The following is a 286,371-nucleotide window of genomic DNA, read 5'->3' as shown; positions in this document are numbered from 1 at the left end:
TGCCCTGCCCCTTGCTACAAATGGCACATTATTTGTGTGCCCTTTGCCAGGATGATAGCAAACTCATTCTCTAGTTGCCTACCTCTGACAATCACAGCACATCTGCATCAGTATATGATTTAATTAGATCTCAATATGGTTGAGTAACTAGCATCTAAAAGTCAGCCTTGAGAAAACTGAGCTGTTCTGTCTTCTGGCCAAGTCATCATCTTCCCCAGAACTCTCTGTTAACGTTAATACCATGAGAGTGCTTGCATCTCAGACACCCAAATACCTTGGAATAAGCATGATGTCATTGACTTCTAATATTCCATTTTATTTGTATAGTGCTTTTTATAATTGGCATCGTCATTCCGATCCTGAAGCCCCAAGAGCACACCTAGGGCAAGAGTGGCAAGGAAAAACGCACTGGCTAGAAATAGGAAGAAACTTTGAGCAGAACCTGGCTCAAAGAGAGGCCATCTGCTGCTGGCTGGCACCGGTTAATTGGAAAAAGGGTGCTTGCATAATACATGTATAATAAACAGAAAAATGGCACTGCATAAATGTCATGGACAATATGTAACTGAAGCCGAGCAAGGACGACCCATGATGAGGGACTAGTTTGAAGGCCAACGGGTGTTACTGTCAAGCAGCAAATAGTAGGGAAACTGAAGCTGAAGCAACTGCACCTGGAGGAGGGTGCTTAACCGGTCTTATGGCTACCGCTTTGGGGAGTTGCCTGAAGCGGGGAAAAGAGAGAATGAATATATAAAATATCAGATTTGGTATCCAGGGGTCATGGATCATTCCACTTTAGCATTCTAAGGATCTGCTCATTTTTCACAAACTGTTACACCCTGCTTCCAGTCCAAGCACAATTTCTCTTCCACTTGGCCATTTGTATTGATAGGCTACATGTAAGTGTGTTGTAACTGGAAAGATGTAACAGCACTATCAGATGTTCTTATTTTGAGGCACATGTATCACAGTGAAGTGGAGTGCAATCCAGTTTTCTGTATCACTCATGGCAAGTTGGCACAATGAGTATATTAATAATCAATTATGCTGGATATTCAGTGGAAAGAGTATAATAGAGGTGTTCCTGGCTGTAGGGTAATACAGCAGTGTCCACTGGAGTCCAGCTCCTGTTCCAAAGCACCATCACCATGGCGACTTGTATCATTCGTATAGTGCGGCAGGTGGACAACTGCAGCATATAAATGCAAGGGGGGTAGAAATGAAAGCTGGAGAACTAGGTTTCCAGAGGAAGCCTCCTCACCCCCAGACACCAGGGTAACCTCAACAATCACGGATCACGCTCAGAACTCTGAAGCACCTTCCGAAGTGGATCAGAAAGGAGATCATTCCAGAGTGTTCAGTCCATGGTGGCTCTGAAATACATACAAGTGTTACGCAGAAATGTTTCTGGCTTCTGTTTGAGGTGCATGTAGCATCAGAACTGTGACTGTAGCATCAGAATGTTAGTGAGAGGAAGAGTGCCCAAAGATGGGCTGTGAGTAAGGGTTTATTCCCAATATATTATTCCCACTCTTTCACCTCCTTTCTCACAGGATTACTGAAGTTGGACAAAAATTCCTTGCGCCGGGGGGAATAGAGACAAAAGCTATATATCAAAGATAGTGCATATTTGATTTTGGGGTCCCTGGGAAAACCCACGCAAGAAACGTTGGCACAGTCCAAGGACAGTGGGAAGCTCACAGACTGCAGAGAGCTAAAGGGCAAAAAAGACTGCACTTAGTGAAGCAGGCGGTATGCATCCACAGGACTAATGAATAAATCCTTAAATGGAACTTATACCAGAACATCTGCATCAGCAGATAGTGATGATGTCATGGGAATTATAGACCTTGGCTCTGACAGTGGGGATGGATATGTACGGATCAGGGAGCATGTAGACAAGCAAAGGAACAGGTTTGAGGAGTTTGTCAGACACAATTCAGAGGAACAAAGCCTTTAAAACCAGCATGGCTCAAAACTTGATGCCTCATGACGGAACTAGAATGACAAAGCTTTTCCATTGAAACAAACTGGAAGCGTATGTGGGGAACAATGATGCTAAGTTTCATTAGAAAACGACCACAGCAGTATTTAGTCATTCCAAGCAGTCAAAGACTCCATTTTGGTATATTTCTCCAGCCCAAAGCCTGATAAAATATGACTGAGAAATGAATTCCCATGATTCCCAAATCGTAGATGGAAAGTAATAATTGGGATGCCGTCAGAAAAGCCAATATCCTTAGCCTAGCAGACACTGACACTGGTGCAAAGCGCTTGTTGGCAGCACATCAGCAGATGTTGCCAAATGAAGCGATTCAACTCTTTACCCAGTGTCTGTTTTTAAATACCAATTTGCCAGTACACAACCCCCCGCAGTGCACCATTGAGTATGTGACATTTCGGCACAATGTCCCTGCAAAATTAATTCATTCAAATACTAATAATAATAATTATGAAAGTGGCAAACATTGCTTATGTTGTCATACATGTTGAATTTCTGACATTGTTTTAGAGCAAGATCTAATATTCATTAAATGGATCTGTTTAAGAGCGATTAAAACATGTTCGTCTATAAAACAGAAAGCCAAAACTGATCAAAAGCCAGAGTGGGTATGATCTGTTCTCGTGGTTTTCTCCTTGTTTAACTATTCGTTTCACAAACCATTTTCAATAAATGAGGGATCAAGGAATGGTTAATAGTATGAGTTCTCAAATCCACAGAAGATCAAAAAATAGCAGCCAGCAAACTATACAGTTATTCTGAATATAGCTAGGTGCTATGATCCCAAAACAGATGCACAGATGTATGGAAATGCCTCATTTTCATCCGGCTTAAAATTGACATCAGATTGTGTGCTTGTATGGATGGCAATTATGGCTTTCTTATGCCATCATATATAGGGGAGGGATGTGTTATTTCACAGTTAATATTTCACAGTTTGTCATTTTGTGAATAATGCATACATGAGCATCATGGTGGGGGGTGGAAATGGTTTCAGAACTTGTAGGCCTTTCTCTGCCAGCTATTTTACCCAGATTGAACTTGAACAAGTTCAATCTGGGTAAATTCACAAAGCAATCCTGTGACATCATATCAGAGAATGTTCTGGGTGATATGAGCACACCAGTGAAATACGTATTAATTTTATGAGTCAACTCACGGCATTAGATGGCAGCGTAACTAGGGCAGGAAGCTGCTGAACAACTTCTGTCCTTTGGGAGCTGACATCATTTACTATTTTCTGGAAGACCCATTATTTCACAACTTTTAAGTTTCTTGCCCAGCTTCCCAATCCGTATGTCTTGAAACTTCTCTGTATTGCTTGCGAAGATAGTTTATCTGCGGTTGTGGACTGCATGTGATCACTGCGCTCCTGAAAACCACTCCTGGTGACTGTCGTTGTGTGGACCGTATGCCACCACGGCCCTTGCAGACTCTTTCTGAGTTCCCATTCACTGACTGTTAAGAATTCACCTACAATGGATTCCCCTCCAGGCAAGTATCTCATAAATAGAAGAAAGTGTCTGGAAAAGGACCTTTATGCTGTGGTAACAGATCTGGAAACTCCATAAAGTTTGATTTGTTCTGTTTCCTCAGGAATTGGCAGATCGTACACCCATTGATCATTTCAGTTAAATAGTTAGTTCTTATTACTATGCCAAAATGAATGTATTAAGGTTTAAGCTGTCTTCACTTCAGCAAAGAGAAATGATGTATAGTAGAAAATAAGAATGAATAAAGAACAAAAATGAAAGTTTCCCATTTTTGTAAGATAATGTAATCACTTGTTTCTCGTCTCTTTACTCTGAAAAGTGTGGAATATTAATGAATGTTCAGATTGTTTTATTCTTTATTCAATATTTATTTTTAACATCTGTGTCTTTGTATGATCATTCATATCTCTTTTCCTGAATGTGCTTCTGAAACACAACATTAGTGGTCTCCCTTGCAGTGAGTGTTGTGAGGCATGCCAGTTTGGTGAGATTTTTGAACCATTGAACCATTCTGTGCCGTAGTGGTATAGAAGTGAACCAACAGGGCATTTATCTGTGTGTCATTTACTGATCCACAATGTCATATTGCTATCCCTTGTGCTCTCTAGAGTGTGTTTTTAAGATGCTAAGCTCATTCATTGAATAGACTTCTATTTTGTTTTAAATGTTCTATTTTTGCTATATATCTTTGGTCAATAGTTGTTCCACAATGCTAGACCTCCCTGGCTTAGCAAAGGTGGTGGGTGCACTTACACTACCTACTCATAGATATAACCCAAGTGTATGCTACAAAAATAAAACACCTAATCAAGTCAATAAAATCTTACATACCATTTACACTCCATTTGCAACAATAACAAATGACTCCCGGAAAGTGTGTAACCATAATCTTAGTGCACTGCTTGTGGATTAGAATAGAGCAGAGACCAGCACTGGCACTAGACAGTGCAGCTATATTGAATACTGCTGTGAAATTGAAGAGAATCACTTTTCGCCCTGTAGGGGATAGTAGAGCTGTGGGCTAGTGTGGGATATGGCCTGAAGCTGTTCTGCACACTGTGGCTGGAGGATGACCCAAAGTCTAAGCAAAGTGATGGTTTGGGCTTCAAAACCACTTATTCATAACTGTCACAATCTATATGAAAGTATATATGAAGTTTTATGAACAAATACTTGGTAAAAATTTGTCTGCTCTCTCTAACATATCAAATTTGTAAATTTGTCAAATCTATACCGCAGTATAATGGTTAAGGAAGTGGGCATGTAATGCAACGCTTGTGGGTTAAGTTCCCAGCAATGACTCTGTGTTCCTGTCAAATACTCAGCTGTTATAACTGATTGTATAAAAATAACTAAATAAATTGTATAAATTGCTCTGGATTAGACAGTTTACTAAAACATTGACATGTAAAATAATTGCAGTTCCGTATAGTGTCTACTCACATAAACTAGAGTCATAGGACGAAGTGGTGGGATTGATATCTAATCTAGCATTGTCCAGGCCCATCCCTTTGGCTCTCTGAGTGCTTACAGCTTTGAAGCAGATCTAATCTCTTTCTGAGAACAAATGACGTCTCAGCAGTATGATGGTGATGCAGTGACATTCCTCAGTGCGTTGAGTCTTTTGAAACGGGGCATATTCATATTCAAACAGCTGCACACAGGCTCAGTCTTCCTATTGTGGAAGGTGTGTTCCACACCACTGCTCTCTGCACCTGGCACTGGGCTCTTTACCGCTTCTCAGAATAGCTATTTGGCCTTCGTCATCACTTCAGGCTTCGGGATATACAGTATGCCTTATCTCTGTCTCTTACCTAAATCTAAATTTGCTTTGGTTGCCTTTGTATGCATTTTCTGGGAATCTCCTTCAATGAGTTTATAAGAATATCCGTCTGTAAGTATAAGAATCTATAAGTGTGTCTGAACATCCTTCTATTTGTCTATTACAGTGACATTGTTTAATGTGTTTTTTTAAGTTTGCTGCAAGGGTACTTTTCTTGTTACTGTGTGCGGATGGTTCTTGGGGATGATAACCAAATTCAGTTCAATATATAACTTCAAAGGCAGGCTTGGCTTGTTTTAGTGACTAAAATTCTTGGTTGTTCAATTTCCTTGATTTACTAGTTTTGGAGATATTGAAGTTGCGCAGGGCCAAACGTGTCAGTCTGAATAGTTGGTTGAGTGATGTTCAATATTCTGTCTGCCTTTTAACTAACTATATTTCATATTTTATTTCTTTTCCTTCATATAAGTCAATCTTAAGGCAATGGAAGAAACTACCATACACTGTACATCATTTTGAATCTGTCCCAGTCAAATGAACAAAATAAATAAATAACATAAATGAATTGGGTGTGTTGAAATAAAATGAATCAAATGTGGTGCCAAACCTAAAAATGTGAAAAACCAATAATGTCTCTACCTTTTGCAAACAAAGAAAGTGGTAACTAGGTGAAACTCCCATAAATTGATTTTCAGAGAGATGAAAGGATAATTTCACATTTATATTAATAATTTCACATATACATTTCAAAATATACCATTTCTAAATAAAACTATTTAAAGTCAGGTTGGCTAGTTAGCCTTCTTAGGAGTGTGAACACTGACGCTGTTCAATCGAATATGCAAACTTCAAAGGTGTATGACAATCAACAATAATAGATATAGATATTATTTACAGTCATCAAAAATAAAATATTTTTCGTAATATGGATTTTAGTGTTTAATTTTGCTTGTCTAGTGTCGATAGATAATTGCCAGCCTCAGTGCACATGATTTGTGCAAATCCTCCAATCAGTCTGGTGCCTGCACTTGCTTCAGAAGAAGAGCAATCCTTGCCTTCATGGCTCCCCAGTTCAGCTCTCTCCTGTCATTGATGGAGGAGACTGCAGTGATGGGAGGGGTCAACAGAAACAACTCAGCAATCCAAACAGCAAGAAAAATAAAAATAAGGGTTAGATTTGTTTAAAAGCGTAGGAATCCCAGGTGAGAGTAGTAGTGAAGGAACCTACTGCTCTGTATGGAAGTGGTCCATAGAGATAAACTGAAACAGATAATCACATGCATGTCTACATGGTTGCAATTGGTGCAGGATAAAAGCAGAGAGAAAACTAGCTCAGAAGATGATTCTAAAGAACACCATCTGTGAATATGTCACGATTAAAATAACAGATATATCATCACAGTAAGATGTACAGTGTTAATTCAACTCTAACAAAGTACATATGGTTTGATTTAACACTGAACACTTTACTGTGTATAAAATGGCGGTGCAATTTAAACTATTTAGTTTAGAATTTTGTGCTCTGAAAGATCATGTTATGAATAATAAAGTGCAGGCCCCTTAATGCCTAAAGCGCAGAACTTTACGAAGCAAACTACGCTAATTTACTGCACGAATTGCCTTCATTATAAACAGGGTGGGCAATGATCACGGTTTGGCTTGAGGATGTGTTGCGTAGAGGAATGGGATGGTTGTCATTAGAGAGGGTAAGCATGCCTGGCAGGATAATGAGGTAAACATGGGGGATTGATAACTCTCGGTGCTGACGCACACAGCAAGCATGCGGCCCTAGAACACTCAGATGAGTGACAGATGTGGACAAGTGTGTGGACAGGGGCAGGAACCACCAGACAATTGCCTCTACGGTCCTGATAAATCAATGCACACCCCATAGACAGCCCATCCTTTACAGAGGGGTTCCAGGATTCAGTCCCAGTTATTTCAGTAGGCCTAGGGTAGATTCTGTCTGATTAATGGTGCACCCTACATGAAGTACCTGGATGCAATCCAGATTCTCATTGTTTTAGTTTTGCTCTTGTGTGGTGGTCATTAGAGTGTGATCTCTCTCTCTCTCTCTCTCTCTCTCTCTCTCCCACACACACACACACACACACAAATACTATCTCTTTCTCATTTCCTTTCTCACTCCCTGTCTCTATACCTCTTTCTATCACTTCCTCTCTCTTTCCCTCTCACTCTCTCACTCTCTCGCTCCCTCTCACTCAAACACACACACACACACACATAGTTTTTGATGTTATTCATGTATTAAACAGTGGTGAACTCTGGGATTCCTTGTATTTATTTTCAGTAACAAACCCACTTTTCTGCCAAGTTCATCAATAAATGTCTGAGCGCGGTTAGGTACATCCTCTGTGTTAGCATTTTAGCTGTTTGTTAACAGCAGGGAACCCCACAGTCTGCTGCCAACCAATTGCAAAGTGCATCACCGCAACACTGCCACCCAACAATAGGACACAGTACGCTGTCAGCCAATAACCAGGCACAACATTGTACACAGTAAACCAATGCCCTTCATATCATAATGGATATGCACTTGCTGCCCTCATCCTCCTCTAACACAGACAGAATTAGATTTTTCAAAACGTTTTGCTTGAGATATGTGATCTGAGTGAGGTACACGGTCTTCATGCCTGTAAAAGCAATCACTGCTTCTTCAGACTCTGCTGGAGCTGCCTAAACACAACATGAATTTCTGAATGAGAACGAATATTTTCAGAAAGACATATATAACCGATAAAAAAACCCTGCATGCTCATATTTTTCATATTTTACTTGATGAATGACTGAGAACGTTACTTTAGCCACACACTGGAGAAACATTTAAGGTGTTTTTTTGTGAGTTGAATCTTAAATACCTCAGAATCCTGCTCTTGGAACTCCTAGAGATTGTGAGGTGGATGATGGCCTCAGTGGACCCATTGTAAACCTTCACCCCTATCACAGAGCCATGCATTCCCAATACATACTGCAGGTGCAATTGATCTTGTAAAAAGCATACAATTGGTCAGCATATATATACAGTGTATACAGTCAATCAATGTTGATGACATACTTATGAAGACAATGTTGATGATAAATTTGCATTGAAAAGCAAAATGAATATGTTAAAGTCAATACTGAAATCTACACACGCAGCTGACTTTGAAATTGTAATTTAAGAATTGCCATTTGTTTTGTTTTATAGTTTAGTCTGAAGGGGCAATTGAGTGTTCTCGGTATCCAGGAGTGTGGTTTGCTTTGAAACCAAGGCATTCAGCTGAATGCCGATTCATTAAGGCAAATCAATGGCAATGAAAACCGCACACCTAGAATCTGGATGCCTTGATTTGAAAATGCCCTTTCAAAAAGAGAGCGGACAACCCTAAAGTGCATTGCAACAGTATCAATTACAAAGATGGGGAAGGATCACAGTACCTCACGTGCAGGTCACCACCTTCATGTGCACTTCATTTTGCTACCATAGGGCCAGACCTGGGTCAAATACGTATTTGTTTTGGATTCAAATACATTTCTGTGCTCTATTGATCTTGCCTGGTGTGATTGAGACTGCCAATTTGACCAGAAGATCACTTTTGCACTTTTTGAGAGTATTTCATTGGTTCTAATACACCAGAAAAGATCAGTAAAAGTATTTGAATCCAAAACAAATACGTATTTGACCCAGGTCTGAATAGGCCCATGGTTCTGCCCACATGGGCTTGCCCCCATGGTCCCAGCTGGTACTACAGTAAGACAGTGACATGTTGCCTTGGCAGAGAGATTAAACTCACAGACTCCCATTGAAATACTCTCTTGGGGCTTTCACTCTGTACTTTTCTGCCTAAAGTATCTTCTGGTAAAACACTATGTTTTAGGGCTCTGCAGTTCAATGCCAGGTGCTGGAATGTTGTTTCAGCCCCCCTGGACAGACGAAAAATGCAGACGCGTGGGTCTGAGTATGTATTCACAGAAAAACGATCTTCTGAAAGTGGTTGAGCCGCAGAATGCCGAATAATTAGGCCTACTGGTTATAAACTGTGAATTAATATGAGGGAGAGACTGAAAATAATGCTCCAATAACGCTGTCATTTTTTATTGTTGATAAAGCAGCCACAAAATGAGTATAGTATGAGCTATGATGACAAATTTGGCTGAAAGGCATGGAAAGATGGAAGTTTCGTTCATTCTGAACATATTTGTTTGATAGTGTTTACACATGCGTGCAATACCAAACTGAAGAACATGATTTGCCCATATTCTAATGGGAAAAAGCAATGTGTGTATTCAGAAAAAAACATTGCTGTTGTTATGATAAATTCAATTAAAAATCCTTAAAATCTGATAATGCCAAAGTTACCTGAGTGTACAGCGAGTTTTCAGACATTCCTGAATAGTATGAACTCACACGCCCCCTGGTGGACTTCCTATGAATTGCAACAGAGTCAAGCCAAGCATCCTTTTCAAAAGGAACTTTTATGGGATTTTTTTCTTTGGTAAATATTTACATACTCATAATGAATACTATGCGTGACACATGCCTTATAATAATGTAAATCCGTTTGTTGTCTGTAACAATATCTGGCCGAAATGTTTTACCTGATATTATCTTAATATCTATTATATAATTTATTTAGGACTAGACTAACTTCATGAGAATATTTTTTTCTTCATAGCTAATATTTCTCAAAGCTGAAAAAATTCAGCACATTGGAAGTCGATTATGTACTTTTAGTAGCAAATATCTTAAAAAATATGAATCTGTTAATGGAATTTCAGCTCTGGAATGTGTCGATTTTTTTGTTCCCCTCCCATAAGCATGTCTCAGACGATGCTCTCCATGCTGTGAGGTAAGGGGATAAGATCGTCCCTTTTCCCCTCGACCCTCTGATTGGAGGAAACGCGTCCTAAGGAATGTCATGAAACTACTTAAATGGCACGTTATCCTTAGCCCTTATACTCAGACTTCGGCGCCTCAAAAAGATCGTGCACAGGGGGTTCTCCCATATTACTTCAATAGTAAAGGAAACGAATCTTGGATTTTTATTGACAGATTTAAAGCAGAGAATTTTGAATCCTGAGGATATTGAGTCCCCATTTACGTTTGGATTTATTATTTCCGATAGCTGCGTATATTAAAATTATACGGTAATAAAAGGTAGGTGCGTGCATTAATTTTAAGGTATGGTTTTAATTTTAATATCTAAGTGGAATATTTGATACATGAAGAACAATGCGTTAAAGTGGGAATGCATGATTTCCCTATGGTGCTCTGTTAACTTTTTATTATTTTGTTCATTTTGTATTATTTCACAGAATTAAAAAAAAACTATCGGAATGAAGTTGACGGGGATATTTTTGCTGTTGATGCTGTGGCACGCCGATGGAGCCAGGGTGGCAGGTGAAAATGCGATGCTAAAAACAAATAGGACCTTATTTTTTTAGCATGAACGCAGTTAAATGCTGTATTGTCTTTCTGTACATTGGTGTGCTATACATAACTTTATTCATAGAATATGCCTGAAATATAGCATAGCAATATAACAGTAGCGTATAATCACTCATACTACATTTACTCAATGGCATGGCTAAATGTCTGGCCAAAATAAACCACTTGTGTCATCAAATCAGTGACTAAGTACATTTTTGTCCACAGAGAGCCGAGACGACAATAGTGTGTACGACCTATTTGAGCTAGTGCAAGTTAATAAGAAGAGCCATGGCGTGAGTCTGGTGAAAGGAGAAGACCCGTACAGTCCCGCTTACAAAATCCTGAACCCGGACCTTATTCCCCCAGTCCCCGAGACCCCCTTCAGGGACCTCATTGATTCCATCCATTCAGAGCGCGGATTTCTTCTCTTGGCCAACTTCAAGCAGTTCAAGCGGACCAGAGGCAGTATCTTGACTATTGAGAAGCAGGACGGGTCCGGACCCATATTCGAAATAGTATCAAACGGCAAGGCGAACACTCTGGACGTGGTATACTCCACAGAGAATAAGCAACAGGTGGTATCCATCGAGGAAGCGGACTTAGCAACCGGGCACTGGAAGAACATCACGCTGTTCGTGCAGGAGGAACGAGCTCAGCTGTACGTGGGATGTGAAGAAATAAACACAGCCGAGATGGACCTGCCCATCAACAGAATCTTGACCCAGGAGGTTCCGGGCACTGCACGTCTGCGGATTGGCAAGGGAGCGGTCAAAGACAGATTTATGGTATGTGGCTCTACTTTTTATTTATCGAAAAACTGAATGAGAGTAACGCAGAAGGCAGTGGATAAATAGCTATTTTCCAGTAATATGTCTGATTAAATACATTTTAACTACTCAAAATATCGTGTTGCATGTTTTTTTATGGCACCCGTACCTTGCGCGGAACATTGCACGTGCTACTGTTATTAATGTAGGCTACATTTGTACCGAGTCCTCCATATGTAAGTGTTAAAATCTTGCTTAAACTATAAACTAAATGGTATTTTATTTTTACAGGGGGTACTTCAAAATGTGCGCTTTGTTTTTGGAACTACTTTGGACGCGATTTTACGGAACAAAGGATGCCAAAGCTGTAAGTGTCGATTTGCCAATATCCCATTTTACAACTGTGTCAGTTTCTGCTAATGATTTAAGTACATAAGTCATTATTTCTGTCATTTTGCGATGCGCCGGAACCCTTCAAAGCTGGTGTTGCCAGCAGTAAATCTATACGCCTTGCGAGACTCCTGTCGCTATCCACTTCTTCCCGTGAATGCAGTTTACAGAAATAACAACAGCAGTAATTTGATGCACGTTGAAACGGCTGATGCACGCTGTGTCAGTACGGGTGTTGTGCTTTTGTGATTTGATGGAAACATTTTGTTACAATTTTTGCAGAATATTGCTCAGACCCTCCTGAATTATTAAAATAAGTCATATGCTACTGTACTCTATGACTCAGGGATTGGTTCAGAGGCTCGCCTGCAAAACAAACAGGATATATGGACAACACTGGGTAGCTGCTGAATATATTGAAATATCTGTGCTTCCCCTCCAGCCACTTTGACAGATACCATCATCTTGGATATTCCAGTCAATGGGTCCAGCCCAGCCATCAGGACTGATTACATTGGTCATAAAACCAAAGGTAAAGAGCAGCTCTCAGTTCATGCCCAGGAGATCAAGTAGACCTCAGGCCGTTAAAGAAGTTTGTATCCAACCCTTGTGCATTCTTCCTCTGCAGATCTGATGACGGTTTGCGGGTTTACCTGCGAAGATCTGGCCAGTATGTTTAAGGAACTCAAGGGGCTTGGCGTGATCGTGAAACAGCTGTCCAACGAGCTCCGAAAAGTGGTAAGGAGTGCTAACCAGCCACCCCACCCCCAACCCCCTCCCCCTGTCTGTGTCCTTCCTCTACCGCACCCAGGGCAGACAAAATGAGAAGGCTCAGCCGACAAACAAGTGAGCAACATGTCCCGATAACAGTTCCCCCTCCCGAAAGCAGGCATTCCGCACCATTGCCCTCTGATCCAATTATCTGGATGTTTATTTCCCCTCCCGTTTGCATGTAATTATGTTTATCCTCCAGTTATAGCTAATGCCTTTCCCAGATTCCTTATTATCGTCTCTATTTTTAACCCGAACGTCACACGGCGCGGTACAGATCCCCAAAGCCAAAAGAGCACATTGAAGGACTCGCCTGCAGACTCATAGTGTTTGCGTCCCCTTTGCTTTCTGTCTCCTCCCCAGACTGAAGACAACAACCTGATCAGGGACCAGATCGGAATCCGCACCGGCGTGTGCCTGCACAACGGCATCGTACACCAGAACAAGGACGAGTGGACGGTGGACGACTGCACCGAGTGCACATGCCAGGTAAGCTGCAATTTGAGCGCTCGCAGACAGACGCTCATCACACCCGGGGGCTCTGCCTTTGTAATCTGGCCGATAATTGGCACGGCAGTGATCTCGCGGTGGGCGCTGTAATTTACTCGGGATGAGCTCCTTTATTTTCGGAGATTGAGCGCTTCTGTGTGTAAAAAGATCGTCTTTACTGTCCAAAGCGCCTTGCCTCTAATTAAGTCTGAATGGCAGCATTGAAACACATTCAGCTTGAGTCTCCCCTCTTCCTAAAGCAGCTCAATATAAAATGCCTCTATATCCCATTGTTAGTCACATAATAATTACACAACAATATGTCAAAATAGATATTATTTAATTTTATTGTATTGTTTGCATTATATTTATTAGAAATGATATGTGTATAATTATATAATAGATCTATTGTATTATATTAAGTCATAGGTTAGACTGAAAAAAAGATTTTACAGCAGGTAACGGAATGTACAAGTTATGTTAGACATCTTTTGCTGTAATTCTCGGGTGGCCATCTTAGTGGTGCATGGAGGACTCCTGTGTAGTGGAGTACAGTTCTGTGAAATGCAGGGTTAAACCACTCCACCATTCTATGGAAGAGACCCCAGCACATCCTCCTTCCCCTGCATTACCAAAGCTCACCCATTTTTGCATGTTTTTTCCCTAAGATAATAAGTGACAGCTGATGATGAATGACTTGGCCTGCCCGTGTTATTGGCTCCCCGCTGTTGGCTGACCCCTCTGTTCCCGTCCGCAGAACTCCGCCACCGTGTGTCGCAAGATCTCCTGCCCTCTGATCCCCTGTGCCAACGCCACCGTGACCGACGGCGAGTGCTGCCCGCGATGCGGAGCCTGTGAGTGCAGCTCTGTCGGTTCCGGAGGGTGGGGGGGGGGGGGGGGGGGCATCAGGACCAGTGCCAGGTTTCATCAAGAAATGAAAACCAGAGAGAATCAGAGTCCAGTCGGGCTGCTTTCCAAATTCTAATGGATGCAGGAATAAGTGACCTGCCAAGGGTTTAAGACTGCCACCTGCTCATTTAGCACCGAGGGGAACGCGTTAAATGTCAAATTCCAAATTAAGCAGAAACCCACAAAAAGCGTGAAAAAAATTACTGGACTGATTCTGGAGAGGATGTATCCATAACATTGCAGTGAATGAATGGGACTATAGTGTTTAGACATAGCAGCTTTGTACATCACATAGAGGAATCTACAGTATCTATAATTGGGCAAATTGGGTAATGTAGGGTGGAAAATTGGTCTGCTGTTAAACAAACACCTTCTCTCCTGGAGTCTGAACATTTTCCACATTTCGAGCTGCAGGAGCTTTGATTCATCCAACCTTAAATAAACATGGAAAGCCACATGCGAGGCAGTGCATGCCACTTGAAGTTTGCCATCATCTGGCCACTGTTTGGGAATTAATTTTCACTTGGGGATTCAAAGAGTATCTTTATGTGACAGACTTTTGCTCCTGGACCTTCTGCTAGTGCTTTATTTTTTTCTTTCTTTTTTATTGGGCTGGTGTGATCTGGCTTGTGCAAGCTGATTTGGCGTGGTCTGTGCGAACCATTCAGGAGTCATCTTTCTTGGGCAATCTGGCCTGGAGGGACCAGTGTTATTTAATATGTCTTAGAGTGGTCTGTGGAATCTAGTCTGGAGTGGACTGTTTTGTGTAATCTTGTCTGGAAGGGGCTATTTAGTATAATCTGGGCATAAGTGAGGAGATTAGGTGTGGGCCGTGGATTAGTGGAATAGCTGTCCCATTGTCTCCACTCCCAGTGAGCGACTACGCGGAGGACGGCTGGTCCCCGTGGTCTGAGTGGACCCCCTGCTCCGTGACCTGCGGTCGAGGTGTCCAACAGCGCGGTCGATCCTGCGACCGCATCAACAACAACTGCGAGGGGACGTCTGTGCAGACGCGCGACTGCTACCTGCAGGAATGTGACAAGCGCTGTGAGTCGCGCGACCGTGAACCGTGACCGTGAACTTTACTTTCCGCCATACGGTTTCTCCCTCTGTGACACACGGTCTCCTTTTTGTCTCCCAGTCAAACAGGATGGCGGGTGGAGCCACTGGTCTCCATGGTCCTCCTGCTCGGTCACCTGCGGCGCTGGCGTCATCACCAGGATCCGCCTCTGCAACTCGCCCACGCCCCAGATGGGCGGAAAGAACTGCCAGGGCGAAGGCCGACAAACTGAGAAGTGCCAAAAATCGCCCTGTCCCAGTGAGTCTGTTGTGCCTTATCAAAAGGAACAGTCCTCATAAAACATGATAAGCACACATCATCCTGTTATAATTGCAAGATCTCACTATACAGTAAAACACAATAAGCTAACAGGGCTGGGTGTCTCGCTTCTGTCCCTGTAGTCAACGGCAACTGGGGACCCTGGTCTCCGTGGGACACCTGTACTGTCACCTGCGGGGGTGGGGTGCAGGCTCGCAAGCGGCTCTGTAATGACCCCCCTCCCAAATACGGTGGCAAAGACTGCGTGGGCAATGCCAAAGCCACCCAGCTGTGCAACAAGAAGGATTGTCCTGTTGGTGAGTCTTCCATTGAAATGAGTGGCTCTCCTTTGCTCTGTGCTAATTTCCAGTACAGTCGCATGCTCATGTCGATGGTCTCCGCCCCCAGATGGCTGTCTGTCTAACCCCTGCTTCCCTGGAGCCAAGTGCACCAGCTTTCCCAATGGGTCCTGGAAGTGCGGAGCCTGTCCTACGGGCTACAAGGGCAATGGCATCAAGTGCAAGGACATTGATGAGGTAGCTAACGCCCACTTCCTGCTCTTCTGCCCTGTGGTACGCTTCTTGGTGTCGAGCCTTGAATGAAAGGCTTCTACTTGTCCATAACACTTCTATTCCCTTCTATTTCCCTCTCTCAGTGTAAAGAGGTTCCAGATGCGTGCTTCATATTTAACGGGGTCCACCGATGCGAAAACACAGATCCTGGATACAACTGCCTGCCTTGCCCCCCACGTTACTCTGGACCCCAACCCTTCGGCAAGGGGGTTGAGGAGGCCACTGCCAATAAGCAGGCAAGTGACTATTATCTATTTACCCACCTGTACATTTATTTATCCAGGAGACATAATAGCGTGTCTAATAAATATGTAATTTATATAATAATCCTCGGTGTGTGCACCTCTCCAGGTCTGCACACCGCGGAACCCGTGCGTGGATGGAAGTCACGACTGCAACAAGAACGCCCGCTGCAACTACCTGGGCCACTTTGCAGACCCCATGTTCCGGTGCGAGTGCAAACCAGGCTACGCCGGGAACGGGCACATCTGCGGCGAGGACACCGACCTGGACGGCTGGCCCAACGCCGATTTGGTGTGCGTGGAGAACGCCACCTACCATTGCAAGAAGGTCAGCATTGGCAACCGCGCAGCCTAGCCTGTTTGCAAGCTGTTTTTCTCCCATGCTTTGTGCTGAGAGACTAAGCAAGCAACTCTCTTGGCTCCGCAGGACAACTGCCCCAACCTGCCCAACTCCGGCCAGGAAGACTACGACAAGGACGGGATCGGTGATGCCTGCGATGACGACGATGACAACGACGGAATCCCCGACGACAGGGTGAGCCAACATGGGAGCCGGGCCCTGGCATTGAAGAAAGATTTAAGCCTGTCGAATCCAGCACTAAACCTTTCACCTACTGTAAAACTAGGCAATGGGAACAAATGAACGCTAGTCTCTATTTAGGCATGGAGCCAAGCGGACAGCTCACAGCCCCTACAGTAACTCCGCTCTTTATTCAGCTGGCAGAGAGGGAAAAAAAAATATGCACCGCAAGCAAACAGTAACTTCCTCTTAGCCAAACCTCAAATTCCAGCACAGAGGTATAACCCTAGCAACACACTGTATAACTCACTGAATTTAACTTTACTTAGTTCGGTACCAGCCCTAAAAATAAAGCCCGCTTTGACCTCCCCATAAATAGCCCCACATTGCAGAGTAAATTACAAGCTTAGATGCCTGAAATTAAGATCTCATTCCAAGTAAAGGCAGCATTAAGGGAGTGGACACTGGCGTACTGTGCTCCGAGCTCTAAACTGTGTTTTCTTTGGAACAGGACAACTGCCAGTTCATCTTCAACCCCAGACAGTACGACTATGACCGCGACGACGTTGGCGATCGCTGCGACAATTGCCCGTATAACAGCAACCCTGACCAGACCGACACCGATCACAATGGCGAAGGCGATGCTTGTGCCGTGGACATCGATGGAGATGGTGAGATGCTCCTAGCTCTTAATTATTTGCTGAATAAATAAGCATTAATCAGTAATAAACAACGGAAATGGACCAGAGAAAGCACAGTAGTAGTTTATACTCTCAGCCAGAAGTGTGCTTGCTTTGATAAACTGAAGAGATTTAAAGTGTGACTAGATAAATGCACTAGAGCGGATAGCATAGAATGGGAAATATCAAGTTTAATTAAAAAATAATTGAAATACCCAATTACAAGTTGACCACTTCATGTAATACCCTTAAGCTTTTGTAATGTATTAAACCCAGTCACAAGGTTATTAGTGCAAGTGGCTATTCAGAGGAAATCCTTTGCATGCCCTCTTTGGTATGTTTCAAGTTCCAAATGGCGGCTGAACTGAAATTAATTCTTTGCTGGCTGGACTAAAAATGCTAATGTATAACTCAGAGGTCCAGTTACTCAGAGCAGGGCTGGGAAACTGATGTAAAGCCAGGTACCTTTAGTGCTATCACTGTTAGCACGAGGACTATATGCTAATTAAGCCTCCATCTTTGATTTATAGGCATTCTGAACGAGAAAGATAATTGCCCCTATGTCTACAATGTGGACCAAAGAGACACAGATCTGGATGGTGTTGGGGACCAGTGTGACAACTGCCCCCTTGAGCACAATCCTGACCAGGTACATACCCCATATTCACTGTGGTTTGTGGGCATGCTTGTGGGAACATGGGTGGTTCTCATATGGAAATGAGTCCCTCTGCTGTTCTAGAATGGATCTGTAAAATAGTTAACCGGTTCCTTTGTTCTACTGTCCATGATGAAAGCCCTCAGCTTACCTCACACCCTCTGCCAGTACAAAAATTCCTTGCCCAGCTGAGGGGTGTTGCAGCCAAATCGCACCATATCAGGGTGGCGTGTTCAGAAAAGTAAATACTGCATAAATACCTTACTGGCAAATTCTGGCATTCAATGAGCTCTGGGTCATGAAATGAGGGTTTAATGCATTCGTAGTTAATGAGGTATGAAACTGCTTGTTGGCTCATGCTGGCCCTACCAGAACACTGTGGAGTCCCTGTGGATCTCACCGCATATTATGGAATCAAGCCCCTACTTCCCTTGAAGTCACTGTGGGTGTGTTTGTGTGTGTGTGTGTGTGTGTGTGTGTGTATCTATCTGCGTGGGCTTGACTGTACATGCATATTTGTGTGTGCCAAACCTTCTCAAGCTATATGCACATTTGATGTTCTGGGTTCTGTTGGATTTACTCATGGATTTACTCTGTGTGGAAGTGCCTAACTGTAGAGGTGTGCCTTGGTGGCTTACAGAGCTGAATGTGACCAATGCTAGTCCTGATCCTAATCACACTTAAATCTTTCCCGTCCACAGCTGGACTCTGACTCTGATCGTGTGGGAGACAAGTGTGACAGTAACCAGGACATCGATGAGGACGGCCACCAGAACAACTTGGACAACTGCCCTTACATCCCTAATGCCAACCAAGCCGACCACGACAAGGACGGCAAGGGAGACGCCTGTGACCACGACGATGACAACGATGGAATCCCTGACGACAAAGACAACTGCAGGCTGGCCTTCAACCCAGACCAGCTGGACTCTGATGGTGAGTGCAAGAGAGAATGCATCTATGCAGTGACCTTCAAGAAGGTTTAGAATTGCACTCCTGCAATATATGCATGTAAAATTGTGTCTTTTTTGTATAACAGGTGATGGGCGTGGTGATGCTTGCAAGGACGACTTTGACCAGGACAACGTTCCCGACATCTACGATGTGTGCCCTGAGAACTTTGACATCAGCGAGACAGACTTCCGCAAGTTCCAGATGGTGCCGCTCGACCCCAAGGGCACATCCCAGATCGACCCCAACTGGGTGGTACGGCACCAGGGCAAAGAGCTGGTGCAGACCGTCAACTGTGACCCTGGCATCGCTGTTGGTAAGACTGACCACCTTACCAACAGTGATGCCAGTTACTCAAGAGCATATCTGATAAATCCAGCGGATCCTGGTGAAGGATGAGCTCTAACCCTTTCTCCATCCCTCTATCCCCATCCCTTTCTCTCGCTGCAGGTTTTGATGAGTTCAATTCGGTAGACTTCAGTGGAACGTTCTTCATAAACACGGACCGAGACGATGACTATGCAGGCTTTGTATTCGGGTACCAGTCCAGTGCTCGTTTTTATGTGGTGATGTGGAAGCAGATCACTCAGACGTACTGGTCCAACACACCCACCCGGGCCCAGGGATACTCTGGGCTGTCCATCAAGGTGGTCAACTCAACCACAGGCCCTGGGGAGCACCTGAGGAATGCGCTTTGGCACACCGGCAACACCCCAGGACAGGTACCGCACCATCTCCTAAAAGCAACAGGACACGATGCCTCTGGCGAGTCAGAGAACAGGGTGGAGACTGATGGGGTTCTCTCTCATTCCTCCTCAGGTTCGCACACTGTGGCACGACCCCAAGAATGTGGGCTGGAAGGACTTCACCGCCTACAGGTGGCACCTGATTCACAGGCCCAGGACCGGACACATCAGGTAGGCATGGCTACACAAATCGTCCGCCGGTTAACAATCCCAATTCACATGCTACTTGCTACATCCTCCCAATCAGGGACACCAACCATCACGTGACGCAATGAATGATCACGCAAATCATTTCTCGCATTCCTCCTTCTCAGAGTGGTAATGTACGAGGGCAAAAAGATCATGGCGGATTCCGGAAGCATCTATGACAAGACGTACGCGGGTGGAAGGCTAGGCCTCTTCGTCTTTTCCCAGGAGATGGTGTACTTCTCAGACCTCAAATATGAATGCAGAGGTGAGGCTCACTCGGGCTGGGTTATCTGTGTTTGCATGGAAATAATCATCTATGTCACATTGAGTTCATGAAATGCAGCACCACTGATGGTTTTCTACATCTCTGTTTTTACAGATGTATAACTGCACAAATGAGAAGCTCTTTGAAGAAAGCACATTTCTGTATTAATATGAGTATGTATTTTAAAAATCCCAGGGACTCTAGCTCTGTTCCTCTCTTCCCTCTGACGTGCACATCAGTGGAACAGGGTGCGATCAGCTTCCAGGTAAATTCATGTCGTTTCCAGACAGAAACCAGTTGGCTGACAGTTCAAGATAAGGTTCGCCATTAACCCCAGATAAAAGAGGATTTGCTTTTGCTTTGCTCAAGTGATAGATCGACCTCTGCATGGGATGGTCTCCCAGCAAAACCCTCTGCACTTCAAAAGCCTTAAGATAATCTGCCTTACTGGAGGTACTAAGGAAAGACTGACTATCTTCTTCATCAAATCTGCTGTGAACTCAAATTCAGAACCAATTTAAAATAATGACTCTTCAATAATTTACTTCAAGGATGAAGAATGCTTTTCTCTTTGATTTCAGAGCAATGTTTCACACCGTTGGAAAGTGATTGTTAATGGACATATCATGGTGTATTTACTATGGAGACGTGTGTCTATTGTGCGTGGCTGCATGTGTGTTTGTGTGTTGAGGTTGCTACCTTTCATTCGTAAAAAAGAGAACTTTTTATTAAACCAGTGTGTAGTTTAAAAATCCATTAGCATTTTACTGAGCTCCACTTGATGTACTCACTTCCAGAGAAGTTCATCCAAGATCACCCTTGGGAAAGTAAAATAGGAGCTAGAAATTGAACCCAGTGTATTTAGTTGAAAATGGGCATTGTGAAGCCTCAAACAAGGCCTTGTTTTAGACCAGTGTGGCTTTGGTAGTGTTGCTGTGCTCAGTGAACACTGAATTCTCAGGGTGATATGAGATATCCAGATAATCAGCCACAGGAGTTGACAAAGTAAGAACCTACAAACAATGCGTGGAAGGTATGGTTAAAAGTGTATCTATATGTGCGGTTGATTGTCCTTTATGACATGTAATAAGGTTAATGTGCAAAATTCGACGGTTCTCTCTTCCAGCCCTCAGAGAAAAAAAAAAACAGAACGTCTCACTGTACTTACCCATTGCAATTTCATTTAATGCCGAATTTCATATCAATATGTCCTACCTCTTCAAAAACTGTCCTGGTGTAAGATAGCTTGGAGTGTCTGGAACAGCATGGAATAATTCAGCCCTTGTGTAAAGAAGCTGGAAGAAGAGAAAACAATGTTTTTAAAAAATAATAATTTATTACTTCGTTTATTTGTCTACGTTGAGAAGGGGAATGAGGGGGCGTAACAGGTGTCTCATTTGTCTAGAGAAGACTAGATTGACAGTTTGAGAGATTGTAAATAAGTGTATTTATTGCCTTTGTCGTCTGTTGATAGAGACAACACTAGAAGAGTTTTTCTCTTTCCCTTTCCTGTATAAAAAAAGATTCCCCACTGAGAATAATGAAAACTGGCAATAATTGAGTACTTTGTTCTATCACCGTCTTCCAAAACTGGGCCAAGTGCTACAAAAACAGCATGTCTTCAGAACAGTATGCATGTGTGTATGTTCATATGTGTTAGGAGAATACCATTTTGTAATAAGAAAATTAAAAAAAGAAATACTTTTGATGTACAAATATTACCTCATTATTTTTGTATAATTTGAAACAAACAAAACAAAGAAAGTACTCATTTCGATATAGCAGCAGAATAGAAATTGGTAAATTTTTAGTTTTATCACTTTTTTTTAGCAGATCCTCTATTTTAAAGCTGTAAATATATTGACATATGTTTTGTAGTAGAGAAATCTCCTAACAGTATATAAACTGGATTGGGAGAATTTTTATAAAAATATTTTTGTCCTATGTGTGTCCAGTGCTTTTGTAATGGATAAATTATTGTTCAGTTTGTCTTTTGCTTTTTGTAAGAGGTTATTGTCCATGTAGATAAAAGATATTTAAATAATTTATCAGGAAACATGACCTGAAGTGGCCAGTGTTTCTGTCTGTATAAACTTTGCACACTGACGTGAGGATGTTTTGTTCTTTGTTTGTTTTTTTGTTAGTTTTTTATTTTATTTTGCTTTTTTAACAATTAGTGCTTGTCTGTAAACATCTGCCCTAGTTTTACCGTACAAAAAATGTGTTTTTTATGCATACCAGTTATTTTGTAACATACATCTGAACAATAAACAAAATTGTAAAGCCTCTTTGGGATGTTTTCTCTGTCTCAGCTGCTGTGCATTAGCGGGAATTTCCGTAAAATCGGATTACGTGCACTGAACAGCAAATCTTAAGTTTACATGAAGCGGCCCAAGTTTCTTGTGAAGGGTTACATCTTCAACAAATCTCCTTAGTTACCTTGACTGCAGGGTGTGCCATTTTTGAGATGGAAAGCTGGTTCGATCTGCAGGGCACATGAACTTGCGTGTTCAATAGGTCCCATGTACACAGCCAAGGTGGCATGAAGGCCAAGTTCAGCTCCAGCTGGGTGTTTTTAGCTGAGAGGAGCAGTACAGTTAACTCCCCCAGACCACCCCCCACCCCCCTTGTGAAGGCACACAAACACTCACTTGGGAAAGCAGCAGGAATGTCTCACCTGGGCCCTCTCTTCATTTCCGTAAGCGAGGTTATTCAACAGGCATTCCCCCTCGGCTTCTCCTGCACGCCATCTGCAAAGGCCAGATATATGTCTCAGACCTGTAGCTGTGCTGACGTGTGCAGGTTCATGCATGGCCTATGACCACGGCAACCTGACGAGGCTGAGAACCAGAAACCCGGGAGGGAGTTCAGGACAGCAGCAGGCAGATGATTGCCTGAGCTCTGACGAAGAGCCTCATCGTTAATGATTCAAGATATTACACAGTAAAATGTCCAGTGTTAATTAATCTCCAACAGAGTACATATGACTCCAATAAGGGCCATATGTACTGTGTTAGAGTTGATTTAACACTGAACACTACTGTGTCGGAATCTGAGCTGCCAGGAACCATCAAAAACTTACAACTCTGTGTTTCAGCTCTAATCATGAAGGATGTCCTCATAAGGACACCATACATGTCTTTCACTATTACCCATGGGTTGATCCACACTGATGGTCTAATACATACTGCTAGTTTTCTAATTACAGACTTTAAAAAATTTTAAAAAAATATTTTTCTGAAATATTTTATCTATGTTCATTATATTTTGTTGTGAATTCATCATGACTAACAATTTGAAAAAGCTGTAATGTGTGCAGTACCAGTCTGGTTTAAGAATGTTAGAACAGCAATGGCACAGGCCAATAAACATAAAATCTTTTTTTTTTTTAACGAGCAGGTAAAAGACTTCAGAGGTCATCTTCTCAAGTGACACATGCTGAGCCTCCACCCGCCCCCTGTTTTCCGCATCACCTATAAAGTACTCGACCCATGCCAAGCAGGGACTGTGAGCGGGAAAAAGCAGGAGAACCCGTGGCCTGTGACTGGCCAGACCCTCCCAGAATATCTGACGCACGGTCATCCTTTCATTAGTCTTCTTTGCCTGCTTGCAGAGGCCATCAACCTGAGCTGAAGCTCTTACAGTGCTAGCATTCAGTATTCATTCAGCAGCTGATTTAATCTAAAGTGACTCAGGACTTCTGGGATTCATTTACAGAGCTGGTTTTTACAATATCGGTGCAGGTGAGGAGGGAGCACAGTATGGCAGCTGTAATAATCCTGGAAATTAGATCCCCATCCTCCTCCTCCCCCACCACATTTCTTTTCTTTTTCTTTTGCACATGCAATCTCACATGTTATGTAATTGGAACCAAAGCATAGACATTTTAACACTGCTTATGCGTGCATTAGCAGGTGCTGTATTAAAAAATATGGTCATTCAGGAAAATAAACACGATTTTTTTCCTGTTAAAATACTTCCGATATTCGTTAATTACACAAAACCACCGAGCCCTAGAAACGATTGGTCTACAAGTGCACATTGCATGGGTTGTATGAATGGGAAAGAGAGACAGATTGCTTCCTTTTCATTAAGCCACTGGCAGGAGATGAGACCGTCTCAGGGCTTTAAAGGAAGCTGCCCTGGCTTTTCATTTCCTGAGGTGAGCATGCCCAGTGTGTCCACTGGCCTCCACATCTGTGATTCGCTCCGATCTTCCCTTGTGCTGTCTGCACTAGCTTATTCAGCACACAGGGCCACACAGTTGAAATGAAACAGTGAGACCCAGACTCTCAAACGGACATCTTTATGTGACTGATATTGAATAATGACTGGAGTAATGACTATAAGTATACCATTAAGACTCTGTGGTGGTATTCAGTGGTCATCAGTGTTGTGATTTATCTTGTGTTTGAGGGAAGCCACCAGACAGTAGTGTGTAACAGCTGGTCAAATGGCGTCTCATTACCCAGGGTGAGTGGAATCATGCTGCCATTCAGACCTGAACAGACGGGGACAAAGCTGGAGGTCCTCGTGGCCACTGGGCCCTAAGCACATGACCTGTTATGCCACGGGTTACTCAGATTGAAACTTCATATTTATGCAGCATGCAAAGCATCTGTGTAGGACTACAAAAGTAGGACTTCCTTACAAAGCCAAAGACAAAGCACAATGGGCCTCATTCAGTAAACATGCATACGAGCATACTATTGGATCGTAAACTGCATGTAAGAACGTTTCCAAGAACATTTTGGCATTCATCATTTTTTCTTATCTGTATTTGTTCATGGCATGCAAATGACATGAACAGGATTACGCATAAAATTTACAAACAGCCAGCATTCTTCATCTCATACACCTTCGATACGCACAAAAAGCAAAGGTGTGCACGTGTCATGAATATCATGTTGTTTTTTTTGTGGGAACATTTTAAAAAACTAAAGAATAATTTAAGAAAAAATTTTGTGAATGAGGCCCAATGTGGCTAGATTGAATCTGGTCTGCTTCACCAAATGTTCCATAGTGCAAGCGGAAAGTGAAATGGATTCAAAAGTAATATTTAGGGGCAGTGCTTTTAAGCAATTAACGTTAAGGGGAAACAGGAGCCTAAAATGGATGGCGTGGCTGCAGACTCAGGGTCACTTCCTCTTTGTCAAAGGAAACCGGGTGTGCGGAGAATGAAAGCCTTTGTGAAATTTTCCATTTGAACAAAGCAGAAGGCCGGCTGTATTGTAACTGCAGAGCTGTTCGTGGTCTACTCCCAGAGAACGATCACACGCACTCACAAGTCGTCTTGGACCATCAGACACGCCCTCAAAGACGTGAGAAATTTTAGGGAGACTTGTGAAGGCTATAGATACAAATGCAGCCCTACTTCATAGGGCTTATGGCGGAAGAAGGAGCGATCCAACCCAGGCACGCTGCTGTTTGGGAGGGGTCCAATCAGTTACACTGATGCTTGGGATCCAATTGTCCAATACGGTATGGATAGCAATACTGATTTTTTTTTTAAACAAATGCGCTGGTAACTGAGCAAAAAAAAAATCCCTGGTGCAAAGCAAAATAGATGATAGGTGATTTTTTTGTTAAATAGACAATAAAAAAAGTTCTTCAATCAAATAGCACTTCATCAATAGAATAAGAAAACTAACATGTTCATTTAATTTAATCAAACAAAATTAAACCCAGGCAGAATGAGTCACAGTATTCACTCTGTGACACAGAGAGACAGTGAAACAGTGTGGAACGGGTGTAGGGTTACTGAATTCAACCATTTAAAACAAGAAAAGAAAGGAAACAAAATCCTGCACAGTACTTTATTCCTCCAGGGAGACTTCACTGATCCTGCTTCACCGTATGACGGAGCTTTCTCACAGTGACAGTTTACTGTAAGGAAGATGAGTTATTCTGATCACGGACTCACATGAGACCAGACAGTACAGTAGCACAGTATGAACGGTCCTCTCTGATGATATATGTGTTTGAGGGAAACAGAAACCATGTAAATATTTTCGGCTGTGCTTGAGCAGTGCTGGCAGCGATGAAGACCTTCCCTTGCTCGCTCACAGCATCCCTGTGAGCGGTTCCCCCCCGGGACTCAACACCGCCGACCGCTGACAGGGTTTCCATTACCGACGCCATACCTCATGTAAACCGAGCGCTCAGGCTAATGCAGCTCTTTCAAGGCCCTGACCCCGGCACACCCCAGGCAAACTGAGAGATGAGTTACGCAGTCAGATGCAATATCTGCCTCATGTCCCAGCAACCCTTCGCCCTCCCCGTAAGCTGTCAAGATGAAACCGCACACACACACACACACGTAAAAGTCTGTTCTGCAGCGAACCTGTGCGTGACGCGGGGGCGGTTTGAAACGTTCCGTTTCGCCGCGGGCCGTGTTTGTTCAGCGCCGGTGCCAGGGCCGGGCCGGCTGAATGGGCTTCTGTGCGCGCCAGGCTCGGGCCGCCCCGCCCGCCGGCCGCCGGGGAGCTGAACGCGCGCGGTCGAATGCGGCCGGGGTTCCCTCGCGACCGCACGGCTCGCTCGCAGGACAGCGGGGCGGAGGGGAGGCTAACCCGCCGTGTTTTCGCAAACTGCAAACTTCCCAAAGCTCGCGATTACAAAGTGAATTATTTAGCTAATTACGTACATTCCTCAGTGATCTTAAGGGCTACCGTAGGGAGACGGGTGTCGGGAACAGAGGCCTGACTGTGCTGCCCGTTACGCGCGTTTCATGCGCACAGGGGGATCTTTCTGGAAGAACGTCGGTGAGCCGCACAGTTTATAAAGACAACATCCACTCAGGCAGAGCGAGCTGAGCTGGACTCTTTAAACTCCGCAGCCAGGTGTGTTATTTCAAATGCTTTCCAACTGTAAGACTGTAAGAGTGCAGCGCTGTAAGTCTACAACAGATCTTTGTTACAGCTGGGCAAGGCAAAAGCTGTTCAATCACTTTCCCCCATATCATACCCATGACCACAGCAAACCAACTCCAGACAAAAACTGAGCATAGTTGACAAAGATTATAAGGATTGCATTGTTGAGATGTTCGATTGTAGGCCTGAGGACTGAAAGAAAACTGTAGTTGTAATTACTTATTAAGGATTTGTGAATCTAAAGCAAATAAATAATTTATGTTCTCTGATGTATACAATACCATATATCATGTGAACTGGGTCACAGTGACTAGAGCAGGAATGCCATGGTACAGCAAAACAAATCTATCAAATTTACTCCGTTGTATTGTGGACAGTGGTCGACATTAATGTCTACATTAAATGGACCTGATGCATTTGTGTTGTTTGCTTCTTAACTTAAACACTAAATGGTTTTGTTGAGGAACCAGATCATGTACAGAGTACGAGTACATGATCTAGTTGAGCACTCAAAATAGATGAACGTGATCTGGTTGAGTACTTACAATAGATACAATAGATATGAGATGGAAGCGTACTTACAATAGATGAACATGATCTGGTTGAGTACTTACAATAGATACAATAGACATGAAATGGTTGAGTACTTACAATAGATGCTCCTTCCTTTTTCACACAAAGAGTAGAGGGTTCCCTGGGATTATGGAAAAATTCAATCTCACCATCAAATCATCCCCTGAAATTAGTTTAATAATTCTGAAACTCTCCAACTGATAAGTGATGAGTAATCTGACACAAAACATGCCTCCATCCCCTGACCCCCATGATAAGTACAGGATGTAAATCCTCTAATGGCTTTTTGTACTTCATGTCTGCATTCATTATATTGTGTCCCCCTTTTTCTGTAGCCTTTACCTTTAGGCCTAATTCCAATTGTAAATATAATAATCCATACTGTAAATTTAATATCTCACATAGATTCATTACGTATAACTGCAGATGTCTACTAGTTTGAACTGACCTGTCATTGATTGACTGCACATAAATGCCATCTTCCATTGCTTGTAAAATGTCATCAGTCATCTTTGGAACATTTGCCAGGAGATTTTATTGATCACATGACCTAAATCACTTCAACACTTAATCAGAAGTAATCTTAAGGGACCTCCGCTTCCTCTCATAATCCACGTTAAGCTAAGATTACTCTGGAAATAAACCCCACTTTGTGTCCACTGCTTTTCAACAAAATGTGTTCACAGAGCCAAACATTGTTTCAACAGCTTTCTCACGAGCATGCAGCCATACAAGTGTTCCACTGCTCAGAATTTTCCAGCTCAAAATGTAAGAAGTGTACAGTGGTGTAAATGCAGTTTATTACTGGTTAACTTTTCCACATACCTCCATGCATCTTGAAAGTTAAATAAGGTTGCTGTTTTAAATTTGAAACCCAGTACAATGGACAATGGCACCGTAAAAGTCTATTACCAGAGAGCCTCAAAAACACTTTGTGATGTTTGTACAGTATATTTCCCATTATTTTCTTAATTTTGTATTGCAAAAACTCCAAACAATGGCTGCAACATTTTTCACTTTGACACTGAGTTAGACAGCCATACCAGCGGCTACTTCTTTTCATATCTTCAACAGTCTGCCAGCAAGAGACTTTCTCATAGTTTCATCTTATGACACTGCAAAGCAAAATACTCCCAGTGCAACAAAGCATACAGAGTTCTGCAGGCCATAGTTTTGGGTTGGGTTGGTTTGGGTTGTTTCAGTAAGTAGAATGATGCTTTGTAAAAAAGAAAATGTACCTGCTGACAAAACTTTTAATGTGTATGAATGCTTCAGACAAAAGCATAAGATGGTGGCCCCGAATTTCAAAACGAAGAACTGCAGACACACAGCCAGTGTCAATTGCAAGAATGTAAAGCTTGTAAAAAAACTGAAATAACACCAAGAAAAATGAATGATGCTTAATATTTTAAAAACATTTAGTTTTATGATAATTTCAATCAGTAGAATTTTAATGTAAAAAATTTAGTTTATGAAGTAAACCTAATCTCTACATTACAATTTCTAAATCAAATCACGATTGCATTATCGTGATTTTCTCTACTGATAAAATGTTGTGTTTATGCGTTATCATAGGATTACTGCATTGAGCGTGTGATAGGTTCATAGTGGGTCTTGGTTTCAGAGGTGAGTTTTGGGGACCGCTTGTTCCTAGGAATGTGGCTCCCCAGCTATTTGTACTCCCTTTTCCGGAACCTTCTGTGATCACTGGTCCATGGCGCAAATTTGGGTGGAGCAGTAGGGGCAGAATGGTGAGGCAATTCGCTTCACCACCCTTTCGTCGCACACGTCTTCCAGATGTTTCTGCATCTACTGAAGCAGAAAGAAAGACCTCCATCTTTGTTGAAAAAAATTTCACATTTTGGAACAGATGATTGAAGTGCTTTTTTAATATCTAAAGACCTAAAAACAATTATACAACATGCAGCTCTGAAGAGTGAAGGTTGACATGATAAGATAAAAGAGGTTCAATATACAGTGTGTATTTCAGGGGCCCTATTATCAGGCTCAAAACTTGGAGTACCTCTAAAAAGTTGCCTAAGAGTATTTTACATTGAAGACTTATTTTAAAATACCCTGTCATATTAAATTAGAACGGTTTTGATCCATTTGGGTCCAGAACTGTCAGGTAAGTTTTAGCATCACTAAATAAGGAGCAAGCGGACATGTCTGAGTACAGTACGTGTTGCTCCAGAGTTCAGATACTCAGCACTGTGAGCTTTACAAGATTACAGTGGTGAATAATGCTGTTAGAGTCTGGGAAGAGTCCAATGTATTGCACTGCTGGCAGGATGCATGTACAGTATGCTGGGCTGTTATATTAGTGACTGAAATGTGTTGGCTTCAATTCATTTCTCCCACCTTGCAATCAAAGACCTCTGAAACATAGCAGCAACATCTGTGTGTGTATATATATATATATATATATATATATATATATATAGGACATGCCACAATACATTAGAGCTGGGGTTCACAAACGTTCTTTCCAAGGCCCCCTAAAATACCCAACAAATAAAATGGAAAACTGACCACAGACTACAGAACATTGGCTACATAACACACTGGTACATGTGGTATATGGGATGTCATATACCATGGATGTCAGACACATGTATTTAGTACAATATAATAATGAGTAACAATACTCTTATTACCACAGATGTGCAAACTAGTAAACCATGTTTATTAGTCTGAAATAAACCTTTTATCAAATACAAAACGGCCTTTAGGGGTCAGACCATTTTTTGTAGAACTCCACCATTAGTGGACTGCTGAGTCAAAAGGAAAAATTACAGTCTGGCATTTTAATGCTCATTACCAATAAGTGCACCATTATTTCTCTAATTCATCAGTACAGTTTATAGCTATACAAATGCTTCTCAAAATAAATATCTTCCTGACATACCTCATTACAATCAATTGCAAATGCACAGCATGTCCATGCTAGAAACCCTTCCGCATGTTAGAAATATGCTGGCAATTTGCATGCACCAATTGAAATTATACAGGCAGACTATGCCATATACACAATTGTGCGCTTATTTTTAACTTGTGTGTCATAAATGACTGCAGAACTCTGTAATTACTGAATCTAGCAGAAATAGAGTTCCGTTCACTTTGAGGTGGAGCATTTATGAAGCAAAGTATAAAAAGGTGCTGTAATTTCTCCCCGGTGAAGCCAAAATGTAAAAAACACCCTTTAATAAAAGCAGAGAATCCACATGTGGATGTGAATTGTTTGGTCATAAAGCAAAAATCTGGAATACAGAGCCAAATCAAGCAACAACAAAAAAATAATGTATGTAAAAAAAATGGTCCCAAATATTATGGAGCTCACTGTACATATATATATACATGCATGACCAACTCCCAGATGCCCTTCCATAAGGTAATCTCCATTGTCCTGCAGGGTGGCACAACTTTGCATAGTGTCATGGTGTCAGAAATGGCTTTAGTCAATAGTGTTCCCCACAAACGATTTGGTACCTCAACGAGATGCGTGTCTCAGTGTGGCAAAGTCAAAATCTCCAAAATTAGCAGTGAATATACACTGTTATTATGTAATCAAGGCTTCCTGCACCGAAACCAAAGCATTTCAGAAGCACGGACTCCGGAGGTAGGTCTCACCCATCACAGGTCCGTGGCACTTGGCTGACGGATGACTTCAGGGGAGAGTGTTTGCTCAGCACACACCGAGTGCTCCACTTACAGTAACATCTTACCTAATTCCCCACTCTGTCCTGTGCTCCGTCCTGCGCTCGTCTGATTTAGGTTTCTACTCACGCATGTGAGACCCCAGTGCACCGCCTGGCCTCTTTGATCTATTCAGCTTTATTTCTTTGTTTTCAGAGAAAATGGAGATTATTTTGACTGATGTTAATTTTGGGTGTGAATCATGCCAAATCTAAAGTGGGAGAGAACCGGCCTTTCGTTGGGATTTGCAGCAGAGGCATCGTGGCTGCTGAGACGCAGTCCAAGAATTTGGGCATTTTTATTGCACAGTGGTGAGGCAGTAAATTGTGGATTAGATCAGCATTCCAGCTCAAGCCTGGCTTCTAAATTTCAGCTTAAGAGAAAGACAAATTCACACCTCAGTGAAATTAGAACTCCAGCGAAGCCGCCAAAGATCACTTGCGGTCCCTTTCTGAAATTTTCATGCCAATACATTCATAAATGTACAACAGTATATGAGCCACTGTGGTATTATCATTTTAAGAACCTCACACACTATATTTGTTCAATTCCATGATATCCCCAGATTCAAGTTACTAGCAAGCTAGAAACCAGCACACAAAAACCCTCCGATCAAGTTATTGTCGAGCAGTTTTCATGTTTCATTGCATTATGAATCAAATTTCTAGCATTTTATTTTGGTTCAGAAATGTTGACTTTGTGAAGGTCCTGCAGGCACAAGAATTCCCCCAATAACAGATTGGCTATTGCTGTGAGTGCCTACTGTGATTTGCTTAAGCCTGTATAAGCAGTGAAAGTTGCACTCTGTCTCTGCGTGCAGTAACATTCTTTTTTTATTTAGCCAGGTGTTGTGCAAAGTAGCTTGTGTACCCATGAACTTCCAAAATAGACATGCAGTAAAACAGTGGGGGGGAGCCTATGCTTATGGGATGTACCTCAGTATGCTCTCATGTCTCAGCCATCATTTGTCTTCCCTTAGTCAATGTTTCAGTCAGTTCTTATTGAACACCTGAGTTTTGCGCTTTGTCCCATGTGCTATCCAAATGCTCCGGAGACAAAACATTCTGTTCACTGGAATTACCAGCACTGTATTGAATTATAATGCATTGCAGTATGGTGCCAGGCAGTGAAGTACCATCTAACATAGTGTAATGCAATACATTGTAGTGAACTGCAATGTTATGTAGTGCAGTGCAGTGTAGTGCAATGTAATGAAATGCATAATATATTTTAGTTTTATGTAATTTGTAACATAGCAATGCATAGTATACTCTGGTGATAAGGTTTAAGTAAAAGTTGAGTAAAGGTTACTGGTTTGATTCCCAGGTAGAATACTGACAACAGTTTAACCTGTGTCCATTGAAATATCTGTTTAAACAGGAAATATTATAACTATATGTTTTGATAAACTTGTTGTTAATTCAAAATTGAATGTAGCTTAAATTAATTTGTCTCAGTCCTCAATAGAGAGTTAATTCCAGACAGTTTGTCAACGGTTTCAATGCAGTTCCATGAGGTTAAGGCACAGTATAATTTCCAGGTATTATAAACATTGAGGTAATTATTTTTCCCAACTTGAACTTACACTTATAGGATATAAACAAGACATTGTATGAATGAAAATATTCTATTTTGTAAATGGGAGTCATTTTGCAAAATATAATCGGTTTAAAATATTGTAAGTTACAATTATAACTTCTTTGTGATGATCGATGCTGGTGTTTAGAAATAGGCTATTGAAATAATTGTCAGATTGAATGTAATGTAAAAAAGAAATGACTCACAAATGTCAATGAGTTTATCATTTCATGAGTTCATTTTAATTCTTCATAATGATTCAGTTTTACTGTTTGAATTTTTCATGGATATTGTTGTTGTTTTGGTGCATGCATTTATATGAATGGTATCCATTGTGACCTTATTGTTTGTGTGACATCATTCTGAAAACATAGGAGGGAACCAAAGCTGAATTGGCTTGGGGCTAAATTACAGTTTAGAGACCAGGCATCATAAACTTACTGGTTACACTCTGCTTTTTATACTGCAAACCAAAATTACAGTTTGTTTCCAGAGTGAAAGGACATTTTGAACATAGCCTGTCGGTTGGAGATGCCATGACAGCCAGGTTCTCAGGGCGAAAAACAAGTTGTAAGCGGCTCATAGTGTCTCATAGACAGTATGCCAATGAACTATGGCCCTGTTTATCTGTTTAATTAAGTGCAAGCACCTCTCAATTTGTTAATAGAATAGATTTAATCTCATACATGACAATGTCAGCAGTATTTGAATATGGCAATAAAGTCCAGAGCCATAAAGCCAGTTTCAAGAGTCTCTGATATAAAACACATGTACAGGATCCTAGACAACAGATCATTACAAAAACGAACAAAGGCATTTTGCAAATATATATCATCACAATACAAATTGCAAAATGAGATAAGGTACTAAAGGAATAAAAGGCAGATCTGATTATGATGTTGATAGGAATGCATTAAATAAAAAACACATTTCGGGTCTTGAATGTGGGGGGGGGGGTCGTTTAGAACTGGGGTCTTAAGGTTTTGGAACTCATTCATGCAACAATATGTCTGAATGTGGTTTGAATTAGCAAGTTAAAATGCCTTTTCTTGACTAGAAATATAAACTATGTTTTAATTTTTATATGTTGATTTTTCCTTTTTAATTTGCATCATAGTTTCCTGAGCAACACCTGAAGTATTTTTGGGGGGAAAGCACAATGTACGTATATTTGTGTTTGTGTGTGTGTGCGTGTGTGTATGTGTGTGTATGTGTTTGTATGTGTGCATGTGTGAAAGTGCATGCATTGTGTGCATATGTGTGAGTGTGTTTGTATGTGTGCATGCGTGTGCATGTGTGTTTGTGAGTGTGTGCATGTGCACATATGTAGGCTTTATTATACTTCTATTTTTTTTAAAGAGCCAATTGAGGAAAATGGTCAAATTCATGCTAAAGCCAACACCTTTCTATCTGAAGTGACATTTGAGATCCCAGCACATCCCTGACACTAAGAATGGGATCCTACAGGGTGTGGCTGAATGCTAAGCATGTACACCCACGGACATGGCACAGTATGTGGCTTAAAGAGGTTGGAGGGCATATTTAAATCTCAAACTCTATCTCGCAAGTTAACACTGAGCGTGTGCAGAGCCAGTCTGGCACTGGGGGGTACAGAGTGTTGGCAGGACTGCACTTATGAAACAGTTCATCATCAGACGCAATCCCCACTCCCAAAAACCTTGCAGCTGCGGTTTTGCTGTGGTCCGTCAGTATTTTGACATGACTCCAGCAGTCACAAATTAAAAGCATTTCCCTGTGAATTATGGCTGCATTACTACTTCCCTACTTTGGGGCAAGCACTTGCAGACCACCAGCCGTCCTCCAATATGCCCCTCCTATGACCGACACTGGCTGTCTCCCTTTGGGGAAAATATCGTGGATCGAATCAGATCTGTCAGTCCCAGCTGAGAGGGAGATGTGGAGTACTCCAGTGTAGAAACTGTTTCATTGGTGGACAACAAAGAGTCTGGGTGCACATACATGTGCTGGATTCATGGAGAATGCTGCAGTGACGGGTTCTCTATTTGTAACACACCTAATCAATGCACTGTCCACCTGGGAAATACAATCATTCTCTGTCCTTATAAGACTGACCAGACCCTGGACCTTGTACATCGTCCTTCTGGGTCCACACTGGTCCTTTCCCACTGAACTCTCCCAGGGTGGCAAACTGTACCTCCTGTGCTGAACACAACAAAACACAGAGTGTTTTTTAAACACCACACAAAAAAATTAGAGAGAGGCATCGCCAGGGAAAGAGTCCCTTGGTCTCATCTCAATTAGCCCACTTTTGGGCTGTGTTTCCGCTGCAGCGCTGGACTTCACAGTAATCACAGTAATTCAAAGCAAAAGCTGGCCACAGCCTTCCCAGTAATTTGGAGCAGAACACAACTAATGCGACAGACTCCAAATGCAGACTGGAAGACCGTTGAGTGCCTTCAGTTTGTTCCTGTTTAGTTGAGATGTGATTGAGATAATGATAATCTGGTAGCCAATGAGTGCAACGCGTTGCTGGTGTGTTTGTGTAGTCCACGAGGGTTAAAGTGCTACTATGAGCAAAACAGAGAATCAAAGTTTGTGCTTTACACTGGCAAACCCTGCAAAAGTGAAATTACAAATAAATTGTAATTAATGGTAAGTAAGCATTACCTGTTAAATAGTTAGGGCTGAAATACCTACTTAATACAGCAAAAATGGGTTGCAAACACAAGTCATTGTGGAAAGGAGGTCAGCGATTGAAGAGCAAGACTTCTCAGGGGTTATCAGGTGTTTCTGTGAGCTGAAGACCAAGAATGTCTTTTCCACCGATGACCTGGCCAAAAAAAAATGTGCTTTCTCACCACCCGCTGAATTAAAGCCAAAAACGTGGCAGAACAGAGAACAGGCCTGGAAGACCCTGCCACCCGGCGCTTGGCAACAGAAGCGAAGGGGAAACAGGAGGCCTTTGCACAGACGCGCTGTCCTGGAGGCTCCGTCGCAACGAACGGTTTCCAGGGAAACTGTGCGCTATAGCTTGAGGTGTAGCCTTAATCAACCACAGTGTCCCCAGACCAGGGTCATCGAGGACACAAGGATAAGAGAGACGGTTTACAGACAATTCGTAAAGCTTAACGGGACTGAAAAATGTAGGCCAAACGAAAAAAATGTGCATTTGAATGTGGCTAAATATCTCAAAGGTATAATATAATTCAACCGTCATATAGATTGTGTTCCCTTGCACAGACCAACTCAAAATTGAGATTTTTAGAGCTCACGCAGGAGAGTTTTTATGACTCATTTGATTTGAGACTTGTCATTGCTAACTGAAGAGTTAAGTCTGAACTCATTTTTGAATTGAAACTAACAGCTCACTTCAAATTGAGACTTCATTGGTGTTGGCTTCAGCTTCTTTGGAGCACATTGAATACATGTAGGTTGACTTGAAAACGCATTAGTTAGGGTCGAATTCCACGGAGAAAAACACCTGTCATTATTTTTTCCCCGCCAAATATATGGGAGGTTGAATTCGGCCAAAATTCCAGTAATCCCAAGTCCAGACTTGTAAATCCAACACCGTAACTTGAAAATTTACATAAAACTTCAATTTTGTTTAATACTCATCTGGGAGGGACACACATGCACGCTAACTGCACACTAGTAAAAAATATCGACGCATGGGGTGGGGGCGTACAGAATTTAGTGAGGCTTCACTATTTTACTGACACACTCTTTCACTGAGCTGCTTCTGTTTTCATTCGCTTTTGGAAATATAGGATCCAGTAATAGTAGAACAGTCACAGAATGTTCACTGGTGCGCATATGAACAATGTAAAATGCAATAGGTACCTGAATAAGTGGAAATTAAATGAAAGCCACTTTTTAAATATTAACAGAAAAAACTGGAGACAAAAGATCAAATATTCCACCTGAATTTATTATACGGCATATACCACCTCATTTTATTGTTTGTGTTTAGTTGTCAGAGTAAGCAATTCCATTATATTCACTGCAGATGGTGTTATCCAGAGTTATCTTCAATGGGTCCAGTACAGATAGACATTGTGATGGGGAAAAGAGCCAGTCAGAAGTCAATAGAAAAAGAAGGTGCGAGTTCACTAACCTCTTTCCAGTCATATTTGTAGTCCTGACCCACTGCAGTATAATTACGGCAATAGTCAGAATGGGAGAGCACAGACAAAAATTCTTAAACTTCCACTCTGCCACTTTTTTATATATGGTGCACCAAGAGACCTGCACGGTCATAGCAGCAGAGGACAGTATCACATACACAGATGTTACATGTGAGCATGTCTGCAGTTTACTCACAGATGTGGTGCAGAATGCCCTGACAATAGAAAAAAAACCATTGAATTCACATTTATTGGAAATTAGCTTGTTTTTTAGCTTAGCATTTTCAGCACAGCCATAAGAAGTGAAAGTCTTAAGCGTCATTGTATATCCTATAAACCCGTAGAGCTTGCTGAGCCTTTCTAACCATGATGGGCTTTTATGTGATGAGGTTGCATTGGTGTTGTTTTACTGAAGTACATCCTGTAACAGAAAAGCAAACTGCGGTCTTGGTAAACCACTTTCCTGACACCAGTAACTGCAGGTTTGCACTGAGTAAACTGTGATTGGGCCTAAATAGTCAGTTCCTGAACATTTCTTATTGAATCCTGTGCTTTTCCAACAGCAGCTTAATGTCCTCGTACCAGACAACACCCCACGCCCCCCCCAAAAATAAAATAAAATAAAATAAAAATAAATAAATAAGACATCCTTTTAGCCTTTCACTCACATCTAAAATAATAGCGGATTTCCTGTTTGAAATACTTTTTTTTCAGTTTTAACGTGATTACCCTAGATGGGGGAGAGTTAGTACAGAGTGCTCTCCCCAGAAATAGCCTGGCCACACCAATGGAAATCCTGCCGTAACATTATTTCATGTAATTAAGAAGATCGCTATTCTTATCCCAGCCCTGTGGAATTTAGATAAACAGCCTCACTTGTTGGTTTGAAAAGCCTATTTGTCTGACCACAATTACAGCCCAGGCCTGATGTGTTTAAAATAAACATGAAATGAACATGTGAGCAGGAAGGGAGCCATGACGGAAGGCCTCTAGTTCACTCTCCGCATCTACTGCAGCTCTTTAACTGCACACATGACCGCTGTGTGTAAATAACCCTCTGCATGAAACCCTCTGCTCTCCAACACACACACCCACACACAAACGCACGCACACCTACACACACATTCACATACACGCACACACACACACACGCACGCACACACCCATGTTTGTATTGCTATACTTGTGAGGACTTCCCATTAACTTACATTCATTCCGTAACCTCTAACCCAAACCCTAACCCCAACCACTACATGCCTAACCTTAACCCTAACTTTATCCTAATTGTAACCCTAACCCTAACCCTAAGTCCTAACCCTAAAACAGCCTCTTAAACTTGTGGGGACCAGCAAAAGGTCCCCACCTTGCGTAATTTTCCTCATCTTTCTATCCTTGTGGGGACATTGGTTCTCACAAAGATAGTAATACATGCCCACACAGACAACCTACATGCAGACACATATTAATCACACAACCAACACAGAATTTCAAAACCCTTCTTCCCGAGGCAGTGTAAAACATGCAGGATGGTGTAGACATTCAACTCCCTAGGAAAGGGAGTTGAATGTTGAATGAGGAAAGGTGAGAACATGTGACTAAAGCGCACTCCCAATGACTACTGACAGTCAATAGTCAAACACAAATCATTTGTTGACTCTGTTGAGGTTGACTATATGGAAAAGTTACGTCAAAGCCTCTCTTTAACCATCTGCCACAGAAATGTATGCAGCTCATCATCTGAAAATAAAGATAGAAAATGGGTGACCCAACCAACCACACTGGCAGCGCCCAGTTTTACAGATCACTACTTTTCCAGCAAGGCAAACAAATCTCATGATTACACATGCTTTACATTATGTTTAGCACAAGTCAATATTTAGATAGAGAGCAGGGAATGTATTGCAGCCCACAGCTGGCTATAGCTAGAAGGAGTAGCATTGTTAGCTGGTTTCATTGTTTTGCTGTTAGGGGAAAAAATGAAGTTACTTTTGTTTCAAACTGATCCGACTAGCTGAGTCTTCTGTAGTCACATTAGCTATTTCCATTTTTTCCTTTATTTTCTTGGCGAAGAGAATTATCCATGGTCATGCACAAAGCTCACACTTTAACTCATAATCAATTTATACAGCAGGACATTTACTGAAATAATCAGATAAAATTCCCAGTATGGGATTGTGAACCTCAGTTCATTCTTCACTACGGTACATAAATAGCCATTATTTTACCATTCAAACTATCCATGTTGACAGGGTGATAGAGGGAACAGGGGGATGTGGAAAAAAAAGGGGGCCCTAAAAGCACATGCAGTGATAGCTAATGTTTGTTTCAATACAATAACGGAAAGATCTCAGCCTGCTGCCCTCCCCACTGGGTAGACCCTCTCCTGTGAGCTCCTGGCCGTGTGAACCCATAATCACACTAATGTGCTTTAAGAGCCTAGAAAAGACACACTAATTGTACAGTGTCTCTGAATGAGTAATTCTCACTGGAAACAAAACTTACTGGCGAACTAGAAATCCTTTAAACACCAAAACCCCGCTTCGAAAATAGATTAGAATACCTTATAAGATAATTCCACTTACAACTCTAGATAATTCTGTAGAATGTGATACTTTGCTTTATAAATGGATGTATAAACAATATACACAATAACATACAGAATATAGTGTAGATACAAGTACTGTAAATGTAACAATTACACTGAAAAAGTATATAACTCAAATATAACTGCAAGAACATGCCTCCAGTCTGTTAATAAACGCTATATGAAGAACAATTACTGTACATATATACAGTTACTGTCAATATAGTAATTACACTGAAAAAGCTCAAATATAACTGTGAGACAATACCTCCAGTCTGTTAAATAATAAAAGCTGTATGAAAAAAGGATACATATTCATATAATTACACATATGGTGCACAACAAGGCAAGACACTTTTCTAAAATGAGGACACTGTATTAAAAAAATAACTCAAAACAAGATGTTTCAGATTAATTCTCCAGGTTCCACAATTATTTCTGCATTTTCTAGGGCTGCTTTGAAGTTTAAGTTATAAGTCTACCTTTCAATGTAACTGAGGTAAAATACTTTCCTGATGGAGAACACACCAGAACGCTCAGGGCTGGAACCCATGGCCTTCAATGAAAGCTCCTGTCTTTAAGGCACTGTTCCGCCCTGCCAATACATAAGGAAGGACAATCCTCAAATGTAACACATCTGAACCACTGAACCATTATAGGCATGCAGACCCAACAAAGCTATTATCCTCAAACAAATTGCAGTTATTGTAATTCCAACACATACCTTTTGACAATACATACATACATACTTTTTGACAATACCATTGTTTATAGATGGTTGCCACATAGGTCAGTATTGTCACATAACATCGTGTCAGATGTGATATTAATGTAATAAATCTGCATGTCTGGATTCTCATCCTACAGCTGCTTTCCATCTGGCTGAGCTCTTTGCATATTCCATGAAGGCCTTTTTATTACATACTTTCCTATAAGCTTATCCAACACATTTTTATGTTTCCCCATCTTTATGGGACAATTAGGGGATTTTTTGGAATGCAAGCGTTTTTCTCCCTCAAAAATGCTGGCTATAATTATAAAGCACAGTGTCTATATGTACTGTAAGGGTGAAGGCTGAAACATCTTGAAGTATTTAGAGTTCTTACATATTGTATAGAATTATTTATTTATTTGGATTCAGGTGTTCTCGTCCGGAGTGACTCATAGATCCATCGGTGTCAAGGGACAATTTAACAACCATGAATATATGTGTGTGTGTGTGTGTGTGCGTGTGCATCAATGTCAAACTGTCAATTGGCAGTTTAGTTTATTGAAGTATTCAAGTAAAAGTAAATGCAATAGGTGACTCATCTGTTTTTCAAGATCATTTCATTTTGAAACAATTTAAATTTCACAGTAATTCCACTCCACCGACTATTGTTTGTCAACACAAATCTAACAACCAAGAGAAATTCAAAATGAGCTATCTGTATTTTGTTCCTTTCCGACGGTAGCAGACGTGCAAATTAATGCCAGAACCTCTTTTTAAGGAATGAGGATGCTTCATAGGGAACTTCCTGTGATGGCACAGGCCTTAAGAAACATAAGTTGAGCACAAGCAATAAACTGCGCAGACTACAGGGGGTTGCCGGGAGCGAGGAATGTAAAACATTTTTAGTGTATTTTCAAACTAAACAGACCATAACTTGGTGAGGCTTATGTAGCTACCCAGTCACGCAGTCTGGATTGCTGGCCTGTTTTCTTTTTCCCATTGAAAGCACTGCGGTTCACCGGGGGACCAATCAAATCGCAACAGCCGTGATCCCCCAAACCTTTCCCCTCTCTCCAGAGGCACGGATGCCCTCCTCTTCTCTCATGCAGAGTTGAGGAAGTGGGATTTCCCTCTGGAGGAAAGCAACACATGGCTTTAGGCTTCCCCTGGTTCAGGAGAAAGGTGTGTCGACCGCGATGCAGTTCACCTCGCCGTGTGCGTCGGCTGTACGGAGTTAAGCTGAAATGTGAAATATAGCCCAGATGCAGGGCAGCGTTGCCCTCCGGGGGCTATGCCAGCTTCCTGTGTTTCAACCCCCCTCCAGGGGACCATGTGACCCTTCCACAGCCTGAGGACCTGGGAAAGATACAGTAGAGCACTGAGAGCAAAGATACAGTAGGGCCTGTGTTTAAGAATGCACAGTCTAGTCAAACATAGCCTCACTGCAAAAACACTGTTTTGACAGGAGTGTGCTGAGGTAGTGATGAGATTAAAATAAAGCTGTTCCATGAAAACAACTCATACTTAAGAAGGAATTTACTCATGGGGGTCTTAGCCTTTATGGCTAAGGCTTTGCAAAAGGGTACAAAAACAAGCAGACAAAACATTCTCGCAACCTCCGAGCACAGAAGACCCGGAATGCAATGTAAAGTATGTTTCAGTAACAGAAAAATGTACTTTTAGTTTTGGGGTGCTCTTGAGGTTTCTCCAACGTCAGCCGGTGGTCGTTTTTGTATGTCGCTGCCGGTAGCGATTAGTCTTGGAGGTCCGGCCATATGGGAGCGCTGGAGTCTGGAAACTTTCACACTCATTTGAGCTTTCCTCTCCTCCATACCCAGGTCTTCACCTGGACTCACCCTTTTGTGTCCAACTGTCCCTCCACATTCAGCATCACCCCAAGTCCCCCAGAAACACTTCAGCCTCAGTAATGTCACACCAGAGAGTCCTCCACTTTTCACAGCACAGCTGATGGACTTTTGAATTTTAAATCGATGTAGAATTTAACTATTGGATACGGCATCAGACACAACTAGGACAAAGACTCATGATAGAGGTTTCCAGTAAAACTGCAGCAATGAAGACTCTCTATTAATCGTCAGCTCAGCTTAACATTCTTATAAGGCAAAAATCCCCTGAACCAAACTGAAGATAGCTGTGATACAGGCCTGGAAGACCATCACCAGGGAGGATGCCTAGCTTCTGGTGATATCTATGAGTATCAGACTCCAGGCAATCATCGAATGCAAAGGATTTACAACTAAGTACTAAATATTATGACTTTATTTAAGATTGTGTTCATTTGTCCAGTTATTTTTGGTCTCCCAAAATTGGGTATAAAATGTATAAGAAAAGAGCTGAAATTCCTACATGGTTCACCCAGTATAGATGTAAATACCAAATTAAAGCTGGGAGCCTGCACTTTATATGTACATCAAATCCAGTGGGCTGGAGTACAGACCAAAATCAACAAAAACTGTGTAACTGCCCAAATACTTATGGACTGAGCCTCATCAAAAAAGGCCAGAGAACACAGCCGAGCAAGAAAGTCCACTGCACTAGCTAGCTCGCAAGCTAAAACTGTACAGTTTACTGTTGGAACAGCAGCCACCCCAAGTCTGTCTCTCTGACGTGAGTTCGGTCAACTCCCCCTTTGCTTAGAAGAACTACCCACCCATTGTAGTTCTTCAAAAATGAGAAAGGGTAGAGGTGTAGTAGCAAATAAGTATCAAATGTACACATTTTACTGCCAATGTCGCAGTTCAGAGATTGTTTCAGCCAGTCACTAAGAGAGACTTACACTTGTATCTCTTAAATGAGGTTAATGTTGTTTTGTGCTGGAATTCCCATTTAACCATATGTAAATTGAAAATTTGATGACAAATCTAAAATTGTGAAGTAAAGAGCCAAATCAAGAAAGAAATATGTGTCCCAGACATTATGGAGCTTACTGTATATATGTGTATATATATATATATATATATATATATATATATATATATATATATATGTGTGTGTGTGTGTGTGTGTGTGTGTGTGTGTGTGTGTGTGTATAGGGTTTAGCCACAGCCCACATCTATTAATTTTCAGCATGAACTCTGCTAGCAATCCCATAACCATGACATAAACATGATATATTTAAGTCTTCCTTTGGTAAGTATACATTTCCTCATCCATGTGTAGCACGTGTAGTAGGGGAAATTTCACGCATGCAGTAAATTGGTGTTTGATCTGGTTTCTTTGTGACCCACCCTTAAACACCAAAGCATCACAGGAGCCATTTTTATGCCATGTTCAGGCTTGTGATGCTTAGTGGGAAAAACAAATGCATTACTTTCCCTTTCTGCCTCCAGGGTGGCCTACCCTAGTAAGGAAAGCCACACCTTAAAATCAGCAACCAGTTTAGACCAAAGAAACCCTTGTGAAACTACACTGTACCATTTTGAAATAGATGCAGTTGTACATATTTTTATTAATAAATATTTGGTTACAATTCAGACAATCTTTTCCTTAAAATCTGAGGTTTTACCATGAGCGACTGCCACAGCTTTCTTTGACATGCGTTGATAATTTTGTTGCACTGTTGTAAGCCAGTTCACTTTACCAAGATTCTTACTCGCACATTAATGTTCAGTACCACAATGTATAAGGCAGAGAAAGGGTGCTGCTGCAGCAGTAATCATATGGATGCTGTCTTGAAATGAGCAGAAAACTGATGAGACCCAGAGATGCTACTCTTAACTTTTATTAACCAGGGTTCTGCCCCCACAGTATAGTACAGAGCTCTGGAAATCCACCATCTGCAATCTGGGCAAGGTGCAAAGCAATCAGGAGCGTACATGACTCACACAACAATCTTTGCAGAATGATTCCACACCCCTATGGATTTTTACATCATGCATTAATGAAAAACATTACTCTTGTAAAAGCAATTACAATGGTCTGCACATACTTCTCTCTCAGACCTAGGCCAAATACGTATTTGTTTTGGATTCAAATACTTTTCTATGCTTTACCGATCTTGTCTGGTGTATTGCAACCAATTAAATACTCTCAAAAAGTGCAAACTCCGCCTTCTGGTCATATTGGCAGGCTCAATTACACCAGGCAAGATCAATAGAGCACAAAAAAGTATTTGAATCCAAAACAAATACGTATTTTCCCCAGGTCTGTTCTTTCTAAATGTTTAAAAAAAAGTGATGTTTGAAAATTGTAGAGCATTTTCTATACTTGCCAATGCTAAATGTGGAAAAATTGAGCAGGGTTACGGAATGTGCAACTTTTTACGAACGACACCCCAGAGCTCCAATGAGGAAATGCTTTTTCTTACCAAAACGCTCAATAGAAGGAAACAGTGAACCAAAATGTGATGGTATGCATCAATATTACACAGAGACACAATTTTCCATCGTTCTTGATATTAGCTAAGATGCTATTAAAGTGGTATTTCATTCTATTAAACTATTTTATTTCCATATGAATACTTGTTTCTGTGATTTTGTTACTATTAAAAAATACAATTAGATTTTTTTTATGCTTTAATCAGAGCATCATTTGAGCAAAAATGTACATTAATACTGATCAATCACAGCAAACTGTGTTTTTTATTTTATCATTTGACAGCTGAACACATGAACCTTTAACTCCCTCTTTAGAAACATCATGCCCAGTCCTGGCACAATAAAATTCTTACTCAGTCTCTTTCTAACACTGAGAGATGATTGGCATCATCTGTTCTGGGCCTGCAAACAACATAACTAGTTCCACCAATTCAGACAGCATACGAGGCACCTGTAAACATTCTCAGTTTATTTGATTTCTTCAGAGAATTTGGGTCAAGTTCAAAGGCAGGCCCCATTCCATAGACTGCACAAGAGCAGATGGCACATTTGACCTACTTTTAATCTGTTAACAGTACTCCATGACGTTGGGTTCTTTATGTTGAGGTATATCTCACAGCCGCAATGGAAGCCTTTAAATTTTTGATGCTTGCCACCAGGCTGATCAAAGTCATCACAAGAGCATGACATCACTTCCCCTGAAGCCAGTACATTCATACTAATTATAATCACACTATATTACATTGTATTTACTTTCAATTATCTGACCCTTTTACCAATAGTGGCATACAGTGAAGAAAAAACAGAAATGCAGCCATTAAGGTTATGCAAGCAATAGTACCAGACCCAGCTAAAAAAAATAGGCTTAGACCAGCACGACATCAGAGCAAGTACGTTACAGATGTATCTGCGGCAGTTTGTACAGCTGATCCTGCTTCAGATGCACAGAAAAGGTCTGGAAGGTGAAGTCTATGTGATAGTCACTACAGGGTTCAAATCCCCATCAACCCTCTTTTCTGCCCCTTTCAATGTGAGTTACCTTTTATATTACAGAGCAGCCCCCCATGGTCACTAAAAAAATCTATATTCTCTGAGTGATGTGGCTATGCAGACGATGGGGCCCATCTCATTACGACAATAATGCAGTTTTGTCACATTACTGTGCATGCATGATAAAATAACTACAAATAGCCCAACCTGCAAACGGTAATCCGAAACGTTTCTTTCAATATTTTAATAGGAAAGGGAAAGTGAAGGAGGATGTCAGGGGCACAGGAATGAGGAAGGAGCATTGCATCCTAAGGGATAGCCTGCATGGTTTTCGCAAACCTTCTGGTATCTTTGAAGAAGCTGTCAAGTGTTTTGACTATAATAAGGCTTATGATATTACATACTTTGATTTCCAAAAGGCATTCGATAAAGTACCACATGCGAGACTTAGTAGAAATTACAGGAGGTATTTCAGAGTGGATCTGAAACTGGCTAAAGGGAAGAACACAAAGCGTGAGGGATATTATCTAAGCATATCTGAGGAACTGTGGGAAGTGAAGTCCCACAAGGATCGGTGCTGGGACCACTGCTCTTTCTCATTTATATAAATGATCCTGACCAAGGCATAGAAGATACATTAGTCAAATTTGCAGATGATACAAAACTGGGAGACTAATAGTTTGGAATCTACTAAAGTATTCAACAAAGATTTAAACAAAATCCAGAAGTGGGTGGAAACCTGGCAAATCAAATTCAATACAGCCAAATGCAAGTTCTGCATGTGGGAAATAAAAACATTAGGCAGGATTACTTTATGGGAGAAGAAAATTGGAATGTGCTCAATTTGAAAAAGTAGTGATGGAGTAATGGGTGATCAAAGCCTTTCAGGTCCTAGCCACTGTGCTGAAGCAGTAAAAAAAGTCCACCAGGATGCTGGGATATATAGTCAACAGTATTGAATATAAGTCCAGGGAAGTTATACTTATCTTATACAATACATTTGTTAGACCACACTTGGAGTATTGTGTAAAGTTCTGGGGGCCGTACTACAAGAAAGATATGAAGGCTCTGGAAAAGGTTCAAAGAATGGCAACCAAATTTATTCCTGGTATGAAACATAAAAGCTATGAGGAAAGAGTTAAGATGCTTAATCTCTTCAAACTGAGTAAAAAGAGACTTAGGGGTGAATTGATTGAGGCTTTTAAATTCATAAAGGGGATTAACAAAGAGAACTACAAGAGATTCTTCAGGTTGAGTTCTGTTAGCAGAACGAGGGGACATGAATGGAAATTAGCAGAGAGTAAAAAACAGACTGCCAATGCATGGGAAAGGCAGAAACTCTGGGGATTTTCAAGACCAGGCTTGTTAGATACTACTAGTCAGTTGGTAATCAGATCACTAGGTGGATTTAGACTGGAAAATTGCAAATATCGTATCGGGCTGGATGGTCTGTGGTTGTCATTATATTATGTTGTGTTGTGTTACTAAATAATGTTTGAATTGAATTAAAATGTATTGCATCCTCCCAGAACCACTTTTGTGGTCAGTCATTTTTTTAAGCATGTAACACTGTAACTATTCTGTTCACACAAGAAGCTATTTAACTCCTAGACACACATTTTAAACTACAAATTTAAAGGTTAAATCATAGCCTCTCTGAAGAACAGGAGAAGTCTGTACTGAGTTCATCCAATCACACACAGACACACACATACACACACACAAAACACAAACTTCCAATTTTTAAATTACATGTCAAACTGAAACTGCAATCATTCATAAAGCCTTCTCGAAGCTATAGGAAATCCTTTTGTGAGATGTCCTACTGTGAGACGGATATCAAGAGTTTGTACAAGTGCTGTAGAGTACAGTTATTGTATTACTGCCTGTTGGTATTAACCTCTGCATGCAGGCATCCTGAAGAAGATGGGACACCATGTCATTCCATCAATCAGACACACATACCACTCATAAGCCTATCGTGTGTTCCTCAAAACACTTCCACATGGAAGAGTGCATTCTTTCGTATTTCCAGGACAGTGTTCCAGGTGTTCTCTTCTCTGTCACATGTATGGCAGACTCAATTCCAAAAGGTTTACCCGTTTCATCAAAGCTTTCCTGTTCCTGGGTTATACAGGATAGGATAGGGGTCACGTTTGTGTGAATGCACAGTTTTCAGGGGTTCTGACTGCCATGGAGTCTGGTGCTTGTAAGTGAGGAAATGTTAGAAATGACAACAGCAGGGGAGTAGCAGTGTTTGGTGAGGTAAGGTAGCACACAATCATTTGTACTCCACTACATTGTAATAATGACCATTATAGTAATAATAGCAATACCATCATTATAAAAAAAAGTGTATTTCATGGCACTCAAAGTACTTTTTAACATCTAGCAGTAGTCTTAAACAACTCTTTAAAAGTAACATGAGTATACATGCAAGCATGAGGTATCAAATGAAAGGCCAGACTTCATAAACCATTGCTCTTCATGAATCAGTTCACTCATGTAAAGAACTGCTACATTTCTCAAACATTCTTTACAGATGTTCACTTGACCAATTTTCACAATTACAAAAGTAAGATTTAGTCACCCAATCCACCCCTGTAAATCCAAATCTGGCTCCACTGTTGGCCCTGCTACTGTGAGCCAGTAAAAAAGACTGGAAAGTTGCTCGGATCTATGACTAGCCAAGTTATTTAGATTTTTAAACACACACAGCCAAGCATGGACATGTTCCTAAAGTTATACATTCATTTTTGTAAAGCCTGTGTATATGTCACAGATGCGATAACATTTTACACCTCCTTTCCTTTGCTAACCTGACTGACTGCTGAGGTAAGTATCACACTGTCATGGATAATAAAATCTGCCTTATAATGCTGATCACTGGTGTCACAAAAGAGACATTTGAACTTACCGAGAATGAAAACACAGACACAACAGAACTTGGCAAAAATAGGGGGCAGATTGACATTACTGCCATAAAATGTAAAATCCCCACCCATAAAATGGATAGTCTTAATCCATGACTTGCCAATAAAAATAATAGAGTTCCAGGTGAGTCTGGCCACCTGAATAATCTCTGTCGAAATCTGTTCAGCAGATATTATGTAAATTTATTTGAGCAAGGTCAGTCCAAGAGACACACATTTCCCAGCATGTTTTACCAAGAAAGTCCTCCACAACAGCAGAATGAGTAGAGTGGGTCCATAGAGACATCCCCACTGTCTTCTGTAAACAGACTACAGAGGCATTGGCCATATTCCACTGGGGTGTTTAACAGATGCTCATACCAGTAGTGTTGTCCAGGAATATGACAACCTGGTTACACCACTCCAATGTAAATATCAATTGATTGGCCATTGGATTCCTTCCACAGAAAAAACCCATTGAAACCATTTTCTTATCTTTGTTCACAGTTGTTTGACAGGATTCACAGGTATTATAGGAAGCTGGAAAAGGAACTGTATCTGGCACAGGAACTCTGCCAGTTCTGGCACAAAAAGAGGAGAGCTGCAAAAGCCAGGCGACAGACCTTATATTCCAGACTCTCTTTTGGATGTTTACAGTTTATTTGTCCCCTTTTCCAAGAAGTTCATTTTCCTCAAAGAAAAACCTCTCTACTTGTGGACTGTTAATGACATCAGCTACATCACTGATAGTGTGCTGCCCAATTGTAAATGACATCACTGCACCTATGATAAAGGAAACTGTATGTATTTGAACTAGAAATCCATCACCTTTGATAAATGCACAATTACCATTTCTGTGACCGTGATCTCAAAGGACAGAATAGGTCTAATGATGCATAAAATGCCAGTAGTATGTCAAAACACTTCATTCGTGCTTTGAAACAGACATGTTTTAATTTGCACATCTCTTTGTCAAATCAGAATACAGTGCAATGCATGCAAAGAAGGGTCACATCTCACAAGTGTGTGTTGGTCACTAGGCTTGGAAAATGCTCGTCATTGGGCCCATAAACAAAGAAAGAATAGGCAGGCGATATGTTGGACGTGACATTTCTTGAGGGAAAAATCATACAGTTCTCTGGGATACTCTTCTGACCATGCCATAGACTTGTGGCTTTCACCCAGACCAATAAAACTGGGTATAAAACGTATAAACGACTCCCTCGAGCGGATCACGTTGCGCAGACAAAGGCGCAAGGTGTGCCAGGCTCTGACTCACTGCTGGAGGCTGCGTTTTGCCTCCCGTGTGGTAGAACTTACTGCATCCACTGAGCCAGAGCAATGAGGTCGAGAGACCGCACACCCAGCCGGGGAAACCCACTGGGAGCCATGGAGAACTGGCTTGTGTGGAATCCAAATGAGTTTCATTGCTTGTTTATTTCTGTTCCAAAAAAGACTGTTTGGAAAATGAAGGGAAAATGATGTAAATCTGATATGGCTGCCCAACACATCTGACTACAATACCCACAGTGCCACAGGTGAAGGGAGTCTATTTCTACCTCATTCTTCTTCACATCAAATTGTCATCCAAGATTGTTGTTTAGCTTTTCCCAAGCACTGATATTACAGTATGCGTGACACAGTTTCTCATGGGTCCTGGTTTATCTGATTCTAGGGTTGGAAGCTGATTAGTCACCGCTGCAGGGAGAGCTGCCATGGCTGAACAAGAGAGAGTACCTCCACAAATCAAATCTACAGTCCCAGCAGCCCTCCACAATTAGCCACTTTCACTTTCAGCTACAGTCAAGTTCCCAAAACTGAGCACCGCCCAAAGCCAGATGTCCCCTCCATGACAGATGTTCCTAAAGCCCTTCTTAAACAAGAGGGTGGTGTATGAAGTGCATTGACTGTGGTCACATTCAGTGAACCATCAGAGCAAAGCTGGGGTTTGCGTTATTCGCTGGCAAAAGAAGGCCATAGGCTTCAATTCCCACGGGACAGTTCCGGAACCACTCCGATCTTCTGAATTACAACCTGACCTGACCTTAAACCTGTGCTGCCATTCACACAATAACTCAACAGAACATCTGACAGCCAGCCCTGTGCTTTAATATCAGAACCAGGGATGCGCCTTCTTTTGAAAGGTTTTTTTTTTTTTTTTTTTTTTATCACCCCACACAGAGGGTGGTAACTCTGCCGCATCATGAAATAACATTTACAAGTTACAAATTTGAACAGGCCTACCACTGCCATAAAGACAACAAATGAATTACGGTTCTAAAAGCACACTCTCTAAATTTTTTTTATGTTTTAGCATATACTTTTGATACAGCCAGGTTTGTGTGTGATGACAGAGATATTTTAGACACAGAGGACTCTGTGCCTTTGCAGCCTTTACAATGACTGGTACAGATCCTTTCAGGGTTAATAATAAATAAATAAATGTTTCACCGAATGTTGACATTACCTTCCAAATTCTATAATCTAACTTTTCATGTGACTAACGTATCTGGGGGTTGTTTGTTTTTTAATCTCACAGATAAAGGACAAAACAAGATCACCATAGGGCAAAAAAGCTGAGCAATCTCACACACAAGTCCTTAGAAAGTGACTTGTCAAGTACCCTGGATTTTAGTGATATCATTATGGACTTCTCAGCTCAAAAACCAAGAATGAAGAGCTTCTAAATAAGTAGGCTACCCCTCGCTTGTTTCATTAAAGTCCTGACCTACTTGAAATGTTAATGTGACATGTTATTTAGATTGTTATGCCCATGAGACTGCATTGGGTTCGTAAGCAGGTGGCTCCTTCTCCGTGCTTATTGCTGTTGTCCATTTTCATTTGGATTAGATTCTTATGGAATGCAATATTATTGTGCTGCTGATTATGTAGTTCAGTTGCAATTGACTGCAAGTTATACTTGATGTGTTCTTCATGTGTGAGCTGTTTGTTGAGTAGCAGTATGCTCACATGGGCAGTGTACTGATTATTCCTTTAAGTTCAGTAATGTTAGGCTGTCACTCCTCTGTCTTGCATAGTTGTTCATAGCAGCAATAATTCAGATTTGTGAGCGGTTGTTGACATTTTGTTTGTAAATTAAGTAAGCAGCAGGCCTAAATGTAGCACTTATGCTGTCCTGTGCTATCTTTTTTAAGGGGGTGCTAAAGGCTGTCATAGCCTGGAGCCAATGCAGACTTCCTCTGACCCTGTCTATACCAGTCATTGTAAAGCTGTCAAGTTGTCAGAAACCTCTAAAATACAGTTATTGATGTTCAGTACATACAAAAATTATCTAGGTCAATCGAAAACATACAGTAAAACTGAAATAATACATGGATATAGAAAGTGAATTGTCCCCTTAATGGGATTTGCTCCACCATGAGGACAAACATAGACCACTGATTCCACATCATTTTAGTATGTTAGGATGACAAATATTTAAAGTGCAAAAGTGTTTGTTTTTACTTTTTTGTTGAGCCTTACTGCCATTGCCCTGCCCCTCCCACCCTGAGCACTATAACTTTAACAAAAAAAATTATTGAGCAGCATTCTAGATCAATAAGCAGCACATGCATTTCACCAATACTCCAGATCACATACAGTAAACAATCAGATGCCACAATGCAGTGCAAGAGGAGGCATAGAAACATGGCCCGCAAAAGGATGCAAAGAGAGGGGATGAACTCTGAAGGAGTGCATGTCCAGAACAATGTGTAACAAGGAAAATAACAGCGCACAGTTGGGTACTCGCTCCATTATACAGTGGATTGGGAGCTATCAGAAATGTTTTTTTTATTTTTTTTTAATTCTGATGGAATGTTAACAGTCACTGAGCGACATAAAACAGACGTAACACAAATTCCATCCAGTGTAGCAGTAGCCCAGTGCAGAAACAAGGCTGTTGTGCAATGAGATTGATAAGGAGCAGAATCCATTGAGTAATTTATCATTAAAATATCCCCACACAGATACCTGCATGAGCTTTGGTTGTGAGTAACACACCATGCAGTTCCTAACAGATTGACTTGTGTGTCTTCAGTCAATCTTAGAGAGGTTTTAACTGTTACACATCAGAATGCTACACCGGGCATTCGCATGAATGATGTGCCTAAGTCACAAATGAACTGGAGCTCGAAAGGCAACAGATGTCTCAACTCCAGCAGACATCTGTTGTTTTGTAGCGGTGCAAAGTGTATATAAAAGCATCACAGAAACTATATAAAAGCTACAAGAGCCAGCATTATTAGATTATGATCAAGGTCTTGACCCACGAAAAAGATAGAAGGTTATTGGCCGGGGCATCTGATGAATAAATAATGGCATTTCCAGCTGACCTGTCTCTCCGGTCGACATCAAAGGGGACTCATATTGCATGTTTTTCCTCCTTATGGGGTTGGAATGCAAAGCACTAGAATGCAGGCTTCACTTATTGAAATGAAAAACATTGTGCAAAAGGACCCACTTCTCTTGCACCAGCTCAGCTGCTTGCCTTTCGCCTATAGGGAACCGTAATACACCTGGAGAGCCCCTTTGGAACAGACAGAGCCCCGCTTTCACACACACAAAAACAAAACTTAGTCAGGGTCTGTAACTTCCCCAAAGTGAAAGTGTCACAAATGGAGAAAGATGGGCAGGAGACTCCAACCTGTAGAGAAAAGTGCAGTCAAGTGCCCTGACCTCTGGTCTCCACATGACTAGTGGTTAGTTATTAGACACATGGGTCTGCTGTTGATTTTGGAAGAGCGGGAGGCAAACAGCCATTGGACAAGAAAAAAAAAAGAGACATGATCTAGTAGGTGAGCAAAAGTGAAGAAAACAGGCTGGAAAGCCAAGAAGGACCCCATCCATCAGATGCATGCACAGACATGCTTCATTCCAAACTGGGCGCACATATTTTCACACAAAGCTCTTGATTTATCAATGGGGGAAGTTGAGCGGAAATGTCGGCTAATTTACACACTTCCTCTTAGCGGAAAAGTAGCAGTGCTGGGCAGGAGTACGATCTTCTTTCCTCCTGACGGTAGTTGCGTGAAAATTGTCCACAGTTGGACTATTTAGAAATATTTAGAATGTTTATGACTAGCTACATTTGGATATGCTTTCGTTAAACTATATCACCCTGGGAGTGAACACATTCTAATAATAGCCAACAAACCCCCAGCTGATGTTATGTTTAACTGAAAAGAATTAAGTGACTTCCATTGCTGTTCACACCTTTACAGCATACAGCATCAATATATAATTACATATTGATATACTACATCTCAAGCATATTTTAGTGAGGTGAATTCAATACAGTTTCAGCTGTGTTGTTTATCTGTTAAGACTCTGTCATTAAGACATTTTACAGGAGAACAGGAAACAGGAAAAATTAGCAAGACCGGAGCTGAATACCAAAAATCTAAGTGAGGTAAACAAAAACTCCCCAGTGGGGGGAAGGACACTCAAATGGGTGGGGGAAAAAACTTGAGAGGAACTTAGATGTAGAGGCAGATAATTAGGCCCCCTCCTCCACTGGCTGGCCCAGCATCCATTTTTTATTCATTTTTAGCAACATGAATGATTCCATATAGAAGGTAACAGTAATTAGGCAGTGTTATAATGGTCTTTACACTAAGTGTGCCCCTTAGCGCGTGCGAAAATCCATAGTGCCAATGCAGCTATTTTGTATTTTTCCTCATTTGGTATTTAGCTGTTCTAGGCCCTGTTTCACAAAGCAGGATTACTGAGCTAGCAGGATGACTGCGCTGAGTAAAACTCAGAACCCTCCCAAATCTGGAATATGAACTGAAAAATAGCTGTTCTGGGTTTTACTCCACACGGTTATCCAGCAAACCCAATAATCCTGCTTCCTGAAATACCCCCTGGGCATTTAGTTAGAACTGGAAGATAAACATGGAATCGCAAGTGGAATAAGTAACATCAGCAGGCTATAGGTCTATCATAGCTAGCTAATATACTTGTAAAGTGTTATCCATTGGCTTTTCAAAGTTGTTAGCAACTTTGTTAGTGAAATTGGCTACATGTAACATGGGTGGGGTGGGGGGGGGGGCGAGACATCTTGATGGAAGAACAGAATTCTATAGGAAAGCTACCCAACTTCAGGCATCTAGCTGCATAAGGTAAACTAACTAGCTCCTCGTAGCTTTTCATCCCCTTGGCAAACTTCCACTGATGCCATTGAAAAAAAGTCATTCCGAGGTTGACTCTGGTTCTTGAATGAGCCCTGTTGGCTTGTCTTTTTGCTTTGCTGTAGGCTCCTTTAGAATATGTCACTGCAGTAGCTGACTAGCAACAAACACTTTGTTGGAATTTGATCCCAAAACCACAGGCCCTGTAGTCACTAACTAAGCAGAACTAAGCTACTGGAAGAACCATATCTGGAAACGTGAAATATGTGAAACGTAGCCTAATGGAATGTCATCTTTAAAAAATATTTTAGAAAGGGAGAGGACATTTTTATTTTCAAATAAAATCTTTATTGTGCATTTAAAAGTAAATGAAAATAATCAAAAACAAAAGTATAAAAATGTGTTCCCCCCACTGTAATTTTGGGATGGGCCAGTGGTAAAAGTGGATAGACTCAGACCTGTTAGGCCCACCCACAGCACTGCACCTGGTATAATTGGAATTTATCAACAATTACAACATACAAAATGTGCACACAGGATTATAATGTAGCATATCACTTTATCCATGCACACTAAGAAATTCTGCACCAGTGAAGGAAGACCCATGTTTAGTGGGGCAGGAGCTCGCTTTAATGAAGGGGAAGCAAGGCTGAATGAGGGGAGGAGCCCAGGTTAAGGAAGGAGGAGCCAGGCTCCGTGAAGGAGGAGCTCTGTTTGTGATAGGCACAACCCATTCATTTGTGGCAGAAATGTGGCAGACCACCCAAGAGTGCTTTCGAGGTTTAGCAGTTCTGGAACAACATGAAAGAGCACAATCAAAGTGAGCTCCTTGATCATGCACAAAGAAACCGTTCTGGTAGCAGATTTAATTATATTTCATCAACCCCGAGCTTCTCATATTTGCTGTTTTCATTTCTAGATGGTTATGAAGATACTGCCCACATCCTTTTGGATAACATGTGCTTGCTGCTTCCTATGGAATCATAAGGTCGGACAGTGCTGTTGTCAGGGTGGTGCGACGAGCCTTGTGTGTACTTACTGTCAAAGAATAGAGACATGGGCAGTACTCATTGCCACCTTTGGAGGGGCTGGCTACTATATTTTTTTGTGTGTGCTGAAGACATCTTTTATGTTTATCTTTCTTATGTCCTGAAGTAAATTCCTCAGGCTTTGATCCCATGCGATATCCTAAATAAGATATCCATATAATATAAATATATCTGGCATTTTCTGGCTTTAAAATCAACAGTTTAAAGCCTAGTTTAATTCTTCACATGTTTGCTTTTCTCAGCTACCCTTCTGGATTGAATCTCCTGTTATTATATACAGTATTAATTTCATCATATACATCATTTATAATGTGCCCTTTCCCTCTTTCCATTGTTCAATAAAGAACACTGTGTGCAATAAAAATCTGAGAGACCCCAAATGTATCAAGTGGGAAAAGGCATACAGCAGATCACTTTTTATTAACAATGGAAACCTCAAAGCTTGTCATGATCTGCTCCATGTCTCTGCTTGAAGCCAGCAAACTCTCAGCCAGCTAGCTGCCACATGTGCTGCCCAGCCTCAGTGTGCAGACACTACAGTTAGAGTCCACTGCGCCGACACAGGCTCACCTGGGCCTATAGACACAGCAGCCTGAATGTTTCCCTCCAGGACTCTGTGCCAATGATTAAGTGATGGCCTGGGGCCTTGGGTCATGAAGGGGTTTTTTAACCACAATGGTGCTGTTTCCACTAAGAGGGGTCAGAGGTATGTCTACAGAAAAGAGACTGGACCTTCTCTCTGCCTTCCAGCCAAAATCACTGTCTCTCTTTCTAAGGTGGGAAAGCTCTGGGTATTTTATCCGTTTCAGTTCAAACACTTGGCATAAGAGTGCCCTGTAGCTCCACCCAGAGTTCCACAGAGGACGACTCCTGTGTGCAGCACGAGGATACAAATGTAGGATACAACAGGCCCAACTTCAAGCCAGCTGAAGGGAACAGCTGAAAAACATAGCCATCACAAGCTACACCTGTGCATTTACACCGCAGCAGTGTCCCGAGTCACGGTGCGCATTTAACGTTAGGAACTTGGGGTCAGCGCATGTACAATGACAAAATTACAAAACATTTTTTTTCCTGGTAAAATAAAGAGTTACGACTCAAACACTTGCAGGTTGTGCAATGTAGAATGTATAATAATAAGTAATATTATTAATAATGACAAAACAAAACATATATACCGTAGCTGGACAACTGGGAAAATCTGCCTACCACATGACTTTAATTAACATTTGAACTTGTGCATGCCATTGCAAAGACAGAAAAGCAGCCGCATATACTTTTGCAACCACTCCTGAGATTCCCCCAGTTTACAGTAAAGGCAGACTGTATATGAAAACGATTTATGGACAGTATAACCTACACTTGTGGTGTATGCTGACCCGTGCCATATTTCAGTTTTCAGGTTGGCGAGATGTTTTTACTGTATTCACCAGTGAAATATTGATTACTTTTGATCTGTTGTTTAGGAATGTCCCTTGAATCCTACATGGCCTACATTTTCCTCCAAAACACACCTCCAGAATGCCTTCGGCACTTTCACAACATTCCCCACTTCCTCTGATTTGAGCAACCTTTCCATTAGGAAGTGAGGATGAAAGGATTAGACACGCCATTTCAATAAGACAGCTTACAGCTTATGCCAATTACAATTAAAATCCATGGTGTACTGTATGCAGGTGTATAATCCGGTGACATTTAGTGCTGGTATTCAGTTTACTGCCAATACCAAAATCCCTTAGTGCATAGTGTGTGCGTGTGTGGGCTTGCATGTGTGTGTGTGTGTGTGCAGGTATAGCAATTAACAATGCTGAGTTGAATGTGGCTGGGCACTGAATATCATTGGAACAACTATGTAATTTCATTACACTATACAAGCTATAATTGGAGGAGTTGTGCTTTGAAATTTGTACAAACTTCGGAGGTTTTTTTCTTGCACTGGTCACTGGAAGTTGAACCTTCCTTACCCAGTATTTTCCATTTCAAACCAGATGCAGCTATGTGTGAAACCGTATGATGAGCATCACATGAAAGGGGACATTTCTGTTCTTAAATGCAAAGGACAGTGTATTTTGGCTCCTGTGTCGAAGGACTGTAAACATTTATTTTCAGGAGAAATGGAAAATGGGACTGTATAAATGTTGTTATTGACTGAAGTGTTCAGTCTTCAATATTTCAATATTTCTTATTGACTTTAATAAACAAATGGGATGACTAACAGTGAAATGATGCTGTGAAAATGTTATCTTTTTTAATAAGGCAGAGCAGGTCTGTTCTGTTGTGTGTGTGTGTGTGTGTGTGTGTGTATGTGAGGGGGAAGTTTTGATGGGATGGCAGCAAATAAATATGGCCAAGCACACAGAACCTGTTGCCATGCAATCCACATGTGTGAAGCTCTATGTCGCAGTGAATGTATTTATGTTTTTGACAGCAGTGTAAAACAACGTGTGAGCATTGCTGTGATTGGAGTGCAGATGAAATGCAGCTGCCATGAAAAACAGTCATATCGTATCCTAGAGACCGGGATACTGACACATACCACACAGGACTCCCCCACACAGACACACACACGTCTATGTTATCAAGAGGGGACTATGACAAAAAGGTGGAGGACCTGTACATTGTCCCCACTTGGTTGCCAGGTCCCTGCTTTGTGGATGTGGAACAACTCCATGGTCCCCAGTTCGATAGGTATATGAGTATACACACACACACACGTGCACATACACACAGAGCCGATTCAGAATACAAACTCCTACGTTATTTGCAATGTAATGCTAGAAATGCAGTGTCTTGCCAACAGTAGTATGATAAGGTCAAAGGAATTCAGCTGGAAAGGCACACAAAGCCAGTGAATTGCACAAATTAAACAGAGGGACAAAAAGTTTCTTCAGTAAATCATTCGGTAAGCATTATCGAGAGTTAAACCCTTTTCAAAGTCTTTCAAAATATAGATCAATGTAAATTCTAACAGCCAAGGCATCAATCCAAGTGTTGTATGTTTTTTGAAATTGTTTTTCTAGTTCAGTTTATTTATTTTGTTTTTTTTTTTATCTTGTTTTCTATTGCTGCTGGCCTCTGAGAGGTACCAAACCTATTTTTGTTGTATGGCTACAATGACAAATAAAGTGTCTTATCTTATCTTATCAGTTACAAGAATTGTTAAAGTATTAACATCACTAAAGTATAAGGGAACAATTTTCTCGTGATTCTGTCTTTGCTTTTTTGCTGTTCTTTAAAAAAGAAACCTTTCAAAAGCAGCAATAATTCTGCAGTTTATCGCAACGAAGAGCAGTTTAATTTTGTATAGCTTGTAAAATGAGAATACTATGGAATGCAAAAAATTTATTTTTCAGACTAAGATGATACATCACTTGCAGAGTTTAATGGGGCAGTGCAGATCGACTAACACTATATTTATTTTTAGTGTTGTAGTTCAAGTTTAAGGAAATGCATCAAGAAAGACATCTTTGTTGTAGATTCTGTCTTGTTTTATTTTTAAGAATATGCTGTAGGAAGAGAAATTTTATGAAATAATAAGGGGAAACAATGGTCATTTTAAAATTATTTGTGTTGATTAGCTGACATTACTACAGCTAAATTGCCTACAGTGACGCCTAGGTGATGAGACATGAAATATAGGTCACAATTTCAGGGAAAAATCATAGGCATACCAATGTCTGTGAACGCAAACTAATGTTAGCTAATGCTCCAGCATAGCACTGTCGAAAGCACCACCTTCTTTTATTGACACTGGTTCAAAACTGTTTGATTGGGCCAGCAAACTTTTTAGAGACATCTAGTCCATCACAGTAGAGGATCTGGCATAGAAACATCATAGCAACAGTATAACAACAGTTTGAACTCAGCCTTTGAACCCAAGTGATTTAAGAGCCATAGAACGAGCATAGTGAGAAGAAAGCAGAACATCTTTCCCATCTGTGACTTAAGACATACAGCATTTCAAATATTGTGTAAGACCATGCCACTTGGTTGAAATATATCCAGTTTGCATAAATATGAATTCTCTACTGAAGAATAAATCACAGTTGTCAGCAAGATGACTGGATGACGACTCATGAAAATACCAATATATCTCTAAATAAATACCTCCATTGCTCCATAACAGCCTTTAGCCAGGACACAATACAATACACTGTAAGACTACAGGTGACCAAAGAGGTCACATTGCCTTGCCTCAGTGGTGAATTTTGGTTTGCGCGTTTCTTTTGTGCATTGTGCATTTCTTTTAGTCCATGAATCCCATTAGTTGTTACTGCGGGCTCCACTCTTTTTAAGGTTGTTCACCTCAGCAGTGAGTGGGCTCAGACAATGAGCCTCCTGTCTCTTGAATACACGTTTAAATGCCAGGGGAGCCGATGGCACTCCTGCCCTCTTTCAGCAATGCAGAGCCACGTCTCGAATTCCCTTTCTTCGCTCCGTGACATTTTTAACCTCGGAACTCCCACAGCAGCGTCGGACAATCGGCGAACGAGCGTTCACCGAAGTCACGGCACCAAAGCGGCTGGCACCAAACGTAACCCCCCAGGAAGCCGAGCCGCACAACTCCTGACAAGACCCATTGTTGAGCGTGATGAGCGACAAACAAGGTTCTGAGCAAAGGGAACCCAGTGTACTTTTGCCCTGACTCCTGAGAGCAATATCATCTTACATACGGACAATGTGAATCGCATACTGCCCTGAGATCTACTTCATGCACGATCAGCGGCACCTTTTGCTAAAAGGGTCTTTGGTGGTGTACTACAGATTCATCAGCAGGGGGAGGTAAAGTCTTAGAGTTGAATTGGAATCACCTTTCTGACAGCTACAAGAACTGACCATGTTTAATTAAATCATTCAAGGTTTTAATTTACAGTCATGTGCAATAGTATTTTATGCATTTTTAAAAATTATTTTGCCAGATAAAAGGTTTTAGTCTTTGTGATAATGAGACTGGCTCCTCCTCTATTTTGATGTTAATTTGTTTGAGGTTGTTTTGGCTCAACATCAATGACTGATAAATCATCTATACATTCCCATCATTGTATTTGCTTCTTTAGCCTCATTGTATTTGCTTAATTGCTTTACATAATTGCTTAGCAAATTGATTACAAAAGTTTGAATCATATGGAGCAAATTCTTTTCCAGGGAAAAATAAATCAGTTACAGAAAAGAGTGTTATAATACAGTACCTTTAAACTTGCGTGCATTCATATTAGTGTGCAGGAGAAAGATGGTCAGAGATGATGTGGTGCTTTGAACTGAAATAAACTAATCCTGCTTGGGTGCAGCTCTTTCAGTATTCTTCTATTAACTTTCAGGTTGTACCATTTCCTAAAAACAGCCTCTCTCTCTGGTGATGTACCCAAGCAGACTGCATCATAATGCATTTGATTGGGACCTCCTGCTCTTACAGAGCTCTGTGCTTTGAAAAGTCTTGAAAAGACTATCTTGCTTGATTACCAGTAACAAAAACACAATGATGGCACGGTACACTTATTGGTTGCCTTGTAGTGACTGATTTCAGTACCTTGTCACCTTTGCCATTTCAGTGAGGATGTTTTTATGTACTCAATGGATCATTTCAGTCAGTCACTGGCCCTTTGCATGGTGATGCTGTGATTGGAAAAAGTCAGATGAGATAAAAGTCAAATCTCCAATCTGAGCTCCATGCTCTGAGGATGGTCGAGACCATTTGATTTCATTGCATGGGTTATCCACACTGAGCCAAGTCTAAGATTTGGGTAGAAAAATGTGGTAAAAGAAAGGATCGGTAGACCACATTGGCTTGTCATACTGTTCATTATAAAGGACAAAAATGTCCATCTCCTTCATTATACAGGACAGTAGGAGCTGGACATTTTTGAGGAAATTATCAGTGGGTTTTCTGGGATGGGCTACTCGTGTACAGAGAGCTATCCAGGGTGCTGAAATCTATCCTTGATTTACATCATTTATTAATACTGGATTCTACAGGCTTGTCTGTGAGCATCTGTTATCAATTGTATCCAAGCACTGGAATCATATGACTTTATATCTGTTTAGACATAGCATCAAATATGCCAATGCTGCACAGTGAATCAATACTGTCGAGGGCACCTCAGAATGACATCATTTCTTGTGTGAAATTCAGGTCTTGACAATCTTAAGTGAGAGTATACTGGAGATGGTCCATCTTATCCCACTGACTCCTGCCTCAAATGCAATGAAATGTTTCCAGAATACAATCATATGGACCCTGTGTGCAATTTGCAGGTTCTGTATTCAATCATTGTCCTCTGCGGTCTTGCATTCATTGGATTTCATAGTATCCTGCTCAGCTCAGGAGACATTAAAGTTTCTTGTCCAACAACCAATCACATCAGCAGAACCGGACAATTCTAGAAATTCTTAACTGAGCCCTGCTCCTGTGCTCTTCATTCATTCAGAAATACACTAAATATTTTCTGTACAGTGCAACACTGCAAAAGGCACTATTTTTATACACCCTTAAGTAGCACACTTCAAATATACTTTATCATGAAAAAGGTACAGCACATCTCTATCAGTCAAAACTGCCAACAGCTATCCTAATGTAATTTAACTGTGTTTAAGGTAGGGTTGGCAAAATGTTCATCACTACTTAATACAGAATTTTCATTGGAGGATTTGAATATTTGCAGGAAACTGAATACAGATCAATCAAATATAAACAGTAGTTTTAAAGTGCAGGAAAGGCTGCTATTGTGCAACAGGTGCGGAAGGAGTAAAATATAAAATACTCAACAACAAAAAAAGCAAACAACCTCTGCCTTACTGTGTAGTCACAGTTTTATCTAATTCTAATTTCAAAGGGCATTCAACATTTATTCTAAATTACAAATAAACACTCCAGTGTTCCAGGATGCTGATGGATTTTCTCCGGACTTTAAATATGGTCGCATACACAATCTTTTTCCATCACCTGTGTATTAACTTAAGCCTGTGGCGTTTCAAATAGCTGTATACACATCACTGGCTTTAAGCAGATCCAACAAATCCCTGTATAAAATATTGGAGGATTCCTTCAAAGGCGACACAGAGGTCCAACATGGATTGGGTTCAACCTGTGACAAAAACAGCACAAGTTTCCAACACAAGTTTCCTTGGTGGTTACACCACTGAGAAGACTGAATCACTGCACTGAATCTCCATCAAACAATGCCTCCTGTTCAGAGGGCCAGGGCACGATGCCTGTTCTTTTCGGAGTACCTACTGTACATTTACATATAATTGAATTTAAAAGTGAATCATCATCTGTCATCAACATGTTATGATTAAACATTTGCAAATTGTTGGAGAACCAGATTCATATTCATGTTTCTGAATCTGAAAAATATAAACTAAAATTTTTCAGTGGCCAATTCACTGCTTCATGTTGTCCTACAAGCCACACAAGATGACAACAACAGGCGATGGTCCTGCATGTGGTGGTAGAACATCACTGCTGCAGCGTGGGTGTTGCTCATATGAAAGGGTCTGGAGAGAAAAACAAAGGGCCCTCTGGGTAATTTATTGCTGAAGGAGAGGGAGGTGATGGGAAATGTGCTGCTCTCGACTGCTCATTTGCCTAGCACATGGAGAATGTGCCACTTGCATTCCTCCAAGGATTTATAGCCAAATATGCTACATGAATGTAGGTTAGTTTCAACATCTGGGCTGTGTGAGGGTTTTTAGGGTTCAGAAGTGGCTGTCCCTCCAGACTTCCTGCGGGCTTACAAACAGGGATGATGTGGCAGTGACCTACATTACCAGACCTGCATGTTTACCAAACTGCGCACAGCTTTTTAAATCTTCAGCTGAAGAGTGTGCCATTTTACACTATTTTTTTATTCCGAAAATAATCAACCATTCCTTATACTAGTATGTAGGCCTTCTACAGGTACTAGAATTCACATATTAACAATTATAGCTGTTTAATAAAGTCAATCACTGACTTGCTGCCTATAAGATCTACAAATTCTTGCCCAAAAATTGCTGTCTTAATTATACAGTATGTACAAATGTCTAATCATTTGATAATGCAGATCATGCAATTATCTGCATATTTACAAAATACATCACTCAAACCTCATGTTATAGTCATGGATATTTTACAGGAATGTCAACACAAACTTCCATGGTGAGGTATTCATTACAGCATTTTCATTGGAAGCTGACATTTGCAGGTTACTGAGTGCAAACCAACTGAATATAAATAGTATTTTTAAAGTGCAGGAAAGGCTGCTATTACTCGGATTCTGATGGAGTAAAATCTAAAATAATCAAAACAAACAAACAAAAAAAACCACTGCCTTACTTTGTACTCACGGTTTGATCTAATGCCTCCCATTTTAAAAGCCATTCAGCATTTATCGTCAGTTACAAATAAACACTCCAGTGTTGCAGGACGCTGATGGATTTTCTCCTGAGTTTAAATACGCTTGCATGCAGCTAATACAGAACTACAATGAAACAACTTATGAAACAGTTATGCCTTTTCCTGCTTCTGTTGGTCCTGTTATCGCAGATAATTTAGATACTCAGCTTCTACATTCCCTCTACATGCTGTTTTATTTTTTTGTGTGTTTTTGCTACAGCATATTCCAGTTATCAGGAGTTTTCAGTGATGTATTACAATATGGACCACACACTGGCCTTGGTCACACCCTTGATAAATATTCAGAAAATGCATCAAAGATTAATGTTTTAGTTTCAAGGGTTGGGAGACGAAAAATTTAATGTTATGAATTCAGAGGCGAGTATACGGTGGGCATATACCATCTGTGGCTTCACCTCCTAGTCTAGTGTCTGCAGCCTCCTCTGCATGCCTGTAGGGATCTACCTTTTAACTGTAGCTCTTTCCGCCTGTGTGCTACAGCCATGCTACTTTCAAAAGTCATACCTTTAAACATACTGAACTGGAACAAACCAGCCGCCTCGATTTTTAATAATGAAATTCCAAGGAGAAATAAACAGTCGGATCAGGTTTGATTACACATGCTTTGAATTCTTTGACTGTTCGTTGGGGCAGCAGTGTGTAGCATATTGGTTAGGGAGCTGAGCTTGTAATTCTGAGGCTGTACGTTTGTTTCCCCAGTGGGCTACTGCCATTGCACACACGAGTAAGGCACTTAACAGAACTGCTTTAGTGCATATACAGCTTGTATAAATGAATTACATGTAAATAATTCAGGCTGTGTAAGTAACTCTGATTAAGAGTTTCTGCAAAAATTTAAAAAGAAAAAACATTTAAAGGGGTTAATAGTAAGGAAATAAAACAGCATTCAAATGTATGCTCAATAACACAGAATTTCATATTTCTGACATCCAGATGAAGCTATAAACAATGAAGCTTTGAAATGAACAGTGTAGTGGCAACTAAACAATTACAGTGAATTTAATTTCAGGTACTAATACATTAGTGTTCAGTCTATAATAATGAAATGAGTTTATTAAATGTTCAAATAACAACTTTATAAGTAACATCATTTAGGCTACCATATATTGGCATGTCTTGTCAAAATGGTTCACAGCTAGGAACTGCATTTATTTTACAAAGTTAACAGGACAATGCACAGTTCTAGACAGAAATGATCATTTTTTGAAAGTAACCCTTGTTTCTTGGGGTAATGTTGCCATCTAGTGCAAGTAACTTAAAGCACCATCTGAGTTGTAATATAACCTGTAGCTGTGTAACTTCAAAATTATGGATTCTCTTATTCCCGATATTATCTCCGCTACCATCTCAAGCTTAAATCAATTGCACTTCCACTGTCCACTTAATGGGAAAAGGGACTTTGATAATAAAGGATTCAGTCTTTAATAATACTTTTCCTGCTCGTTTGGCTGCATGCATTTGCACACCTTTATGCAAAGTAGGGCAGGTTTCTCACTCAGGGCAGTCTGAGGTTAGGTTGTAGTCCACCCTCGTATATGCTCTTCCCTCACAATATTAACTAGCAAAATTTCCTTTGGGGATGTTGACAAAGCCATTATGCATGAGCTTCATTTAAAAAAAAGCTATTTTCATATGATATTTATTTTAAATAATGGACCCATTAGGGCCTTGGTTAATGTAGAGAAGAGATGAATGCTATGCTGAAGTGCAGTGGATGTGAATTCACTTAGCGGCCTCTTCAGCAGGTAAAATGTGCTTAAGCTACCATTACCAGAAGGGGCTCAGCTGTGCAGGGGAGCTTCAAGCACGCCGTCTCATCTGTAAGTAAATCTAACATGGGAGGGGGCTGCGCAGCTCTATAGAGACACAGCTCCACTGCACAGGGGCAGAGGTGGAACGTCTAAGTATCTGAGCAACAATGTTACTTGAAACATTTTTTTGTTAGTATTTCAAGTAATATTGTTATTATTACTAATCCCAGTACAAGTAGCATCTTAAAAATACGTTGATGTGATTTTAATTATTTTTTAATGTTAAGTTTATATTAATCAATTACATGCCCAAAGCAAGATGTGGCCCCGGCCCTATCCTTGTGGATCAGCCAGTGTTTACCATTCCTGCAGTCTTCAAAGCATAAAGTTACCTCCATTTCGAAAACATTTTCCATTGTGCTAGGAGCCATTTTCAAAGCAAGTGAATCATTTTTTAATGAGCTGTGCAGTACTACCCATTAATAAAGCAATCATAGCACAATTGTTGTTGCAGATGCGACTCTAGCAGGAGTCATGTGGGGAATTAAATAAGAAATCATTTAAATGCAGGAGCATCTTCCATTTAAAAAATGTTATGCTACAAAATATGTATATATAACTCAAGGGGCAGAGGTATGGGTGAATGCTGTTGCCATGGTGATTTTTGTCTTTTCCACTCAGTGGTTCTCTCTCTCTCTTTCTCTCTCATGCACACAAATCAGTCGGAATAATTATTAATATTATTTCAGTTATCTTTAGCAGCGAGTAGTATGCTTGCAGTCTTGGCACCAATGCATTTAAATTAATTTCCCTGGGCTATGAGGCTTTCCAAGTTAGGCTTTTATTATACACAATTCATTATGTGAAAATAGGCAGATTCATAAACTATTCATTTTTAGGAAAATAGTCAAATACCTCCTGGAATTCATTACATTGTTTGGTTTGAGTGCACAAAATATAATTACCTTATTTGTTGTCATTTTTAATTACCCTAACAAACACAATATTTTATTTCACCTTCAACTTGTATTTTTCAACTGCTTAACCTCCCTGCGGTGTTAATTCATCTCATTTTATGTTCATTTAGCAATAAAATAAACACATTTAAAATACATTTAAGACAGGCCCTTCCGTTTTAATAGATTTTTTTTTCATATTAAAACCGGTATTCATAGTAAGCCTTCTTGCTCAAAATGCCACATAAGTGGAGCCACTGATTGGGTGGAATGTCGAATTACCAGAGGTTCCAGGTGTCCATCAGCTTTGATGAAGACTCCTTCAGGACCAGTGATCTTCAGTGCCAAGTGCAAACACCATTGTTCTTGGACCAGTCGATGCTACATCAGCGTTCCCAAACTAGTAGCTACAAACACATCCAGATGGGCTCAGTTGCTTCAATTTTCACAGTGTAGACGGCCATTCAGAAAAACACTTATTTTAGACAAAAGCTTAGCACAAGTGGTCATAGCCATAAGACGGCAAGAACAACGTCTATGTTTTATTCAGTCAGGCTGTGGCCCATGTGCAAAAGGAAAAAGAACTTTTTCCCCCCTACCTCTCTTCCTTCTCATCACTTGCTCAGATACACATGTGCAAGAGGAAGTGTGGCCTTGAGCATTTGACCATTACAGCCACTTGAGCCCTGCAGGCTAAGTCATTTGAATGGCAGCTGTCAGGGATGGATCTTCACTCAGCTTTGAAGGAGGATGTGTGGGTTACAAACAAACGCACAGCCTACAGTGTGCGTGGTGTATAATTATTTCTCTGCTAGCTGCTGTTAATTAAGTCTTCACTGCATTGTGCTCATATTACTGTCTGGATGATGAAGCCTTTTTTCCCAAAATATTAATATATTAATTTTGTCCCCGTCATTATTTGTCATTGTTAAATCACACGGCTTGTCGAATAGATTATTTAATAATGACTGAGAAACATTTCCTTCTACACACTAAAAGATCATTTAGATTTGCAGGTTTGCATTCAGTTTTCACTATAAAGACAAGTGAATAAATTATGGGTAAAGCAGTGGGTAATAGTATTTGCAGATATGGACTCATAATTGAAATGTCATTTTGATTTAGAGGTGCTGCATAATTAATATTACTCTGCTGGTTGGTTATGGCTGTCGTAAAGCAGAACAGAAGAACACAACCTAGAGATACTGCCCTGCATTTCATTTTCATATCTGCATAAACAGTAATGAGAAACCATTCCCGCTGTTTTGGTAGAAGGAGGGGATCAGATGGTCTTCTGAGGGTAATGTCAACCCCTCGTCATCGCTGACAGATCCACCTGTGGCATACTAACTTCTGTATACAGTAGCCAGTGGTTGGCTATCAGTGTATGAATAAAATGGGCCTGATCCAGGTGTACTGATCTGTCTCACGGTCTCTGTGTAGTTTACCTTGTAGTTTATCCATTTTTCTACCTCGAATATGAAATGATACCATTCCATGCTACTGTAGAGTGTACCACAGTACATATAGATGTATCCTAATTTGGCATAGTACCACAATTCCAGGTACTGTCATACGCCATAGTGTGTACTCATGTAAATACACTACATACCACAATAGTACTGCAATGCATGTATATGTGCCACATTATGCTAGGATATGCACTATGATCCATGGTTATTAAAATGACATGCTATTTGTCAAAAAGATAGCCAGTAACCACAGCTGCAATCACTTCCTATCTGAAAGGTTACAGCATACTTATAGAGGTACAGTACATGCATCATGGTAAAATTCCATACTGGAAATGGCTGCCACCATTAAATAATTGCAGAGGGATCTCATCATCATAACAACCAATAAAGAAATGCATCAGTCCAGGCAAACAATACTGGCTATGCAGCAGGTTGATCAGTTGTTGCCAAGCAACTTCACTTGGGTCACTGGGATCATTTAAAGACTTCAGCAAAGAAAAACACAAACAAGTGCTGGAACAGCTAAAAACCAACCTGTCAATCATCAGACTGTGAGCTGGTTTAAACCACTGCTGTTTTGTGTTTTTTAACTCAACACTTGACCTCACATGATTTTCATGATGCATGCACTTAAGACAGCTTAGTGTTTTGTTTCAATAGCATACAAGTCTTTGGAAGGGAGGTTGTTTTTATGTATACGTATGATATTTAGGTCTTGCAAATGTCTACAACACCTCTCACACCTCCCCCAGTTTGGGAACCACCATCTGTTCAACACTTGTTCGCTTCTGACAAATGGAGGAAATGGAATCCAATTTAATTTAATCTGATTCTTTCTCAAGTGAAATTTGTAGGAATTTCCTCGGTCAGTGATCAGTCTGCACACCCAGTAGGTCCTCACTAAACTATGACACAATTATGCCCAGGTCCCTGTTTTCTTTGGCCTCCAAATCATTTCCAGTGTGACTCTTCCTGTTGTGGCTACAGCATAGCGATACTGCTTCCAAGTCATAAGTCAGCTGGGTACATGATGGACATACCTGAATGACCTGGACTTTAGTTGATTCTTAGAAGGCTAAATCTGATGACTGCTGTAGCTGGGCATTACAGAATTTTGAAAAGGTACAATTCATGCTTCAACTCATGAATTGGACAGCAGCTACCACAACAAACATAAGTGACAACACATGTATTCAACTAAGTTTGGTCAGATTTTCCTTTGAGCTCTGAAATTATTAATTGCCAGAACATAATAAAAGTTAAAACAGATGTTTCAAATGCTACTATTAAATCACATTTATGATGCTGAATGTATTCAAGACAATAGGGATCTTCTAGGTGTCCTGCTACATCACCATTCTTTGCCCAACTGGCTGATCAAGGCAACCATCAACTCAGATGGAGCGGTCATGGAAAAGCCCAGGCTCATTGTGGTTTTTAATTATGTTGCATACAAAAGTCAGAATCTCCCACAGCACAGTGTTCCTATCAAAATGGGAGACTGCCTAGCGCCTACTACTACTGGTAATAACATCAGCACTTTCAGCAGTAACTGGGTTTTCCCCGAGCTGTCTCCCATACAAGTACCAAATAGGAACAGCAGTTATTGACTGGAAAACAAAATGGTGAATATTGATTCTGAAACTGTTGTTTATGAGCAAAGGTTATACAAGTCGATTGGCCCTCACCAAAGCAAACTGGCATGTTGACAATGTAAACAAATGAAATCAATGCATTGATGAGTGGAACGGATGATACAAAATATCATATTGGCATATCATATTCAATATTCTGCTGTCTGAATTCACGGAGTTGCAAGTGGCTGTTTCGAACCAGAACATGTTGCCTGTGGAGGATAGAGGTTAATCATTCAATTTGGTATGATGAAAACTGTTGCTTTTCAAGAAGTGTTTTCAAGTGAACACTTGTTAGCATAGATGGAAGAAACTACAGGTGATTTTGAGTTGCCAAGCAATGCTGACTCAAATGTTCCCATCCCCGTGGTATCAGAGACTGCTTCAAAATTGAAAACAGATTTAAAGCCACAGGAAACAATTTGGCCGACTGACAATGTCGCTGTTGCTTCACAGAGGTCACATGAACCGAACACAAAATCAAGTGCATCTTCAGTGTCAAGAACCTCCTCAGCTAGGCTAAGAGCAGGGGTTTATAATGCTGCTTTGATAGGTAAAGTTGTAACCTAGCAAAGGGAGTATGAACTTGATATCGGAAAAACCAAACTAAAGTCATTGAGGTAATCACTGGAAAATCAGGCCAAGCTGGTTGGTTCATGGGTAAAAATTAAAGCGCTGGAATTTGGTGGAAAGTCCTATGCTCAAGCAAGGATAAATAAACAGCTGGACTGTTTTGATTGAAAAAAGGCCTGTATTTTGTATAGGTTTATTGAATGGTAGAGCAGTCAACTTATAATTTATTTTGAATCAAATATCCTGTTATTTCATTTAATAATACATAATAATACAGTTACTTTTTCCTATTCTCCATGTTTACCAACTCTTGCAAATCCCTGTGTTTTCACAACCTTAAATAAGTTGGTTAATCATTAAGGTGTGATTCAATTCCTGTAACACAAATAGGGCTGTTATGTTTTGATGGGAAATCTTTAAAGAAGAAGCATTCTCCTCAGTGTGGACAGTAAAATGGTGTAGATGAGTTCAACAGGCATGGGCATGGTTGGCACCAGTGGGTGTGGGCATGGTCCGCTGCTGTCGGCATGGGCCTCTCTTGTTGGTATGGACAGTTGCCATTGTAAGTGGGCGTGTCCATCAAGTGTGGTCACTGGGTGTGGATGCTGCTGGTACGCGTGGTCAGCAGGTGGGTGCTATCTCAAGACTCTGCAGGGGGAAAGGTGCTGACCTTGTTGTTCCTGCTGATCCTGTGCTCTGGCCTGGCCCGAGGCTGCTTGGTCTGGATCAGCTCCTCGGGTGTGGTGCCCAGCGGGGGGAGCAGCCTCTTCTTGCTGCTCCTGGTCTCTGAGAGCCACTGTGGGGGCAGCTCGAATGGCCCGTAGCCCACCTGCCCGCCGTACCTGTCCCCCTCTGCCTCCGGGCCCGAAACCGGGGCCACCTGGGCGGCGGAGGTGGTGCAGCCATAGAGCGGGGAGGCCACGGGTACGAGGGCCACCTCCACCGCCTGCTGCGGCTCCTCCCCCCGCCCCCCGGGCCTGGCCAGCGTGGCGGCGGCCTCCTCGTCCTCCTCGCTCGGCCTGAAGATCTGCTGCTGCCCGACGTGGAACATCTCCAGGAGCTGACTGCCGGAGCGGGCCCCCGGCTCCGCCCCCCCGGCCCCGGCCCCGGCCCCGCCCTCCGCCCCCACCGCGTTGCGTCGGCTGTAGCGGCGGTGCAGCCGCGCCAGGGCGCCCAGCAGGCACCGGCGCACCGGGCGGTTGAGGGCGAGGAAAAGCGCCGGGCTGGAAAGCAGCGAGACCTTGGGCAGCCAGATGGCGGTGAGCAGCAGGGAGACGGGCACGTCGCGGGGGGCGCCCGGCGAGCAGCGGTACACCACCAGCGCCGCGTACGGAGCGCCGCAGGCCATGAAGGCCAGGACCGAGCAGAGCAGCGTGGCGTGAAGCTCCGCCTCCCGCTGCGACACGTACGGGATGGACGTCCCGCTCCGCGGCGTCCGCAGGGCCGCCACCACCGCCTTCTTCTTCTGGCTGGCGCTCAGCGCGTGCCGGATCAGCGTGAGGAAGAAGAAGACCACGGCCAGCGGCAGAACCACGGTGGTCACGTTGTAGGTGACGGTGTACACCAGATGCCCCAAGGAGGAGCTCTGGCTGTCCGGGCACGCGGACACGGCGTAGACATCCACTACGTTGCTCACGGCAAACACGGGCAAACTGACAACCGCACCGTGCACCCACATGTAGATGACCAGGCCTCGGAACTTGGCATCTGATATCTTTCTCTCTAGTGGGTACAGAACGGAGTAGTACCTGGTGGTGAGGGGGAAAAAAATGCACTGTTTGTGATGACAGTAAATAACCATGGTGACATTGAATCACCTTGCCATTCCTGTCAATATTGATTACTCTTAACTTCTAGGATACAGGCGTCAATAACAGGAAATTAAGAAAGCTGTTCTCTGCAAGGTCAAAAAAACATGTTCAGAGGTTGAACACCCATTGCTAGTGTTGCCTTAAGGATCGATATGCAGTGGTATGGCACAAAGACAAAAAATAAATAGCCCTTGGCTTGCTGAGTTCTGGGACTGACACCTCCTTCCCTATGGTAGCAATTTATGAAAGTGCAGTTCCATCTCTCTCATCCACTAATAAATTTGTCATCCATTGTGGATCTAGCCCTCAGGAGTGTTCGCGCCGCCTCAGTCAAGCACATTACTGACACAGAATTAATTTCTCACTGATGATGTTTACATGTGCCTTAACATTCTCTAATCAGAAGGTTTATGAATCTGTGAAAATCCCAATTGCATTCCATATGTAAAAATAATGCAAAACTAATTATAAAAAAAAGAAAAACAGGTCAAAGAATTTTATTAAATAAATTGAAAATCACATTAACAATGAATGAATTAAACACACCATTCATTATACACGCCATAGTCCCTCATATCCTCAGCCAATACAGTACAGTATGTACCTGCAATATTACCTTCATGTAGAACAAATGATTTTCAATGCGTATTCAAGTCCAAGTATTTTTATGAGAGATGTTAATATTCTGGATTTAAGACATGGGTAGAGTGTGCAGAGATCTTTAGCATTAATTTACATGTCCTTTAAATGTTAGTTACCCGCACACAAGAAATATGAACAGAATTATACATCTGCCTGCATATAATCAGAATGTAAAGAATGTCCAATTGTCCAATATTGTCAATATTTTCTGCAAATAAATACAGTTAATGTAAGACCAGAACCACAAATATTAGGTGCTTCAGATTAGGGGTTCTAATTTAAAATCAGTTTTGCCTCTGAGCATATCATGATATGGACAAGAAAATTCTCATCCTAGATTATAACGCCCAAATATGGGCCCAAAGACTGGAAAGTGGCGATAATCGCCTATAAGGCCTGCCCATTTAGGCTTTAAGATGTTTTTCATTTTTGCAAATGATAACAGCTTTTTTCTATACTCAGGATTTATTCTGTCACGTAACAGCACTTGAGAGACCCGTTACTAACAACTCCGACAGAAAGAAAACCCATTACAGTTCCTCTGACAGTAGGCCATGAGACTGTTGAGGGTGAGCAGACGCATTAATGGATGGTGTGGAATCCAGGGTGCACTGAAGGTTTTGTTCAAATATTCAGGCCAGGGCTGCCTGACTTAGTAAACACAACTGCTGTTCAATCTGAGTCAGAGTATTGCTGCTCCTGATTGAATAAGAGGAGGGGGCAGGGCATGTCAACCTATAGAGCCAGAGCTTAACAAATTGCCTTTGAAAGGGAAGCAGCCTACATATTCCACAGTTGGTGTTCATGCTGACATTCTCTCAAAATATAAGTGTGATTTACTAGACCACAGGGCAAGTTAAAATTTCAACCTTACCACTGTAGAGAGCTCTTTGTACAATTCAAACAGTGAACCATTGACATCACACAGCTAAGCCTGGCACATCCAACGGACAGACTGACACCCCAGAGTAGTCTCATCATCACCCACTCACGACTCCTTGGGTATAGGAAAGCTTTTCTCCTGTATGCATTCTATCTTTCATGATCAAGCCAGCCCTTTAGAAAGCAGTGCTGTGTGTCCACATTCATTTTATTCTTAGCCAGACACCCTTCTGAATGGAGACTAGCTCAGCTAATATACAGTATTATGTGCTGGCCATCCAGCAACAGGGAATTCTATGGCTCTGAGTGTTCAGCATGTGTAAATGGCAGACCCTCGAGCTAAGTCTGCTTTACTGTACTCAAGCAAATGGAGATGTGAACCATCACTGCAAGTCTATCAGACACTGTAGTACATAAGATTGAGTTAAGTTAAACCCACTGCTTCTTCAGACAGACTGAATGACAGTGTGAGAGTGTGGCAGCCATCTGATGCTGGACATGGTGGAGGTTTGGTGTGTGTGTGTGTGTGTGTGTGTGTGCATGTATGTGTGAATATGTGTGTGTCTGGTAGCTGGCCCACCCTGTCCACGAGGTTGGCGGCAAAGGTAACCCTTACCTATCCATTGCGATGGCAGCAAAGGTGAGGATGGTGACGGAGCAGAAGAGCTTGTGGAGGAACTTGACCACCTTGCAGAGGAGAGGGGGGAGGAGCCTCCAGCAGCATGGTGAGCCGGCGCTCAGCACCATGTCTGAGGGCAGGCACACCAGGCACGCGCACACGCTAGAGCACGCCAGGTTCCTCACCAAGCAGTTGGTGACAGGCTTTAGTATAGTCGTGCGACAGGTGAACCACAACACCACGCTGTTACCTGGAGGGAAGGCAATGGTGCAGTCATCTGAACTGGCATCAAATTCCACGCAAAACAGAAGGCAACATCAGAAGGCAAAGTACGTAGGCGCACACACGTGAGCATGCATGTATATGCTGACTTGTTTCATTACATTCATTGTTTTTAAAAGTATCAAAGAAAACAGATCACATTCTGAAAGATACTGCGTTAATTCCTTGTTGACAGAAAGCCTTTTATCTGCTGAATTCAAATTATGTGGTTTTTCAAAAAGCTGCACCTATTAAAAATAGCCCTGAATGAGACTGACTTTTCCAAAAGAGTGTACAGAACCTACGCTATGATGTTATTTCAGAACTGTAATCACAATGGGAGTCCTGTGGCCATAAAGGAGCTTGGTACCGGAGGTTCTTGCATTGCCATTGATCGGCCACAGCAGTGCTCCTCCATGTTCCATACATTTTAGTGTTCAGATAACAGAGCACTCCATAAAGTGTGCATTTTCTGTCTCAGGCTGTTCATTTAGCTGATAAACATCATCAGAACAACCGTGTATTACAGAGTTGTGTCGAGGCTCACCTCCAGCTCAATATTATGGTTTAAAATTGCCTTCAAAATGTCTCCTTTTGCACTTTGAGCATTATCAGTGCACTGCAGCCCAGCTTTTGTGCCTTGGTTACCTGGGATATGCAGAGTATCGATCTTTCCACAGACAAACATCCAGCTATGCTGGTAAATGACAGAATGACACAGTATGACTGAAATGAGGGATCACCAGCTGAGATACACAGCGTTTTCATAACGCTCCAGCTGCGTTACAGGAAACCTATTCTGTGGCTGTTGTGGAAGTAGGTTGGGTAATCTGATAAGGTTTTCAGGTTTTTATATTATAATTTCAAATACAGAAAGGTTAACAAAATGAGTCATGCTAATCGGTTGCCGCATAATGCATTCAAACTATTGTCATTCATCAGTAAGTCAACAATAATACTGCTCTCTTTCCAAGTGCAGTTGTGAAGAAGAAAGCTGCACACTCCTTGTGCTCCAAAGGTCTGTGCTGAAACGTTGGTAAATATTTGGCAAATAAATTATATTTTGGAGAATAAAGAGTGTACGGCTTTCTTTTTCTATTTTTAATCATCTGAATGCCATCAGCCAGCTCCTCTTGAGCTCACCAGGTGTGCGCTCTCTCGTTGCTTTCGAAGGATAAAATCAGCATAATTTCATTTTTTTTTATAGCAGGAGTTCCAAAACCATGGTCTGGGGACATGTCTGGGTCTATGTTTTCCTGCCAGTTCTCCCCTCTTTAAACAGTCCTGGTGTTCTCCAGTATAGGTTTCATTCAGGCCTGTTTTTTTCACAGTGCAATGTGATGTGCTATGCACTTAACAGCTGAATGACAAATCCAACCATAAGCTGTGACTGCACACTGCTGTCATTGTTGCCATACTCACAATATCTCAACAATAATAATTGGAGGATGTATATTTCACTAAAGCATTGCTTTGCAATTTAGCCTGGTTTTGCAGATGGGAGTCCTCATTTTCAATGACTTTAGAAGGTCAGATTTTTTTTCAAAAACTTGGAAACCAATGAGAAAGACCCTATTGACTAAGTATTTTTGCATGTTCCCTGTGAGCAAAAGCCTGAATCCAGATGTCTAGAGAGGTGGAAATCTCGGCTGAGAGATGTTTTGACATAAATAGACTAGGTTTTGAAAAGTGAACGTTTTCTAGCTGACTAGGACATAGCCAGGATATATCGAGGTAAAACCTGAGCTATATTGTATATACCATCTAGGCTTTCAGGTGAAAACCCATATACATTTGGTTGAAAAGTGAAAGTTTTCAAACTGACTAGGACACAGCCAGGCTATATGCGAGTAAAACCAGAGCTATATTGGAGCTAACCAAGTCCATTTATGTCAAAACATCTCTCAACCTAGATTTCCACCCCTCTATATGTCAAGATGTGTGCTTTTGCTTACTGGGATGTGGATGCACTGTGCATGTGTTAATTGTGGGGTTCTGGCAACTCTTTTCATGAAAATGCCTGCCATGCTCTGTAAGAGTGATGGGAGAATGAGTCTTGAATCCCATAAAGGGACGAGATACATTTAGCTGTCAATCGCTGAGCCATTTGAAGCAGTCAAAAGATTTTGTTCTCTTCTGCGAAATACAATGATTGGTTTCTATTGTTAGGCAATAAGTGCAGTTCCAACAATCGTGGTCAAGATGACCCAATAATAGGAAACATCCCACCATTAAAGCCAGTATAATATGAAACATTCATTAAGTGAACTGTGTCAATATAACAGAATCCCCATGCTAATATGACACTCTTGTTCAATTAATACTAATTAATACCTAATACAAATTAGTTTAACAGGTTAAAACAGTGGTTCCCAAACTTGGTCCTGGGCCTCCCTGTGTACACTGGTTTCTCGTTCCATCGTCAATTACAATCCCTTAATTTTAACCAGCTGTTAATTTTCTAATCATCCTATTTTTCTTAGTTGTGCTTTCGCCATATTATGTCTGAAATAGCTTTGCATTTCACAAAGAATAAAATTGCCATGTTGATATTGTGCTACAATGCAAACAATTACACCAAGAGGTAACTTTTTTAGATCAGCTAAAAGACAGTGGTACATCAAGGGGTTCTAATTAGGTTGTTGAACATGTGTTTAAATTCTTTCATAATTTTTCCTTAAACTTATTAACACAATGCAGGTTTGACTCACTATCATTTGCGTTGTCTTCGAATTCTTAGTTAGCTTCCAGATGGTTAGTTTTAGTGACCAGGTATCCACACTTTCTCCAATTAGGGGCCTAATGATTCACCTTAGTCTTCAATTTGAAGTTTCACTGCTTTTTATGCAATTGTTTGCAATATAACACAAGTACAATATGAGCATGGGAATTTTATTCTTTAAGGTATGCCTAGCTGAACACCAGCATACACAGGGCCCAAGGCCCAGGGCCGAGCTTGGGAACCCCTGGGTAACAGGGTACTAACAATTTCCAATTAAGGTATCCATGAGTAGTTAATGTTTGCATAACATGATCACCCGAAAGTACATATACCTAACAGCTCACCAGCAAAAAAGGTAACCTACACACTTACCTAAGAGCGAGCCAATGAAGATCAAGACCTGCACTGTGGTGGTGAAGTTCCTGTATGTTTGCTCCTGACTGAGGCGAGTCTGCAAATGCACCATTTCCTGCTCTGTCATGTCCCACTGAGCCATTGACGTATTGTGGAAATTAAGGATGAGGTTGGCTGGTGTGAAATTAACATTGGAACTTCCGATGTTGGAGCTCCTACTCCCATAACCATCATCTTCCATTTTGTTGTTCAACTCACACAGGTATTAGGCTCCTTAAAACACACCAAGGCCAATGATTTAGGGATTTAAAGGTTCCCTTACAAGTAATATGCATCCACTTGGACTACTAATTTTTTGAAGCCAGAATTATTTACTCTTTGAATTATTTGCTCTTTGAAGAAGAGCTTTATAATGTCCAATGGTGGCTAAAGTCTTTGTTCTTTCTTTCTTTCTTTTCAACACTGTGTGTTCTGGCTGTCATTCGCTGTCTGTTTACAACCAGTTTATATGTAGCACTTGACAAATTAAAAGAACATGCAGCCCGAGATTAAAATGTAAAACACGCAGAAGCCCATTAAGGCAGCAAGACAGTCTATACGAGATTTCAATGTTTCCGCTGCTCCCCCACTTCCTTCGTAAGAGTCCATCATCTTAAACTTGGGAGTCCCGTCCCTCTCTTGAGAATGTACTTCGCCAGCGAAGATAGAAAAAACCCTTCTGGCGCTGTAAGATCTTTTCGACAAGGAGTTTCCATCTTGCACGATTTCCAAGTCAAGGCTCTGTGGTGTATGAAATCATTGTCACAAGCCCATACACATTATTTAGTCTTTAAAAAATACAACCTGACATTATTCGCAAGCAGGCATTTGTTTGCTTTACATGTGACATATGTAACATCATAGCATGGTAAACAGGCATTGCGTTATCTGTAAAACCCATTATTGCAGTGAACAAACAATAAAAGCTACTCTAAAAGCTACGTCTTGAATTCGATTTGCATGTAAATGGTTCGCGGATACAAAACGGGCTACTATATTATGATGATGTTACCATTCCACCTAAGCATCGCTGAAGTAACAGATGGAGATAATCGGGTACATACCTTCTCCTGGAGTAACTAATAAACCCTAATTAATACACTGTACCGAGTTGGTATTATCAATGCGACTCTGCTGCGGAAACCCTTTCTCTCTCTACATGCAGAACCCTGATGTCCGTGTTTCCCGTCCCAATTCGCTACTAACGCGGCAGTTTAGTGTAAAATTCCCCTTTGCGCCGGCAACAACCTGGGTTTTTTATGCGTATATTGCTCGAGCCTGCCACAGTGTGGAGGTATAACCGAGATGTCCGACGGATCAGGTCTCAGAACTGCATTGTGTGTAGCCCCTCCTCTGACGACTCCAGAGTGATTTGGCGGCTTTGTATGCTTCTTGAAAAATTACATACGAAGGAAAAATACAACTCCAAAAGGATTACACGAATTAGATTTTGACGTCAAAACACAATGCATGTGTGCGCGCGCGTGCGCTGTGTGTGTGTGTGTGTGAGAGAGAGAGAGAGAGAGAGAGAGAGAGAGAGAGAGAGAGAGAGAGAGAGAGAGAGAGAGAGAGAGAGAGAGAGAGAGAGAGAGAGAGAGAGAGAGAGAGAGAGAGAGAGAGAGAGAGAGAGAGAGAGAGAGAGAGAGAGAGAGAGAGAGAGAGAGAGAGAGAGAGAGAGAGAGAGAGAGAGAGCTTTGATTGAATTGAACTCTTCTGGTTTGACTAAGGATGTTAAGGGTAATTAAGACAAGCCTAAATTCTGAATCTATACAGAATTATACAGCAAGACATTTCATAGGATCATCCACACTCGGGGTGGAAAGTATAATTTATATTCATCTCCTAACTTACATTCCCAATATTTAATCATGCTATAATTGTATTTTTAACAATTACATTTACAGTTGCCTACGTTGACAATTCCTTTTTTGAATTACCTAAAATGTCAAGTGAAGGAAATTAAAACATCTATTTTAAAAGCTCAGGGTGCTCTCATTCTAACACACTGCCAATAACACAAAACAAACATCACACTCAAAGGAGAAATTCCTCTTAGAAAACTGATGCTTTTTCCATTCATTACCAAGGCATACATGTTCCCCTGGCATTTCAGCAGCTTCTTGCTATGAAGTGTACACATTCTGCAACTGCAAAAATCAGAAAAGGTATACAAAGAAATACACTGTACAAATATCTTATTTTCTCATTCAGACAAAATGCTGCTGTACATAACCTTTCCTGTCATGGTCCTGTTTTCCTGTCTGTGTTTCCCTTGTTGGGCCGCCAGATGGCGGCACTTCTGTTTTGTGTCCTGCTCCCCCCCTGTTAATTGTATGATTGTTTTCAATTGTCTCGTTATCCCATCAATGTTCCCACCTGTGTCTTGTTATCCCCTCCTTCTGGTTTGATTGTTTTTTGAGTTCACCTGTGTCTTGTTACCCCTTGTCTATTTAAGTTCTTTGTCCCCTTGACTCGGGTGCTGGTTCCTTGTGTTTGTTCCCGAATTCTGTTTGTTGCAAACCGTATGTACCTGCCTGTATTTTGTTCCTGACTGGTGTTTTGTTTGACCTTTCCTTGTGCTCTGCCTTCCAGTGTTCTGCCCTGCCTGTGTTTTTGAGTTCCTGTTGTTTTCTGTTTCATTAGATTATTTTTTGAGTTTGTGTTTTTGCCCATTGTGGCCTTGTCTGTTCCCTACTTGTTTGCCTGTCGTGTTAGTAAAGTCTTTGTTAATTTTCCCTTTTGAGTTTGTGTTTTTTTCCCTCTGCGTTTGGGTCCCCCCTACCCGTACCGTGACACTTTCCAAGGGATTATGACCGTGATGTCCAATTTAATTTGTAAGGCCAGGGATGGTGCAGGTTCTTGTTTTTAGTATGATGCCAACTAATTAACTAAGATTTGTCTTCAATACAGTCCTGGTAAGTTAGAATCAGGTGTCTTTGTGCTGAGCTAAACCAAAAACCAACACCCATATCAGTCTTTTCAGATAAGATTGTACACCATATCATTACAATTTATAAGTGTCCTGTTGGTAATGGGGAGATACTACATTCTGCTCTGAGAATGCACCACCTCAAATGCCCTTATTGAGCATATTGTGTATTGGGAGCACTTTCTTATGGAGTCCAATGTCTTTATTAGAAAGGTGTACAAGAGATGCTTTTATTTTTGCAAAGCAAATTCCCACAGCTATTTTCCAAAAAGCTATGTTATTTCTGGAAAGCCTACCCAGAAGATTGAAGGCTGTTTTAGCAGCAAAGGGGGGACCAACTCCATATTAATGCCCATGGATTTAGAATGAGATGTTCAACAAGCACATATGGGTGTGATGTCCGGGTGTCCACATACTTTTGACCATATAGTGTACATAAATAGAAACAGAACACTTTCTTGTAATGAGGCATCTCTTGTCTAGACACTAGTACAGTTGAGGTTTACGGTCATCTATGGTCAATGAAACGCATGCCTGCCATTCACTTAGTGAATAGTTAGGCAATACCTCACTACTGATCCTGGTTAACACAGACTAGTACAAGCAGGAGACATACCTTGCACAATCTGCAAGCACATTTTCAAAGGATGATAGGAAAATAAAAGCTTTAGAACAGGATTTGCAACAGTTTTACCATTTCCTGTTGCTAATCAGTTCCCTTTGCACCAAATAAGACACTAACAGTCCTTGAATATGTCAAAAACATGCAAATAGTTTACAATGCCTTATCATCACATAATTGTCTATTGTACTTGTCCTGGGAGACAATCCTTTTTGGGAAAATCACTGATAAGCAAAGCACACATTTGTTTTGAAAGAGATTTTTAATTTGCAAAAACATTCATCTCAACAAAATACTGATATTCTTTTTTAGTTCATACATTTGTTTCTTTCTTCAAATGCGCTGCAGAATATAATGACAAAAATGTAAGAGGAGATTGGTACTCCTTTTGATTTGCTTTTTAGAGGTGCGTGTGTGTGCGAGGGTGTGCATGTGTGTTAGCAGGCATAAGTATGTGGAAGTGGAAGTTAGAGCTTTGCTTCACGGTACATGTTGTTGTCAAGGTGTTTCCTGAAAAACGCTGGGATTCTATTCCAGAGGTCCACCTGCGCCTCAGCATGAGCTTTGGGGTCACCCCCAAATGCCACCACGGCATTGCCTGCGGCAGCGTGCCTGCTAGTGGCACAATGCGGCATGTAGGGGACCTCCAGGAAGTGCCCGGCCTTCGGGTAAACCACCACCTCAGGGTTATCTTTCCCATGATCCTTCAGCCGCTTCGTCATCTGCTCTGCATAATAGCAGCTTTTCCAGTTTCCATCATCCCCTGATACAGCAAACAGGAACTTGCAATTGGCTCGCTCTATGGGGATGAGGCACGCCTGGTTCTCTGGCGCCATGGGGTCCGGCAAGACGTCGCTCACGTCCAGCACCCCAGACTCTGTGGTTCTCACTTTATTCAAATCTGTGCGGAGGGACGGAATGACCATGTCTCTGTAGTGCAGGGGGACCATGACGTTAGCACTACAGCCATTGACACAGACAGTGGCCGAGACTCCAGACAGGAAAGACGCCATGGACAGTGCCAAATCTCCACTCTTAGAGATGGACAGTATGCCAACACCAGGCGCTTTGACCTACAGAGTGAAAAGTAAACAGCATTACAACTACGGGTACAACGGTTCACAAAACTTGTGGTTCAGCTGGGTTTACAGTTATCCTGTCACTGTTTCAGTTTGGTTCTGTATGCTTTTGGTAAAGCAAAGAAAAGTACCTTTATCAAAAGCTTGAGAAAGAACAGATCTTTCTTTTAAAAAGAAAAAGTGCCACTTTCCTATTTTCAAATTGAAAATAATACCCACATTATAGGCTATGGCCATGAACAAAAATACAGCATGGACTCAACATGCATTACACTGTGTAAACAAGACGAGTACATTCATCTATCTGAAAGTCATATTTAAGAACTGGCCATCTTTAAAGAACAATATTTCTTTACAACTTGAAATCTAAATGCAGCATTTTACTGTATCAATATTAATAGAACATGGTTGCAATTTAAGTTCTCTGACCACTGTTAAATCTGTGCTTTTTGTGCTTGTAACAGACACACCAGGGTGATGACATATGTGGGGCAGCATGTTCGACGTGTCCTCCATTGTGTACGGTGCACTTGCGAAGCACACAGGCAATTTGTTTATTCACCACCTTTCCCCCCGTCACTACTGTCAGTAACACTAAACCCATAATGCTCCCAAACAGCAGACATAAACAATATTGATCCTACCCATGGGGTTTCTCCCACTCTTGCCATTTCACAAAACTGACCGGTATTTCAGCTATAAACTACTCACCTCAGGCAGAGTCCTCAGGAACATTATGGCCTCTTCAAAGTATTCCAAATCAAACTTCTTGACGTTTTTGGGCAAATCTTGGTAGCTATAGAAAGCCAGACTCAAAACCACAAAGCCGTGGTTTGCTAGCAGGCATCCGTTGACCTCTGATAGGCCACCGCCTAAAGTATGCATTTGCACAATGCCTGGAAACGGACCTGGACCTAGAACAGAGGGAAGAAAAAAGATGCACACCACTAAAACTCCTAAACTGACTATTTTCAGGAGCAATTCCAAGAGATGTCATTATCACATAATCACCACATTCTACAACTGGAGAAATAACAGAAGGTATAAAATGAAATGCACAATAAATGTCTCCAATATATTCTCTTTAAGAAAAAATGGTGCTATACGTAACAGTTCCAAGGGTTTTAGCATAGTAGGCCATAAATACAGTATGCAAATGATGTTCTATCACTACATCAGCTCTGAGGTGAATTTTCATTGTGGGCAACAACAACATTAAATCACATTTTTTCCCCAGCCTGTTTTTTACATAGAATTAGTAGCTAATAAACACAGGCCTACTTACGTATAATACTTATTATTGGGTTCCATTTGTACCAGCAGTGGTTGGTGAGCTGAAAATCCATGGGGCCAAAAAACTATCCTTTAAAATGATCATTAGTCTGAACCTGTTTTCATTAATTTTCCTCCATTAACAAGCATGCCAATGATCTGATTTTCAATTGGCAAGTAACACACACCTTCTTCACATTGTGTCATACTAAATGATAAATTCAATTCAGAAAAAAATCAGTTTTAATAACCAAGTACGCTTAACGAAAAAAGCCATGCTAACTCCAACATTAGCTTTCAGGATAACCAGCAGTAACAAAAACTGTGCTTCAAGAATGTTTAAAATCTGTGTATTGCAGATCTTATACTGTACTGTGTGTGTGTGAGCGTAGAGAAGGAAGAGGTCTGCATGCATCCACAAAAAACGTTGGTAAAGTGTGCACAATTTTGCAGTTCAAATAAGTGAGGAGAGCGGGCTAGCCTATATCAGATGGCACTGAGCAGGGCTTGAGAACAAAAATGAAAACCAGAAAAGAAAGGCATTTTTGCAGGAACAAAAATAAAAACAGAAATAAAATCAACATCACTGTGCAAAAATGTTAAGTGAAAATTTAGGTAACTGTTAATGACATTTTGTTTTTAGTTTTCCTTGTTCGGTGCAATTTATCAAAAGCTTAGTCTACATTTCCACTGGCCCGGTGCCAAAATAAATGACCTGGCTTGCTGGACACAATGGATTTGTATCATTCAAGTGGGTCTACAAAGTATAAATTGACTCGGCAGCAGTTCTGCAGAAAATATACATAACTCTGTATTGGCTGTTTTTATTTTAAGTTTTTTGAGTAGCACTGAAATGTCTTAAGGCGGACAGCCCAAGCGTTTTATCAAGCCGCCAATAGGAGAAAAAAAACAGGCAAATAATTTGAAATGGTCCAAGCATTTATTGGCAGAATTTGGTTATGAATGGCACTGCATTTCAAACTTTGTTTGACTGCCTTCGAAGTACATGCAACCTTAGAGTGCCCACAACCATGCGTGCCACCCAGGTGTCCCCTGTAGACAAGATTTTGAACAGAAACCGCCTACCTTACAACATTCTGCCGTTGTGTGTCTTTATAGATCAATTGTTGGTTGAGGCGTCTGCCGACTTTTAAAGTAGGGCCTTTATTTATGCGATGCAATTGGACATCCATGAAAATATCGGAAATATGCGATATTGAACTAGAAGAAATAAAATTCAGAAAAACATTTTATGTTACAAGATACGAGCACCAGTGACAAAAAGGATGGTGCAAGCATTCTTGAGTGAATCTATTGAAGAAATAAACTGACATTTGTGTGGATTCATTAAGTTACGGTTAATAGCCTATAGTAGGCTAGGCTATTGTTTTGAGTGATAAAAAAAGAAATGCAGTTCGAGACATATTGCATTTCCAAATACCACTATTCACGTGGAATGAACCCTTGAAAATGTGTTAATGATTCAGTGATTCAGGCCTGTAGGTTATATCTATATAATTCAGGTACTTACAAATGTGTAACCCTTCAATAAATATTTGAATTGATTATTTTTTCATTTTACAGCCTACATCTCAATGCATTGTGGTGGTCTCTGGAAGACTTTACAGAACTTTAACAGTCGAGTTCAGTGGCAGTAAAGCCGGACCGACAGTAGCTGTCACGCAGTCACCACCAAAGCCCTAAAAAACTCATTCAGTTGGTTGTGTGTAATAGACACACAATCATAGCCTATGCAGTTACCACGATAGATATATAGCAATGAATATACGTAATACCCAGAAACACACTCGGTTAAACCACCTTAAAGAGGGGAAAACGTCAGACTAACCTGGCGGCAAAAAGAGGGTGCCCCTAATTCTTCCTTCTTTCACTGGTATCCGCCGCAACCCTTCTGCCATGAATCCTCTCTCATTAGTCTCTCTGGCGAGAACATGGCCCTGTCTGACGCCATCGTGAACTTCGATGTCAACAAAACACGGGCTCAACACGTCCCTCTTCCACAGTTTCTCATGGGGTGTCTCTGGAATCAGGGACCAAAAGAGGCCCATGGGCTCAACTCCACTGTAGCTACCGCCAAGGGAAGGGTGGTTGTCTAAATCTATCTCCCCTCTTGGATCTGCCCTATACGTACCAGAAGATTTGAATGTTACGCTTTTGTCGTCTGTGAGTCTTGCCCTCAATTCTACGCTCTGACCCGGGGAAAGTCCTTCAATTTTTATCCGAATCGGCTCGTTGAACAAGCACTTGCTACTAGGGAGAAGTCGCAAATGCACACCAGAACTCATATTTGCAGATGGGCGAAAAATTCCCTTCGAAAAAACGAGTGTAACAGGTCGAATACTTCTTGTGTTTATAATTCTGAATGCACACATCTTCAACCAAGACCGCTTGATACTGCGCCAGATTCCCACAGTCGATCTTCCGATTTTGACTCGCCTCCTCAAATAGTGAAATATTTGCTTTTATTCCGATTGGATAGCCTATTTGTATAACACTCGCCTCAGTCGAACTTACACAATCTTGAAGACACACCCACAAGCGTAAGAGAGGCGGGCGGGAGGCGGTCTTTCCGGAAACTGTGCTGCCAGGTTGTTCAATTAATATCCCCAAAGATACTTCGTAAAACCCCCCATCTTCCATTGACTCACTTTAAAAAAATTATTTAATTACACATTTTCTCGTCCCAATGACCCCTCTTCAAATACCCTGTCTGTAATTGACTCCTATACATTATTATAGCCTAGTAAAATTTCCCCTGTGTATTTTTAAATACCTACCTATGCTATTGGGGTTACTCTCCCAGTCAGACAACTATGGGTGAAGCCGGCTCGTAAAGTGCGTGTGCAAAATTTCTGCCTCCTATAGAGCGGGAGTTCAAAGTACAATTCGTTCTGTTCCGTGACCCTATTGTCTACGAGTATTTTAATGCAGTGGTTCTCAAACTTGGTCCTGGGGGACCCCTGTGTATGCTGGTTTTCATTGCAACCTCAACAGCAATCCCAGAATTTTAGGAGCTTTTCATGTTTTAGAGCTGGGGTCCCCAGTCTTATCCAGTGTGCCAGTGTGGGTGCACAAACCTGATCCTGATTCTACTAACCGAGGTGCTTAGCAATGACTCTACTGATTGATTAGTAGAATCGGGTGTGTGCACCCACACTGGCCCTTTTGGGAACCCCAGCTCCAAAACATGAAAAGCACCTAATTAAGAAAAATTAAAAGTTTGTTAAAATTCTGGGATTGCTGTTGAGGTTGAAATGAAAACCAGCATAGACAGGGGTCCCCCAGAATCGAGTTTGAGAACCACTGTTTTAATGTCTCGCAGGGAAAAGCACTCTTTATTTTCCCTGTAAACAATGAAAAACCACTGATGTAGTGAGCAACGAGGAGATACATATTTACCTTTCTTTCGTCATTCTCAAACTTTCCACCTCCCTTTGAAGTGACCACTCTCTGGCTGACGTCAACCATCTCAATTAAATAAACTGTCCAAATATGAATCTATATGGATATCAGACAAGTATTTTGTATATAAAAATGCATTTACAGATTCATATGTAAGGTATGTAATACTTATGTAAGCTTTACATTTACATTTTGGCAGGTGTATGCTTCCATACACAGCAACATAGTAAGTAACAAAGTAACAATACTAATATATTGTATATATTTTCATGACGTGAAATAGAATGTACAACATGCAATATGATACACTAATTTCATATCTTACACCAAGTGCAATGTGATATAACATATTTATTACTGTGCACTTATTTTCATTGTTTTTATCTTGACATACACAAAGAGAACAACTAATTAATTAAGTAAAATTTCCTGCTTGCATAAAAACGGACCTGGCCAACAAAGTCTGAATCTGATTTTGACTCTATTGGTTTCTTTTCATTTGTCAATAAACGGTGTCAAAGTTCAAATTTTAGCCGCTAGGTGGCAGTTATTGTTCTAACACTGATTCAGTTATTGTCGGACGGTCTCAATGAACTATTTGTTCACCGCATGAAACGCACAACTTCTCTCAAAACAGTACAAATGTTGATGGACAAAATCAATAGTAACTATCACTTGCTCAAGGTCCGATTAAAATAGATTATTTATGAATTCACTGATTATTATGACATCCTGTTGTCACAGTTACTGGGTTTTACGGGTATCACACCAGTTTTCTTGGGGGCTGAGCATTTAAAAAAATGTAGTCAATAGGTTTTCCCAGCAGGAAGTTGTGTCAGAGTGACTATGGTGCCTGATTTGTTTTTAAACAGATTTTCAAAAATGGTTTTCTTTTATATGGTTATGTCTTAAACACATATGGCACGTTGTAGTTACTTTTTTTGTTTGAAAAGTAGGGTGGATTCAGCAAACGTGTGATACTTTTTGGTAGATTCAGTAGGAGACTATACAAAACGTTTTTACTAACCACGCCCACTGTAAAGACGTCAGTCCAATAAAAACAATTGTTGAATGACAGTACCTATTGTAGCAACAATTCAAGAATGTTTTTTTTTTTTTTTTTTTTGAGTGGCTGTTGATTCCCACATAGCAGAGTAATGCAAAGCTTAAGTGCCCCACTTCTGCTGATGTCCCACATTTGCTGAATCCACCCTACACAATTCATTTTAATTCTGGTACATTACAATTAAGAGATATCTTTCCCTGACTGCACTTGTTGCAGTATTGCAATGCAGTGCTCTTTGATTATATTTTCCTGGCATTTGTAAAGATATTTACATGGTGAACATAACACATGGTACAATGTGTTATACAAACAGCGTTAATTCTAATAATAGGCCTACAGCAATAATAATTTCACGACAATATTGTACGTGCTAGCTACGGCAGTAGTAATGCTCGTAGTTCAGGGATATTTCACGAAGCAGGATTACCGAGTTAGCTGGACAACTGCAGTGAGTAAAACCCGGAACAACTCTTTTTACGTCTGTCCATGTTCCAGATTTGGTAGGGTTCAGAGTTTTACTCAGTGTAGTTATCCAACTACTTCAGTAATGCTGCTTGCTTCGTGAAATACTCTCCAGACCCAAGGAAAATCCAAGGTCTTGGAACAGGGGGCGTGTGGACATTGACAAAAGATAAGCGTGTGTACAGACACGCCCTAAATGGTGATTTCTGCCCAAAGTCCCTCATTCGGTTACATTCTGGACGACACGCCCCCTTCTATACGCTACTTACCTAGGCCCTATGTTCCCATGGAGACGGGGCGAGAGAAAGGCAGTTGGAGGAGCTCTAGGGTATCTACACGAATTATATTTTGACGTCAAAACACAATGCATGTGTGCGCGCGCGTGCGCTGTGTGTGCGTGCGTGAGAGAGAGAGAGAGAGAGAGACCTTTGATTGAATTGAACTCTTCTGGTTTGACTAAGGATGTTAAGGATTATTAAGACAAGCCTAAATTCTGAATCTATACAGAATTATACAGCAAGACATTTCAAAGGATCATCCACACTCGGGGTGGAAAGTATAATTTATATTCATCTCCTAACTTACATTCCCAATATTTAATCATGCTATAATTGTATTTTTAACAATTACATTTACAGTTGCCTACATTGACAATTCCTTTTTTGAATTACCTAAAATGTCAAGTGAAGGAAATTAAAACATCTATTTTAAAAGCTCAGGGTGCTCTCATTCTAACACACTGCCAATAACACAAAACAAACATCACACTCAAAAGAGAAATTCCTCTTAGAAAACTGATGCTTTTTCCATTCATTACCAAGGCATACGTGTTCCCCTGGCATTTCAGCAGCTTCTTGCTATGAAGTGTACACATTCTGCAACTGCAAAAAGCAGAGAAGGTATACAAGGAAATACACTGTACAAATATCTTATTTTCTCATTCAGACAAAATGCTGCTGTACATAACCTTTCCAAGGGATTATGACAGTGATGTCCAATCTAATTTGTAAGGCCAGGGTTGGTGCAGGTTCTTGCTTTTAGTAGTATGATGCCTGATAATGATGCCAACTAATTAACTAAGATTTGTCTTCAATACAGTCCTGCTAAGTAGAATCAGGTGTCTTTGTGCTGGGCTAAACCAAAAACCAGCACCCATACCAGCCCTTTTCAGATAAGATAGTACAGCATATCATTACAATTTATAAGTGTCCTGGTGGTAATGGGGAGATACTACATTCTGCTCTGAGAATGCACCACCTCAAATGCCATTACTGAGCATATTGTGTATTGGGAGCACTTGCTTATGGAGTCCAATGTCTTTATTAGAAAGGTGTACAAGAGATGCTTTTATTTCTGCAAAGCAAATTCCCACAGCTATGTTCCAAAAAGCTATGTTCTTATTTCTGGAAAGCCTACCCAGAAGATTGAAGGCTGTTTTAGCAGCAAAGGGGGGACCAACTCCATATTAATGTCCATGGTTTTAGAATGAGATGTTCAACAAGCACATATGTGTGTGATGTCCGGGTGTCCACATACTTTTGACCATATAGTATACATAAATAAATAGAAACAGAACACTTTTTCTTGTAATGAGGTATCTCTTGTCTAGACACTAGTACAGCTGAGGTTTACGGTCATCTATGGTCAAAGAAACACATGCCTGCCATTCACTTAGTGAATAGTTAGGCAATACCTCACTACTGATCCTGATTAACACAGACTAGTACAAGCAGGAGACATACCTTGCACAATCTGCAAGCACATTTTCAAAGGATGATAGGAAAATAAAAGCTTTAGAACAGGATTTGAAACAGTTTTACCATTTCCTGTTGCTAATCAGTTCCCTTTGCACCAAATAAGACACTAACAGTCCTTGAATATGTCAAAAACATGCAAATAGTTTACAATGCCTTATCATCACATAATTGTCTATTGTACTTGTCCTGGGAGACAATCCTTTTTGGGAAAATCACTGATAAGCAAAGCACACATTTGTTTTGAAAGAGATTTTTAATTTGCAAAAACATTCATCTCAACAAAATAATGATATTCTTTTTTAGTTCATACATTTGTTTCTTTTCTTGAAATGCCCTGCAGAATATAATGACAAAAATGTAAGAGGAGATTGGTACTCCATTTGATTTGCTTTTTAGAGGTGCGTGTGTGTGCTTGTGTGTGTGTATGTGTGTGCGAGGGTGTGCATGTGTGTCAGCAAGCATAAGTATGTGGAAGTGGAAGTTAGAGCTTTGCTTCACGGTACATGTTGTTGTCAAGGTGTTTCCTGAAAAACGCTGGGATTTTATTCCAGAGGTCCACCTGCGCCTGAGCATGAGCACTGGGGTCACCCCCAAATGCCACCACGGCATTGCTTAAGGCAGCGTGCCTGCCAGTGGCACAATGCGGCATGTAGGGGACCTCCAGGAAGTGCCCGGCCTTTGGGTAAACCACCACCTCAGGGTTATCTTTCCCATGATCCTTCAGTCGCTTCGTCATCTGCTCTGCATAATAGCAGCTTTTCCAGTTTCCATCATCCCCTGATACAGCAAACAGGAACTTGCAATTGGCTCGCTCTATGGGGATGAGGCACGCCTGGTTCTCTGGCGCCATGGGGTCCGGCAAGACGTCGCTAATGTCCAGCACCCCAGACTCTGTGGTTCTCACTTTATTCAAATCTGTGAGGAGAGGAGGAATGACCATGTCTCTGTAGTGCAGGGGGACCATGATGTTAGCACTACAGCCATTGACACAGACAGTGGCCGAGACTCCAGACAGGAAAGACGCCATGGACAGTGCCAAATCTCCACTCTTAGAGATGGACAGTATGCCAACACCAGGCGCTTTGACCTACAGAGTGAAAAGTAAACAGCATTACAACTACGGGTGCAACGGTTCACAAAACTTGTGGTTCAGCTGGGTTTACAGTTATCCTGTCACTGTTTCAGTTTGGTTCTGTATGCTTTTGGTAAAGCAAAGAAAAGTACCTTTATCAAAAGCTTGAAAACAAACAGATCTTTCTTTTAAAAAGAAAACGTGCCACTTTCCTATTTTCAAATTGAAAATAATACCCACATTATAGGCTATGGCCATGAACAAAAATACAGCATGGACTCAACATACATTACACTGTGTAAACAAGACAAGTACATTCATCTATCTGAAACTCATATCTAAGAATTGGCCATCTTTAAAGAACAATATTTCTTTACTACTTGGAATCTAAATGGAGCATTTTACTGTGTCAATATTAATAGAACATGGTTGCAACTTAAGTTCTCTGACAACTGTTAAATCTGTGCTTTTTGTGCTTGTAACGGACACACCAGGGTGATGACATAAATGGGGCAGCATGTTCGACGTGTCGTCCATTGCGTACGGTGCACTTGCGAAGCACACAGGCAATTTGTTTATTCACCACCTTTCCCCCCGTCACTACTGTCAGTAACACTAAACCCATAATGCTCCCAAACAGCAGACATAAACAATATTGGAGGATCCTACCCACGGTGTTTCTCCCACTCTTGCAATTTCACAAAACTGACCGGTGTTTCAGCTATAAACTACTCACCTCAGGCAGAGTCCTCAGGAACATTATGGCCTCTTCAAAGTATTCCAAATCAAACTTCTTGACGTTTTGGGGCAAATCTTGGTAGCCCCAGAAAGCCAGACTCAAAACCACAAAGCCGTGGTTTGCTAGCAGGCATCCGTTGACCTCTGATAGGCCACCGCCTAAAGTATGCATTTGCACAATGCCTGGAAACGGACCTCGACCTAGAACAGAGGAAAGAAAAAAAAATGCACATCGCTAAAACTCCTAAACTGACTATTTTCAGGAGCAATTCCAAGGGATGTCATTAAGTGTACACAATCACCACATTCTACAACCGTAGAAAGAACAGAAGGTATAAAAAGAAATGCACAATAAATGTCTCCAATATATTCTCTTTAAGAAAAAATGGTGCTATACGTAACAGTTCCAAGGGTTTTAGCATAGTAGGCCATAAATACAGTATGCAAATGATGTTCTATCACTACATCAGCTCTGAGGTGAATTTTCATTGTGGGCAACAACAACAACATTAAATCACATTTTTTTCCCCAGCCTGTTTTTTTATATAGAATTAGTAGCTAATAAATGCAGGCCTACTTACGTATAATACTTATTATTGGGTTCCATTTGTACCAGCAGTGGTTGGTGAGCTGGAAATCCATGGGGCCAAAAAACTATCCTTTAAAATGATCATTAGTCTGAACCTGTTTTCATTAATTTTCCTCCATTAACAAGCATGCCAATGATCTGACTTATTAATTGGCAAGTAACACACACCTTCTTCACATCGTATCAGACTAAATGATAAATTCAATTCAGAAAAAAATCAGTTTTCATAACCAAGTACGCTTAACGAAAAAAGCCATGCTAACTCCAACATTAGCTTTCAGCATAACCAGCAGTAACAAAAACTGTTTCAAGAATGTTTAAAATTTGTGTATTGCAGATCTTGTACTGTACTGTGTATGTGTGACCGTAGAGAAGGAAGAGGTTCGCATGCATCCACAAAGAACGTTGGTAAAATGTGCACAATTTTGCAGTTCAAATAAGTGAGGAAAGCGGGCTATATCAGATGGTATTGAGCAGGGCTTGAGAACAAAAATGAAAACCAGAAAAGAAAGGCATTTTTGCAGGAACAAAAATAAAAACAGAAATAAAATCAACATCACTGTGCAAAAATGTTAAGTGAAAATTTAGGTAACTGTTAATGACATTTTGTTTTTAGTTTTCCTTGTTCGGTGCAATTTATCAAAAGCTTAGTCTACATTTCCACTGGCCCGGTGCCAAAATAAATTACCTGGCTCGCTGGACACAATGGATCTGTATCATTCAAGTGGGTCTACAAAGTATAAACTGATTCGGCAGCAGTTCTGCAGAAAATATACATAACTCTGTATTGGCTGTTTTTATTTTTATTTTTAGTAGCACTGAAATGTCTAAATGACAGCCCAAGCGTTTTATCAAGTCGTCAATAGGAGAAAGAAAACAGGCAAACAATTTGAAATGGTCCAAGCATTTATTGGCAGAATTTGGTTATGAATGGCACTTCATTTCAAACTTTGTTTGACTGCCTTCGAAGTACATGCAACCTTAGAGTGCCTACAACCATGTGTGTCACCCAGGTGTCCCCTGTAGACAAGATTCTGAACAGAAACCGCCTACCTTACAAAATTCTGGCGTGTAACCCTTCAATAAATATTAAAATGGATTAGTTTTTCATTTTACAGCCTACATCTCAATGCATTGTGGTGGTCTCTGGAAGACTTTACAGAACTTTAAAGTCTAAATGTAGCTAAATATAGGCCTAGGCAGACAACCAGTCGAGTTCAGTGGCAGTAAAGCCGGACCGACTGTAGCTGTCACGCAGTCACCACCAAAGCCCTATTTTGAACAAGGACAAACTCTGCAGTGTTTTAGCCAAGTCCTTAAAGGACATCAAAAAAATAACATTTTGTATTAATACAAGACTATACTAGGCTAATGTAACCTTATAGCCACAAATCAGAATAATTGTAGCTACATTCATTCAGTTGGTTGTGTGTAATATTGAGCTCAACAGTGACCGCCCACTTTTTGAACGGCTCCGGTTCCGGAAGTGAATTTCCCATTCATTTACTCCATTGACGTTTCAGAAAACCCTTATATAAAGAGTTTTAAGACTGGAACCAAGCCAACCAACTAGCAGATGAGTCGTGACCATAAAACATTTTATTCGGAGCAACAAAAAAAATTGGAAAACTGAAAAAAAGTCAAAGGTACAAGACTGTGTACATAATTATTATTATTATTATTATTATTATTATTATTATTATTATTATTAAGAGTGAAGGAACTATTCATCCCACAAACCATTGCGAATGATACCTTTCCAACGACTTCCAACCAAGCGGCCAAAACCAGACTTCGTTTTTGAAGCTCATTTCCTGGTGTTGTAGTTCCTGGTTGCTCACTAGCGCCACTACGGTTGGCTCCAGTATAGGTGTTTTCATATCCGGTTTCCATGTAAGTCTACGGTACAAATGCGGTCAAAATACTAAGTCAATAATTTTTTCTCACAAGAACAAATAGTCATAATAGGTGTATTTTATTCGTCTTATGACTGTCCATGGGTCGATTTCATGATTTATTGCGTCATTTGGGCACAGTGCCAATATTTGTTCTGGACCAATGAGGTACAGCTTGCGTCACTTCCGGATTACTGCGGAGGAGCTACAGTAGGGGCTACAATCTGTGGTCACTGGGGTGGGAGGTGGCGTCTCTTGGCCTTGACATTGCGGCTCCGACCACGGTCCACCTGTGCGAAGTCAGAAAATGCAGGCATCCCATTTCGTAGTGATTTCATTATAGCGTGTGCTATTTACAGCTGCACTAGACGACCATAAAATAATCCTCCTCTGAAGTTTTGCGGTAGCCGAGTCATTTTTACTATTTCCTTTAGCCCACTTAACCAAATAATTAGTTGGCAGAAAGCGTAATCAGCTTGCTATATTTGGTAGTCAATGTCAAGGCCAAGAGGCGCCACCTCCCACCCCAGTGACCATAGACTGTAGCCCTTACTGTAGCTTAGTCCTCTGCAATAATCAGGAAGTGACGCAAACTGTACCTCATTGGTCCACAACAAATATTATAACAGTGCCCAAATGACACAATAAATCATGAAATCGACCCATGGACAGTCATAAGACGAATAAAATACACATATTGTGACTATTTGTTCTCATGAGAAAAAATTACTGACTTTGTATTTTGACCGCATTTGTACCGTAGACTTACATGGAAACCGGATATGAAAACACCTATACTGGAGCCAACCGTAGTGGCGCTAGTGAGCAACCAGGAACAACAAGACCAGGAAATGAGCTTCAAAAACGAAGTCTGGTTTTGGCCGCTTGCTTCCAACCTAACGATAGTTTAGCGCGCTTCTTCTTGAATTATTATAGTGCCATTAATATAGTGTTTATATTGTTAATTATAGTGTTGGAATATATTCCGTTTAAATAAACTTTTTGCTACGTTTTGTCGGGGCTGAACCAAGGGGCAACAACTCGCCTCTATGAGTGAAGCCTTTTACCCCAGTGGCTACCCCAGTGAACTGCAACGCCTGGTTGCAAAAAGAACTTGAAACCCCGCCCACCCAATGTTAAATCAACGGGGAAAACCTGAAGAGGCCAATTTTCTCAGAGGAAATATAGTCAATACATTTTTACACAATAAATTGTGGTTTAACTAATTAATCCAACCCCTTGTAATGTCTCCATTGGGTTTTTTTTTTTTTTTAAATAATTCCGCCAAAATTCCCAAATCTGGGTTAATTTCAGTGCGTGCAATGTGGCTTGTCCTACTACCGTATGACCATATAAGGATTTCCCCATCCTCGCAGCCAGGCAGAGTGCTTCAGCGGCAGGTGTGATGCTGCGTCGTTATATTCCGATTTCCTAGCTACATACGATCTCACCATTTAAAAGTTCAAGGTCCAAAAATGTTGTGTGCTGCGTTCAACTGTACTAACCGCTATTCTAAGGATTCTTCTGTCCAGTTCTTTCGGTTAATACATTTGAGACATTTTCAGATAAACAAGGTTCTATGTAAAAACGAGATTTCTGACTATTTCGGGGTTTCAGTTGATTCTCATAAAGTCTCGTCTTTTGTGTATATATTTGTTGCTGAAATCAGATTTGTAATCTGATTTCAGCAATGTAAATTTTGAAGCTTCTTTAAGAAGACATGCTAGCGGGATTTACTTAGCTAGGAGGAGCAAGCTGTCTTGCTATCGATCTGTCTCTATCTATCTATCTAGCTATCTTGCTAGCTAGTTATCTCGTGATATATCTGTCTAGATATAGACATTACATTACATTACAGGCATTTAGCAGACGCTCTTATCCAGAGCGACTTACACAACTTTTACATAGCACTTTACAATGTATCCATTTATACAGCTGGATATATACTGAAGCAATGCAGGTTAAGTACCTTGCTCAAGGGTACAACGGCAGTGTCCTTACCCGGGAATCGAACCTGCCACCTTTCGGTTACAAGCGCAGTTCCTTACCCACTGTGCCACACTCCGTCCTGTCTAGAGCTCTGTTGTCTATCTGTCTATATAACTAGCTAGCTAGTGATCTATTTTATATATTTTTCTATGTAAATATCTTAACACTAAACGTATCTTGCACAATTAACTTTTTTTAAATGTTATGACTACCGTTCTGTGGTTGCAAGTCCACGCTTGTTGTCCAGACGTGGGCGTGTCTAATTACCATGTAAGGTAGTCAGGGTGGATTTTCCTGTAGTCGTGGACTCGCTCCACTGCGCTTGCGTTTGTTGCAACGGGCAATGGCTGCGCCCTAGTTTGGGCTTCAGTGGGTGACGTCATGAAGCACTTCGTCCATATATTTTTGAACGGTCTATGGGCTGAACACGCCCCAGGTTTCTAATCGATGAAGACTATTTCGCGCTTTTCATAGGAAGTTCATAGTTCAATGGCTACCATGCGAACATCTCCGTGGGAACAGCGAGCTCCACCAATCAGAGACGTCGCTGTTACACTTTAGGATTGTGGGTAGTGTAGTAGTTCTCCATGACATCGCGAATGAAACATGTTTTTCTTAAAACAAGGTTGATGTCATACGGACTTGTGGCTTCTACAGGAGCATATACCATCGTTTCACAATATCATAGCTCGTGGTAAGTCTACCTTGGATGGTTACGACATTATGGCTAATAATCAAATCCTCTATTCAGAATGGGAATGGGATTTTCACTTCCGGAACCTCACCGTTGAGCTCTATAGACACACAATCATAGCCTATGCAGTTACCACGATAGATATATAGCAATGAATACACGTAATACCCAGAAACACACTCGGTTCAACTACCTTAAAGACGGGAAAACGTCAGACTAACCTGGCGGCAAAAAGAGGGTGCCCCTAATTCTTCCTTCTTTCATTGGTATCCGCCGCAGCCCTTCTACCATGAATCCTCTCTCATTAGTCTCTCTGGCGAGAACATGGCCCTGTCTGACGCCATCGTGAACTTCGATATCAACAAGACATGGGCTCAACACGTCCCTCTTCCACAGTTTCATATGGGGAGTCTCTGGAATCAGGGACCAAAAGAGGCCCATGGGCTCAACTCCACTGTAGCTACCTCCAAGGGAAGGGTGGTTGTCTAAATCTATCTCCCCTCTTGGATCTGCCCTATACGTACCAGAAGATTTGAATGTTACGCTTTTGTCGTCTGTGAGTCTTGCCCTCAATTCTACGCTCTGACCCGGGGAAAGTCCTTCAATTTTTATCCGAATCGGCTCGTTGAACAAGCACTTGCTACTAGGGAGAAGTCGCAAATGCACTCCAGAACTCATATTCGCAGATGCGCGAAAAATTGACTTCGAAAAAATGAGTGTAACAGGTCGAATGCTTCTTGTGTTTATAATTCTGAAAGCACACATCTCCGACCAAGACCATCTGACATCGCGCCAGATTCCCACAGTCGGTCTTCTGATTTTGACTCGCCTCCTCAAATAGTAAAATATTTGCTTTTATCCCGATTGGATAGCCTATTTGTTGTATAACATTCGTCTCAGTCGAATTTACACTAACTTGAAGACACACACACAAGCGTCAGAGAGGCGGGCGGGAGGCGGTCTTTCCGGAAACTGTGTTGCCAGGTTGGTCAATGAATGCCCCCAAAATTCTTCGCAAACCCCCCCATCTTCCATTGACTCACTTTTTAACAATTATAATATTACAAATTTCCCCGTCCCAATAACCCCTCTTCAAATACCCTGTCTGTAATAGACTCTTATACATTATTATAGCCTAGTAAAATTTCCCCTGTGTATTTTAAATACCTACCTATGCTATTGGCGTTACTCTCCCAGTCAGACAACTCTGGGTGAAGCTGGCTCGTAAAGTGCGTGTGCAAGATTTCTGCCTCCTATAGAGCGGGAGTTCAAAGTATAATTCGTTCTGTTTCGTGACCCTATTAATGCAGTGGTTCTCAAACTCGGTCCTGGGGGACCCCTGTGTATGCTGGCTTTCATTGCAACCTCAACAGCAATCCCAGAATTTTAGGAGCTTTTCATGTTTTAGAGCTGGGGTCCCCAGTCTTATCCAGTGTGCCAGTGTGGGTGCACAAACCTGATCCTGATTCTACTAACCGAGGTGCTTAGCAATGACTCTACTGATTGATTAGTAGAATCGGGTGTGTGCACCCACACTGGCCCTTTTGGGAACCCCAGCTCCAAAACATGAAAAGCACCTAATTAAGAAAAATTAAAAGTTTGTTAAAATTCTGGGATTGCTGTTGAGGTTGAAATGAAAACCAGCATACACAGGGGTCCCCCAGGATCGAGTTTGAGAACCACTGTTTTAATGTCTCGCAGGTAAAAGCTTTATTTTCCCTGTAAACAATGAAAAACCACTGATGTAGTGAGCAACGAGGAGATACATATTTACCTTTCTTTCGTTCATTCTCAAACTTTCCACCTCGCTTTGAAGTCACCAAACTCTGGCTGACGTCAACCATCTCAATTAAATAAACTGTCCAAATATGAATCTATATGGATATCAGACAAGTATTTTGTATGTAAAAATGGATTTACAGATTCATATGTAAGGTATGTAATACTTATGTAAGCTTTACATTTACATTTTGGCAGGTGTATGCTTCCATACACAGCAACATAGTAAGTAACAAAGTAACAATACTAATATATTGTATATATTTTCATGACATGTGAAATATAATGTACAACATGCAATATGATACACTTATTTCATATCTTACACCAAGTGCAATATGATATAACATATTTATACTGTGCACTTATTTTCATTGTTTTTATCTTGACATACACAAAGAGAACAACTAATTAATTAAGTAAAATTTCCTGCATGCATAAAAACGGACCTGACCAACAAAGTCTGAATCTGATTTTGATTCTATTGGTTTCTTTTCATTTGTCAATAAACTGTGTCAAAGTTCAACTTTTAGCCGCTAGGTGGCAGTTATTGTTCTAACACTGTTTCAGTTATTGTCGGACGGTCTCAATGAACTATTTGTTCACCGCATGAAACGCACAGCTTCTCTCAAGACAGTACAAATGTTGGTGGACGAAATCAGTAGTAACTATCACTTGCTCAAGGTCCGATTAAAATAGATTATTTATGAATTCACTGATTATTATGACCTCCTGTTGTCACAGTTACTGGGTTTTACGGGTATCACACCAGTTTTCTTGGGGGCTGAGCATTTTTTTTTAAATGTAGTCAATAGGTTTTCCCAGCAGGAAGTTGTGTCAGAGTGACTATGGTGCCTGATTTGTTTTTAAACAGATTTTCAAAAATGATTTTCTTTTATATGGTTATGTCTTAAACCCATACGGCACGTTGTAGTTACTTTATTTGTTTGAAAAGTAGGGTGGCTGTTGATTCGCACATAGCAGAGTAATGCAAAGCTTAAGTGTCCCACTTCTGCTAATGTCCCACATTTGCTGAATCCACCCCCACACAATTCATTGTAATTCTGGTACATTACAATAAAGAGATATCTTTCCCTGACTGCACTTGTTGCAGTATTGCAATGCAGTGCTCTTTGATTATATTTTCCTGGCATTTGTAAAGATATTTACACGGTGAACATAACACATGGTACAATGTGTTATACAAACAGCGTTAATTCTAATAATAGGCCTACAGCAGTAATAATTTCACGACAATATTGTACGTGCTAGCTACGACAGGAGTAATGCTCGTAGTTCAATGATATTTCACGAAGCAGGATTACTGAGTTAGCTGGACAACTGCAGTGAGTAAAACCCGGAACAACTCTTTTTACGTCTGTCCATGTTCCAGATTTGGTAGTGTTCAGAGTTTTACTCAGTGTAGTTATCCAACTACTTCAGTAATGCTGCTTGCTTCGTGAAATACCCTCCAGACCCAAGGAAAATCCAAGGTCTTGGAACAGGGGGCGGGTTGACATTGACAAAAGATAAGCGTGTGTACAGACACGCCCTAAATGGTGATTTCTGCCCAAAGTCCCTCATTCGGTTACATTCTGGACGACACGCCCCCTTCTATACGCTACTTATCTAGGCCCTTTGTTCCCATGGAGACGGGGCGAGAGCGAGGCAGTTGGTGGAGCTCTACGGTATCTTTCCGCCATTGTCATTTGCTAGCTAGCGATTCCAAGGCAGTAGAGCAGTCGCAGTTCCGTGTGTGTTTGTCTCCGTAATTAGCTAGTTGAACAATAGCCATAATTAATATATACACACAGTATATATTAGTCTTGGATAATTCTCTCTTCCTGTGTGTTTTTGGGTACATGTCCGGACAGTGAATGAGAAGGGGGGTCCCTGAAGTAGGTCGTTGTGTAGGTAAGTGCTTGAAAGCATTTTGCTGTGTTTTGCCTATTATATCTAGCCAACGTTAACGTCACGCAGCTAGATGCCCACAGCAGAATACGAGCCACTTTCGTAGGCCTGTTCTTAGTAGCCTACTTGTGAGTGTTGCAGTACTAGCAGCTAACGTTAACTAACCCGTTGTCCAACCAGCACACCTTTGCGTATAGACTACAGTGGGATTGTTAGTGAGTAGGCTAGTTGGTGCTTTCACTACTGTTAGTGTTCTAGCTTGCTAACGTTACACAACCGCAGTGTTGGCTATATTTTCAGCAACGTTATTCGCGTTTGCTAATGCTAGCTAGCTGAATCGCCAGTCAGCTCGCAAGCTAGCTAGACTAGCTATCTAATTTAGGTTGTAACATTCATTAGGTTAAATTATCGCAGCGAGTGAGTATTCTGGTAGGTCACTAGGTATGGTACTATCTAAATATCTTGTATCAGCGGTCCTAGCAATCAAGCAACGTAACTAGCTACAACTTGAAAATACTCCCTCATAATTAGATTAATTTAGCTAGGAAAGTAGCTAGATACCTGGTTAGTGTTACATTTGTCTAGTTCTGTACTGCTAATGTATTAGTAATATATTGCGCCGCAGATAACTTTGCACATCGAAATCTAATTAGGCTAACTTAGTTAATTGCATTCGTTTTAAGCTAACGTTAGCCAATTATATTGGAAATTGCTATATGAATTGCCTAGGCTAACGTCAGTACGGATCCTGTATGATCGATATCAGTATTGTCATCCAGCTAACGTTAATTAAATTACGATTGTTAGAGAACAAAATGGTTACCTTGGTTTGTAGCTAGTTTAGCACGTAATATCTGTTGTTAACCGGTTTGTTTGCGAATTTAGTTGACTTGGACTGACACTTGCTAACTAGTTTAATTAGCATACACAGTAACACTACTGATGGAAGTGTTGTCATCGTAAACAAATAACATTTTAGTCCGATAACATTATTTATTTTATTGGGGCTTAGCACTAGTTACTGTTATCACAAGTATACCAGTGTCTCGGCAGAGAGGGTGTGCTAGCGAACTTATTTGGCTATCCTAGGTTTTAGTTGTGTAATTTGCTTGTTGCCATTTTGGGCATTGTTTGCTTTCTGTGATCATAATGTTGCTTTTAAGCCAACTACATTTCTAACTTTGTTCAGCAATATTAAAGTAGATTGGTGGTCATTGACCTAGCTAATTAACAACATGATGTAGCTGGTTGCAGTAAGCAAGCATTGGGAATGTTGCTCTCGGCTGCTTTGTGTCTGCTTGTTGTAATCTGCTCTCTGTTGAGGCACGTGCCAACGCGTGTGACTTAGCATGTTAGCGACTGTAGCTAACGTTATTGTGATCTAATTTGGAATGAACTTGAAATTGTAATGAGAAGATATTTGGCTGCTAATACATTTTTACTCCTATTCTGAATATTAAGTGTAATGTATGAATGGACTTTTCTGTTAATTGGTTTTCCATATGTCAGTGATATGAATGCATGCATGTGTATTTGTATTCGGTATTAAATAGCGCGCCATGCAGTAAATACCAGCGCCCTCGCTTTCCCGTGGTTTTATAATGAAGTGAGAAGGGTGCCCTGCAGTGGGTACTGATGCCATGCAACTTTGAACAGCCCTCTCCCCAGCTTTGTAAAGCCCTTTGAACACTGTTGGGTGTCACCGCAGGCCTGAATCACAGGCTCTCCTCTTTTCTCCCGAAGAGCTGGCCAAGCCGCCCCCAGGCTCTTGCCTCCAACGCTGCTGAGTTAAGCTGTTCGCGCACAGGCTCTGACCTATCAGGCCGTGATCTCTGATGGCCGCTGGCTTGCCTGCTTTTCCAGACACAGCTGCTCATTCTACACCCCACCCCCCACCCCCCGCCCCCCCTTTCCCAGTGAAGGCCGGGGGAACCCGCAGCAGCTGCTGGCTCAAGGGAGTCACGTTTCCTCATCCGAACGCCATGTCCCTGTGAACAGCAGAGAGATTGGGCTGGGTGTCTTTTTTTTTTTTTTTTTTTTTTTTTAAACAAGAGACTGACCGGGAGTCACTCGGCGACTTTGGCGGCAAGCCAGTTCGGCGGCGGCCAGGGCTAGGGGCTGCCGGTGCCCGTGAGCGAGCTCGTGGATTCTGCGGGCAGCGAAGAGTTAAGGGTCTCGGAGCCACGTGGGGCTCTCCCTGGAACCAAAACAAGGAAGAATCTGCGGCCCTCTTCTGTCATTCCAGAGCTGGGTGTGGGACTCTTTCCCTTCTGGGAAAGAGCAGGCCGAGATGCGTTCCGCACACGTGAGCGCACACTGACTGGGCCATACGTGCAGCGAAAGGGGTTTGATCCCTTCAGTCTGCACTAGAGGGATCCTGGGCCCTTGTCCCACGTGGGGAACTGTTGTTGCACCCTTAAGAAAGGCCCCTAAACCTCACCTGACTCACTTGGAAGAGGTGCAGGTTTACGCAGGATATGTCAGACTTAATTTGTGGTAGAGCCATTGGCCGACGAGAGGGAATGATGTTACGCGATTGGACGATTACGCCAGATCCCGTCCTGCTGCTCAGCACAGATTTCCTGCATTGGGCAACAGGCATGTTGTTCTGGGTACGGTGTGGGAACATCGTATGCTGGTACCACTCCTGGCCTCTATCTCTCCATTGCGTGATTGGTAGTGCTTGTGCCAGCACTGGCCCTGTGTGTAGGATACATTTTCTGTTGACACGGCACTGCTTTCATGATGATTATTATTAATAGCGGTAGCAGCAGCAGCAGCAACATAATCGGTAGTCATTAATCCAAAGAGTAGGCTTTCACTAGGGATGGCGATTTTCACTTGTGTCACAGATCAAGTGATCGCATAATGTGCTAAACTCCAAATCAATTCCTAGCATTGGGAACAATATTTTTACAATGGGTTTTGGCTGGGTGACACCACTCAGCGTATGGAAAATACACGCAGCCATAACAGTGCGCATCATTACCCAAGTTTCTCCATAATAAAATCTTAATAATCACGGTCAGATATAAAGAATTTTATTCTCAACTAAACAAATGTTATGCGTCGACAAAATGAGCATGCAGCGGCTTGGCTGAATACTCTATACTGATTGGCTGGGACGTGTGCGTTATTTTTCAATACATGCCAGGCTATGAAGTGGCGCCTGCAGAAGTTCAATTGCTGTTCTAAATGAATGCACATTGATCTGACTTGGTAAAGAAAGTGGAAATTGTAAGAGCAAGCAAGCCAACAGTTACAAATATCATACCTGCAACAGTGTCTGCTTGATGACCATGAATGACTATATAGAGAGTAGCTAGATAGTTATACATCATAGTTGAGCCTTTGTTTGAATTAGTGATAGTGATTAGTGATTAGCTATCCGTGATAACAAACATGCTGCGAGACCAGTTTGACTTAAAATTAAACAGAATTTTCTCTCTGTCTCTCTGTACCCCCCCCCCCCCCCCCCCCCAACTCAGGTTCAGCCGAAGAGGACCCCTGCTTCCCGGCCGGAGTGGAAGATGTGCCATGGGATGGTGGCGCCTGAGACCCGAGCCTTCGCCCTCTCTCCCTGCGCCGCGCTGCTCCTCCTGGCCGTCCTCTCCACGGCGCACGCGTCAGGTAAGCCGCCTCCTCCCCTCCCCTCTGCGCACAGTGGTGGGTACGCCTCCTCCCTCCCTCCCTCTCTCTTTCTTCCTCCTCCTGCAGTGCCGTATGTTTCCCCCCCCCCCCCGCCCCGCTCCTCTGCTGTTTTTCCGTACGGCCCCTTCCCGTTGGCCGCGGTCGCGCAGGGGTGCCGCCCACCCCTCCCCTCGCCTCCGCGGCCTTTTGCTCCCGCTCTAAATTTGCTCAGAGCACAGGCGTATTGGGACAGTCTTCCTCGCGTGGCGTCCCGCCGCGGCGCTAACGCGCTTGCTATCCCGTCTCATACTCGCAGTCCGCCGAGGGCCGTGAGACGATGTCGTTTGTGACTGCTCGGCCCAAGTGTCAGGTGTCTTTTTCATAATGAAAGCAGCGTTCGCTGCGGTAAGCTTGAGGAAGACACGGCGGGTGCGGGGGGGGGGGGAGGGGGGAGGGGGTGCGCACACACACGCAAAACCATCGTCCGCTTCCCGTGGCGGGAAGCTAGCGGTGCAGGCTGTGTTGCCATGGCGACGCCCCTCCCCCCCTCCCGTGTCCGCTGGTGGGGGGGGGACGATGTCCTTGCGCACAGAGGGGCTCCGGTGGCTTCGGAGCTGTAATCGATTTGTAAAACGCACCGTCTGTAAATACTGGCTCTTCAGCAGCCCCCGCCCCCCCCCCCCTCCAGCATCCCGTTCATGCTCTGCAAGGTACGATGCCCAGCCCCCCCATCCCCCACCCCCATACGCCCGGGCTCACGGCTCTGAGCCTTACGTAATGCTGGCGAGCGGCTCAGAAGCTCCGCACGTGCCCAGTGCGACCTTCATCTTTAGTGAGTCAGAGAGAAAGTGGATGCAGGCGAAGGGGGAGGGTGTCCTCAGTTGGCTCTCCTCATTACTGATGGAAGGCTCTTGGGGTTGTGTATTTGTGTGTGCGTGTGTGTGTGTGTGTGTGTGTGTGTTACCTGTCCCTGTGGTCATTTGCAACCCAGCACTGTGAGGATGCTCCAGTCACTGGCTGCTTCCCTGACACTTTTTCTGCCAGCATTGTGGATGAGTGACAGATTTGTGTAAAATTGCTTGTTTGTTGCAGTTGGGCTGTCTTTTCAGTGTTTGCGGTTTGCATTGATGTGCGATTGCTGTACTGCGAATTGAGGCGTGTAGCAATGTGTCGGCCCCCCGCTTTCACTTCTCTGACCTTCTGACTTGCAGAGGTGGGGCATGTCCCAAACTAAACAGTCTGGCCTCCCATTTGCTGTGTTGTCATGTCTGGTTTTCACAGGAAGTGCGTGAATTGTGAAGATATTGAGAACAGGAAGTGGTGTGGAGTCATTTGTCTGCTTTCTGGAAGTTACTCTTGGTTTTAGTTTACGTTTCCCACGCAGCCGAGCGCACGCAATGTACATTTTTGCAAATAGGATCTCGGGCAGCCGAAAGGTGACCGTCCCTGAAATGTTCTTGAGCTTTGTAGAGGTTTTCTAGAATGTTCCTTTTCCTTCCAGTCGTTCATTTGACCTTGTAACCTTGACAGGCCTGAAACCTACGACTGTTTAAGTGCTGAACGGCAAGCTGGCCTCGTCTGATTAACACGTTCCTTTCTGTGGTAAACACATTACCACTGCGGTGATATAGCCTTGAGTCTTCGGCGTAATAACTTTGACATTTTTTGTGTTCCTTTGGAAACAATTTGGATGTTATCTTCAAAGCTAAGGTGGCTGAGGTCTGTGACTAACGGCCGCGCCCTGTGACCGGGCTAAATGTGGACTGCTGCCGCTGGCCAGAGCGATTAGGGCATGCTACTTGGAATCGGGACCGAGATCCGGGAAGTGTTTTTTTTTTTTTTTTTTTTTTTTCCGGCAAGAGTTTCCTTGAAAGAATCCCGGCTACCGGGGACTTGTGCCTTTGTGTGTTTGAAATCCATTACTAAAGCAGGCGCCTAGGGATCCATTACACGACGTGCTGTGGTATTCGTGAGAAGCAGGAAGAGACACTGGGCCTCATTCGCGAAACTTTTACGATCGCTTTTGATTGTAAACCGCGTGCAAGAACGTTTCCGAGAACATTTCGGACTTCGTCCTTTTTTTTTTTCTCATCTGTGTTTGTTCATGGCTGTTTCCTTATGCAAATCACACGAACAGGATTGCACATAAATTTTACAAACAGCCTGCATTCGTCATGTCATACACCTGAGGTACACACACACACAAACAAAGGTCTGCACAGGTGCTATGAATTCCAAATTGGTTTTTCATAGGAACATTTTTAAGAACAAAAGTAAGAATAATTTAAGTTTGAATTCTTAAATTGTTACTAAATTTAAGTAATAATTTAAGAATAATAAAAGTAAGAATAAATAATGTTGTGGCTCAACACAGAGCAGTGGCTCATCACCTCTCACTGTTGCTAAGTAGCAACTGAACAGGATGATGAAATTTAGCGCATTTAGCCTCCTGCAGCTGTTCAAGCGTATATCCTGAGACACATCAACTTTGCAAAACTGCATTTTTCTCCATTTTGTGTCCCAGTCTGTTTGATGCCGGGCTTGATTTAGCCAGCTCTGCAACACATGGCATCTGATGAGCTGCAGTTATGTAGAGCCTTATCTGTGCAGGTTCTCACTGAAGTCTGTACCAGGCAGACACATCCTCGTAAGATTTTCAGAACTACCTAACAACCAAACAAAACTAATTGAAGTTAACAGATGGGGTTTATTTATTTGATGGGGTTATATAATTTATTGAATATAGGGCCTAGATATTTATACAGAAGAGGCAGTGTGTAATGGCTGCTTTATTTTTGCTTAATATATTAGTCTGATGTTCAGGGTGGGAGTTTCACAATAAAAGCTACATTACCTTGTGCATTGCTATACAGGTTAATATATGTAATATCTGTCATTTTTGGAACAGTGCAAATGAACCTAAAAAAGAACTTTTCCTGCTTCTCATTGATTCACTATCAGCACAGTCCACTCCGCCTTGCTGCCATATATGGCGAATAATAGCATACTTATTTTATAATGGAAAATTTCAGTAATAGTAGCTGTTTAGTCATTTTCATTACTGGTAGCCCATATAGTCCCGGTATTTTCTGGCAAATTGTGTCCTGGGAGGAAAGGATTATGAATTATTCGAGAGAATTGGAGAAACTGAAAGCCCCATTATCCCTTAGCTTCTAGTTGAGCAATTTATCTTGATGGGCGAGCTGGAATGCTGAATGTGGAATTCCTTCCGTCTTCACAATGCAGGAAATGGCCGCTCACAGTCAGATAGGCTGTCTGCACCCAATTTCTGTAACGGTTCTATTTGTGTTGAACAAACTGATAATTACTTAACTGGGCCTGCTTTCTGGTTCATTACCTTGGTTCTGTGGACACAACTCTCTCTTTGGAAGGCTGGGTGGAGCTGGGCCTTCTCTTTGGTTTAAAGGGCGGAACTCCACCTTCTGTTTGGTTTAGGGGGCGGAACTCTGGCTTCTGTTTGGTTTAGGGGGCAGAACCCGGCCTTCTTTTTGGTTTATGGGGCAGAGCTCGGCCTTCTTTTTGGTTTAGGGGGCAGAGCTCGGCCTGCTCTTTGGTTTATGGGGCAGAGCTCGGCCTTCTCTTTGGTTTATGGGGCAGAGCTCGGCCTTCTCTTTGGTTTATAGGGCAGAGCTCGGCCTTCTCTTTGGTTTATGGGGCAGAACTCGGCCTTCTCTTTGGTTTATGGGGCAGAACTCGGCTTTCTCTTTGGTTTAGAGTGTAGAACTCAACCTTCTCTTTGGTTCAGAGGTTAGAATCTGGCCTTCTCTTTGTTCAGAGGGCAGAGCCTGGCCTTCTGTTTGGTATACGGGGCAGAACTAGGCCTTCTCTTTGGCTCAGACCTTGGGCGCGCGACGGAAAAAAACAATCGGCCTGCTTCCTGCTGCACAGCCCAGGGCTCCAGGCCTGTCAGGGCCGGTACAGCGTGACTTCATTACAGTGAGCATCGCAATTACTCAGTAGCTCTGCAGGGTTCATCGTGTAGAGACGTCTGTCATCTGGTGTTCTCAGTGCATGTCTGCAATCGTTGCCGTAGTGCTGGTGCGGTTTGCGATGTTGTTCGGTATTCAGAAGAACTTCTCTCTCCTGAATTTGAAAAGGAGACTTTTGGACTTGAGAATGTACAAATACAGAAACGTTGTTCGTGAGTGTTCATTTGCAACCGAGGTGTGAGGTACTGTTGGAGTGGCTGATTAATAGGTGGCTGGCCCTGTTTGGTGTCCTGTTTGCGGCCCTGAGCAGAATTTGGTACCCTTAGCGGAGTTTTCACGCCCTGAGCAGCATACAGGGGCCCTTTTTGGAGTCCGGAGGGGTGCTAGGGGCCCTGACCAACTTGTGGTTGGCCCCGTTTGTGCCCCTGAGCAGCATTTGGTACCCTAAACAGCGTATGTTGTACCCCGAGAAGCATGCCAGAATGCCGGTTGGTGTATAATGGCTGTGGTTGGAGCCTAGAGCTGTGCCTGGTGGTGACGATGCCATAGGGCGCACGCTATCTGAGGAACAGGAAGTGTGCACAGGAAGAGACCGGCGAAGGCGAGCGGTAGGCCTCGGCTCTTTATCCGGCTCTGCGCAGGCCGCCTTCCCTCGTTTCTCCGCGTGAGAAAACGAAACCGTTCTCAAAGGCTGAGTCCGGGGGTGGGGGTGGGGCGGGGTTGGCTATAGAAACCTTCATCTGGTTTCGCACAGTCAATGCAGAAGTGAAAAAGAGTCTGAGGTACATTAACATAAGCCAGTGTTCTGTATTTATTTTTTTGTTCTTCTGTTTGGACTTTGAAGGCTTTCCCCCCCCCAGGTTTGCGTCTGTACGAACAGGACAGTGCGTTTTTAAGGAAGCGCAACAGCGGCAGTTGGGAACGGCTGTATAAAAGCAATATAAAAGCAAAGCTTCCCCTTTTTTTCCTGCATGCTGAAAGCGCCGAACGTTACAGCGCCGTGAAATCCTCGCTCCGGGTCTCTCTCGCGCGCTAGCGGCTAAAATTCCCTCCAGCTGCTCTTTGTTTTGAGTTCGCTGCCCTCGCAGGAAGCGGGCGATCCCCGTCTGGGGGCGCGACGCTGCCCCTGGAAGAAGGAACCGTTTTTAAATCAAAGGGATTTTCACACGACGCCCGGGGAACCAGATTGTCCCGGAGCGCCGGTAACGGAGTGAAAAGTTTAAACAAATAAGTGGCCGCGCTCGTTCCCTTTAAAAAACGCCAGAACAAAGAGGCCTTTTTATTTGGGTGTGAGACAGCGGGGTGTCTTAACCACGGAGGGCCCCGGGGCTCAGATCTGCTCCCCGGGACCCTGCTGTGTGTGTGAGAGAGTGTGTGTGTATGTATATGAGAGAGTGTGTGTGTGTACGTGTGTGTGAGAGTGAGAGAGAGCGAGCAAGTGAGTGTATGTATATGAGTGTGTGTGTGAGCGAGAGAGCGAGCGAGCGTGTGTGTGTATGTGTGAGAGAGAGAGTGTGTATGTATATGAGAGTGTGTGTGTGAGAGAGAGAGAGAGTGTGTGTATGTATATGAGTGTGTGTGTGTGAGCGAGAGTGTGTGTATGTATATGAGTGTGTGTGCGAGAGAGAGAGAGTGTATGGCTCTCAGTTTCTCAGTCGTATGCATGTGTGTAAGCACGTGTGCATGTATACGTGTGTTTAGGAGAGTGTATAGCCCCGCCCTTTAAATGTTTTTTTTTAATTTATTTGCAAGTCCGTGTAAGCCTGAACAAGCTATGCGCACATGCTGTTCTCACCGCTTGGTTTGTGTGCACACACACACGTGTGAGTTTGCATGTGCGTTTGTGTGAGCGCGTGAACGCGCTAGTGGGCCTGCAGTGGCCGGGGTCCTCGGAGCCCGATATGGGCGCCGCAATCTACACCGGCTGGGAGGGTGCACTGAGGGTTATGGGAATTGGTGTTCTCCGTACCCAAATCGCAGGGACCGGTAGGCCCGAAAGCCTTTTTAGCCCGGCGCTAACCCAGGACTGCGCGAGCCTGCCGCGTGTCACGTTACACCGCGGGACGGCGGGAGAGAGCCTGACCCTGCCCCTCCATGAGGGGCTGACCGGGAACAGCGGCCGCAGACACCTTGGCTCGCGCGCGCGGGCCGCGAGAGCTACGCTATCTTCTGTTACAGCGTTCACATGGTGCCAAACTCGTATCCGTTACCGTCGTGTTCTAAATATAGCCCCCTCCCCCACCCCCCCACGGTCTCTTTATCTCCTGTCTTCCTCTGTCTCTGTGATATCTGACGCCGGTACTGTTTCCACAAATAGTTGTCCTCTCGCTCCGGCGACGAGTGTCTCTGTGTTATCCCCTTCGCCCTGCAACTTTCAGCTCTTCTCTTTGGCCTGTATTAAGTACTCCTTAATAGTAGGACCGTGGGCACTCTTGAATTTCAGTGGGCACTCTTGAAAAGAAACAGGAAGTGTAACCTGACCTTTCAAATCTCCGTATACAGGTCAGCCTATGCTTTTACAGCTTCAGATATTTGTAGAATGAAACCAGTAATACGATACTTTAATTTTATGAACAACAGTTCCTGTCATTAGGCCTATATGTGTGACTTTTTTTTTGAAAGGGAAGTCTTTTGTATCTATGGTAGCAGTTTCATAAAGAACAGTTTGTTGTCATTATCGGTTCAAACTATTTAATAAAGAACAGCGTCTGAACCATAGGGGTTTCATAAAGAACAGCGTTTCTGTCATTATCGTTTGTAGCGGTTTCATAAAGAACAGCGTTTCTGTCATTGTCTGTAGCGGTTTCATAAAGAACAGTGTTTCTGTCATTATCGTTTGTAGCGGTTTCATAAAGAACAGCGTTTCTGTCATTGTCTGTAGCGGTTTCATAAAGAACAGTGTTTCTGTCATTGTCTGTAGCGGTTTCATAAAGAACAGCGTTTCTGTCATTATCGTTTGTAGCGGTTTCATAAAGAACAGCGTTTCTGTCATTATCGTTTGTAGCGGTTTCATAAAGAACAGCGTTTCTGTCATTATCGTTTGTAGCGGTTTCATAAAGAACAGCGTTTCTGTCATTATCGTTTGTAGCGGTTTCATAAAGAACAGCGTTTCTGTCATTGTCTGTAGCGGTTTCATAAAGAACAGCGTTTCTGTCATTGTCGTTTGCGGTTTCATAAAGAACAGCGTTTCTGTCATTGTCTGTAGCGGTTTCATAAAGAACAGTGTTTCTGTCATTGTCCGTAGCGGTTTCATAAAGAACAGCGTTTCTGTCATTGTCGTTTGCGGTTTCATAAAGAACAGCGTTTCTGTCATTGTCGTTTGCGGTTTCATAAAGAACAGCGTTTCTGTCATTATCGTTTGTAGCGGTTTCATAAAGAACAGCGTTTCTGTCATTGTCTGTAGCGGTTTCATAAAGAACAGCGTTTCTGTCATTGTCTGTAGCGGTTTCATAAAGAACAGCGTTTCTGTCATTGTCTGTAGCGGTTTCATAAAGAACAGCGTTTCTGTCATTGTCTGTAGCGGTTTCATAAAGAACAGCGTTTCTGTCATTGTCTGTAGCGGTTTCATAAAGAACAGCGTTTCTGTCATTGTCTGTAGCGGTTTCATAAAGAACAGCGTTTCTGTCATTGTCTGTAGCGGTTTCATAAAGAACAGCGTTTCTGTCATTGTCTGTAGCGGTTTCATAAAGAACAGCGTTTCTGTCATTGTCTGTAGCGGTTTCATAAAGAACAGCGTTTCTGTCATTGTCTGTAGCGGTTTCATAAAGAACAGCGTTTCTGTCATTGTAGCGGTTTCATAAAGAACAGCGTTGCTGTCGTTGTCGTTTGCGGTTTCCTGAAAAGTTTGCAGGGCTTCCGTCATAATCAACTGTGGCCGTTTCTCAAGAAACCCCGTTGCTCTGAGACGGACAGGCCAGCCGCGCTCACAGAAGCTGCCAAAGTGCAGCCCGGTCAACGCACGGTCCACACCCTTGTTTATGAATCCCCGCAGGTCCACTGCCGCGTTCCTCGCCCAGCGCAACGCAGCGCCACTTCCTCCCCACGTATCGCTCTTTGTTCTTTGTGGAGTCATTATCATCACCTCACACCCCGTGCCACCAAGCGCACGTCACGCTTTGCGATGAAGGAAGTTCGGATGTATTAGTCACTCACTCGCTCGCACGCTGTGTCAGGTACATTGTATATTTTTGGCATTTCTCTGGATCGTCCTGTTCGGAAGATCGTTGCTATTTACTTGAGGGGGAAAATAGCTGAGCAATGCGCGGTACGCTCGATACTCGCGAGGTTCATTTGCGAGGGTTACGTAAGGGCTTGCCGGGGGGGGGAGCGATCGGAGCTCTCCGGCTGTGCCGGCCGGTTTCGGTGCGGCGGCCGGGGTCCTGAACGCCGGCGGCTGCGCCCGGCAGATGGAGACGGATTAGGCGGCGGATGAACGAGTCCCTCCGCCAGCGAGGAGGATGGAGCGGAGATGAGCTCGAGAGTCGCGCTCCCCGTCGTGCGTGCGAAGGGATCCTCTAAATATCTCTGCGTACACACCCGCCTTTATGCTGTGTGCTTTTTGTGGATTTGGGTTAAATGAGATTTGACGGTGCCTATGGAGAACGGGGGGCACACAGTCCCTCGTCCAGCTCCAGTGCCTGCTGCGGCACCCCGATGCTCCATATGGCCTGTTACAGCCTGTAGTTCCAGGGGAGCTGTAACTGTGATGGATAGGCTCCTGTAATTATAGCAGTGATGATATTGCACTCCTGTGAGGTGATTATTATAGCAGTGATGATTGGCGGCTGTGTAGTATAATGGGTAAGGTGTTGGTCTTGTAACCTAAAGGTCACAGGTTTGATTTCCCGGTAGGACATTGCCGTTGTACCCTTGAGCAAGGTACTTAACCTTGTGCAAGGTATTTAACCTGCATTGCTTCAATATATATCCAGCTGTATTAGTGGATACAATGTAAATGCTATGTAAAAAGTTGTGTAAGTCACTCTGGATAAGAGCATCTGCTAAATGCCTAATGTAAATGTAATGAATTATGCTGGACTCCTGTGAGGTGATTATTATAGCGGTGATGGTGCTGGACTCCTCTAAGGTGATTTTTATGGCCGTGATGATGCTGGTCTCGTGTGAGGTGATTATTATAGCAGTGATGGTGCTGGATTTCTGTGAGGTGATTATTATAGCAGTGATGGTGCTGGACTCCTCTAAGGTGATTTTTATAGCAGTGATGATGCTGGTCTCCTGTGAGGTGATGACAGAAGATGCTGCTGGTCTCCTGTAAGGTGATTATTATAGCAGTGATGGTGCTGGATTTCTGTGAGATGATTATTATAGCAGTGATGGTGCTGGACTCCTGTGAGGTGATTAAAGGAGATGGTGCTGGTCTTCTGTGAGGTGATTTATTGTGGCACTGCAGGCTCAGGCAGCACTGTGAATGCGCAGGGGCCCTCAGGCCTCAGCACGTTTGGGGGGCGTGTTCCTGCCACCGCCGGCGCGGTCCCTGGCCCTCCGGGTGATCGACGAAGCGCCGCTCGCTCAGCATGCGCAGCCCACAGGAGCTCCCCCTCTGAAATAGCCCCGCCCCGCCCCCCCCCTACCCTAGCGCTAACGCTAACGACTTCTCCACATGTTCGGCTCGCTCTCCTCCGCGCGAAAACACGGACCAAAATAAATCCCTGGGAAATACCGGGGCCTGCCGGCACCTTCCAACGCACGCTGTCTCACTCCAGCTCCCGGGCTGTCAAAAAAAAATGTCCCACCTGAGGTCAGGATGAACAAGAACACCAAGGAGCGGTTTTCTTTTTTTCTTTGTCGCACTGCTTCAACCTCAGGCCATAATTGCTGGGCAGAGCCGAGAGCAGAATTGAGCCACCCTCTTTTTTTTACGCCAGAAACCAGCGCGGTACACGCCCTGTCGCGCGTGTGGTTACGAATACAGCGGCGTTGCCGCCGCGAGCGCGTCAGAAGCCGCCCTACGCAAAGAGACGCCCGCTGCAGACTTTGCAGCGGCCTGTTGCAGCAGCCGTTGCATATTTCCATTCTGCAACCCGAAAGAATGTCTTCCGCTGTGAGAGTGCCTCAATCCGCGATCTGGGCTGGAGGACTAACCGCAGAGAGGGGGGGAGTCTGTCTTTCAGCTTGGGCTTAACCCACCAGTGTTACGCAGCCCTGGGCCCTGAGCTCACAGTAGAGAGACAGGCTCTCAGCTCTCTGGCTCTGAGCTCACAGTAGAGAGACAGGCTGTGAGCTCTCTCTGGCCCTGTGCTCACAGTAGAGAGACAGGCTCTGAGCTCTCTGGCCCTGAGCTCACAGTGGAGAGACAGGCTGTGAGCTCTCTGTGCTCTGTGCTCACAGTAGAAAGACTGGCTCTGAGCTCTCTCTGGCCCTGTGCTCACAGTAGTGAGAGAGGCTCTGAGCTCTCTTTGGCCCTGAGCTCACAGTAGAGAGACAGGCACTGAGCTCTCTGGCCCTCTGCTCACAGTAGAGAGACAGACTCTGAGCTCTCTGTGGTCTGTGCTCACAGTAGAGAGACAGACTCTGAGCTCTCTGTGGTCTGTGCTCACAGTAGAGAGACAGACTCTGAGCTCTCTGTCTCTGAGCTCACAGTAGAGAGACAGGCTCTCAGCTCTCTGGCTCTGAGCTCACAGTAGAGAGACGGGCTCTCAGCTCTCTGGCTCTGAGCTCACAGTAGAGAGACAGACTCTGAGCTCTCTCTGGCTGTGAGCTCACAGTAGTGAGACAAGCTCTGAGCTCTCTTTGGCCCTGAGCTCACAGTAGAGAGACAGGCTCTGAGCGCTGTCTGGCCCTGAGCTCACAGTAGAGAGACAGGCTCTGAGCGCTGTCTGGCCCTGAGCTCACAGTAGACAGACAGGCCTTGAGCTCTCTGACACTGTGCTCACAGTAGAGAGACAGGCTGTGAGCTCTCTCTGGCCCTGAGCTCACAGTAGAGAGACAGACTCTGAGCTCTCTGGCCCTGAGCTCACAGTAGAGAGACAGGCTCTGAGCGCTGTCTGGCCCTGAGCTCACAGTAGAGAGACAGGCTCTGAGCGCTGTCTGTGGCCTGTGCTCACAGCAAAGAGAGGCTCTTTGTGGGCCAGCGCTCTTTGTTCTGAGCTGAGGGAAAGGTATTCCTGGCTCACAGCTGTCTGAAATGGGGGGATGGTGAGAGAGTAACTTATGCCCATCTGTTCCTTTTGAAAGCAGGCAGTGGAGAGACAGGCTGTGAGCTCTCTGTGCTCTGTGCTCACAGTAGAAAGACTGGCTCTGAGCTCTCTCTGGCCCTGTGCTCACAGTAGTGAGAGAGGCTCTGAGCTCTCTTTGGCCCTGAGCTCACAGTAGAGAGACAGGCACTGAGCTCTCTGGCCCTCTGCTCACAGTAGAGAGACAGACTCTGAGCTCTCTGTGGTCTGTGCTCACAGTAGAGAGACAGACTCTGAGCTCTCTGTGGTCTGTGCTCACAGTAGAGAGACAGACTCTGAGCTCTCTGTCTCTGAGCTCACAGTAGAGAGACAGGCTCTCAGCTCTCTGGCTCTGAGCTCACAGTAGAGAGACGGGCTCTCAGCTCTCTGGCTCTGAGCTCACAGTAGAGAGACAGACTCTGAGCTCTCTCTGGCTGTGAGCTCACAGTAGTGAGACAAGCTCTGAGCTCTCTTTGGCCCTGAGCTCACAGTAGAGAGACAGGCTCTGAGCGCTGTCTGGCCCTGAGCTCACAGTAGAGAGACAGGCTCTGAGCGCTGTCTGGCCCTGAGCTCACAGTAGACAGACAGGCCTTGAGCTCTCTGACACTGTGCTCACAGTAGAGAGACAGGCTGTGAGCTCTCTCTGGCCCTGAGCTCACAGTAGAGAGACAGACTCTGAGCTCTCTGGCCCTGAGCTCACAGTAGAGAGACAGGCTCTGAGCGCTGTCTGGCCCTGAGCTCACAGTAGAGAGACAGGCTCTGAGCGCTGTCTGTGGCCTGTGCTCACAGCAAAGAGAGGCTCTTTGTGGGCCAGCGCTCTTTGTTCTGAGCTGAGGGAAAGGTATTCCTGGCTCACAGCTGTCTGAAATGGGGGGATGGTGAGAGAGTAACTTATGCCCATCTGTTCCTTTTGAAAGCAGGCAGAGTGGGACAAGTGTGACAAAGGAGGCCCTCTGTATTTGGACTTTCAAATGTCCAGCTCTCTCTCCCTGCCTCCCTCCATCTTTCTCTCCCTCCCTCCCTCCCTCTCTCTCTCTCGGTATGTGGGCAGTGCACTCAGCACGTGCCGGCTGCGTTAATGCATGTGTTCGCCCGGACTAGAGAGGAGGGGGGAGGGCTGGCTGGGCCCATGTGTGAGAAACGGAGACCGTCTGAGTGTTTACATGTGTGTGTGAGAGAGACTCTCCACGTGACACAGTGCTGTGTGAACTGGGCCTGCTGGAGAGGCCAGAGGCACAGGGCTCCTGTTTCTGACAAGGGCAGGAGATGGAGAGAGCTGGTTGAGGGCTGAGAGAGAGAGAGAGAGGGAGGGAGAGAGAGAGAGCTGGCTCAGGGCTGAGAGAGATGGCTCAGGACTGAGAGAGCGAGAGAGAGAGATGGATCGATGTGTTTGCCCTCTGGTCTGCTCTATGATGAAAGAGCGGTGGGATGTGGACAAGACTAGTCATTTCTGGCTTATGAGAGCTTGGTGATGTCAGCGGAGCAGAGAGTGCGTGGGAGCCGAAACGGGCTGGGAAAGCCGTGGGCGTGACCCCAGACGGGGGGGGGGGGCTGGAGCGAGCGACAGGCCCCGCCCCATTTCCCTGCTGCAGTAGCCGAACAGCTGGGCTGCCTCCGTGTTTCCTTCTCTCTCTCTCTCCGATGTCCGAGCGGCAGCGGCCGCCGTAAGCCTACGCCGGTTCTGGCGGTTCGTCGTGATCCGCCGCGCCTCGTCGAGGCTGACACACCGCTCCTCCCGCAAGGAGACGCTCCTGTGTGGAACGGGAGATGGGAGTTTTGATATGTTCCAAATGGGGGGGGGGCAGATTCTGGTGCCTGGTGATCCTGGTTCACGTCTCTGGAAGAGTTGGTCATGCTGTAGCTCTCTACTCCAGATAATCGTTCTTGCTTTTTATATATAGATTCTTGTCAACATACTGTAGGATGTCGGGAATCCTGACTCAGGATGTGTTACTTTATTTTTTAAATTCGTTTTCAGATTTGGCTTTGTGTTGTTGGCTTTTCCAACAGTTTGACAGAGAAGAAAATTGAGCGTCCATCAGGTTTTTAAAAATGTATTATTATTATTAATCTATTTTTATGAAGGCTGGTGGTTGTCCTTATTTCCAGCGTGAATTATAGTTCCCAATATCTGTCATTAAAATGTAGTCAAACAGACGGGGAACAGACTAGAAAATTGCCCTTGCCCTTTATACAAGTGTTTTTGTTTTTCCTTTACAAAGGACATGAGGCCAAAAGTGACTGAGCTGTAGAACCCCTCCCTCTATGAACAACGTGCTAATGCTCTCATCTTGGTACGTGGAGCAGATGGCGTTGTGTGGAAGCGAGGCCTAGCTGGCCGCAGAGGCCGTCCGTGTCCAGCAGGGCGGCGAAAGAGCCGACCTCTTTCCCCCCGAGCCGGCCGCTGGAGCGCGTCGAGGACGGGACAGGCGAGCGCCTAGTTACCGTACGGTCAAGAAAGGGGCCTCGAAGGGACCGCGGAAAGGGAACCGTGCCGGTTAACCCAACCGCTGCTGCTGCGGTAGTCCTGAGCCCCCCCAACCCCCCCCCCCCCCCCCGGTTTACTCGGCGAAAAGGGAGCGTCAGGCTGACAATGGGCTCCTTTGTCATCTCCTCCCCCCTTCCCACCCCTCCCCCACCACCACCACCAAAACAAAGGCAGGAAGGAGACATCTTCCCATAGGCATAGACCCCCCACCACCCCCACCCTTCCCCCACCACTTGCCCTATCACCATCAGCAAATCCATCCCCCCCCCCCCCCCCATTCAGGCATCGAGAGTGCTCTTCGCTGTCAGAGGAACAGCTCGGCCTCCAAAATCCACCGGATTACGGAGATACGGGGGGGGCAGGGGGGCGGGGGGGGGGGGGAAGAGAGCACAGATCAACAAGCAGAGCGGCAAAACAAACGACGCGAAGACGAAAACATATTTACGGGAGCTCGGGGGGCCGCCTCCCCCCGCCGCCTGCCCTTTCGTGCGTTCCGCGGTCGTTACGGTGACAGATTGGGTCTGTTGTCGCGTTTTTTTTTTTTTTTTAATGTGGGGAAAGCCAATCCGGGTGCTTTATCAGGGGGACTGCGGAGCCTTTAAAAAGCCTTTCTGGGTCACCATCAATCACTTTGACATAGAAAAAAAAGAGTGTAAATGCGAACAGTCACCATTAGCGAATTGTAATGGTTGGTAGATTGTACTTGGTGCGATGTAATTGGTAAGTCAAGCTAGGTAGTAATATTGTACACTTGGTTGGGTGTCTGTTCGTTCCAAACAATAGCCCACACTGCTATAGTGTGTGTGTGTGTCTGTGTGTGTGTGTGTGTTTTATTTGTTAACAGGAGCCTTTCCTTTATTACACAAGAGTATCTCTTTCCCCCCCGCGAGCTTGCCAGCACACACCGCTCTCGGTTTGCACAATTCCGGAACCTTCCGGATAGACGCGAGGATGCAACATTAGCGCTCCAGTGACTCGCCCTCCCCCGCCACGGCGCGGCGGGCCCGGGCGGAGGACGAAAGGAGCGGGCGTGCTCGCTCGCTCGCGCTCCCGGCCGCGGGCTTCCGTCGCCGGCCCGCCCGCCCGACCAGTTTTCCCCTCGCGCGCGGACGCTATCGATCGCGCCGCCAGCAGGCTTGATTAAAGGGCAGCGCTAGCGCTAATGGCTCCTCGCGGGCTGAGGAGCAGAGCGAGGAAGAGAGGGCAGGGCGGCCCTCGTCCCTGAGCCTGCCTCGCGGCGCGGCACTTCAGAACACGTCTGCTCACTTGTGCTTGGTTGTACTTTTACGTGTAGCATGCTAGTACACTAGCATACTGCTTTTACACGTAACCTCTGACGTGTGCTGTACTGCTGATTCGGCTTTATTTACCATCGCTGCCGTCTAAAGGGTAAAACTCCAGATATTATAAAAAGTCAAATAGCTCAGCCCAGTGGAAGAAGTTGCCCTATTTTATGATTCACTATGTTAAAAAAATATTTTTTTATTGAAACAAAGGTAAGAACTAGCTAGATACCCTCGCTCTCCCCGCGCCCGTCTCCTGTAGGGATTTGCAAACCCCCGGCCTTTTACGGCCAAGAGCGAGAGGAAGGCTGCATGGAGCGCGCTCAGCAGCTCCCGAACGGTTCCCAGCTGGCTACCGTACTCCGCCGCTTTGTTTTTCCCGTTTGCCGGGGAGGGAGGTGCTGGAGGCAGAGTCGAAACACGGCTGTGCCGGAGAGCCAGGGAGGGGTGCTGACGGAAGGTGGTGGGGGGTGGGGGGTGGTGGTGGTGGTGGGGAGGGGGGGCGGGGTTTCTGCATGCCTCGGCGTGTGCCTGTCAGAAATGAGCAGTGCTCCCTGGGAGAGGGGGTGGGGGGGAGTGGGGAGGAGCAGTCAGAGGCCAAGTGTAATCTTGGGAAGGCAGCGTCAACATGGGGGGAGGGGAGGAGGGAGACTGAACTGCATTACCGTGTTTTTCTAGTGTTCAGTAGGGAAAACACGCACACGTGCACACACATGCGTACACACACGCACGTGCACAGACACACACGTGCACAAATTCATACGCACACACACATTACATTACAGGCCTCTTATCCAGGGCAATTTGCATTGCATTCACATAGCATCCATTTATGCAACTGCAGATATACTGAAGCAATGCTGAAGGGTACAACAGCAGTGTCCTACCCAGGAATCGAGCCTGTGACCTTTAGGTTACAAGACCCGCTCCTTACCCATCATACTACACTGCGGCACACACACACACACACACACACTGAGAGTTCCAGATGGCGTAATGGATTGTAGATAAATCAATACCCCCCCCCCACCACCACTCCCCTGTCTTCGTGCACTCTGGGCGTTGACGGGCATATGGCACAGAGATGGGATTGAAACAGGGCGATGGCACGGGCGTCGCTGAGCCGTATTATCCAGTTCTTTACCGCCGTCCCCCCCCACCCTCTCCTTATGACATCACAACAAGCGCTCTGAGGCTGCTTCTGAGACCGCCTCCCCAAAAAACCAGCCTTGGGCTCAGAGAGCGACAGAGCCGGTCCCGTCCGGCGGACCGTCACGAGGGCCGACCCCCTCCGCCTCGCGGCTCGCCGACGCCGCGACCGGCGCGCAAACCCTTCCCCCGGGGAGGGGTCGCGAACTTTCCCCCAATCCCGCGCCGGCTGTCCTGGGCGTTACGTAACGGGAGATTGATGTTCGCCCCGGGCCCGAGGGGGGAAATTCGCTGCGCCGGGCTTCGCACAGACTCTGCGGTCCCGTTTCTCCGAGACGAAGCGGTCGGAAATGTCTCACTGAAAAAATCAGTCATGCGCTCGCGTTCCTCCCCGCTATGTTCATTAACCAAAGTTTTGGCAAAAGACTCCTTCGTCAGGGTGATTTGCCAGTGAGCAAGCTTAGCCCTGTTATGGGACTAATTGTAGACGGGTGAGACAAAGCCATGTGACCAGACACATTCATCATTTAAAGAAGTGTGCTTCTATACAGCAGATCTCATGCGTATACAAGATGGCGCCAAAATCTCTATATAAACACTATATGTGTAAAATAAGAAAAATCTGCATAGTGTGCTATTGGCTATATGTAGGCCTAGATATCGAAGCCAACACTGTGTGAAGGCCAGAAACGGTCGGTCCGTAAAGGAGGCCAAACTGTGAGGCTGTCGCCTTTTTCGACAGAAGGACACAAGGAGTAGCAGGGCCACCAGAAACATACATGTGGGCCATTGCATATCAAGTCTGGCCAGGGACCCCCAACAGTACCTTCAAGGACCCCCAGGGGTCTGTGACCCACCCCCCCAGTCCCCTCCATTGAAAACCCAGCCTCTGAAATAGCATAGTTCACTGAAAAAACAAGGTACATCGTCTAGTGAGAAATGGAACTTAAAGCGAGGGGGGGAAAAACCTGTTTTGGTCCATGTGGGTCAGTGACGGTGCGTGTCGCTGCGGGGTTTCCGTGCGAAAGGTTTCGCCGCGCGGCTCACCCGCGCTCCTCCTCTGCCCTCTGCCAGTCTGCCGGCCGCCCTACGAGCCGGAGAACGGGGGCTACACCTGCCACCCGTCGCCCTGCCACCGGCTGACCCACGGCACCGTCATCGAGTACTTCTGCGACGAGGGCTACGCGCTCAAGGGGGACTACAAGTACCTCACCTGCGAGGACGGGGAGTGGGACTCGCCCATGCAGATCAGCTGCCACCTGAGCCAAGGTCAGTGCCCGCGCTAGCCGCCGGTGCTACAGGGGCCTAACGGTCAATGCAAGCCTTCCGGAGCTGTACGGCCTTAGCGTCTGAGCTCACATTACAGCAACATTACAGAACCTCATCTTCTACGCTAACAGCGGCTGCTGCTGAACCTTAGCTTCTGCTCTCACTTCTCATACGGTAGAACCTCAGATATGCTAGCCTCAGCTTTACACTGACTGATTGGCCAATCTGGATATGAAACCTGCAAGTTCTGCATTATCAAGCTCCTCATTGTCGCTGACACAAAGCGAACACTAAACAGTAACAAGTTCCTTTCAACGAATAACAAACTTAAAATTGGCTCCTGTGGGGCAATGTACAGTGATTGGCTCTTGTGTCAGTGATTGGCGTCTGTAATGGGGAGCTGTGCTATTTTTGGCTCCTGCGATAGTTGACAGTGATTAGCTTTTGTGTCGGGGCTCTGTGCAGTGATTGGCCCTTGTGTCGGGGCTCTGTGCGGTGATTGGCTGTTGCGTCGAAGCTCTGTGCGGTGATTGGCTGTTGTGTTGAGGCTCTGTGCGGTGATTGGCTGTTGTGTTGAGGCTCCGTGCGATGATTGGCTGTCGAATATTTCCCCAGGTAAGGAGCCGCACTCTCCGCTGGGCGTGCCGGCCCTCTCCATCGTGGCCTCAACCGCCAGCTCCGTGGCGCTCATCCTCCTGCTCATCGTGCTCTTCGTCCTGCTGCAGCCCAAACTCAAGTCCTTCCACCACAGCCGGTAAGAGGAGCTCCCACACTCTCACACAGCACTGTTCCCAGATCAGTACAACAGCCCAAACTGCCCCTACCGTGCATTATTACAGTGGTTTTTATTGCTAAAATACACCATGTTTCATATGGGCTTATACAGCTATTCCGTAAGAGGTTATGAGTGTGACACGCTGGCCTTGAGAACTTATTAAATCATACTGAAAGGCTGTATTTATTTACGAATGCCCACATGCAGTCACAGTTGGTCTCCATCCCCGTCCTGCTTAGTCACAGTCAATCTGTCTTTGCCCACATGCAGTCACAGTCAGTCTCCGCAGCCATAATCAGACTCCTCCTTGTGCTCGGCAGACGGGAGCAGGGCGTGCCGGGGCAGCCGGTGTCCATCGTGGTGGAGGGGGTGCAGGTGTCGCTGCCGTCCTATGAGGAGGCGGTGTACGGCAGCGGGGGCGGAGCCGTGGCCCCCTCAGAGTCCCGGGTGCAGATCGTGCTGTCGGAGGGCCCGCAGGCCGAGGGAGGAGAGGCCCCGGGGCAGCTGGGGGCGGAGCGACGCGTCCCCGGCCCCGCCCCTGGCCCCGCCCCCTCCACCTCCACTCACCTCTCAGAGACGGTGCTGGTTCACCAGGTGCCCTCCTCCTCCTCCTCTTCGTCCTCCTCCTCCTCGCCCTCCTGGGCGAGCGAGCAGCCGTGCGCCGCCGGGCCCCGCCCCCAGAGACGGGATTCGGAGAGCAGCGACCAGCACAGCCTGCTCTCTCTCACCTCCGCCGAAGAGTTTGCCGATGGTGAGTGTGTGTGTCAGACCTGGGTCAAATGCATGTTTGTTTTGGATTCAAATACTTTTCTACTATTTACTGGTCTTGTCTGGTGTATTGGAACCAATGAAAAAAGTGCAGACCCGGCCTACTGTTCATATTGGCAGGCTCAATTACTCCAGGCAAAATCAATAGAGCACAGAAAAGTATTTGAATCCAAAACAAATACGTATTTGACCCAGGGCTGGTGTGCGTGCGTGTGTGTGTTTGTGAGGGAGGATGTGTGTTTGCCTTTAAGGGAATGTTTGAGTGTTGTTGTATGTTGCATACACTTTTTAGTTTTTCTTTGCGTACGATGTAAAGGAGACATTATGGAGAATGTCGTTTTTTCTGTCGCTGTGTGATTTAGAATTTAGGTAGCTATGTGTGATGTAATGAAGATATTGTGGATGAAGTTGGTTTTCCTGTGTTGGATAGGAATATGTAATACAGGAATCGTGGATAACGTCGTATTCATGGTGTTTAGGGATTAACATTGTGGGTGATGTAGTTTTTCCTGTGTCCCGCAGATATTCCGTTGTTGAAGGAGGCCTGAATCGCTCTGCAGCCCTGCTGCTCTGACCTCCCTGCTGCTGCTGGCCAGGACTGTCATGCTCCCCAAGCCTCCATCTCTACCACCCATACCCATACCCCTGCCCACTGCTACTCTGTGCTCTCACACCCACATACACACACACATCAGAATGGCCCCAGGTGTCCTCTAGCCAGAAAACTCACCCACAGGGAGAGCTCTCACACAACACAAGGCCTCAAGAAGTCACCGACCCGCCCTGTGTTGATATTTACCATACAGATATATACGGACTGTGGCCTACACACCATTAAGCATACTGGCATCCATAGTATACAGACATATACATTACCGACCCTTTATCAGGCAGCTGGCATAAGAGAGGAGGACAAACGCATACAGTGTCTGGCAGGCAAAAACAAACAAAAAAAAAACAAAACAAAAAAGAGCTAAAGGATGAATGCATATATAGGTTTTTGTACGGTCGTTTTGTTTTTCTTCCCCTTTTTTGCGCTTGAGAGCTAACGAACCGAGAGGATGTTAAACGAGGGGTTACCCCCTGGTTGGTTCCTCGTCCTACGCCCCCCCCCCCCCCCCCCCCCCGCATGCTGTCCGCATTCTCACCAGAGCGAGTTTCCCCGGGTCGCTCGCGGCAACGCACTGTGAATGACGCATGAAGGCTACCGCCCGCCGGCAGACGCGCAAGGTCACGGGCGCGGGTTTTTTTCCCACACACAAAAAAACGGCACGTTTGCCTGCTTTTCCTTTGTCACGGTAACGGTTGTGCCACGCCTCCGATCAGAATTGTCGATCAGAATATATATTTTTTTTGTTTTTCCTCTGGTTTTTTTTTTTTTGTACTGTCCGCTCGCCTAAAACTCTCCTTGCCTGTCTGTTGGCAGTGGTGCCACGACGTGCCTGTTACTGTTATTGACGAGGGCTTGGCTACGTCACATTGACCTTGGCTGTTTTTTTTTGGTTTTAATTTATTTTTGGGCAGGACATGCCGCAGAACACAACCCATCATGCTGTCATGATTTATAAGAAAAGAGGCTTCGTGCTGATTTATAAGAAAAGGGGGCTTAAAACGCCGTTGGTGCAGAGAGAGATTGTTCTCCCGTCGACCGAGCTAGCTTCGTTTTCGTCCATGCGTGAAGAACAGACCGCTGGTCGTTCGAGACGGAGGAGAAGGACGATGACTTGGGGGGTGTGGAGGGGGGGGGGGGGGGGAGGTGTGTAGGGGTGCAGAAGACCCCCTAAGGGGAAGGTCTTGGTGCTAAAGTCTGACCTAACGTACACACGTCAGTCTGCGCCTCAGCGTAGCGCTGTGGGGCAACCGTAAGAGCAAAGCCGCGAGACGAACCGCGAGATCGGTCTTCACGCGGACGAGAGAAGCACCACGCTCTGGAAACGGCATTTACGACGCCGAGCGCTGCACTCCCATTGGCTACGAGGAGTAGCCTCCGGTCCGCGGCTCTGAAGGGCGATCGCGTTCGGACCCGGTTCAGGCGCGCCGCCCGTTCACTCGGGTTTTCCCCTCCCGATCCCGCCCGGCACGGCAGCGAAGCCTCCGATTGGCTGCCTGGCGCTCTTCGACCGCTCGGGCGGGGCTATGCCCGTCCGTCTCCAGTTCAAGGCGGGAGGACGGCGTCGCCTTAACGCCCGCACGCATCTGTCCACCCCGGGCCTACGCGTCGCCGTTTCCACATCCCGCCATCTCATGTCACTTCCGCGAGACTCCTCTCCCCACAGCCTTATACCCGTCGTCCATTTGCGCCGCCTTCAACGGAATTACGGCCTTTGTTTCTTACTTTTAACGTTTCTGACGACAGAAACGAAGTCTGTAATGTTACTCCGCCAAAAAAAAAAAATTATTTTTATTTACTGCAGCTTAATAAGAAACGTATAAAGAAGCCTGAGCACCTAAAGATACCATTTTTATTTCGATAATTTATTTGTTTTTAATTAAAAAAAAAAAAAAAACCTTTTGTTTAAGGCTTAGGGAAAAGAACGCATACAAAATAAGTTCGCATGTAGAAAGCTGTTGTATGGCAGTGCTCAAAACCGAAAAGTCCCCACTTCCTGTTGTTTCCAGAGCTGATCCCCCTTGCACCATTGATGGAGCTATGCGCACTTGGTACTCCTGAAATTTCATACTGGAATGGGCTTAAAATGGGTTTAAAATGGGCTTTTGACAAAATTGGAAGGAAGCAAAAAAAATGGTAAAATTGTCTTTATGTTGTATAGGATGTTTCTTTTCCTTTCATTGCTTTAATTTGTTTGGGTTTTCCTTTGGACTTGTACATTGCAATGGGTGTGACAATAGTATTTTAATATTTGTATAAAGTTTAATTTAATTATACAGTGTATATAACTATTTCTAATTAAAGCTTTCTTTTGAGGTGTGCAAAGTGGTCTTTATTCTTTATTTATTCTTACGTGGGAACATATAAATGAGATATTTGTGTCAAGTACCGTTTTGTGTTACATTTGATGTTACCTTTCATAATGGATGCACTTAAACCGGCTAACTTGCAGTCTGTTTTGAGTGTGATTAAGGTGTCATTTCTTCAAGCTGTCCAGTTTAAATTCCTTAAACAACGATGCATAGGGTGCTCAGGATTGGGTTTTTAAACATAATTTTCCAAAAAAAAAAAATTTAAAACACCCAGTTCCTGTTGTGAAGAGGGACCTTGTAATGAGTCTGGCAGAAGCATTCACCAGCCATCTAAGTCTATGTTGTGCTCACCAATGTGTAAATAGCATTTAATTGTACTTTTTCAAAATCAGTTTTTAATATCCTTTCATGGTACATTTATAGCCACTGGAGTCAAAGCTATATAGACCACATGCTGTGCTGGTGATGGGATGCTTCTGGCATTTTCTGTGACAGTACAAATTGTGCTCCAATCCTCGACTTCCTGAATACCACGGTTTCTGATTAAGCACATTGATTGTAGGTTTTAATACCCCCTAGTGGCTATTTAAAAAGCCTACCATTCACTTCTGTCTGTTCCAGATTGCTTTTTGGTTGTTAGTTCTTTGGTGGGTGAGTTTGTTTTATGAGCAAATAATTCCACAGGAAATTTTATAATGCCCAAAACACTGTTCAGAAATTCACAAGGGCCACATTTTAGTTCATACTAAAAGCATTACGACTTTGGAATGATTCCCCAGTTTCATTTATATAAAGAATGTGATGGGTGTGTTGAATTGTGGGCTGTATTTGTGCAGTTTGATTTCTCTGTTCAGAAATATTTTATCCAGTTTTAACCTGTTAACTCCCGTGTTGGAATTCCCAAATAACGCATGTGAATGCTCCTTCCTGTGTGAATTTTGGAGAATGCAGATGACTGCTCCCCTGAGAATCTGCCTGTTCTTTTCAAGTCCGGGTTACTGGTTAAGCCATAAAATCATATAAGGTTGCTGGAATGTAAGATTAGTCAGCAGCCTGACAGAAACATTGTAAAGTTCTGTGTCAGCTCAATTTTGTATAGAAGTGCTGCCTGCAATATTAATAATTAACCATCTGCCCCCCCCCCCCCCCGCCCCGCCCCCCATGGATAGGTGCTTCCAGAAGGGACTGTAACCTGCCAAACCTCCATCTTGACCCAGACAGGCAGGATTGCCCTTCGCTCCAGACGAAGTTGCTTGCCATATTCGGCGCAAACACTTTCTTCACCATTACTTCTTGCATGTGGGATTTTCCAACTTTCTGTTCTTCCTGTTCCTTATCTCGCTAGTTTTGTGGTAGTTTTCTGGTCTAGAGTAGTACGGTCATACGAATTACACAGGAAGCTGTCTAACAAAGCCATTTGGCCACCCATATTACCCCCAAAGTATACATTTTGAATGAGATCAGTTGAGTTCAATTCACTTCACGAAAACCTGCAGTGTATCAATGTTATCATTTTGTTTTTATAAAGCTTTATTAATATGTGGTGCTGCATATACAATATAAAAACAAGAGGCCTGTTGGTGAGGATTATAAAATGTTACAGGCTATATTTATGGATTAAAATCCTATTATTGAATGATTAATTTGTTCATTATGTATATCGCATCTGTGTGTGTGTGTGTGTGTGTGTAGTCTTTTAAAAAGAATGCATGCCTGTTTAAATGTTACAAGTAAAAATCAATAAAAGCATGGCAGTACAAAAGAACTAGAACCTGAATCAAGAACCAAGCTTGCAGTTAAAATGCTTGGTGCATGACCCATCACATTTGCAGAAGAATCGGGGGTCATGTGAGTTCTTAACACTTCCATTACATTCAGTGACTTTGCTACTGTGAGGTCTCTATTGCAACTGCTTCAGAGCCTTCTTCTGCTTTCAGGTCCACAGTCTGATATACATCTTTGTCTGTGGGAGGAAGCGAACAAGGTAAAGCTTACTCTTGGAAATAGGGGTGGGGCTCTAAATTTGTAGATACAGGTGGCAATGATATTATGCAGAAATTGATACCCGACTGTAGGGGTTGAGTTGCTACGCACACGACTGTCCTAAAATGGCTGGCTGACTTGTGGGGCTGTACATACCCTTGGCTGGTGCTTTGAACCTCGTGTAACAGCGGAAGACAACCGCAAAAGCCAAGGCCTCTGTGGTCTGGAAGATGATGAAGACGAATGGGAACAGGAACAGGGGTCCGATGACCTCCAGGGGGAACGCCACTTTCAGAACGGTGAAGCAAATTTGGGCATTCTGACAGCCTGTTTCTACACCGACCGTCCTCCTGCATCTGAGATGGGAGAAAGCAAAAAAAAAAAAAAAAAGATCTTCTGCTGTAGTCCTTATTTGCTTCTGCTTCCTGGCCTCTGTTGTTTGTGTTGAAGTGAGATTTCTTTGAAGGCCATAATTTCTAAAAGTATTTTGTAATTGAAGGCAATGAACAAGCCAGGAATGTTAATGTATAGTGAAATGATATTGACTACAATCCTAAATAAATATTAGCAATTCACAGTACCAAACCTTACGATTTACTTGAAATCTGTTTGCTGAAGTATACTACTGATTACCTTGTGTAATTTATCAATTTTGAGAGCAAGTTCAGTCGTCTAAATGACCTGTGTGCTGCTGTAAACATACTTCCCTTTGAGCCTGAAGATGCTGGACAGGAGGTATCCAAACAGGAAGCCGCTCAGTGGCATCAGGGACGCTGTGACCAGGAGCCGAGGGGACAGGATTCTCAGCAAGGTGTCTCCGATTGTGACGCCGACCATTATGGAAAACGCCACGCCGCTGACCAGCAAAACGCCCATCCCGGCCTGCGGGTCACATGACAGCAGGACGGGTTAGGTCATCCGTGTACATCAGTGCCTTTGTAGTTAGCTTGAGCTTGGCTTTTGACATCCATGCTCAGGCAAATTTCCTGAGCGCGGATGTCCTAAATCTTACAATATAATAATAATAATAATAAGAAGAAGAAGAAAGAATATTGTTATATTAGCTCTGCCTACCATCAGAACAGGGTAGTGTGTTTTGGTGGCATTTTCAATGCTAATAGATAAGTCATGAGTCTACAGTAAATACATATGTTTGAATATGCTTTGTGAAATGTGCAATTTTGTAAGTCACTCAGGTCTGCTGAATGGTAGTAATGTAATGCATATATTGTGATCACCATTGGCATCTGATTTAAAACATGTAAACGTAGCAAGCGTGCGTGGCTTAGCACAGCATCTGTTGTCGTGTATGTGTGTGTGGGAAGCCAGAAAGCTTGTCCAGGTGCATCACCTTGATTATGATGGGAGAGTAGCGCGGTGCGCGGTGGTTGATGGCGATGCCGATTGCACAGGGCACCAGGGTCATGAGCAGAGACAGGATGATCCCGGTATAAGGCACCATCCTCTCTATGTTTGGGATGCCCTGGCTGTACAGATAGAGCAGCAGCGGCATCATGCCCAGTGCCAGCAGGATGGAGCAGGTAGTCATCACAATGCTGGAGGAGAAAAAAATGTCACCAACCCCCTAAAGCGGAGCGCTGAGCCCTGGTCCCAAAAGCACTGAAAGGGGTAGCAAAATGGCCTGCGACTGGAGGAAAAGCTTTCTTATGGGGCGACATAGATCAGGATGTATGAGCGGTTGTCTGGTAGTCGGAGGGTTGCTGGTTCGATCCCCGCCCTGGGCATGTTGAAGTGTCCCTGAGCAAGACACCTAACCCCTAACTGCTCTGGTGAATGAGAGGCATCAATTGTAAAGCGCGTTGGATAAAAGCGCTATATAAATGCAGTCCATTTACCATTTACTTTCTTGGGTGAGGACAAAACACTGTCCAATTTTCTGTGTAATTTTTCTCATCAGCTCCATAATTGGAGAGGGGCAAAGAAGAAACTATTGCATTGCATGTCCATAAACCACAAGTCATGATCATTTCACATAAAAGAAAAAGAACTGATTTTTGGGATATGTAAGGGCAGATCGTGAGTTGAGTATGCACAAGTGAAAAAATATAAAGACATTTACTGAAATGTGTCTTTAGCACAGAGCCTAAATAGTCAAACTAATAATAATTTTATCATTTTAATTAACGGAACTCTTAACCAAACAGATCTGTCAGTAGTCACTAATAAACTCACCAGCCACACCATACCGTTTGCCCCTTGGTTGTGATTATATGGGCAGAACCGCACCTATGTAAGCTTATTAATCAAATTGTTTTATGATCAAGACAATTATCAAATGTGTGGCTTATCATAAAACATGGTTTTGGCACATTGGTTTTAAATGTTATCTATGGGGTTGCTTAACCTTTGGTTCTATTCTGATCTATGTCAAAGGCAAAGTGGGCTCCATAGTGTTTGGGACAAAGACATTTTTTGTCCTCTTAATTTCGCTCTGTACTTCTATGTGAAATTTATGGGTCACAGAGTTCAGGCCGTCATTGTATGCAAAGGATATGTGACAAAGGTCTCAAGCTTATCTTTGTAAAGAGCAGTAGCTATCTAAAAAGTTGCTGTGAATTGTTTTCCCTCATTACCCAAGAAGCCACACAAAAGCCGCTTTTCCACTGCATTGTACCGGCTCAACGCGACTCTACTCTACATTTTTGGTTTTCCATTGGGCAAAAGTTGTGGATAGTGCCTGGTACCTGGTACTTTTTTGGTATCACCTCCGTCGAGGTTCTAAGCGAGCTGAGGCGATACCAAAAGGTGACGTGAAAACACTGCAGACCACTGATTGGTCAGAGAGCGTCGTCACTAGGTTAGCTTACCCTCTTGCATCGCCTTTTATGCTAATGAATCATCTCGTAGTCTGAGCTCTGATGTAGGATTTCCAAAACTCTCCTGTTTAAAACGGCTAAAAGTGTTTTAAAGTATAGTGGAGGGCCTAGAAGAGATAACAGATAATGAGCCGGTCAGCAGACATCTTGAGCAAACCAAACTCACCTCAGGTTCATGTCACCTTGTACAGCCAGGGCAAAAAAGTTGGACACGCTCCCCCCAGGACAGCAGCCGCATATCAGCACAGCAAGGGCCTCCATGGGGCTGAGCCGGAACGCTTTGCCCAGCAGGAAGGCAGACAGGGGCATGAAGCCGTACTGGGCCACCACAGCGATGGCCACCCCTTTCGGCCTCAAGAAGTAGGCCCTGATTTTGGGGATCTCCATGGTGCAGCCCAAGGATATCATGCTGAAGAAGAGGATGATGACGATGAAGATGTTCATAATCTTGTCCATCAGAGGAGAGATGGGAGACTCAAAAACAAAGGTGCTGTTTGGAGAGGTGATGTTGTAGGAGGTACTGGCATCCCAGGGCTTTGGATCTCCATATAGTCCCGGTGTCTGGTTTGTAGTGTCATCCATTCCAAATCTGTTATTTCCTGGATCTGCAATGTGACAAACAGTCAATGCAAGTAGAAGAACGATATGAAAGAATAAGAGCCAAAGCCAGAATCATCACTGTCAACCAAGGTATGTTTTATCTTCTTGCATTTTTTTTAAACAATCCAACCGCTTTTGCCACAATTGCTCATAGGCTGGCTATCTCCACTTTTCTCTAAAAGTGTGGATAACAGCAATTAGAATTTCTTAATGTTTTATATATATTAATATATATATATATATATAAAGTATGAACTATATTGAAATATATGTCAATTACAAAATGGCAAAATACCAGTCCTTACACGCAGAAATCTCAGCTTCTCTCTGCCTGATACTTAAAGTGGATTTCCTGGTTCATGAACAAAAGCCCTTGCCTACCTTTTCTGTGTAAATTCTCAGTAGTTGTGTCTCCCCATCTAAGCTTTGTTATCTACTGTAGAAGCCTGTGTGCTATCTGTCACATGATCTCCCCATCTCGCAGGAGGGATTTGGGGCATGGGGGTGTGTGGTAAGTGCAATACACAGCATTTCACATTGCAGGCCAAATCCTTCACTGAGTCTGAATGGAGTCTCCAAGAGCACCAATGTGTGCACACAAACCCCGTAAGTCACTGCTTTCTATTCAGGATTCCAAAGCTTCTTCTTTTTTTTTCTTTTGGAACTGCTGGAGGACATGCTGCCAGCCTATTGCCTTTTCGCTCTGGAGCCAATCAGCTGAGCTGCACAGTCATCACATCGCAGAAGCTTGAGCCCCCGCAGTCTGGTCCAGACCACAGAACTGTTCTGTGGTGTGGACAGAAAGCAGGGACTTGATGGAACACACGAGTCACTGATTGGATGGGGGCAGCTCTGCCAACTTAAACCTTCTCCTTGGGTGATGCCAGGGCCAATTTAATGTCATCCTGCAGGAGTCTATACCACAGTGGGCACTGGAATGGTCAGGATTGGATACCGCCAAGTGGGATGAGCCGTTGACAATCTTAATGAAAGGGAATTGCATTACTGACCACTGAGTTTCATTCGCTCCAATAGCCACTTCATCAGAGGGCTCTTAAATTAGGCATGAAACTCAACTTTTTCATTACCTGTTTCTTTATCTGTAGCATGGAAACATGTAACAGATTACCTGCTAACACTGTACTGCAACTATTATTTAGAATGGATGTGGTTTTGTCACGTGGCATTTCTGCATTGGAGTTTGACCAACTGAGGACTCTTCAGCTGTTTCTGGCAGTGGCATCATTTCATTACCAGCACAGCATCTGTCTGCTCACTCAATATTCAGATACAAAATAATTGGTAACTATTCCAGTGTCCAGGACCTTAACCCTTGTGTTCTGATTACTTATTACTGCAGTCCGAGGGAATGCACGCACATCGGAAATATTCCAACAGGTGCAGGATAAAAAAATATAGTTAATAAGAAGAGAGAGTATATCCACACACAGTTTTTTCTGCTCCCACAGTGATTTAATAGTACCATGTGCATTATGAAATCACTTTGGGAGCACAGAAAACAGTGTGTGGCTATACTCTCTCTTCTTACTGATTACTTATTAACACATGAAACTGGTTAGCCTGGGGCAAGTATACCCACAATACTGAGATTTTAAAGCAATACATAAATACAATTTATGCAAAATCGCAATATTTGGAAAAAAGCTATATATATGGATCTCTCAATTCCAGACAGTATCAACAATATCTGGTTAATAGTTGCCATTTAACTCTGCTAGATCACATATAACAATGCACATTGGCAATAACAGTGTGATTAATTTGTAATAAAAATTGGATTTTTAAACATAGAAAGTCCACAATAATAAAAAAATGTTTTTTTTCTGTGAATTGTTTTCAGTGAAGAAAAAGGAAACAAAGTTTTCATGCAGTATATTATTAATATTTATTGTTTTTAACTGATACTCTTATATCTTTATCTCATGATATTCAAAGAAACCATATAGGTAAAAACACAGAGCAAATACAGATGATGAACAACAAATTGAAACTCAGTAAGAATCAAACTCAAACTGGGTTAATCACTCTCAAGTGTCATTCTTCTTTTACTAAAAGTTGAAAACGGGTCAATTTGACCCAAAGCGACCCAACAGATAATGTTTTATTTGCAATGTTGTAAAGAGCTGCATTTAAAATAAATAAAAAAACTCAGCCTACCCAAGTACCTGATCTTCCTTGCTCGCTCTGAATTCCAGCGCTGCTCCTCTGTTGCCTACTTGTAGCTCTCAAAAAACCACATCCTTCAAAGTTTTGCTGTGATTGTGTGTGATCTATGTCAACATTGTGGCTTAGGGACGTAACACAGCCAATCACAGCCTGCAACCAGGTTTCTCTTCTATCTTTCAGGTTTCTTACAGTGAATCAAGGCAAATCACAGATCATTAAAAATGACTGCACTTCAATGCAAAACATATTCCTTTCACCAGTCAACAGTGTAAATAGTAATGGTTCCAACAAAGTACAGTGGATAAAGCTTTGATTTAAATGTAATGCGAAGTTACAGCACAATGAATAATAATTAAAACCGACACATTTTTAAGCATTCGGCCAAGTTTTGTAGGTTGAAAAATTCTGTCAAAAGTCAGAATCTGTCAAAAGTCAGATTAGAAGTTGCAATTGTTTTTGTTTTGTTTTTTATAACAAAATAATTTCACCATAATTTTACCTTGAAAGACAATTTGTCTTGCTTGCTTGTCTTGCTGATATTGTGTGGAGTACTTCAGCACTGTGAACTCTTTAAGTTGCCTTGTTATGCAGTAGTGTCATAAATCCACGTGAGATCTTCAGGCTTTGATAATCTCAACTGTTTCTCTTATCACTCAATGTCTTTGGACATTGGATTGTCTTGGACAAAAAAATCTTGCTTTAAATCAGTGTATAAGCAAGCAGAAGGTAACAATGTAATTGTTTATCCCCTTAAGTCGCAGGGGCCCTTAGTTGAACTGTATATTTTCATTCATTACATTCATTTACAGTGAAATTATCAATCAATTTGGTCACATAATATAACCCTAACTCACAGTTTTATTTATATATACAATTTTAGGATGCCAATGTTTTAGTGACAACAGTTCCTTATTTTGTAAAGATGGGATGTAAAACTGGCTTGGGGGTCCTGACCTTCTATGCGTTTTGGAAGTCCACTGACAACACAAATCACAACAAAGTCAGTATCCTTAACATGGGAATGGTACAGCCAATAAAATTACGTTTCTAACGGTGTATAGGTTGTTAGGCTTACATAAAAGGACAAGCAATGTTCCTCCGGCATTAAAACAAAAATAAACAAAAAAAACAACACTCATCTGGAAAAAAGTTATTGAGATTTTATACCTAAAACGATTGTTAACAAAAAATAATTTTGCAATGCCTAAGTCTAAACAGAACACTCGGAATTTGGAGGTCTTGGAAGAAATTAATCATCTAGGTGAATATTTTTGAAGACAGCTTTGACTCCACAGCAGAGGACATGTTCAGTGATACTGTGCATCTAAATATATTCTCAAAATATTTTTATTATTATTCAGTACACTTATAAACAAGGGGTTCCTATGATTTTGAATAATAAATGTAGCGTGTGAAATTGAGGGATGTGCTTAACATGTTGATGTGGTGGGGTATATGACTACAACTTCAATCAATGGACCTCAATCCATTTATTAGTAAACTAGATAGCTAATGTAGTTTTTGCTAAAATCTTTAGACCTGCTACCTGCCACCTGGTGGCAAGGGGAGGTCAAGGAGAGCAAGTGGAGGGTGAGAGTGACAGGCACGGGCAAAGTGAGCTAATTTCATAACACATATTCCGCAAGCATAGTATACAATATATAAGATTTTACACCTCTAAAGACACATAATATCATTTTGGGATCTCCAAATTGCCTTTTTGGAGACCCATTTAGACATAGCTTAGAAAAAACAATGCTGAATAATAATTTTTAGTGGTATTTAGTCATCAGATTTTAATTTGGATTTGTCTAGCATTGTGTTTGTGGCTCCACTGTGTTTTCCTATATTAAAGGCATACTATACTGGATTTCTTTCCTTGCTTTGCTATGGGTTTACAATAAAAAAAGGTCTCCTCTTCCATTCTCAACCCTGCCTAATCCCCCAAGATGACAAAGCTCATGCACCAACAAAACAACTAGATATTTTGCTTGGACTTCTTTGTTGGTAGCTTTATAACATTGTATTGCAGACTGTTGGAATCATGCCTCTTTCAAAAATACAGCATTGGCTGCAGTCATACCAGTTGGGCAGTCACATGTATGCAAAAATCCTGAACCGACATATCCGATAGCAAAAACCCCACTTCTCTCTCATATACAGCAAAGTTACTGGGTAGCTTAATGGTGATAGAAAGGACCTACATACGCTAGCCACTGCTAGCACACCACCAGCAGGTTTCAGTTTGCTCTAGACTTCCTGGAAGCATGGCAAAACTCAATAATGTAAGCATGCAAAGTCATATGCCACTCGTAGCTCGTAGTCAAAGCTTGATGGGAGACCACCTTCCCCATTCAGCAGATAGGGTAGTAGTCAAGAAGATCGGTCTACCACTCAACCCTGTAGAAACAATGGCACACAACCTTAAATATGGATTTATTGAAAAATGCAATGTGTCTCTCTGACCATGGATAGTAGTCTATAGTAATGAAACTGCAGTCGTATCCAGAAAAAAATACCTAGCCTAACAGGTATAGTAGGATCTTCTGACGGATGGACTCATCCCTATTGCTTAGCTAACGATAGCTAACTAGCCCATATGAGCCGAGAGAAGTGGATTGGAATCTTGACTTAAGTATTACTTTGTAAAATATCTGACCCACAGCAAATTCTTGGGCCATCATGGCCAGCCAGCTACTTTAATGTTGTTTAGCTTGCTAATAATGGCAGCTATCTAACATTTGCCAGCAGCCATACCACCACGCATTCTGCTCCTGCCAACTGGCTGAAGCTAAGCAAGTGTGGGCTTGGTCAGTACTTGGATGGGAGACCACAAGGGAATACTGAGTTGCTGCTGGTAGTGGTGTTGGTGGGCCAGCAGGGGGCAATCTTCTCTCTGATCAAATAAACCCCAATGCCCCAGTGCAGTGACAGGGACACTGTGCTGTAGGAGATGTCGTCTTTCGGATGAGACGTTAAACTGAGGTCCTGGCTCACTGTGGTCATTAAAGATCCCATGACACTTATCGCAAAGATTAGGGGGTACCCCGGTGTCCTGGCCAAAATCCCAGATCTGGCTCTCGCAAAAACCTGCCATCTAATCATCCCCTGATTTAATTGGCTAAAAAAAGTTATCTCCCTCCAGTGGAGCTGCTCAGTGGCCAACAACAGAGGATTGTGGTTGTACTGGGCAGCTCCCAGGTGTGAATGTGTCTGAGTATGAAGCAGAGTGTTGCTGCAAAAGAGCATCCATGCTCAGCCAACCTACCCTGGGAAAATAAAGATTAAATAAAAAACAAATAAAAAACATTACCAAATGGTGACCAGCCACTTGGTTAGTGTTAGGTTAGACACTAAGAAAGACCTTATGTCTTCAACGCAAACCCAGCTGAAACCACAGGCTGAAACCATAGAGGGTGAAACGCACTACTGTAGCCAATTGATACACGTTTCCTCTTCTTCTTCTCCTTCTTCTTCTACTCACCATGCTTTTAAGATATAGCCCACAAAATAAAAAAAGGCCAAACCCAGAAATGTCCCATACAATTTTTAAATAACAAATACAGGCAGAAAAAATAGGATTTGGCGGAAGTGCACACAGACACAGATTTCTAGTACAGTAATGACTGAGCATGGTTGTTTTGTAATATTTTCAAAGTGAAAATCCTGCAAAGTATGCCTTTAATTCAAATAACATATCCCTGTTATTTGATTGTGGGTGTGTTTATATGATTCGCTAGTTTTATTATTCTATAAGAGCACTGACTGGCTGTGGGGAAAAAAACTCCCTCTGGTAATCTGCTAATCATAATTTAAATTGGTCAATTGTGTTAATTACCTATTTACTTTTGAATCATAAAGTATGTTGGCAGAACCATGTGGCCTTATCCACAGATGAAATATATTTCAAGTTGTTATGTAGTCTTACTCCACAATCTCCACAATCTGCATGCAGCAAGTCTCCAAAGCATCAATGAATCGAATAGACCGGGAACGCCCTCTAGTGTAGGCTCTTTGAATTGATAAAGAATTGCCTGTCAGTGCTGATGTTGTACAGTGCTCCTCAACGCTGGCACTATGGCCATATTCTGTTCCCTGATTTCAATTATCAGTCGACTAAAATAATTTGTTCTGATTAAGATGATATTCATTTAGAATCTCTAATCTGTCATATATTATTTATGTAAAAAAGTGCAACACTCAGCTGTTGATCAAAATTTTTTTGTGTAAATGCCTGATCTAAAAACTTGACTGCCTGTCTTAATTAGGCAGAATTCTTTAATGAATTGTTCTAGATCTCATGTGACCAGTAACCACTCCTAATCAGTTACTTGATTACCTGTCTTAGCTGATAACCCATTTTAAAAGGAAGTCTCATTTTCTGGGTTAATATATATATATATATATATATATATATATATATATGTATAATTCCAGTTCGTATGTTACATTGGTCTAGAAAGATTTTGTATGCAATGAATGGAACTTTAGCTATTTTTAAAAGAAATACACATATTTACAAATGTGTGAAATAGTTTGATCGATGATAGTAGGAAGCTAGTCTAAATAATGTATTATTAACGTTTCTTACAATTATACAATTGCACTTTTCTGTTCTGTTTTTTTTTATTGGAAGAATCACCAAGATTTCACTCTGTGGTGCGTAATTCTCAGAGAGATTTGTCCAGTTTAGATTTATCCAGGAAAATAGGTCCTGCAATGAAATTTCATTTCAAAATATAGCTGCAAGCAGCAATGCGGGGTCCTACGAACATGTCCAAGCCGGGTAAATACTAGGCGAAGGAGAAAAGAGTCCACGCAGCATAGATTTCAGGATTTTGGACAATCTACATACCCGTGCCTCAGACGATCCAACTTCTGGTTCATGAAAAACATTACTTCGAAATATGAATGTGCATTAGCATGAAGTGCCAACTTTGTCATGCCACAAATCACACAATTTTTAACGAAACGACTTGTCCTTCTCACCCTTGATCGAGAGAATACCCAAGAGTACACATTTGCGATGGTGACGGAATCAGGTAAAGCGTTCATGAGAAGAGTGTTAAAGCGTTATATTAGCATTAGCTTCCCGCCAACATTTGAAATGTCCGTAATTTCCTTGTTTTTTGAGATATCTGTAACTGTGCGGACATGGAACAACATGGTAGTGTCCTCTTCATGTCCAGTCCGTTTCAAGTCCCTAGATTATTGTTGCAAAAAGTTGTAAGCACTTGAAATTTGCATAATATTAGCATTAGTATTAGCTTCCCCCCAAAATTTCAAATGCCTGTAATTTCCTTGTTTTTTGCGATATCTGCAAGAGGACGTGAAGAGACTGTATGCGGAGTCACAAAACTGACGTAATGTGAAACCAATCAGTGAATACGTCATTAAGCCTGCCCACCCGACGGTTCTGCTGCACTGAGCACGGTTGTCTAACCGTGCCGAAAATATCGTGCTGGGCATGGTTTGTAATCCTTCCGCGCCAAACCGTTTCCAGGTGGAAACACCATTGGAACGTTCCTCTCCATGCTCAGAACCGTTCGGCCCTGCAGTGGAAAAGGGGCTAACGTAAAGTTCTGTGTCAGCTCAATTTTGTATAGAAGTGCTGCCTGCAATATTAATAATTAACCATCTGACCCACCGCCCCCCATGGACAGGAGCTTCCAGAAGGGACTGTAACCCGCCAACCTCCATCTTGACCCAGACAGACAGGATTGCTCTTCGCCCCAGATGAAGTTGCTTGCCATATTCAGCGCAAACACTTTCTTCACCATTACTTCTTGCATGTGGGATTTGCCAACTTTCTGTTCTTCCTGTTCCTTATCTCGCTAGTTTTGTGGTAGTTTTATGGTCTAGAGTAGTACGGCAATACGAATTACACAGGAAGCTGTCTAACAAAGCTGTTTGGCCACCCATATTACCCCTAAAGTATACATTTCGAATGAGATCAGTTGAGTTCAATTCACTTCACAAAAACCTGCAGTGTATCAATGTTATCATTTTGTTTTTATAAAGCTTTATTAATATGTGGTGCCGCATATACCATATAAAAATGAGAGGCCTGTTGGTGAGGATTATAAAATGTTACAGGCTATATTTATGGATTAAAATCCTATTATTGAATGATTAATTCATTCATTATGTATATCGCATCTGTGTGTGTGTGTAGTCTTTTAAAAAGAATGCATGCTTGTTTAAATGTTACAAGTAAAAATCAATAAAAGCATGGCAGTATAAAAGAACTAGAACCAGAATCAAGAACCAAGCTTGCAGTTAAAATGCTTAGTGCATGACCCATCACATTAGCAGAAGAATCGGGGGTCATGTGAGTTCGTGACACTTCCATTACATTCAGTGACTTTGCTACTGTGAGGTCTCTATTGCAACTGCTTCAGAGCCTTCTCCTTCTGCTTTCAGGTCCACAGTCTGATATACATCTTTGTCTGTGGGAGGAAGCAAACAAGGTAAAGCTTACTCTTGGAAATAGGTGTGGGGCTCTAAATTTGTAGATACAGGTGGCAATGATATTACGCAGAAATTGATACCCGACTGTAGGGGTTGAGTTGCTACGCACACGACTGTCCTAAAATGGCTGGCTGATTTCTGGGGCTGTACGTACCCTTGGCTGGTGCTTTGAACCTCGTGTAACAGCGGAAGACGATCGCAAAAGCCAAGGCCTCTGCTGTCTGGAACACGGAGAAGAGGAGTGGGAACAGGAGCAGGGGTCCGATGACCTTCAGGGGGAACGCCACTTTCAGAATGGTGAAGCAAATTTGGGTATTCTGACAGCCTGTTTCCACACCGATCGTCCTCCTGCATCTGAGATGGGAGAAAGCAAAAAAAAAAAAAAAAAACGATCTTCTGCTGTAGTCCTTATTTGCTTCTGCTTCCTGGCCTCTGCTTCTTGTGTTGAATTGAGATTTCTTTAAAGGCCATAATTTCTAGAAGTATTTTGTAATTGAAGGCAGTAAACAAGCTAGGAATGTTAATGTATAGTGAAATGTTATTGACTACATGGCTAAATATTAGCAATTCACAGTACCAAACCTTGCGATTTACTTGAAATCTGTTTGCTGAAGTATACTACTGATTACCTTGTGTAGTTTATCAATTCTGAGTGCAATGTCATTCGTCTAAATAACCTGTGTGCTGCTGTAAACCTACTTTCCGTTGAGCCTGAAGATGCTGGATAGGAGGTACCCAAACAGGAAGCCGCTCAGTGGCATCAGGGACGCTGTGGCCAGGAGCCGAGGGGTCAGGATCCTCAACAAGATGTCTCCCATTATGATGCCGGCCATTACGGCAAACGGCACGCAGCAGACCAGCAAAACGCCCATCCCGGCCTGCGGGTCACATGACAGCAGGACAGGGGTTAGGCCATCCGTGTACATCAGTGCCTTTGTAGCTAGCTTGAGCTTGGTTTTTCACATCCATGCTCAGGCAAATTTCCTGAGAATGGATGTCCTAAATCTTACAATATAATAATAATAATAATAACAATAATAATAATAATATAATTATTAGCTCTGCCTACTATCAGAACAGGGTAGTGTGTTTTGGTGGCATTTTTAATGCTAATAGATAAGACATGAGACTTAACTACAGTAAATGCATATGTTTTAATATGCTTTGTGAAATGTGCAATTTTGTAAGTCACTCAGGTCTGCTGAATGGTAGTAATGTAATGCATATATTGTGATCACCATTGGCATCTGATTTAAAACATGTAAACGTAGCAAGTGTGCGCGGCTTAGCACAGCATCTGTTGTCGTGTATGTGTGTGTGGGAAGCCAGAAAGCTTGTCCAGGTGCATCACCTTGATTATGATGGGAGAGTAGCGCGGTGCGCGGTGGTTGATGGCGATGCCGATGGCACAGGGCACCAGGGTCATGAGCAGAGCCAGAATGATGCCGGTATAGGGCACCATCCTCTCTATGTTTGGGATGCCCTGGCTGTACAGATAGAGCAGCAGCGGCATCATGCCCAGTGCCAGAAAGGTGGAGCAGGTAGTCATCACAATGCTGGAGGAGAAAAAAATGTCACCAACCCCCTAAAGCGGAGCACTGAGCCCTGGTCCCAAAAGCACTGAAAGGGGTAGCAAAATGGCCTGCGACTGGAGGAAAAGCTTTCTTACGGGGCGACACAGCTCAGGACGTATGAGCGGTTGTCTGGTAGTCGGAGGGTTGCTGGTTCGATCCCCGCCCTGGGCGTGTTGATGTGTCCCTGAGCAAGACACCTAACCCCTGACTGCTTTGGTGAATGAGAGGCATCAATCGTAAAGCGCTTTGGATAAAAGCGCTATATAAATGCAGTCCATTTACCATTTACTTTCTTGGGTGAGGACAAAACACTGTCCATTTTTCCGTGCAATTTTTCTCATCAGCTCCATAATTGGAGAGGGGCAAAGAAGAAACTATTGCATTGCATGTCCATAAACCACAAGTCATGATCATTTCACATAAAAGAAAAACTGATTTTTGAGATATGTAAGGGCAGATCGTGAGTTGAGTATGCACAAGTGAAAAAATATAAAGACATTTACTGAAATGTGTCTTTAGCACAGAGCCTAAATAGTCAAACTAATAATAATTTTTATCATTTTAATTAACGGAACTCTTAACCAAACAGATCTGTCAGTAGTCACTAATAAACTCACCAGCCACAGCATATCGTTTGCCCCTTGGTTGTGATTATATGGGCAGAACCGCACCTATTTAAGCTTATGCCCCTTAATCAAATTAAATAGTTTTATAATCAAGACAATTATCAAATGCATGGCTTATCATAAAACATGGTTTTGGCACATTGGTTTGAAATGTTATCTATGGGGTTGCTTAACCTTTGGTTCTATTCTGATCTATGTCAAAGGCAAAGTGGGCTCCATAATGTTTGGGACAAAGACTTTTTTCCTCTTGATTTTGCTCTGTACTTCTATGTGAAGTCTATGGGTCACAGAGTTCAAGCCATCATTGTATGCAAAGTATATGTGACAAAGGTCTCAAGCTTATCTTTGTAAAGAGCAGTAGCTATCTAAAAAGTTGCTATGAATTGTTTTCACTCATTACTCAAGAAGCCACACAAAAGCTGCTTTGCCACCGCATGGTACCGGCTCAACTCGACTCTACTTGACTTTTTTGGTTTTCCATCGGGAAAAAGTTGTGGATAGTGCCTGGTACCTGGTACTGTTTTGGTATCACCTCCGTCAAGGTTCTAAGCGAGCTGAGGCGATACCAAAAGGTGACGTGAAAACACTGCAGACCACTGATTGGTCAGAGAGAATCGTCACTAGGTTAACTTACCCTCTTGCATCGCCTTTTATGCTAATGATCAACCAGAGTCATCTCGTCGTTTGAGATCTGATGTACACCATCCCTTCGGTATCCTCCATTGTTCCTGTGTGTGTCGTATTGAAGATGACGTCATGGCAGTTTCATGCGGCGTCGCTATGAAGACCAGCTACATTGACGGGGGTACTATCTGCAGTGGAAAACGAAGTACCTGGTACCAAAAGCGAGTAGAGTCGGGTAGAGTCGAGTTGAGTTGAGCCAGTACCATGCAGTGGAAAAGCCGCTAAAAGTGTTTTAAAGTAGAGTGGAGGGCCTAGAAGAGATAACAGATCATGAGCCGGTCAGCAGACATCTTGAGCAAACCAAACTCACCTCAGGTTCATGTCACCTTGTACGGTCAGGGCAAAAATGTTGGACAGGCTCCCCCCAGGACAGCAGCCGCATATCAGCACAGCAAGGGCCTCCAGGGGGCTGAGCCAGAACACTTTGCCCAGCAGGAAGGCAGACAGGGGCATGAAGCCGTACTGGGCCACCACAGCAATGGCCACCCCTTTCGGCCTCAAGAAGTGGGCCCTGATTTTGGGGATCTCCATGGTGCAGCCCAAGGATATCATGCTGAAGAAGAGCATGGTGATGGTGAGGATGTTCATAATCTTGTCCATCAGAGGAGAGATGAAAAACTCAAAAACAAAGGTGCTGTTGGGAGGGGTGATGTTGTAGGAGGTACTGGCATCCCAGGGCTTTGGATCTCCATACAGTCCCGATGTCTGATTTGTAGTGTCATCCATTCCAAATCTATTCTTTCCTGGATCTGCAATGTGACAAACATAGTCAATGCGAGTAAAAGAATGATATGAAAGAACCAGAGCCAGAGCCAGAATCATCACTGTCAACCAAGGTATAAAGTATAAACTATATTGAAATATATGTCAATTACTGAATGGCAAAATATCAGTCCTTACACGCAGAAATCTCAGCTTCTCTCTGCCTGATACTTAAAGTGGATTTTCTGGTTCATGAACAAAAGCCCTACCTTTTCTGTGTGCAAATTCTCAGTAGTTGTGTCTCCCCATCTAAGCTTTGTTATCTACTGTAGAAGCCTGTGTGCTATCTGTCACATGATCTCCCCATCTCGCAGGGGGGATTTGGGGCATGGGGGTGTGTGGTAAATGCAATACACAGCATTTCACATTGCAGGCCAAATCCTTCACTGAGTCTGAATGGAGTCTCCAAGAGCACCAATGTGTGCACACAAACCCCGTAAGTCACTGCTTTCTATTCAGGATTCCAAAGCTTTTTTTGGGAACTGCTGGAGGACATGCTGCCAGCCTATTGCCTTTTCGCTCTGGAGCCAATCAGCTGAGCTGCACAGTCATCACATCGCAGAAGCTTGAGCCCCCGCAGTCTGGCCCAGACCGCAGAATTGTTCTGTAGTGTGGACAGAAAGCAGGGACTTGATGGAACACACGAGTCACTGATTGGATGGGGGCAGCTCTGCCGACTTAAACCTTCTCCTTGGGTGATGCCAGGGCCAATTTTATGTCATCCTGCTGGACTCTATACCACAGTGGGCACTGGAATGGTCAGGATTGGATACCGCCAAGTGGGATGAGCTGTTGACAATCTTAATGAAAGGGAATTGCATTACTGACCACTGAGTTTCATTCGCTCCAATAGCCACTTCATCAGAGGGCTCTTAAATTAGGCATGAAACTAAACTTATTCATTACCTGTTTCTTTATCTGTAGCATGGAAACATGTAACAGATTACCTGCTGACACTGTTCTGCAACTATTATTTAGAATGGATGTGGCTTTGTCACGTGGCATTTCTGCATTGGAGTTTGCACAAAAAACAGTGTGCGGGTATACTCTCTCTTCTTACTGATTACTTATTAACACGCGAAACTGGTTAGCCTGGGGCAAGTATACCTACAATACTGAGATTTTAAAGCAATACATAAATACAATTTATGCAAAATTGCAGTATTTGGAAAAAAGCTATATATATGGATCTCTCAATTCCAGACAATATCAACAATATCTGGTTAATAGTTGCCATTTAACTCTGCTAGATCACATATAACAATGCACATTGGCAATAACAGTGTGATTCATGTGTGATAAAAATTAAATTTTTAAACATAGAAAGTTCACAAGAATGAAAAAAAAATTTTTTTCTGTGAATTGTTTTCAGTGAATAAAAAGGAAAAAAGTTTTCATGCAGTATATTATTAATATTTATTGTTTTTAACTGATACTCATATCTTTATCTCATGATATTCAAAGAAACTATATAGGTAAAAACACAAAGCAAATACAGATGATGAACAACAAATTGAAACTCAATAAGAATCAAACTCACACTGGGTTAATCACTCTCAAGTGTCATTCTTCTTTTACTAAAAGTTGAAAATGGGTCAATCTGACCCAAAGCGAACACAAGGGTTAAAATAAGACCAAACAGGTAATGCTTTATTTGCAATGTTGTAAAGAGCTTCGTTTAAATAAAATTTAAAAAGTTAAAATAAATAAAAAAACTCAGCCTACCCATGTACCTGATCTTCCTTGCTCGCTCTGAATTCCAGCGCTGTTCCTCTGTTGCCTACTTGTAGCTCTCAAAAAACCACATCCTTCAAAGTTTTGCTGTGATTGTGTGTGAACTGTGTCAACATTGTGGCTTAGGGGCATAACACAGCCAACCGCAGCCTGCAACCAGGTTTCTCTTCTATCTTTCAGGTTTCTTACAGTGAATCAAGGCAAATCACAGATCATTAAAAATTACTGCACTTTAATGCAAAACATATTCCATTCACCAGTCATAAATGTGTAAATACTAATGGTTCCAACAAAGTACAGTGGATAAAGCTTTGATTTAAATGTAATGCAAAGTTACAGCACAATGAATAATAATTAAAACCGACACATTTTTGAGCATTCGGCCAAGTTTTGTAGGTTGAAAAATTCTGTTGAAAGTGAGAATCTGTCAAAAGTCAGATTAGAAGTTGCAATTGGTTTTTGTTTTTTTTGTTTGTTTTTTTTAACAAAATATGAACAAAATAATTTCACCATAATTTTACCTTGAAAGACAATTTGTCTTGCTTGCTTGTCTTGCTGATATTGTGTGGAGTGCTTTAGCACTGTGAACTCTTTAAGTTGCCTTGTTATGGACAAAAATCTTGCTGTAAATCAGTGTATAAGCAAACAAAAGGTAGCAGTGTAATTGTTTATCCCCTTAAGTCGCAGGGGCCCTTAGTTGGACTGTATATTTTCATTCATTACATTCATTTACAGTGAAATTATCAATTAATTTGGTCGCACAATATATCTCTAACTCACAATATAACCCTAACTCACCTAGTGCCTTTGGCAATCACACTACTATTATCTCACATATTATTTATTAGTGTGGTTGCCTTTGGCAAAAACACTACTATTATCTCACATATTATTAGTGTGGTTGCCTTAGGCAAGCACACTATTATTATCGCACTGTGGTGTGGGGATGGCTGGTTTAAGCAGCCACACCTGCCCTGGGTCAAGCTAATTAGACCTGGCCAATTGGATAATTGGTTAAGAATTACATAATTGGCCAGGCTAATTGGACCCAGGAACAGGAGTGGCTGCACCTGTGCGTAGTGAGGTAATCACTGCGCACAGGTTAAATCTGCCATCCCCACCCACACCAGGGAGCTTCGGTCATGACTGGGTTACATCTGCTCACTTTGGCTGTTACCATCTTGCCAAACCCTCGTGAAATAAATCTGGACTGTTTGAACATCTTCTCCCTGTGTCTCTGTGCCGGAGGGCCCCTTGGAAAGCCACTTCGGTGGCCTGTGGCAGGCGTGTTTGCCACACGCACATATTAGTATTCTTTATTATTCCACCCATTTTTTGGACCGCTACTCTGCCCACAGTTTTCGCACCACGTACACGTGCAATATGTCAAATTGAGCGGCTTCTTTGGGAATCGTGGGCTATTACTTTGTGGAAAGTTTTGCACGATTTTTGAGAAATATGACTTTCTATAAGCTTTCTAACTATGTATACACAACAGACTGTACACAACTACACTTGCCTGTTGATGCACCCCTTCTTAGAAATTCGGCTCGGCTAACACGTAATAGGCTACTATCCTCTGTCTATGAGTTGGTCTCTCAGGTAACAGATTAAACTCTGAATTACAGCCCAATTAAATGTTTTTAGTTGTATGGTTAAAATGAGCTGAAATTCACACAAAACCATAAATCAATCAAATTTATCATGTCGCAAATCAATTCGTTGCCGTGATGTTATAGCATGTACACAATTCTCTGTCTCTGCTTATACTGCATAAACTGTTCACTCTATTCAGCACAAAGTCGACTTTGCATTGGCGGCAACCACACTTCACAATTTCTGCTGGAATCGTGAGTTTATATATACAATTTTAGGATGCCAATGTTTTAGTGACAATTTTGTAAAGATGGGAGGTAAAACTGGCTTGGGGGTCCTATGCGTTTTGTAAGTCCACTGACAACACAAATCACGGCAAAGTCAGTAGCCTATCCTTAACATGGGAATAGTACATCCAATGAAATTATGTTTCTAACGGTGTATAGGTTGTTAGGCTTACATAAAAGGACAAGCAATGTTCCTCCGGCATTAAAACAAAAACAAAACAAAAAAACAATACACATCCGGAAAAAAGTTATTGAGATTTTATACCTAAAACAATTGTCGTTTTACAACATTTTTTTTTTTTTTTTGCAATGCCTATGTCTAAACAGAACACTCGGCATTTGGAGGTCTTGGAAGAAATCACTCATCTGAGTGAATATTTTTGAAGACAGCTTTGACTTCACAGCAGAGGGCATGTTCAGTGATAGTGCGCTTCTAAATATATTCTCTAAATATTTTTATTATTATTCAGTACACTTATAAACAAGGGGTTCCTATGATTTTGAATAATAAATGTAGCGTGTGAAATTGAGGGATGTTGATGGGGTGGGGTATATGACTAAAACTTCAATCAATGGACCTCAATCCATTGATTAGTAAACTAGATAGCTAATGTAGTTTTTGCTAAAATCTTTCAGACCTGCTGCTGGTGGCAAGGGGAGGTCAAGGAGAGCAAGTGGAGGGTGAGAGTGACAGGCACATGGAAAGTGAGCTAATTTCATAACACATATTCCACAAGCATAGTATACAATATATAAGATTTTACACCTCTAAAGACACATAATATCAATTTGGAATATCCAAATTGCCTTTTGGAGACTGGTGTGGGGATGGCTGGTTTAAGCAGCCACACCTGCCTGGGTCAAGCTAATTAGACCTGGCCAATTGGATAATTGGTTAATAATTAGATAATTGGCCAGGCTAATTGGACCCAGGAACAGGAGTGGCTGCACCTGTGCGTAGTGAGGTAATCACTGCGCACAGGTTAAATCTGCCATCCCCACCCACACAGGGAAGCCTCTCTGTCATGACAGTGTGTTAACATCTGCTCCTCGGCTATAACATCTTGCCGACCCTTGCAAATAAACGTGGACTGTTTTAACATCTTCTCCCTGTGTCTCTGTGCTGGAGGGCCCCAAAGAAAGCCACTTCGGTGGCCTGTGGCAGGCGTGTTTGCCACAGTGGCGCCCAACGTGGGGCTTCTCCGGCACAAGAAAGAGGCACAGGAGGGCCAGCCAGGAAGCACACTGGAGGAGGAACAGCTGCGGTGTTCCTGACAGGGCTTTGGGCGGATCCTCCAGGCCAAAAACGGGGAGCGGGAGATGACCACGGAGGGGAAGGAAGCGATCCTCAGCTGGGACGCTGGGGAGCTGGACCTGGCCGTGAAGGCAGGTCAGCTACGGGCGGTGCACGAGAGGTGGTCGCGCCGTGAGCTGGACTTGGCCGGGAAGGCGGGTCAGCTACGGGCGGCGCACAAGCAGTGGCCGCGCCGTATTGCTTCCTTTCTTGTCTGTTGGTTGTTTTAGTTCATCGTTTTGGCCTGGTTGGGTTGCCCGGAGCCCGTGAAGGGGAAAGCCTGCACCAGCCTTCCAGCAGAGCCGACTGGCGGCCACCACACCTGCAAGGGTTCCTGGTCCCCAGCGCCACAAGGAAGCCAGCCCAGCCAGCCCACCAGCCCAACCACCCCACCACAGCCCCTGGAACAGCCCAAGCCGGTGACATCCCCACCAACCAGCTGAGCAGCCCAGGAATCCCCGCGCTCCGAGAGGGAGGAGGGGGGAGGGCTGCCTCATCATCCGGGGGAGGGTCACGGCGGTGCACTGGACTGTTCCGGGGCCCTTAAAGTGTTAAGGGCGCTTGGTTTTTTGTTTCGTTTTTTTTTTTTTTCTCGCTTGGTTGGAGTGCTGGGGGGGGAGTAGGCTTCGGCCAGGGATTCTCCCTGGCCTCAGTTTGGCGTTGGGGGTATGTGGTGTGGGGATGGCTGGTTTAAGCAGCCACACCTGCCTGGGTCAAGCTAATTAGACCTGGCCAATTGGATAATTGGTTCATAATTAGATAATTGGCCAGGCTAATTGGACCCAGGAACAGGAGTGGCTGCACCTGTGTGTAGTGAGGTAATCACTGCGCACAGGTTAAATCTGCCATCCCCACCCACACAGGGAAGCCTCTCTGTCATGACAGTGTGTTAACATCTGCTCCTCGGCTATAACATCTTGCCGACCCTTGCAAATAAACGTGGACTGTTTTAACATCTTCTCCCTGTGTCTCTGTGCTGGAGGGCCCCAAAGAAAGCCACTTCGGTGGCCTGTGGCAGGCGTGTTTGCCACAGAGACCCATCTAGACATAGCTTAGAAAAAACAATGCTGAATAATAATTTTTAGTGGTATTTAGTCATCAGATTTTAATCTGGATTTGTCTAGCATTGTGGTTGTAGCTCCACTGTGTTTTCCTATATTAAAGACATACAATGCTGGATTTCTTTCTGTCAGGAATCCTGCCTGATTCTCCTTGTGTTCCGTTTTAGTTTTGTTTATTTTTTATTTTTTTATTTATTGTCTAGTGTGTATTTATTTTTTATCTTCAGTTTACTTGTTTTCGCTTGCGGTTGTGTTTTCTGTGTTCGTGTGCTTGGGTGTGCGTTTGTTATTGTTTTTCCCCCTTAGGTTCCTGGTTCCTGTCCACGTCCACGCCCCGCCCCTGTTCCACCGGTTTCCGCATCTGCAATCAAGCCTCCACTTACCTTCCTCACCTGCATCCCATCTTCACTCATTGGCGTTGCTATTTAGTTTCTGTGTGCACCTTTTTTTCTTTGCCAGATCGTGCCTCTGTTTTTGTCAGTGCCGTTCAAGCCCTATCTCAGAATCTTTGTGTATTCCCGGTTTTTGATCTTTGCTTGTTTTTTCGACTACGTATTTAGCCTGCCGACTCTGTTATTCTAGCTTCTGATTATTGACTTCCGCCTGTTTCCATCGACCTGGTCTCTGCTCCTGATTCTGTGCCTTTGCCTGTTTGTGTTTGGATTTCTGGATTTTTGACCTGCGCCTGTATTCTGACTACGAGACTGTTGCTTATCCTGTACCCTGTTCTGGAAATAAATCTCCACGTTTGTTCACTGGACGTCTGGTCTGCTTCTGAGTCCTCCCCCAGACCCTGACACTTTCCTTGCTTTGCTATGGGTTTGCAATAAAAAAAAGGTCTCCTCTTCCATTCTCAACCCTACCTAATCCCCCAAGATGACGAAGCTCACGCACCAACAAAACAACTAGATATTTTGCTTGGACTTCTATGTTAGTAGCTTTATAACATTGTATTGCAGACTGTTGGAATCATGCCTCTTTCAAAAATACAGCATTGGCTGCAGTCATACCAGTTGGGCAGTCACATGTATGCAAAAATCCTGGACCCCCTCTTCACTCTCATATACAGCAAAGTTACAGGGTAGCTTAATGGTGATAGAAAGGACCTACATACGCTAGCCACTGCTAGCACACCACCAGCAGGTTTCAGTTTGCTCTAGACTTCCTGGAAGCATGGCAAAACTCAATGTAAGCATGCATACTCACAAACACACTGAGTCATTGTCATTACTACTATTGTTTGCATCTTTACATAGTCTAGCTTTGTTGTATCTATTGCAGCAAAGTCATATGCCACTCGTAGCTCGTAGTCAAAGCTTGATGGGAGACCACCTTCCCCATTCAGCAGATAGGGTTGTAGTCAAGAAGATCGGTCTACCACTCAACCCCGTTGAATCAATGGCACACAACCTTAAATATGGATTTATTGAAAAATGCAATGTGTCTCTCTGACCATGGATAGTAGTCTATAGTAGTCAAACTGCAGTCGTATCCAGAAAAAAATACCTAGCCTAACAGGATAGTAGGATTTTCTGACGGATGGACTCATCCCTATTGCTTAGCTAACGATAGCTAACTAGCCCATATGAGCCGAGAGAAGTGGATTGGAATCTTGACTTAAGTATTACTTTGTAAAATATCTGACCCACAGCAAATTCTTGGGCCATCATGGTCAGCCAGCTACTTTAATGTTGCCAAACATAACTGAATTTAGCTTGCTAATAATGGCAGCTGTCTAACATTTGCCAGCAGCCATACCACCACGCACTCTGCTCCTGCCAACTGGCTGAAGCTAAGCAAGTGTGGGCTTGGTTAGTACTTGGATGTGAGACCACCAGGGAATACTGAGTTGCTGCTGGTAGTGGTGTTGGTGGGCCAGCAGGGGGCAATCTTCCTTCTGATCAAATAAACCCCAATGCCCCAGTGCAGTGACGGGGACACTGTGCTGTAGGAGATGCCGTCTTTCGGATGAGACGTTAAACCGAGGTCCTGGCTCACTGTTTATTATTAAACATCCCATGACACTTATCGCAAAGATTAGGGGGTTCCCGGGTGTCCTGGCTAAAATCCCAGATCTGGCTCTCGCAAAAAGTTGCCACCTAATCATCCCCTGATTTAATTGCCTAAAAAAATGTTCTCTCCCTCCAGTGGAGCTGCTCAGTGGCCAACAATAGAGGATTGTGGTTGTACTGGGCAGCTTCCAGGTGTGAATGTATACGAGTGTGAAGCAGAGTGTTGCTGCAAAAGAGCATCCATGCTCACCCAACCTACCTTGGGTAAATAAAGGTTAAATAAAAAACAAAGAAAAAACATTACCAAATGGTGACCAGCCACCGGGTTAGTGTTAGGTTAGACACTAAGAAAGACTTTATGTCTCCAACACAAACCCAGCTGAAACCACAGGCTGAAACCATAGAGGGTGAAACGCACTACTATAGCCAATTGATACACATTTCCTCTTCTTCTCCTTCTTTTTCTACTCGCCATCCTTTTAAGATATCACCCACAAAATAAAAAAGGTCAAACCCAGAAATGTTCCATACAATTTTTAAATAACAAATACAGGCAGAAAAAATAGGATTGGGCGGAAGTGCACACAGACAGATTTCTGGTACAGTAATGACTGAGCATGGTTGTTTTGTAATATTTTCAAAGTGAAAATCCTGCAAAGTATGCCTTTAATTCAAATAACATATCCCTGTTATTTGATTGTGGGTGTGTTTATATGATTCGCTAGTTTTATTATTCTATAAGAGCACTGACTGGCTGTGGGGGGAAAAAATTCCCTCTGGTAATCTGCTAATCATAATTTAAATTGGTCAATTGTGTTAATTACATATTTACTTTTGAATCATAAAGTATGTTGGCAGAACCATGTGGACTTATCCACAGATGAAATATATTTCAAGTTGTTATGTAGTCTTACTCCACAATCTCCGCAATCTGCATGCAGCAGGTCTCCAAAGCATCAATGAATCGAATAGACCGGAAACGCCCTCTAGTGTAGGCTCTTTGAATTGATAAAGAATTGCCTGTCAGTGCTGATGTTGTACAGTGCTCCTCAACGCTGGCACTATGGCCATATTCTGTTCCCTGATTTCAATTATCAGTCGACTAAAATAATTTGTTCTGATTAAGATGATATTCATTTAGAATCTCTAATCTGTCATATATTCTTTATGTAAGAAACGTGCAACACTCAGCTGTTGATCAAACATTTTTTGTGTAAATGCCTGATCTAAAAACTTGACTGCCTGTCTTAATTAGACAGAATTCTTTAATGAATTGTTCTAGATCTCATGTGACCAGTAACCACTCCTAATCAGTTACTTGATTACCTGTCTTAGTTGATAACCCATTTTAAAAGGAAAGCTCATTTTCGGGGTTTTTAAATATATATATATATAATTTCAGTTAGTATGTTAAATTGGTCTAGAAAGATTTTGTGTGCAATGAATGGAACTTTAGATATTTTTAAAAGAAATACACATATTTACAAATGTGTGAAATAGTTTGATCTATTAGAAAATATTGTGTTTGATATTTTCATGGTTCAAATTATTTTGCACAATATATCAAAGTGGTCACATTTACGTGAACAGAAAACCCATTTTAATTCATGATTTGATATCGTCGGTCATCAATTTAAAGCGCATCGCTAGACTGCTCACAACTTGGCTTGAAAATGTCTATACACGTGTCCTCATCATGGTCTCTTGTACGCATTCATTTTAAGAACTACACGTCCCAAAGTTTCTTCGTGGAAAACACACATCGCTATTTGTTGCCTGGAAGCGGCAAGAGCGTGGGGCTTGCTGGGAAGTATCGTCTGAAAGCAGTCGGTTCTGCGTAAATACTACTCCGACATGGAGCTGTTCTGAACTACAATTCCCTCGTACTTGTTGAGAGTCGCTGAAGCGTGTCACGGGTTTGTAAATGTCCGTGTGTGCCAGTCACGTGTAGAGAGAGTCCGTTGATCTCGTTCCGTCCCTGCAGTCGTACTTGCTTAGGGTGTTCGTGTCGTTTAGGTTTCTGGATATTTAATTTTGTTTTTAGGTCCTGCTATTACCTATATTAATTATTTTTCAGAAAAATGAGTGACAACGATGATATCGAAGTCGATAGTGACGTGAGTAGAAGATTCATACTTTGTATTTGAAATCTAATGAACAAGCTACATAGTTACCTAGCCAGTCTGAGGTACGTAGCTAGCCAGCTAGCTATACGCGTAGCTCTCTTAACTAAATCGTGAGAATAAGAACGTCTTGTGCTTTTCTATTTTTGATCTTGTGACTACTGCTTGGTAGTTAGATTAAAGAAGAGATCGACAGCCTTCAAAACGTATCCAACGGGGTTTCGTTTCGCATAACTAATGCTAGCTAACGAACGTTACAGACGATGTGCTTCAGATGATCAACTAACTAACTAGCTAGCTAGACACACATTTGCCACTAGGAAGCTAGTCTAAATAATTTATTATTAACGTTTCTTACAATTATACAATTGCACTTTTCTGTTCTGTTTTTTTTACAGGAAGAATCACCGAGATTTCACTCTGTGGTGCGTAATTTTCGGAGAGATTTGTCCAGTTTAGATTTAACCAGGAAAATAGGTCCTGTAATGAAATTTCATTTCAAATAATTTCCGGGTGGGTAAAAAGGAAATAGCATTGCCAATTGAGTCGGCGGTGCGGTGCTGAAACCGAGGCACTTCTGCCTGGGCCACGGAAGAGCAGCTTGAACTAGCTAGGGAGACCCTGTCTTGTTTGTTGCTATTGCTAAACGAGGTTGAACTTCTGGTTAGCAAGCTAGCTACATCTACAAAGGCCAGTGCAGAGGCGTATGGTGTGTGGGGGGGGGGGGGGGGGGGGGAACATACATCCTAGCATGGGTTTCTTGAAATTATCTCCCTACGTTATAACCAGACAGTTGTCACATGCATCTATGTTTATAGGTATTTCATAATGTATGTTCTGCGTCCATTAATTGTTTTTGTTTTAGAATATTCGTCTGCACGAAATTGCAATTCCATCCCACAAGGCACAGCGCGCCCTATATTTAGACTATTATTGTGGCTGTCGATTTCTCCCGCAACCCCAGGAAGCTATCTCGCGGATTTCTTCGGTGTTAATTAACTAGTCTAGCTAGCTAGACAGTGTTAGCTGTTTGGCCAGTCAACCAGCACCCACAGGCAGCTTTTTCTAGTTTGAGTGGATCGTCATGCACTAGTCGGCTCTGTGTTAATCGCGGATTACAAGTCAGATCGTGCTGCATATAACGTGGCAGCGGCAATGCAACGTCCAGTACTCTTCTAAACTGAATTCAGTATCACAACACGAACTAGTGTTTTCCAGACTGATGGCCTGACAAGCCTAGCAATTTTTTTGACCTAGCTTGCTAGCTGGCTAGTTAAGATAGTAATTGAAAATTGTATGTTGTGGTTCAGGCAACAAGCAAAACCAGTGTATTGCTGTCACGAGAGATAATGAATACCAGGTAATCAATTTGGACGACGGGTGTTATTTCCGAAACTGAAATAGATTCTTTTATACGTGTGGCCATGTATTTGTCGAAATTTGAAGTTGTCCTTATTTCTCCCCTTCTCCATTTGCCTGCAATTATATGATTATAATGTATAATTTTACAGCCGACATACAGAGGTGCTTTTACATAGCTGTGAATGTTTTAGGTCAGTTGGAAAACCTTATACAAGCATGAGTAACTTAATTTATTATAATGTTTCCTGTGTTTATAGACGCAAACATAATAGCACTATGCTGCTCTACAAAGACTAACTGCAGTAACTACGCAAAGGGGAAAAACTGAGAAAAGTGTTTTAACTGGCCAGCCAAATGGGTTATAGGTATATAAGTGATATTGCACTAATTGTACATGTATTCATGAGGTAATTTTAATGCCCAAAAGCCATTACAGCTGGCCAATTAAAACACTTTAAAGCCATTTTTCTCAGTTTTACCCTTTGCCTAGTTACTGCAGTTAGGCTTTGTAGGGCAGTATGGATCTTGAGTTAAAGTAGCTTTCCATGTATGAATGCACTCAGCATTCTGCCTATACAATGAAGCTAAACATACTCACCAGGGGTTGCTCTTTGTCACTGACCCAGTTGCGTTTTCCAGTCGCACTGTATGGGACACAGCATAGTAAAATGTTGCTCAATCGCAATCCTTTAGCTATTCTTTCTGACACGCCCTGTCCCGCAGGTCTGAGTGCTCACGCATGTCGTGTGGCACGGTGGCAGACTGAGGCACAGGGCTTCAGCTTGGCGTTACCTGTAAATTGCTTTGCTGTTAATAGTGTTCCCTTTCTCTGCTGTCAACAGCACTTGAGAAACATGCCTTTTCTACACCAGGTGCCACATTAGGTGGACAGGACTTGGTACGGGCCTATAGAGTGTTATTTAGAAGCTGAAGTGCCTCCTTTATATACATAAGTCATCCTTGGAGAATTTGTTTATAACCAGAGTACAACCTGCCCAGTCACTCAATTTTTTGGCAAGAAGTTTTGCTGAAGAAACTGCATTCGGTACACTGTGTTTTTGGAGGTTCGTTGACAACTAATTGAGAACACGGTGATAGTCATACAGCACTGAAGGTAAACTTCTAAAAATATGTTACAATAATACAAGGATAGTACAGGGAAAGGGCAATGGGAGACCTCGATAAGGCGAGTCAGTCTTATCATAGATTCACTCGAAAGACTGGATGTCTCGGAAAATGTTATATATATGAAGCAAAAATGTGTGTATTTGTATATGCATGCGCACACACACTTACACACACACATTATCTCAGACTTTCGAAATGTGCAGTTCACTGACCGAACAATGTACAAAACCAGAAGTACCACTAGGAGTAGTACCGTATCAAGCTCCTTATCATTAATGCCTTTCACACACAGAACCCAAAACATTGTCAGGTTCATTTATCCGGGTTAGGTTATGGTTTTCCCCATTCACACACAGGTCTCCTATATAGAAAAATGTCATGTCAAGTCTCTTCACATATGTCATGACCATTCCAGATAGATTAGGCTAGACAGGATGTCTGCCCTCTAAAGCAACGCAGGACAAATATTAACGTTTCGTTAGTTCATCTTTAAAAAGGCCAAATATTTATTTGAATAATAGTTTTAGCAGCAATGTGAATCCTGTCGGCGCAACACAGTTGAAGAATAATAATTAAAAAATTATTTGGTTACACCTTCAGCCAGTATACCTCAGTTAAATGATCCCAAATAACGACGTTAGATAACCAAAGGAAATATGGTTTGTCAGCTAAAAAAATCAATACTTATATGTAGAGTTGTTTTTGGTAAAATGCAACAAAAATAATTCTGCTCTCCAGGTTCATAACTAGGTATACTTTCCATTGATGTGTGGTGCTAGCCAACAATTATTACCAGGGAGAAGTATTGCATTGCACAAAAGCAATTTTGTAATGGTGTTGTTACATAGACTAAGCCATGTATAGCAAGGACAGAAATACTGTTTATTAAATTCCTAAAATAAATGTTCCTCACAAAATCACACAATACAGCTCCAAAATCTTCTATGTGCAATGTTTCATATTTGTGCAAGAATTGTTGAGAAGGCAGAGTCCGTAAAGTATTTAAGAAGTTGTACCAGGCACTAAAGTTCTCGCATGAGAATGTTGTTGCGTGCTTTATCTGGAAATGTTGCTGCTTTCGTTCACACTCGAGTTCTGGGAGAAGATTTCCATAAATCTTACGAGGTCCCAATCCGGCAAATTGGAAATTTGACTCTGGCTCCGTTTGCATGTGATGCTGGCAGAACATTTAGTTTAGTTTTATTGTCCTCTTGCCAGGGAAATTATTTTTCATAGTCATGTGCTCAATACATACATTTACGGGTTTAGGTGAATACATGAACACACATACACGCACGCAAATGTTTCTGCATTTGGCGCTTTGTAGCCACCTGGTATTTTCAGATAGCTGGCAATTATCGGACATGTTGTACACTACTTGGTAGAACAAAGGGCTTTGGAAATGTTATGACAAAACAGGTTGTCCCAGGACCTAATGCAATCTCGTGCAGATGCAATGCAGAAGTAGGGTATGGTCATTTGAGACCGCACTAAAGACGCTGCTATTGATTGTACCACCACTGCGTAAGAAAAAATGTTTGGAAAAAATAAGTTGATCTTTTTAAAAACATTCAGTTTATTATTATAGTGCTTTCATGTGTGAATGTTTTCCAGAGAGCACTTTATCCCTTCCCTGTGAGATTCTGTCTCCTGACTGACTTTTATTGAAGTGCTGAGTGTTGACGTGCATCTGCTGATTGTGATCAGTTGGTTTTGGTTTTGTTTCCTGACTGCGCATCGTCCCGTGCATTCAGTTTCTATATGACCTGTGGCGAAGCCCAGACCGCAGACTGGTTGTTAGATGGGTGTGGCCAAACGGGTCTGGCAGCTGTTGGTAATTTCTCTCGGCCTGGCCAATTCCATGTGACTTGAGTATTTACATTAGTAGTATGGAAACCCTGTACCGCTGTAGCATGACACTCTCAAATTGACTCTGTCAGAATTTGCCAGCTTGGTTTGGAGTTTGAGGGCATTAGAGTGAGCACATGTACAGAAAACATTTGTAAAGTGAAATACTTGCTCACTCTCAAAGCTTCAGTGCAGCTTTTTATTGGTGAAGATCCAGCTGGATCAAAATTTTATGTTTCTCAGTGAAAATAAACTTATCACTGGTTATCTATCTTACCTAGACAATAAATGCGGATATTGTTTGTAATGTTCACGTACATTCAAATATTCTTCAGTACCACTGTAGACTTGGAATAATGCTCCAGTGCCAATCTAATTTTCATTTATTTGACAAAAATATTATTACAGAGCTTATCTAAATGTAGTCAAGTCATTATTTAAAGCTTCAACGAACAGGCTTTGAAAATAATAATAAAAAAAACCTATTTATGGATAATGTAGCCTGGCTGCAGAACTTTAATTATGCATTTACATTACATTTTAGGCATTTAGCTAACACTTGCAATTAGTGCATGAAGAAATAGGTCTAGGTTCTTAAAGGAGAAATATGGTATAATTATATATTTTTTGTATTTTCAGCATATCTTATGAAAAGATCAAAACCTACAATGTTTCTGTCCTACTCTCAGTACTATCTGACATTGTCCTACCCCACTTAGCGCTCAACCAGGAAGCTATTAATTAGAATTATGCACTAAAATAATTAAATATAGCTCAGGAAACATTTTCAGAAAATGCAGCCATCTCAAAAAACATGATCAGTGTTGTTTTCAGGGCTTACAGTTCTCCAGCACTATCCCAGATTTCCAGTGTGTGGCTGTTTTAGATCAGTGAAATAAATTCTACTGTCGACATTACTCCCATTAATAAAATAAAATCTCGTAATGACATTTTATGTGTATTTTTGTGTCTTCTACAGTAGCTTAACTGCACAAATCTGGCTCAGCCTAAGTCATATCTAGAAGGGAAATTAGGTTCTGTAAAGGACGGTGCAGTATGAAATGTTGATTGAAAACATTCAAGCTCATGCTTGCAGTAGAATGACCGTGTGAATTGAGGTAATTGACCCAAAAACGATAGTCAGTTTAACTACACCCAGAGTGACTAAAAACCCAACATTGAAAGCATCTAATTTTTGGCTGGCAGTAGAACTGCTAATAATGCAAAATTATTTCTCAGACCCGTAATTCTGTCTTCGCTTAATGAAAAGTCAAGCAGGCCTTGTGTTTGGCTGTTGATGTGTCCTTCAGCACAAAAGCAACAAAAATGGCAATGAATGAACCAGAGACAAACATGGTATTGTTGTCAGATAATTTATTGATATGTATTCATGTAGATGTATGTGAAGAACATGAATGGACTCTCCTATGTGAGTGAATGATAACTTGCCACCACCCACCAGACTACAAATCACATGCCTTCAATATTATTTGACTAATAACTTATTCCCCAAACACATTTAGAAGCCTTAGTCTATAATTTACCAAAGCTATCTGTGAAATAACATTAAGAGAATAGTAAGTTACAAGCAATATTGATTGTTATTATGTGTTGCTCACGTTATCCATTATCTTAGCTAATATTAACAGATAACAAGCTGAATCTACTAATTTGGTGGAAAATAATGAGCTAACTTGCTTTACGTCACATTGTTTATTTGATTCAAATGAGCTATTCAGTATCAAAAATGCTGTTGATTATCCCTTCTTTACCTTTGAAAAGAGCATCACAGACAGTGAAAAACAGTGCTACTCTACGGTGCTGCTGCAACGTCTGGAACTATTGAGACTCTCCATGACCTGCCATTGCTTTAAAGAAATGGCCCATTGGAGTGAACCAGAGCCAGAGAAAGAGAGTGGCGTCAACTCCATAATATTATTATCTCGATGAACAGTTTTTGTGCTGATGTTGCTTCCAGAGGCAGTCTGGAACTCTGTAGTGAGTGTTAAAACCAAGGATATACGTCTGTGGTCTGTATATGGTCTGTGAGCATGTGTGGCCTATCGCTTCGCGCCTGAGCTGTTGTCGCTACTGGACATTTCAGCTTCATAATAACAGCACTTGCAGTTGTCCAGGCAGCTCTAGCAGGGCATATGTTTGACTGACTTGTTGGAAAGGTGGCATGCTAAAACAGTCACTGATCTCTTCAGTATGACCCATTCTGTTGCCAGTGTTTGTCCATGGAGATTGCATGGCTGTATTCTTGATTTTATGCACCTGTTAGCAATGGGTGTGGCTGAAGTAGCTGAGCCAACAAATTAGAATGGGGTCCACATACCTTTAGCAATGTACTAGTTGTACGTCAGCTGGTACTATATATAAGCTTTTGTGAACAAATGGCAGTAGGCCACCTATCAAATTTGTTATGAATGAACATAGACTAGCTAGCCAACTTATAAGTTATCACTAGCTTTGAGCTGTGTAAACGGTAGGCTATGTGTGTAAATGTAATAAATGAATCACTTTACACATAATAAATTCATGTGAGGAGCACTCGGAAGAATTCGTTTTTATTTAAAATTAAGCGCTAGTGTACTGTTCACGGGGACCAAAAGTCTGAGGATGCTACCGACACTGATTGTTGCAGTTATTTATTAAGGGCTAATACAATTATTATACTTGACTTATACTTTTTATACGAGAATACATTTGTATTATACAAGTAAAAAATGTGTAGCTATTTATAATGCTAGCTGTTGTGATATTAATAGTCAGAATGGCAGATTATTATTTTATTATTTTTTTAATTGGGGGGAAAAGTATATTAGCAGAGTTTTGTAGCCGTAGCTTAGTATTTTCAGAGGAGCAGTGATGGCGTCCATCACACCACTCAATCATTCCCTAACTCTTATTATGAGGATAGTTACGATTTCAGTTCATTTTCAGTAGCACTGAAATGTTACTGCAGAAATGATCATTGTAGCAGTAAATTGGCTGTTTAAAACCTCGACTATGGACTATGGACTACCTTGGGCAGTGAGCCATTGAGCCCAGTCATGCGGAAAGTCGTTGTGCCCCGTCAGTTAACTAAATTATTCCTAGACAGTGACAAAAGCCAAGATTACTGAACTCTATCCTATGCGAGCAGCAACCCTGTGTGATATTATTGTGGGTGTACATGAGGTGTACATGCGTGCTTGTGTGCACTGTCTGTTAACCGCTCCCCGGTCTCCTGTGTCGATGTTGAATTGGTCTCCGTGCTGTGCCTGGACAACCATGGCGAATGCTGCTGCATGCGTCCCCGTCATGTTTTGGAATGAAACCCGCGGCCCCATCCCGCGGTCCAGCCGGTTTAAGCGGTGCTGCCCTGGGGCCAGATTCCGTCCTTCCACAGCGCCTTATGGCCTTCGTCTCGAACACCTGAATCCCAGAGCGCCATTGCGTCTGATAACATTTGCTAGTTTCAGTAGCTAGTGGAACAAACGATAGCTTAACTGTGGCGTGAGACCTGGGCAAAAAACCAAATCTTTGGAGAATGACAACGAATGTGATTACATGCCCTGAATTTGTTACTAAAATTAAACCGGTTATGTGGTTTTTGGGGTTGGACAGACTCTGGCCCTCAGTCTGAACAGGAGCTTTGTGAAAGCGCCTACAGGCATTTTTGATCCGAGTCACCGAGCTTTCACGCTAGCGACATGCTGTGGTTGAGCTCGCGGTGGCGGAGCGCACATGGCGGTCGGGCTGTCGCCGAGGACGCCGTGGTTCGTCCGGGCTGAAGGAACTGTGAATCTCTCGTTGCAGGCAGACAAACGAGCACATCACAATGCGCTGGAGCGCAAACGTAGGGACCACATCAAAGACAGCTTCCACAGTCTACGGGACTCTGTGCCTGCACTGCAAGGGGAGAAGGTTAGTGACGAAACCCGCTGCTCGCTTGACCTTCCAACCCATTTTGTAAGTTACATGGAAGAGCTGACTGTTATTGTTACACTCTGTTACTTACCTGTTTGTTATTCAGTTTTAGCCATAATGCTTGTGCTAAAGAGAAGTAGCATATGGTATGTTTGCATGTTACCTGTTTTAATGAGCTGGATTTTAATGAATACATTTTAAGGATAAGTTACTATCACCTGGTCTGCTATCTGAATTTGCATTTGCAATGTAATGTACATTCATAATATGTGACTGCTCTGTCCTTTTCACTGTTAATTTAGCTACTAGGTAATTCTGTGCAATTCATAAACTCGTATTAGTCACATAAAAATGTTGCTTAAGTAGACTAAAAACAATTGTTAGTTCACTGAAGAATGAAATGTGGGAAAGTAATTATCCAATTGTGGCCAGAATTGAGGCTTTCTGTATCTGCCTGTTTGTGGTAAACCTGAGAACAGTCTGTTTACCCAGGCGTTCTATACCATAATTTCTATTCTGATCCCATTTGGAACTCCCAGTTCTATTAGCAAATCTGCAGGTTTGCATGTCCTGCAAACACTCAAATATTTGAACACAAGGAGATGAATGTCATAGAAGAGCACTTGCAGTGTGCCAGTCATCCTGAAGACAATGAGGCCTGGAACAGTAGGCCCAAAGCCTGGGGCTTTCCCAGATTCAGACCTCCCCCAGACTGGGGCTTCTCGGTGCGAGAACGAGAGCACAGGAAGCCAGCCAGATCGGATGCATGGGTGTTAACGATGTAGTTGTAAAAAGGATTCTGGGATAGTTTGTTGCCCTTTCTTTCATGGTCCTGGACATTATGAAACCTAATGACAGGTTATTCTACTCGTTTTCCACACAGCTGTCTGATTTTCTTCTGGCAGTGCTCTGTTTTTAGTGTCAGGGAGGGGTGTGATCGTTTCTTGATGACCTCACTGCTCAGACTCCTGCTGAAATGAGTGTTTCGTACAGTTGAAAATCACTACACTGATCACGCCACCCTCTCACCACTTTGAAGGAGGCTCCTTTAGTTAGATTAATGAAATAGGCAGCTTTTAAACTAGTAAACTTTAAACTGCTTTGAAGCTAGTTTAACTATTGTAGCTCTTGTAACAAAGGTCAACTAATCAAACATGTGAAATAAAATGTTTTGAAGTAAAAAGTTTTAAGCTCAGATTAAGAACACGTTTCAGAATGTATATAGAAGGTGCTATAAGAGTCATTCTGAATAGGCGTGTTCAACGAAAAGTATAATGTGAATGGAATGTTGTTTTGATGCTCTATTCATATCAACAAGGCATGCGTTAGGTGCAGCTGGTTAGGTTGGCCAAGGTGTGCCTATGACGCTGCCTGTCGTTCAGTGTCTAATGTTAACCAAACCACTTACAAATTGATATTGAACCTACAATCGCGTTTGACCGTGAACAGAAGAGTTTCAGCCACTTTGTCTAACCTTATCTATTCAAGCCAGAATTTAAATACTGAGGCGATACATGTAAGGGCACCTTCTGTAGGCATGAAGTAGGTATACAAGCTGCTTTGGAGTTACTTCAAGTGTATTTTTGCTTTAAACCATGTGATTGCTTCTATACCTGCCATTCTAAAGTCAGGAGGTCATCAGAACCTTCTAAAAAAATTTTTTTTTTTTAAAAGAGCTTTAATTGCATACAAACTTTCTGGGCAAATTGAATGCATTCATTAATTCCCTAAACCTGTAATTATCAAAAACTCCAGAAAGTGACCTATCACTGTGTACTCGCTATGCTCTGACACATTTCCAGAGCCACACAAATGCTGGACGAGCTAGTGCCTGTCAGCGCTTTTTATTCTTCCGTGGCCACTTCCAGGCTTCAGTCGTGCTTTGGTTGCACCGTATGACTGCCTCAAACATGCTCTTTTGGCCCTTTTCATCCCATTGGTCCTAACCTGGGTCATTTGGGGGTAAAGGGGGGGGGGGGGGGGGGGGGCACAGTCATGGTCAAGGTTGGTGTTATCAGAGGACACGTGTCATAAGAATGCTGAATTTCCATCGTACAGTCTCAAAATACTTGTACCGAGGCAAAAAGACACTTGCAGTAGTTCTGATAAATTGTCTAAGATGGGAAATTCAAGTTCAATATATTGTCATTAATGCCTAGTTCCAGTATGGCTTAAATATTTAATGTGTGTGCTGGAAAATATTTCATATGTGTGCTGAAAAATGATTAGACAGAATATGTACAGTACTGTGCAAAAGTCAGAGACCACCCTTTCTTTTATTCACTTTCCAGTGAAGACGGTCATTAAGTGCAAGTACTTATTTTCTTCAATGTCAGAAAACAGTACAGCAAACAGATATTTAACACAGAATTGCACAGAGACCTCCACAACTATGTACAAATATCAAATCTTTCAGTATACAGTTTGTCTACCCTTTGACTTTATCACAACTTCCATTCTTTTCGGGAGACTGGCTTTGAGGTTTTCTGGAGAGATCTGCAGAGATATTTTTTCCATGCTCCTTGTAAACACTTCAGTCAAAGTAGTTGGTTGCATTTTCTGCTTCTCTCGATCCAAGTAATCCTAAACACAGTCAGTGATGTTAAGGACTGTTTTTTAGCCTGTTTTCCTTTCACTTTCACCTTTGTAATGCAGTTGAATTGTCTTATCTAATCTAATCAGAAATAAAGGTGTGTTGGTTGTTTGCATTCATAAGGGACTCCAACATTCAGAATGTTCTAACAACATTGACTCTTTGGTAACAACTTTTGTTGGGTGGACACAGTAACTTGTTGATTAGAAGGATGAAAGTCTTCCAGTGGTAGTAGGGTGTACAAAACAGTGTACAAATACTGATAGATTTGGTATCATATGGTCTCTGACTTTTGCACAGTACTGTTGCCTTGTTGAATTTTGAACTGTGTGTTGAGGACAAGGCAAAGGTTTAATACCTTGATAAGTACAATGTAACCATGGTAAATGTTTAGCATGTTCATGAGGATGATACAGCCATGGTTAGTGTTTAGAAGTGTAGTATGAACAATGTTAACCTGGCATGTGTTCAACACTATAATAATAATGATAATAAAAATATAATAATAATGACAGCCATGGTAAATGCTGTGTGATGTGATGGGATGATGTAACCTTGCGTCATATTTTAGTTTATCATTTGTCGCTGACAGCAATCTATCAAACAGGCCTCCCGAGCTCAAATCCTAGACAAAGCCACAGAGTATATTCAGTACATGCGACGGAAAAACCACACCCACCAGCAGGACATCGACGACCTGAAGAGGCAGAACGCCCTGCTGGAGCAGCAAGGTGAGGGCATGGGATGCCTGCCACGCCCTTTCCCCCCCTCAGACTCAGGGGGTATCACTAGCAGTGTTAGCATGATACAGGTAGAGCTTCAGTGAATCTAAACATGGCACTTTGATGTACTAGTAAGCATTCGCACCAAGGTGCATATTTTTAATGCAGAGCCATTCTGTGTGTCTGAAGTTAGTCAGTCTTTGTTTTGTATCATGCCATTTACAGTCCTTTGAGGTAAAACAAAGCCAGAACATTTTGTCTTACTTGCTTTGGGTGACTAATGTGCAGAATTGCACTTGCTATCATAATTAAAGATGACTCAGGTCCTGTAACTGATATGCTATTTAAACTGTTTGGGGATCGGGAATACTTTTCTCAATGGGACGAAGGATCTCATTTTACTCTACAGGAAGCCTTTTCTGATAGGGATTTTTAATGCGAGGCTTGTGGAGATTAGGAGTTGGAAGTGTTGCGATGCCGATTGGAGGGGGAGGGCGGGTCACCTGACTGTGCTGTCGCCTCCCCCCCCCCCCCCCCCCCCTCAGTGCGCGCTCTGGAGAAGGTGAAGGGCTCCACGCAGCTCCAGGCCAGCTACTCCTCCTCCGACAGCAGCCTGTACACCAACCCCAAGGGCAGCGCCGTGTCGGCCTTCGACGGGGGGTCCGACTCCAGCTCCGAGTCCGAGCCGGAGGAGCCGCCCAACAGAAAGAAGCTACGGGTGGAGCCCAGCTAGGTCCGGCCCGGTGACCCCTCCCCCCCCCACCCCACCCCACCCCACCCCACCCTCCTCTGGAAACTCCGCCCCTCCGGCCCCGCTCCACCCCACCGTGTGCTTCGACTAGACTCTGCTACCCCCCCGTTTCAGTCGCTCTGACCTCCTCACGCTGGTGCGGGAGAGAGAGGGACGACCGTGAGACGGAAGAGCGACCGTAGAAATACACGTTGCTCTTTTGTTTTTCTTTTGCCTCTCTCTCTTTCTCTCTTTTCCCCCTCTCTCCCCGATGTTCCAGCAATCATTTGTCAGAAATGACAACTATCCAAAAAAAAAAACAAAACAAAAAAAAAAAAATCCAAGTGAGGCAGCTTTGCTATTTAAGGACTCAGTGCATTTGTATCCCAATAGGCACCCTCCCAATCACATAGAAGACTACAGCTACAAATACTGCAAGAACAAAACAGCCATGGGGGGTTTTTTACTGTAAAACCCCACGAAATGAACCTGTCGAAAGCGTGTAGAACTTTACTTGCCTACCTTAGAGAAATTGTCCAGACGAGCAGTTTTTAATATTTATACTTTTCCACAAAAGAATGTGAAGTTACTTTGAAACAAATGTAAACGTGTAAGAAACTCACCTCAGGCCCTGTATACGGCTGAAGTTTTTCATTTTTAAATTGTTTCCTAAGAAAAATAAAATTCCCTATATTGAAGGTGATGTATTGATAGAACTTCCAAATTGTACTTTACGTACCGTGCTGTCCCTTAGCTTGATCTAGTGAAGGACGTTAGATGGCTGAATAATTTAGGGTTCTGAATTATTTTTTAAAAGCATCAATTACATATTTTTCACAGGTTCTTTAAAATGTTTTGTATATTGCGTTATTCTCATACCCCGTGAGAATATACTAATATGCTACATGTAGTTTTCCCAAGACACAAAATAGAATGCTGAATGTTATATCAATATTATTGAAGGTAGTTACCTTTATTTTATTTTTTCAGTAAAGAATAATTGTCCATGTCAGTGTTGTGTGCATTACACTGTAAACTTAAATGTTGCCGATTTCAACTCAACAGAACAAGTCCCCACAAAGCATTTTGCCGGTGCTGGGGACGTGTGCATCATTTTGTTTCCCTCCATTATTAGGACATGATTAGTGTGTACGGAATAGATTTTTGTTTGTCTGTGTCCATTCCATGGAAGTTACAGGTATGTTGTACATACTGCCAACAATTGTCTTGCAAGTTGAGGCCTACCTTTACAATGAGACTATAAATAAAACTATTTTATCCTTTTGAGGTGTCTTGTGGTGAAGTAATATGGGCACCGACTTCCGGAACGTTGAACTGTTGTAGACTTCCGGAACGTTCTTTTTCACTTTTGAATATTTTGGGATTTTGCCACTATATACTTTCACACAGTTTGTGATTATTTGGCAGTGTGCACAATGTGGATATGTCCTCCGCCTTTTGCAGCGTTCGGAAGTTCTCTTCTGCTGTTCGATGCAGAAAGTGCATTACTTAAATTGAATGCGGTCCTTCTGAACTTTAAAAAAATAAAAATAAAATAAAATTAGACAAAAAGACAGCAGCGGTGGATGTATGGGGAAAGACACGGCATTGTGATACACGCTGAAAACTAAGCCAGGTGAGAATTGTGGTTTTGGGCCGTGCTCTGTGATGAGGTTAACCTTGGGACGATTATGGTGTGTGACTGAACTCTGGTTCCTGCCTAATTGGTGAGTGTATCCGATAATCGTACACTGTCTGTGGGTGTTGAGTGCAAGCCTATGCGAGTGCCAACAAGTTTTAAGAGGTGGCAATTGGTGACTGTTTGCATGTGTTGCACCGGTCTGTGGGACATGAGTGGAATGTATTTCGTGGTTGATGGTTGAATGAATTGCACACACTAGAGGGCAATGTTGATTACAGCCGGCAGATCAGTCAAGTTTTGGAAACTGATTGCGGTCAACTGACTGGTCAACTTAAAATGCAAACGGAGTGTGATTAAATTGCGCTTGGCTTTCTGTATCAGATATAGAATGATATTGGCAGGAGAAGCAGTGCTGTATTAAGAGAGACTTAATGTAATGCATGCAAAAAAAAAAAAAAAACTTGGGTCTGGGCCCAAGGTGCTTTAACACAGGAGTTTTCAGTAACTATCCAATATTAAGAGAATTAATCAACTCGGTGTTCCAAAAGTCTTGACCTACATTGATTGACTGATAAAACATTCTCGATATTTAAGCAGACACTTATGCACATCTTCCCAGCTTGCATCGTTATAAGCAATTCATTTACAGCTAGATATTTTCCTTAATCAGTTCAAATTTAAGTACCTTGTGGAAGGATACAACGGCACTGTTCCAGCTGGGGATCAAAGCAACAGGCTTGGAGTGTTAAGCTCAGTTCCCTAACAGTTATTCCACTCTGCTGCACTGTCTGCAATGGGTGCAAAGCTTATTAGCTCAACAGACCAGCTCAATGTTGGGCAGCCTGCATGGGACACGTTTCGTATATATACTTAACTGGCACATTTACAGGTGCGCCTTTATATTCTCTCTCTACATTATACGATTACATATTTACACAGTTGTTATCAAAATCCCTGGAGCTGTAGCTAGAGATTAGTATGCAACCACAAGCTGTAGGTAACCAGGTTTTTAAGTTTGTGGCTAACATTTACAGTGATTGGCATTCCCTTATAAAAGAAAGCCGGAAAGTTGAACCAAGTCAGAGCAAATATAATTTCTGCTTGGTCAGGCTCTCCTGAAATGTCAGCTTCACACCGGAGACCCACCTAATCTCTGATATGGGGACTGTTTACACTAGGAAGATATGCTGCCTTGACATTTTTGCGTGTTCTCGAAACAAGCGTTTCAAGAAACTTTTTCATTTCTAGTTTTCCCCATCAGTGCTTTATTCAGGGCCTTGAAGCCGTAATCTCGCGGTTCAAGGTCTCCGTAGGGCCTGACAAAAGTTTATTAAGGCTTTTAACTCTGCTTCAGACAGAATTCAACAAGGGAAGACAAAATGTCAAGGAGTCAATAAAGGAGTGAGATTTAGCAGGAGTTTTCAGTACCGTATTGGAGCCATGCACCGTTTTGCATGGTGCAATAATCATGCCACAGCTGTAGTAGCTGATAGCCAATAACGGCGCAGAAAATGCAGGCCCCTTGTGACCCAGTTACGCAGAAACTGAAAGTGAGACTAGGCAAACGTTTATGCACGCATGTACACCGCTGAGTGCGTTTGAACAAGCCGTCGGGAAACGATGATAGCTATTAACTAAGGAAGGAGGGAAGATCATTAAGTTCCTGTTGGTGTGAAAATATGGACAGATGAGACCAATGACTGACAAAAGGCCCAAACATGCTGAGGTTCTGGACAAATCTCAAATGGAACTGGGCTAAGGGGAAGGAATGAACTAGGGAGAAAATACTGGGTTCACTCTTGCCCATTTTGTACATGGTGGAAATGTTTGAGATGACACGTGATATGACAGAACATCACATTAAACATCACACCAGAGATTTCAAATGTTTTTCATTTATTTCTTGATGTTTCCTAAAAATGGAGTGCAACACAAGCCGTTCTTTCAGAGGCTAATCTGTCAGAAGAGGGGCATTCAGCAGCTGATTTGACAAGAGAGAAAAGGGGGCGGTCACTACAGCTGCTTCAGAAATCCAGCTGGAGCTGCAGAGGGGATCCAGCATTGTTACAGATACAAGTCTCTCCCTCCACACCTCTAGAGGGCGGTACTCTGCTGTGTAAAATATATATATACAGGTCAAGGGGGAGCTCTTTTCCTCTGGAATCTATGGCAGTTCTGGAGCGCTAGCGGCTTCCTCTCTGTGCACTGGGACTGGCAGCTGATGGAAATGCTCGATTGCTTGAGCAATTTTTTCAGGGCAAATGTTGTAGATTGGGTGAGTTGGTGCCTAACAAAATAAAGGAAAACATGAGCATCACATACCATTTCCTTGAGATAGCTTACCGGAATCTACATTTCACAGTCCCTCCCTCCTGATTAAATATAAAAAATGTGTAAGCTAGTGATGGTACTTCAAGGCTTCACGGTCCCCTGGTGTATCATCAAAACTTGTTTGAACCAATAAAAAAAAAAATTTATCCCCAGGTAAACCATGACTGGTATGGTTAAACACGAAGCACAAGCTCCACCCATTTTGGAATTTCATGAAGCCTAACTATCCCTTCATTAGAGTACACCCAAAAATATAACATCTAGCAAACATCTTGTGGAATGCTAGTTACTCCAGCTACAGGATGACTGATCTCATTCTGAGTCTAAACTTTCCACAGAAGGAATAGAAGGCTGAAACTGGTTTCACTTTCCACCAGTCACAAAGTTTCCTCTCATCTCAATGTAAATACTTATGATACGCTCATTCATATGATTCAACCAGCTTATTGGTCTAATTAACTGATAAACTCATCACATGCAAGCAAAGTGACATAGAAATCTGAAGGTCCATTACGGCTCCTTAGGTTGACCTTGGACCGTTGCTTTCATACCATAGTCTAATGAGCGGTTGAAGTGCATGTGGTTTGACCACGAACGTATTTGAGCCATTAGGAAGATCTTACCAGTCTATTCTCCTCTTTGCCCACGATGTGCTCGTGGTGGAAGTCCTTGCTTCCGAAGTGTTGAGCGATGGAGAGCCCACTCAGGCAGTAACAGGTGTGATAAAAGTCCCTTGACCTGTAGGAATGGAGGTGAACCGTTTTATCTACAGAACCATTACTGCCCCGAAACTCCCTTGTCACACAGTGGTCTGAGGCCAGTCTGCTCTTCTATGGGAAAATAACATACACTAACCAACCCCCAGCGGAACATCATTGACCGATAATGAATAATTTACTGCATTGCTCATGTATGTGCATTAAAGGAAAAATTCCCCCATTTTGTAGAATGCACATGTTATTACTCACGTTTCTTGTAGTGGTAAATGCCATATATTGCTTGATTTATTTTCATAAGCTTAAAATGTATATTTTTCAACATTCCTGAAATTCTTTGGAAACCGGGTTTTCCGTTTTGGCAGTGTAATACAATTCCCATAAATAAAGTGCTTAATCGTAACATAACAAAGACTTTGCAATGAACTATGGGAGTTTGAGGCATGGAAAACATGGAACAGGCTTTTAATGCATCGTCACGTACGTTTGTTTGGATAATTTTCCCTTTAATAAACACTATAAATACACAGCGAGTGCAAGAGAAATTGTGTCCCCCTCCATCACAAAATATGTGACTGTAAAATATGGAGTATTAATGTGTGCACCTCTACAGTACGAGTAGCACCTGTGTGTGTGTATCGGTGTTGAATGAGTTAGAGCGAGCCGAGTGTTTGCGCTAAGCGCTAGCCCCACATAACGACACTCACTTGCCGGGCTTGTCCAGGAGACCTCCGGCGGGGTTTTGGCAGCAGATCAGGATGTACTCTTGCAGGGCCTGCTGATCAAACATCCAGTTTCTCATGCTGAGCGTCGACTCCCCTGCAACCACACCGTCCTCTCACCGTTAACATTAACAACTGCACTTATGACAAAACCCTTACAATCGCTCTCCATTACCTATATCAATTAAAACTATGTTACAATCACAGTTAGTCAGCTCTGGTGACTAGTAGGCTAATCGATTACAACTCATCAATTACACACGTGTACACAAGTTAAACTGGGATGTGTGTACATGTGGAGATTACAGTATAATGTGTGTCTACAGATGACAATGAATTGTGTGTATACAGGTGACAGTGAAGTGTAAGTGTTTGAGTATGTAGAGGCACACTGAGACGTGATTGTGTGTGCAGACAGCGGAGAGTGTGTGTGTGTGTGTGTGTGTGTGTCGGTGCGTATGGCCACGGGGCACCTTCTTTGAAGAGGGCTCGGTGCAGCAGGGGGAGCAGGCCCGCCTGCCAGAAGGAGTAGCAGCCGTCCACCAGCTTGTTACAGCGGCCCTGAAAGCCTCCCTCGAAGCGCATCTGCCTGCTGGTCACCCAGCGCTGCACGCGACAGAAACACACACACACACACACACCAGCATGAGCCACAACATACTGCTGTCGTGTCATACAGCAGTACCTCGTTGCACCACAAAACCTGAACGTGTCTGAGAGGATGCTGAACACAGGTATAAAATACGGTCTGTTGGCCGAACACAGGAATTAAGTCTGTTGGATGAACACAGGTATATAGTATGGTCTGCCGGCTGAACACAGGTATATAGTAAGGTCTGCTGGCTGAGCACAGGTATATAGTAAGGTCTGTTGGCTGAATACAGGTATACAGTCAGGTCTGTTGACTAAACACAAGTATAAAATAAGGTTTCTGGCTGAACACAGGTATACAGTAAGGTCTGTTGGCTGAACACAGGTATATAGTAAAGTCTATTAACAAAACACAGGTACGCAGAAAGGCCTATTGGCTGAACACAGACAAATTCAGACGTGCTGGCCAGACTCACCAATAGAGATTTGAGGTCCAGCATGTGCACCTTGTTTAAGATCATCATGGCTGCCATGCCGCAGAAGGTGTACCCCCCGTGGGCCTCCAGGCCCGGCACCCCGCCCAGACCGCCCTCCCAGTTCTGACACCTGTGAGCGCCGTGAGAGACATCACCATCATCCGCACCGGAGGTCTACTGTCCTGTAGGTTTTCACTCCAACCCTAACAAAGCACACCTCATTCAATAGCAAGAGATCTTGTTGTGCTGCTAATTAGCAGACTGGCCAGGTGTGCCAGATTAGGGTTGAAATGAAAACCTACAGGACGGTAGGTTTCCAGAAACAGGGCTGGTTACCACTGATCCACACCATCGTGATTATTGTGCACGGGACACAAATGCATTTTCAAAAAAAGCAAATAGCATTTGAATTCTCAGGTGAAGGTGTGTAACGCAGCGTTGCAGCCTCACCTGAGGATCCAGCTGGGCGTGCCCTCGAACAGCGTGGGGTTGATGATGTTCGTCAGCGAGGCGACCGACGCGGCGCAGTAGGCGCTCCTGCGGGAACGCAAAAGAACCGCACGCTCACAGACCGGCGCGAACACGCGAGGCGACAGTCGGCAGCGTGGTATAACGGGTAAGGAGCTGGTCTTGCGACCCAAAGGTCACCGGTTCGATTCCCAGGTAGAGCACTGCCGTTGGGTTGTACCCTTCTGCAAGGTACTTAACCTGCATTACTTCAGTATATGTCCAGCAATACAAATGGATGCAATGTGAATGCTATGTAAAAACTTGTGTAAGTCGCTCAGGATAAGAGCGTCTGCTAAATGCCTGTAATGTCATGGAAGGTAATGACAGTCGCGCCGAGCCCGATGAGCAAAACCACGGCGACGGACCTCACCTGACGTCCACCTCCCCGCCCACGTGCATCACGAAGGAGCCGTCGGGCTGCTTCACCGAGTACAGGAAGTCCAGGAGCGTCTGTCTGTGAGGGGTTCAGAGAGAGAGAGAGGCTGTTAGAGCGGGAGCGGGCGGTGGGCGGAGCCAGCAGGGGTTTGGACGGCGCGGGCCGCACCTGTTGATGACGTCGTAGGCCTCCTGCGTGCCGATGATGCAGAGGGCGTTGACGGCGGCGTACGTGGGCGCCAGGTGTGCGTGCTGGCCGGGGCCTCCGGCGAAGCCTCCCGTCGGGGACTGACAGCGGGCCAAGAATCCGCAGACGCTGGAGCACAGAGGGGAAGAGGGCCGCTCGTAAATCTGCTCAGAGACCCCCCCCCCCCTTCCTGCAGGGCCCCTCAGCTTCCCCCCCTTGAGGGACCCCTCAGCCTCCCCCCCTGTGGGGCCCCTCAGCTTCTGCCCTGGCAGGACCCTTCAGTTCCCCCCGTAGGGCCCCTCAGCTTCTGCCCCCTTGCAGGGCCCCTCAGGTTCCCCCTGCAGGGCTGCCACCCTACCCCGATCCTCCAGGCAACCACATCCCACGTCTCATCAGCCGCTTCATTATTAATGTTCACAACCGTGGTTGGGTAAGTGTATCTATTCATCTCTGCATAATCCTTATTCCAGCCACTGCCCAGAATACACTAGCGGCAGTGCAGTACCTACGGCAAGGCACAAACTCCAATCCGAAACCCCGGAAAAGGGGGGTGTTTTTCTGCGCAAGACGGACAGGCGGGCGTGGCGGTACTCACTCCGAGCAGATGGAGGCGGGGACGGGCTCCTCCAGCAGCTCCAGGCTGTGCAGGATCCAGTAGCAGAGCCAGGGCCTGCTGGCGTCCAGGCACTGTGAGAGAAAACCCAGGCGCGGTCACATGGGCGGCAGTGTAGTATAATGGGTAAGGAGCTGGTCGTGTAACCTAAAGGTCACAGGTTCAATTCCCAGGTAGGACACTGCTGTTGTACCCTTGAGCAAGGTACTTAACCTGCATTGCTTCAGTATAGGCTATATCCAGCTGTATAAATGGATACAATGCAAATGCATTGTACACATGACGCAGTGCGTCCGCGCCAAGCACCGCACTGGCCGCTGCTTTCCTTTCCTAGTGTGAAATTTGGTCGTGTTCGTCGAAGGGCCTACCTCATAGGCGTCCGAAAGGTGCCGCAACCCTTTCTTCAGATATGCGTAATGCTGATCTCTCAGTAACGTAGGTCTAGAAAAAGGGAAGTGCCTTTTTAAATGTACGTATAGGTACAGGCCAGCAAACATAACATTACTGGAGAATGAAGAAATAGTGATTCATCTATACGTACACACTAGTATTCATACCCTTAATAATCATTAAAAATTTGTTTGTAATATCGCATACAAAAGCTTCAATCATTTCAGCAAATATGAAAAACAATGTACTTAATGATTAATCTTTTTTTTACCACACCATTTATAACCACTATGAATACATTTAGTTAATAATTATGAATTGGCAATAACAATGGATAAGAGCTGCTACAAAAATATAGCCTGTAATACCCGCTAGTTCTGGTTCTTTGAAAACAAGCAGAGAGCGGATGAGCTCTCGTCGACACAGTTAACCCTTCGAACTGTACAAACGAGGCCCTGGCTGTGTAAAGATGGCTGAACTCCAGCTCCACAGCTGGACTGCTGGTGAGACTGAGAGGGGCCCGGCGTCTGACAGTAGTACGTCTGTCAAACCAGGAAACTATTATCCTGCTTTCAATGTCAAGAAAAACAAACAGACTTCACCCTTCAAAAAGTAAAGGTGAAGTCTACGGACTACTCAAAGACTCCAGGACAAGGTAACAAAATGGCTCTCTTATACAAAGAAAGGGAAAAAAAACTAGGTTGGACTATCAATTTGTTCAGCATTGCAATCCTTTATTTAGGCCTCGGCACTTGAACATGAGGTAAAAACACACATGAATCTACCCAACTTGAAAAGTAGTATAAAGTGTTTTTCCATTTTTCAATATTAATTTTTCTTTAGCAGACTTACCTTCAAATATTGAAACAAAACATAAACTGATCTGTTCTAAGCAGACCGCACGTTAACCGAGTAGCTTAGGAGGACTGTTTCCTCCAAGGCTACTCAATTCATAAAGTGAGTCAGCGAGCCCCAATGCCATGTCCTTTTGCCGGGTGCTTTAACCTTTCCATTTAATACCAGGGGCTGGAGAGTGGGGGTTCTCTTAATTGGGCACGCGGTGGACGTGCTGGCGGTGTTTGGTCAAGGTTCAGCCGCTTGCATCATTATCTGCACCCCTCGCAGGGCCAAATATCAAACACAATTAGCCCCCAAGTGTGTGGGGGGTGGCGGGGGGGGGGGGGGGGGGGGGGGGGGGGGTCACTGGGCGAGTCATGAATGAGGCTCCGCACCACTCACAGATACCAGCCTGATCATTCTGTACTCGGGTGGAGCAAACCTCAGTACTTTCAAGTACTTTCGTTTCGGTTAAACTGAGTTCTACTCGTAATGACTTTGTGCTTCAGCTGAACAGGCTCTAGGTGTGTGTATAAATATAAAGCTTGTAAAATCTAGGGGTTTGTGTGTGTGTGCATGTGTTTCAATATCAGATGTCAACCCTAATACACTGCATACATTCAGAAACACATTTCATAATTTCATATTCACATTCTTTTCCCCACTCTGTCCAAAAACAGTCAGCACAGATTCCAAATTTCAAGCTCCCTGCCCGCCCAAATTCCAAGCTCCCTGCCCGCCCACAAATGATGAAAACATCAAATGATGAAAGAAACAAGATACAGGGCTTTCTAGCAATGTACTAACAAAGCAAAAGGCTTGGCTTTAATGAACACTTAATTCTGCAGTGCCTACTAACCCAAAATGTCTCATTAAAGATAAGTTTGCAGATGGACAAAGTCAACGGGGGGTTTTTAAAAAAGCCCTGTAGGGGAGATACCACTTTAATAACACTCACACTTTATTTCATCATATTTTTCTCTCATTGGAAAATAGCTCAGCACACTAGCCAATGTTTCAACAAAGCCTTCCTTGAGGGAACGCTAGTGCTTATTTTGCTTATAAGTGAAATTAACTTTGTAGTGTTATATTAAATAGATTAAATTATTTTGATTTATTATAATTATTCCTCTACTGTAGCAGAAAGGTACTGGTATAATCCCTGCCAATCTCAAAATACTGTGGCAGACAAATATCTTGAAGTATCTGCACAGACATGGCCTGAGAACCACGAGGAAAGAAAACACTTTCCTGCAGTACTCCCTGGTTTAACAGAACAAATAAACACAGTCTAATAACTCTGATATGGCATTGCTCACATTCTGTATCTCGGCTCATTAAACATAAACGTCGCCATGGAAACCCCAACCTAGTCTGATATTACCGGTGAGATAGGCACAGAGGGAGATGAAGACTGCGCGGGAAGAGGATGACCAATTATGAAAGGTCAGCGAAAGCACTGTAAGGTGCAATTAAACAAGGACATGCACCTGTTCAGTAAAGGTTATCGTATCGGTTTTCACAGATACACCATTTCAGCAAATTGAACGCTATTACGAGTAAGATTTTCATTCAACTCAATTTCACTGAAAGGCTGTATGGATACAAAGAGTGGCGCGGGTACTGAGGGCCTTTATTTGAATGTGGTTTCGGCTTTTCTCCGTTTATATAGTGTGTCACTGTTTATGTATAAATAAAGTGGATTGATCAATGAAATCTGACTGTTTTCCCCTTTCTGAATGAATGATGCCATTTGGACAGACAAAAATGGTTTTCAGGGACACCAGTGAGTTTATTATATTTCAACCCAACAAAGTGAAAAACAATTTGCAGTGTTATCCGTAACTAGCGAAGAGAAAGCAGAATGTCATAGGTTAACCACTCTTGCACAATAACCACAGTATTCCAAAGCAAGTTTGAGAAGCTTCCTAAATAGCCTAATTCCTTATATGTTTTTCCTATATTCAGATGCATCCTTTCATTGTTCTGATGAAGTGTACAAGTCACATTAAATAATGCAAGTGTTTGATTTAGCTAAGCTCATAGGCTATGTACAAAACCCTCCAGCTAAGCTGTCAATATGTAGCAACTGAGTCAAGTTATAATTCCTAATATCTTTGAAGCCATGTTATCAATCAAGAAATAATTACATTTTGACACCTCAAAAACTGAGAATATAATGCAAAATATTTGATATAGCCTATCTCAAAACAGTGCATAATGTAATGCAGCATTTCCTAAACGTGTTTGCTAAAATGGCACCCTATTGTGATCAGGCTAAATCCTCTGGGTCTGAAACTATCAAACCTAAGAGATGAAACTGTAGTGGCTTTGAATCCAAACTTTACTTACTGTGATAATGTGTGATTTTGTTGGTATACACTGAAAACCTCTTGGACACTGCGTTCCACTTTTTTCTGGATAACAAACAGATGTGGAAGGGAGTCAGACATAAAACATAAAATGCTAACTTTTAATAATGAACACACCAGCACCATGCAATTATGATAGAATGATTCATTACAATGCCTCTAACATGCAACCAACGTTCACAAAACGCAAGGAACACTTATTCATAAAAATGAAAACGAGAACACAATAGTGGATCAGGACTGAAACGGAACTTTTCATTTGACTGAACAAACGAGACCACTATTGAATGAAGACATTGAACAACGGGGCAGATGAGGCTAACAGGGTGACTGTCATTAAAGAACGTCAACTGCTTCGCGAAGCTCGACTAAAATGAGGCCAAAGTAAACAAAAATGTATGTCCTCATATTTGTTGAATTGCAATCATAATTAACAATAAAAACGAGGACAATTAAGCAGCAATTATAACTATGAAGAGTTTAGACAATGACGTCCAGTAATGTAAATGGGATATGCAAGTTGCAGCAATGAATCAGCTAGCTAGCTAGCTGTACATTTATTCAGCCAGCCAGGCTACAATGCTGCCCAAACTGACAACAAGCGAGCTCTCCAAATAAAAAAACAATCTCTCGCTAATCTTACTACTGAAGGTTGACTTTAGCTAGCACCTAAAGTCAGTGGAACAAAACAACTAATACTACGGAGTGAATTTATGTCGCTAACTTAGCGAGCAAACTCCATGTCTGAAGTCGCGGTGGCCTTTGCTTACATGTATCTAACTATCCAGATAGAACTCACTCTTTCTACGGAACGATCCACAAGGCGAGATGATATTAGCTAAAATCATACAATATTACAAGCAAAGTTATTTATCTCTCTCAAGAAAACTCCAAAACATTAGCAAGCAAGCTAACAACCTAGCCTCCCTACTGAGGTTGCTAGCCGCCAGTCCTTGGCAAGCATGTATATAGTTGAGCCAGCAAAAAAGACATCCCGTTTAGTGTATTTGGTGTTGGTAGCTAAAGATAGCTAGCTAACTAAGATCCAGCAAACGCAAAAGTTGTAAAGCAACGCTAAGTAGCCTGATAGCTAATCCAGCTAATCGCTAGTGTCGATGGGAAGCTAGTTAGCAGACTCACCTGTTCTACTGAAGTCACAGTTTCCACATTGTCGTCCTTAAATAATTCTAAGGCATGTTGATCACTTAGACAGCGTAAAGGTGTGAATGAGCTATCCATTATAAAACAAAACTAATCAATATTCTTATGCGCAAAATGAGTATCCAAAGTTAGCTAGCTACCAAGCTACTATTTGGCAACAACAGTAAATCCAAAAATCTTATTTTTCGCTACCTCCCCATGCCCTGGCAGTTTTCGCGTAAAGTCGAAGAGGCGGAGATAAGTGACAGTGCAGTACGGCAAGCCTATTGGCACAAATGTAAAGCGAACGTATTGAAGTTCATGGACGAGTGATGCAATTGTAAACCGTACAGCTAATAGCAAACAACAAACTTGCCCCAGAATTGTATTGTCAGATTATCATTTTATCTTTAATAGCTGAATCAAGACCTAGTGGACCCATTATGTCAAAATTAAAATACTGAAACTCTCAGGTCTCAGGAGGGTACAGAAAAAGTCTAATAACAACCTGTCCAGGGCAAAAAGAGTGATGGACCATTCCTCAAATACACATAACAATACAGCTCAAATACTAGCACAGACATAACTGAACAAACATTCGTTGTCCGTTCTTGGACAAAGTGTATGATTGGTGGATGCGTTTTATTGGCTAAACTCATTATTATTATTATTATTATTATTATTATTATTATTATTATTATTATTCCTTTGTTTACTTATTTTAATTTTTTAGACATGGTAGCCAACATCGTGAATGCAAACGCTAAAATATTATAGACTACACGTTAGACCTTCGTCAAATTAAGAATAATACTGTTTAGGTCAGGTAACATTCGATTAGCCCTCCCATCCCTTCCCAACTCCCCACCCATTTTTGTGTTGACTTGACAATGATGTCGGGGAGCGGCCGGAGCGAGCAGCCACACTGCCTCTTCTCCCCTTGTCGAGTGGGATGAGTATCGGATCCACCTTTTGCCGCTACATGAGCTAGCAAGAAAACGCAGCGATATTTAGCCTAGTGTGCAATTAGAAGATATTGACTAAACCAACGCTTTAAGAAAAGGTTAAGGAAACAGAGAGCTGTGCTGTTTGCCTTCCGGCAGATATGGGATATATAGGGATCGGAGATTCGTTGCTGAGTTAACATCTACCCTATATGACACTATGGCCAAACAGTATGATGTGCTGTTCAGACTGCTTCTTCTGGGAGATTCCGGGGTTGGGAAAACCTGTTTGTTGTGCAGGTTCACGGACAATGAATATCACCCGTCTCATATTTCCACAATAGGTAAGAAAGACATTTAATTTATAGTGTTCTGCGCATTACTCAAGGTATCCGTTTTTTGGCTAACCCTTTTGAATTTTGGTAGCCTAAATTATTAAGATAAGTCATTTTAATTTAAAAAAAATCACGAATACCCACTTTTGGATTAGCAGACATTCTAAGTATACGAGTCGTTTTGCAGAATTGGGAGAAAAATGTTTTAATGGGCTTATATGAGACATCCGTCATTTAACCACGTTGGCTTGCTTTATATTCCACACGTAGAAACATTTAGATTGCTAACAAACGTGCAATTGGAAATAAACACTGAAGACATTTTCGTTCACCTGAACATTGTCCTTTTGCAATTGTTTATCAGAGTCGAAGTAGCCACGCTCGTCTCATTTTGTAACCCAGTGCGTGAGTGACATCTCATGAAAAAGTAATATATGTCATTAGTTAATTAATTAATTACACACATACACCACACACACACAACTACACACACTCACGCGCGCACGCACCATACGTTACATATCTGACAGTAATTTATTTGTAATTTGTAATTTATTTGTTGAAAATGAGAATCCACACATTTGGGGTAGTTTCAACTTCAGTTAACGCATATATTATAAATAGACAGCTCACTCTAATTCCCATCTAAATGAAAAAAGCACCGTAATTTATATTTGTAATTTATATAGCATATAATCATATTAAAATGGGTTTGTTTACTTACATTTATTATATATTTAATATTGTCAGTCAGCAGAACGAGCATGTTTTTTTTCTCTCCTGGAGAATTTCAGACCCAGGGGACATGGCTTTGTATTCCTTTATTCACAATGCTGTGAAAGCATAGGTGTATTTAATAAAGTGTCTCAATTTGGGTTTACAAAATGTATAAAATATACCACTCACATTTCCCCACATCATAGGATGTTATTCTCATACATAGGTATTATTCTGGAATCAACTTACTATACAGACCTGTTTCAGTCCTTGAAGTTATTTGCATAATGTAAAGCTATTTAAAAAAGTGATGGAAAGTTTTCAAATATCCCACCGCCTTTGGAAAGGCAGCAAGAAATTCCTTTTTAATTTGTTAAAGTAGCTAGCTCCCCTTGAAAAAAATCCTATACAGTCTGACATGTATCTTTAAAATGACACTGAATAGTGAAACATATGATGAATCTCATATCAGCTCTGGTATGGCCATGTGCCTTTCTTCAGTTAATCAAAACTTTGAAGTTTGGATCATGGGGTTGTCTATTTGAGACTATAAAGTATTACAGCCCACCTCTTCAACTCCAAAATATGTGGGCAAAAACACTCTGACTATGACAGGAAAGAGAATATCCCTATGCTTATAGACTAATGTAGCTGTGTGTGTGTGTCTGAGACAGAGAGAGAGAGAGAGAGAGAGAGAGAGAGCAACAGAGAGAGATATGTATGTAGGTGAATGAAAAATAGCGAAGGAATATTTTTTTTATGTGCAGTGATGGAGAATTTGTCACAGTAATTTATGGGTGTCGGCCTAATATCAGCGAGCACAGTTCAATCCGGCTCACCTCAGACTGGAGCATGACTGTTCTTATGCACATACAGGAGGAATTCATAAAGTGAGACATGTTCAGCATTTTAGTCTTTGGTACCAATATGGCTGTATAAAATAATTAATGTGAATACATATGCAGACAGACCCTCATTCAATGTATTATGTTTCATTTAAATGATATACTTAAAATATTGAGCAGGTATTATATTAAATTAATATAATAAAATATTACCTTCAAGTAATCCCCAATGAGGATGATAATAAAAATACATAAATAATAACAACAACGGCAATAATAATAATAATAATAATAATAATAATAATAATGATTATAATAATATTCCTCCGGGTACTCCGGTTTCATCCCACAGTCCAAAGACATGCAGATAGGCCAGCTGGAGACTCTGAATTGCCCATAAGTATGAGTGTATGAGTGAATCGTAGTGTGTGAGTGAATGGTCTGTGTGCCCTGCGATAGATTGGCAGCCTGTCCAGGGTGTATTCCTGCCTCTTGCCCAATGCACGCTGGGATAGGCTCCAGCACCCCCCTCGACCCTGCTCAGGATAAGCGGGTATAGATAATGGGTGGATGGATAAACCTAGTGTGAATTCCACTGAGCTTGGCCACTGCTTACATTACATTTTCTTCCAAACTTGTATGATTTACACATAAGAAGCACTGTTGGTTATCACATAGGAATCTGCAATACTTGTGTGTTTCCAATGTTTTGAGATCTGTATACTTTGGGAGAATGATGTTGCATCAATCTTCTGCCCTTACATTCTGTGGCTCATTCAGATTGTGGTGAGTGGTGATGTCATTTTTACGATCTATATTGGCCTTTATATGGTACAGAGCGAGAACAGCAGTTGATCTTTCCTAGTGACACAGAGTAGGCCACATTTTAGTGGTCACAAGACCGAACCTAAACAACTCATTCTTCTTTGATGACTCCTGCATCTCGTAAATTCAGTCCCTCTCTCTGTCACTGCAGGAGTCTGCTTGACATTCATTAATCACACTGACATTTGAACACAGTGTTTATCAGGTGATTAGATGTGTTCCTTTTTATTTTGAACCTGTTAGCCTCAGCGCAACACAGCACAGCGTGAGACAACAGCAACACCGTCCTATCACGGCCAATGGTGAGAGGTTGCTGCAGTGCTTTCGCAGACTTTCTTTTTATGTTCTGTGTGATTGTGGCTCCCCTTGCTTTCCTCAAACATGGCACCAACTGAAAAACACTGTCTTGTCTGCTTTATAGTTTCTGTTGACTGTCACTCACAGCCCATAGAAGGCATGCACAGAGAGGAAGCACATCTAAAATGGGCCTGTTGTAAAGTCAAGCACCATGGCCACTCGCTAGCTCTGTGCACACTGTTATGGCAATATAGTACATCTCTTATTTCCCTTCTCCTGCATGCTGTGTGGCTGACTCAGCTGCACTGCACTCTTGTTGCAAAGCTGATGCTGAATCCGTTGGGTGCGAGTGCCAAAACTGTTTTTATTTTATTATCCTGTTGGAACGAATGAGGGTGATTTGCGTTTCGCCTTTCAGGGTTTCTAAATCCAAACTGTGCTTGACGTGCAGGTTGGATTAGCCGCGACCAAAAGGGCAGGTTACTGTGCTTGACACGGGTCAGCAAGCATCCAGGCCTCGATGAAATGCTTGACGCGATGGATTCTCAGCATGTCACAGTTCCAATGTGATCATATCAAAGAGAAGGTCAGATTAGCATTACAATGGGCTCTGAGTGTTCATGAGGGTGTGCTTCAAACTGTCCATACACCGAGAGTCAGTTCTTGCTACATTTTAGTGTTGTTTGCTCATTTCTGCTGCAGGTCTGGAGCCTTTTAGCCTAACACTGGTGCCTGCTGAATCCACTGCATTTGTCAGTGTGTTTTGTTTGTGGGTAAATACACTCTTCGTACACTTCAGTCACTTCAATTTTTATTCAAGTTATTTAAAGCCAAGGGTCAAGCCAAAGATGAATTTGGTGGTGCTGTTAGCTTTTATGTCAATATTGGGTTCTTAGAGTTTAGTTATGTCTGGATAGATCCCATCTCTGACACAACTTATGCAAATATTGGGCAAGCCTATATCTAAAGAGACATTCAAAAACAACATAATGCAGGGCTGTAATTTCTGATTTCATTGGCTGCCAGTTAGTGAGAGTGTATCCCCCAATGTGATGGGGTCCTTGGCCTTTATTGCCTGCTTAGATTAGCCACGTGTTCCTGATCTGCCAATATTTCAAACATCCTCTTACTTATGCATTCAAGCATGGACATGCTGGAGCTGATCTGTAGAGTGGATATGTGTTTATTGTCTATATATAGTGTCTAGAAAAGAATTCAGACCCTTAGCTCATATTTTGTTGATGGACAGCTTGATATTATTATACTTTTAAATAGCAATCAACGTTTTTGATTTACTCAACATACATTCTCCAAGATTAAAGATGGGCTCAACTGCAAAAAAAATAAAAGAAAATAATAAAAAATAAAAAATAAAATATCTAACTAGTTGAATGATCTCTGCTGGTGTGTAATTGTGGTTCACTTGATTTCAGAAAAGTGGATGAAATGGATTACCTCTGTCCTCATTCCATAAGGTCCATCAGTCAGATAGTCAATTTCTAACAAAGGTTCAAACATAAAGACCAAAGAAAATGACTCAGATTAAAAAGTCATAGAAAGGAATTGATCAGGGGTAAATTTTAACTTCAGCCTTTATTTTAAAAAGTAATTGATTTGTGCACAGTCAAATCAATTATTAGGAAGTGGGTAGGTATGTCAAACTAACTGCGTACTGGCTAGATCATGCTGTTCCTCCATATTAAATGAAACTGGTCAAAGAACCTGTTATGAGGCCATCTCTTAACCAACATATCACGTACCAACATATTTGTTCGGATTCTCAAGAAAGATTTACCAGATTATCTCCATGGAAACTGCTGAAGCATAGGCTACAGTGGGATCTGGCCAGACCACACAGAAAAGGGTTAAAGATAAAACTGACTCAAAAGCAGAATATTTAATCCATCACGTGTCCTTTTAATCTATTTAATGACTTAATTTGAAATTAAGCAGTATGTCAGGAAATATCATGACAGGGGTGTACTGCATTCTGTGTACTGCTTGATTTTACAGGATCTCACTTTAAATGAAGCCAAATCCAGTGGTCGTTGCCAAAGGCAGCATTTCAGTTTCATTCCCTGCAGAATAAATTGTATGCCTCTTCTCTTGTCCTGCAGGGGTTGATTTCAAAATGAAGACGTTAGAAATGGATGGAATCAAAGTGAGGATACAGATATGGTAAGTGGAAAAAGTCAGTCTGAAACATAGATATTTTAACACTGGGAGAGTCACATAAAGTATATTTGCTGAGTGAAGGGGTTGTTGACTTTTGGAAACTATTGGCTCGCAGTACTTACAGTTCAACCTGTTTTGTTAGTTCTTTGAGTGAATTTGAATGTTTCTATGTAAAGCGTACTGCTGCGGATACCCCACCAGCCTGTGCACTAAACACTGCTCCACTGCTCTGTCTGTCTGCAGGGACACAGCAGGACAGGAGCGGTACCAGACTATCACTAAACAGTACTACAGACGAGCACAGGTGAGGTCCTCTTCAAGGGATCAATCACACTAATTCAATTACACTTCAGATTATTCTTCCTTTAGATTATATTCCATCAATTCATCAATTTCCAGTGCAGTCATCTAAATTAAGTTCAAATTCCTCTCAGTTAAAATTCTGAGTAAGTTCAACAAACACAAAACCAATTTAATATTTTAACCAATTTTAATTTAATTCAGTTAATTTAAATTACCCATACTCATTCTGAGACCTTTCCATTTCCAAAACATGCAGTTATATTAATTATTTGACATGTGATCAATAACAATTCAAATGCTAATCTAATTTAAATCTTTTTATTTTATTTTATTTTTTACAAATGATACTGCAGTTTATATAATTTTTATAGTACTACTGGACTAAAACTATACGCAATACCTGATAAATTTGGTTGGGCAGAATACCAATTCAATATGTCCAAGTCAGTTCCAAAGATTTACATAGTAAAGGTACTATTCGTTTCATATTCAAAAGATTTAAAATGTCTGCAATTCCTCTTCACTTACATTTCCACTGTGCAAAAAAATGATTCCTGCTATTCCCCACTTTACAAGACTTGAATGGCTATTGTCCTATTGGTTATATTTATTGTGTTCCCAGCCTAGTTCTTAGTGTTCTTGCTGTGTTTCATAAGGGACCCAGGAAGGAATAGTGTCTTAAGGTGGACTGTAATAGTTATATAGTCCCTTGTGGTCATAATGGATCCCTTCTTTCTTTCAAGGGCATCTTCCTGGTGTATGATATCACCAGTGAGCTTTCCTTTCAGCATATCATGAAGTGGGTCACTGATGTTGATGAGGTGAGAAACACAAACAAGCACACACGCAAACACACACACACAAACACACACACGTGCACACGCACCCACACACACACAATCACTCTCTTGAGTCAGCTTGTCAGTCTTATTGAGTAACTACGGTGCAGAAACTCTTTTCTGGAACAGTTTGCAACCACTAATTGAAATTCAAATGCAAATGTTTCACTGGCACAACTGTAATACCAAAGTGATACCAAAAAACAGGATATATGACAGCTGCAAAGTTCAAAAATAATTTCAGTTTCTCTCGCTCACTCTGTGTGTGTCAGTACGCTCCAGACAAGGTGCAGAAGATCCTTATTGGGAACAAGTGTGACGAGGACCAGAAGAGACAGGTAGCGCTGGAGCAGGGAGACAAGGTGAGGTAGCACCCTTCTCCCTCACAGAGAGACCCACTCTTCCATATTTAAATTAACCTTACATACTGATGTCACACCCGCAGCTTGCCAAGGCATACGGAATGGACTTCTTTGAGACTAGTGCCTTTACCAACCACAACATCAGGGAGGTGAGTGGAGTCAAGCAAATTTTTTATTTTTATTTTTTGTGCACCAGGTGCCACGCCCATGCCAACCCGAGGGGGGAGAAAGAGGGAACTCTAGCTGCACCTTTAACGCTAACAATAGAAACATGTTTATTAAAGTATGACATATGTATTACACAAACCTGTGAATTGATTATTATACTATAAGCATTCTTGTGACAGTATGAAGCTGCAGACATACCAATGACAGTCATAAATATTATGTCCCACCAAGCATGTAACACATAGTATGCTTATGCCGGTATGACACAGTAACTTACCTATTTTAACATATTACACAGCATCCTGCTCGTAATGAGTGCAGCGTTTGATTTGTCCATCTCCCTAGTCCTTCTTTCGCCTGACGGAGCTGGTACTGCAAGCCAATCGCAAAGAGCTGGACATCCTGCGCGTGTCGCTCAACAACGAGCTCAATATCGCCGCCCTGGAGGAAGAGGAAAGCGGTGAATGCGATGCCAGTGGAACCTCCCAGAAAGCCTGCTGGTGTTAGGGTGGGAGAGATGGCCACTTCCCCGGTGACTGCCGGCAGAGTAAAATCCTCAGTGTTAATTCAGCTCTGATAGAGTTTACATGAGGCCAAAAGGGATTAGATGTACTCTATTGCAGTAAAATGTACTCTTGAAAGAGTAAAATGTACTCTTTCAGAGTTGATTTAATGCTGAACATTTTACTGTCAAAATGACTCTTGAATCATTTTCCTCATGGACAAACTTTCCTCATGGGTTATGTTTTCAGTCTGCGCAAAAGCATCAGGTTTTAAAAAAAAAATTCAAAAATTTATTTTGTGTCGTATTTTGGTCATCCATTCTTGGCAACCAAACGTTTTTATCATTAGACGATATAGTGTTTCTTTGACAGTGTGGCTTAACCAGTAGAGGGCACTGTTCCATTCTTCATTCTCTGTATCCCATTTCCCTGAATAAAGGAGTGTGGTTGTGAGCTAGCTCCTGCAGTTCTTCTGGCACAAAGTAGTGCTATGCAAGGAAGTAAATTGTGTGTCTGTTTGATACCATGCTTTTATTCCACATATAATTCCACAAGTTGTCATTATTTGTCATATTTTCTTTTCCTTTGCCGCATGTTCCTTTTACTTGAAAAACCCCTGATCCTGCTCTGTGCTTTCGTACAGTTTTCTGCAGTGCTTCGGGGGGTGTACTACGGATTCATCTATAACTGACCTTACTGTCATCCATATACTTGTACCTCAACGAAGCCTGAAACCTGTGGGGAAATTTTGTAGCCTACTAAATGGTGATTAAAGGCACACCCTGTATGCATCAAGCACGCACCAACATGATGTTTCTCACAAAGCTGATTGGTTGATGCTTGAAACGTCCAATCCACACCTTTCCTGGGTGTTGTATGGTTGTTGTTGTTTTTTTTTAGACAACAACAAGGTGCCCTTTAGGCTTTCTGTCTTCTTGCCGATTTTCCTCTTGAGAAGGTGCACACCGGATGACATCAGATGTCGGGTGACATTTCAGCCAGGTGACATGTCAGTAATTCCCAGTGTAGAGACCTGCAGTGATTTGGGGAGATGCACAAATCTATTCATTTTCTTTTCTTTAACAAAAATAGCCTCTCAAAGTCTATGCTCTAATCACAAAAATGTGCAAAATATGCTGAGGGTACTTTTACAGGGGTACATTTTTTCAGGAAACAGTATCAGATTTTATGCCTGCAAAATGTCTTTGGTCTGTTCACTAAAGAAATCAGTATATCTATGATAGTAATTAGCCTTCTGACTGCAAATATTCCAAACGCCTGTTTAAAAATGTATGTATCATGTCTGTAAGACTAATATGGTGGCGCTAAACTTCGAAGAAGTTTTTGAAAATGGTAAGCACTGATATAATGTGTGTGTTTACATTTGTACCGATGGTTTTGATATCTTACGCAACTAAGAAACCCATAGCTTTTCAGACTCATGAAAACCCAAGAATACACACTTCTCTGGCTACAAATGCAGTCATAAGATTACCAATACTCCTTGAAACTGGTTATATGTGCAAGTTATATTATGGGTATGTTGTATTCAGTCAAAAACTGAATTATACTGAAGCAAAATGTAAATTTGTGTTGTTCCAGCTTGTCTCTTATTTCTAAAAGAAAAAGTACATTTCTTCTAAAAACAAACTACTTGAAATTTATTGTGGGAAAAAAAATGTGCTTAAGAATTCTGACTTTTTGAAATTTTGATTTTCAGGTGTTTAAAAATAAATGCTCCCGGACATTTAATAATGGCGGTATACCGATGTATATGCTTTCAGGGATAAGACAGGTGGGCTCTATAGGGGCTGTAGTGGAGCCATGATGAGTTGTACTTGAGCAAACCTGTAATGCTCAAACTGCCACAAGAGGTCACAACACTTACAGAACAGTACAACATAGGCTCAAAAAATGTGTCAACTGTGAAATGCAATGGGCCTCATTTACCAAACGTGTGTACGATCGCATTTGATCGTAAACTGCATGTAAGAACATTTCCAAGAACAGTTTGGCATTCATTATTTTTTTCTTATCTGTATTTGTTCATGGCTGTTTCCGTATGCAAATCACATGAACAGGATTGCGCATAAAATTTACGAACAGCCAGCATTCTTCATCTCATGCACCGAGGATATGCACAAAAACAAAGGTTTGCATATGTGCCATGAATCTCATATTATTCTTTTTTTTGTAGGAACATTTTTAAGAACAAAAGTAATAATAATTTAAAAAAAGTTTTGTGAATGAGTCCCAATGTGAGTTCTCAAAATCCAGTTTTCCATCTTGTCTCATTCGTCTAGGAAAAGAACTCATTGAAGTCAAGTTGTCAAGCCTTTATGTCTTTCATTCAGCCATGACTTCTGTGTTTTATTGTATCACATTTAATAATAATAATTACAATAATAACAACAATAACAATAATAAATCTAAAACTGCTATACATATAAAGCACATTCAATAATAACTATATCAACACTAAACACACATTTTCATAATAGAACTTCTTTAAAAACTTATTTTTTTAAGCATGGGGGGCAATGGACAATTTAAACATTAAATGCTCTGCAATATAAGTAAACCCAGAGCCTGTGTCAGTGAAGAATCATTACAGTTGTGTTATGCTCATTGAACATGTAGACATCGGTCCTTCTGTGACTCCAATCTATATTTATGATAATGGCAAATTAGTATTAGCTACAATGAAATATGTATGAGGTGTAGGCTTGATTTTAGAGGGCTTCTATTTCCTGTACACACAGGCTTATTGGAATAAAAATCATTGAACTAAATTTATATTGACACAGCAGGAGACCTGGCAACAATAGTGAGCCTACTTTCCCTTTCCATTACCCTCCATTCTCACCCTGTAAGACCGGCTGCAGATGGTGAGTATAAAGGGCACATACTTCTAGAAATGGATCAATTCTGCTTGCAAAAATGATGGATTGATGTTTTATTACAAATTTTATGCTCCATTTTAAAAGCGTTTTTCATAACCGAGCTTGCTATATTGGCGGAGTAAAGCCAATAATACACCATTTATTAGACAAATCTTCTGCTAATCTAGCAATCCTATCTACATTAATTATCTTTGAAATGACTCACACGCCATGGCTGTTTTTGCTTCTTATGATGTTAGCCTTGCATATTAATACCACACACCATGACAAGCTGCTGTCTTTTACAGAACAGAAGTTAAAAAAAAATAAAGATACCAATTAAGCAAAGGAAACATGGCAGTTCTGTCATGTTAACACCGCGTTAAGGTAATGAGGCCGTTAGGGTACATTTAACGCTATCTGAGTTCCTTCGGCTGAGCCATTTGATGATTCCAAATTTAGTTTTTGTTTTAAAAGTAGTAGTAAATTAAAGTTAATTTCTTCAGTTTCTTCACGGTGGCTCTGAAGTGCAAAACACAAATACAAAAAGAAAACGCAAAAACAAAATCTTTCAGCCCTGAGGTGCAGGTGCAACATACAAAAACAAAAAGGAGTGGTCCTGAGGTGCAGATGCAACATACAAAAACAAAAACATGCAGCCCTTAAGTGCAAAACACAAATACAAAAAGAAAATGCAAAAACAAAAAGGAGCAGCCCTGAGGTGCAGATGCAAAAACAAAAACTAGTAGCCCTGAAGTGCACTGTTGCACTTCGGGGCTACTAGTTCTCATTTTTGTATGTTGCATCTGCACCTCAGGACCACTCCTTTTTGTTTTTGTATGTTGCATCTGCACCTCAGGGCTGAAAGTTTTTGTTTTTGCGTTTTCTTTTTGTTTTTGTGTTTTGCACTTCAGAGCCACTGTAGGTTTCTGTTTTAACTCGATTAAAAAAATCTACAGCAGCTCAATTAAACCTGCCACATTCATTGGCTTATTTTATTTTTAAGTACTCTTTCTGTCCAGTAGATGGTGATCAAATTTTAAACTCCAGTCATCCTAGCTCTGATTCAAACCTACCGCATTGCGGCTTGTCCAGAACTTTAAATAAAGTCTTTAAGAAAAGTGTCACTTTTCATTACTGTCACACATTTTGACCACATTAGTAGTTGGCAAGCTTGTTGTATCATAGATATGTATATATATCCCAAAATTCAAAACTTTATTGAACTGTTTATAAAAAAACTAAGCACACACTGCAGTGCAGTAGAATGTGTCTTTGATATGACTCATTTGACAGTCAATTCAGCCAGCTTTGTGGTGCATTGCATCACAAAGAAACAGAATAGAATACACAAAGATAAGTTTTAATTGCAGCAGCTGGCAGCTCAACTGTCAATGGGATTGAGTGAAAACACGTCGCGTGTGAAGAATGAAAGAAATCACACTCATTCATTAATTTTATAGGTTTGCTTCAATCACTGCTACACAACTAAATTATATTTTTGAATCAACATTTTGTGCTGCAATTTGGACCTGGATTGCAACTGTCTAAATGGCAGTTAGCATGCATGTAAGCTTATGCATGGAACCAGTGATTTTAGCCTTTATTTAATATTCATTGTTCTCATTTAATTCATTTTATCACCTGTTGGCTTTGTAAATTGACTTACACCTCACAGACTTACAACTAAAGTCCGATAAGTACTATAAAGAGTTGGATGGAGGTTAAGTAAATTCTGTCCAAATTCACTTGAATAATATTGTAGTTTGTTTGTGTCTGAATTCACAGATGTGTTCAATATTTTAAGAAGATTTTAAATTTATCAAAGCTTCAAAAATAATCTACATTTAGCAGTGGCCAGGTTCAAATGATGAATGTTTGCATTTAGCGATAAAAAGGAGGTGGGCAGAGTGTCATATTGAAAATCAGGCATCACTATGAGAATTTTATATAAAGTTACCTTCAGGCATATAATTATTCTGGCGATTAAAGGTAACCTTGATTCTTTTTTTCCCTGGCAATTTGCCAGTACCTCTGACTAAGTGTGCTTTCTCCATTCGCCCCCTCTTCACGCTGCTAAAAAGAGCTTATTCCTAGCGCTCTCTGTCAACCGCTGTCCCTGCCAGCAACGTTAACGACAAGAAGCTATCGGTGCCCAGACTAGCGTCCGTGCCAGTGGCTTTGGGCATCTGGGATGGCTGTGGATCTGATCTCTCATCAAGAGGCATCACCTCTCTGCCTGTTGCTTTTCCTGTGTGTCTATGTGTGTGTCCGTATGCACGTATGCATGCGTGCCTGTGGGTGTGCGTGTGTATGCACGTATGTATGTGTCCTTGTGGGTGTGCGTGTGTATACACGTATGCATGTGTCCTTGTGGGTGTGCGTGTGTATACACGTATGTATGTGTCTCATCACACATCTTCACGTCTCTAAGCCACTGCCCCATCCTGGATTTGGAAATGAGGAAACTTGGTGCCAAACAGATAATGAGTAGCTCAGGAAAGCATGGAATTGCAAATATTAGAAACCAAGATATATTTGCATATTATCAGAAAATCCATTAAAATATCAAACAAATCTTTGAAGCATCAAGAGACCATAAATGACACAGGCTAATCAATTTATTTAACTGTTTAATTACAATTAGAAACCGCAGGGAGAATGTTGCAGATTATTCAGTGCTTCTAGCTCCCCTGTACAGCCATGATATCCGAGGAACCTGTCCTATGCCAGTTATAGAAGGGGACAAACAAGAGTGCGGGATCTGTCACTTATATCAATCAGGTAGGGACAAAGACAACCCAAAGAACCTTCCTCTTAAAATCCAGTCACATTGAGACAGAATCCTGCCACACCATTGGTCGATTAGCCCTCCCAAAACACCCGCCCCCCCCAACACAAAGACCAATAATTTGACAGAAAGAATTGAGAGACGAATCAAAAGACCGTTTTTTTTTTCCAGGGCAGTCAGAAAAAAAAGCACTGTTCTGTGGTATTTTAGGCGGGTACATGCAGCGGGGGTGTCTGCGTGGGTGGGTGGGGGGGGGGGGGGTCCAGCTTCGAGGCACTTGTGCCCAGTGTGGTGATGTCATCCTCCTCCCACGTTGCGCTTTCACACTCGAGTGAGTCATGCCGCTGCTAAGCTCTTTAGGTTTCGCGGCGCAGAATGTAAAATAGTTTCAGCCTAAGCCTCTCCAGAACAGGCAAATTTTATTCCACTGCCGCAGAGCCAGTCTTAGGAGCATGGCTTAATGACGACAGATCCTAAAATGATCCAAGCCGTACTGGCCTGGCCAATGCTAGCAGTATGTCCCATTGATATTTTGCTGAGACTACCCATCAACCCCTTCTGGCAAACAACCCCACGCCAATCTTGCTTAAGGCAACACACTCACCTTCAAAATATCCTCTAAAACTGTGATCACCTGACTCCACACCTGGACTTCTAGGACTGCATCCTACCACTGCATTTGCTATTGTACAGAAAAAACGAATCAGTTTCCCTCCTCTGACTGGGTTAACTTTTGGCCGTGAGTAAAATGGTAGGCAGTGAGAAAGCCAAAGCAGACACACGTGCTAACCAAAATCATATATATTATAGCCATTTGTGTCCAAACAATCCTTTCAAAAAGCTTTCTCAGCTAACACATCCAAGTCAAATCATCAACCAATATGGGATAACCACGCCTCTAAAATGAACAGCAAACCACTCAACTGGACAACATGGAAGAACATGGAATCTTCATCTTAAGTTCTTATAACCCCCAATAGACATTTAAATGATACACCAGTATCTCATAGTAATGATATCAAACAAACTGGGGGAAAAAGGGGGGTGAAAGCGTTATAAAATACATAAAAATAAATCATTGACAGACTTATAACAATAAATAGAATCTAAAAGAATTCTTAAATTATGCCAAATTTAAACGGTTCGTTTCAAAATGCATAACAGTAAAGAACTTCTAAGAGGACAGCGACCTTACTTCAACATTTTTAACAGTTCAATATTGAATAGTTGCATTCTAGCACAGCACCACCCGATGGGTGATTGAGCTGACCGTTGCCCCAGATGAGCTCAGCTGGTGTCTTTTTTTTTTTTTTTGTTAAATGCCAGAGCCCACTTTAGATCCACTAAGACCACATGCTTAGAGTTCGAAATATTAAACAGGCTGTATTGCACCCCAAAAAATCTACATAGAACGGGAGTACATGAAAATGGGTGCTGCCAGAAATGTAAGAAAGAGAGGGGCACTTCTCAGATGAATTTCAGATCAATACAATCAATTTGGAACAATATCGCAAATCATCTCCCAGACAATATAAATGCACCTGAACCATTCTCTCCCTCTGCATGCCTGCTCGTGACTCTCGTGACTTAAAAAGAAAAAGAAAAACAGAAGCAGCCATTCCTAGTGTCTGTCCTTAATAGACCCCGGATCATTCCAGAATCCTTTCCCTGACTGCATAATTACTGAAACATAAGTCAAAGACAAGTTCAAATAAATTACCATTCGGATCAGGATGAAAAATAGAAAGTCTGAACTCATCATTGAGGAAATGCCTCTTTTTATACAGCAGCCTGATGAGCAGCGATGACAGTCTGAATACTTAATGTTGCCCAATGGAAACATTTTGCCCTCTAACAAGCTCCGGGGTTCGTGCGATTAGGACACGTCCATTATCATGCTAATGAATTAGCAAATTTTATTGGCCTTGACCTCGCAACTTGATTGTATGTAAATGAAGTTCATGTTGTTGAACTGCTGCTGTCATTAAGCCTCCTGCATATGAATGTCACCCTCAGTTCAGTCACATGCGAAGAGTTAACTGTGGCACTCATCTGATGGAATTCCGTGGCACAGTATGTGAATAAACTACCAATCATTTTTTTCCAGTTTTTATTATGCATGGATATCCATGAAGGTCCCCCCTATATGGACTGGAATATGGAATAATTCCATATTTCGTATATTGGAATATGGAATATTTCCACTCCTTGACCTGATTGTGTGATGCAGCAACTGCAAAGAAAATAGTTGTTGTGAATTCCAACATACGTAAGGGTTGACTGACAATTTCATTATTCAAAGTGTCAAAGTGAGTGAGCGAGAGAGAGAGAAAGAGCAAAAAGGTATCAGCCATAAAGTAGGATTCGTATCTTACTCTCTCGCCTCTTATATTTCAATTTCCTCTTTTCATGCAGAGAAAGACCCTTTAAATATCCTTTCTTTTCTCTTTCTTTCCCTGGACTTCCTTTTGGATAATGTTATAAGCAGCGTAGGGTTATCTGCATAATTGTACCTTCTTGTTACCATACAAATTGCAATTTGTTCAGTTAATATTACACTTAATGATGATAAATGGGCCTCATTTCTTCTTGGTGATACCGCATTTTATATTACTGAGAGTAACACTGATATTCTCCACTACTGTTTGTTGCTCTGGATATGAGTGACTGTTCAATTATTGCAATGTAAATATAATATCCAGGTAGGTCTCTACAACTGTATTCACTGCAATTGTGTTCTGAATAAACAACAGAAAATATATTCTACATTTCCCTATGCCTTTGGTAGTTGAGATAGTTTCAGGCAGTTTTGGGACGTGGAAACAAGGTAGCTCGTTCATAAGCTCTGTCTGGCTCAGTTTGTTTATTACACTGCTTCTACAAAATGGGGCTTCCATTAATCAAATGGTGCAATATTTTGGTGGAATATTGAAAATCGAATTTAAAAACCCTAGGGTTTAACAACACTTACTGAACTTGGAATTGCTTTAACCCTTTAAGGGGTAAGATGACAAATATATGATTAGAACGTTCTTACGTAACTGAACATTCTAATGTTGATGTAACAATCACTACTAGTAATGGAAAGCAATGGAGTTCTATAACATTGAAAAATCTTTTCCAAAAGAAAAACATTCCAGAAAACCAACTTCAAAGGGTTAAGGAGATTGTAGACTTGCTGGAGTTATTTAACACAATTTCACTTTTAGTGCATATTTTTGATTGGCCCAGGCAATCTGATGACCTCTAGGCTTCCCAGAAATCTGAAAACAAATCAAGGCTGTGATGAATACCCATGGTGTCAAAATATGCTGGCTATTTTTATTTTATGTTCCTTTGATATTCATATGCAATATGGCAATATAATAAAGGCTTTTTTTAAAAAGGATTTTTACTCTCTCTTCTTTTCCTTTGCACAACAGTGCCTTGGACACCTGGGAAATAAAGTATTTCATTCATATTGTCTATTTTTTTCTAGAATCTTATTATTCCACACACACACACACACACACAGGCACACACACAGGCGCTCACATCTTCATTATTAAATAAATAAATAAATAAATAAATATTATTTTTGGTTGATTGTCACCTCGTCCTGAAGTCAGACTGCCTACAGAGACATCTGGAGGATAACTTCTGAAATTCAGCTTGACATTTCAGATGGCCGCATGCTCCAGATTTTCACCAGGCCATAAGCATAAATACACCACTATTTTTCTAATGATAGTACACACATCGCACTGTATGCTATTCCATACAAAAGCAATATTTATCACCTGTGCTGTGTGGGTGCAAAACATTAAGCGTGATTCATTACAGTCAACCATCTTGTATTGAGCCACTCTGTGTGCTGAACAAAGGCCCTGTGTGCATGCGTGTACGAAAACAACTTTTTAATTTTTTGCTGTCATTTCCTATTAGACTGACTGAGCCTCGGAAGGTTCGTCAAAGGGGCTATTCTTCTGCGTTCCGCATCCTTCCATAACCCGCACGACGGCATCCACTCAAAGAGGTCACCGCTGCAGTACCGTGGTCATACACTAGAGGGAGTGATGAGCTTTCCCGCATTTTCACTGTCCACAGATGTCGATAGATAGTCTACGATACAGGTTCTGCCCTGGAGTCAGACATGGGCCAGTTTCGATTTTTGTTTATATTTATGTTTTTATTTTTTATTATTGGTGTTTTTTCCATCGCTTATAAATAACTGCACTCAAGTATATTTATGTGTCAAAGTATAGGCCTATTGGAAGTAAATGCAGCCACTACGCAATAGCCGCAAACAATAAATTGAGAGTAGGCTAAAGGGGTTTTTTCCCACCCACATACGACTGTTAAGTATAGCTACTGAAATAAACCTAAACGGTAATTCAATCACAGTAGGCTACACTACGAACAACCTTACATTACGCTATGCCGTTCAGTAGCCTGCGTTCTGTTTCGTGATTTTTCATCTTCCAGGTCATAAAAATTGTTATTAGGCCTATAGTCTATGCTGTTCTGTGAGATGTTCATTCTCCTTGATAAGACTACTTTTAGTAATTTGACACTGTAACGTTATCGTTGCAAGTGTAGCCAATGTAGGCTATTCACTGACTAGTGTATAGTATACGCTTTTGCATTCACACTGTCGGACATCTATGATATGAACTGCAGTGACAGGTAGACGACAATGACCTTATATGTCACGTTCGCAAAATTACTTCACAACAAAGCCCCAAAGGGTAGGCTACGCACTGCATCTCAATATAGGCTAAATATGCCCCAAATGCCCAAGTCGTAGACTATTATATTAACAGATCTCAATGATGCTACGTACATCTGAATGATGGGACTAAAGCACTATATCGCAGTGGAAGGTAGGCTGCAGACTGCGAACAGCCCACTGGAGTCAGCGCACATACACAGCCAAGATTGCTGAGTAACTGCAGTAATAACATTAATCGGACTCCAGATCCTTCGGAAGACACGTGCAGTGACAGTCTAAATGTCCTATTTAGCTACAGAGTTAGCTACTGAGTTTCCACGGTTCCACAGCAGTATCTCTTCAGACATAGACTAACCTTCAATTTATGGTTTCATCACCACGTGATTTAACACCCTCTAGATAGGCTATTTAACTTTCCCGGTAGAATTCAAGAATGTATCCTGCGTACTGAATGCACAGATAGAATATACCACCTTTCTGTCATGTCCTGTGTTTCCTGTCTTGGTCGCATCAGAGTAGTCCTAAGGGTTTGTTTTGTATTTTTATCTTGGTTCATATTCTATTGTGATACTTCATCTGTTTGCTGTTCCAAGGTACATTCAATGTACATTCCTACCTGCTATTGAACAATTTGATGAAGAAACAATAATTATGTTTCAGTTGCAAGCCTACTATTGAAATATGTTTTCAGTGGATTATTTAATTATTATACGCTAAAGCAATTATTTGAATACAAATTTCTGAAAACAAGGACAGCAGAAGAGGCACGCATGCATAACTGTGCAAGCAGCATAGGCTACATCTGCAATCCAAGGCAATGGGGCAATAAGCATTTGACAGATGTTGTTTTTTTCTCATAACAGTCCGGAATTCGCCAGCAATATTGGCTAAAGCTTGTCTTGTTGGTAAATCACCTGTTGCATGCAGCGTTACAATTTTCCTGTTGCCAGAGCAACGCTGTGGAGGTGCTTTTGTTCCCGTTGACTTGTTTATCCTTTTTCGTCTCGTATTGTTATTTTCCCACTTTCATTCACTCCATCCATCTCGCGAGATTCCAGTGGGGGTGTGGGGGGGGGGGGGAGCTGGATTGCGGTGACCTCATCTCTCCATCGGCTGCATAGCGAGGCGGAGCTGCAACTTTGTATGAACTTCCAAGTTAGAATTATTTCCAAGGAGACACGGGGATGGACTGGACTGTCGTCTCAGAGCAGTGGACAGTTTGAGTAATCGTGGTGAAAAGCTGAAGCCCGAGGAAGGCAGGGGTTCTGTGCTGTATTTTTTGCTCGCCTGGAAATTGCGAGGGAAGGAGGAGAGGCTTGGAATTCTGCAGCTATCTAGCTATTAGATCAGAACCCCCGCGGGAGAGAGAGGTGAGTTGAAAACACTGCGATTGCGATGTCCAAGAGCATATAGGTTTCAGTTTCTACACTGTTTTGTTAATGTGTACCTGAGATAGTGACTGTTTGTTTGAAATGTGATGTTTGTTACCTGCCGGTAGTTGGCTGAATTGTTTATTGTAAAATAATTGACAGGTAGGCTATACATCAGAGAACTTTCAGCAATACAAAGACGGCGAAATGCAGCGAACCGCAAACTATGTTGCTTAAAAACAACCATTCAAAATGGATCTAGCCATAGCATTGCTGTTTTTCGTGGTAAAATAGCCTCTACATAGATAATGCAGCTAGCACATTTAGTCAGATGAAAAACACGTAGTCCCTGTGCAGAAGTGGTTAAACTGGTCAACTCAGTAATAGTGTTCGAGTCCAGAGTAAAATGTGGAAAACTGTATTTTGGGATGAGGGTTTATGGTATTAGCTAGGTTTGAGTGTTATTAAATAATCTGTAAAGGTAGCCTAATTGGGTTAATGTTTAGTTTTTGGATTTCGTGAACCATTCACTTGAATTAAAATGGCATAAAATGCTTTTTAGTGAAGTGATAAAATGCTATTTATTTATTTATTTGTTTATTTAAAAAAAATACATATTTATTTAAAATGCAACGCCACTAATGCATCATCTTTGAACATTGGACGAAGCACATTCTCCCACTCAGCTTTTCATTCTGTGAATAACAAAGCTTGCCACAAGTATTTAGACCGTTCGAAAATGTACGTTTCTTCTGAAGTTTTCTTCTTCTTCTTTTTTATTTTATTTTATTTTTTAGAAAATAACGTCTTAAATCATGGTTCATTTTGTTGCCCTTAGGATACTCCAAACTCATAGCAACAAGTGATCACGGTTAAATGAATTTTGTTGATTTTTAAATGCAATTGTTTTTTAGAGAACAGCTTTGGGAAAACATTCGATCTTTAGAACCGATAACATGAATGGTATTAGCTTTTTTTGTTTTGAAACCTAGCAAGCAAATACATATTTCCTGTACGCCCCACATATTTAATCTGTCTTTTGTGGAAGACTTGCAACTACTTTAACAGTGTAGTGTTGTGGAATTTCAAGGCAACGTTAAGGTATACACAGCATCTGGTGGCTGTTTATCTTAATAGTTAGGGAACCAGGTTTGCTGCTCCAAGATGGTAGGCTTAATTCCCAGGTGTGGTATTGCTGTTGTACCGTTGAACAAGGCACTTAGTCTGAATTGCTTCAGTAAAAATATCCAGCTGTATAATTTGGTTGTATATAAAGAATGTAAGCCCTGTCAATTGCTCTGGATTAGAGTCTGCTAAAAAAAAATAGCTACAAAATGAATGTAACTGACAATGTCCCATTTTTGGGTTGGTCAACCAGGCGCTCTTCACAGGTGTCAGGTGGTGAGCGAAGACACCGTGTGAGGAGCGGCAGGAGCTCCTGCTCTCTTTGGGTCGGTTACATCATGGCGCTGTGTGGTGCTGTGGCGTGTGGGCGGTGTGTTCACAGCGCGGTACAGGCAGCAGAGATGAGAGAGGAGGATGGTGCTTTTGTGAGAAGTTGCCCTTGTGGGTCAATGACTAAGAATCCATCTATCAGTCCAACAGAGGAGGGAGGGAGTGAGGGAGGGAGGGAGGCAGGAAAGTGTTCGGGCCCATAACTGCTTCCTCCCTCACCTTGATCTGCCATCAACATGTTAGCCACTGGGGGGGGGGGTGGCATTCAGAGCGGGGACCAGTGAACCGCCAATCATCGTGGTGGTCCCAGCCCACACAGCCCCAGCCCCTGGCCCTTAGTTGATAATTTGGCACTCATTCAGAGAGTTAATTACATTAATCAGGCTCATTGTAGCCAGCAGCCCCCGCCCAGGTAAGCCTGCAGAGCTGTAGGTGGTCTCCTCCTTGTTGGGTAGCCTCAGGTAGACCAATTCATCTGGGGGGGGGGGGGGGGAGGGTTATTTAATTTACACAACAAGGGAGGCACAGGAAGAAGCAGGATTGCCTATACAGACCCGCACTCTGCCATCATTACAGCCACTTTAGCTTGGTACCAACCGCTGCAGACCGAAGCCGAAATGGCTCCGGCGGCCATGTCTAATCGGGCACAATGGCCAGCGAGCGTCACGGCAAGCCACAGCCCGAGAACGGCGAGGACGCGGGGAACTGGCTTCGGCGAGCGTTTCCGAGCGCTCGGCGGCTCACGGTAGAGGCGGTGTGTGTAGGTGGCTGCGCGCACGTTGCGCAACACATGCGGGAAGGAAAAAAAATAAAGGGGGCTGGCGGGGGGTCGCGATTGGCGGCTGAAGGCTTAACAAGCACTTTTCATATGCAGAGTGGCAGCGAATTCTATAGGTGTTTCAAAATCAAGTGGATGCAGGGCGATGCCAGTCACATGCACCTCGACCAGCAATCATCCGGGCGTAGCGTGGATTTAGATGTTTTTTTTTCTGAGAACGATAATGTGCCATATGACTACAGTGGGCATTTTTGTGCCGCGCTATGTGGGAGACCAGGCGTAGGGTATGAAATAAGTTCTCGTTTAAGGGAGCAATGACTCGCTGACAAAGTGCTGCATATTTGTTCAGCGTTACGTAAAGGCCATTTATTAGATCTGTAAGTAGGACAGGGGGTATTTGGTAGCGCTTGGTCGATCACTGGCACCGGCCTGGCCTCCATCTCACCTGTAATGCAGTTTGCTGCGCGCCGGCTGTAGTGCTTTTCCTGCTGTAATATTCAGCCTCTCCGCTGGTAAAAGGCTTGTGATATACTGTTATTCTCATGAGAGGTTGTTACTCAAAGCCTTGGTTCACTCTCATGCGATAGGCATTGTGCCTGAATCAGAAAGCAGACCTGGTCTATACCCTCACAGGATAAACCAGGCTCAGTTTAAACTAAGCATAGCAGTCTTTATAGCAATATTCCTGTATAAACAATAAAACAGGCTGTCTGGGCTGTATTAAACTAAATGAGAAATTGGGCTACTAAGAAGAAATTTGATTGTTTTTTATTGTTTTGAGTTTATAATGTGGTGTTTATGATAATGTTCTTTTGCCTATGGCAGTCCTGATGCACCAATTCCCCCTCATTGGCTGATTTGCTGTAGTCTTAGTCCCATAATTCACCCCCAACTCAAGCCATGCAAGACAATCAAGTGAATCCATTAATGACAATAGACTCATTCTTCAGTTAATTTTTGTAAATTCTGCTGAAACAGTTTTCCTCCGGTCATAATCTTTTTTTCCATAACTTCCCCTAATTCCCCTAATTAGGGGTCCAAGCAGCGAAGCTGGTGGAACCCTATTGTATCTGTTAGGATTATTATTCTTATTTTTTTCCGCTAAAAGTGTCTGAGGCTCAGCAACCATAAGTCCTGGAGCAACCAAATTTGGCAGGTGGGTTCCTATGGCCCCCCACTACTCAGGCACTAAAAACCACGTACGTCGGCCAGATGGTGGCGCTATAACAAAGGGTTTTGCGTAAAAGGCCATAACTCCCACACCATAAGTCAGATCAACACAAAACTTCATCGACCTATGCATCTGAACGTGCTCTACAACTTTGCCATTGGCCCCACCTATGTCCGCCATATTGTTTGCCCGCCATTTAGACTTTTTAGTTGGGGCGTGGCAGTTTTCTCAGCTAAAATGTCTGAGGCTCAGCAGCCATAAGTTGTAGACCAACCAACTTTGGTAGGTGGGTTCCTATGGCCCCCCACTACTCAGGCACTAAAAATCACCTATGTCGGCCAGATGGTGGCGCTATGACAAAGGATCATAGTTTAAAAGGTCATAACTCCCACACCGTAAGTCAGATCAACACAAAACTTCATCGACTGATGCATCTGAATGTGCTCTACAACTTTCCTATTGGGAGCACCTATGTCCGCCATATGGTTTGCACACCATTTGGACTTTTTCAGTAGGTGGGGTGCGGAAAAGCTGGAGCTCCAAATCCAAACGATTACGACATCGAGTAAACTTCTTTACGGCAAGCGACAACCATGGCGACGCTAGTTTTTATCAGTGAAAGCACGGTCTGACACTGCCACCTAGCGTGCATGCTAGGATAGGCGACCAAAAGTTTTTCAGTAAAAGCTTTCTGAGAGGATGAATAATTACTTTTCTTTGGCATGGATCCATTTGAAGACAGTATCGGGTGAGTTCGTTTAGTCTTTGAATCTGTCATTATGCTGAGAAATAGTTAAACCATTTTATTGATAGGTTCTGAGTTTCTGTGCACACGCGCGAAAACACGCTGGTATAATAAAACAATGACGGTAATACATATATAGTCCGCTTCGTTCCGTTGCTACCATAACATAACAGACTATCTTATGTCTACAGCTGCAGTTCTCGCTGCAATTTCAAACATTGAATATTCACAAAAGACGCAATTTATGCTGTACTTTGCCAATGTCTAAATAAATAATACGCTACGGTAAAGCTTTGAGAGGATGAATCATTACTTTTCTTTGGCATGGATCCATTTGAAGACAATATCGGATGAGTTCGTTCAGTCTTTAAATCTGTCATTATGGTGAGAAATAGCTAAACCATTGTATTGATAGGTTCTGAGTTTCTGTGCACACGCGCGAAAACACGCTGGTATAATGAAACAATGACGGTAGCCTAATACATATATAGTCCGCTTCGTTCCGTTGCTACCATAACATAACGACCTACAGCTGCAGTTTCTCGCTGCAATTACTAATATTGAATATAAACAGAAGACGCAATTTATGCTGTAGTCTGCCAGTGTCTAAATAAATAATACGGTCCATTTGAAGACAATATCGGGTGAGTTCGTTTAGTCTTTAAATCCGTCATTGTGCTGAGAGAAATCGTATTGTCAATTTAATCTCTAAATTGACTGTAGGCTTAGGGTTGTAACTAGGTAGTTGTTCCGTAGGTGACTTAGTCTTAACTCGTCTTAACTATTGCTTGAATGTTTTCATAGACTGCGTTGTTGCTGTTCTTGTTTGTGTTAGCGTTAATCAGTTTAACCTACTGGGTCCAAGTTGAACTATGCGGTTGTTCCCTGCACTTGGAACGGTATTACTCTTTACGGTTTTCGGCACACTTATTCCTGGTTATGTTTATACACTTTGTTGTACGTCGCTCTGGATAAGAGCGTCTGCCAAATGCATGTAATGTAGGCTACTGTAATATTCCGTAGCAACAAGATAAACCCGGCGTTAGCCCTGAAATATGCCAATACATCAGTGAAAACGCTGCTCACTGAATAACGAAATAAACGAGACAAAGTTTTTTTTTTTATTATGCCATGTCATTCTACATTCAATATCTGGGACTAAACTTTGAATAATTATACAATCTTACCACTGGTTTCACGCGTAGAGATGTCCCTTTTGCGACTGAGTGGTCATATATTGTCTTGGACAATCCGTTTGTGATTCCTGTTGCTTACGGCCATGTCGCGGTTTTTAGTACAATTTGGCTTGAATGACAGTTCATTTATTCAGTAGGTGAGAGTATAAGCTTTCTAACGACGTATAACATGTCTGATTTTGCATTTGGAACGGCGTTTTATAGTTCAGCATAACAGAATGTTTTCTTATCGCATTCACTGTGGCGTAGCATTAAAGACGATGCACTTAACAAAACGCTGTCAACGATTTTCATAATTTCTTGGAGAGTACTATTATTATTGATGACTTCGGGGCATAGCTAAGCCATTTCTTTGCTGATAAACCTATCTGACATCGTTTTCTGACGCAAAACAGAAGCGGATAGGATAGGACAATATCTGGGACTAAACATTGAATAAATATACAATCTTACCATTGGTTTTACACGTAGAGATGTCCCTTTTGCGACTGAGTGGTCATATATTGTCTTGGACAATCCGTTTGTGATTCCTGTTGCTTCTCATCTGCTAATAAATAAATAAAACGGTCGGCTGCTCTGCGCATAGGTTGCGACTTGATAACTCGTTTTTTTGTTTCGTTTTTTCTCAATGTCGTATTTATTATTTGAAATGTGTATTTATGTGTTATCATTCTATCTGTCTCTGGGGCGCTCTGAAATGTGCATTCTCTGCTAAACTGAGCAATGGATTGGAATATGTGTCTGGCGTAGTGTTGCACGGTATAACAAAACTTCTGCACTTTCTCGGTACTTAAAATTTTTTTTAAAAAATTAAAAATAAACGGTTCGGTATTAGAATATTCCGACGTTCGGTAGTTTTGAGTTAAATGTAAAAGCCACGGAAAATTGTCTCCCGCATTACTGATTGAGAGGATGAAAAGTGTAATTTGTCAGAATCTTCGCTAGAAGGCAGTAGCAACTAAGGTTGCCAAGTGAGGTGACTTGTGCTTGTGCACTCAGCTCTTTGATTCAGCGCAAGCTTTGACTCAGTACACTTCAGTAGCAATAGGTGTTCCAATTTGGAAATATTTTATTATAGATAGATGCTGTATTGTTATTAAAATATGCTGTTTTTAAATCTATTTAAAGGTGAAAGACCTGTTTTAAAGATTATTTAGTTTACAACTGTTTAATTTTTGAAATATATTTAACATGTTTTTCTATTGTTCAGTGTTGTAACACTATAGACCTATGCATATTAATATGTTGAAGAGGCTTCAACTTAAAGGTTGTTAATAAACCATGAATTAGAAAATGAGGTCAACCCTTGTGGACATTACGTTTCTGATCTATTAAGGTAATTACAGTATCGTTAGGTACCGAGTATCGAATTAGCACCGTTTAAGTTTCAAGTATCATTTCAGTATTGAGTATCGTAATACTAAACCTGGTATCAGTATCAAAGTCAAAATTTCGGTATCGTGACAACACTAGTGTGACGCCTTTTTTAGTTGCGGCGCAGAAACACTGCAGCTGTGCATGCACACCGGACCATCTAAGTGTTATGACATGCCATCTAAGTGTTACGACATATTAAAGGCCTTGACGGGAAGCGGCCAGGACACATCCATGGCGACGTAACTAAGTCATCCGACAGCGTCTCTTAGCTCAAAATTGGCCATAACTCATCAATATATCATACGATCATCACGATATTCAGTAGATATGTTGGGTGAAGGCATATGATCATGAGGACAGAGTCTTTTTAAAATCGCTCCATAGGGCGCGCGATGCTGCCACTGCTTGGACCCCTTCCAACGCCGCTTGCGGCTTTAATTGTTTCTTTTTTTTGCTTTGTTGAAATTGCAGACACTCTTGGTAACCATGCTGTAATGTGTTACTGTAGAAAACCTCCAGCTGTTTGTGGAATTCAATTTAGCTTGATTTAGTAACAGATTGGTGGATTATAGCTCCAATGGTAGTTATTCAAGCCTAGTTTAAAATTTTTTTATAGAAAGCTATAATTTATGTGTAAAAACTATGACCGGAACTGACACTCGGTTTGCACAAAACAGACAAAAATATGGAGGTTACTGCTAACAAATGAAAAATTGCGCAATTAACAGATGAAAGACCTGAGATAATTGATACATTTGAACATCTTCCTGATTGACCGTACATGATAATCACTCTCTCAAATTGGATTGGTCCGTGGCGAATGCTGGTGGTGAATGCCGATGACTACCCCCGTTTGGAAGTGTTTAATCCCTCACTGGGAATTCTGGGAGGTGTGGCAATTCAGATTTGCTGAGGTCTCATTCCTGACTGCTCTCTCCATAGGGGAATGAAGCTCAGTGCATGAAATGGCTGGTGTTCTAAAATGTTAACAGTGCTGAATTGAGTGGCTTGAATATTTGGGTGTAAAATGCTCTCAGTATGGCAGAGAGTGATTGTCTTCAGAGTACGGAGCCAATTAAAATGTATCCTAAACAGTTGGTGAACTCACTTCTCATTAATAAAGTATAAGCTGTGCACTGAGTTGTGGTGTACTATGAAGCATGGTGTACAATGTCTTGTGTTACTGCAATATATATATATATACCAGAGCAACTGTCATCACACATTGCAAAGCACTGAAGTCTTATGAAGGATCTTTTGACCCACAACTTATATAACAACTACACTTCTGTTAGCTGCAGCCAAGTTGAGGTGAACAACACTAAAGGTCACTAAGATGCCAATAAAAATAAACACAATGGTTTTTGGGAAAAGAATTGCAGAAGTTAACGAATGTAGTCTGTGTCATTACAGAGTGCTGGAGATGTGCTTCAGCCTTCCTCACCTGCTGCAGGTAGCAAGGCAGGTAGCTGGGCCAGATAATGCTTTTCGCTTCATTGCTCATGAGAGGTTCCCCTGGGGGGACAAGAAAATGGGCACACATTAGGGGGCATAAACGGGCCATTTGTGGCTTGGAAACAAATGGAAATGAGGGAGGACCCTGTCAGATTGTAGTGGGAGGCTTCTTCTCAGTGTGTTATCTGTGCCACTCGACCTCCCACACAGTCAAAGACGGGTCCAGATTAGCAGGGGTGATACGTCAAAGTGCAAATGCGACTCGTGCAAATCACTCAGTGTGGACTCCATTTCATGTGTTAAGTTGGACGTTGCTCTGCAGAAATTGGGCTAGGTATTGAGACCGGTCCTAATCCGTTGAATGCAGCGAGCTCCAGGGTTTGCGTCCACTCAGTTGCTTCAGTTCTTGAATTGCCCACGACGTTTGTCAAGAATATTTTAATTAAAGAATTGAATTTCAATCCATTTCTTAAACTGAGTGAGCTGAAACAGAATTGACCCCAACATTTCTGGGGGTCATCTCCTAATGGAACCCTGCGGAAGTCAGGTGGAATAGTTCAACTTCAAACCGCTTTTATCTCTCCTCCTTATCTCAATACCTTTGGGTACTATGCAGATTAGTAGCTGAACATATAAGTAGAGTACAGCACGTATATTGATTTTGTCTTCCATTTTTCTAAGAGGCTGCCATATTGTTTAAAGAGATGTCATTTGATCTTAAATGCATTGCATTGGAAGGACGTTGCTGGTGGAGGGCTTTTTTTGAGCAGTTTCGGGAACAAAGTCTCAAAGCTCTGCCAGATCCACTTAATGCTCAATGTCTCTTGGCTTCCAGCTGCTCTGCTCTGCTCTGCTGGCCAAAGGACAGAATTTCTGTCCCCCCTTTTATCTTCCTGAAAAGATGACAAGCACAGGAATTTCTCGTCGGAAACACTTAACGTTGCCACAGCAATACGACTACCTTTTAATCCGGTTGCATTGCACCGGCTTGTTGTACAGAAGAAAACCCGTGAATAAGATATGCCGTGCTAATTTTGTGGACCTTATTCCACCATAGCCGTGCTGGAAGGGGAGACGGTTTTTGAGCTAACGACATGAATTAGCGGTTCTCGCTGTAGTCGGTGATGTCGCGGCTTCCTCCCGACCCGGTAATTACAGGCCTGCCTCTCCTGTTCCATTCCGGGCGAAATCTTTGAACGATCCGTGGCCGCAAATTTATGCAAGCGCTAGGCTAGAAAATCACTTATCCGAGACATTTCTTCGGCGCGAGCCCGCCTCTTACGAAATGCTAACAGCCTCAGTCAAGGATCAAGGGTTTCCAAATGATCGTGCACATTGTAATTCTGTTCTGTTCTTTTCCAATTTTAGCCCTGCCTCTGATTTTGCTGCATTCGAAGGCGATGCAAGCACGGATATAGACCGGTCAGATTTTCTTACATTTGAAAAGCCCCATTCGGGTTATTCTAAAGGTCATTATATTTGTGGCCAGGGTGGTTTGGTTTTGAGTCTTTGTAAAGCTTTGGACCTCTGTTCTGCGACACAGTGTGATCCAGTCAATTCACACTCAGGTTACCATGGTACTCGGTGGGTGCACAAAGGTAGGCGACCTGTTGGGTAAAGGAACAGAACTGCAGTTACAATGTGCAATACTTCTTCTGAAATTGCCTGTTCATGACTAATAATTACATAAAATCTTTGAAAATGCGTTCTGAGTATGTAGGAATTCTAAAGGATTTGCAAGAGTGAAATGGGACACTATATGATTTTAATTGTGCTCACAGTTCAAATCACTCTACATAGTCACTCTCTCCGAGCTCCCGCTATGTCAACCAGCCCCATTGAATTCTTTCTCCCATTCAAAGTCAAATACCTGCGTCTGCTGCACATCCAAAAAGAACTGTGTTCTGGAAGTTTAAGCACAATTTTCTGATTTGGATTTTTGTCTGTGACCTTCGGAGCAGCTAATCATTGGCATTACAACCGTTGCATTATGGCCATCGCGGAGTTGTTTAATTAACATGTTGAGTCACTCATTTGAATGATGTCGCCTTCCCCGATTCAGTAAGTTGTCTGGCTGCTCGTTGTACAGTTGAGAAATAGACACAAAGACATCTATTTCGGAGCCCATTTTTCCTCTTGAATAGCTGTTCAGCGAAACGCAGATGAGCCGTGGGCTAACTTGACTGAGGGGGCTGAAGTGTCTGGGAATGAGAACGTTGTGAGCTCCTTTCAGCGCCAGGAGGCTGTAGGTCTAAGGCATGACCAAAAGTAGCCGTTTTAGCATCCCTGCCCCACACTGTAATTAGGGCGAAGGGCGGTGGACACCTGCTGTCAAATGCGTTTTTTCTTTTTCTTTTTTTTTTTCTTTTTTTTTTTTGTTGGTCTGGCAACTGCTGTGATCTGCTAAAATGTTCTAACAGACTGCCTGTGGCAGTGGCCTTGCAGAGTTGCGTTTAAGCCAGGTTTTTTTGTGCATGGCGTTTGCTGATTGGCTGCCAAAAGCGGTATCATAGAATTTTGAAAATGTAATGCTGCTTCATGCATTGGGCTGAGGTGGTGGTGGTGGTGGGTTTGGGGAGGGTGTCTCTTTTCCTTGTGCTGTATTGCTGCGTATTCGGCTTTGAAGCTGACAACATTAAATCTTAATTTTATATGTCAGAACTGAAAATGGCGGTTTATTATCGCTGCTTATTATCACAAATAATTTAATGGCCGATGTCAAGTAGGGAAAATACTCAAACCTGTTCAGTTTGAATGTTGATGAACTGCAGTGGCATTAATGGAAACGACAGGACCAGTGTTTGTGTTATTATGTCAGGTTGGAGCACCTGTGTGATGAATCACAACAAAAAAAAAAAAAAAAACTGAACTTGTTCAGGCTTGAGTCTTAGGCTGGAGAATCTGCATCTTGGATAAAATAAATGCTCAACCTACTGGATACTTCAGACAGCCATGCACCTGTTTTAAAAAGGCAGTTTTTAAATTTAAGTATAGCTTGTGGGTATCTTGGTGGGGGCCAAACTTTGGGATCACATAGATGGTTTTCGTCTCACGAAAAGCAGCCGTCTCATATTGTAGCCGCACCGTCAAAGCCCTCTCGTGCAGCTTTTCAGCTGCGGCTCCGCTGGAATAATTTTAGCACAGTTATCCCTCTCCCTATGTGGCACGGCAGTCATAAAGCACAGTATGGGCTTAGATATTTCATAACACAGTCAGCCGTGCCGCCATAGCATGCCTGGTTTAATAGGTTATTCATAGATAAAGCCTTACACACTTCATTTAGGGAATTCTTTTCGGGGGGAAAATGACGAGACAGCACGAACGGTTAGTTTAACTTTTCCGCGCTTGCGATCCGGAACCAGCGCTGCTTGATTAGTTCAGGTTCTGCTTGGTTTCCATAGCCCTTTTTTGTCACGCTGACCTACCAGGGCTGCACGTGGGCACGGAGGATAAGTAATTATGTCACATTGCTTCCACGGGTGTCGTATCTGAGGAGGCTAACGCTAGAGAAAGCAGCGCCCTGGCGTTGCGGATTTGAGCCGGCAATGAGGCGGACGGCTGTAACATGGATTCGTTTTTTGAGGAAATGCCCAGGTAGACGTTTCAGTCGGAGAAGATGTCAGCGTAACATGTCGAATGAGGGGCTGCAGTTCTGCGTGCGGGCGACACAGTGGCTAAGCAATAGCACTGTGTTGTCATGCTCTTTTTCTGGTCTCAGAAAAAAAAATTTTTTTTTAATGATCAGCTGCAAATTATTCAAAACAGCTTTAACCAAAGCCAGCGCACATTCCCTACTCAAGTAATTTCATTGGTTGCATGCTCATTTCAGATAAAAAAAAATCTTTTGTTTTCCAAGCAAGTAATTGCTCAGTGCTAAACTATACAGTATAACTGACACTTGAGTCTAGTTGCTGGTTTTTGATGTTCATACATTAGGGGAGACGTGGGGAGGCTTCATTTTGTTTTTATGGCCCTAAACTGTGGACTGCCTTTCCCCAGACAGGCATCCTCTAATGAAAGTTTTAGAAAGCGACTTAAAACACACATTTTCATGATTACTTGGCATTCATTTCGAGTCTCACGTTTTATCTACACTTCTATTGTGCATCGTTCCTGTATCATTTGTTAATTTGTTATTATTAGTTTACTACTTTTTATTGGATTTTATTTTTACTTTTCATTGTGATTTGTTATTTATTTCATTTTATTTAATCTTGTTAGGAGTTTATACTGCACAGCTCTGGGGTAGTTATTGTAGAATTGCACGTGTGAATGATTTGACATTCTTTTTTCCTCTTCTCATTTATCAGTAGCTTCAAGGTATTTAAACCTCATTAAAACGTGTTCTTATGTCACCCATGTGGAGGTGCCTGCTTTGAGTTTTTCGCCAACTGTAAACGCGTTGAGCAATCTCAATCTTACTCCACCAGCTGTAATTTTTTTGATGCATGCTGAGCTTTATGCGTTTCTGAAGCAGAAAGTACATTTTTTCCCACAGGGAATCATATTGGGTGGCTAAATTTAGTAGCATAACTAACATACTGGAGTTATTTTCTCACCTGAGCACTTCAGGGTGGTGACATGGTCCTGAGGCAGGTCCTGGAGTGCAGAGGTTAATTACAGTCATAACCTGGCCTCCATCTGGAGAAGGCCGTGCCTGCATATAAACATCCATCTAGAACGTTCTTTGATTGAAATCATTTCAGCTGGAATGACGCTTTGAAAGGAAACCGCCGCCGTTCGCCAGGGTTCCTAATATATCATCTTATATTTATGGGTTGCTGATCCCAGCAATTACTTTTGGCTGACCCCGAGCCTCCTGCCTGCTCGGAGAGAACACGTCGACAGGATTTGCACGAAGCGCGTCCCTGAGAAACGTCTTGGGTCTGACTCCAAAAAGGCGGTTTTCATCGGCCGCTTCGGATCTGCGTGCGGGGGCCCGGACCGGCCCGAGGGCCGCCGCGCCGGCGGTTTACGTCCAGCTGGCAGCGCGAGCGGACCCCGCGAGCGGACCCCGCGCGCTCGCGCGCGCTCTGTTCTGCCCACATCACAGGCGACACGTCGCTTGTGTGGTTTAAAGCTCCCATGTTGCCCCTGTGGTTCCAGGGCACAGCTCTTTTCGAAAGTCTTAGGAGCAAAATAAACGGCCTTGAAAGGTAAGCAAAGAGTTTTTTTGTCTTCAAAGTTTGGAACTTTTTGAATCATAGCGCTGAAACCTTACTTGCCATATGAGAGGTTTGGTGCGCCTGCCAAGTTTTTTAGTATTTGAAGTTCTTGTCCTCCCTTACTATCCAGATATTGCCAGGAACTTGGAGTCATATAAATATTATATCGCAAATTTATAGTTAATTAAACCATACTTGGGGAAAAGCAGCCTATGACAAACACACATCTGTTTGACGTTTGTCATATGTACATACAGCACGACGTAATTTGATCATTTTATCAAATTTTAATGTCAGGGTTGGTGACTCATGAAAAGTACATGGGAATTGAGCTGGTTTCCATGGTTGCATTACCATTCCAGGGACAGTGTTCCCTCTTCTGCCATTGGAACACGCTCGCTGTGGGCGGGGCTGGCTGGAGAGTCCCTGCTAATGGAATGAGGGAGAAAATGCCTACAGTAGTGACAAGGTCATCTCTTTCAACTGGGTGACAGACAGCAAAGTCAGCATCCGAGAGGAATGATTGTCTATGAGAGCCGAAGCACACACACACACTTACAGTCACACACTCTCTCTCTCTCACACACACACACGCACACACACGCACACAAACTTGCACACCTGTGTCTAACCCCTCAATTTACAAAGCCACTAAATAAACATTTACTGGAAGGGTTTGGGTGTGGTTAATGAGTATTTCAACAGACCAGACAAAACGTGTGTAATTGTTTGGGTTTTTAGTTCCCACACATTCAGCATCCTGTGTAGACGCATCCTCTAGGGCAAATTATAACGTTCCTTATGGCAATCGTTCATTATGATGTAAGCCTGAATTGCACCTGAAGTGTGGTGTTTATCATGTGGTGTGTTGGTTATCATGAAGAAAAGTTATCAACTTCCTTAGAGCTTGGAGGATGCATCCTTGAGTCTCTGGGAGATTCCAATGCGTAGCGACGCCTGATTAATATTTTTGCTCCACTTAAGGAACTTAATGATCGTTTCACTTGACTGTGTATTTGATAGATGTAAACAGATCTGATCTCTGGCGGGGTTTTATATCCACTGCGCATAGCTGTGGAATTGAGTGTGGGCATTGGTGGTTCTCACGAGGATGAACAGGGAACAGTGAACGTCGTCACCATGGTGTGTAGTCGTGAGTCGGAGCTGCCCTCCGTTTCACCACAGTGGCAACTATACTGTTTGGTCACATCTTGCTAATTTGGCTCACCCTAATTCTGAAAGACAAGAACAAGTGATTTTATACCCACAGCTTAAAAATAAGTGGCAGCTTCCAGAAGGCTCATATTTTCATTTCAATTGTGGATTATTTCTTGTGACTGTAATAAGTAGAAAAGCCTGTTTACCAGATGAGCACCAAAATAACATTGTTGTATCATTGTATTTTTGATGCTGGAATATTTATAGGTTCTAATTCTTGTTTTTTAAAGGTGTCATCTTGGCCTAACGAGGCACAAACATTGCTCTTTGTGATTTCTGATGCTTGGAAATTAAACAACTTTTCACCTTGACTGTCGAAAGCATTTGACTGTTGTTTTTCTTTTTTAAATTTCCCTCAAGAGCAGATCAGTATTTCTGCATTTTGAAACAAAAGCTTTGCTGAAAGCAGTTCTTTTTAAGTTTTAGTCTCTCCTGACTGTACCAAGATGGAGGAATCCCATTTTATTACTTTGGATGCAAGGGCATTTGGAAAACATTATAAACCTAATTTGCTATTTGCATTGCTGATTGCACTTAGTGATTACGGAAGAAATGGAATAGATAATGTAAATAGTAAAAGTAATGCTCACCCTAGAACACATTTATTTGTATTTATATTTAATTATTTAACAGATGCTCTCTCCCATACTCTCAAACCGTAGTGCATGCGATAAGGTTAGAATAGCAGCAGCATAGATGCACAAATTGACTGTGACACCGCGGAAACAAATGCAATTGTGGAAATCACTAGTGGGTGATACTGAAAGGGAACTACGAATGCCAGGCTGCAGTAAAAGTGATATAACCGTAATGACTAAGAGCAGCGGCATTAAGAGGTAGCAGAAGATCGGGGGATATTTTCACTGAGCTGGCCTGCACAGCAGGAAGGCCCTGTGCGGTCCAATTACTACCGCAAGCCAAGCGCACATCTGGTTGGCCGCGAGTGCTCGCGGCTCGTAACCACGGACACGAACGTTGCCGTGGTTCCAGCTCCCCACGCGGTCGTTGCCGTCGGTCGGTCGCCAGGACGGAACGACGGCCTGTCCGTCTCGAACCGACCGCCGCGACCCTGCCGTGACCCCAGTCCGCTATCGCATCTGAACGATTTGGCTCGGGGGGCGGCGCGAGTCTGGTGTTTTTCGCGAGGAGCGCGTGGCGACAGAGCGGCCCGTGTTCGTGAACGCCCCGCTCTGTCGTACCCTGAATCGTGCCCGTGGCGCGATGGCCAGTCGCAGCTCAGAGTCTGCGCCGCCTTGCCCCGCCCCACCTCGCCTTGCCCCCTCAGGGGGCCAGCCGCCTGCCTGTCCCCTCTTCCGCATGCGTGGCGCGTGCCCGTTCGGCCAGCCCCCTGTCATTTTTTTTTTTTTCCCTCGCTTGCGTTTATTTTTCTGATCTTGGGAGGGATGTTTGCACACCTGTCTTTAATGGAAGCCGTATTTGAATGAAATGTCTGTGTGGAACGTTCCCCTGGCCGAGCTGCGCTGTTCCCACTGGGGCGGGAGCAGCTGCCTGGTCCTCTAACCGGGAACCGTGTATTCTCTCAAGGCCAATTGTCTTCGCGCAGGAGTCGTTAAAACGCTGCCGAAACGAACGTGGTCCCGTCCTGACCTGCGATTGACTTCCTCTGATTTGTTTACAGCTCTTGGGATTTGAATGTAAAAATCTGTGGCTTATGCGCTGGAAGTGCAGCATAATCAGTGTGTTTTGTTATTGTCAAAAGGGCTGCAAGCCATTAACAGATGTGTGTGTGCGTGCATCTGTCTGTCTCTCTGTCTGTTTGTTTCTGTGACTGTGCTATTGTCTGTATGTGTGCGTATGTGCTTGGCTGGATATATGCATGACAGAGAGAGAGAGAAGGCGAGAGTGTGTGTGCGTGTGTGTGTGCGTGTATGAGAGAGAGGGAGAGAAAGAGAGAGAGTCAGAGAGAGAGTGATAAAAAGACTGTCTGTGTGTGGGCGTCTATGTGTGTGACCGCTGTGGTCCTAGCCATTAGAGAAATGCTCTACTTATCTGCAGAGGAAGAGGGGGACAGTGTCGGGCACTTCATTGGAGTAAATGACATGCCTAGATGGGCAGAATGGCCCGTTGCTGTCATTATGTATTCTTATGTTCTTGCAGAGCAGAGAGGACGGGCTCTAACAGTCTGCCCCTGGAGACCCAGAGATGGAGGGGGAGAGGGGTTAAGTGGCCGCGGGGGTGTAGAGGGGTTGCATAAATGCTGGTGCGCTGGCTTCGTTACCCCGCAACACGTTCATTTTCCCTGGCTCTTGTGCTCAGGTTTGTAGTAGGAGATCTTTCTGTCAGGTAAATTCTATAATGGAGTGTGGTGATTTGCTAGCTGGGATTTGTAGTTTCTTTCCTTCGCAGGCAGTGCGGGGAATATTTATGTAATCGTGTGAAACGCTGCTCTTTCCTCCTGCTAATATTATACTGTTTAAAATCCAATCGTACAGATGCACACAAAGAGAACACCAAGGGGGCTGAGGGGTTATATGGACACACACACACGCATGCAAGTACTTGTGCCTGGTAACATGAAATATGCATTTCAGATATCAACTCAGCATTTATTTGCACTATTTTAAACCTGCTCATAATTAAATTGCTCATCTAATCGGAGATTGCAGCTTTAATTCTGGAGCTGCTCCTATTAGTCTGCAGGACTTTAATGGAGGAGGCTGCTTTGAGGCTATGCCCCTAGTGACTGCACGTTGTAAGATCTCTTTTACAGAGCATTAAAGCTTAACTGCACGGCTGTTCTCTGCAAGGTTAGTGCATTTGTGTTAATTCGGCAGCACTAATGTCACTGGGCTGGTGCATGGAATCTCTTGCTGGTTCCGTTCGGTCGTAAATTGTGACTATGCTACCAACAAGTCATTCCCCTTTTGTTCTCTCTAGTACAGTGGTAACTAACCCTGTTCCTGGAGATCTACCATCCTGTTTGTTTTCACTCTAACCTTAGCAAAGCTCACCTCATTCAACAGATACAGATCTTGTTGAGCTGCTAATTAATAGGATCAGGTGTGCCATGTTAGGGTTGAAATGAAAACCTACAGGATGGTAGATCTCCAGGAACAGCGTTGGTTACCACTGTTATAGTATCTTCTCTGATTGTGGTCTTGGCTTCCTGTGGAAGGATACCGGTAGGGAAATGATGTACGAGAGCCAGAAAGAGGGGAATTGAGAGGTGAATGTTCTCTGCTGATGCAGCTCATATCTAATTACCCCAATTTAGGGGAAAACGTGAACATCTGCGCTCGTCAGATTTTGCTATGAGAGAGCTTCCTTCACAATGGGTTGATTAGCAGAGGTGTCTCAGTGTTTTGGATTCTTCCTCCACTGTTGTGCAATCATGCTGTTATCTCACATTCACACCGCATCTGCGAAAACAATGCAACTTCCATAAAAATGGAAGTTAAATATTGCTATTCTCGCCCGTAGACACCGGGGAGGGATTACTGTTGTTATTGTTACCCTCAGGCGGATCTCTCAAATTACCTTCTAATGAATGCCGGTGTCGTTGCCATGAAAGGTGAGAGAGGTTTGAAATCTTCTGTTGTTAAAGATGCTTTCTGTTGGTCTAGAGTGCAGGTGCGTGTACGCGTCAACAGTGATGGAAATGGGCGTGGTTCATTTTGCAGTGCAAAAGAATGGCTGGTTTTTTCGTTCGGTTCAACCAGTCATCGGGGTGTGCTGCAGAGTGTGCGGGGAGGCACTGGAAGAAACACGGTAAGGAGTGGCAAGAGGGTGGGGGTAGGGGGTGGGGTCGCACAGGTTGTCGTTTCTGTCCTTCTCCCCAGCTTAGCGAGGGACGAAGGGGGGGAGGGGTACCCCCGGATAAATGTGACGGAGAGCCGCGGTAGCTCTCTAGAGGATGAGGTGCTGCTGCAGATGTCTCGCCCCGGTCCTGTTTGGGCACGCTCAGCGGCGGGACAAAGCCGGGTCGCGGTCACGCCCACCCCACCGGGCGTTCAGGTTCTTCTGCTTGTGCTGTGCACAGGAAGGGAACTCCTATACCTGTACGCCCCTCCCAAACCTCGTTCTCCAACCCTGTGCTCTCATAATCTACCACCCACCTCTCACATGCACACAAGGTGTTTGTATCAATTTCTGCAGGCAACTGCTTGGTTCATACATCCCATTATGTTGCATTACATTACATTAAACTCCAGAACAACTTACACAACTTTTTAACATAGAATTTACATTGTGTCCATTTATACTGCTGGATGTATACTGAAGGGAAGTACCTTGCTCAAGGGTACAACGGTAAAAGGCCTGCTTGGGTTGAGGATCTTATTATCGGTGTGTGGCAAGGCTAGTGCCAGACTCGAGGAGGTGAGTGGCTGTTAATTGGCTGGTTTGCTCCACTGTTTCGATGGGTGGCTGTAGGCTCTAACGATCCTGTGCTAAGGCCCTATGAGGAAAAAGTGTGTGTCACTACCCTGGGAGAAACATAACCATGTCCACTCGTCCTAGCCACTCAGACAAACTGGCCTCTCAATCAAGAGTCCGTCCAGGCCTGCCATCAAGGGCCATCGGCCATGTCGGATACATCCAAGAGGCATCATCTTGCCCTTCCGTTATTCCTTTTGTGTGTCACTTTAATGGTTGTGATTGACAGTCATTCCATTCATGCTTTCCGACATTCAGCAGATTTGTATACCGTAGAACACGTGGGGGGCAGAGTTCGCAACGTCTTCCCGACATCAACCCGAAGCAAATTGATTATTGGTTTGAAAATTGCAGCGCAAAACGGTACGGAAGCATTTTCCCTCCATTAATGACGAACAGGTGAGGCACGGATATAGCCGGCGTCCGCGATGATTGCGGCGTTGACCCTCCAGCCAGCGGTTTGCGCCCCGATCGCGGCTCCCACCAGAACCGAACGGTGGGCAGAAAAACACTGTTTTATTTTTGAAAGGGAGAGAGGCAGAGGCAGAGCGGTTCCGGCCAATGACTGTGGGCGGTATTGTGCTGCACGGAAAACAATGGAGGTGTGTTTTAGACAGCTCGGTTTTGACGCCGCGCCTGTTATATAATGCAATTTTCCGCTCCTCGTGGGGGGAAGGAGGCGAGGAGGAGCGTTCAGCGAGAACAAGCGTGTGCTCCAGGTGACCAGACTTTCACTCTAGAGTGCAGATGGGTTGAGGAACCCTGCGTCATACCTTTTGGCTCCGCGGCATTGTGCAAAGGAAGAGACCGCGTGAATGGTTGCCGTGCAACCAGACTGTTGCCCCGGCTCTGAGGTAATTGGACGGATCAGTGGGCCTGGTCCTATGTCGGCAATAGACCATGTGAAGGTCAGCTCAGAAGATCAGCCAGGTGTTCATAGATGTCATAGCCATTATAACTATGATGATAACCACTGATCCAATCAGACCTGGAAGGTATAACTTACGCTTGAAATGAACACAGGGAATGAAAAGGCACAGGTAGCATTTTCACCGTTCACTAGGCAAAAATTAACAAAGCAAACAGTAACTACCCGTGAAATCTGTCATTTTACATCTGCAGGGCTTATACAGACACACAGGCAGAAACTGAAGCAGATGGCTAGTTTCACATTGTAAATAATAGTTACATTTTAACTTTTATTAATGACTCGTGTATTAATTATACTAAATGCTACCAGCAAAAAGCATGAACCCCGCTTCACTACTTCCCTTCCCTACTGTAGCTTTTAAATTTGTACTTTAGAGTGACCTAATTTAATTTTTTTTTCTTGTTTATCCTATATTTTGAAGAGTTTTGTCTGCCAAATACGACCAAATCTTCGTTGTTCTTTTACCTATTTTATCCTTACTTCAAACCTGAAATTTACTGCACATTTTGTGTAAGGGATCTGTATATATTTTAAGATCAATGCACAAAAAAAATCAAGTATATGTGCCTTGCCATTTGTTTAAATCTTTAATTTATTTGGAGCACAGTTCTGTTCATTGCAATGCCATATAGCTCATTTGAATTGAACTGAATTTATTAAGGGTTTTATGGGAAGCTCCACTTTGGGGGCGGAGTCTTGCAGCTGTCAAAGTGTTAAATGGCTCGTTGCCGCGACGCCCACTCGCCTCAGCGGGAGGAATAAGCAGGAGTCTCAGTCCTACTTCTCTCCCAGGGACTTCTTAAATCTGCACAGTGTCAAGTCAGCGCTGGGTCGATATGTTGAGCTTCACGCCTGTGCTTGTTGCGTAATATCTTTGAATAAAGCTGTTCATTTCATCCTTGTATGCCTGTCCGTGATGACATACATTACAAGAATTCACCGTTGATTAATCTTCACCAGAATCACTGTCATGGATGCCAAAGCACCATGGAAAAAACCAAAACATTGGAAAGAACAGTAATTAAGATTTTGGTTGGAATTTATATGAATATGGACTAAACAGGTTGAGTGGAACATGGTATGAGGAAAACTGGGCCGATACCATACATACATTCATCATGAAAACAATTTGAAATGATCAAGTCTGTTCCATTCTCTGTAGTGGCCATGAGTCCTGAGCTAAAGTACCCCCAGTAACACATTTGGATAATAGTAGCATAAACTTACTCGGAAATTGTGAGAATGCTCTCAGAAAAATGTGGACACATTATATTGTTCCTGCATGAACATAAAATCAATTTACGAGACTATTTATTGCATTTTCAAAATGAACCTCCCGAGAAATTCCAGCTGAGTCCACCTGGGATTCTGAGATGATTTAAACTGTATTTCCAACACTTCTAGTTGGTCGTTGCTGGTCTGTGGCTGGTCAAAGCTGGTCTCTAGCTAGACACAGCCGGTCAAAGCTGGTTAAGCTGGTAGAGTAAGCTAGTGGTCAACTAGTGGACTAGCTGACTATATAGGCTCATCAGCTGGTGAACAGCTAGTTTCTGCAAAAAGTGTCAATAACACCGCGTAAACCAGCTTGACCAGCTTAGGCTGGTTTAAGATGGAATTTTCAGTTGGAAATACATTGCATGAATAAAATTGCATCGTGTTATATTTTATTTTTGCTGTACACAATGCACACAGACGTCTCTGCACAGAAGTCTTTCAACAGCACTATTGTTAAAAATGCCAGCATCAATGGCTGGGCTGATAAATTGCTGACAAATAAAGGGATCCTGTGGTGTTTTATAATGTCGTGCTGAGTTGCCCCAAGAATGCACCATGAAGGAGACTTGGGGATCTTGGGTACTTCATATTGGGTTGTATAATATAACCTTATGACGTACTGTATGAAAAGGTCTGTGCTGAATTTATAACAATGAGCTTACTCTATTTCCCTCTTCTTACTGCCAAAAAAGCATACTTTTTCCCCCTCTATCATACAGACAACAAAATGGCTCTAGTTTGCATGCTGTGTGCTGGATTTCTTGACTTAATGTGCAATAAATCTCCAGGATTTGGATATGATTTTTTTTTTTCTATTTTTGAAAAATGAGTTTGCTTGGCTTTGAGTTTAATATAGACCTGTGTAGAGAGGGACCTTTAGCATGTGGAAATGGCTGGGGTCTGGATGTTCAGCGGTTGGAGATGGTCAGGGTCTGGATGTTCAGTGGTTGGAGATGGTCAGGGTCTGGATGTTCAGCGGTTGGAGATGGTCAGGGTCTGGATGTTCAGCGGTTGGAGATGGTCAGGGTCTGGATGTTCAGTGGTTGGAGATGGTCAGGGTCTGGATGTTCAGCGGTTGGAGATGGTCAGGGTCTGGATGTTCAGTGGTTGGAGATGGTCAGGGTCTGGATGTTCAGTGGTTATTGCCTTGGCAGAGTGGACAGTCCTGTTGCTGTACGGTAGCGGGAGAGAGCACTGAGAGATCTCCCTCCACAGCCCAGGGCTAAATCTTGTTCCTGGCCACGCAAGCCCGGCGGCGGTCGAATTCTGGATTTGGAGGAAGCCCCCCTGTGGGCTGGGCCGCAGTGTCGGTTAAAGGTTGTTTGTGCCATGCTGGTATGGTGTACGGCTTTGTTGTTCCCCACTGAGGCAGAAGTGAAGCAGGGAGGACCGTGTAGTTTTGGGAATGGGGGAAGTGGACAGTGGGAGGGTCTGACATGCTCACACTCACCAGGGGGGCGGGCGGAGGGGCAAGCGGCAACCCGACAGCCACACAGCTGAACTTCCACAATCACCTCATTGAATATTCTATCCAGTCAATGCGCTTACGGGCACTGATGCAGAAGCGGGGTGCAATTCTGAAACTCCAACCCCCCTCCCCCTCACACAAACACCCATTTGGCATTGGCACAGTTTGGACAGTGCAAGCCAGCACCGTCTGTGGACATGTTCTTCTGAGCCCATCTGACATTTGCTGATTCTGGTAGCTATGTGTATAAAAGGGGACTAACTCCAATAACCTCCTCTCCGCTCCCCCCAAAAAAAGTTATGGCAAGCGTCGCTGTGACTCGTGAAATAAATCACGATGTCTTTCCGTTGCCTTGATGTGGTGGGCCCCAGACTGCACTGATCAACTACGCTAACAAAACAAACAGAAAGGCAGAGAAGTTGATCCTGAGCTCTTATATTTATGCGACCCCTCCGTCTCCTGTAGGTCTAGTTTGGCCTGTTATGTGCGTCTGTCTGTCTGTCAGATGTTGGGGGTGAATAGTGCTAAAGGCGCGTTTTCTGCGTTGAGGGTGATTCGTTCCTCTCCTCCTCGGGCTCCGGCTCGTCTGCGCGTGTCGCGCGCAGCCGTTCCCGGGCACGCGATGCGCAGTCGAGCGCCCTCTCGTTTCCTTGGCAACGGCAGCAGAATAATGATACACCGCACCGGCGATGAATTCCCGGTGGTTCCAGATTTTTTGGCTCTTCAAAACGGCGATCGGTAGCAACGCAGTGTGTGGGTTTCAAGCTGGTTGTTACAGATAGGAATGAGCGGTGGTGGTGGGTAGGGAGGGGGGGGTGGGGCGGTTGGTGACTGCACTGCGAAAATAACGCGGTGGAGCAGTCATGCTAATGATGAAACCAGCTCCGAGAATGCGCCATGTTTTCGGCGCGACGTGTTGTGCGGTCTGTTAGGCGGCAACTTGTGAGTCCTCATGGGCAGCTTGTGGTTCCGCGATCCGCCATGACGCCCTCTGACCTGCGATCCCTTCTCTCTCTGCTTTCTGCCTGTACGAATTAAGGAAAACATATTAAAGAAAGGTAGACCATCCAAGAATACACAATGGGTAAACTAATCCATGTAAGGAACACACACACACACATACAGGTGCTTGTGGTTACAAGCTGAGCCGATCATGTTCTTCCTGTCAAAGTGTGGAGAGAATAAAGCTTTATTGAACCGAGAATGAGCAGGGTCATTGCATATTATCGGTGGCTCGCTAATTTTAACCAATAAGAGAGAGAACCTTTTTTTTGTTCAAAAAGTGCAATGATTGACAGCTAATTGTAGCTCCACCCATCGTTCTTGATAAAACCTCACTCTCCCATGGTTGACGGCTGTTTTGGGACATGCCGTACACGTTTCAGCATGTCTTTCATTTGCTACCATTTGAAGGGTGTAACAAGCGTGTCGTGTTGATCTTCATTAGACAAAGGCGCTGTTTTGATTAAAACGTGTGCATAATTGGAGGTGTCACTCAGTCGAATGTCAAACTGACAGGCTTGAGAAGAATGAAGAGGACCGTGGAAGGAAATGCAAATTTAAGCTTGCCTTTTTCGCCGAGTGCGGTGGAGAAAGTGGGATAATTTTGTCATGCAGCGTTCTTGCATTGTTTCAACAATAAAGGAATACAAACCATTGAATGTTGCCCGGAAGCCCTTTGCCACCGACGGCAAGGCTGTCACCCTTACATTCAAATGAGCAGGAGCTTATTGGAGATTGAGTTGGTGAAAAGGCACGTACGTACACGTTGCTACCATTGGCTAGATTTAGGTGGCCCACACAAAACACAGTCATTTGTGCTTATTAGTGACAGTTCTGGCCTAGGAGTATGTTCATGAGCTTTAACCTGATCTGTCAGCGATGAACATTACTCCTGACTTCAGGTGTTAATGGTCCATTTTAACCCTCTCTTTTCAGCCAACTTTCTCACTGTTGTGTGAGTTGGAAGCTGTTGGTTTGGAAATGTGATCCAATAGCCCTGTTACAAATTAGCTGTCACATGACAGGAGACAAATCCTTGGTTCAGGAGACAAATGAGGGATTTTTGCATGGCGTGGCATAGACCTTGTTTAATTTTTTGATGCCAGTGGAAGTGTAGGATCATTGCAAATCTGGCCTTTTATTCTCTTAGCTGGAATTCATTTCCCAAAGAATTCAGAGCTCTGACATTAATACTTTTTTTAGGCACTGAAAGGTGATGATTATTTTCTGCTGTTTACGTAGAATTGGAGGCAGCTGTCGGAGCTTGACGGCCTGCATGGCTGCTATATTCCACATTTGTTCGGGAATTTTGACACAATTGTTCTGCTCTTTGTTTGTTTGGGCGTACTCTATGTATGAAGTATTTAAGAAATTGTGTGTACAATTGATATGCCCTAGGCTCTTTCCCCCAGGTTCTTTTTGAGACGCTTTCCCCTGTAAAAGCCACAATTATTTCAAGATTCAAAAAGAACATGCTTGTTAAAATGATAATTGTGGTAATTTTCCAGTGGTAAAGCTGAATAGCTTTTATCTTCTACAATTGGTGTCTGCAGTTTAGTTGGTATAGACAGCAGGAAAACTGTAGGATGTAACAGACAGAGAAAAATGAGCTGCTTTTAACAAAATGCTTCACACTCCTCTTGTGAAAAATGAAAAGCGACGCTTGTCTTCTCTCCATCAAAGAAAAGAGCTCTGTCTCCTACAGTCCGGACTTGAGGCCACCCTTGCGTGAGTTACTCACAGAGATGGAAAAGCAGTCATTTTGAAAGCATAATTTCCATTTGCTCGTTTTAGAAAATGGCCCCTTCTGTCCACCCTGACCTCTTACGCCCATTGGTGCAGTCTTCCAGCTGCGGACACAGGCTTGTGGAGAGAACTGGAGTAAACATGTCGGTTATAGAACTCCGATAAGCCTGCTGGTTATATCTGCATGAGATGAAGGCTCTAATAGCATGATTTTTAAGTAATCAAGAGAGGAAAGCTCTTATAAATATGATGTTTATATTAAGAGAGTAAAGTGATGAAAGCAGAAAATTCCAGTAAACAAGGAGGTTATAGTCTACATAAGAGGCAAATTCAGATAAACTTTGTTATTTCCACTGGAGAACAGATCTCTGATGAACATGGAGGTTATTTCCAGAATAAATTAGTGCTGTAATAAATATGGTGGTTATATCCACAAGAGAATGTAGCTCTAATAAATATGGTGGTTATATCCACAAGAGAATGTAGCTCTAATAAATATGGTGGTTATATTCTCATGGGGATTTGGCTGTAATACATATTGTGGTTATATCCCAAAGAGAAGAGAGCTCTAATAAACATGCTGGTTATATGAATATGCCATTACAGCGATTTCCTCTATCGTTGCATATTTATCACATGGAATGGTTTCAGATCATTAGAAAATGTTATATTAAACATATAAAACTGAGTAAACAGGAAACTCATTTCTAAATTTTTATTTCATTTATTTAATGTGGTTACACTGCCTGTCATTTGGGGATTACGTACAGGCTTGTTACAGGGTGGCGCTGGCTATTGAGAGGAGGGACAGGCTCTCAGCTGAGAGAATGGGTGCCTGAGGCCCATATACTGCATGTCTGCAGTTCACCATGGTCACTCTTTGCAGGCAATTGCAGGAAACGGTCCTGTCCTTCTCTCACCTCACCGTCTCTCATTTCCTCCCTCCTTCCCTCAGTGAATGGCTCCCCGACCAAAGCAACAGCAGTGATACTTTTTTTTAACCACTAGAGGGCAAAGAGGCCAGTCCCTCTGCAGTCAAAGCCCTTGAGCAAGAGTGATTGTTCAGCTCTCCTCTCGAAAACCGCCAGCAGATCCTTCTTGCTTTTTGTGCTGTGGAAAAGGTTAAGGGTCTAAAGTAGCTCCCGTCCGTCTTTGAGGTTCAGACGGAAGAAGGACATGACCGAGGTGAAAAGCTGCAGACTCTGGGGGACTGGAATAAAGGCCAGGACAAGGAATGTTCCTTAGAGGAGATGGTGAATTTACGTTGGTACAGTAACCGCTACTGAAGGCCACGGGGCTCATAACAATCTCATAACACGTTCACAAGGCTTCATCCTTCAGCCTTGAACATCACATCTTTTTATACAATTGAGGTTTGTGGAGGAGGGCTGAATGTTCAGGACTAAGCTATAGTCTTCTCCTCCGGGAAAGGGGTCATCTTTTTAGTGGAGTACTTTTGGAGTACTCCACTAAAACATGACCCCTATACTTTTGGAGTACTGAGCGCTCTTTGGACATAGGGAAACGTAGGGGTGTGATCGGGCCATCTGGGGCGTGAAGGAGCACCGCTGTGGACAGTGCTGAGGTGGGGAGGCCCTGGGAGGGAGGTGGGAAGAGGGGGTTCTGGTGCTAGAATTCAGGCTACGTGGTAGGAGCTGTGCTCCCCCAACCCTGTGTGTCCTAGTGATACTCTGTGTGAGCGTAGCAAATTTGTTCCAGTTGAGTTCTCAGTTAATTACACTTGATTGAGGTGTTAATTGTCTACTGATCTGTGTGTGGCGTCTTTACATTTAATCGTTTGATAAACTGTGAATTAACTTTGCTGTTGGAGGTGTGTTTGTACGACTAAAACAATGACGTCATTCATTCACCGTGTATTTCTTTCTTCTCAAAAATCTTTTGACATATATTTGCAGTGAACAGTTTTTAAAGCGGCTTAATGATGAAGGATCGCTTGGAGAAATACCCTACGCTGCTCCAGAGCATGTTCCAAACCCTATGGTGTGAAGGTGAGATTGTGGTGGCGAACAGCACCGAGGTGTGAGGTCATTCATATCGTTCGGACGGCCTAGTAGGAATGCGAGCGTGAGGTCATTCATATCGTTTGGGCAGATGGTGGGCGTGAGTGTTTTGGGTTGCAGGACCTTGACAAAAATAAAATTCAAAGCTGGATTGTGGGTTGTGGCCAAGTGCAAAAATACCACTTTTCTCTGAGCGCACAGAAATATCAGATCCTACAGTTCTTTAGATCAAAGATATCAGCATTTACCAGAAGATTCTACTGTTTGCTCCCATGCAAAAATAACAATGCATTTGCATTGCTTCAGTCTGTTTGCAGGCACATTTGACTGCTGTTTGTACAGATTCATTTGACATTTCAGCTTTTCATTTACATGTATCTTTAATAAAGTGTTTGCATAATATATAGGACAAGATTCAAAACCCAATTTAAATCAGACTATACGTCAGGTGCTTGATCTCAGCTGAAATGAATAAATAAATGCTTTACAGTATTTATATGCTAAGCAGATGCTCTTGTTCAAGGCAAGATGCGTCACAAATGAATTCACATCTTACATATTCCCATATTCTTAATGTACCACTGTTGATATATTAAGGGGAAAGTAGGGAGTACAGTATAAGGGCACCACAGCACTGTGGCAGCCAGGGGTCTATCCACTGTTGCCCAGGCTCATGCCTGAGACCCCTTATCCCTTCTCATTTCTACCTTTACCTTCACCATAAAGACATTAATGCCCTCACCGTTCCTGCTGCTCTGAATACAGAGCGTGTGCGGTAAATTAAATCAGGATCCGTCTTTATTAGAATGCAGTTCCTGTGCCGTTTCTCTCCAGGGTAGAGCGCAAGTCCCTCCATATTCAAGGTTTTGCAAATAACCGACAGAACGGAGCGAAGCAGGAAGAGGGAGCGAGGAGCTCAAAGCCACCACTGTGATGCGTTTGAGATGGGGGGTGGGGGGTCAATGGGGGGAGGTGCTGTATGCATCAGTGAGGGGCCTTCGCAGGAAGCCCAGGTACACAATAGCGAGGAAGAGAATTGGTAAATATTAGCGTCGACCGTTCCTGTCCTTTCAAAGACAAGGAAATGAGAGTTTTTCAACAAGGGTCCTTTGCTATCTTTTGAGCTCACGCTAAGCTAGCATCCAGTAAACGGCCACAGTGAAAGGTAGGAGGGTTGGGGTCGAGATTACGCCGTGTGGGGGGGGGAGACTTCTGGAGCTCTGAATGCGCCAACCCGATAGGCTTGTAAAAATCTGCCTGACAAATTACATCCGGCGGCTCGCGCGAAAGAATAATCGGTCAAGCTTAATTTCATGCAATGCTCTTGTCAAAGGGACTGTCACAGTGCGCCGTGGGGAATAGTTTGTGATACATTCGAGTGCGTGAGCAAAAAAATCTATGCTGTCAGTGGCAATATTGAAGACACAATAAAAGCAGTAGGCACACATGAGTCATGGATTGCGTGTCCGACTATAGTGCTTGCTCTTCATGCAGTGACACTCGCCACAGGGGTGGGTCTTTAAACGGGATTGGTCATTTCGATTAATGGGAAAAAGTGGACAGGTTATTATAAACTGTGAAAAAAAAAAATGTAGGCCCACACCTGTTTATGACTGGGCATGACTCATCCCTCACCAGGCTAGAGAGTCTTCGCGGTCTGTCACAGATTCCGGCAGGAAGTTTAGAAAAGGATCTCCTTTTTTTTTTTTGCCTTGGAGCCGTGACTCTGTGGGTGTGAAGTCTGGGAATCGGATTCACCCTGTGCTCAGCTTAAATGTTAACATCCTCTTAAAATGGCGAGGGCTTTCCAGCACAAAAAAAAAAGAAAAAGAGGAAACTGTGAATTTCCTTTTTCTGGTCATCTCTAGCGAAGGCAAGCTGGTAATTCCGTTTATTAGACCGTAAGAATTTCTCCACATTCTTTGACCTTTACCTCGTTTCATAAAGACAGTACGGCATGACTGGTTCCTGCGGTGCGTAACAACTTTTAAATTAACTGCTCATTAAGGTGGCACAGCAGTTGAAGCCCCTGTGTGTGAGAAGCTGTGATCAGTCTAAAATCACTATATTCTGATGGTCACAAGACATGTCTCTTTTTTTGTGTATTTTAAAATCATGCCAACTGATGCCCCGATGAAAAAAACATGGTAACGTGGACCTGGCATAACCCACAGGACAGCAGACTCCGGAATGTTCCATTGGACTCTGCTCATTTTAAAGTCTTCAAACTTAAACCCACCATTTTAGGCTTCATGTCCAGTTATTTTCTTCGTTGTGTTGCTTGATTTGTAGCTGAAGGACTGAGATGGGAGAGCGAGGCTTCACAAGCTGCAAAGTAAGAGAAGCCATTATGTGCGATCGCTGATTTGAACAAATTTCCTCTTTACAATGCAGAGCAAAGGTTTTTGGTTGGTTCATATGATCCAGTGAATGCCCAAACATGGTAGCTCCACTCTTTGTAGGGTTCGTGATGCCCCGCTTTACAATCGCAAAGCACTATCTGTAGACCACACTGCCGGGTGCTTTGCTGAATTACGGTTATGGGAGCGTCCCGCTTTTAGTGTTTTGTGATTCATTTAAGGATTCAGTAAAGGAAGACGTTGACATCTCTGGAAACATCCAAAAATACAGTGATCTCCACCCCCCTTTGTCATTTGCATACTGCTGAGATGAGTCACAAAACAAAATCCAAGCTATAAAAAGCATAGGGAAAAAAAACACCTACTCAAATATTTTTTGAAACAGTTGGTGATATTAACTATTTTTCATCTGATGGCTGCGTAGCTTTCACTGTGATTTGTGTTGAAAGTGTTATCAGCTAGATTAAATTTCAACTGGTGGTTCCATTCCTCCGTGAGTGCCTTGTTTAAGAGATGCATCTAATCACAGTCTAGTCCATGTAACAACAATTTTATTTTATTTTATATACTTTATTTCCCTTTTTTAACTTCCCTTACTCCCAATCTCTTAGCAGCAGTTGCTGTTTTGTATTGTTTTAAGTGATGTATGTGAGCCAGGCTATGAGGCCAATGCCTTGTTTGTGCAAATTTACTTGGCTAATAAATCCCATTCTCATTCTGATAAGACAAATTCTAATACTAATAAAATGGAGTCATATCCTGCAGTGCAGGTCTCACATGGCATTGTCTAGTACCAGAGCAGCTTTGACATCTCGGCTACAGTACCATTAGTGTCATCTTGGGAACCATTTGTAAATTTCTAGGCAATAGCTTCTTTATTATTATTCAGGCTGGTGAACAGTTGTGTTAGTGTATAATATATTTAATCACTAATATGATGCTCTTTAGAAATTTCTATTCTTCTAGGCTTCTCTCTGTTAAGACAAAAGTAATTTTGTTTATTCTTGCATCAACATGAACCTTTTTGATACGTTTGCACAGAATGAGGGTATTGGAGTGGACTTCAGTGGCACTCTAAGCACTTTTGGTAATTGGAGATTTTTTTTTTTTTAAACAATGATACAATTTCTTGGGCTAACCCTGATATGGGCTCATTGCTCATTTTGGGGATATGTGTAATCATATCAGTGCACAGTTTCTCTCTGACTAGCTATTTCTTGCTGACAGATACAAGTAGAGCTGCTTAATTGGTTTAATACATTTCTTTGTATTTGAATTAGGAGTCTAATGAGGTCTCCCTGTATATATGTTGAACCTACTACTACTACTACTACTACTAATAATAATAATAATAATAATAATAACTTTATTTGCATACCACATGTTGTATATAGAATGAAATACCAAAATGCTCCACAGAACATAAGAGTGATAATAATAGATCTAATCAACAGTGTAGTAGAAATAAAATAAGGTAGACTATATGGAACATAATATGCTTGAGACAAAGGATATGGAATTTTTAAAAACTAAAAGTAAAAATGTACTAATCAAAGACAAAATGTGACAAAATAATAAAAGTATTGTAAAATCTAATTAGATACAGTAATCAGTAGTTAAGCAAAAGCCACAGTAAAAACGAAAGTCTTAACAGATTTTAGCTTACTCAAGGACTGGCGAAGTCTCTTACGCACTGAGGTTTGGAGTTACGTAACTGGTGCATGAAAAGAGATATCAGCCTCCCCTCGGTGTTTAAGTCTAACATTAGGAGTGTCTAAGATGGTGGTGTTTGCAGAGTGGAATGCTCACTGAGTCTGTTACACTCAGTGATGTGTTCAGGTGTACATGTAGGCCTGCATCGTGGACTAGTTTCTCTCCATCAAGACGTTGACAAGAGTGGTCTCACATTCTCCGATGGTAAAAAGCAACTTAGAAACATATTAGAAAAACCACCTATTAATTTCTTTGTTTGAGATTTTATTTACAGGCCTCTGTATTCATAATGTCTATTCTATGAACGGTTATTGGAGCGAATTATAAGGAACTCATCCTCATTTAATCTGGATGGTGTATGGACCAGGATTTTATTTAGAATCACCCTTTTGATCACTTGTTTATACGTTTCTGTGCTTTCTTTTCAGGTCAAACAGGCATCTTAGAGACCAGGAAGAGGACCTGTCTTAAAACTGTAACATCCCTGTAAGTGCCCTGTTTGCGTCATTGTATTCATTCATTATTTTATCCATGCTGCTTTGGAAAGGCATGGTTGTAATGCAAGTACAAGCTGGAAATCTTGGTTTGTGGCTGCCAGTGAGGTGCATTTTCCCACCGAGCAGATGGTGAACCTCTCGCATGTCTGCTGACAGAAATGGGTCTGATCTGTCCATGGGACCAATGTCACCTTTTCCACTATAGAGCAGCTAGCTAAGTATGTATGAGTGTTACAGTCTGAACTTCAGATTGTATCTGCATAAGTGTCACAGACTGAACTCCAGATTAAGTCTCTATGAGTATTACAAACTAAAATCCCGATAAGGTCTGTATGAGTGTTATAGGATGAACTCCAGAATAAGTGTGTATGAGTCTCACAGGCTGAACTCCAGATTAAGGCTCTATGAGTATTACAGACTAAAATCCCGATCAGGTCTGTATGAGTGTTATAGGATGAACTCCAGAATAAGTGTGTATGAGTCTCACAGGCTGAACTCCAGATTAGGTCTGTATGACTGTTACAGACTGAACTCCACTGTACTGCAGGTCTGTATAAGTGAGACAGCCTGAGTTCCAGTGTGGCTCTGAATGAATGCTACAAGCTCAGCCTCAGTGTGGGTTACGCATGTCGCCATCTGTCCCCATCCTGACGTTCCTCCTGGGAAGAAAATATGTATGTTTGGGTTTTTTTGTGAACATCAGAAGCCGGGGGGGGGCAGGACAAAAGGCCTTTTGTTCAGTTCCTCTTTTGTTACTGTAGGCTGAAGCTCCAGGAATGATCGCTCCATGAGCTCACATCCTGCAGTCTCGCAATGCTGGAGTCCTCCAGCTGATTTTTCCCAGCAGCGTTTTGAAGCGTTGAGGGGAAAAATGGGTAGGCGACCCTTCGCTCTTCAGAAAATTGGCAGGCACAGTACGCTCCAGCAAACCTTCTGCCCCCTCCTGCATCAGCGCAACCTTAAAAGACCGCTATTGTTCTGTCCCTCTCTGTCACTCTGTCTCTCTCTCAGTCTCTCGCTGTCTGTCTGTCTCTCTCTCTCACTCTCTCTCTTTCTCTCTCTCTCGGTTTCTGTCGGTCTCTCAGTCTTTCTCTGTCCCTCTCAAATTCAAATTAGCTTTATTGGCATGACGTATATATGTATACACATATTGCCAAAGCATGAGTAGAACAAACAGTAAACATATGAATATAACATTTAACAATAATTAAGAAAAGTATACAAACATTTATTTCAAAAAGGAGGTTGTGTCATTGCTTATGTCTTATTAATACTCCCTGTCCCTCTCTCTCTCTGTCTCTCTCTGTTTCTGTATCTCTCTGTCTCTGTCCCTCTCTCTCTCAGTCTCTCTGTCTCTCTCTCTCTCTCTCTGTCTTTCTCTCTCTCTCTCGGTCTCTCTCTCACTCTCTCTCTTTGTCTCTCTCTCTCTCTCTCTCTCTGTCCCTCCGCCCTCATGTTTTTAGATTAACACTTGTGTTGTGAAGTGATTGCGGAGAGCGTCAAGCAGGCTGGTGGAGCTGGGAAGGATGAGTGTGGGGGCGGGAGAAAGGGGGGGGGGGGCATGCCATGGGGGGAGGGGGGGGGGGGGGGCGGTTGACGGCTGGCGATGGAGGGTGGGGGGGCATATGTTAATTTGCTGTCCTAATTTTGAAAAAGTTAGCAGGAACAAAAGGGGCGGTTGTGGAAAATGCCAGAAAAAAACAATGGCTGTTTGTGTGGCCGAGCGCTCCAGTGCTTCTGTGGGCCTCTTCACAATGCGATGCTACAAGCCTGTGGAGGCGGGGCCAAAGTTGCGGGGCATGAAATCACTCCTCCCTGATTCGCTCTCCTTAAATCACCCCTAACTGGTTTACACTGGAATAATTGCTCCCACTGAAATTACTCCTCCCTGGTTTACACTGAGCCTCAACATGTTGTTTTTCATTTTTTTCAGTCCAATTAGATGCATACACTCCATTAATTATTGTCAATATGTAGGTGCTCTTAACTAGATCAATTCACAGTGGAAGAGAACATAAACACATCTACCCGAATTCTGTGAGCAACAGTGCCGGAGCTGGATTGCAACATTTCCCAACCAATGAGTATTAAGTACAACACCAATAGTCCATTAAATGCAGGCTAACTCATGCCAGGTTATATCAGGGACTTTAAAAAGCGTGGAGCAGACGAGATCATCTCTTTGCATCTGTGTGTTAATCGGGTGTGGTCCGAAAAGGATTATGTGAATAGGAGGTTGCAGGTTTAAATCCTGCGGAGTGGAGCACAGATGTTGTACACTTGAAGAAGGCACTGTAAAGGTGCAATAATTACACATAATCAAATGACATAAATATGTCCTGGCAAATGCATAAACTTCTCTGGATTTCCTTGGATGGACCATGTGCGCACAGAATCGTGTGTAACAGGGCTTGGTGTACTGTGAGTTTTCACATTGCAGCTCTTTCCCTACACACAGCACTGTCGGAGATATTATTGTCTTTCTGAGATAGAGACCGTGGTATCCTGGGAACTAAGGGAACAGAAAGGAAGTTAATTGTACCCTCGTTCTAGGGGTGACATCACTCTTTGTAGTGAGTGTTTCCGTGCTCATTCAAGCTTCTGAACCGCAGCTGAAGGACACTCAAAGATAGAAAACCAGATAAAGGATCTTTCCTGTTCTATTTGCCCGTATCGATGTCTGCGGTTACAGATGTTATACGTGTGTGTGGTTAGGTAAATGAATCCCTTCGGACTCACGGAAGGCGAGGCTCAATCAGTTAACCCTGGCCTTTCTTCCAATACTTCCACCGCTTGCGCGTGTGCGTTTGTGCATGTGCGCGTGCACGCACGTGTGCTTGTATGTAAAAACGTGCATCGCGGCACTTAAGCACGACCGATTCTTCATGCAGTGGACTGTTTTTTTGGACTTCTGGCCAACTGACCCGTCAGGAAGTGGAACGCCTCCATTTCCCATAATGCCGCTAACGAGGAGTTCGGGAGGCCAGACAAGTCCGACAAGAAGTAACGTCGACGACGAACGGGAAAGAACAAGAAGCTGTTCACAAAACTGTTCATGCGTAATGAAATGCATAAATGGCTCTTTTTTGAAACGTCCAATTTTTCTGTCAGAGAACTCCCCCTCCCCCGCCCCGCCCCCACCCCCAGTTTAATTACCTGTGGCTACAGGGTAATTACAATAGATTTCTTCCATTGTGTGGCGGAGATTTAAGGAACGTGTCCCATGAGCACCGCAGTTATTTGTGAGTTTGGAAGGTGCATATTAATTCATACATAATTTTTCTCCAGGTTATTGTCTTGGTGAGCTGGGCTCTTCTGTGTGATGTCTGTCTACCCCCCCCCCCCCCTTTCTGCTGTGAGCCCACGATCCATCAACCTCAGACACTAATAACATTTTTCTCATTCCTGAAAAAAACCTGTCAATTATTCATTCATTGCATGCTCATTTGGGTATTGTCTGTTTGCCTGTACTTTTTTTTCTTCTTCTTTTAAAAAAAATTTGGTAATGTCAACTGAATCGAGAGAAAATAGCAATATAGCAATATCTTGAGGAAAGGACAGTATGTACAGTACAATAAATGACCTTATCATTATTATATGAGTATAGGACTATATTACATTGTCATATGAGCAAGTAAAATTGCAAAAGGTCCACGGTCTCTGCTGAAAAAAATGACCGATGTATTCTGAGTCTCCGCTCTCTTCTGAGCCTGTTCTCATTAATACAGTGCTATGAAGTCGGGCCAGGAATGGGATTGGCTGTCTTAATAGTGTCTGTGTGTGCTTGAATGAACTCCGTCTTCTTTCATCTTGATTGTGTGAATCAGCCAATTACTGAGCCCCTCGACTGGGGATTTGACCAGTCCCCAGGACACAGTCTCGCAGAGGTGTAATGCCGTGAGTTTCTGTAAGCTGGGATCTTTGCTGGCTGGCTCATTAAGAGTGGGTGGGGCTAGTGATTCTTTGGTTAACTGTTGATGGATTTATTCTATTTCCTGTTTTTTGCATTGTCCTGTTCAGAGCGATGCATGTTCCAAGACCAGTCAAACCAAGGTGGTGTAGGTGGTCACAAGCTCCTCAGCTGGGGGGTGTAATTAGCATAGGCTTTTCTGTACATGCTACTGGACTTGCTCTGGGCTGATCTTCATGGTGGTGGTTGACATTTGGGCTCAACCTGTCAGTATTTGCGTGGGCTCTAGGGCTCCCAGTCTTACTGCTTATGATCCATGGAGCTTAAGAACATGTTTTGAGTGTTTGGCTTCTCTATTGCCCTTATGGATATGTGTCACTGAAAGTGGCGGTTGAATTCTTCTCCCACGTCCCACCCCAGCTTAAGAAGGTTGCGTACAATGAAAACAACACTACCGCCTGAATCAAAACAGTCTCGTTACATTGCCAGCATAAAATTATGCAATGAAAGTTGCTAGGCAATTAGCGTGTTCTTGAAAAGTAAGCGACTTGTGTCTCACCAGAGGGCAGGAAAGCTAATCTGTATTTTAAACCCTGTTTGTCTTCCGTGTGCCAGGATCTGTGTTGCACATGAACAAACCTGTAAATCCGAGATTCCATTAATATTTTGGCAGCAGTGGTGTAAGGCTGAGCATAGCTGATAATAACAGGATGTGCAGAGACTTTCAGTTCTGGATAAAGGGAACATCTCTGAATTTTAGCCCCTTAACCAAGTGTGGCTTTTTCGTTAATTGGGCGCTCTCGGCCTGGTGCCGGCGTATTTCGAACGGAAACCTTCTGTCTGCGAATCCCCAACCATCACAGGAGGCTTTGCGTCGACTCGTCGTCTCCCCTCATGTGCAGTATTGAGTCTGAAAGGCATTTTTGCTTGAATTTCAATGACTTAACATGGCAGAGCTGCTTTTGTTTCTGTTTGACCAGGGCCATATATTTTCCAGCTGTGATTTTGTTTTTTAACTCTAAACTGACCCAGATGTTGAGGAGCACCCCTGCTCCGGAGAGAGGAGGCCGTGGGGAAAGGCGACCCTCCACGTCCCAGCTCGTCCGTCTGTCTGCCCACAGCGTCTCATCTGTACACGAATGTGGCGTTTCCCTTTACCTAAGCATCTCAATCGACATCACCTGACTGGATGTACACGTGGCATTGGATAATTTACACCTATGCTGACAATGGAATCCTGCTTTTTTCGTCATCCTGGTCTCATTCCCAATGTGGTTTATCATGAATGATCAGGTGCTCCAGGGTATAAGTAAGGGCTGGTCTTCCTGTCCAAATCTTGTAATTTTCTGATGCGTTCAGACGTGACTACCAGGTTTGGAATGTTTCGCGTACTGAGTGAAGGCGCTGGCTTTTAACAGTTCAGCTCCACTTTGCCTCGGGTGCAGGTTTAAACCGCAGACTGGCACACGTCACACGCTCCTGGTTAGAGGCGTGGCCTGGCGTGCATAATCCGGGAGTCTACCCAAAGCTGACATTCCCTCCCCCCCCCCCCCCCCATCATCCCCAGAATGGAAATGGACTAGTCTACTTCCTGTTTTACACTGACTGTGTATAGCCTTCTGGTTACCCGTTGCTCCCAGTAGACAAATTGACAGCCCTGGCCGGGGTCCAGGCAGCTGGCCTGACTGCCCCGGCCGGAGTGTTTAAACGGCTGCCTGATGAACAGTCCTGCGACAGCCTCCCTAGTCCAGAAATGCTGTGGGTGGGAGAGGAGAGAGAGAGAGAGACTGGATTTCATTAATCAGTCTTTAGCACTGAGCTACTTTAGCGCTGCCCTCTGCTCCCTGCTGGACACGGAGCCTCTATTAATTTCAGCTAATTCGTGCCAGCTTTCAAAGACATCGAGCGCCGGATTGCAGCGAAGGCAGAGCACGGCCCTCTTTTAAAGGCTAGCGTTTACCGATCCGCTGCTTGCTCGTAGCTTATTTCAGCTGTTCCGGGCAGCTTGTGATATGAATGCGTACATACCACATCGAGGGGACAGTACCACTCTGCCGCTTTCCCCTAATGTGATCCCCCCCCCAGTCATCTGTTCCACATTTGGGTCGGGTGGCGTGCGTTTGACATCCCTTCTGTGGCGAGAACCGTACCGCCACAATTTGTAGAGGGATCTGGGCAGGCTCCGTTATGGAACCACCCCAACCTGAGGAGACAGGGGATTGTACACAGTTGATATTGTATTGGACTGACACAGTGGAGGCGTAACCCAAGCTCTGTTCATTGGTTGTGTTCCTCTATCCTGATCGCTAGCGGTTGTAGCCACTGTCTCTCTTGTCCTGGCAAAAGAGAATGCTACATTCACAGAATTTAGTCGGTGAATTGCTAGGCTGAATTTTTTTTTGTGTGGGTTGGGGGTTTGGGGGGTTCCTAGAGGTTGATGAATGTACTGAAGATTCTGTGAAGGTGTGTCCGGGTGTTTAATCAGAAGGAGAGGGAAAGTCAGAGAATTAAGAAAGGCTAGCTTGCTTCGCTTCCCTTCAGTTTTAGTGGCTGCTTGATTTAGGCTTCGACTGTGAATAATCAAACTGCCTGGCGGAGCATAATTACTTGGAATTCTTTCAGCGTAGCGCTGGAATCACTGATTTCATTTCTCTGTGCCTCACAGGGATAAAATGAGGTGTGAGATATATTCGGTCAGTTCATTCGCTCTGCCAGTTATGGAGTAGCTTCCTTCTGCATCACTATACGCATGTTAAAAGCCACAGGTGTAAATATCGATCGATCGATTTGTCTCTCTTTCTCGCACACACTCGTACATACAGGCGGGCACACACACACACACACACACACACACACACAGGCACCAATCTGGCTTCGGGTTCTAATCGTGTTTAGTGTGCTACATTAAACATTTTCAGAAAAGCTGAATTCATATTACTCCCACAAACTCTTCACCTTTAGTAATCAAGCCTGGTTTAGCCCTTAGGCACTGACCTAAGATTTGACTTATGTTTTTCAGAAATATTGATTTTGTTGATTTTGCATTTGTTGGCCTCAAAATGAAATAAAATTTTTAAAAACTTATGAAAAAAAGAGATAAATTCATCTTTCGAAAGTCCAGCTTCCATGATAGAGTTGGCATCGGGTCAGTACAGTTGTCAAGTGACTCCCGGCCGACCATATTTGAAATGGGACATCTGCTTTGTTTTGCTTGCAAATGACTGCCACGATGAAGAGATTTGAGAACAGCTTCAAGAAAATCCGGGTCTTTGGCTCTCGACCAAGTCTTTGCATCCAAAAAGCTGGGAATTACATGTTGCGATCCGCATCTCTGCTGCTCTGTTAATTATACTGTCTCGCTATTTTGAGAATTGAGCCTGCTTGTTGCTGTGTCAGTGTTGCTAGGGCGTAAATGTTAATGAGGCAGCGGTTGTCGAGGGGTACCGAGCTGCGTGAGTGCAAACACCCGTTTAGCGTCTAACGTTGGGGAGCTATTAGTTACTGTTGGCCGTGTGGGCGACTGCGGACAAACCGGGTGGTAGGGTGCCTCGGCGATACTGTCTGAGCCAGCGTTGCACTACGAGCACGCACTAGGCCACAGGGTGGAGAAGCTTGCGCTACACCTGTGTCACCCTGTCGCTACGGTAACCAAGCAGTTGGGGGGGGGGGAAAAAAACCGCTCAGTCATCCTGAGTAGCTCTGCAAGTACAGACCCCCGGAGAGGTGCTTGTGAAGTCAGGAGTCCTCTCTGGGTCTTTTAGCATCCTTCTTAGCCACCATCTTTTTCGGGGAAGAGCGGCATGTGCTTCCCTGTACAAGGGTGGTGCCGGTTGAAGGTGCAGCCCCGAGTGAGCTTGGGGGGGGGGGGGTGAAGTGAGTAAAGGGTCAATGATAGGAAGAGGAGAGAAACTGGAGAAGACCTAAAAAATGGGGAGAATGTGAACTTTGCTGCTGGTACTGGGATCATTGCCTCACCCCAACCTGCACATCTCTACTTCAGCTAGTCCTCTGAGAGGAACGTAATGGGATGGGTGATGCTAATAGCCCCCTGACTAGGTATTTCCAAAAAAGGTGCCCTCTAGACAATTTCAACTGAACACCCGCAGCCAATCAATCTGCTGAACACCGGGTCTGCAGTGAAATTTTTATCCCTTGGGATGCCAGAGGGCTTTTGCGGATGGAAATGCCATTTAAAAAAAGAGTATGAGAGCTTCTCACCTTCGGTTCGACTGCGAGGGAATGGATAGCGAGGTCGCGGCGGGCATGAAGTCATCATAAAACGTCCAATATCCGGGGCTATAAATACCCGGACCTCAGTCGGAATTGCATTCTGCTATAGGGAAGGCTAAAACAGTCTGCCTTGAAGTCACGCAATTTTTTTTCCATCTGCACGAAGTGGAAGCGCGCTGACGTGGGAGTTTTCGTGAGGGAAGGATTGCCTCTAAGTGACTTTCAACGTCAGCCTACCAACGCAAACATTTCATAACGCTGACGCCTCGCTCCCACCAGCAGCACTATTCAGGTACCCCGGCTCATTAGTATACGGGCAGCGGTATGCTGGGTCCTAAAGTGGCAGCTAATTGCATCGCTTGTCAAAGGGGCTATAAATAAGCCATTATGCGGAGAGCGAAACCCTTCATCTCGTCTCTCGATGCTAATGTAATCTCCTTTGCGTCGGTAATCTGTGGTATGTAGTGGCCCACGGTGTTTAAAGAGCGCTCGGTTGGGCTAAGTCTGAATAATCTGCGAAAATCATTTGATCGCAAGGGTGAGACATTTTCTAAATATACCTCTGAAAAGCCAGCTAGATTAGCTCCGGCTAATCTATTTGTGTAATGGACTTGTGTTTAAACTTTTTTTTCTTTTTTTTTCACTTTTTTTGCAGAAAGATTCAGATTGCTTTGGACCTGCAATTATGGGCAGACCTTAAATGCGAATTCTAAAGGTTAATTACTGATCACCCTAAATGCCTTTGAATCTCCTGTATGCCAATGCAGGCCCGAAGGGGGCATAATCTGGCTCGAGGACCGATTACACAGGCGAGGCTGTGCTGTCCTTTTGTATAACGGCAGTAGGTGCTTCTCTGGTGTCAGATTTTAGCTTTGTTTCAGGTTTTAGCTCGTACAAATTCCTGATTCGGTGCTGAAACATTTAATATCCTGCGAGCCAGCGATGCCGTTCCCTTTCTCTTGCTCTCCAGAGCCGTACCTGCGTGTTAGTGACACCCAGGAGCGCTGGTGGCAGCCCGAGACCCTCGCGGAGCAGGACTTTAATATTAAACACCGCCAGCGAGAAACCTTTCTTTTTCGGCTTTTTCATTTGCCACGCCGCGGCGTGCGACTGCACGTGGTCTTTAGAGATCGTTCCGGGGAATGTCTTTGTGTTCGCGCTTCTGGGCTCGCGATCTTTGATGGTCCCGCGCGGACTTCGCTCGATAATTCCCGCCGCGGAACCTTTCCGCGTCGCGCGCTCGACATCTGCATGTAATCAGCGCCGTTCGTCCCCCCCCGACATCTCTCTCACCGAAACAGGAACAAAAGAAACGCCCCCCCCCCCCCCCCACAGAGGGATCGAGCATCGGGAAGCTGCTGTAGGGTCAGGGGAACTGAAGGAATAGCAGTTCTGGGGGGTGAGCGGATCCGGATGAGCAGGTAGGACTCGGACCGGAGTCGCTGGGCGTGCGGTGCGGTGCGGGAGGCTGCGAGGCGCGGCGTCGGGTTGGGTAGAGACGGCACGCTCGGCGCGGGCTGTCGGTGGGAATGCAGACTGTTTCCTATCCCCCCCCCCGACGCTCCGCGTTCTTGCGCGTTTTGCTACGCGCGCTACATGCATTTCTGTGCTCTAATGCACGCGTATAATGCGTTTCTGAGTCCTAATGCACGCGCATAATGCATTTCTGTGTAGGAGCGCACGTGGGCAATGCATTTTCTGCGCGTACATCCTGTGCTCCTGTCAGATTTCTGCGTGGGTGTCCAGAACCTTTTGTGTTTTAAAGCAGGTACAATACGCACGTGCTGCCCTGTCTGTTCTCTGTTCGCAGCGGGGAGGCAGTGCCAGGGAGGTGTGTGTGTGTGTGCGCGTGTGATTTCTCTTTCAGTTTGAGTCACGTGTCTGTGTGTGCGCCCGTGCACACACACACACACACACACACAAGATTTTTTTCAGTTCCAGTTTGAATCACATGCACGTCGAGAGGGTAATAACAGACCACAGAAGCCACAGCGAGATTAGTAATGTTCCCTCTTTAATGTCGCTAACAGGGACTTCCATAAGGATAACATGGGTTTTTATCTCCAAGCCACTGTGAAACCCCAAGCTTAAGAACTCTATGTTTAACCATACCATTAAATTTGCTGATGTTTTGCCCAATTAGGCTCGCATTCTTCGCAGTGCAGCTGCCAGATCTTTTGAGTTCCTGAGTTCCAGGGAGTTGATAGATCCCCAAATGTATTTCACCTGCAAACAAAAGCATAAATGTACCTGATCTTTATGGAGTCCATTGTGTGCCATCATTGAACTCAACCTTCTGTGAAGCTGCAGAGGGAGTCGGGTTGAAATTGGCTGTGCAGTGTTGGAAAGAACAGCCGTAACTTGTGATGTTAATGTATTAGGGCATCCAGTCTCTGTGATTGGTTATTAGTATGCATTTTGCATCCTACATCCCATAAAAAGGGGTTTATATGAAATCCCACTTGCTACAAGCACATCCATGCCTGTAATGAAGTGGTTATGAGTAATATGATGAAGTGATAGATGAATAGTCTCTGGTATAAGGAAGGAGGTACTATGAGGGACCCAACACACCTTTATTCTTTTTTTTAATCACTTTTGAGTTTGTCAGGGAAATCCCTAAACGTTCTTCTCAACTAGCCCTGAGATCCTCCTCCATTACCTGGATCATGCCTCCATCATCTGTCTATCAACTCTCTATCGCCCCCTGCAGGTTTGGAGATGTGAGCTCTCAAAATTTATCCTGCTTTTTAAATTTTTTTCTCACGAACATTTCCTGGCTTCATACCAGAATTGGGACAAATACTGATCTGAAATAATTTAACTCTTTAAATGCAGGAAATAACTAAAATACGTCTGCTGATCACTGCAGTGTTTCAGTTATAAGCTTACTAACTGTAATGCACAATTATTTGAAATCAGAATCTTAACTGAATATTGATGCAAATAGAATTCTTCAAATTTGTATTTCGACTAGTTCTCATCCGTAGTAGAATTCCTTTATATGGTGCTGCATATGAAGGAATGTTAACAAGTTAACTGGCGTGCTGTTATTGTTTTGGCTCTTCTGTGATTTTAGCCACAGTCCAATCAGTCGGCACTCCACGGTTAATCAGTGACTCTGCACCATTATTGCGGTACTAGCCTCATGTTGTGCATTCCACTGTACAATCAGGGTGACCCCCGGAGCTCTCTCCTGCTGGTCTGTCCATACAAATCTGCTGATGGTCCCTGATGCAAGGATAGGAGCAGCCCCACCCTGATTCCTCTGGGGGGGGCAGACGGTGACAAGCGTGGCCCAATCACCTTTTCAAATGTTCACTCGCAGGGGGGAAAGAGGGGGGAAATGCCAAAACGGCCCTTTTGCCTCTAAATGAGTCCCAGGTGCTTCCCGTTGCTCAATAGGGCACTAAAGGCACTCTTTATTTCCGGCCAATTTAAAGTTCGCATCTCTGGCCGCTGTCGGAACTCCGCGGTATCGATCGATCGTTTTTTTTTTTCTTTTTCTCCGCGTTCCCTGCCTTTTAAAAACGCCCGTTTCCGTAAATTGCTTTCCAGTTCTTTTTTTTTTTTTTTTTTTACCCGGCCGCGGTGCAGATGAGGTCAGGGAGCGGCGGCACCGCGGCGCGCGGAGAAACGGGAGACGTTTCGCGGGAACGTTCCGGAGAGACGAGGGCTCCTCTGGAATGGAGTGACTCAGAGCGCGCGCGTCCCTCCCTCGCTCCCGCGCTCGCGGTACGCGCCACCAGACCTCTGACGCAGCCTCGAGCAACACCTCCTACTGAGGCGAGGCATGACTCACCGAGCTGCAGCACGGCTCCATTTGGTGTGTGTGTGTGTGTGTGTGTGAGAGAGAAAGTGAGTGAGTGTGTGTGTATGTGAGAGAGAGAGAGAGTGAGTGTGTGTGCGTGTGAGAGAGAGAGAGAGTGAGTGTGTGTGCGTGTGTGTGTGTTAGTGTGTGTGTGTGTGTGTGTGTGAGAGTGAGTGTGTGTGCGTGTGTGTGTGTGTCTGTGTGTGTGTGTGTGTGTGTGAGAGAGAGAGAGTGAGTGTGTGTTAGTGTGTGTGTGAGAGAGAGAGTGAGCGTGTGTGTGTGTTAGTGTGTGTGTGTGAGTGTGTGCGTGTGTGTGTGAGAGAGAGTGTGTGTGTGTGCGTGTTAGTGTGTGTGTGTGTGTGTGTGTGAGAGTGTGCGTGTGTTAGTGTGTGAGTGAGTGTGTGTGCGTGTGTGTGAGAGAGAGAGTGAGTGTGTGTGCGTGTGTGTGTGTGAGAGTGTGTGTGTGTTAGTGTGTGAGTGTGTGTGTGTGTGTGCGTGAGAGAGAGAGAGTGCGTGAGAGTGTGTGTGTATGTGAGAGTGAGTGTGTGTGTGTCTGTGTGTATGCAAGTGTCTGTTTGTTTGTGTGTGTATTTGTGTGTGCGTGTATGCATGCGTGTATGTGAATGAGCGTGTGTTTCTGTTTGTGTGTGCACATGCATGCGTACCTGTACAGTATGTGTTTGTGTGCGTGTCCTTGTGTAGAATATCAAGGACATTTCTTTTTTCCTTTCAGTGTGTTGTTTTTTTACTGCATTGTTGTGCAATTCAAGGTTAAATATCAGTCCTAGAGGTGTGGGCTTTTTCCATTACCTTAACAGGGAGCTTCAATGTTTACACGTGGCTTCAGCTGTGCCTGTGCAAGGACAGTGCAAGATGCTTTTTCAGGAGAATATCTACATATATTGTATGTACCCACACAGGCAAAGTGGTACTGTCTATATACCTTTGTGAGCTTTGTTGCTTGTTGCTCCAATCTCCTCATTATGGAAATATGTGAGGGTGGTGTGTGTGTGAATGCTTGTGCATACTGTATGTGAGCTGCACGGTGCTACCTGTTAAAGTCCAGCTCAGGCATCGTGTGAGAGTGCTTTTAATTATGTCACAGGGAATAAGGTTGTGTTAATTGGCCCCCAGGCCTGTTTTTTTTTGGGGGGGGGGGGGTGGGGGGTGTGTCCCTGTCATCACATCTGGTCCCTGTCATCTTCTTTCTGAAGGAGCAGCACCTTCCTGTAGGTCTCTGAATGGATCTCTTTCGCAAAAAAAAGGGAGTCTTCGAGCTAACAGAAATGCACGTTAAAAGGGCCGTCCCGGGCTGATTACCTCTCCGCGCGTCTTGATTGCGCCCGATTCGGGACGTGATTGATGGTCAAAGGGCTTCGCCGCGAGAAAGGAGCGGCGGCCTCGGGCGCGGCGGGCGGCGTCTCTCTCCGCCGCGCTCTCCGTCCCCTCCGTCCCCCGTCCCCCCCCACCCCGGTCGCTTCGCCTTCGCCGCGAGCGACGAACGTGAAGAGGAGAGAGAGTCACGTCGCGACGCGACCGACCATCTGGCTCGCACTGTACGTAGGAGTAAAAAAAAAATCTCCGCGAGCGGAATGTTAGTTTTCGTGAGCGCCGCCGAAACGCTTCCACATCCTGTTGGTTTTTTTTTACCGGCTCGGGAGAAAGGTTTCATTCCCGTCCGCATGCGCTCGGCGTGGGGTTCGATTGTCTCGTAAATGCGCTTTGCAGGAGCTTGTGTGTGTGTGTGCGTATGTGTGTTTACGTGAGTGCAGGCCGGCGTGCTACGGAGTGTTTCTCGCTGCGACGACTTCACGGAGGAGAGTCGAAATCTCCGCTTCGCCTCCCCCTCTCCAATGCCCTCGCCCTCTCTTGCTGCCCTCCCTTCTCTCCCTCTCCTTTGTCGCCCCTTGTTTTCTTCCGATCTCCTCCGCTCCTTTCCTGCTCTGTCATTTCTGCGCTTTGAGGACAGCTTGTACCAGGCGTGGAGAGAGACGGAGATAGGCAGAGAGAACGGACTGGAGAGGAGAGGGAGGGGGTAGTGGAGGAGTGCAGAAGGAGAGAGGAGAGAGGAGAGGAGAGAAGGAGCTGGTGAGAGAGGAGAGAGAACACGGTGGGGAGAGAGGGGGGAGGAGTAGAGAGGCGCGATGGTTGGAGAGGGACCCTCTTAAGTGCTTTTTGACCCCTTTGCCAAACAGCAGTCTGAACTCTTCCTCAGTTTAAGCGACTTTACTGAGTGCTTGTTCAGCTGCAGAGGGTGCGATGGAGGGCGGTCTCTCTGCACAGGGCCTTAAACAGCCTGATCTTCACAGACACCAATGGTGACCCACAAACACTGACCCACAGACACCCACACTGACCCACAGACACCCACACTGACACACAGAAACTGACCCACAAACACCCACACTAAACCCACAGTCACCCGCTCCCAGGGCCCCTCCACCCTCTATCAGTGTAATTAGAACACAGGTAGCCTCAGTTAGGGCGTTTTATCCAGACGAATGCTTGTGCTTATTGATATCACTTGTGCTCATTTAGTGAGCGTTTGTCTCTCACATCCGTTCAGCTTAAGCCACGTACAGGTAACACATGCTGAGTGTGATTGTGAACGCCCACAACAGGAGATGACATTGCTCAACGGCGCTGCGATAAGAGCGCGGTGTGGCTACGGGGGCTTTAATTTGAAACCCACCACAGTCCCCAATCCTTTAGAGCAAGATACTAAAAATGCTAAAAATGATGCTAAAGATGCTATACATGATTTTGTGAACGTAGTTTTTGGTCAATTAAAAATGTTCTCGTGGATAAATACATGTCTTATCATCATTTCAGTTTAGGAATATCCATGAAAGCCAATCAGATAGTATCTTCATTGTAAACGGCCTGTTGTTTAAGCGTGAGCAGATATGGCGGTGTAATCTGAATACAGCAGAAATACCAGTCCCCATACTACAGGTAGGTAGTGGCCAGAAAAAAAAGAGGGCCATGTTTGTGTTGCTGATGAATTGTGATTGCTCATTTGATGTTTTCCAAAACGATTACAGCCTGAATTGTTTATAGTTTTCTTTTTTTCCGAATCCGAACTGAATATGATTTCTTGCATTTGGGTAGATGATCTATAATTTATTCAGTTTGGATAATGTGGTTGCTCGTTTGAATCTGACATATTTCATACACACCCGGTAAATTTGATTACAAAAATTGTAAAACAGTTCAGGCGAAAACTGAAAATTGCTTCTTTACAGAAAACAGAAAACAGAAAGCCCAATCAGAATCAATGTATTGGTACCGTTTAATGATATTTTATCACACTGTTGCCTGATGATGCTGTTTAATATTGTTGCTCGATGGCGCTGTGTGATGTTACTGTGTGTTGGGCGATAAACTCTTAATTGAAATGGCGCTCTCATCCCGGCCCACATAGCATTCTCCAAAGGCCAGAAAACTCTGTGCTATCCGCACGCAGTGCTTACGCGCGGCATTGAGTCAAGTCAGGCGATGTATTGTTTTTATAGCTTTGATTCATTGTAGGGGCCACTTAATGTTGAAACTGAGTCATTCTTTCGCGGTTTTTTAAAGGTCGACCTCAACCGTGAAACATTTACGACTCGACGCCGGGTTTGATTAAGAGATTGCGGAAAGCACGTGGGGGGGGGGGGGGAACAAATCTCAGCAAATGTCAAACGCCGAGCCGTGGCTGCGGCCGCGAGCCCGTTTGCTCTCGCGGCGGTTCGGCCGTCGGGATTCGGGTGAGATTTGGAGTGCTTTACGCGAGAGGCTGAACAGATTCGGTGAGCCTGAAAAGACCGGAAAAGATCTGCCAACTGTTCAGCCCGGATTTGAACGCCGCAAGGGCAAACGAGCTGGAGCGCAGCTAGCCAATGCCGGCACTCTCCGAACACACCCGAGTACATTACCTTCAGACATGGCTGTGCTCAAACCCCAGGCTGACTTTCTTCTCTTGTGCACATCCGCGGACATACCTTCAGATACGGCCATGAGCAAACCCCAGGCTAACTTTCTTCTCTTGTGCACACCCATGGACATACCTTCAGACATGGCCTAGCACAAACTCCAGGTTGACTTTCTTCTTTTGTGCACACCCAAGGACATTCCTTCAGATATGGCCATGAGCAAACCCCAGGCTGACTTTCTTGTGCCCATCAGCTGGGCAGCTGCGCTGGGGTTCCCCTGTTTGAGATCTTGGTTTGTCTGGAAGTGAAAGTCGTTATATCGTTTATTCTACCTAAATGTTTTTATCTATTTTGTTTCATAATCTGTATTTGCTATTATGTAGTACATTGTCACATTATCATTTAGTGGATATGCATTGGTGTTAGGCAGACCTCATTTCCTGTTGCCAGATGCTGGCCGTCCAATCAGATCCCTCCCTGGTGACTGGAATCAGAGTTCTGAGTCTACTCCACCACTGCTGCATTAATTTCATAACCGTGTTTACGCCCACGGGACTCTCTGTGGAATGAGCGAAGCTAGCTTCAACTAACTAAATCAGCCTTCGGTGGTTGCTGTCTGTGGCTGAACAAAATGCTGGGACTTAGAAGAATGAAGTGAAATAGCAGGAGTTTCCTGGATCGCCAGTTAGAGGCAGTATTCTCTGGATATGGAGTAAAGGCTTTTTAATGTGGTTTTCCAGCCTGTTTCTAGATAAGTAGGGTTTGACAAGTGAGTGTGTCTGTATGGGCGCACGTAGAACGCTATCACAGAAAAACAGTATAATGCAGTACTGGTGTTCTTTTACCCATAGACCAAGGCTGACCTGCGTATTCAGTCTGGAGACAGTGTATTTGCGATACACAAATGTGTCCCCATCGCAAGATGTTAAGATGTTAAAAAGGAATTTGCACATTTCAATTGGAACAAACTCATTAAACTAGGTTGGTGAAGCTTTTTTTGATTTGAAGCGCAGTAGTTGCAGCATTAAAGAAAGGAAACAGGGTAAAAAAACACGGACGGAAAGTATTAAATTAGATTTTTTTTCTCCCTTGAATCGGTGATGCTTTCATGTCGTCTCCGGCTGCTTCCGTTCGCTTTATCCTTTTGAAGCCGCGTGTTTTATCTGAAACTAAACAAGTGGGCGATTCTTTGCTGAATTAAAAACAGCTCCGTCTCCCCAGGCGAATATGCGAAAAGCTGATATATCGAGGATGAGTCTCTGCTGCTTTTGCACCACCAATAATAATGCTCCTCCGACATGTCATTTGTAGGAATGGCATTTGAAATGTACTGCCATTTTAGAGCGTCGCATCGGTCATGGCTAATTTCATTTGGTAATTTGCATCTCCCACCAGCTTTGAAATAATAAGGACAGAATTCCGGGCAGTGTTTTTATGGTCCTTTAAACCGCTGAAGTACTAGGCATGGGGAAATTATTAGAAATGATAATTGAGATGCATAGAGGCTTGGGAAAGACCAGGGAAATGTTCCAGAATATCCCACAGAATGTTCCAGAAATGTCGCCTGGTTTCCTCTTTATGTGAATGTGGGAAGTGTCTGTCTGTCTTTTATTACAATACCTGCATCTCTTGTTTTAGTGACACGTACTGCAGTCCTGTCGGTGCGAAATGTGATGGGGGATGAGGAGGTTTTTGATAGCAAGGACGTTGGCACTCATGCACATTCACATAAGGCCAGTAGATGGCACTATTTTAGCCTGGTCTTCCTGTACTCCATCAACAAGATTCAGCTGTCCCTGAGATAATTATACAGAATGGAGCACCTGCAGTGGGCATGTCTTTAAAATGTAAGAAATCAATTGTGACAGTTGATGCCCAGTACAAGTCCAAACCAACTGGGTTGTGACTGACGGGCTTACCCCTGTTAAGAAGTTGAAACTTGGTTGAAAAATGACCTTCCAGCATCATAATTAAAATCATGCATCCAAGTCTGAAAGGAAATGGTAATGGGAAGAAAAAATGTTCTGGTCTGTTTGCCCACGGGAATCTACAGACCTCAGTCACAAGCCTAGACTGTTTGTGGTTGACGCAAAAGAACCATGCAATATACTGGAGAGTAGAGCTGTATAAGTAATTTCTCCATTAGAACTGCACAGTGATGCACCATATAGTGTTTTTGGAATTGTTCATGAAATTGAATACATGTATGTATTTTAAATTGAAAAGTATGTGCATTTACTTTTTGTTGTTCAGGCATTATTAAAATGTTGAGATTTTACATTTTTTTAGCATTTTTATTTTGGCCCACTTGGATTTTGACCTTTAAATCAAACTTGTTTAATTTTTTTAAGAGCAAATGAACCATTTTAGGCGTGAATACATTTGAAGCCACTTTACATAATCTATAACAGTTTTTCTTTTTGCAAATTAGAATGTTCGAGATTACTGTTTAATGTGGGATATTTTGAACTGCGCAATTTATGCTGACACAATAATACAATTTGTACTCAGGTTGTAAGTGAATTGTGAGCATTTATGAATATTCATTTATATTCACAGACAACGATATGCAGGATTCCAGGAATCTTCGCCTGAGATGAGAAGGATAATTCACCAGTTCCCCCCAGACTTATATGTGTGGAAAACATCTGAAAATCTGGGCACAATTCGCAATTTCGCAACAAATCGCAGACAAGGGCATTAAATGAGACAAATTCGATGAGTCCCCAGCCAGGAAGTGTCAGTCTGTCTATCGGGCGTGATGCCCAGCGTTGCCATTTGGTTGGTATGGGTTCCTTAAACCCTTTGAGACTCAGTGTTGCGAAAAGGCAGCATTTCCTTTCATTCTAGGGAGACCATATTTGCCATTCAGTTCACCATTCGGTTTAGAACTACATTTCCCAGTTCCATCGGCCGTATACTGTATTATATTTGAACTGTTACTCAGAATGTGTAGAGTACACACAAAATAGGTCTGAAAATACACCAATGTCTGGGTCTCACAGGGTTAAGGACTCTGCTCACCATGTCGGGTTAATTGCTGCCTTCCTGCTCCTGGCCCTAGTACTGTACTCTCCTTTCCTGGCCTGGCCTGGCCTGGCTTGGCTTGGCTTGGCTTGGCTTGGCCCTGTGTAAATGACAAGCTGATATGACTATGTGTGACCAGTGCACTGGTGTAGCTGTGTGGAAAGCGCTCTGGTCCGGCTGTTCGCGAACAGCGCGCTGCCGTGGTTACGCATGGACCAGATGGACTCGGCAGCTCTTCCTGTGCGGAATGCGAGCTGTCTCCATGGACACTGTGCGGTCCATTCAAAAAAAAAGACTCTCTCCTCAGGGTGCAGCGTCTCGATATGGGTTTCCTAGGTGACAAAGCAACTTGAAGCTTCCTGAAATTATTCTGTTCTTTGTAGAATATTCACATTCAAGGTGTTCATTTGCGCGTACTCACATGCAGCAGTTAATGGAGGACTTCGACTGTGCTTCACTGTCACCTGACCTCTTTTTCTTTTTTGTTTGGTGTACTGCAGTGGTATTCCAACCTTCTCGGTTATGGTTATTAATACATAATCTGTCATTTATCTGCTAACGCTTGATTAACCAGTTCTGACCGAGAGCCAGGCAGCTCTAGCAGAAAAGGATGTTCACACTTCTCTTCCTGTTTGCAGGAGCAGGATGAAGAGGGCTTGCCTGCGAGGTCCTGAGCAGTGATTGGTCAGAGCCCCCTGAAGGAGGAGGACAGCAGCTGATACCGCCCCGCAACCTCCCCCCCAACAACCCCAAACCCTCCACCCCCCCCCCCCCCCCACCTCGGTCGCCGCGGAGCCGACCCCCGGCCCATGCCCCCCGTGGCCGGCGCTGAGCCCGAGTGGCAGTCCCGCCGGCGGTGACATCGGGGCGCCATGACCAGCCTGAAGCGCTCGCAGACCGAGCGGTCCGTCGGCGGCTCGGTGCCCGCCACCGACGAGTTCTACACCCGCCGCCTGCGCCTGCCCAACGGGGGGGCGCCGCCGCCCCGCAGCGAGAGCACCCACCTCTCCGGGAGCACGCCCGGCGTGCCCAAGATGGGCGTGCGGGCCCGCGTGGCCGACTGGCCCCCGAGGAAGGACGGCGGCGGCGGCGGCGGGGTGTGGCACATCACCGTGGAGACGGACTCGCCCAGCACGGTGGGCGGGACGCAGAGCAACCTGTCCTCCAAGCTGGGCCACCTGATCAGCCCGCAGGACTCGTCCATGCTGCGCAACATCCAGAACACGCTCAAGAACAAGATGCACGCGGCCAGCCGCGGCAAGGACAACCGCTTCCTGTCGCCCGACGGCTACATGGGCTCGCCGCGCAAGGGCATGCGCCGCATCCGCCAGCGGAGCAACAGCGACATCACCATCAGCGAGCTGGACGGCGACGGCGGCGAGCACTGGTCCTTCTCCGGCTGGTCGCCGGTCCACCGCGAGTACGGCAGCACCTCGTCCATCGACAAGCACGGCGTCTCCGGCGAGAGCTTCTTCGACATGATCAAGGGCTACCGCGGCGGCGGCGGCTCCCCGGACCAGCGCGGCGGCGGCGGCGGCGCCCCGGAGAAGCTGGGCGAGCTGCTGACCGTGGCCCACAAGCCGTCGGCCCTGGACCTGCCCGAGGGCGGGCCGGCGGGCTCCCAGCGCGGCAGCCCCTCCAGCCGCCTGAAGGAGCGGGAGAAGCCGCCCAAGCGGCGCTCCAAGTCGGAGACGGGCGGCGAGTTCATCTTCCGCAAGCTGCGCAGCGTCCGGGCCGAGGGCGCCGACTCCCGGGCGGGCTCCGACGCCGAGGACAACCGCTCCGAGGACGGCGGCGGCCCGCCCCCGAAGCCGTGGACCTGCCAGAAGGGCTTCGCCCACTTCGACGTCCAGAGCATCCTGTTCGACCTCAACCAGGCGGCGCACAGCCGGCAGGCGGCCGTCAAGCGCAAGAACATCACCACCGGCGCCTCCGCCGCGTCCGCCGCCTCCGCCTCCCCCTCCCTCTCCGCCCAGGGCGGCAGCGGCGGCGGCAGTGGCGGGGGTGGAGGCGGCGGCGGCGGCGGCTGCAGCTCCCCCTGCGGCAGCCAGGAGGAGCTGAGCGCCAAGGACGGCCCCGCCCTGGACCCCGGCGACGACAAGTCCAACGACCTGGTGCTCAGCTGCCCCTGCTTCCGCAACGAGGTCGGCGGCGAGGGCGAGCGCACGCTCAGGCCCTCCTCGCTGGGCGGCGGCATCGGCGCCGGCGGCTCGGCCGCCGGGGAGGGCGAGGAGGGGCCCCTGGAGGCCCCCGCCAGCCACCACTTCACCAACGCGGGCGTGGCCATGCTGGAGGCCCCCCGCGACGGCCAGGGCCTGCACAGCGAGCGCGGGAAGCAGTACATCGTGGAGCACGTGGACTTGGGTTCCTGCTACTACAGGAAGTACTTCTACCTGAGAGGTGAGCGCTTCCTGTTTGTTATGCGGCAATTTGGCCGTGTACTTTTTATTCACTCGCACTATGCTGAAAATGAATAGCTCATCAACCGTTGATCTACAAGTTCAAATTCCACATGGAATAATGTACTATCATAGAATAATCCATCATCCCTGTACCGGGGTTAAAATATATGCACAATAAGGCTTTGCCCTCTACAACAACTGAAACGAGTAACAATGATAGTGCTAATACTAATTCTGCTAATGCTACTATGAATCAATCTCTTCTATTATGCTGCTTTTATAGCGCAGTGCCATTAAATGTGCAGGAACGGTAATCAATGTTGATATTTAGATGATATTTGGTGGCTGCAGTCGATCTGGTGGCTCGATCAGTTGGGCTGTATTTCTGTGCCCTTGGCCCTGTACTTCCTGGAGGGAGGGCCTCGCTCATACACCATTCCTTTCCCCACTCTTTCACTCCCAGGACACCTGCTGTACTGTGCGCCAAATATTTACTGTGATCTTTATATTTACCCTTTTGCTGTGATCTCCGCAAGTCTCATTCCTTAATCAGTTGATAATAGCGGCTCAAGATTTAAACACTCAAGGTTCCACACAAAGTGACATCATCCAGAACCGACCAAGATTTCCTTTCTCTCTTTCTTTATTTTAGTCAGATTTTCATTTTCATACATATGCTTTTTGAAATAAATCTGTAATCACCATTGAATAAGGAGTGAGTCTAATGCTGAAAGTAAAACTAGTGTCCTTAATGGGAGATATAAAAGAGATATAAAATCCAGTGATCAATAGAGAAGAGAAGCGTTCAGCTCTGGGTGAAAATAATTCTCAGGAGAGTAAGCCAGGTTCTGCCTGAACACATTCCACACGTCTTTCTCTCTCTCTCTGTCTTTCTCTATCTCTCTCTCTCCCTGTCTATCTCTCTTGTCTCTTTCTCTCTGCCTCTATTTCTCTCTCTCTCGCCCACACACACGCACACACACATTCTGCATTACTCTCTCAAATCTGCGTTCTCCACCTGGTTGCACTGACGCGATGTCAGTGTCACCGTGAAATAAGCAAACGCGGAATCGTTCGGTTCTGTCAGGCACGCCACAAAGATTTTTAGGATTTAAAGAGGAAGCCGTCTGCCACAAATCTGTGTCATAATCCATAGATGACGAGGCAGAAATTTGACAGGAGGAGCAGCGTTGCGGCATTAAAATGTGATTAGTCAACGCGCGCCCGTCCACCGCGCAGTTTTTCCGCTCGGCTAGCTGTGCTGCGAGCGCTGGATGCGTTGAGTCGCGACGTTGGTCGCTTTAAGCCGCTATGGCCGACTTCACGCGGCCGTTAATGTAATTTGAGGAGAGCGCGCTTTTGCCATTTCACATGCGCTCTGCGTATTTCTGTGATGAAAGTGAGCATCTCTTGCTGTGACAACGTCCACGGCAAATGGAGATGGTGCGACGATAATCGCGGAATGAAGAGGAGGGAAAAATGGGCTCTGGGCCTCCAGCTGCGTTAGCTGACGCTCCACTGTCGTGTGTGCCTTGCCTAGATCAGAAAGTTCAAATTGGCCAGTCATGCTTAGTCTTGCCTGGTATGGCAGATTCCTGGCTGCAATGGTGCAGTCTCTCCCATGGTGCAGTCTCCCCCATGGTGCAGTCTCTCCCATGGTGCAGTCTCTCCCATGGTGCATTCTCTCCCATGGTGTAGTCTCTCCCATGGTGCAGTCTCCCCCATGGTGTAGTCTCTCCCATGGTGCAGTCTCTCCCATGGTGTAGTCTCTCCCATGGTGTAGTCTCTCCCATGGTGTAGTCTCTCCCATGGTGTAGTCTCTCCCATGGTGCAGTCCCTCCTATGATGTAGTCTCTCCCATGGTGTAGTCTCTCCCATGGTGTAGTCTCTCCCATGGTGCATTCTCTCCCATGGTGCAGTCTCTCCCATGGTGCAGTCTCTCCCATGGTGCATTCTCTCCCATGGTGTAGTCTCTCCCATGGTGCATTCTCTCCCATGGTGCAGTCTCCCCCATGCTGCATTCTCTCCCATGGTGTAGTCTCTCCCATGGTGCATTCTCTCCCATGGTGTAGTCTCCCCCATGGTGCAGTCTCTCCCATGGTGCAGTCTCTCCCATGGTGTAGTCTCTCCCATGGTGTAGTCTCTCCCATGGTGCAGTCTCTCCCATGGTGTAGTCTCTTCCATGGTGCAGTCTCTGTATGGATCTTATCTGCATGGACTCTGCAGGCCCGATGCAGTCACTGTTTCAAACAGCACGCTCCCTGGTTAATTATAAGCCTTAGTTTCCTCAAGTGCTTGACTGTATGTCTCTCTCTGTCTGTCTGATTGCCCTGGCCTCCCCCTCCCCCCTCTCTCTCTCTCTCTCTCTCTATCCCTACCTCCCTCTCTCACCCCCTCTCTCTCTCCCTACCTCCCTCCATCCCTCCCTCCCTCCCTCTCTCAGAGCACTGGAACTACCTGGGCGTGGACGAGACCCTGGGTCCGGTAGCGGTGAGCCTCCGGCGCGAGAAGCTGGAGGACCACAAGGAGCACGGGCCTCAGTACAACTACCGGGTCATCTTCCGCACCAGCGAGGTGAGCGTGCCCCCCCACCCCCCATCGTCTCCACCCCCCCCCCCCCACCACTGCCCCCGCACACCGCCCTCCTCGCAGCGCTCCGGTTCCCCCCCCCAAAAAAAGCCGCCGTCGCAGTCGTCGAGCGCGTCTTCAAGAGGCAGCCGCCGATAATACCCGTCTCCCGACGCCCACCTCGCGGTTACGCAAAGCTCGCGATCCCTGACAGAGCTCGCCGCCCCGCTAAATGTTGCACCTCCCGCGGGGGGCTCGTCGCCGCCTCAGATTCGCCGCCGGCTGCCGGCTCCTCAGCCGGGGCCCGGCGCTCCTGTGAACGCAGGAACCCGATCCGTATTATGGCTCCCGTTTAAAGAGACGGCTCCTCTGATTCAGGAAGCCAGTGAGTGGGCAGGTGTGGGTAGGTGTGGGCAGTTTAACTCTGCTGTGCGTGAGAAAGAGAGAGAGAATGATGGAGAGAGAGGTAAAGAGAGAGAGAGAGAGAGAGAGATGGAGATGGCATTTCAAAATAATAAGAACAATATTAATGTAAAAAAAATGACAATAAAAATACAAATGGTAATACAAATAATGACAAAGACTAATAAGAAATGGATCCAGTATGGTATGTACATTCGCACTGTTGTTGGTTTTTGAACTGCTTTGGCAATATATTCAAATAATAAAGATGTATTTGTTGAATTTAGCATGGTGTAGGGAGTGATCAGGTTCTGCTGTCTCTTACAGAAGAGGTTTAGATACCACAGGATCTGGCACACTTGGAGAGGTCAGACAGCTGTCAGGTGACCCGCTGAGTAACCCCGCCCCCTTGTGTTCCGTCCACAGCTGACCACACTGCGTGGGTCCATCCTGGAGGACGCCGTGCCGTCCACCTCGAAGCACGGCACACCCCGCGGCCTGCCGCTCAAAGAGGTCCTGGAGTACCTGGTGCCCGAACTCAACGCCCACTGCCTGCGGCTGGCCCTCAACACGCCCAAGGTCACCGAGCAGCTGATGAAGCTGGACGAGCAGGGGGTGTGTCCCGCCGCCGATGCTGCCTCACGGGCACTTACTGTCACCTCATAGCCTCTCCGCTCCTGCTCACACCTCCTCACACCCGCTCGCAATTCAACACATCTGCTCACACCTCATCACACAGGTGGTGAGATGTGAGCGGGTGTGATGAGGTGTGAGCTGATGGATAGGGTGTGAGCGGGAATGATGAGGTGTGAGCGGTTGTAATGCAGTGATGAGGTGTGAGGGATGTGATAAGGTGATGAGGTGTGAGCGGATGTGATGAGGTGATGAGGTGTGAGCGGATGTGATGAGGTTATGAGGTGTGAGCGGATGTGATGAGGTAATGAGGTGTGAGCGGATGTGATGAGGTAATGAGGTGTGAGGGAATGTGATAAGGTGATGAGGTGTGAGCGGATGTGATATGGTGATGAGGTGTGAGCATATGTGATATGGTGATGAGGTGTGAGCGGATGTGATGAGGTGTAAGGGAATGTGATAAGGTGATGAGGTGTGCGCGGATGTGATGAGGTGTGAGGGAACGTGATTAGGTATGAGCGGATGTGATGAGTGTCAGTAACAGTGCTCTTATCCGGTGCTGGTCCTGTCAGCCCTTGCTGGCTCTGGTTTAAACCCCCCCTGGCTGTTCCTGTGCTCGGCCTGCAGCTCAGCTTCCAGCTGAAGGTGGGGGTGATGTACTGCCAGGCGGGCCAGAGCAGCGAGGAGGAGATGTACAACAACGAGTCGGCCGGCCCCGCCCTGGAGGAGTTCCTGCAGCTGCTGGGGGAGCGCGTGCGCCTCAAGGGCTTCAACAAGTACCGCGCCCAGCTGGACACCAAGAGTACGTCCCACTTCCGCGGGGGCAGGGGGGTGTGGTTTACGAGCTGTCGCAGACAATAGTTCCTGAGGTGTCATCTTCATTCATAAGGTGTCGGTGTGTGGCCAGTGTGCAGTGGAGCATCTTTGATATGCAGCGACAGTCTTGGCCGTGGTTTATGGTCCAATCAGACGGCGGTGGGATAAGGCCCAGCTGCCTATTGGTCATGAAGGTCATGTTTATGGGTCTGACCACGAGGGCACAGTGCTGGGATTCATACATACGGAGAGCGTGGGTGCTGCTGTAAAATTCAGAGCACAAACCTGAGCAGCCTTGGGTCCGCACTGCCTAGCAACGCTTCCCTGTGCCTTCATCAGTCTGCCTACAGCACTCTCTCTCTCTCTCTCTCTCTATCTCAGTCTCTCTCTGTCTCTCTCAGTCTCTCGCTCTCTCTCTCTCTCTCTCAGTCTCTCTCTCAATTTCAATTCCACTTTCAATTTCAAGGTGCTTTTTCTTGCATGGCATGCACTGTGTTGTCAAATCAAATGTTACAAAGAACAAAACTTAACAATGCAACCTCTCAATTAATATACACATATTATATATTATATATAATATATATTTTATTTTATTTTATTTTTTTCTTTGTGTGTGCATGCATGCGTGTGTGAGTGTATATATTTGTTAATTCTGTGAATTGAGGTCTCTTTTTCTGTCCTTTTTGTTCTGTGCAATGAAGGATACCTAAAAGACTAAAGTTCCTCACTTTCTCTGTCTCTCTGTAATTAATTTTGTAATTAATTTTTTCCTTATCAACACAGCTGCATAACAGCTGAATTCTGCCTGGTTGTGCCTGTGTTGTGACAGAGTTTTTTTACTGCTATCATTATTAATTTCCTATAAATTCCTGTAATAATCCTGTAAAAGCCTCTGCTTCCTCCTCTTTCTCCTGTTATCTCTTCCCACCCACAGCTCTCGCTCTCTCTCTTGCTCTCACACACTCTCTCGCTCTCTCTCTCTTTCTTTCTCTCTCTCTCTCCCTCCCTCTCCTTTTTAAATCTCTTCCTCTCCCTCCCTCCCTCTCCTTTTAAAATCCCACTCCTTGTTTTATTTTATCTCTCCCCCCTGGGTGAGGAGATCGGTGAACCATATAGTGCAGTTGACGCTTACCCCCCCCCTGTTACAGTTACACTGCTGTGGAGGTGGCGAGACCAAAAAGCCTCCATTACCGAAATCACACACTTAATTACATTTGTTGATATTTTCTCCCCCCCCCCCCCCCCCCCCCCCCCCCCCCCCCCGCCCCGCCACCTCTCCCCTACGAATGCGACTCTATCCGAGCCACGGAACGACGAGGGGAAGTAAGCAGGCTAAGACTCATTTTGATCTCTCAGGACACCCCGGTGTCAGATATCATTAGAAGCCAGAAGTGGATGCATGCCAAACTCCTAATTCAGGATCTCTGAAGGCATCGGCTCCTATTGATGTTTCATTACCACAAGCAGACAGGGTCAGACAGTATGGACTTGGACCACCGCTGCCTGAACGTGTCATAATGGATTAATTCTGCCACTAAATGATCACTGATCTGTAAGGCTCTGGGGTTTGGGGTATCTCACTTAACAAAAGGGAGTCTGGGGAGATGTGTGGTGCAGTCTATCAAGATACAAATATGCCTGTGGGTTTTTGGGGTTTGAACCCCTGCCATGCTACTTTTTTTTTGCGAACCCTTCTCTCTCTGCTCTCCCATCTGAATAAAGCAAAGGAGGTTGGACTGTCTTTTATAAAACAATAAAGGCTTTTTGTGGCTGCAGGCTTAGGGGCATCTGGGTCTTGCGAGGGGTGTCTGGGCTATTTTGGTAATGCTATGTTGTTTTTGTCGCAGCCGATTCTACAGGGACCCACTCCCTGTACACAACTTACAAGGACTACGAGATCATGTTCCATGTGTCCACCATGCTGCCCTACACCCCCAACAACAAGCAGCAGGTAAAGCACTGACCACATTTCTGGAGTTATTGCTGCCCTTCGGCACATTAGAGTAGTTTGCACTTCTTGCTCCATTTCATGACGTGTTTAATCTTACAGTTGGCAGTGGAACCACACAGCTCTTGCTTGTTTCTTTTCCACTGTTTGTTTTCTTTTTTTTTTTTTTTTTACCAGGAGTGTCTCTCAAGTCAGCTATCTTTTCAGGGGGGCATGGAATAATATCTCAATTTCGTTTTTCCAGTCCCCTTGGGAAAATGTATGCTAGATTTAAGTGACAATGATTTATGGGTTGACTGGTTGATTACATTTTTTTAATTGACGGATTAATTCATTGATTGGTGGGTGGATTGGTCGGTTGCCTTTTTTATTGATTGACTGATTTGTTAATTGTCATTGATTGGTGGGGTGATTGGTTGGTTTGTAGATTACTTGATTGATTGGGCGATTCCTGGGAAAGTCAACTGGTTAAGAATACGAAAGCAGTGACCCGTGGGGAAATTTACCTCAGGGCTCTAAGCCTCTCTCTCCACCCTGCTCCCTCCCCCTTTGCAGTTGCTAAGGAAGCGGCACATCGGCAACGACATCGTCACCATCGTGTTCCAGGAGCCCGGTGCCCAGCCCTTCACCCCGAAGAACATCCGCTCCCACTTCCAGCACGTCTTCGTCGTGGTGCGGGCGCACAACCCCTGCTCCGACAACACCTGCTACAGGTGAGAGAGGTCACACGCCGGGCCGCTCGCTACATGCTAAACCATGCATTCCTTACTGGCCACACCCTGTTATTCTGTAATTAATGGACATCGGAATAGTTCTCCATTAATATACACATGATTAATGGACATACTATAATACTCAGGATTCTAAACATCTTCCCTAACCCCCTCTCATACTCACGTTGGCCATTAACCCATTTTTAGTCACTTAAACACTAAAATCCTTTGGACGATGTTTTGAGGAGACATTATGAATGTGTTACTTGGACATTATGGGATAGTTATGGGGACGTTGTGATAATGTTTTGAGGATGTTAATGTCACATGGCTCGCCAGATCCCCACACCCTTTCCCCAACACTTGAGCTCAGAGTTGTGAATGATCGCCAGGTTAGGGCGGGTCTACAGAGCTCCTGCCAGCTCATCTAATTTTTAATTATTTTTGGTGCCCAATGTGGGGTTGAACATGTCTAGTTCTCACCCTAATTTGGAACTGTCTGCAACCGCAACCGCGTTCATGTGCAAACCCCACTGCTGATTCCGGAGTATAGACATCCTCGGTTCTCCCCCGAAGAACCAGATGCTTCTTTTCACACCACAGACTACAGTTAACCTTGCAAAGAGTGGAGTTGGAGGAAGACCTTTTATACGCAGTTTCAACATGCAGCCCACAGGCTCCTGATTGATCAACGGGGATCGCTAGATATCGATGAAACGCGAACCCCGAACCATCTGAACCCCTCTCATACACCAGGCGTGGGAATCGCCAATTACGCCTCTCCCTGTGGAGCTACCAGCCAGGGCTGGAACAGTCAGCATTTCCTCAGGCTTTTGTTATGGGGAACTTCCTCCTTCCCTGCGGGCCTATTTAGCCGCGGGGGCCGCTGTTTAATGCTAATGGCCGTAGCCTGCACCAAGCGCAGAACAAAGAGACAGGAGGGAGGTGCCGAGAGCACGTGCGCATTCCTCCTTCTGGAAGAAGCGGAGCGAAGCTCAGACCTCGTCTCTCTCTCTCTGCCTCCTTCCGTCCTCTCCCCCCGGTTCTCTCCCGCCCCTGAGCGCGGCGCTAATGGATGTGCTAATTGCTAATCAGGTTTACAGCATGCTGCTTTAATCGTTCCCCGGGGGACGGCCTAATTCCCACGCAGAATGTACCGGGTTGCGTTCGGGAGAGAGACGCGGCGCGGCGCGGTCCGCTCGCTGAACCGTAGCGCCGAGCGGCGAACGAAAGATCCGAGAAAAGAGCGGGGACGGGAGGACTGCGTCAGAACCAGATCCACCCAGGTTTCCTGCTGGGAGGGGCGGCCTCCGACCGACCGCGCCCCTCCCAGCAGGAAACCTGGGTGGATCTGGTTCTGACGCAGTCCTCCCGTCACTCCCACACACCTCCTCCCGGGCACCCTCAGGGACGGCTTTAATCTTCTGCTCTCCCTCGCTCGCGAAATATTCAGGCGCCTGAGCAGACGCCCTTGAGTTAGTTTAGCCTTGAGATGGGCCCTGACACCTCTGCCTGTATAATTAGGCGTATTCCATCGCCGAGCGCGAGAACCGCCATTGAGAACCAGGCTGGAGGGTCGCAGAGCACCGGCGTGTTCATCTCGAGCGCTCTTTCCACCTCCTTTCCACGTGCCCCCGGTGGTTTTATGGACCGCGGGAGCTCGAAACCGCAACCTGGACCTGAACGCGGTGCAGCTGGGAGGCGTGAGCGTGCGGCTCCTTTAATTCAGATGATTGCTTCCCAATGGCTTCAAGGTGGGCAGCCCGAAGGGGGATTTAAGTGGCCGTTACACCGGCATAAATCCGCTACCGCCGGCCCTGCTGTTTAATGGACTAGTACGCTCTAGATTATCCATTCGATCGGGATCATTGGAAACGCTAGATATGCTCTGAGAGGCTGGTAGCCTCTGTTAAAGGAACCTCTGATGTTTCTTTAATAGCCACTCCGGGGTGGTTGGAAGTGGCTGCTGTCGCAGAGGATCGACGTGTTGTTTAAAAGGCTCGTAAGGTTCTCCAGTCCCGTCGGCTTGAGCTAGAGTGGGCTTGGGTGAGCGGCGGATCCAGCGCAGTTCACCCACGCGATGCACGATTCTGCGTTTCGGAGATCCGGAGTGCTTCACCGAGCCCGAGGTGGTGAGAAAGGGGTCTAAAAATACTGAGCTCTTTGCACTTTAGAGACCTTCTCCCGGGGGACATGATGCAATTCCACAACTGCTTCATCCTCCGGACCATTCCCAGTAGTAGGCCCTACTGTGTGAACTGTATTGTGTGAAATAGCTCATTTGCAGGCCAGAGCATCAGAGGTGTGCGTGTGTTTAAGTCAAAGTGCTTGAGTCACAGTGCTTCATACGTATGTGGGAGTGGGTGGCATAATTCCATAATACAAAACACAATGGAAAAAGAAATGAAGGTGGAAAAACGCAGACACACACACACGTACACGCACACGCTAAATCGCACATGCTCATACACACACACACAAACACATACATGTAAATACACGCGTACACACACACACAGAAAGGGATAGAAGATGTATCCACAGAGAGAGTGTTGCCTGTAAAACCTGTTTGAGGCCTGGCTCCTCATCCCAGTGCTGGTGTTCCCTTCCCCCCCTACTCCTGGGAAGAATGTGGTTGGAACAAACCGCGTCTCACCCCTCGTAACTGCGGTAACCACCAAAGTTCCTCGCATTCCAGACAGAACAGGAAGCTTCATTGTCCGTTCCAGTAGATCAGTGAAAAAGAAGGGAAGAAGAGAGGTTAGAGAGGGAACAACTGCGTCCATGCACCGTATGTGCTGTTGGGGTGATATGTGCAGAGGTAGGAAGTTGAAGTTAAAACCCTTGCCTAGACACATGATGTATTTTCAATAGGGGATGCTATCCAAACCCACTCCTACTGCAGTCCCTTTGAGACAAAAAAAACACCTAAGAAAAAATCAACAATTCTGTTTTTTCTGCTCAAACTTGACAACCCACACATCTAGACGACATTTAATAATGTGTTAATTATTCCATTTAAAATGTGCTGTATTCAGAAACAAGAGAAAAATCTTTAGTTTCCACAACAAATGATTTTACAATATTTAGATATTTTTAATAGATATTCATTTTTTATTCCTTCTGAACATTATTAATTGCATGAATAATATGGTATCATGCATTATTAATTACATAATCACCTTGCTGATTCGTCATGAATGAAGATGGCGGCATGGCTGAAGGCAGTGAGGCTGGGCTTGGTTAGAACTGAAGCTAAGTAGCAGTGGGCTCAGTTAGTACTGAACTAAGTAGGGCAGGATAATAAAGCTAAGAAGAGCTGGGCTTGGTGAGTACTTGGATGAGACACCTGGGGGAAGCCAGGTTGGTGTTGGATGTAGTTGTGATGGGCCTACTGGGGGCTGCCTTCTCAAGCATAATAAAGCCTTTCAGTGCAGTGCTAAGGTTTTTTTTCTGATGAGATCTTAAACTGACACCCTGACTCGAAGTGCTAATTAAACAATGTCCTTGGAAAAAAGTCCTAGCCTGGCTTTCTTAATCTGGCCAGTCTCATCTATTCTCAGTTGAACTTCAATTCAATTTGTTATTGAATTGAAGTTCAAGGGGCGACATAGCTCAGGAGGTAAGAGCGGTTGTCTGGCAGTCGGAGGGTTGCCGGTTCGAACCCCGCCCTGGGTGGGTCGAAGTGTCCTTGAGCACGACACCTAACCCTTAACTGCTCTGGCAAATGAGAGGCATCAATTGTAAAGCGCTTTGGATAAAAGCGCTTTATAAATGCAGTCCATTTACCATTACCATTTATGTTTCTGTAACGGAGTACAGATAACCGTGTTTTGCTGTGGTCTCTCCGCAGTGTGGCAGTCGCTAGGTCTCGGGACGTTCCTTCTTTTGGGCCGCCCATCCCCAAGGACGTCACCTTCCCCAAGTCCACCGTGTTCCGGGACTTCCTGCTGGCCAAGGTGATCAACGGCGAGAACGCCGCCCACAAGTCGGAGAAGTTCCGCGCCATGGCGACGCGCACGCGCCAGGAGTACCTGCGCGACCTGGCGGAGCGTCACGTGACCAACACGCCCATCGACCCGTCGGGCAAGTTCCCCTTCATCTCGCTGGCGCACAAGCGCAAGGAGAAGAGCCGGCCCCACGCGGGGGCGGAGCTCCGCAGCCTGGGCGCGGTCACCTGGCCCGTCCACGTGGAGGACCACGGCGCCGGCGGCGAGCTGGAGGCCCTGCTGGCCGTCTCCAACGAGTTCCTGGTCCTGGTGGACCAGGAGGCCAAGGCGGTGGTGTTCAACTGCGCCGTGCGCGACGTCATCGGCTGGACGCTGGGGAGCCCCGCCTCCATGAAGATCTTCTACGAGCGCGGGGAGAGCGTGGCGCTCCGCTCCGTCAACAACAACACCGAGGACTTCCGCGAGGTCGTCAAGCGTCTCGAGGTGAGGCCCCGGAGCGCCGGGCCGCCGTGGAGGTGGCGGCCGGTGAAGAGCGGTAACGGAATGCGGTGTGCGAGTAGACGTGTGTGCGACCAACCACAATCATATCAAACTGTGTGTGAAAGGCTGAACCTGACAAAAACAAAGACCTTTCCAGTACATGTGTATATATAGGGTTCCTCCGAAGCTTTAGTCATTCATGGTCAAAGATGGTCAGGCTTACATAAATGATCCAATTTCTGATTTGAATGAGGCACAAGGATGCATGCAAGAAGTCATACCTCCTAGAATGGCATTAAAATTCATCCCCCGATGTCTGGTTTTAGAAGGATGTAGAGTGCTACATGTAGTAATTATAGTGATTATTATTTGACCGTCCAGATAACCGTGTCCATTTGTCTTTATAGGCTATCAGCGATTCAGTGTTTGAAAGAACAGGACATGACAACAATGATAATGTTGCTGTCCATTTTAAAGAATGGTGGCTAGTATTTTAGCTGCAATGGAAGAGGAAGTACTGAGTGTTTCTCAAAGGCTCCTATCTTTATGAGGGTTTTAGCTGCCTACTGTTGTGGCATTTATAGTTTGCTTATATTAGGATATCCTGTGTGATGCATATATCCACTGATCTGTAGTCATATGGATGACTCACTCTGTGCACTGCCTTGTGTATCAGCTGATCCATGCAATATAAATAGTGAGTCTAAAAACTGAAGCCCATGCACTGCCCTTTTTCTTTTTATAAACTGTCACGGTTGATGCTAGTCTCAGGTATATGGCTGCATATAGATACTGATACTATTTTAGTGTCTAGGTAATATAATCAGGGGAGATTTCTCGGATTGGTGAAGTCTGAACGGATATGACACCATACAATGGAACAGACTACAAAACATGAAAACCTTATCTTGCACTATGTAACAGAGGTCCACACTCTTAACAGACCCTGCACACTGGAATAGAATACCAAACACAAAATCAAACCTCAACATTGTAACAGACCTCCATGAACTTTAACAAACCCCACACGCTGGAATAGAATACCAAGGCTAAAATCAGACCTCAACACTGTAACAGACCTCCACAATCTTTAACAGCACCCACACACTGGAATAGAATACCAAGCATAAAATCAGACCTCAACATTGTTACAGACCTCACACACTATCATAGACCTCCACAAACTCACACATTGTAACAGACTTCCATAAAGTATAACAGACCCCACGCCATTAAGTGTATTAGACTCCCACTCTTTAACGGACCTCCACACACATTTACCCCACGCACTGTTACAGACCCTAGCCTTTGCAACAGAACCCTAACCTCCTCAGAGTGACCAAGTGCCCTACTCGCCCCCGCAGCTCCTGACCAAGGGGTGCGAGACTTCGGAGATGACCCTGCGGCGGAACGGGCTGGGCCAGCTGGGCTTCCACATCAACTACGAGGGCATCGTGGCGGAGGTGGAGCCGTACGGCTACGCCTGGCAGGCGGGGCTGCGCCAGGGCAGCCGGCTGGTGGAGATCTGCAAGGTCTCCGTGGCGACGCTGACGCACGAGCAGATGATCGATCTGCTGCGCACCTCCGTCTCCGTCAAGGTGGTGATCATACCCCCGCACGAGGACGCCACGCCCCGCAGGTACGCCGCGTTTTCATACGCCTCAACCAGAGGTGGAAAGTCCAGGGGGTCAGAAAGTGGGAGTCCTGTTATGCGTTTTACACCATGAACTCAGCCAGCTGATTTCACTAGTTGTACCTTCTGGTTGAAGAATTGTGCTAGTTAGGAAATCCAGGTGATTGGAACTAAATACTATGGGGGGAATTTTACTTTCTGAACCTGGTTTTTCCACCTCTGCACTCGAAACTCCTTCGCTGTCCTGTATGCTGTGCCAGCATTTATGTACCCTCCCGCCAACCTCCTGTAGTGAAATTCTGAAATGTAAGTTCAGTGTTTGACACTATCTTCTTGAAATGACTGCTGGGAAATTTAGCAGCAGAATTTCTCCACTTCTGGGAGACATGGTAGATTTAGTGTGTAACCTTCCCCCTCTCGCAGGGGCTGCTGGGAGATGTAGTTAATAGATGTGACTGTGTGAATTCAGATTCCTCAGAACCAACACTTTAACTACAGAGTGTCTATTGCAACAGTTTTATTCTTTTTTACAATCTCAAAATTTCACAAAAATTTATCAAATTTAAATGTTCCTGCTAAATTGATCAAATTTAAATGTTTCTGATTTGAAGACAGGGATAACATGAAAGTATGAGTATTAAGTAAAGCTGGGTCTGTGGAATCTGTGGTGTAGCTAACCTTACTCTTTTTACAGACTTCTAGGAGTCTCTTGCAGAGACTGTTGGGAAATGTAGTAAATTCAGTGTGCTACCTCCACCTCTTGCAGGGGATGCTCGGAGCTGAAGAACATGCCGGGATCGGACTTCAAGTCGAGCTCGGAGAGCGTCTCGTTCGAGTACAAGTTCCCCTTCCGCAACAACAACAACAAGTGGCAGCGCACGTCGTCCAGCCCGCAGCAGTCGCTCACCGCCTCGCCACAGAGCCACGCCGGCACGCCCAACCGCGCCGTCAGCCTGGGGGGCAGCATGGGCAAGACGCTGTCCGCCGAGCGGCCCGCCATCCCCCGCAGCGTGTCCAGCGACGGCCGGCCCCTCGACCCCAAGAGGTGCGCCCGGAACCACTTAGCTTAGCCGCAGGGCAAAGGACAGCTTAACCGTGTCCTGTTTTATATGTTTCTCTGTTCCTTCACCATTTCTCTGTTATCCTCTTCCTTTACCAACCTGTTTGTCTCTTTCTCTCTCCTGTCTGTTTCTCTCCATTTGTCTATCCCTCTCTCTTTCTCTGTCTCCCTCTCCATGACTATCTCTCTCTGTATCTCTCGCAGGATCTCTCCTGGCTCGGAGAACTATGCGCTGGCCTCCTCCATGATGATTGGCCGTTCGCCGCACAACCGCAGCTCTCCCAGCAGCCTCTCCTGTTCCAGCGACACAGGCCCTGCTCACTGGCGGCAGAAGTCTATGCCCGAAGGGTAAGATTCGCAAACGCACCAAGACTTCTAATCCGCAACATCAGTGGCATTCCTCCACATTCTCCCAAACCACCCTGTGCCAGATAGCATGTCTTGCTGTAGGCCAGTAGCCGTTCCACCATATATACTGCTCTTGCCGAATGACTGCAGTTATGGAAGTGTGTGCTTGGTTAGTACTTGGATGGGAAACCTCCTGGGAATACTTAGTTGCTGCTGGAAGTGGTATTGGTGGGCCAGTAGGGGGCGAGCCTCCCTCTAGTCAAATAAACCCCAAAGCCCCAGTGCAGTAATGGGGACACTGTGCTGTACACATTAACCTAACGATTCCATGACACTCATCGCAAAGAGTCGGGGGCTAAAATCCTGGCTAAATTCCCAACCTGGCTCTTTCTACCTTCTTCCACCTAATCATCTCCCATTTTAATTGGCTAAAAATCATTCTCTCCCTCTCCACCTTAGTGATGAGTGTTCTGGCACAAAATGGCTACCATGCATGGTTCATGTGGGTGCTGAACATTGGTGGTGGCTGAGGCTAGTTTTCCCCTCATCATAGAAAAGCGCTATATAAATGCAAGGAATGAATTATGGTTATTATTATGCCCTGTCTGTAGCTGTCTTTATTAGGGTCAAAGGCTTTAGTTGTATAGATACTACATATTGTTATTTAGCCTTCTTTAATATAGATTTATATTTACATTTTGTTACATTACATTTCAGTGCAATGCAGTGTTGAGTGGTTCTCATCTATATTAATGAGAAACCAAATCTAATGAGCTTAGTGAGAAACTAATTGTTACAAACAGATTTTGAAACAGGAAATTGATTTAATGTTTCTGATAGGGTGTATATGTAGCACATGGTGCAATTAAACATGGAAATTAAGCCTTTAAACCAAGTAATGCTCTTCATTAAAGTTTCATGTTTATTATGGAGACTCATTAAATAAGTCTCAATGGCTTTTTTGTTTGAAGAATATTGGTATTAATGAGAAACCTTGGTACCTTGCATTAAGAAGTTGAGCTCTTATTACAGAAAGAGAAAGCATCTCTTATTGAAAATGCATGCTTCCCTTTAAAACCTGAAACAGTATTGAGTTTAAAAAGTGTTGATAATAACCGTACCCACATTAGATCATGGCGTTTTCTTTTGAATGGGTGGCAGTGTAGCATAGTGGGTAAAGAACTGCGCTTGTAATCGAAAGGTCATAGGTTTGATTCCTCTGTAGGACACAAGGTACTTAACCTGCATTGCTTCATTATATATCCAGCTGTATAAATGGATGCAATGTAGTAAATGCTATGTAAAAGGTTGTGTAAGTCGCTCTGGGTAGGAGCGTTTGCTAAATGGCTGTTTTAATCTCTCACTGGCAAGAACTTGTGTTTGTGTGCGTACGTGTGTAGCACATGCCTGTGTGTGTGGTCTGTATTTCTGTTAGACTTGGGGAGTAGCAAAATGTGGGCAAAATGGATGCTCTCTGCCCTTGATATCTTAGGTTTGGGGGTAGCAGACACTCTCCTCTCTCCGTGGATCGACCTGGCATTGGGGACACCAGTGGCAGCAGCAAGTCCACAGCCAGCTGGCCAAAGTCGGACGATGGGGGAGGAGCCAGGGGCGGAGGAGACAGAGGCTCAGCAGGTGAAGAAGGTCCCCACAAAGTGAAAAAAATGGGGAGGGGTTTACAGTGGGTTGGGCTAATGATGATGCTGTGGGAAGGGTAGTGTGGAACAATGGTTGGGATTAATGATAATGCGGTTGTACTAAGACAGTGCTGTATAGTGTTCAGGGCTAACAGTAATTCTATAAGTAAGCAGTGGAGTACAGTGATGGGCTGGGCTAATTGGTAGATACTGTGGGTGGGCAACTGGTCATCAAATGAGTTTTCATCCTCCTACCACCGTGTACTTGGAAGCTGTTATACAGGGAGATCAGATTTTCCTCTAATGATTCTCTCTTCTGTTTTAATTCTGCTTAGTCTCTCCTTCTTCTTTGTCCTTCCATTCCTGGATTTCTTCTCTTCTTCCCTCTTTCTTTCTCTCCTTTTATAATGTGCTGCTGTGTCCATCTGGCAAACACATTGATGCAGATCATGTGACCCCTGAGCGGTCTGTGTACACTTCTCTTACCTCCCAGCACCTTAAATTTCTCCTCACAAAAATAAGGACCTGGCCTATTAGAGAGGGTGTGTCTCCCTCTGAGCTGATGTTCTGCCTATTACTCATTAGATGCAATTAATAATAATAATAATAATAATAATTTACATTATTTACTGTTTAAATCAGTATTCTCAGGCCATGGCAGCTCCTGTGGGCATGCCTGGCATAGGCAATAAAGCCCTTCCTTCTGTTCTCAAAAAAATAATATAAATGAGGTCATGGCTGGGCAATGGCTGTGTACCTGCAGTCTGACGTAGCTGCAGTGTGTGGGGGTCAAAGGTCAAAGAGCCCACACAATGTGAGAGAGAATGGTGCAGGCCCACCATTGATAGCAGCTGCTGAGTAACAGCTTTCGGACTGAGCGAACCGTATCCGTGAGAAGCGCTATGTTATTAGCGCCATTCTCTGCCCTCTCTTAGGCCTCTGGAACAGAATGGAATGTTCCGGAATGTTCCAGGACCATCTGTGTCTGTTCGCTGTTTGCTTTACATAACACCTTAGCAATTATACGGCTCCTTTCCCTGCCATGGCTCCAGGTTTAGTTACATAAAAGCTTGGTGCAAAGACAGAAAAATACAGCCTTTTCGAATGGGTTGACTTTCAGTGTGAAGTTTTAGTAAATCATGTGACCTCGCTTATGTGCATTTCTTGTTTTTATTTGTGTGTGTGTGTGTGTATTAATTGTGCGCATGTGTGTCCATGTCTTTTTTTCAGACGCTCCCATCTCCAAGTCTGGCCCCCCATACTCTGGTGGCCCCCGCATTCAGAGGCAGGAGCAGGTGATTCACCTGTCCCCGAAGAAGAGCAGCCAGGTAGGACACGCACATCAGCCAATGGCTTCATACATTCCAGAGTAAGGGTTAGGGTTCGGACAGACATTTCCACGTATTAGAGCCAAACGCAACGTAGCAGCTCTGTTTGTTTGTATGGCCAGTTTACTCTCAGTTTAGCAGCAGTTGTGCGTCACAGCCTTTTTTTAGTAGCCTTGGATGCATATAGGGACCCATCTGAGCAACAGCGCTCTCCCTGTCCCCCGCAGGACTCCGCCTACTCCGCCCACTCCAGCAGCAACACCCTGTCCAGCTCTAGCTCCGCCCACAGCGAGGACAAGTGGTACGACATGGGAGGCGGGGCCGGGGGCGGGGAGCAGCCCGACTCGGAGATCAACGGCTTCGGGGGCGGGATCCTGCAGGGGGCGTCGGCCGACAGCGGCATCGACGCGGCCTCGTACGGGGCCTCGCACAGCAGCACCAGCTCCCTGCTGGCCCCCGGGGCCCCGGGCCCCAGAGAGAGGGCCCCCTCCCCCTGGCACAGCCCCACGGAGGGGGGCCGGCGCATGCTGGAGAGGTCCCCACCGGCCGCCGAGTCGCCCGTGCCCCCGGGGGCCGCCGAAGGGCCCACCCGCCCCAAATCCGCCCACCCCCTGATGAGGGACAGCAGCACCTACAGCATCGGGGACGCCGCGCACAGCAGGTACTGCCCCCGCCTGCCGCACGGACTTGTGGGATACGCCGAAATGCTTCCTCCTCTATACTCTCTGCTTCATTTCACACGTACATTCAAGTCATATTTTACTTTACCCATGTTGTCATATTCATAAATATTTGTGCCACTTTAAATAATCACAGACAGGATTCAATCACATTGCACTTCGCATTTCCCCTAGTAGAAGAGAGCTAAAATTTTCCAGGACTGTTAGCCCCGAGAATCATCCCCTGTGAAACGTTTGCCTTCTCTTTCACCGAAGTGCTGTCTCCTCTTGTTTCGCTTGAGAGCCTTGGTGTGTCTTGAAACTTTCTGATGAAACCCTATTAAATTATACCGTGTCCTCAATATTCAGTTTGCTTGGTTTCATCGCACGCATGGAACCCTGCGTTTTTCTCTCTCACCGCTCTACCCGAAGGCCGTCCTGTCTCTTCTAGAGCTCTCTGCGACAGCGCAACCCCTCCAATTCAAACCCGCGCGTTACATCTCCTCAGAAACACTGCGAGGAAGGTTAAAAATAAAGGTTCTCTTTGAAGCTGTGCAGTCAGCTCGCAGCTAAGGTTCTGAGCTCGTTTGAGGCACGGTGCAGCGGAAGATGCCGTGTACTTAAAAAACGTACAGGAGAAGCGTATCTCTTTTTTTGGGTCGGGGTGTACCGGGTCAGGACGAGCGGCTCGGGTCCGGTGGATTTCAGGCGAAACCGCTTTTGTTGCGAAGCCGGGCCGCCCGATTGGACGCTTACATAAGCTCTCGTTAAATCCCCAGTGGCTCATCTCTGCATCCTCCCGCCCCCACACTCTCTTTTGTGCCTCCCCTACCAGCATGCTTCACTCCCCCGTGCTACCTTTTATTTATTTTTCTGGCTATCTTCTGCAAGAGCGCCCCCTGCAGCAATAAAGTGGAAGGACAGGGAAAGCAACAGAAAAGCAATCCTGCCTCCACAGCAGGCAGGCAAGCAGGCTCTTAGTGTTCAGTGCAGCTCAGACTCCATTGCTCTAAGTACTCCTGCCTTTTGCATCTCTTAGGCCTGAGTAACTCCAGCTGCAGTAGTCCTATCACTTCCCTGCACTTACGCATGCATGGCAACACGCGTACACATACACACAAACACATGCGCACGCACACATACACACATGCCTACACACACACACACACATGCCTGCACACGTACACAGACACGCAAACACACCCGCGCATCCACACCCACACATCCGCACTCACACACAAATACACACTTGCGTGCCCTGTAGTGCCCAGTGGAGCATGTGATCGGTGAGTGGGGCGTGGCTCACCCCTGCCGTACAGGACGGGGGGGGCTGGGGGAGCTGTAAACCTTTCAAGGCCCATTTAGTAACTGGGACATGCTGAGCTTAGAGAGTGTGTGTGTGTGAGTGTGTGCAGGTGCAGGTGTTCATACGTGCGCATAGTTGTGTGTGTGTGTGTGTGTATTTGTGTGTGTGTGGTGTTTGTGTGTGAGTGAGCCTGTCAGTGTGTGTGCTTCCGTGCATGTGAGTGTGTGCGTGCTTGCGTGCATGTTTGTGTGTGTCCATGCTTATTTGTGTGTCTGTGTGTGTGTGTGTGTGTGTGGTGTTTGTGTGTGAGTGAGTGTGTGAGTGTGTGTGCTTCTGTGCATATTTGTGTGTCCATGCTTATTTGTGTGTCTGTGTGTGTGCTGTGGATATGTGTGTGAGTGCATTTATACACCTGCGTATTTGTGTATGTGCATGTGTGTTCATTTGTGTGTGCGCGCTAGCGTTTGTGTGAGTGTGAGTGCTGGTAGAGACCGGTTTGTCTGCCTTTCTGTCCTGCAGTGGCCACAGCTCTGGCCACAGCTCCCGCCGTAGCTCCCCGAGGGAGGAGAGCGCCACGTCTCCGTCCTCCCAGTCCTCCCTGCCCCCCGGCCCCAAGACCTTCTACCCCCGCCAGGGCGCCACCAGCAAGTACCTGATTGGCTGGAGGAAACCCGGCAGCACCATCAACTCCGTGGACTTTGGCGACACTCGCAAGTAAGCTCCGCCTTTTGATCCGTACCGATAGCCGCACGCAAACCCTGCGTCCCAGGGCCCATCTGATATGAGTCATAATCCATGTCTGTTTTCCAAAATGCTCTGCGTGAATAGCGCTTTGACTACACTGGAATACAAAATGCATGCTCGCCACCTGCTGGCCCGATGGCGTACTGCACTCTCTGTACACAAATACATGTGCTTTTCTGCATTTGCTCTGGCCAAGGTCACCCACACAGACACAGTCTTGCATGGGAGCTGGAATGCATGAGGTCAAGTACAATGGTGCGTTCTCACCTGGATTTTGACCCTGTTACTCTCTGGTTCAAAACAATCTGTTTCAGCAGCTTTATAGGGAGTGAGTAGGTTTCAGGCAGCAGCCTACAGGTGTAGGGATTCAATTACATGACATTTATTTGGCAGATGCTTTCATCCAAAGCGACATAGAATAAGTACATACTGAAGGTCATTGGAACAACCACAAAACACAGGTCGAATAAGGTAATATACTCATTAGGTAACAGTTATCCACGGCCAAGAACATCAAGTCCTGTACACACAGTAAACATAAGCTAGGATAACACGTGGTGGCTGGTTCTGTCTCCTAGGAGGCACCAGGGGGAGGGGCCGGAGGGCGGGCACCACCAGCACAGAGCCCCTGAGAGGGAGGGGCACTCGCCCCAGCACAAGGGCAAGGCCCCCGCCGAGGAGAAGCTGAGGAAGCTGGTTACCGTGGATACCCCCATGACCATCAGGGTGGAGAGCGAGGTACGCTAGCACGTCCGCCCGCGTCTCCACGAAGTGCCTTCAGGCAGTGAGAGGGAAGGATTGTCAATTAAAAAATTTTTTTTTTCATTTTCTAACTCTCACTCGATGGTTCTTTAAGGACATTTTATACTTCCGTACTTTATAATTTGACAGTAAAAATGTTTGTTCCTGTCTGGTGATACAGTGTACAGTAGAATATATTAATTTTCATGGTTAAAGGCTGAAATGCTATGAGGTGCTGAAATGCTATGCTTGTGGGTTGAGGTGAAAACTTACAAACACTGACAGTGTTTGACATTTGTTGATTGTCAGCATGACCCTTTACCAAAGATACAGCACCCACTCTCTCTCTCTCTCTCTGACAACTCCATCTCCCAGAATTCCTCTTCAGGCCCCGCCCCTAACCGCCGCTCGCTCCACCGCACCCTGTCGGATGAGAGCATCTACCGCGGCCAGCGGCTGCCCTCCCTGGCCGACTCGGTGCTGGAGGAGGCCCTGGGCAGCGACGTGCTGTTCGGCTGCTCCACCGTGCCGCGCTCGCCCACCACCCGCGGCGTCCCCCTGCGCCGGCCCTCCTACAAGCTGGGCGTCGCCCTGCACGGTGAGGCGCGCCGTCGCCGCGGCAACCGCAATGAAGGGTTGAGAGAGACGTCCTCTTTTAGTGTTGTGCGTGTATGGGAAATGAACCGATTACAAAGCAATCCACTGCATTCTGAGCTGGAAACAAACATTCCAAAGCTGTGTCACTAACCTGTGTGGCGTCATATAATAGACTTTGGTCATGTGTATCTCTTATGAGCTTTACATTACAATATGATCCCTTTGCTTAACCACAGCGATGTACAAAAGTGGAAAACATCAGTGTTAGTTAGCTATACACCTAACCGTTTGAGTTTTGTCACAATTGCATCCACTGGGTGGGACTGTTAATGGGGCATTGTTGTATCAGCTTCAATAGCAGAGAGATATTTAAATGAAAGTTATCACTGCTCCCCCCCCCCCCCCCAGGTGATCTCTCGGCCTCAGACACCTCCCTGGCTGACCTGCATGATCGCCGCCGGCAACCCCCGAAGGACCTGAACCTCATGCCCCTCCCGGACTCGGACCACCACAGCGGGCTGGACTGGACACACCTGGTGGACGTGGCCAAGGCGTTTGAGGGCGAGAGAGGTAGGGCGATGGGAAGAGAGAGAGAAATTATGATTCTCCAAAAAAGATCGAAGCCAGACATGACTTGTGGGAGCAGCAAATACACAATAAGCAACAAATTACACATACCTTGGATTAAAGGTTGGTCCCCACAGGAAACTACAGCCTGGGTGTGAATTACCTGAAAAGAGCTCAGCCTGGAAGTGGCCCCCCTCATACAGCTGGTCCTGAGGCTTGGTTCACTAACTCTTACTAGCACCCAACAGAACCAGCTAAAGTCAACCAAATTAGAACCCAACAAATTTGGCAGCGTAGCACACAGCCTTAGTCCACAGCAGCAGTGACCCTTCTTGCATTATTATTTTACTGGTATTACTTTAATTAGTATTACTCCTGATGCATATTTTTCTGTTATGTTTGTGTTGTGTTGTTTCATGTTATTCTTATTTTCTTTGACCTGTTTTTGCTGCATAGCTGTTATAACTGTACAGGTTTTGGCAGTATGTACTTGTACTGTTAAATTTGTCGTTTCAATAAAGCACTTAAATTGGAAAATAGAAGGGGGTCCTTACACTGTTCTCTCTGACTAGATTAATCTCTAGATTCATTTTTCCTCCTCTCTTCCTCTCTTTCACCCTGTTCTCTCTCCCTCTCAAATTCAAATTTACAAATCAAGTATGCTTCATTGGTGTGACCTCACTTCAGCACAGTATTGCCTGAGCAAGTAGTAACATAAAATATACACATTGACAATAACAATGTCAAGTACACAAGAGTTTAAAGACACCTTAATTAATTTAATAGTGAACAGTCTCATTATAATCATAATAGTAATAACAATACGTTTCCCTCTCTGTCCTTCAGTCCGCAGCACATCCTTTTTCTCTACCCGAGATCTGAGCCAAAGAAGAGGAAGTGCTGCCTCCAGCCCCCAGCAGGCCGAGCTGCTGCAGGCCCCGCCCTCCCGTCCCTCCCATTCCCACGGGTGAGTATTCACTACAGCCTCTACTGAGGAGGGGCTTCGTCTATTATTGAGCAAATGCTAGTGTGACTATGCTTATTGCTACGGAGTAGATCGTACTTTATTGTTAATGTGTTAATGTGTTACTTCCTGTCCTGTTGCCCTAATATGGTGCTGCATTTTTCTTGTGTACTTCCTGTGTCCTGCCTTTTTGGCCCTGTAAGTCAAATCAGCTACATGTTGAAAACAATAATTAATTAATTGATTGATTGATGATGATGATGATGATGATAATAATAATCATAATTTGCTTATAAGAGTGAATATAACGGGACATACAAGTTATGTCACAGAGGGGTAGTATCTTTGGTGTCACGCATGCTCTAATCATTCCCCTTGCCTGTTGTGTTTCCTGGAAGTGAGCCCTCTGGTGGCCTGGCAGGGAAGGTCACTCAGCTGGAGGCCTTGGTGAAGATGCTACAGGAGGATCTGAAAAAGGTAAGAAAGAAAACCAATATGGCTTTGGCAGGATAAGTATGTTTCAATTAACTCAGGGGCAGTGAAGTAAAGATATTTGACAGTATAAAGCTAATTGCATTTGAGATGTAATGAGATGAAGTGAGATGGAGGGAGAGAGAGAGACCATCTGTGGCCACATCCTGAATATCTCTGTCTCCTGTGTCAACATAATATTTCAATTACAGGTGTTGCTATGGACATTTGGACTGCTTGTAATGTCATTGTAAAATCTAGCCCAGCTACATAAGCTATACGGGGTGCTTAGTTCTCTTAAGACTGTATTTTTTTCTCTTAAATTGTCATAGTTGCTTGCATTACATTACATTACAGGCATTTAGCAGACGGTCTTATCCAGAGCGACTTATACAACATTCTGCATAGCATTTAAGCTCCATCCATTTACACTGCTGAATATGTACTGAAGCAATGCAGGTTAAGTACATTACATTACATTACATTTATTTGGCAGACGCTTTTATCCAAAGCGACGTACAAAAAGTGCATACTAAACACAGGTTCAATAAGATACAAAGTACCCTGCTCTAGGGTACTACGGCTGTGTACAGGTTACAAGACTAGTTCCTTACCCATTATATTACACAGAACTCCCCCAGTGTAGTTTTTCTTCTTGTCTTTTTAGTTTTGGCTGTGTTACAGAACTGCTGTTTTATGCACATTGCTGGTGTTCTCCTGATAGCCAGTTGTTGTTCAGCTGTTCTCTTTCTCTGTCTATCTCCCTCTCCTGCGCCCCCCCCCTCTCTCTCCTGCACCCTCGCCCTATCTCTCTCTCTCTCTCTCTCTCTCTGTCTCTCTCTCACCCTCCCTCCCTGCCCATCTGTTTCCGTAGGAGCGCGAGGAGAAGGCCAAACTGCAGGCGCAGATTCAGACCCTGTGGGAGGACAACCAGCGGCTGCAGGAGGAGGCCCAGAACTCCGCCGCCAAACTCAAGAAGTTCACCGAGTGGGTCTTCAACACCATCGACATGAACTGAAGCCCACGGCCCGTGGCCCCTCCCCCCCCCCCCCCCCCCCCCCGAGGAAAAGGACAAGGAGGATTAGGAAGCAGGGGGAGGAGGAAGAGGATTGGACGGCAGCCTTTTTTTGGTTCCACTTCCTGCCTCGGGACCTTCCAGTCCCGCCTGGGTTACCTGTCCAGTCCCACTCCGCCCCTCCCCCAGAGCGTTCGCGGCTATGGCTATCGCTGAAGAATATCCTTTCGTTTTTCTCGTTTCTCAGGAGGTGAACTTCGTTGACTCGGTCTTGCTTGCCCGGTTGTGGTTCCCGCGCGGTCATTTCAAAACGAACATCGTTCAGAACAAATCAAATGGTTGGAACGGTTTAATGAAGGCCGTCCAGCCTCGAAATACCCGGGGCTTTACTTCCATCTCAGACATATTTGTTTTCCTCTGTTTTCTTTTCCTCGCGTTGTTTTCCTTCTTTGTTCTTTCCCGGCACACTTTGGAAGGATGAACTGTTCTCTCTTGCCGTCGGCACTTCCATCGCTCTCGTACTACCATGGAAACTGCTGGGCTTCAGATCCAGTCAGCTCTCATTACCGTGGAAACCACCGGGCTTAAGATCTAGCCGGTGCTCAGCGCTACGGAACCCGCCGGGCTTCAGAACCTGTCTGTTCTTAAATCCCCGACCTAAGAGGGGTTCTGCTAGGCTGCCAGAACACAGGAACACTTCGGAACAGGCTTCATACGGAATCATCGTGGAGCTACTCTCCGACTGACAATCAAGTTTCTTTCGTTCTCTCTCTCTCTCTCTCTTTCCCTCTCTTTCTCTTTCTCTTTCTCTCTCTCTCTCTCTCTCTCTCTTTCTCTCTCTCTCTCTCTCTCTCTCATATTCCTGAAGGAGTACAGTTCACCGATCGGTCCTTGACGTGGAGACCCGATTAGGTCATTGACTCTGTGGGTCCTCATTGGGAGACGTCAGAGGGGAGGGGTGTGTTGGAGGCGTGGCTAGGGCCTGCCCCCCCTGACAGAGATGGCAGCTACCTGCATGCAGTGACATACCTGACTTATAATAGCTTAGTCCCAGTGTGCATTTCAGCAATGCAGCTCTGTGCTGTGATGTCACAGAGTAATGACTAAATGGACATTCCTGTCAGATTTATCGTGTGGAAAAACACATTGGTATGGGGCGCCATAAGGCAATACTGAATGACAATAATCAGGTGAATATGGGTAATGAGATATTACCTTTAAAAAGGGAAAATTGCTCTTAAGTGTGGTTTAATCCCAAAATATTCAGTGTGTATGGGCTTTGACTCCAGTGTAAGCAATCTGACATCTTGGGTCTGTGGTATAGGGTACTGAGGAGAGTCTCCTTCTGCCTGACGTTCTCCAAGAATGTGAATTTATTGAGCAATGATGTGTGGATAGTTTCAGATTAATTTATTTCTTTGTATAAATATATAAATCCAAGTTGTCCTGCGCATTCACCACAGCTGATGTCAAAGTGTATAGTCGATTTAGAAGGGTTAGTCTCTTGATTTCAGTAGCCATTTTAGATTTTTTTTTTTTTCTGTAAAAAAATAATCAATTAGTTGAATGTTTTTTTTAGTTTTAATATTTGTATAGCTTGTGGTCGTGGTGCCCTATTCTTAGCCTGCTGTTGTGTAGCTACGGGGCCATCTAGTGATGATTATCAGACATGACACTCCAGTGAAAAATCAATCCGCACCCATTCGATCCACATGCATACGAGAGTCGATTGGTCCAAGACGGCTGTGAATCCTCCAGGCAGAGATTCTGTGTTCTCCGGTATCTGACTTGGCACTTTTGTTCTAATTACCCAGGAGGGACCACCACCTGCTCATGCATGTTCTGTGGCCCCTGCGTGTCAAATCGCTGCCATTACATTCCTAAAGAGAGGACCGTGAGACCTCTTATGGAAAAGAACAGCATTAAAATGAAATGCAAAGAGCGAATTTTGGGGCATGTAATATGCACGAGATGTGTCATCGCTGAGGGAACACTGCCTGGTTTCTGGTTTCTGAGGGGCTGCAGTTGGGCCAGTGTGTACATTTTTTTTCACCTGCTTGCAGTTGCACCAACACGGTGTTGACTGTCTGGTTGACTATATGAAATGGTTCAGGTAGGCCATATAGGTCCAGAAGGCACTGCTGTGTAACCCCCCAGCGGCTAAAACCGCAACATTTCATCCCAGGGGCCTGACATATGACTTTTAAGTCCATTGTAAATATTGTGAAACCTTCTGGTGTCTTTCAATTCCCCAATACTTCTGGCCAATGGAGTGGTTATGTTGTCAGCAAACAATTGATTTTTTCGTCGTTAATCAAGGCTTTATACACATTCTGGATAAACAGCATGCTGTGAAAGTCACAGTGTCCAAGCGTATGGTATATTGTACACCCAAGGGTCAAATATTTATTAAGAAGAATAAGTTTGCAATTTTTCAAATTCTTTGAAATTCTGTCCATGTCTTGGTTATAAATGGACAGGTTTTAAGCCAAGGTGTGAGTTCTGGTTCTGTTTTAAGAATCGTGAGAGATTGGTGAAGATTTTTCCTATTTTCATATTGCTATCATGGCACATCACCTGGTTTAGTGAACACTTTTCAGAGAGTCAGTTGCACACTCCGAAGGATCAAGTGAACACTTTTCAGAGGGTTGTGTGCACACTTCACAGAGCCAAGTCAACACTTTTCAGTTAGCCAAATGAACACTCCGGGTCACTAGTATACTATATTTGATTTTCCAACAGCCATGTAATGTTATCAAATATTTGTTTTATTCCTCTTATAATTTCTAATTGTCTTTCTGTAAAGTGTGACTAAATAAATAATTGAATTCCCATGAATAGTAGTCCTATTTCACAGAAGTGAGTTGTATTTGTTTTTTAGTGAAACTGAGTTTTGTTGATTCTCAGCAAACATGCTTATCGTTTGTTTTAATTGTTTGTTCTGTTTGCTAGATAACTCTGCCTTTAAGACTTAAAATGTGAATGTTTATTTTTTTCAGTTTAATTTTATTTGCACATTGTATGTTTTGTACAAATGATTATTATGATTAGTTAGAAAATAAACTTCAGCTGTTGCAGTTTTAATTCAGTTTTCCTCTTCTAAGTATTAGTGGCCTCTGTGGTTTCAGAAACGTCTGCTTCTGATTGGACAATGTAGACAGGACTGCTGCTTCCTGTTTGTGATGCCTTTAAAAAAAACGCAACTTTGGGTGTGTTACCTGTATCTTTCTCCCAAGTGAATACGTCCTTCAAAAAAATCTTGTTTTGAATGATATGTGCATTTAAAAAGAATATAATCAATGAAGTATTGTTTACATATTCTATTACTTTTTTTGTAAGATGTAGAGGTTAAAAAAAAAGAATAAATTTGAAGTGATCACAGTATTAATGGTTCTCAAAAAAAAAAAAGACTGAGGTGCTGTAATTTTTGACATGTGGTCAACAGACAAGTTTTTGCTGGCTGTCAGATATGAGGTGTTTACTGCCGTTGCTCACTAGATCAATAAATTAATTTATATGCTTTTAGGACAACTTACCGTGAGGTCTGTGTTTTTCATTAGAACCTTCCTTTGCGCAGGTTTGCGCTTTTGTTTCGTCAGCGAACTGCACGTTAGATTCTGCTGTCCTCCAGAACATTTTTTTTTTTTCTCATTTTTTTTTTTCATCTGGCTGGCAGATGGCTGCGGATTCTCCACGGTAACTATCTGATAATTGCACCTCGCGGTGAGTAATCACTCCACTGAATTCGGCGAAGGCCGGCATTGGGATTGCCGAGGGCTTCTAGTGTTCTTCGCCGGAGATGTCTTGATTGCGCCGTTAACTCATTCGCTGCCGCGCAAGCCCGGCGGGAACCTGCGGCAGGCGCATTCGCGGCTTGGATTCTGCCCCCCCCCCCCCCCCCGCAGCCAATCGGAGGGCTCCGGGTGTTATCATGCTGCCCTCATAGGGTGCCTCTGTTACCAAGGAGACAGATTTAGTCAGGAGTTTGGACCGGAGAGCCTAGCCTTGGTTGGGTATAGTCAGGTACCCGGGAACATTACCTCTAAACCTGCCCACTGTTGGAAAACTGGGATTGGCAAGAATGTTGATGAAGTTCTGATTGGACAGATGGAAAGATGACTGACACATTGTAAGCCATCAGAGCTGAAGGAAGATTTAGGAGCTACTTCAAAAGGAGCAGTGCACACAAAGGGAACATCTCAGCTGTTCACGGACGAGTCAGTAATATCCAAACTGAACTCGAACCAGAACCGTTCTTCCAGGGCATTTAAATGTGACCAGAGACGCCTCAGCCGTGACCTTGAAACATTTAAATGGGATTGTCACAGTCACGAAAAGTTCAATTTCCCTCCTTTAAATGCCGTGGATAGAAGGGGCCTGCAGGTCTGTTTTCATAATCCTGCATTCCTCCTGCACCCACCCACAAACCCTGAAATACGCTCATCCTCAAAGTGAGGCTTCCATATGAATAAATAATGGAATGTTCACTAGTTGCAACAGGTTCACTAGGTAAAACCATCTCCTTTTCATTTAAAAGAAAAGAGATTTTCAGATCCGAAATGGCAAATGCACTGATAAAATAACGAAATAGCTCATTTGAAATTAAAATGACAGTCATTGTTCACTATTACCGGATGCGCCTTTTCGTGAACAATCACTGCCACTTTAATTAATGCTTAGAACTGAACTTTGGACCATTATTCACAACAAATAAACGGTACAAGCTGTTTCTGAAAGCGCCTTCCAAACACCTGATTTTCCCTTGGTGTTTGATGTGACTTTTTACTTCAAAGGCACTCATTTCTGCAGTGCCCGCTCTATTGTGTTCATTATTCATTGACCGAGGCATATAAGCATAGCATATTGAATGTTTGCTCTGTAAATTCCATTTGCTTTGCTGCAGTCGGAGATGCAAGTGTGATTTCATAAAAGATTAGAGCCTTGATACGAGTCGCTATGATTTACTGGGCCGTTTATTATTTAAAATATTCTTTTCTAACTAATGTATGTCTGACTGATTTATAAGATTTTTTTTTTTTTTAAATGAGTCCCTCAAGTGAGATGTGCAGCAGCCTGTGGGGTGGCCGAGACTTATTTACGAATACAAATTCCCCCACCCCACCCCACCCCACCCCCCTCCCCTCATTTGCTTCATTACTTTACATTACATTACAACCACTTGGCAAGCACTCTTATCCAGAGCGATGTACAGTGGAGAGCATCCATGTTACTCTGAGGAATACAAAAATGCAGTATCGCCAAGAAGGCACAGAAACCCATTTAGCAGGGATCTCAGATTTAAATCCTGGGGGGGGGGGGGGGGCGCTGTCTGCTGGTTTTTAATGTGTTCCTGCACTTAAGAGCTTAATTTAAATCATTGATTGGCTAGAGTCTGCACACCTTGTTTCCAAGGCGTGAATTACATAGCTGCTGATTGAGAGGAAATCACAAAAGCCCGGAGAGACTGCAGCCCTCCAGGACTGGAGTTTGAGACCCCAGCACTAAGTGGAATGTTCACCTAATTTGTATTGTAATGAAAGAAGGCATGCCTCAATAGATAACCTGTCTGTCTTCCAGCTGTACAGTACATATAACATTATCCAAAAAGTAAATCCAGAGGAAGAAAGATAAAAAGAAACAATATCTAAAGGGGGTCTGGGGAGCCATGGTGCAATTTGAAGAGGTGAATCTGAAGTTTCGCTTTAGTTTGCCTCAGAACATGGGTTTCTTCTGTCCTGACTGCTGTGGGAAGTTCACTCCAACACTGGTTGGCCAGAACAGACAGGAGATGTGACCTGGAAGTGAAGACACGCAAGGAAGGAGATGCCAGAAGACCAGGGGTCCAGAAGACCAGGGGTCCGTCTCATTACTCTTCATTCCTCTCCTCCTTTCCTCTACTCCCCCACTACCACTCGTCTCCTACCCGGAAGTGTGCAGAGGAAAGGAGGGGAGGTGAGTTTGAGGCTGCTTCGCCATTACAGTTATGTGCGCTTCCCTCGTCTCCTTCAATATTGGGACCCTGAAGGGAGGGTGAACACAAAGATCGGTTCCTGGGGCATGGAGGAAACGAGGTGGTAGTGGAGGAAAGGAGGATGCTTTTTTAAAATATCGGGACGCAGCCCAGAGGTAGCAGAATGGAATGCTTTGGTAGGCGTGTCGGGTCTGACCATCTTCTGGATCAGTCCCTTCAACTGCCCTTTAGCTGCCCGATAGACTGGCACCAAGGTTTTGAATGTGAAGTGAGCTGATAAATCGGTAGCCAGTGGAAAGTGGAGAGTCTGGCAAGGTTGATGATCCGCCGAGCAGAAGCAATCTGAACGAGCTGCGGAGGTCTGATGGCGAATGCACAAAGGTCGGCAATCACAGAGTTGCAGTGCTCTAGATGGGAGGTGACGAATTCGTCCCACGCCGCAATGAACTCGCGTCTGGTCCAGGAATTCCCACGGGCACGCTACATTGGATGGCTGTCAGTGACAACCACCTTGCCAGACTAGCTGCCGTAACTCGGTTGACCGAGCAGGCCAATGAATCCCTTCAGCATTTGTCAAGGATAATTGGAGCACATTTGTTTTGGGAGTCCTATAAGGACATAATTTTTTTACAAACGAGTGAACCTGTGCATCACTCTCAGGCTGATGAAACAGTCTGTACCAAGCATCTCTCTGCTGAAGAGTTCTTGCAATTTTAATTTATAGAGTTAAAATTGTATAAATTAAAACTATTGAAGTGTATGAAGACTGATTTGCCTGTTTAAAGTGAATAATTTGAATTTAAAATCAGAATTTGAATGAAAAATTAAGCCTTTATTTGTAAATGTTGGTTTTGTTTTTAATGGCCATTTCACAGGTTAGCTAGATATTTGCTCATTTCTGGTCTTCGTACTTCACGTGAAGCCACTGAAGGTTGGTGTGAAAAGGTCAAATGAACCGAAGAAATAATTAATGTCTGTGTAAAACCATTATGACTAAATTGTTTGCGTCACATAAATCCATTTAACTGACTCATAATGCATGTTCTGAATGAAATTAGTGCTGTGCATCAAATCCAGAATGCAACAGAATGCATCATGCAGCAATATTTCGAAATGATCAGTTAATGAATTAAATAAAATTCATTCCATGCCTGTGAAATGTTCAAAGAGAACATTTGATCGGGGTATATTTTTCCTGTCAGCGCAATTTCCTTTCCTCATGTTAGTGAATTGACAAAAATGTTATGGGCTGTACATGCTGTTTCAAAGTCCTTTTGTGTTCTATGATTCATTTATTATGAATTTCAGATGACAGGCAATAATTCAATACAAAAATGAATAAATTAGCAGGCTATGTTTTGGTACCTTGCAAAGAGTATTTGCAGATAGAAGCAATACGTTTCTCCTCTATTTGACTGACAAGGGGCAGCTTGGCTGAGATCTTTACACCCTCCGTGTACAGAGCAGAATATAGCAGAAACGCTAACTGCCACAAACAACACCGCCTCCTCTGAGGGGTTAGCACCACACAGACCTTTGCTGACAAATAGTGACCATACGCTTTGCTTCTGTACATAATGAGCCGCTGCCATTTATTTTCTTTTTTTATTTCTTCCATGTCACGTTAGGTGTGATCGAAGTGTTTTAAACGTGTCACACCATCACCCTGTATCTTTATTCAGTGGAGCCAGCCTATTACCGGTCTCCCTGTCGTACAACCTTCATAAATACAAATCCAGCTGACTGTGCGTTCGCTGTACTTGCGTAAACACATTTGTTCACACGTGAGCGCTGTACGGCATTGCTATTGTGCGTTCTTCCAGTCTGTGATTGATCTGTGCTTAGCTTGTAGTTTGAGTTATTGGCCATTTGTTTCCGCGGATGCCAGATGTCCATCACTGCCGTTCCATACAGGGAAGAAAATCCTTTCTAATTTAGAGGGTCAGAGTTAGATGGTGCATTACATCTTGTTGTATTGATGTTCTGCTCTTGAGTGGTTGTGTTTATTATTTTCAACGTTCAGCTCGATCAATGAGAAAAGTGGGCATATTTCTTCCAGTACAGCGTTTTCTTTGTGACATCTTCTGTAGTAATACTCCATCCACTAACATAAAACACTGCGGATTTTATTTTATTTTGTGTATCTTTTCATTAGCCCTGGGTCACATATGTAAATTTAATTCTGTAATTCTTCAGCTGCTTGTACAATTTTAAAATATTCCAGCCATATCCATAAAAATTTTCAACCAATTTGAAACGACCTGAATGTACAGTCATGTTAATTTTATTTGAAATATTGATGAAAATAAATGTTTCTTTGACCATTAATCTGCTGTCTCCTCTCTGCTGTATGGAGACGATAATAAATCAATAAAATAATGATGTATTTTTATTAAATAACCAATAAGACATCATCAGGGTTATATCAGTTCCTCTGGCTTCCCAGGACTTAAGTCCAAAGAAAGGTCACCCCAGTCAGATGAGCCACTCTAGGCTGACTTATCTTTTTTTAGGTTTTGGAGATTTGAGCAAGAAACAACTTGCCCAGTCGAAGAGCTTCACTGAGAAACAGCCATTTTTGGAGGACGATGTCCAGTTCTCTCATTGATTTAGTGTAAAATTGCATACACGTAGGAACATTGACAAGTTCTACAGAGCTGGTGCCACACACAACTCTTTTGAAGATTTCAACTGTTATTTGCAGGGGTTGTGGGTATCGGGATAAAAGAAAAAAATAGCACCAAGTGCTTAAGTGAAGTCTGAATGCACAGGTAGGCTTCTGGTGTTCTCTTTGTGGAAATGCAACAGCGAGAGTGGGAGTAGGTCAGGAATCAGCAGGAGTCAAGTTTTGCTTGCTGAGGAGGTGCTGAGTGAGTCCATCACAGACAACAACAAAAAAAAAAAAATCATTTTGTACCAGAGAAGCATGGAAACAGCACGGAGACAT

At 43.7% G+C, this 286,371-nt stretch overlaps 11 protein-coding genes and 2 long non-coding RNA genes across 41 annotated transcripts; 6 read left to right on the top strand and 7 right to left on the bottom strand.

Moving 5' to 3' along the window:
• Positions 1–10,226: 10,226 nt before the first annotated feature.
• Positions 10,227–22,461, top strand: thbs1b (thrombospondin 1b). 2 transcript variants are annotated; one of them, XM_035420287.1, is made up of 23 exons: positions 10,227–10,436; positions 10,595–10,679; positions 10,935–11,494; positions 11,768–11,843; positions 12,309–12,398; positions 12,495–12,604; positions 13,001–13,126; positions 13,884–13,980; positions 14,909–15,082; positions 15,177–15,353; positions 15,497–15,670; positions 15,762–15,889; positions 16,009–16,161; positions 16,277–16,495; positions 16,595–16,702; positions 17,199–17,358; positions 17,898–18,016; positions 18,724–18,958; positions 19,062–19,289; positions 19,424–19,695; positions 19,793–19,890; positions 20,034–20,173; positions 20,288–22,461. In XM_035420287.1, the coding sequence occupies exons 2-23, from the start codon at positions 10,616–10,618 to the stop codon at positions 20,293–20,295; spliced, it is 3,516 nt and encodes a 1,171-aa protein (XP_035276178.1). In that variant the 5' UTR covers positions 10,227–10,436; positions 10,595–10,615; the 3' UTR covers positions 20,296–22,461. The 2 variants fall into 2 exon arrangements, with proteins under 2 accessions (XP_035276178.1, XP_035276179.1); XM_035420288.1 differs by having other exon boundaries at positions 10,227–10,440.
• Positions 22,462–69,528: 47,067 nt separating this feature from the next.
• Positions 69,529–80,094, bottom strand: LOC118229213 (probable G-protein coupled receptor 176). 2 transcript variants are annotated; one of them, XM_035420994.1, is made up of 4 exons: positions 80,064–80,094; positions 77,810–78,571; positions 74,452–74,704; positions 69,529–72,248 (listed from the first exon to the last, which is right to left on the bottom strand). In XM_035420994.1, exons 2-4 carry the CDS (start codon positions 78,030–78,032, stop codon positions 71,141–71,143), a joined length of 1,584 nt encoding a protein of 527 aa, XP_035276885.1. In that variant the 5' UTR covers positions 78,033–78,571; positions 80,064–80,094; the 3' UTR covers positions 69,529–71,140. The 2 variants fall into 2 exon arrangements, with proteins under 2 accessions (XP_035276885.1, XP_035276884.1); XM_035420993.1 differs by lacking the exon at positions 80,064–80,094 and adding an exon at positions 78,895–79,317.
• Positions 80,095–81,624: 1,530 nt separating this feature from the next.
• LOC118230572 (acyl-coenzyme A thioesterase 1-like) lies at positions 81,625–86,299 on the bottom strand. Of its 3 annotated transcripts, none has more exons than XM_035423692.1 (3): positions 85,582–86,299; positions 83,172–83,374; positions 81,625–82,454 (listed from the first exon to the last, which is right to left on the bottom strand). In XM_035423692.1, the coding sequence occupies exons 1-3, from the start codon at positions 86,123–86,125 to the stop codon at positions 81,849–81,851; spliced, it is 1,353 nt and encodes a 450-aa protein (XP_035279583.1). In that variant the 5' UTR covers positions 86,126–86,299; the 3' UTR covers positions 81,625–81,848. The 3 variants fall into 3 exon arrangements, with proteins under 3 accessions (XP_035279583.1, XP_035279585.1, XP_035279584.1); XM_035423694.1 differs by lacking the exon at positions 85,582–86,299 and adding an exon at positions 84,819–84,949; XM_035423693.1 differs by lacking the exon at positions 85,582–86,299 and adding an exon at positions 83,746–84,812.
• On the bottom strand, positions 81,625–98,611 carry acot20 (acyl-CoA thioesterase 20). 6 transcript variants are annotated; one of them, XM_035423685.1, is made up of 4 exons: positions 97,639–98,372; positions 92,249–92,451; positions 90,909–91,527; positions 81,625–81,835 (listed from the first exon to the last, which is right to left on the bottom strand). In XM_035423685.1, the coding sequence occupies exons 1-3, from the start codon at positions 98,180–98,182 to the stop codon at positions 90,922–90,924; spliced, it is 1,353 nt and encodes a 450-aa protein (XP_035279576.1). In that variant the 5' UTR covers positions 98,183–98,372; the 3' UTR covers positions 81,625–81,835; positions 90,909–90,921. The 6 variants fall into 6 exon arrangements, with proteins under 6 accessions (XP_035279576.1, XP_035279580.1, XP_035279577.1 ...); XM_035423689.1 differs by lacking the exons at positions 81,625–81,835; positions 97,639–98,372 and adding an exon at positions 98,589–98,611 and having other exon boundaries at positions 90,679–91,527; XM_035423686.1 differs by lacking the exon at positions 81,625–81,835 and having other exon boundaries at positions 90,679–91,527; positions 97,942–98,371.
• A 2,233-nt stretch (positions 98,612–100,844) lies between these two features.
• LOC118229614 (sushi domain-containing protein 6-like) lies at positions 100,845–124,549 on the top strand. 2 transcript variants are annotated; one of them, XM_035421735.1, is made up of 7 exons: positions 100,845–100,884; positions 101,071–101,110; positions 104,596–104,737; positions 121,854–122,048; positions 122,664–122,802; positions 123,144–123,574; positions 124,114–124,549. In XM_035421735.1, the coding sequence occupies exons 3-7, from the start codon at positions 104,638–104,640 to the stop codon at positions 124,137–124,139; spliced, it is 891 nt and encodes a 296-aa protein (XP_035277626.1). In that variant the 5' UTR covers positions 100,845–100,884; positions 101,071–101,110; positions 104,596–104,637; the 3' UTR covers positions 124,140–124,549. The 2 variants fall into 2 exon arrangements, with proteins under 2 accessions (XP_035277626.1, XP_035277625.1); XM_035421734.1 differs by lacking the exon at positions 100,845–100,884 and having other exon boundaries at positions 100,891–101,110.
• Positions 124,550–127,662: 3,113 nt separating this feature from the next.
• LOC118229615 lies at positions 127,663–128,886 on the top strand. The gene is made up of 2 exons (XR_004765699.1): positions 127,663–127,812; positions 128,451–128,886. It is a non-coding gene; the product is annotated as an uncharacterized LOC118229615 (long non-coding RNA).
• LOC118229613 (sodium/bile acid cotransporter-like) lies at positions 128,023–144,514 on the bottom strand. 8 transcript variants are annotated; one of them, XM_035421726.1, is made up of 7 exons: positions 134,620–134,695; positions 134,112–134,304; positions 131,500–131,938; positions 129,848–130,052; positions 129,200–129,378; positions 128,653–128,852; positions 128,023–128,476 (listed from the first exon to the last, which is right to left on the bottom strand). In XM_035421726.1, the coding sequence occupies exons 3-7, from the start codon at positions 131,913–131,915 to the stop codon at positions 128,400–128,402; spliced, it is 1,077 nt and encodes a 358-aa protein (XP_035277617.1). In that variant the 5' UTR covers positions 131,916–131,938; positions 134,112–134,304; positions 134,620–134,695; the 3' UTR covers positions 128,023–128,399. The 8 variants fall into 8 exon arrangements, with proteins under 8 accessions (XP_035277617.1, XP_035277620.1, XP_035277619.1 ...); XM_035421729.1 differs by having other exon boundaries at positions 134,120–134,304; positions 134,620–134,689; XM_035421728.1 differs by having other exon boundaries at positions 134,112–134,224; positions 134,620–134,635.
• Positions 140,123–146,036, bottom strand: LOC118229612 (sodium/bile acid cotransporter-like). Of its 5 annotated transcripts, none has more exons than XM_035421724.1 (6): positions 145,971–146,036; positions 143,786–144,224; positions 141,943–142,147; positions 141,291–141,469; positions 140,746–140,945; positions 140,123–140,569 (listed from the first exon to the last, which is right to left on the bottom strand). In XM_035421724.1, exons 2-6 carry the CDS (start codon positions 144,199–144,201, stop codon positions 140,490–140,492), a joined length of 1,080 nt encoding a protein of 359 aa, XP_035277615.1. In that variant the 5' UTR covers positions 144,202–144,224; positions 145,971–146,036; the 3' UTR covers positions 140,123–140,489. The 5 variants fall into 5 exon arrangements, with proteins under 5 accessions (XP_035277615.1, XP_035277616.1, XP_035277611.1 ...); XM_035421725.1 differs by having other exon boundaries at positions 141,943–142,078; positions 145,963–146,016; XM_035421720.1 differs by having other exon boundaries at positions 145,963–146,015.
• An 8,063-nt stretch (positions 146,037–154,099) lies between these two features.
• max (myc associated factor X) lies at positions 154,100–167,927 on the top strand. Of its 7 annotated transcripts, none has more exons than XM_035421884.1 (5): positions 154,100–154,338; positions 154,743–154,769; positions 162,487–162,639; positions 165,798–165,921; positions 166,458–167,927. In XM_035421884.1, exons 1-5 carry the CDS (start codon positions 154,303–154,305, stop codon positions 166,643–166,645), a joined length of 528 nt encoding a protein of 175 aa, XP_035277775.1. In that variant the 5' UTR covers positions 154,100–154,302; the 3' UTR covers positions 166,646–167,927. The 7 variants fall into 7 exon arrangements, with proteins under 7 accessions (XP_035277775.1, XP_035277774.1, XP_035277778.1 ...); XM_035421883.1 differs by having other exon boundaries at positions 154,105–154,338; positions 165,783–165,921; XM_035421887.1 differs by having other exon boundaries at positions 154,123–154,338; positions 162,487–162,594.
• Positions 167,928–170,163: 2,236 nt separating this feature from the next.
• fntb (farnesyltransferase, CAAX box, beta) lies at positions 170,164–179,810 on the bottom strand. The gene is made up of 12 exons (XM_035421882.1): positions 179,545–179,810; positions 178,385–178,449; positions 175,174–175,246; positions 174,788–174,879; positions 174,175–174,321; positions 174,001–174,084; positions 173,571–173,657; positions 173,121–173,250; positions 172,527–172,659; positions 172,039–172,150; positions 171,239–171,353; positions 170,164–170,571 (listed from the first exon to the last, which is right to left on the bottom strand). Exons 1-12 carry the CDS (start codon positions 179,641–179,643, stop codon positions 170,449–170,451), a joined length of 1,260 nt encoding a protein of 419 aa, XP_035277773.1. The 5' UTR covers positions 179,644–179,810; the 3' UTR covers positions 170,164–170,448.
• An 898-nt stretch (positions 179,811–180,708) lies between these two features.
• rab15 (RAB15, member RAS oncogene family) lies at positions 180,709–188,314 on the top strand. Its single transcript, XM_035423144.1, has 7 exons — positions 180,709–180,832; positions 185,625–185,685; positions 185,926–185,986; positions 186,729–186,806; positions 187,097–187,186; positions 187,270–187,335; positions 187,700–188,314. Exons 1-7 carry the CDS (start codon positions 180,709–180,711, stop codon positions 187,859–187,861), a joined length of 642 nt encoding a protein of 213 aa, XP_035279035.1. The 3' UTR covers positions 187,862–188,314.
• Positions 184,988–199,281, bottom strand: LOC118230277. Of its 2 annotated transcripts, none has more exons than XR_004765816.1 (4): positions 199,156–199,281; positions 194,135–194,212; positions 187,632–188,890; positions 184,988–185,618 (listed from the first exon to the last, which is right to left on the bottom strand). It is a non-coding gene; the product is annotated as an uncharacterized LOC118230277 (long non-coding RNA). The 2 variants fall into 2 exon arrangements; XR_004765817.1 differs by lacking the exon at positions 184,988–185,618 and adding an exon at positions 187,341–187,443.
• Positions 199,282–199,333: 52 nt separating this feature from the next.
• Positions 199,334–280,988, top strand: sipa1l1 (signal-induced proliferation-associated 1 like 1). Its single transcript, XM_035423142.1, has 22 exons — positions 199,334–199,611; positions 231,511–231,568; positions 251,110–252,871; positions 255,317–255,447; positions 256,270–256,458; positions 257,104–257,278; positions 259,140–259,243; positions 259,796–259,953; positions 263,807–264,386; positions 265,748–266,022; positions 266,783–267,061; positions 267,281–267,424; positions 268,917–269,059; positions 270,292–270,389; positions 270,617–271,050; positions 272,874–273,068; positions 273,677–273,836; positions 274,215–274,437; positions 274,845–275,006; positions 275,850–275,970; positions 276,366–276,444; positions 277,313–280,988. The coding sequence occupies exons 3-22, from the start codon at positions 251,344–251,346 to the stop codon at positions 277,454–277,456; spliced, it is 5,322 nt and encodes a 1,773-aa protein (XP_035279033.1). The 5' UTR covers positions 199,334–199,611; positions 231,511–231,568; positions 251,110–251,343; the 3' UTR covers positions 277,457–280,988.
• Positions 280,989–286,371: the final 5,383 nt, after the last annotated feature.

The sequence above is a fragment of the Anguilla anguilla genome, chromosome 6 (assembly GCF_013347855.1).
Source record: "Anguilla anguilla isolate fAngAng1 chromosome 6, fAngAng1.pri, whole genome shotgun sequence".
Classification (NCBI taxonomy): domain Eukaryota; kingdom Metazoa; phylum Chordata; class Actinopteri; order Anguilliformes; family Anguillidae; genus Anguilla; species Anguilla anguilla.
This window is presented reverse-complemented; position numbering and strand designations above follow the sequence as displayed.

What these genes read in the sequence shown, in the direction of transcription:
- thbs1b (XM_035420287.1), top strand. Translation starts at nt 10,616, where the DNA reads ATGAAGTTGACGGGGATATTTTTGCTGTTGATGCTGTGGCACGCCGAT. An exon ending in CCAAAAATCGCCCTGTCCCA is followed by an intron (nt 15,354 to 15,496) that starts GTGAGTCTGTTG and finishes CTGTCCCTGTAG; the next exon opens with TCAACGGCAACTGGGGACCC. An exon ending in CAAGAAGGATTGTCCTGTTG is followed by an intron (nt 15,671 to 15,761) that starts GTGAGTCTTCCA and finishes CTCCGCCCCCAG; the next exon opens with ATGGCTGTCTGTCTAACCCC.
- LOC118229213 (XM_035420994.1), bottom strand. Translation starts at nt 78,032, where the DNA reads ATGGAAGATGATGGTTATGGGAGTAGGAGCTCCAACATCGGAAGTTCC. An exon ending in CTTCATTGGCTCGCTCTTAG is followed by an intron (nt 74,705 to 77,809) that starts GTAAGTGTGTAG and finishes CCTTCCCTCCAG; the next exon opens with GTAACAGCGTGGTGTTGTGG. An exon ending in GCTGCCATCGCAATGGATAG is followed by an intron (nt 72,249 to 74,451) that starts GTAAGGGTTACC and finishes CCTCACCACCAG; the next exon opens with GTACTACTCCGTTCTGTACC.
- LOC118230572 (XM_035423692.1), bottom strand. Translation starts at nt 86,125, where the DNA reads ATGTGTGCATTCAGAATTATAAACACAAGAAGTATTCGACCTGTTACA. An exon ending in CACCCTCTTTTTGCCGCCAG is followed by an intron (nt 83,375 to 85,581) that starts GTTAGTCTGACG and finishes CCTCTGTTCTAG; the next exon opens with GTCCAGGTCCGTTTCCAGGC. An exon ending in TCCTGAGGACTCTGCCTGAG is followed by an intron (nt 82,455 to 83,171) that starts GTGAGTAGTTTA and finishes TTCACTCTGTAG; the next exon opens with GTCAAAGCGCCTGGTGTTGG.
- acot20 (XM_035423685.1), bottom strand. Translation starts at nt 98,182, where the DNA reads ATGTGTGCTTTCAGAATTATAAACACAAGAAGCATTCGACCTGTTACA. An exon ending in CACCCTCTTTTTGCCGCCAG is followed by an intron (nt 92,452 to 97,638) that starts GTTAGTCTGACG and finishes CCTCTGTTCTAG; the next exon opens with GTCGAGGTCCGTTTCCAGGC. An exon ending in TCCTGAGGACTCTGCCTGAG is followed by an intron (nt 91,528 to 92,248) that starts GTGAGTAGTTTA and finishes TTCACTCTGTAG; the next exon opens with GTCAAAGCGCCTGGTGTTGG.
- LOC118229614 (XM_035421735.1), top strand. Translation starts at nt 104,638, where the DNA reads ATGTGCCATGGGATGGTGGCGCCTGAGACCCGAGCCTTCGCCCTCTCT. An exon ending in CAGCTGCCACCTGAGCCAAG is followed by an intron (nt 122,049 to 122,663) that starts GTCAGTGCCCGC and finishes ATATTTCCCCAG; the next exon opens with GTAAGGAGCCGCACTCTCCG. An exon ending in AAGTCCTTCCACCACAGCCG is followed by an intron (nt 122,803 to 123,143) that starts GTAAGAGGAGCT and finishes TGTGCTCGGCAG; the next exon opens with ACGGGAGCAGGGCGTGCCGG.
- LOC118229613 (XM_035421732.1), bottom strand. Translation starts at nt 131,915, where the DNA reads ATGGATGACACTACAAACCAGACACCGGGACTATATGGAGATCCAAAG. An exon ending in ACTCTCCCATCATAATCAAG is followed by an intron (nt 129,379 to 129,847) that starts GTGATGCACCTG and finishes TGTGACCCGCAG; the next exon opens with GCCGGGATGGGCGTTTTGCT. An exon ending in GTTCAAAGCACCAGCCAAGG is followed by an intron (nt 128,477 to 128,652) that starts GTATGTACAGCC and finishes TTCCTCCCACAG; the next exon opens with ACAAAGATGTATATCAGACT.
- LOC118229612 (XM_035421720.1), bottom strand. An exon ending in CAAGGTGACATGAACCTGAG is followed by an intron (nt 142,148 to 143,785) that starts GTGAGTTTGGTT and finishes TTTCTCCTCCAG; the next exon opens with CATTGTGATGACTACCTGCT. An exon ending in ATCTTCAGGCTCAACGGAAA is followed by an intron (nt 140,946 to 141,290) that starts GTAGGTTTACAG and finishes CTCCCATCTCAG; the next exon opens with ATGCAGGAGGACGATCGGTG.
- max (XM_035421883.1), top strand. Translation starts at nt 154,303, where the DNA reads ATGAGTGACAACGATGATATCGAAGTCGATAGTGAC. An exon ending in CACCGAGATTTCACTCTGTG is followed by an intron (nt 154,770 to 162,486) that starts GTGCGTAATTTT and finishes CTCTCGTTGCAG; the next exon opens with GCAGACAAACGAGCACATCA. An exon ending in TTGACCTTCCAACCCATTTT is followed by an intron (nt 162,640 to 165,782) that starts GTAAGTTACATG and finishes TGTCGCTGACAG; the next exon opens with CAATCTATCAAACAGGCCTC.
- fntb (XM_035421882.1), bottom strand. Translation starts at nt 179,643, where the DNA reads ATGGATAGCTCATTCACACCTTTACGCTGTCTAAGTGATCAACATGCC. An exon ending in CAAAATCACACATTATCACA is followed by an intron (nt 175,247 to 178,384) that starts GTAAGTAAAGTT and finishes CCCTTTTTCTAG; the next exon opens with ACCTACGTTACTGAGAGATC. An exon ending in CCGAGCCCTCTTCAAAGAAG is followed by an intron (nt 172,151 to 172,526) that starts GTGCCCCGTGGC and finishes GTGTGGTTGCAG; the next exon opens with GGGAGTCGACGCTCAGCATG.
- rab15 (XM_035423144.1), top strand. Translation starts at nt 180,709, where the DNA reads ATGGCCAAACAGTATGATGTGCTGTTCAGACTGCTTCTTCTGGGAGAT. An exon ending in AGTACTACAGACGAGCACAG is followed by an intron (nt 185,987 to 186,728) that starts GTGAGGTCCTCT and finishes CTTTCTTTCAAG; the next exon opens with GGCATCTTCCTGGTGTATGA. An exon ending in GGGTCACTGATGTTGATGAG is followed by an intron (nt 186,807 to 187,096) that starts GTGAGAAACACA and finishes TGTGTGTGTCAG; the next exon opens with TACGCTCCAGACAAGGTGCA.
- sipa1l1 (XM_035423142.1), top strand. Translation starts at nt 251,344, where the DNA reads ATGACCAGCCTGAAGCGCTCGCAGACCGAGCGGTCCGTCGGCGGCTCG. An exon ending in TCCGACAACACCTGCTACAG is followed by an intron (nt 259,954 to 263,806) that starts GTGAGAGAGGTC and finishes GTCTCTCCGCAG; the next exon opens with TGTGGCAGTCGCTAGGTCTC. An exon ending in GCTGGGCGTCGCCCTGCACG is followed by an intron (nt 274,438 to 274,844) that starts GTGAGGCGCGCC and finishes CCCCCCCCCCAG; the next exon opens with GTGATCTCTCGGCCTCAGAC.